General features: G+C 44.8%; 4 protein-coding genes and 1 long non-coding RNA gene across 10 annotated transcripts; all 5 read left to right on the top strand.

Moving 5' to 3' along the window:
• Nucleotides 1-36,747: 36,747 nt before the first annotated feature.
• On the top strand, nucleotides 36,748-50,265 carry si:ch211-216l23.2 (uncharacterized protein LOC565061 homolog). 4 transcript variants are annotated; one of them, XM_010894022.4, is made up of 9 exons: nucleotides 36,748-36,958; nucleotides 37,355-37,438; nucleotides 39,531-39,601; nucleotides 39,690-39,810; nucleotides 43,719-43,918; nucleotides 45,927-46,205; nucleotides 46,431-46,616; nucleotides 46,932-47,240; nucleotides 48,734-50,265. In XM_010894022.4, exons 1-9 carry the CDS (start codon nucleotides 36,903-36,905, stop codon nucleotides 48,769-48,771), a joined length of 1,344 nt encoding a protein of 447 aa, XP_010892324.1. In that variant the 5' UTR covers nucleotides 36,748-36,902; the 3' UTR covers nucleotides 48,772-50,265. The 4 variants fall into 4 exon arrangements, with proteins under 4 accessions (XP_010892324.1, XP_010892325.1, XP_010892323.1 ...); XM_010894023.3 differs by having other exon boundaries at nucleotides 37,352-37,438; nucleotides 46,431-46,598; XM_010894021.3 differs by having other exon boundaries at nucleotides 37,352-37,438.
• A 7,279-nt stretch (nucleotides 50,266-57,544) lies between these two features.
• Nucleotides 57,545-178,532, top strand: znf423 (zinc finger protein 423). Of its 3 annotated transcripts, none has more exons than XM_029115082.2 (9): nucleotides 57,545-58,539; nucleotides 78,371-78,430; nucleotides 89,748-89,936; nucleotides 112,445-115,887; nucleotides 116,612-116,696; nucleotides 123,677-123,697; nucleotides 165,677-165,808; nucleotides 167,700-167,815; nucleotides 177,728-178,532. In XM_029115082.2, the coding sequence occupies exons 1-9, from the start codon at nucleotides 58,500-58,502 to the stop codon at nucleotides 177,755-177,757; spliced, it is 4,116 nt and encodes a 1,371-aa protein (XP_028970915.1). In that variant the 5' UTR covers nucleotides 57,545-58,499; the 3' UTR covers nucleotides 177,758-178,532. The 3 variants fall into 3 exon arrangements, with proteins under 3 accessions (XP_028970915.1, XP_028970914.1, XP_028970916.1); XM_029115081.2 differs by having other exon boundaries at nucleotides 78,368-78,430; XM_029115083.2 differs by lacking the exon at nucleotides 123,677-123,697 and having other exon boundaries at nucleotides 57,547-58,539; nucleotides 78,368-78,430; nucleotides 177,728-178,531.
• A 4,061-nt stretch (nucleotides 178,533-182,593) lies between these two features.
• si:ch211-212o1.2 (TMEM189_B_dmain domain-containing protein) lies at nucleotides 182,594-208,584 on the top strand. Its single transcript, XM_020056544.3, has 6 exons — nucleotides 182,594-183,088; nucleotides 195,490-195,609; nucleotides 195,716-195,807; nucleotides 203,890-204,034; nucleotides 204,439-204,651; nucleotides 207,339-208,584. The coding sequence occupies exons 1-6, from the start codon at nucleotides 182,911-182,913 to the stop codon at nucleotides 207,458-207,460; spliced, it is 870 nt and encodes a 289-aa protein (XP_019912103.1). The 5' UTR covers nucleotides 182,594-182,910; the 3' UTR covers nucleotides 207,461-208,584.
• Nucleotides 208,585-231,497: 22,913 nt separating this feature from the next.
• On the top strand, nucleotides 231,498-257,355 carry LOC109616951. The gene is made up of 3 exons (XR_002198241.2): nucleotides 231,498-231,682; nucleotides 252,303-252,431; nucleotides 257,165-257,355. It is a non-coding gene; the product is annotated as an uncharacterized LOC109616951 (long non-coding RNA).
• Nucleotides 257,356-265,394: 8,039 nt separating this feature from the next.
• On the top strand, nucleotides 265,395-278,216 carry cbln1 (cerebellin 1 precursor). The gene is made up of 3 exons (XM_010894016.4): nucleotides 265,395-266,465; nucleotides 267,103-267,222; nucleotides 270,213-278,216. Exons 1-3 carry the CDS (start codon nucleotides 266,214-266,216, stop codon nucleotides 270,408-270,410), a joined length of 570 nt encoding a protein of 189 aa, XP_010892318.1. The 5' UTR covers nucleotides 265,395-266,213; the 3' UTR covers nucleotides 270,411-278,216.
• Nucleotides 278,217-288,358: the final 10,142 nt, after the last annotated feature.

The following is a 288,358-nucleotide window of genomic DNA, read 5'->3' as shown; positions in this document are numbered from 1 at the left end:
AACCTCATTATGCCCTCCTGTCAGAGGATGTTGGTGGGCTGTCAGTGGGCTGGATATGGTGAGCTAGAGGGAGGTACAGTCATGTCAGAACACTAGTGGTTTACATGCTAGTTTTGTCTAGTCTGTCTGTGTAAACAAGTGTTCTGTCAGTCGTTATTCGTTAGTAATGCCTCAGCCATCATTTTCTACGATGACAACTTCTGAAAATCCACCTGGTTATCACTCGACTTGATGTGGACCACAAGCATTGCCAGAGTAAGGTGTTCAAATATATTTTTGAAAACCATGGTAGCTGCCAGCAAAAACACAGAGCAAAATATATCGGGCATCTTTCATATTTAGGGCACTTCTCATGTTTTATCTGGTTTATATTTATATTTTTAAAGCAGAGTGGACACTTACTCTCCGTCCAAATTGTAATTATTTGTTTCAATGCTTTCATTTACTGTTAGAATGATAGGGAGACAGGTGGAGAGTAGACATGATGGTGAAGGATAGAGATGGGCATTGAACCCTGGTCTCCGACTGGAGCCACCCATGTGTATGGAGCCAGGAGGGTTGGACCACTGCTCAGGTTTCTAACACCAGGAAACACGTTGCCACCTTCCTCTCACCAGTCAACCCTCAATCGTCTGAATGAGTTGCAGGGGTTTGTTTGCACCACCAGTGAGTTTGCAGTTATCCAGATGTGAGATGACATGTGCCTGGACAAGTACCTGTGCTGCTTCCTGAGTGAGGTCAGGTCGTACTCTGCGAATGTCGTAGAGCATGAGCCCGCAGGATGGAGGCCCAGCCGAGGGTCACGCTGGGGATCTTTGCAGTCTGGGTGGAGAACGTGATGGACATGTCCTGGGGCAGACAGGCCTTCCCAGCGAAAGAAGAGAAGTTCAGTCTTTTCAAGGTTACACATCAGGGGGTGGGTCGACTTCCAAGCGGAGATGTCGGCTAGACATGCAGAGATGCGTGTTGTCACCTGCGTGTCAGAAGGGGGAAAGGAGAAGAAATGTAGTATAATTTGCCTATGACTGGGCACTTAAACTTAACCACACTGTTTAGCCATATAGCTTCCCACTTTTAATCTTTATATGTTTTCTTATTGTATCTTTTTAATATTATGATGAATTCATTTGCTTTGATGTTTTCATTTGAGTATTTGTTTTAATGTTATTGTTTAATTATATTTTTCTTTGTAAAGCACATTGAATTGCTTCGATGTATGAATTGTGCAATATAAATAAACTTGCTTGCTTGCTGCATAGCAGTGATAGGAAAGACCGTGTGTGGATATGAGACTCAGTGTGTAGTGAGAGAAGAGAGGGCCAAAAACCGAGCCTTGGTGTACACCAGTAAGAGGCTGCGCGGCAGACACCGATCCTCTCCACATCACCTGGTTGGAGCTTTTTGCCAGGTTGCGAGCATTTCAGAGATAAGAGAGGGTGCAAAGTAGGATGCTATGATTCAGTGTTGAAAGGCAACGAATAGATCCAGGACTCTGAGGGGAGAGCGGAGAGAGTTAGCTTGGGGGGTGCGAAGAGCTTCTGTTAGAGCAGTCTCAGTAGAGTGGCCTGTTTTGGATCCAGTTAGTTGTCCTGACAGAGGTATGAAGAGAGCTGCGTGGAGACGGCGCACTCACCTGTTTTGGAAAGGAAAGACAGGGGGTATACCTGCCTGTTGTTTTTACAACAGAGGGGTCAAGTGTTGGTTTCTTTAAGAGGGGAGCTACTCTGGCCCTCTTGAGGGACACAGCCAATGGTCAGTGAATAGCTGATGAGGAATGGGAGGAGGAGAACTGCCGAAGTCCACTTGCTTGTGCCATCAAACCTCTGCTGCATATCAGCATATCCAGAATTCTGTGGCCTGCCTGGTGTTCAACCTTTCCAAGTTCCCATGTCACCCTTTTCCTCTGCACACTCCACTGGCTTCCATTTGAAACTTGCATCCACTACAAGACCATGATGCCAGCCTACAGAACAGCAAAGGGAATTACCCCTCCCAACCATCAGACAATGTTTAAACACTAGATCAATACCAAAGCTATTCCTTCTGCCACTGATCTCTTACTCTTCAAATGGGAGGGCAGCTCCCGTCAAAGCTTTTCTCTGTCCTGGCACCCAGATGATGGAACCAGCTTCCTTTGAAGCTAGGACAGCAGAGTTCCTTGCCCAGTTTTATACTTAAATGACAAGGAATGTGTGCTTAAAATTAAAAAATTATACATTCAAAACTTGATTGGGAGAGTACTGTGGATACCAAAATCTCTATGTAGTTGACTATTCTTCTACAATTTTTTTTATCTAGAGACATACTACACGAATCCCTTTGCCAAAATCTGATTTCATATTTTGTTTTTGGTATGTAAAAAACAGAATAATAATAACTTTTACATGACCATGGACAGCAGTTTGAGAACCATGGCTCTATGCCAATAATAGCTATTGCCAAAGAAAAATTACTGACTGGACAGTGTACATCATATAACCCTGAGCCATATGACTGTTGAGCAAGACTGCCAAATGGCTATCAAACGGCTACCCAGCTATCTGCATTTGACTGGCGTTTCTTCCCCCTCCTTATCCAGACTATTTACACACTAGTCTCCACAGACGCTCATATAAAGTACCTAGTACACCGCACAAACAAAAAATGGACTTAGAAAAACTACTACTACTGTCCGCTACTACCCCCATGTACATAAACCAAATTACCTTTGTATGGGGAGAGACACAGGGAACGGACCCTGGTGGGCGTTTTATTAACTAAACTAGAAGGGTGAGGGGAGGAGGCGAGGGAGAAATCAAACTCGAAAGACAAACACCTTTTATTGGGAGGCGGCTTTGTCTCTGGGGCAGCCTCCCGGCGGTGGTTTGGGAGGAATAGGTGCTGGTGTTGGTAATTTTGCGGGCTACTCCAGCACCATCCATCTCCCAGCACCATTCATCTCCCGGAACACCCCTCCCCCTCCTCCTCCTCCTCAATCTTGCAGCCATTCCTGGTTTCACATTGCTTCTGACGGCCTCCTCGCCTAGCGGCTTCCTGGGAGCCCTCAAATACCTCCCCAGACAAGGTCGCAATGGGAGGTGGGTGTGTAGGGGCGGATCTGGCCCTGCTAACTGCCCCCGGAAGATTCCAGAAGCTCCCATCATTCTCTGTTGAGGTTGCTGGTGCAATGCTGATCCATGGAGTGTGGGCGCATTCGTGTCACACCTTGTACCACCCCACACATGTTTATCATTGTGGGTTTTTTCACTGTTTTTATTACTGTTATTCGGATCACATTGTATGTAGATTCCTGGTGTTACTGTTACTGTAAATTAGAAAAAATTATAATAATTCTGCATGTTTCAAAAAGGGCCCACAAGTAAACATTTTGCCGTTAGTCTACATCAGTTGTTTAAGAAAAATCAGACAAACACAATTACTTTTGACAACGTCATAAATAACAAGAACTGAAGGCACAGAGCTATCTCAGTAACATGATTTTAGTTTATGCTCAAACACAAATGCCCTTAGTCATTGATCCTGCACAAAGCATAGTTAACAGACTGAACAAAAATATGCCTTTTACATACAGGCAATGCTGTCCAAGCGGACAGAGATGCATTGAACAAATGGATAGGAGTAACCAGAAGAATATCATAAAATTATTCAACTAGAACATTGACGAAGGGTTGGAAAGATTAGTAGTCAAACTACACAGTGCTGTGGTTTTGTAGATAAATTCATGTTCAGATGGATTGCCTGATCTTCCAGGTAAACAGACGGCACTATAAAAAAGTATCAACAATGTTTTTGAGAATTCAGATATTTTTGGATCAAACATGACAGAGATATGGAATTCTCATTCAGTATGGGACAACAGAAGTGAAAGTGGGTAGCTGCCAATGTTACATATACAGTATTTGCTGATACAATGGTGTTTCAGAATCTGAGAGATCAAATCTCCTGCATTAGCAGGAGCGAGTCGCAGACATCACGTCATTCCAGCTACCATTACTTTCTAATTATTGCTGTATCTATTTATCTATTACTGTGCTGAGGATAGAAAACACCCAATCCAGTAGCAGCGCTTCATTAACCTCCATTAGGGCTGGCAAAAACAACAGCACTAGGTTAATGGCTTCCATGTGGCACCAAATGAGCTCTGATTTGGCACCTGTGTGTTACAAGCCTTGTCGTGAGGTGAGTGTGTGTGTGTGTGTGTGTGTGTGTGTGCGCGTGTGTGCTTGATTGGGGGAGGGTCCGTTAACTGGTCACTCAGTCCGGGCCTTCCTTGCCTGGAAAAGCAGCGGCCTAACCCGGAAAAATCACAATGTGTCCATTGTGAGGGGAGGTGTACAGAGCTGTAGTTAAGGAAGGCCTCAGCTGTTGGTGTGTCCTTGGATTTGGCACTTTAACCACTTCTACTGTCACTGTCTAGTGAGATGCACTCTGCATTGTGTTGGATGAGGTTTGCTGCCTGCGCATCACAAACAGTCAGCCTTAAAAAGGAGAGCTGTTTATTTTTCTAAATAGCCGGTGTTTGGTGTGCCATTGAATCAGCTCTAAAGAACCGTAAGCCTTTAGATCTCTCTCTCAAACAGAGCAAGCCGCATCTGTTTAAATTCAAGCATGAAATATCTGTCATGGGGAAGAGAGGATCTGAGTCTGTGGTAATCCAGGATGATGGCACTAAACTCATATTACAGAGCACCCTAGATTCTAAGTGCATGGCTGGGTATGACAGCAATTGAGATGAGACATGCTGAAGATGGGTTTCCTAGACAAAACATTAGAAGGTCATTATAGTGAGAGGCTCCATGGTAGTGGTAGTCCGTAGCTCTACCTTTATTATTCTGTATGCATGAGTTGAAGTAGCAGACATTTCTATTAAGAATGAAGTTGACTATAAATCAAGACTATAGGCTTTTGCATAACTGGTTGTGTCCTCGTGTTGTGTTCCTGCCAATTTGAGAGATCTGTCTTCATGTTGTACTGCGCTCAATTTGGTTTGCTGTTGTGCTTGTGTTGTTGCCACGCGTCTCCTGTCGGTGCCCATTTCTTATTTGGTACCCCTGTCCCCAATCCCAGAGTTACAGATAGATGCAGCAAATGTGGAAGTGACCTCACATCCTCACTCTGAACGTATAGACTTCCCTCCCGATAGCTAAGGTAGCTAGTTAATTAGCTAGTCGTGCGGTCTAGCTGGCATCACCAGCTGGGTGCTAATTAAAACATTTAAAAGAGAGTTCTGTTTATTTTGGTGGGTGAGAGAGAAGCAACTTGGAATATGGTTGCCATCTGGATGTCATAGTGTAATAGTGATATGCCAATTATCTAAAGTGAATTCCCTTGGGAAGAGTAAGACCCGGCTGCATTGTCCCTCTTTTCTGGTTGCTTATCGTTACTGTATGCAGTATCTCCAGGGGAGCAGCTATAGTATTAACTAGCGGAGCTAATGTCAAGGGGACAGCTAAAGTCACTATTCACTAACCATGAAAATGGTTAACGTTGAACCTTACTTTAGTTAGTAAAATCGGTTTCCTACCTAATACCCATTAAAGTTTCACGCTCAGAGACGTAGCCACCTAATCAAACATTATCCAGGCCAAGAGACAGTAGTACACAGAGCTGGGGAAGTACACGCATGCTCACCTGCTGAATACACTGTTACCACCACTTACAGTCCCACTACACTGGATGTTGGTGACAATCATGCTCAATAACAAAGCGTGAAGTAATCAGAGACGGAGAGGACACGTTACAGGGGATCCTACAGAGAGCCACAAATAAGCAGGCCTATGGAGAGAAACAATGATCATGAACACACTGGGAAAAAGCTTGAATAAACAGCTGCATAAAAGCTCTAAATAACTCGGGGGAAAGGAAAGACAATGAAGCCCTTTTTCAGGTGTACGGAAGTGAGCACAGCACGGACACCTCCAGCTCTAGACATTCCACTGGACATTCTGAACATTGCCCATGTTATCTCTACAGCATCTTTGTGGATGAAAGTTTGTTGATAAAGGCATTACTGAGATGTATTTCAAGGCTAAGCTTGCACTATTCATTAGGTTGATATGTCTGTTTGCCGGTTCCCTCCAACAAAAGAATCCCCGATGGGGACAGAAATTTAACAGTTCATGATGAAAACATTCTATGTGCACATTATGCTTTCCTATGGATGTGGTAAATGTCAAATTCTTGAAATGAAAATAGACATTTAAATAATAAATTAGCTCTTATACAAAAATAACTGCAATACACACAGCTGTATTAGTTGTTCCTCTGTATATAAAACTGTTTCTCTTGAGGTGCACTGACATTAAGCGGTAAATAATGGAAATTTCCTTCAGAGCCGTCACCGACATATTAGTGAATGAGTGGGATAAACACCATAAAAATAACTGATGGCAATTGGTGTGCACAACCAGTAATCAGTACCACATAGCCCAATTTTCATTATTCTTAGGGATTCATTTCGACACAGCCCCACATTCACTACTTCCAGTGATTAGTCCCACACAGCCCCACATTCTTTACCCCCAGTGATTAGTTTCGACACAGCCCCACGTTCACTGCTCCAAGTCATCAGTCCCACGCAGCCCCATATTCATTACTGCCAGTGATCAGTCCCACACAGCCCCATATTTATTACTCCCAGTCATTAGTCAGACACAGCCCCATATTCATTACTCCCAGTGATTAGTCCCACACAGCCCCATATTTATTACTCCCAGTCATTAGTCCGACACAGCCCATATTTATTACTCCCAGTGATTAGTCCCACACAGCCCCATATTTATTACTCCCAGTGATTAGTCCCACACAGCCTCATATTCATTACTCCCAGTGATTACTCCCACAAAGCCCCATATTCAATACTCCCAGGGATTCGTTTCTACACAGCCCCACATTCATTACTCCCAGGGATCAGTCCCACACAACCCAATATTCATTACTTCCAGTGATTAGTTTTGACACAGCCCCACATTCACTACTTCCAGCGATCTGTCCCACACAGACCAATATTCATTACTCCAAGTGATTAGTTTCGAGACAGCCCCATATGTATTACTCCCAGTGATTAGTCCCACAGAGCCCAGCCCATATTTATTACTCCCAGTGATTAGTCCCACACAGCCCAGCCCATATTCATTACTCCCAGTGATTAGTCCCACACAGCCCAGCCCATATTCATTACTCCCAGTGATTAGTTTCGACACAGCCCTAAATTCACTACTTACAGTGATTTGTCCCACTCAGCCCCATATTTATAAGGCCCAGTGATCAGTTCCACATAGCCCTATATATTCATTACCCTAGTCCTCTAACACAACTGGTAGTTAAAGCCCTAGTGTGCGTGTGGGCCATGAGACAGCTGGGCTGGTATGTGACTGGCAACAGAACGGAGTCATGAACGTATTTGAGTCTGTGTGTGTCAGGAACGTGCGCAGTTACACAGTTCTTCAGAGCATGGACCTATTTGTTTCTCCCGCAAAGTCAGTCATCATCACAAACTGTAAACGTGCTAGTTCTGACATGATTCATATGGGGAAACAAGAATGGGCTATCATCTGATCATTTATGTAGGTGACTGGTATTAATCTGCAATGTACAGCATTTGCATTTCTTCTACAGATTGTGATTTATCTTCAATGCTTCATTCAAATAACTTAATGAAGTAATCTTTATAATTATTTAACTCATGACATATGGCTGGCTGGGTAGCTAGTGGTTTGTGTGGATACTACATTCTAATGTGGATTGTGCATATTAGCTGAGTGCTGAGTGCTTGTGTTTCCACTGTACTAACCTCATGTGCAACAACTTACTGAATAAAAAATAGATTTGGATTGGAATTTGGAAGATGCCTCTCCTCTGTGTGTCTTTATGCCTTTCTTTGCCACACATATTGACCTTCCAAACAGAATATTGATGATGATGTAGGCTAAATGTATCGCTTTTAGGGTTTAATAGAATATTCTGCTGTTCTGGCAGTAGGCCCAATGTTGTTATTTAACCTTGGTAGCTACATACAGACACTCAACCAGCGAATGCTCTCTAGGTTTGGTTATCGGGTGCATGTTTGCTCCATACACATAAATGCCTTGATCATACCTACAGTGTGATTACATTTTGTTACACCAGAATGCATTCATTTCTAATGGAATGCTACATTTGCCCTGCAGCACAGGGTTATGTTGTAGTAAGCAGTTGCTGTGCGTCTAGGGTGTCACAAACACAAATATTTACCCAAATACATAACATTGCCAAGTGTTTCTTCACATTCCCCAAGTCTAGAACATCAGGGGTCTCTTCATGTTCCCCAAGCCTGGAACACCAGGGGTCTCTTCACATTCCCCAAGCCTATAACCCCAGGGGTCTCTTCATGTTCCCCAACCCTAGAACATCAGGGGTCTCTTCACATTCCCCAAGCCTAGAACCCCAGGGGTCTCTTCACATTCCCCAAATCTAGAACCCCAGGGGTCTCTTCACATTCCCCAAGCCTATAACCCCAGGGGTCTCTTCACATTACCAAAGCCAAGAACCCCAGAGTTTTTTTACAGACCCAAAGCCTAGAACAGGAGGGGCTATTGTTGTGCTTGTTGCCAATTGACTCTTTAAATGTTAAAAAGTACAAAGCAAATGTTGATGATTGACCGTGAAATGCAGTCATTAATCATTTGTTGTAGCCACTACAGTACATATCACAGGTACACCTTACAGCCGTTTTGAAACCAGACAAAACAATGTGAAGAAGAAGCTGAACATTGACTGATTGCCCATACCCAATAGAAATGCATCACTTGGTTGACAACTTTGAAATGGTGAAAGGCCTCGCTGGCAATGTCTATGCAAAAACAGTTTGTTTCCCTATAGAGCTCCACATACATCTCTGTGAATTGTCCTGCTCTGTCCTGTTCTCTTTCTCCCCCTACAGACAGAGAACAGCTCGGCAGGTTTTGTATGGTTCTGATGCTGGACCTCATGAGTAATAAAACATGCCATTTGTTATTGTTGTCCTGCTCGGAACAGAGCTGGCCCTACAGCACTCAGGCAATACCCAAGTCATAAATCACTCAGCCTTAAGTACACACATATCCATGTTCAGGTATACAGACAGTATCTCCCCTCATTAGCGTTCAATACACCAAGAAAACACATGTTGAGAGGTTCCCATCCTGGGATGGGCCTGTTTTCCATGCTGCCAAATGTTTAATGCATGTCGGTCTGACTCCATCAGGAGGGCAGTGGAGCGACAGCAGGACCAGCGAGATGTATGAACCTCCTGTATCTCCTGGGTGTGGGAGGTCGCTCATGTCAAAGTGTGTCTGTTTGTGCCGGACCAAGGGAGCCGTATAGAATCAATTGCCGCGATAACAAGAGCTTTCAGCAAAAGCAAATGAATGTGTACATTCATTCATTTATTTCATTTGATCGTGTGAAGTTTCTGGACAACACGTTGATTTATTCTCGTCAGCCATGTATAAACGTGAACCTGAATGGGTGTTTTGTTTCACCACAGGCTGCCCCATTCACACTGAGGAAAAGGCATTCTAGACAGACATCACAGAGACAGAGACAGAGCACGTTATCAAGAGGAGAGTTAAGCCAATTTTCCTGTAAATGCCTCTTCCCATTATCACATTTACCAGGAATGAACTGTGAAACTCACTCTCTCACATACAGATGGACAGGCTACAATCTGCCTCTCCTCTTCACTTCTCTAAAGTCTGTACGGAGATAAGGCCTGTTTTAGACAAATTCACTATCTGAACCAAGGCTGGCACTTATACCAAGCCCTATGAATTTTTCCAATATAAAACAATTAGTATAAAACACAGCCGAAGGCAAGGAGTGTAATGTATCATAATGAAAAAAAAAACTGTACCAGAGAAGCAGACATCCTTTTGCTTCCACTCCTTATTCAAACAGAAATGGTACATGGTTATTCATTATTGTCAGATTAAACAGAACTGGGATCTTTGAAAAAGGAATGATCGCAAACGGGAAAACGGTGGGACGAAACCTTTGTGCACATTATGCGTAAAGAGCATATCAATGGTCCACATAAATCTAAGTTAAATCCGTCTTAAGTGTGAGTTCCATACCAAACTAAGTGAACCACTATGGAGGATAGTCTCTTCTTTACATCAGTTGAATGATTGACCATATTGACCATAAATGTTTCCAAACAGTCCAAGATGTGAAAACACAAATAAAGACTCTACATTTATTTTTGAAGAGATATTCTAATTCAGGTCATGTATAAAATATTGGAATTCCTACAACCTGTAAGTTACGTTTCAATAAATATTGACTACATTGCCAAATTATATTGATATTTACTATACACTCACCTAAAGGATTATTAGAAACACCATACTAATACTGTGTTTGACCCTCTTTCGCCTTCAGAACTGCCTTAAATCTACATGGCATTGATTCAACAAGGTGCTGAAAGCATTCTTTAGAAATGTTGGCCCATATTGATAGGATAGCATCTTGCAGTTGATGGAGATTTTTGGGATGCACATCCAGGGCACGAAGCTCCTGTTCCACCACATCCCAAAGATGCTCTATTGGGTTGAGATCTGGTGATTGTGGGGGCCATTTCAGTACAGTGAACTCATTGTCATGTTCAAGAAACCAATTTGAAATGATTCGAGCTTTGTGACATGGTGCATTATCCTGCTGGAAGTAGCCATCAGAGGATGGGTACATGGTGGTCATAAAGGGATGGACATGGTCAGAAACAATGCTCAGGTAGGCCGTGGCATTTAAACCATGCCCAATTGGCACTAAGGGGCCTAAAGTGTGCCAAGAAAACATCCCCCACACCATTACACCACCACCACCAGCCTGCACAGTGGTAACAAGGCATGATGGATCCATGTTCTCATTCTGTTTTACGTCAAATTCTGACTCCACCATCTGAATGTCTCAACAGAAATCGAGACTCATCAAACCAGGCAACATTCTTCCAGTCTTCAACTGTCCAATTTTGGTGAGCTTGTGCAAATTGTAGTCTCTTTTTCCTATTTGTAGTGGAGATCAGTGGTACCCGGTGGGGTCTTCTGCTGTTGTAGTCCATCCGCCTCAAGGTTGTGTGTGTTGTGGCTTCAAAAATGCTTTGCTGCATACCTCGGTTGTAACGAGTGGTTATTTCAGTCAAAGTTGCTCTTCTATCAGCTTGAATCAGTCGGCCCATTCTCCTCTGACCTCTAGCATCAACAAGGCATTTTCGCCCACAGGACTGCCGCATACTGGATGTTTTTCCCTTTTCACACCATTCTTTGTAAACCCTAGACATGGTTGTGCGTGAAAATCCCAGTAACTGAGCAGATTGTGAAATACTCAGACCGACCCGTCTGGCACCAACAACCATGCCACGCTCAGAATTGCTTAAATCAACTTTCTTTCCCATTCTGACATTCAGTTTGGAGTTCAGGAGATTGTCTTGACCAGGACCACAGCCCTAAATGCATTGAAGCAACTGCCATGTGATTGGTTGATTAGATAATTGCATTCATGAGAAATTGAACAGGTGTTCCTAATAATCCTTTAGGTGAGTGTATATTCAGTGGTGAACATGTCAATAATACAGCTGAAGAACTGTCTTAATCTAGTTATTGGAGCATTGGGTCCTTAAATGAAGGTTTTATGGATTGAATCTCCAAGCTGACAAGATGGAATCTCTGGCTTATGTAACATCAGAGGCTGTTAGAGCGCCTGTTACCCACTGTCTTTTGTCATTTTCTCAATGTACTGACAAAACAAGTTGCAATTTGAAAATGTGAATCAGCAGTTTTTCTCTTTTAAGTGAGTCATTGACAATCACTCAATTAGTCAGGTCAGCAACCTTGTAGTTAACATGATGAAATAACCAACCAAGCCTGAAGACATGCATAAGCCCCATTTATGTTATTAACCCTCAGATACCCTGATAACATGGCTTTTGAGTCACAACTAAATGTGCAGAATTGCTGAAAATTTGATTCAAAACTGTAGAAGTGTCTTTCCACCTTAACACAAAGTGTTAGAATATGCAAAAACATCGTTCCTCAACCTGAAATAGGTCTGTTGGCCAAAAGAAACTGCAATCATAATTCATAAATCAACTGGAATTTATTTAGATTTTGTTCAACAGTTATTGGGTTAATAAAAAAGAACCATGCACAGACTCCACCTGTCACGCCCTGATTAGTTTCCACTGTCTTGTTGTCTCCACCCCCCACCAGGTGTCTTCTATGTTCCCTTGTCTATTTATGCCTGTATTTTCTACTCGCCCGCTGCCTGATTGTCTTTTCATGCGTTTCCAGCCGTGTTCACCGTTAACCTGTTTCTGCTTTGCCCTCCCAGTACCGATCCACATCTGTACCTGACTCCGAGCCTGCCTGCCCTCCTGTACTTCTGCTATTCGGATCATCCATTACGACCATTGCCTGTCCCCAACCTCGAACCAGCCGATTTCCCTGTACCTCGAGTCTGAACGATCTATGGTCTGAACGATACTGCCAATCCCTTAAGAAACATTTTGGAACGTCATCTCCTCTCTGCCTCTGTGTCCGCACTTGGGTCCACAACCACCGTACTGTCACCACCCTTACTTGTGGTGGTGGTTTAAGTGAGGGGATGTTTATAAATGTCTGTTTAAAGAAAATAAATTAATGGATTACAATTGATCTTGGCTCGTATGCCACTTTGAGGGTGAGAAATCATATAATGTCAAGGTGAAAAAAGTGCAATTCTCCTTCAAGGCCCCTAAAAGGCTAGGAGTGATCATGATGCATTATGGGACATCTCTCTTCAAGGGCAGACTTATCATATGCAAATGCAGTATGGCATTCGTAGACATAGTAATTTAGCGCTTCAGTTCTCTCGTTTCTATTGATATAACTGGTATTTTCAAAGGACACAGATTACTCCCATCTCCCATTACACATTATACATGCATTCATCACACATTTGACTTCATGATGGCACTTTTGGACCAGGAAGTCCTCTCCATCTTTCTCAGAATTCCATTAACAATTCTCTTTTGACGCTCCCAATGTATTTAATTATTTAAAGGTTGCAATCATGAAAAAAAAATGATGGGAAAAACAGGAAGACATGCACTGTAAAGTAATGTAAGCAGTAATTGCAAGTAAGTGATGACCATAACAGCACTGGTCAGACAGTATGTAACACCCCCTCTTTTATGCACCACTGTAACATCCATCCACATAAGAGCTTGTGATTCAGGAAGCCAGTCCAGTGCATAGCATCATGTTCCCTCTCTATAGGGGAGCCTTGTGAATTGCTCTCGAATCCTATGTTCTCTAACAGATAGTTGGTTTCCCCAGACTTATGTTAAATGGAGATATTACTGGAGAATGTCACATGCCGTATGAGCACAAATCCAGCTAAGTAACTGCAAAGCCACCGAACAAGAAAGGCCTTGGTCAAGGAATTGACCAAGAACACAATGGCCAGTCCAACAGAGCTTCTCTGCAGCGATAGGAGAACCTATTAGAAGGACAACCAGGTCGGCAACATTCCGTCAATCAAACCTTTATGGTGTAGTGTGTAGACAGAAGCTACAGGAGGAAAAATAGGATCTGGTTTGATGTAACCAAAATTTAAACAATTAAGCCTGAATTATAAGATCTACGTGTGGCAAAACAAAGTACCTCCCATTACTTGGCTAAAACCATCCCTGTGGTGAAGTATGGGGGCGGGAGCATCATGCCATGGGGTGACAGGGACAGATAGGCCCTTCAAGAAAACCTGATCCAGACCGCACCTCAGACTGGGGCAAAAACAACAACACCCCGAAGCACACAGACAAAACCATGTTGGAGTCGTTTCGGGACAAGTCTGTTAATATCTTTTTGTGGCCCAGCCAAAGCCTGGACTTGAACTCCATTGAGCATCTTTGTGAAGACCAGAAGATCACTATTCACAGATGATCCCCATCCAATCCTTGAGAGGATCAGCAAAGAAGAATGGGAGAAACTGCCTAAATCCAGGTGTGTAAAACTGGTAGAGGCATAACCAATAATATTGAGGTTGATTGATCAAATTACCTGAACTTTGCTCCTTTTATGTATCTTTTGATTCTGATAAGCTCCCAGGTTTCTGCTGAGGACAACCCTATCGAGCAAATGATGCTGCCAGTTCTTGAAATTACTGAGGTTAAGATATCATTTTTGACCCCTCGGTTTTAATATAAGCCAAAGGAGTTAATGTATTTGCCAATACGTCTTTTTGTTACCTAACAGCCTTTTTGCAAACAGAATGGAGGATTGAGAGGTGATTTTTATAGCATTGTTTTCACTATCATACAGACCGGTAATGTTGAGTAATGCAATGTTGTTGATTTGTAATGTATTGTGGTAACAGGTATTATGGGAATACCTGTCATCAGCAGGGAATGAGGGATATGTTGGAATCAAAAGAAAGGAGCAAAGCAAATGTAAAAAATACAGAGGAAAAACACACCACATTCGTATGAAACTTTACAATTACAATTGCATTTTTCAGCAGGACATGGAAATGGGGAACAGGTTGTGTAAATCTGTTGGGAAATCCAGTGTTATCCCTTTATAGATTTAAGCTTAAGGCAACAAAATGTGAAGACTGTGGAAGGGGTGTGTCGACTTTTACCAGCAACTGAATGTGTAAACAGGTACAGAGACTGAAAGAGGGACATAGAAAGATAGCTATCCATTCAAATGTGCTACCTCGCTTCCATAAAAGTATAAAGAGAGTGTTGAAATGTGCCTGCTAGCCATTGTAAGCCATATAAATCTGATGGGAATGGGATCTCTGATGTAGAAGTAATGAGACACAGGGGTACAGAGAGGAAATACAGACATGCCACAGGGGAGGTTGCATTTAATGCCAATCAGATGATGCATGGGGGGCACCAGAAAGTTAAGCGAATTTTGACTCCCACAGACAGTCTTCTCATTTACCTGAGCTAAGGCAGTGCAGCTGTAATTCACATTTTAACAGCCAACCAGAGATCGCAGCAGCCAGGCAATATCCTACCCCTCCCGGAATCAAACCATCCTACATTACCCATCCCCCCCCCCCCCCCGCAACAACCAGCAACTTCTTCCACCCTCCCCCTAAAACCTACCAGATTTAATTCTTCTGTTTTATCTCCATGATAATGCCACTATAAGGAGATTACATGCATTGTAAGTGTGGGGTCGGGAAGACGGGCAAGACAGTTCCAGAGTGGTAGTCCATTAGGGAGGTGTGCTCAGCCTGCGTACAGTTATTGGGGTCACTTGAGGGAAGGAACAGCAGAAAGGGGCTTCGGTTAGCAGAAGACCATAAGCTGCATATCACATTTTGACAGCCCAACTGCCAAAGGGAACTTTCCTTCCCTCTTCTTCTACTTCTTCTTTATGTATTTGTACGTTGCGGCTTGGATGGATTAATCTGGCTGAGCTTCTGCAAGAAAAAGATTGTTAAATATTTGTTGATGGAGGACAACAGGAGGATGATGATCCAATGACTCCCCGTTTCAAGACTGTACATAGCATACGGGCACTAATGCCACTGTCTGGGAGTTCTCTGTCAGTAGAGAGCAAATAACACCAACAGAGAAAGTAAGAAAGTCTGTGTGTTTAGAGCATATGTACTACTGGGCATGAATAACACATTTTAACATGTAACAAAAGCTGTTACAACATGTTGATTTATTAATTATGGATGTAGATACAGTGGACATAAATTGCTAGCACATAGTCAAAAGCATCTCTAATTCTTCCCTTATCTTTTCCCACCAGTACCCCCTCCAATGTAGCAAATAGAACACAAATGTTTGCCTGGAATTCCTTCACAGATTAACTCATCCACCCACAAGCTACACAAAACACGGGCTGAGACCATAGTAATCTTTCAATCAAACCGCTCATTTCATCTTACCCTACAGGGGAGCGACTGTATCTTAATGGAACAGTATGGTGTGAAACACACTCACACACACGGAGTGCTGTGCCTTAAAACAGAACTGTTGGGCATTTCAGTTGAACTTGAAAATGTTCTACCTTCATTTTCAATTTTATCGACTTTGCAACGGAAATGTACCGCTTTGACAAAGTTGAAAATAGGCATGAGGAAGCGTAACCTTGCACTGCCAAAGTATTAGAGGTAGATAGTTGGTTAGCATGCTTTTTTAATAAAAATTTATTTAGTACCCTCTGCATTAGACCTGGGGAAAATACACTGATGAACTTTGTTTAAAAGACATAGAACCCAGTTTAAATTAACAAGGCCTCACAACATATTAACACAATCAAATGCCTTGCTTAGGCAGAGCTCCAAAAGATGATCACAACATAATTTTTCAGGCTGGTTTCATTAGTGCCAGTGAAATACTAAGCCAAAGATTACTTGAGCTATCCCACATTTAACTCATGCAACATTCCTTTACAGATTTAGATTATTTTCCAAATATATATTTTTTGACATGTTTTGATAACGAGGTGTGTAAGCCAGCAAATACTATATTAATCAAAGAGGAATAGGTTTAGGGATGCTCCTAACCAGTGTAGCCCACAATGCTGAACAGGTTCCACCAAACAAGAGCTAACTATATGCTGTTGCTAAGTTAGTAAGGCATTAACTAACACAGCGAGTGAGCCAGCTAGCTCCTTATGTCGATAACAGGAAGTGTCCTTTGACCTCTTAAGTCTCCACTCACAACTCTACAATACACTCCCACTGATGTGGTGACAGTAGACAATTTGTATTTTCATCTGTTCATATTATTAAAAATAATTACAGCCAACCCAAATCCAGTGACAAGACTTTCTAATCCTAATTAAACTATTGTCATACGTAGCCAATCATCTCTCCTTCTCTTTCATTGTCAGCAGTGATGGAGGTTTCTCCTCTGACATCTCTGTGCACCCTGTCTGAACAGTTTTTTCATTAACTGGAAAAGCCCAGCTCCACAGTGATCGATGCATCAGATCATCGCTCATTCTGAATCACTGCGAGGCCAGCGGGTGCTCTGGTAGAGACGGATGGGTACCATGTAGTGCTCTGAGTGGTGATGGGGGACAATGTTGGAACTCTGATGAAGGGTAATTACCATTGATATATCAAAGTGCTTTTGAATTTCCCATTCTACTGTTTAAGCCCACATGTGCTCATTTCCTCTCCAATACATTAGATATTAAAGCAAATAAATAAATAATACATAATGAGCTGGATGAAAGTAAGTGTTTTACTTTTGCCTGCCTGCATAGTGGCTTGCATCATCGAGCTCTATTTCTAGTCTCCCTTCTGCCTCTAACATTTCAATTAAACCAAACTGTACTATATCTGTCAATCACCTTGTCCTGGCCAAACCAACTTTTTGTTTCTTTTTTATTTTCTCTCTTCTACTGCAGCATTGGAAAGTGTCTATGAATGACTGAATGACTGAATAGGTTGAATTGGATTAGCATTTATATGAAACTCCTATTCCTAGAGTATGGCAGAGGAAGATGCTCTCTCGAAGCTCTCAGAGAATCCACAGCGCGGATTGAGGGTAGGCGGTTTGGCACCCCGGAGAGAAAATAGGCACCTCTATCGCCCCCCCCCCCCCCCCCCCCGCCCAAGACAGGGCCAATTAATCAGCTCTATTACGGCAACGCTGATTCCCAAAAAATAAGCAGAGGAGGAGGACGGAGGTAACAGAAATAAACCTAGCCCCATCCATTTCTACAAAAAAGGGAAATAAGAATACAGTATTTGTCACAGATCCCCCTCTTCCTTCCGCTACCAAGAGAACATGGAGTCATGAGGCGACAACTGTGTCATCCCAGCTGGTGAAGATATTTAAATGAGCTCTCAGTTCATGAAGTGAGACCGTGTTCCCTTTCAATATGCCACACTGTATGTGGGGAGAGAGACATATTTCACTGTGTATGTATCTGATACATTCCAGTGTCTAGTTGTGAATGACACTGTTGCAATATCTGCTTAAGAAAGCATGCAGGGGAAGTTTATATATTCGGCGAGTAACTTGAAATCCTACAAAAAGGCGGAGAACGCTGCCTACTTTGAACAGGATCCTGCAGGATTTTTGTACCACCAGGTTTTGGAATGTTTCGTTCTGGAATCTTGTTGCCATTATGCAGTCATCAATCAATCAAAATCTACTTCTAATCCTGTTTATATCAGCACATGCCACAAACCTCTACAGACAATTCACTTCTACAGATACTCAGCCTGAAACCTTAAGAGCAAGTAATGCAGATGTTACACCAACATTGGTTTGGAAAGAGATGGTGCCTGGTTCAAAGGAGCAGCCAGCCCCCTGGCTGTGTCAGAGCTTCCTGAAAATCAGCCTCTGCCAATCTTTCATCATGGTGCAGTCGATGTATGCTTCTGATTCATGCGGTGCACCAGAATAGTTCTTTCAGTGTTGATATGTATTATCACAGTATATGTTAATTGCATGCAAATAAGGCTTGCCTTGCTAGCACACCAACAGCCAAATATCATCATGGGCGGGTTGAGCAATGAGCGACGACAGTTTTGAGGAGGAGAAGGAGCCCCTCTACTAGGCACACCAATGGGAACAAGAAGTATGGGAAATGGTACAACTGAGAACTCTGAAAATGGAGGACGAACAACAGTGATCATCAGGTTGGAAAGCCTGAACTCAAAGCTGGAAGTCAATATTATTATGAACATTGTTTTTCAAACCATGAACGCAGATCACCATGTTATATGACACCTGTGCCACGGGTATGACATGTGACTTGGGCACAGATAATGTTTGGCTATGTCTCTGATCAATTCATTCTGAATTATCTGTCTCATGATGGCAAGCTTGATTTGCATGAACAATTTGGTCCTTATGTCGTCAGACACCAGCAATACACAACAAATGTAATGCCTACAATTACATTGATAGCTCTCTAGTGAATGCTTGATGCAACCAAACACACCTGTCTAACACGACTATGACTATGAAGCCAACTGTCCAAATACTTCTGTTGTTGTATAGCCCATATACTACACAACCCTCATGCCTTATTGCTTAAATAATTTGTTGCGCAAACATACAAAAATTAATTTCCCCCTAGCTGATAATTGTCTTCAACCGGCTCTGATCATAGAGTAATGAGACAGGCAGGACAGTGAGCTCTTCCATGGCGGTCAGCAAAACGACCATCTGGCCCAGAGCCCTGAGTGGCATCGACTGTGACACGGAATCACACTGTAGAAAAGGCAGTACACTGGGTTTTTATACACAGTGTTGCTAGTTATTGATATTTGTGGTTATAGTCAATAGGTCTGAGTACATTTTATGGAGGTCAAAAGTGTAACATTTGTTTACCAGTGAGGTGAGGATGGGTGAGGATATCTGAAGATATCTGTTAAGGTTGCTTCATTATTTTTAGGACACTGAGTTTGACACTTATAATGAGAGCAGCAAACCACTACACGCAGTTCATTTGAAGTTAGATGAATTCATGCCACTGGGCCATAGCACATTGGTGGTTACTGTAGCAGAATTCACCACATTGTAATGGAATTGTGACAACTGCTGATGTAAAAAGGGCTTTATAAAGGCAATGTGATTTATTGATTGATTGATGCAACATCTGAGCAAGCGAATGCAACATCTCTTTAATCACTGATATGAATATAACTGGCGACATCTAGTGGTCATAAGAAAACAATTAACTTAAAAATATTTCCTGTGAAGCTGCTGTTGTCGTTTATCAGAGCATGAGGTCGTTGAAAAGTTGAAAAACTCCTCAGAAAGTGCACAGAAGTTGTTAGAACACCAGCCAATTTAGACCTCTGTTGATCTGCTCACATGCCGCTTGCATACTTGAGTTGTAATTTGCATCATATGGCATGATTGGTAGACATGAACTCTGGGTTAACTCCGGATGTCATTTTTTACTGTCATTTTAAAGTTTCTATGAATTTATTCGGAAGAAGCTGAGTGTTGAGGTCCAGGGCTGATGTGCTTACGTGGTCTGTGGTTGAGAGGCCGATTGGATGTACTGACAGATTCTCTTGAACAACATTTGAGGGGGCTTATGGTAAAAAAAAAAAAAATGCACTTGTTATTAGGTTGGTGAGTTCACATATCTTGGTGGCTCTTCTACTTATTTCAGTGCTTGGGTAGGAATTTAGATACGGTTGTGTCTCACTATGGCTCCATCTGGAAAAATAAAAACGATAGACAAGAGATGATTATGAATGTGCAATTGGTTTCAATCTTTGGCCATAATATTACTAAAGATAAATTAACCTGTAAATGATCAAAAATAATTATAATCCATCACTTACAGTTGTACACCTTTCTAGATATCCTATGTACTTTACATTACTATAGTAAAAAAAGAAAATGTCACCTCATCCCCCACAGCTATGTAACATCAACTTGATTCGGAAGAGGAAACTGGAAACTGAGCTTTTGGTATAACAGACAGAATACAATGATAAAATACAATAATATTATCTTGTTTTAACTATTTAACTGTGTCCCATTTGATGTATTAATATAGTGAAGAGACAAGATGGATATATGACAATTTGTCAGTTACTATGAAAACCAAAATGTTAAAGACATGCCTAGGAGCAAAAGATGGTAGCTGGTGAAGTTACTAATAAAAATATTATTCATACACTGACAAATTACTATACTAAACCCTAACATCTTATTATAAATATTGTAGTTTCAGTACAATTCTTTATTAACTCAATACCTGTAAAAAATTATAGTAATAACAACTTGCTAAATTGCCTGGCACTGATATCCATAACTGTTACAGTGTGTCACATGACTATCTTGTAAAGAAGAGTCTAATATATCGATATTTTTTAAATGCAAAAACTAGTTAGCTACGTAAGAATTTAGGTGTGCTTATATCTATACACTATATCTCTTGGCTCCCATTATGACACAGTGTAATGCCTGGTTATGGCATTTTGAGCATGATCCCAGAACATTCAATTGCTAATATCCAAATGGAAACCACTGGGAAACATTTAATAAATGTTCCGAAATTCAGTTGCTGTTTCAATAAGTTATTCTCAAAACCATGATTCCACCACACCAAAAAAGCAACATTCCCTATAGGTTCGCTGTGGTGACACTCCCAGCTGTTTAGAAGCATAGACGCCACCCAGCTGGGGACCAGGGTTCAATACCCATTTCCATCACTTCTATGGCTATCAGTACACCTGTGTATTTATTTGGAGTAATATCCATAGCAATGGAGATGAAAAGTTTGTTAGCTAATATTAGCAAGCCAAATTACATCACTTTCAAGTCAAACATGAAGCTATAACTTAACTTTCTGTAGAGAAGTAGTAGGAATGCTCTAACTCTATGCCAACTGTGACATTGCAGGTAAAATAGAAATCAACTAAATGTATGGCATGATGCACAAGGAGATCATTTACGTTGGGAAGAGAATTCAAAGAGCATTTTAAATAGTGAGCAAAACCAATGTATGCAGATACGTACAGTTGTGCTCATAAGTTTGCATACCCTGGCAGAAATTGTGACATTTTGGCATTGATTTTGAAAATATGACTGATCATGCAAGGATAGTGACTATTTAAGAATAGTGATCATATGAAGTCATTCATTATAACAGTTGTTCATAAAGAAAACAGAAATCACCCAAAAGGCCCTGATCAAAAGTGTACATACCCTTGAATGTTTGGCCTTGTTACAGACACACAAGGTGACACACACAGGAAATGCAAATTGTAAATGGAAATGTAAATTAAAGGTGAATTTCCCACACGCTTTTTAAATTGCAATTAGTGTCTGTGTATAAATAGTCAATGAGTTTATTAGCTCTCACATGGATGCACTGTGCAGGTTAGATACTGAACCATGGGGAGCAGGAAATAACTGTCAAAAGACCTGCGTAACAAGATAATGTAACTTTATAAAGATGGAAAAGGATATAAAAAATATCCAAAGCCTTGCAAATGCCAGTCAGTACTGTTCAATCACTTATTAAGAAGTGGAAAATTCAGGGATCTCTTGATACCAAGCCAAGAAAGATTTCAGCCAAAACTGCCAGAAGAATTGTTCGGGATACAAAGAAAAACCCACAGGTAACCTCAGGAGAAATATATGCTGTGAAATACAAAAATGAGCTGCGTGGTTGAGTTGCCAGAAAGAAACCTTTAGTGCGCCAATGCCACAAAAAACCTGGTTACAATATGCCCGACAACACCTCACACGCCTCACAGCTTCTGGTACACTGTATTTTGGAGTGACGAGATCAAAATAGAGCTTTAAGGTCACAACCATAAGCACTATGTTTGGAGAGCGGTCAACAAGGCCTATAATGAACAGAATACCATCCCCACTGTGAAGCATGGTGGTGGCTCACTGATGTTTTGGGGGTGTGTGAGCTCTAAAGGCATGGGGAATCTTGTGAAAATTCATGGCAAGATGAATGCAACATGTTATCAGAAAATACTGGCAGACAATTTGCATTCTTCTGCACGAAATCTGTGCATGGGACGCTCTTGGACTTTCCAGCATGACAATCACCCTAATCACAAGGTTGACCCTCCAGTGGTTACAGCAGAAAATGGTCAAGGTTCTGGAGTGGCCAACATAGTCTCCTGACCTTAATATCATCAAGCCACTCTGGGGAGTTCTCAAATGTGCAGTTCACACAAGACGACCAAAGATTTTGCATGACCTGGAGGCATTTTGCCAAGATGAATGGGCAGCTATACCACCTGCAAGAATCCGGGGCCTTATAGACAATTATTACAAAAGACTGCACGCTGTCATTGATGCTAAAGGGGGCAATACACAGTATTAAAAACTCAGGGTATGCAGACTTCAGGTCAGTTCATTGTTTTCTTTGTTGCCATGTTTATGACTGTGCCATTCTGTTATGACCTACAGTTGAATGTGAATCCCATAAGAAATAAAGGACATGTGTTTTGCCTGCTCACTCATGTTTTCTTGACAAATGGTACATATACTACCAATTCTCCAAGAATATGCAAACCTTATGTATGTAGGTATAAATATACAGTATATTTCTGGTTCATTCCATCACATCTTTGAACTGAGAGTTTACCGGATCAATGAGGTCGGGAGGTGAGCCCATCTTTCCTTATGGAATATCTTCAAATCCAACATGCATCAATTTACTGGCCGGGGAACAGTACCCTCTTGGGACATTTCGTGTGGTGTCCTCTCTGCTCATGTGCATACCCTAACTGATGCTAGATGTTAGGGATCCAATGCAGTCTATAACTGGAAGGAATGGCAGGGAAGCAAATGCCATAGGCAACTCAAATGATTTGTAATTACAGCTGATAACCAGAAAAGCCAATATGTCCATCTCCTCCAACTCAGTTGTCATTGACAAGAGAGGGTGGGAGGGGTGTAAATAGTGATCTATTAATTATGACTGCCGACCATTATGTTGCTCCCTGCCAGGGAGTAAAATACTGTTTAGGGACCTAAACACAACCTAGATTCAGGTGTTGCTCTATTGCATGTAGTACTGCTGCCCTCTATGGGTCGTTGATTTCCCACCATTCAGGGGCAGAGTGGTCATCTGCTCTACTGCTATGGCTGCTCAAGAAGCGTGAAGCCCTTTGAAAGGAAACAGCGGGATTGAGTACATGGGGGGAATATCTGAAGCGTGGAGGACCAGCACACCGAAGCAGAGTGGATTAGCACAAAGCAATAAATCCCTTTCCCTCGCTCCATCACCAGACCTATTCCAGTGTCAGCCAGTCAGAGGCATTTCCATGCACCGTGCTAACCGTTCTGTCACGTTGCAGCCTACCCTGAGACAGAGAGAGCAGGCCAGGCCTCCCGGTGTTGGAGAGAGCAGGCCAGTGCAGGCCATGCCAGGCCTCCCAAGAGCAGGCAGCAAAGTAGGCCAGGCCTAGGATCAGTAGCCTCACTTATCTGTTTCTATGGGTGCACTCCTTCCTGACAGCCAGCAGCTGGTCAGATTCAACGATCACTGAAGATCTTCCAGAAGTGTCTCTACAGATCACCACCAGACACCATCGTCTCCAATGTTATTTACTCGGTATACGATCACTGAAGATCTTCCAGAAGTGTCTCTACAGATCACCACCAGACACCATCGTCTCCAATGTTATTTACTCTGTATACGATCACTGAAGATCTTCCAGAAGTGTCTCTACAGATCACCACCAGACACCATCGTCTCCAATGTTATTTACTCGGTATACGATCACTGAAGATCTTCCAGAAGTGTCTCTACAGATCACCACCAGACACCATCGTCTCCAATGTTATTTACTCGGTATACGATCACTGAAGATCTTCCAGAAGTGTCTCTACAGATCACCACCAGACACCATCGTCTCCAATGTTATTTACTCGGTATACGATCACTGCTGGAGCTCAGTTATTATGTTCATTGAGCACTCAAATGACAGTAATTATGAACACAGCAAGCAACTTAGAAGGCCACGTCCAGGCGGAAACTGATTTTCTCAGTGTGGTGTAGCCAGAACTACTAAATGCAACCAAAACCAAAAATCAGGTCATTGACCTCACGACAGATCAGCCAACTATATCAGTGCTGGAGATTAACAGACAACTGTGGAGGACTCTCATGACAACAAACACTGAACTAATTCAAGCAAAATGTCAACAACGCCTGTTCTTACTACAGAAATTGAGGAAATTGAGAAGCACATTTTACAAAGTCTTTATAGAATCCATCTCACCGTTTAATATTTTGGGTTGTCATTTTTTTTTGGGGGGGGGGGGGGGGGGGCTTAAGGGTACAAGTCGTTACCCATTCAAAAGGGTAATAACAATCAGTGGGAAGGTCATTGCAGAAAGTCTGGAACCCCTCAGTGACATTTACACAAAAACAATTGAGGAAAATAGGGGAACAAATACTTTTCAACAGAACACACATTGGATTATCAGTATAACCGCCAACCCTCCAGGCTGAGGCATAGAGCTCACCCACACAAATATAAGAAAGTTGCTTTTAGTTTGGTGCTAACATCTACAAAACTCCGTAAAGGACTTTTGTGTGTATATATATAAACTGTTTACCTGTGATTGCATAAAATGCATCTATTCCTTAATACTGTAGCCTACTTGTTGTTGCTATGTTTTATATCATTATGGGGCTTGTACTGTATGTACCATTTATCACCTCTGTTTCACATAGAACAAATCAGAAATGCAGTTGGACTTGGGAACAGGTTACTGTGAATAAGGTCTGATCGAACACAAAATGCAAGACAGAGAGCCTGGATACAGTCCATTGATGTGGTACACTGTATAGACCATATATCTCAAATACCACAGGTGCCTTATAGCTTCCATGAACTAGTTACCAAATATTTTAAATATTGATATATAAACTCTGCATGAACTCTGCAGTCTATTGTACTGTTGTGTTTGAAGACAACAACTGCAGTGTGATTGACTACATTAAAATCTGAAAGTATTTTGATGGTGGCACATGTTTTGATTCTTGATTTCCTCCGAATTCTAGCTCTTTGGCTTTGCAATGATACAATGGCTATAAGGTTAAAGTGCTGACAGTCCGTTTCATTAAGGATATGTTCATCTATATCGGCTGGGCCATTTTAAATTACAGCATGTTTTCTACATAATCCCACCATTTTATGGTGTCAAATGTATTTGAATAATTGGCTTCACAGCTGTGTCTTATTAGGCAGGTGGGTTTGTTTGCAGCGTATGCACAAGAGACCTGCCAGAGTCTAGTCAGAATTCTAGGCATTTGATGTTGCTGGTGTTTGACAACATTTTAGGACCAAAGAACTGTGTCAAGCTGGAGATAACGAGGCAGATAAAACATAATAAATCAGTCAGAAACATAGCCAAAACAACTGATATGCCAAACATCAAATTTGGTACACAAAAAAAGAACTGGTGAGCACAGCAATGGCAAATGACCTGGTCAACAAAGGAACTACTACTCATAGGCGTTAAATCCAAGCTCACCGAAACTGGCACCTTCACTCTCACCATTGACAACACCGTTGTCTCTCCTTGTTCCCGTGCACGCAACCAAGGCGTCATCCTGGACTCCTCCCTCAGCTTTGAACAACATAAAGAACAGACAGTGCTATCCTCATTCTTTCACCTCTGCAGCATTGCCAAGCTAAAGGCCTCCCTCTCCTGTACCGCCGCTGAAACCTTCATACATGCATTCATCTCCTCCTGCCTGGACTACTGCAACTCACTTCTTTCTGGCATCAAGCTACAAATGGTCCAAACTCAGCAGCCAGACTTCTCCCCAACACCAAGTCCTGGCAGCTCATCAGCTCTATCCTCTGGGAACTCCACTGGCTTGCTGTCCCTCTGCGTGTTGATTATGAAATTCTTCTGCTCTCCTTTAAAGCCCTCCATCAGCTTGCTCCACCCTACCTCTCTGATCTTATTCCCCATAACCAACCCTCTCGTCACTCCGCTCTGCTGCAGCTGATCACCTCATCACCCCCCTGTCCAAGCCACGGAGCTTTGGAGACAAGGTATCCTCCATGGCTGCTCCATGGCTTTGGAACTCTCCTCCACGATCAATCCGTGACTCTGAATCTGTTACCATCTTCTGTACAAACAAGCCTACCCCTAGCCCCTGCACTTTCCCCCTGTCCAGTGTCATGTCCAACTCCTTTTATTTATGTCTGTGTACTGTTCAGTCGCTCTCCTTGGATGTTGTATGTTTTGTATCTGATGTAAAGCATCTTTGGGTCCAAGAAAAGCACTATATAAGTTAAATGTATTATTGTATTTATTATTATAATTATTATAGGAAGACATCTATAGTGGTTGACTAAATAATGCTCACCCCAATGAAGATAAAAGCAAACAGCTGTCCCACAGATCAGTAACCCTTTCCAGGATGCATGGATGTGTCAGCCACTCCCATCCACAGAAGGCTGCCTCCTCTGAAGTACAGTGGTTGGTGTAAAAGGAGTGAGAAGATTAGTTCATATTGTCACAGGACATCCTAATAACTATCTAGTCAGGCCTGAGGTATTCTGGAAACAAGTATTGTGGAAAGATAAGATCTATTGACCGCAGTAATACCACTTCATCTGTGAATTAGGATGGATGGGATGCTATGTTTTCATCATGTATGACTGCCACAGGAACTGGCTTACTTGTCTTCATTGATGATATAACTGCTGACAGTAGGTGGACAGAAACAACTTGTCTACTCTGATTCAAACACCTCTAAACATTTCCCGAAGTGTTTCATCATGCATACTGTAGTTTCTAAATGTTTGATCAAATATGAATGAAACACTCTTAAATTACAGTCTGCACTTTTACGCCATGTAGAATACCCACTGCAACATGGTAACATAGATTAAAATGTAATAATGACAAAAAAGCAATTTATCTTTGGCCTTTTTATTTAAAAAGCCTCACACTAAAAGACATCGGAAAAGGGTACTGAAGTGGGAGTGGCAAAAATATTTAATTTCTTGAAAAAATGATAGGATAAATCCCACTTTTACCCTTCCATGTCCTCCTGAGGTGTTTTCAGTACTTCCTGGTTGAACAAGGACCCGTCCTCCCCAAGGGTCTATAAACAACTGCACAGTTCCTTCGTTGAAACTTTGTGGAACGTGCTTGGGACAGTCACACCATATGCCTTCTTCATGTTGACATTTTTGAAAAAGTGATGAATTGTATGAATGTCGAGTATGTTCACATAAAGCAGCATGTTCTGAACAATAGAAAACTGTTTTTTTGACAAATTAGATATTATTTATTTGTGTTTGACGCGCGGAACCACAAAAAGCCCATGTCACGTCAACCACCCGTGTAGTATCTATACCCAGTCTGAATGTCACCGGTCATCAGCAGGTGATGAACTTATCAGACTTCCATCTCAGACTGAAGTATTGTCCTGGAAACTGAAAGGCGAAGGACTGTTATGGAAATGACCACCACTGATTAAGAGAGGTCTGAATACCCCAGTTGCACCTTTGCTAATTCAGCATATATTATGCAAAAAGCAACTGTCATAATCAAATGCTACAGGTTACCTGCTCGCTAGGACACAAATCCTTCAGGTCCAGGGAAGAGAGAATTCTGCTCATGTCATGTAATTTACTACCACTTGAGGAACCAGTTCAAACAAGGAGTAGAGAGCTGCGGTACAGGGAACCACCCCAGTAAAAGCCGACAAATGCCAAAGGCTCTCAGTCTGAGAGCTCAGACGAGGATTCTTATCCAGTGTTGGTCAGCATGGGCCATGTGTGGGTAACAGGAGCACACAGAGTAGCACACAGGTTGTACCGGGCAATGTGGAGGAGTAGGTCGTACAGAGTTGTGCGGATAGAACCGCCAGTGTTAGACCGCGCCAGTGTGTTCTCCGGGAGACCCCAGAGGGGACAGGGAGACATAATGAAACAGCTGAGTGCTCCGAGCCTGGAAGCGACTCTAAATGTCTGTACACTTGTCCGGCTGAAATTGCCCACATTGCACCAGAGTCACTGCCTTTGCAATGCCAAAGTGACTGTGGGAATACTGGCATATCAGTTCAATACCTGCAAGTGGTTAACTTGACTTCAGTCAGGTATTTAGGTGACTGATTTGCAATGATGATGACTTCCAAGTCTGTAAATGTGAGCATGCAAAGGGGACTTTGAGCTATCTCTCCACACTCTCACAAAAAACGCTACCTCACTAGCTCATTGTAGTTTTAAAGAATAAAGAAAGATACCCAAAAAGATTTAACTGACAGAAACACCAGAATAGAAGGCACACCTAGCACTTTATACCTGGTGTTTTTAATGGGTCCCTCAAGGGAGTCAAATTTGTTTCTAGTCATTTTCCACAAAATTCCGTATTGGTAATAAACCTGCCGAACATTGTGGGGACCCTGTGTTTCTGTAAAGTGCATTCCTTTAAGTTCTTCGGTGGTCATGTTCCTGCATTTCTTTTTAAGTGGATGGGGTGTTACAATTGAGCGGGGCTGTTTATCCATGTGGGATGTCCCGCGGTGAGGTGGCAGTAGCTTATATAAGGTGGGATTTTGGCGGGCATGTGCATCTTTTTGGCCACACTCCCGTGTGTGACAGAACCGTGTACCTGTGAGATAACCTGTGAGTTAGTTACAGTCCAACTGTTCTTAGAGTGAGTTTGTGTAAGTGTCTGTTGTATGTGTCTGCTGTTAGGGATTAGGGCGTAGACAGTGGCCAACAGCTGTCTGTTTTTAGGTTAATAAATTCTACCCAGGGCTCTCTATCACTGAGTCCGTCTCCTGATTTAGCATCCTGGCCAATATGTTTGGGAAGATCTTGATCAGTCTCTCTGTCTTTGCTCTCCACCCCCACTGAAAATCATGCTTTTTCATCAGTATGCAAATAGCCTGTTTCGCTCTGTACACCAGGGCCTTGTTACAGGCTACATAGCAAGTATTATTATTTCTGGCAATAGGTGGGGAGGCCCTGAAGCAAAACGTACTTCTGGACTAGATCAGGCTCTGCTCAGATAGCATATGAACATAGCTTAAGCAGAAGCTTAAAATATTTAAGTTTCTTTCTACATTAAAACTGTTGAAAACTATGATCTATAGAATGCATCTGGAAGCATTTTTACAGTCACATACACTACAATTCAAATGTTTGGTGACACTTGGAAATCCCCTTGTTTCCATGAAGACATACATGAAATACAGTAAAACTGTCACTGACAAGGTTAGAAAAAAATATTTTTAACTGAAATGTTAATTGTCTGCTTCAAACTTTGCTTATATCTAAGAATCCTCCATTTGTAGCTATTACAACCTTGCAGACCTTTGCCATTCTAGTTGTCAGCTCATTGAGGTAATCTGAAGAGATTTCATCCCTTGCTTCCTGAAGCACCTCCCACAAGTTGGATTGGCTTGATGGGCACTTCTTACATACCATTCGGTCAAGCTGGTCCCACAACAGCTCAATAGGGTTGAGATCTGGTGCTGCCACTCCATTATAGACAGAAAAAAAGCTGACTGCTTCTTCCATAAATAGTTATTGCATAGAGATTGCCTCCTGCTCCCACTCTCAGGGCAGGGCCATCTCCTCCTACTCCCACTCCCAGGGCAGGGCCATCTCCTCCTACTCCCACTCCCAGGGCAGGGCCATTTTCTCCTGCTTCCACTCCCGCTGATGCTGAAGATACTTAACTAGTGTAAAAGGGACAGTTTTATTGCTTCTTTAATTCTCACAACAGTTTTCAGCAGTGCTCACATGAATGCAAAAGGGTTTTCTAATGATCAATTAACATTTTAAAATGATAAACTAGGATTAGCAAACACAATGTGCCATTGGAACACAGGAGTGATGGTTGCCGATAATGGGCCTCTGTAAACCTATGTAGATATTCCATTAAAAATCAGCCGTTTACAGCTATAATAGTCATTTACAACAATCTCTACACTGTATTTACTGGACAGAAAATGTGCTTTTCTTGCAAAAACAAGGAGATTTCAAAGTGACCTATTGAATGGTATTGTATACATTGATCTTGACAATAAATTTCTGGGGGAAAGAACTGGGTTGAAAAAGTGTTTTAGCCCACTGACTACCAATCAAGACTAGATGCCTCTGCTTGTGACCAAGAGACATCTTCTGATTCCCTACTGCTTTGGACAAACTGGGTATTAAAATGCAAACAATACATTGTTAAAAATTTAATACATTTTGGTTGCTATTGGTGATTATATGGAAAAGCAATAAATTAGCATATTTCAACCCAGACCTTATTAAAGCTGCAATTTCACATCTTTAGTAAGGTCTGGGAGGGACAAGTGCTGATGGAGTTTATCAGGCTATTTTGTGCCATCCTTTGGATTTTGGTTCATTGGCAGCAATGTAGACAGAACAGAATTGAGGTGACAGTTTTGAAAAGACAGAGAAACACACGACTTACCATAATGCAAGAAGAGAACCGCCTCATCTGGTTAAGAACAAGATATATTCCAAGGCAGAGTTTACAGTAACGTACATGGCACCCAAAATCAGGACTAAAACTTTAAAAAATGAATCAATATAACCTTGACAGGTGTGAGGTAAAAGGCTGTGTGACTGTGTATGGCATTTAGCAATTTGATGGGGCGAAAGGGTTCAGGAGTTGAAAGGAGGCTGGTTATATAAAAGGATGGCTCAAAAAAGGACATTTGAAGTGTGTTTTATCAGATTACATATTCATATAAGACCTACTATCAAACAAATATGTTAATTTTGTTAATTTTGATATTTTACATTTAAGTCAATTGCCGGACGATTATATGCAGAGCAACTTTAAACAACTGGTAATCTACGTCAATTCTTGATAAACTCAGAGATGTATTATTATAATTTTTTAGTTTCATACAGCCAAGTGTACGAAATGTATGTACATATGTACGTATGTCCGTATGTCCATATTGTCCATGACTTTGTAGTATACAGAAAAAATTAAGAAACTCTATGGGACTGCAAAACCACATCAATAGCTGCAGGCAGAATAGGCATTATCATCAATACATTTTGCAACTCTTCCAATTATTGTATATTCTTCCAGAGGGAACCATCATGGGACTTCTAGGCCTTCAAAGGAGGCCCAATGATTTATCAAATCAATGTGATGTGTGAAGAATGTGTTTATTGGTACAAATATTATTTACCTTCATGTAACATTTTAAACACTTTGGATGATTCAGATATGATGTTTGAAAATGCAAAAATAGGTCTCTAGATATCCTAAAATGCTACCATTTAGCTGTGATGCAAGGTAGTGAACTACATGTAGTTCAACTAGTAATGGAACTACAATTTGCAGTAGCTTGGTGGTAGTTGAACTCTACTGAAATGTCAGTAGTATTTTTGTAGTTAACTATTTTTAGAAATGTAGTGTTGTAGCTAACCTAAGGAACTACATACTACAGTTTTTTGCTCAGAAAGAAAAGTTTAAAAGTTCTATGTTACGGTAATGTAGGTTGGCATTTAATTACAATAGACCAAACAAAATATGTAGCAGGTCAGATCTGTGTGCTGGTCAATATATAATCAATTAGGCAATATTCTGTATTTGTTTTCATTTTTATCAAACACGGCAGTTTTAAAATCATTTTATTTTGCATATGGCATGCTCAGTAAAATTTAAAGTACAAAAATATTCAGATGTGTTTTTGTAGAATTGGCTATACAATTTGCACTGTTAAACTGTTTGTGTTTAATATATTTACCCATTCGGTTGACACCTGGCTTCATTGCAATCAGTTTTTTCAGTTGTTTAAAAATTTTGTATGTAAACATTTTGTAGATATAAAGCAATTTACTACTTTTTGTAATTTTATCACTTTAACTTTCAACAAGTTACCAATCTAATGATCATTTGCCTGGTGAGTGGAGCTCAGTGAAGGATCCTTTGAAGAAGAAAGGGAGGACCATCCTCCCCTGTGAAATTCATAACAAATAAAATATTGCAATAAATGATTTTTAAAAGTATGTTTTGTATTAAAGGTCACATCACCAGACCAGAGCCAGATTTTCAGACTGAGCTGAAATTGTTCAAATTCACGTTCAAACTAAACACATCACGGAGAGTCGAACTCGATTGGACTGTTAGGTCACTTTTTCTCCTTCAGTGTAGAGAAGATAATGCATAGTAAAAAATGGACAGGGAAGATCATGGATAGTAAGAAATGTAAATGTGGTTGAGAGAGTGGAGTTTCTAGAAAATGTTTCAAATGGTGTAGGGTGGCATTAGGGCTGTTGCAATTTTTACATAATTGCCTGATCACGATTAGGCTATTTAAGCCAGACCGCAATTATTTTGCACAATAGTTTCCAATATGAATAAGGGATTTTTACGCCAATGTTAGAAACGTCTCAAACACAGCATGTGGTCTGTTTCCATCAGTTAGGATGTCTAGGGCCAACCTGGTCTCAGGAACCTACGTAGACTATTTTATGAAAATCCATGGTACCCGATTTCGTATGATATACAGTGGGGCAAAAAAGTATTTTGTCAGCCACCAATTGTGAAAGTTATCCCACTTAAAAAGATGAGAGAGGCCTGTAATTTTCATCATAGGTACACTTCAACTATGAGAGAAAATCACATTGTAGGATTTTTTAAAGAATTTATTGGTAAATTATGGTGGAAAATTAGTATTTGGTCAATAAAAAAAGTTAATCTCAATACTTTGTTATATACCCTTTGTTGGCAATAACAGAGGTCAAACGTTTTCTGTAAGTCTTCACAAGGTTTTCACACACTGTTGCTGGTATTTTGTCCCATTCCTCCATGCAGATCTCCTCTAGAGCAGTGATGTTTTGGGGTTGTCGCTGGGCAACACAGACTTTCAACTCCCTCCAAAGATTATCTATGGGGTTGAGATCTGGTGACTGGCTAGGCCACTCCAGGATCTTGAAATGCTTCTTATGAAGCCAATCCTTCGTTGCCCGGGCGGTGTGTTTGGGATCATTGTCATACTGAAAGACCCAGCCACGTTTCATCTTCAATGCCCGTGCTGATGGAAGGAGGTTTTCACTCAAAATCTCACGATACATGACCCCATTCATTCTTTCCTTTACACGGATCAGTCGTCCTGGTTTCTTTGCAGAAAAACAGCCCCAAAGCATGATGTTTCCACCCCCATGCTGCACAGTAGGTATGGTGTTCTTTGGATGCAACTCAGCATTCTTTCTCCTCCAAACACGACGGGTTGAGTTTGTACCAAAAATTTATATTTAGGTTTCATCTGACCATATGACATTCTCCCAATCCTCTACTGGACCATCCAAATGCTCTCTAGCAAACCTCAGACGGGCCTGGACATGTACTGGCTTTAGCAGGGTGACACGTCTGGCACTGCAGGATTTGAGTTCCTGTCGGCATAGTGTGTTACTGATGGTAGCCTTTGTTACTTTGGTCCCAGCTCTCTGCAGGTTATTCACTAGGTCCCCCTGTGTGGTTCTGGGATTTTTGCTCATCGTTCTTGTGATCATTTATACCCCACGGGGTGAGATCTTGCGTGGAGCCCCGGATCGAGGGAGATTATCAGTGGTCTTGTATGTCTTCCATTTTTTTATAATTGCTCCCACAGTTGATTTCTTCACACCAAGCTGCTTACCTATGGCAGATTTAGTCTTTCCAGCCTGGTGCAGGTCTACAATTTTGTTTCTGGTGTCCTTTGACAACTCTTTGGTCTTGGCCATAGTGGAGTTTGGAGTGTGATTGTTTGAGGTTGTGGACAGGTGTCTTTTATACTGATAACAAGTTCAAACAGGTGCCATTAATACAAGTAACGAGTGGAGGAAAGAGGAGCCTCTTAAAGAAGTTACAGGTCTGTGAGAGCAAGAAATCTTGTTTGTAGGTGACCAAATACTTATTTTACCGAGGAATTTACCAATATATTCATTAAAAATTCGAGTTTAGAATTGTTTTGCACCAATGCACTGTTATGTAATTTCACAACGTTATTATTTAATAGATGTTGCATCAACTCTGATCGACATAAACATTTATAATCAAGCGTGGGTAAAATATTTGTAAAAAACGTGTACATTTATTAGAAAGTGCGCATTAATATGCTATTCCTTTTGCATATTAACCTTAAATGGTCCTTGTACATTTTTAACTGAATTAATTAACTGAGCATTGAAACGCGTTTCGCTACGCGAAGAAGGCCACTTCAAATAACTGAGAAGTGAAATGTCATGCGCAGGAAAATGTAATTGTCATTCCTTCGCTGTTGCGTTTTGTGAAGAGCAGTCGTTAACGACAGTGATTAGCTGAACACAACTGCACATCCCTGAGCCCATTTTGGTTTAAAGCTGAATGAAATAAGTGAGCCCGGTAATTTCGGGGAGGGGAATTGCTGGATTTGCACAAGAAAGTTGGCGCTCAAATGTGCAAACACCACAAATCTGAAGACCCATTTACGGATCCATCAGGTGTATTTTTTGCCCAACAATATTATTTGTCTCACACTATAATAGTGGCATACAATTTGCAATATCAACAATTAAATAGTTCATCAGAATTTGCTGTACGACAATTCATCGTCAACTAAAATGTCATAATCGTGACAGCCCTAGGTGGCATATCATTCTACTGTTATGTCCACTTTATTTATACCAATCCAACTACGGACAGTCTAATGTCTTGCTAATAAATATCATACATGTCCTACACTTTGATGTTTGTGTGTTTAAAGTTTTGTACGAGTCTTTCCAGTGGCCAAAATCTCAATGAGTGTTGGGAGTTCCATTTGTATTATATATGCAACGCAAGCATTGAGGGAAAAGATGCAGTATTTTACTTTGAGACATTGTTTATATTATTCTGCCAGGTGCAGAAGCATGAATCAATGCATTATGAAAATGAATGCCTTATTTTGCTTCAAATACACAAACACTGAATATACTGAGGATATAGAGTGACAGTTCAATACACTAACAAAATGTAAATTACAATTGCTTATCACATATGACCACACATCTCATTTTGCTTATGTAATAGGGTTGAGAGATATACAATTTACAATCTACAGTACTGTAGATAAACCTTAACTTTCTCCACAGATGAAATAAACAATTCGGTTTTCCATAGCAAGCTACATCAACATTGTTCAGTGCCACTTTGCTAGTTAGCTACTTTATCAGGACAAGCATTACATGGCAATGATGGCACCTAGCTACAAGCTACTTCATCTGCAAATTTGCCTCGGCGACAGCAGCACCGTGCTGGCGACTCCCTGGGACTCAACCATTTTACATTGAACGGGTGACTCAAAAATATTGGAACGGATACCTTAGAGATTAACAACTAATGTAGAAAAAAATATAATACCATTATATAAAATTAAATATGAATATATTACACCAGACACAGCTGCCAACCCAAAAAAACACCCAGGTGGTTGGAAAGTTGTGATACTTCTGGTAGGAATAAAGCAGAGAAAATACATTGCTAGCTTTAGTCTAACAATTCATGCAGCAGTAACAGCGTACTAGCAACTATACTAATAGCTATCTACTAACTATACATCTGTACAATGCTTTAAATAATATAATATTTATTAGTTTAAAATCAGAACACTTAACATGGTTGTATTTTTCCCCCAGTCTCCCCTACTCCATGTACCTATACCTTTTATAACATGATCTTTTTAAAAGAGAATGGCCAGAGTGGTATCAGAATATTTCTATTATTAAACTATATAATGACATGTTGCATCTCTACCTTCAGAATGAGCTGGGATGAGGACAGATGAGAATACAGGCAGGTGATGAACACCAGGGCTGATGTAGTAAAGATAATTTAGGTCACGAGGCCTAGATAAAATAATAGTTACTCTAACTGAGCACTGGCAGTGACTGCTGTGGCAGATTGAAGATGCAAGCTACCTACATGTGCCTTATTGTATTTATGTTGTTTTTCTGTCTTAAAATATATAATTTGTATGACATACTGGTATTAATGAATATTAATCAAGAAAGTAAAGAAATCCTAATAACCTCTAAATGGTCTAATATCTCAATGTGGAAGTACACCAGTATTTGGTATGAGCTCCCAGCATCTTTAAGTGCACATGTCCATATGTGAGTGTTTGTTGAGAGGGTGTGATGATTTGGACTGGTGTGGCTGAAGTGCAAAGGCTGTATTAATATATTGAGGTCATGACTGGTCTCACACTTCAGTTCAGCAGGTGGCGGTAAAGGCACCTAAAATGTTGGTTGCGATCCGACAAAACAAATATAAAGAAGACATCCCGCACAATAGGTGGCGTCATGCATCTTCAAAACAATTGTTTGCGATCCAATATACCAGAGAAGAAGGATAGTGGAAGTGGTCGGAAGCAAACGTTCACATTGGCTCCAACAAACATAGCTAGCAAAAACATTTCCCAGAGTATTTTTAAAAATTTGTCCCACCTGGTGCAGGTGCAATGTCGACGTCGTGGGCACCAGGCGGCAGACGGCCCCAACCTAACCCAAACGGAGGGTAGGCACAAGGTTTATAACGGGTGGCTAGTCCGCGAGCTAACGCAAGCTATCTGCAGTAGTACTAGTAGTGTACCCAGCAGGGTTTTTCAAATCGATTAAAGAAAGCATGGAGCTAACTTTTTTGACTTACAAGGTCATGACTATAATAACATGTCTGGCTCAAATGAATAACGTTAACAACTGCCATTCTGTCATGTATTTGATTGTAACCTTGGATTTTACCTAGGACGTAGGTTATTCTCTGATGACGGACTATTTGGCTAACTCGCCTAACGTCGTTATTCAAAATGGTAATCTGTATGCGTTGGAGTTGCGGTTAGTTACAGTAGATGTCTAATGTATTGACGACGTTAAGTTAGTCAGCTGGGTAACTGTACAACTTCTTTTTCAGCAGTCTTAAACCTCTTCGGTCTTTTAGAAGACCGGCGCCATACCCGGTGAGAGAAGACAGGACTGACGACCACAAGGATTCTGAGAGGTACACGGCAGTCAACGTCGTTACAGCTTGCGGGTGTACATTGCTTTCTGTACCTGTGCCTGTATGTATGCACACGGGTGTACTTGAAAACGACGCACAGCCAGTCGAAATTATTTGATTAACAGTTACATTGCCTAGTAATGAACGTTAATCTTTGGTCGCATCCTGTTTAAGGTGCGTGCACCGCCATCTACTGGACTGAAGAGAACGGCCGCGCACTGCTTCCTGTACACCTACACCGATCAGCCATAACATTATGACCACTGACAGGTGAAGTGAATAACACTGATAATCTTGTTATCATGACACCTGTCAGTGTGTGGGATATATTAGGCACCAAGTGAACATTCGGTCTTAAAAGTTGTGTTAGAAGCAGGAAAAATGGGCAAGCGTAAGGATCTGAGCGACTTGGACTAGGTCCAAATTGTGATGGCTAGACGACTGGGTCAGAGCATCTCCAAAACTGCAGACTTTGTGGGGTGTTCCCGGTCTGCAGTGGTCAGTACCTATCAAAAGTAGTCCAAGGAAGGAAAAGCGGTGAACAGGCGACAGGGTCATGGGCTGCCAAGGCTCAATGATGCACGTGGGGAGTGAAGGCTGGCCTGTGTGGTCCGATCCAACAGACGAGCTACTGTAGCTCATATTGCTGAAAAAGTTAATGCTGGCCCTGATAGAAAGGTGCCGGAACACTAATCTCAATTTGTTGCGTATTTGGCTGCGTACCTGCAGACCAGTCAAGGTGCCCATGCTGACCCCTGGTCACTGCTGAAAGCGCCTACAATGGGCACGTGAGCATCAGAACTGGACCATGGAGCAATGGAAGAAGGTGGCCTGGTCTGATAAATCATGTTTTCTTTTACATCACATGGAGGGCCGGGTGCGTGTGCGTCGCTTACCTGGAGAACACCTGGTACCAGGATGCACTATGGGATGGAGGCAAGCCGGTGAAGGCAGTGTGATGCTTTGGGCAATGTTCTGCTGGGAAACCTTGGGTCCTGCCATTTATGTGGATGTTACTTTGACACGTACCACCTACCTAAGCAGTGTTGCAGACCATGTGCACCCTTTCATGGCAACGGTACTCCTCTTTCAGGAGGATAATGCGCCCTGCCACAAAGCAAAAATGCTTCAGCAATGGTTTGAAGAACACAACAATGAGTTCAAGGTATTGACTAGGCCTCCAAGTGATCATCTGTGGGATGTGCTGGACGAACAAGTCCGATCCATTGAGCCTTAGGACTTAAAGGATCTGCTGCTAACGTCTTGAAGCCAGATACTACGGCACACCTTCAGAGGTCTAGTGGAGTTCATGTCTCGACTGCTCAGGGCAGTTTTGGTGGCAAAAGGGGGACCTACACAATATTAGGCAGGTGGTGGTAATGTTATGGCTGATCGGTGTATGTACACCATGATAGCAGGAGTCAGGCGCAACATTTTTTGAAACGACATATTCCAGTGTTTAACGGAACTCCAGAGAACCCCTTTAATCCACCCAGGAAGTCATAGATGTCTACTTCACTGACTCCTGGTTTACTTAGCCATAGTGTGGTGTTCTTCCTCTCCAACAAATTTACACATAAGACGTCACTGTTCCCAGTTTTTCTTTTATCTGTTGCTTAAAATGGGTCCCCATATAACGCATCATCAATAGGGAAACACCTTCCCGCGAGGAACTGTGGGTCGTCCACTACTTGCGCTCTATTTCTCTCATGGTCGTCTGCTCTCCTCGACTTCTCACTTGATATTAAGGTCTCCTGAGGCTTTCTATGGGTATTTAAAACGATGTAGTGTGCACATCTCTCTGAAAGGCATAGATATGCCACAATTTGTGCCGTTTTAAGTTACAAAATAGACCGTAATAATGAACGCTTTAAAGTAAAATTCACTGGGTTTTACTGTATCCAGTAGTATCAGGGCCAGGTTTTCGTGTGTTGCAAGGTAGTGTTTGATGCCCTGCTCATCCAGACTACTAATTTGGGCATAAGTGTCTGGGACCTGGGTTAGAGCACCACTCATGCCCATAGTGATGCACCAGGTTTATACAGGGACTGTTCATTGCCTAGCCTTCTAAAACCCACTGTCTCCCATCCAGTTACGAGGAGGCGGATCAACAGCAGGACTACTCTAATAACAGCATGGACTATGAAGGATATCGCCAAAATGGTAAGGACATGTCTTTTCAGGTCTGTCGTCAAAATAAGTTTGCTTGCAGGGAGTTGGATTAGAGAATGTGGCCTATCTTCCTCCTCAGCGTCTCCCACGGTTTACAGTCCAGCTGACAAACGTACGGTCCTCTATCAGCGTTTCTACAAGCAACTCCAGGAGAAGACACCCGCCAACTGTGTGGTTCTGTCTGTGACCAACCAGAGCACGTGAGTACCTCACCTTTAAGCCACTATTATTGTTATTAATACAGAGCAAATGTTCCTTTCTTGGTTTTTCTTGAGCAATATTGTTTGTGCCCCTTGTATGGTGTTACTCTGCGTTTGTGGTTAGAAATGGGCCCAAACTTGTCTGGTTTGGTATCACTTGTATGGGAGTTTAACATTGTTAGTTTAGATGTCGGAATGACAATGACGTAAACGGGTTAACTGAAGTCAGTTTATTGGTTGAACTTTTGCAATGTACATTATTAGTTTGTTTAAAGAGTTACAGTAATAGCACTGTTTTTAACTTGTGTGGTGGCTTTTACATGTTTTTCTTTACAGTTTGATAGGTTTTATTCATACAGTACTGTGTAAAGGTCTTAGGCCACTTGAACATGTTGTTTAAAGCTATTCATCCTGGGCATGAAGTGTTGATTTGCTCATAAAGAAACTCAATTTAACATTAAATAAAATGCAAATGAACATGAATACTATAAACCAGATGGTAATTGATATCTTGCGAAATGGTTAGACGGAACATTTTTCTAACAGACATTTTTAATTCAGATTGCTTTAAAATGTCCTCAGGTGGCTGAAGGCTTTTGCACAGTACTGTATACATGTATTTTAATATAAATTTTGAAATGTTCATAAATCAGACCCTGTTCTGGTTTGTTTTCCTCATGTCGCTGATAACTATGTTTCATTTTGTGAATTAAAACTTTCTCTCCATAAAAATATAAAGATGATACAAATCTACTTTAAATTGCAACTACTTAATCCAGACATTGACTTAACTCAGTTTGGGATTGTTTGAAATCCCATAATATAGGTTTTTGGCATGCCCATCAAAAATACTAATGGCAACATTCACTACAGACACTTTACTGAAAAATGTAGGAGAATCCAACACAAAAACATGTATTTGGAACACATGTTCATATTATCTTCCATCCTCTTCTTCTAGCCTGGATCTACATGATTGTCATGTTATATTAGGTCAAAGTATTTAATCTGCTACACACATTCACAGGGTGCCATGTTAGTCAATGAAAATCACGTCTCATAGGTTTTATGTCCTCAAAATATGTAACGACTAAAGAATTCATTAATACAAACCCCACATACATGAAAAATATAACAATCAGCCACAAATAACCAAATATAATTGTCCAAGAAAGTGTCATCTAAGATGTTTGCATATCAAAAAATGTGGGAAAATATAACAACTTATTTAACTGAATCTTCTGTAGCCTTTACAGTTTTTACTGACTGTAACTGGCCATATTTTCACTCCCCATTTATATCATTGTATTTTATGTTTCCACCAATGCATTTTAGTTGTTATGGTTCTGAGCCCAGAGGTTGGAAATATAATCCAGTTTGTTCATTCAGCTCATGTGTCCAATGCTGTGGAGAGCATGGGCAGGGCAGTAGCTGCTTTCATTGATTAAAACAAGACTGATTCTCTGGTTGCTCCAATCCAAACTGCTTTTATTGATTATAAAAAGAATGATTCTCCAGTCTCACCCCGATGCTGGACATTTGACCCTCCAATGCCGAACAAGCTGTACGAATGCACTCTTAACACAGACCATCGTAGGTTTGGCGAACAAATACTGTAAGCTCTGGAATTTCAGAAGTCTTGCAATACATTTGTAAGTAACTTCCTTTTTTTTTTTTTTTTGCTGAATAAACCTGTGATATTTCAAGTGCTATATATGAGAGAACCCATTAAACTCACTCACCGTAATCAAACTTTTAATCTCCAAATTTGTTTTAGAATGCGTCCATCGCTTCATGAATTTGTCAGCTATTGAAAGGAGGCTGAAGAGTCACTGACCTAATGGGCTCAGCCTCTGCAGTTGCCATGCCGCTCTCAGGCCGCGCTCAACACACGGCCGGTTCAAATAGGAGTTCTATTGACTGCTGTGGTAACAGGTTTGAATACGCCACCCCAAAACAATGTCCATGTCACCCCGAGTGTTTTAAAGTTTCTCTTTACAGGTGTTATTGTAAAGCAACTCGTAGCCTAGTAGTTCGAGTCCTGGTCCGGTGACCCAAAGGTATCTGGTTCATGTTGCTGCGGATACTTGAACATGTCATTGTGCCCTCGAACAAGGCTTTACCAATATTGCTCCCTATAAAACGCTCTGTGTGAGAATGTCTGTTGAATGACTAAAATGGGTATGTCATCCAGTTAACTGTAAAATTCCCTTAGTAATAACATTATCTGACAACCGTATAGTTATAAAGTTGTTTTTCAATGTCCTGTAATTTAAGCATAAATGTTCCTCTCAACCTGTCTTCACATGGTTCGTTTTTACACTGGGCAGCAAAGTAGCTTAGTAGTCAAGATTGTTAGGCGAGTAAACCAAATATCATTCTATCCCTGAGCAAAGTAGTTAACCCAAATTGCTCCCAGTTTGTTGCTGCAAATGTTAGACATATCTGCCTGGTAAAGAAACTAACTTTTTCAGGGATATTGTGGACAAAACTTGACTCATTAAAAAACAAACCAACATCCATATTTAGAAAAAAGTCACCACTTAGAAAATGTTTTGCTGATGCCAGTGCTTAATTTGTAAATGTAGAGGTCCCGGTTTTCAAAGGGAATGCGGCTCCTGTAAATCTTTAGAAGGAATGAGGTGCCAGTTCGAACAAGCTATAACAGGACCACAGTGATGAAATAACTGAGATAAAGCCTCATGCACATGCTGATAAGTGGAAAATTTAAATATAATGAACACAATGCCTTAACACATCCATAAATGTCATCACTGCCAAAACTGGTCTGTGCCCACATAATTAACTTGTTGGACAACCAGACTCATCTCTTATAAGCCTATAATTCAAGCATTGCACCCAATCCAGAGATAGGCCTAGCTGACTGCACCATAATGTCAACATCATCGGATCATAGGCGTTAACATTACCGCACGGTTCCTGGAACATTCGTTTAATGGGCAAACACTCACATAGTATCCATGGATCTCTTCTCTCTGGGCTGTTTAGGTGCTGAATGACCTGCTGGCTTACAAAATGAAATGAACTGTCTTTTAGATGTTATTTCTAACGTTATCTCACTATCAATACTCCACCACAGCTGGTAAACACATGCCCTTTTGACGCCCTGTTGCCCGCAAACGCGACGACGTGACTGCAATTGGCAGTTCTGTTATTTCATTAGCTTTATTTTACTTAATTCTGACCTCTTTGTTGGTCAAACTCTAATGGTTCATACTTATTCAGACATATAACCTTATCTGTCAAATTACATGCAGGTCCCAATAGGTACTGGATAAGGGTCACCACGTCCCAGATCTGTCTGTATCCAGCCCAAATTAAGCACTGGCTGATGCTTTTTCTGTGCAGGAAAGATTAACAAACTGACTACGCAGCCCGAATCCAATTGTGTGGGGAGGTTCAGTATGTTCCGCATCAATTCACCATAGTGTGTGTGTTTAGGAATCAGATTTTTCAACTTTCTTCACAAGTGTTGCTATAGTGTGTGTATGTGGGCTTCAAGAAACCCCACTGCCCCACTGTGTTCTGAATGAACCTCGTCACTGTCATTAACGCCCGTGGTATTCTAACACTGTAGAAGTGAAAGAACGCACCAATAATTCCAGTCCAATTCCAAATGCTCGTCTGCCGATAAAGTACTCGGGTTGATTAAAATCCTGCCTGATCTATCACACATGTTTTGAATACTAGGCCTGCAGGAATCTCGAGTTATCCTGCTCCTCACTGGTCCGATGGTCGGTGTCTTCATGTGCTTGAATGAAGCCAGGCCTGGACATGCTGCCACGGCACAGCGGTGCTGCGGAGAGGGTCCCTGTCACACGACATGCCTGCGCACCACTCTGTCTGTGTGCAGAAGTCAATAACCAGCTTTTTTCTCTTCTTTCAAGGGATTACCCCAAATCGATAGGCCACTGTTTGCAGGACCGCGGCCTCTCGGTGGAAATGATTTACCTGCAGGCAGAGTCAGGCCTGACCCGGGCCCTACAAGATGTCCGCTCCGACGGTTCCCCCTTATGTATTCTCGTCGAACAGACTAATGTAGCTCTGTCCTCGTGCACAGTAATCATATTTTCAGAATCCCTCAAAAGTAAGTCCCCACAGTCACCTGCCCCTTCTAACTAAACAATCTAAAATGCATCTCTAAAAAAGCGATAATGCCAAGTTAAAATAGACTACTTTGGGCCCTGGATGCTGATTGGCTGAAAGCCATGGTATATCATACCATATACAACAGGTATGATGCAAAAAGCCTTGTTTTCTGTTCAGCTTAAGAGCAATAAGCCACCTCAGGGGTGTTGTGGTACATGGCTGAAATACCACAGCTGAGGACTGTATCCAGGCACTCTGCTTTGCCCCAGGCATAAGAACTGTCTCTAGATTTTATATTGACTATAAAACACATTCCTCTGGCCTTATGTAGAAATTCCATGACACATTTGCATGGCGTCTTAGTTCTATTTTTTTATTGATTCTGTAGAACCTTAGAGCTTCAAAGTCCTCGTTCACTTCACGTTTGTATCCATATCTCTTCACAAAATATAAAATTACGTTTGAATTAATGACTTAGCTGGAAGGCTTACTTAACATTCTTTTGGGGGAGTTTCTTTATATTAAATGACAGCTGTTTTGTACATAATAAGTTTAGGGAATCAAGTGTTTGGACAAATTCACAATTTTATTGTATATTCTGGCATTTTTACATATTACATGACTTTATCAAACTAACTTGTTAGCAACAAGTAATGTTTAATTCAACTCATCTTTATGCTACCCTGATTATGGGTTATCATGGGTCACGATGACTCTTAAGAGCTGGAAAGTTAGGTAAATACCTATCACACCTGTTATGCTAACCTCTTGTCATTAAAAATGTTTAATTTATTTTGTGCCTAATCATCCACGCTTATTTAGATGTCTTCAGAAACTAATGATTTGCAATAATTACAGTAATTACACTACATGATTTGTCGCTCATTTCTATTGGGCAAAAGACTTGAGAAAATACCAACACAAACTGCAACAGTTTGTAGGAGCAAATTCTTAAGGATAAAATGCTGGAAGTTCGATTACTTTATAAACTACAGTCTGTCCTTACATTTTTAAATTCCAGAAAGTTGGGGATTATGTACAAAAGATGCTGTAATTTCTGAAACTACCCTCAAATTGAAGCTGTCAGTCTTTAACCTCATAGTCATTATATAAATTAAATACACACACAAAACACACACAAACTTGTCACTGTCCAAAATGCACATCTCCATATATCTGCATAAAATATCAAGCTAACAAAGACTACCATTTTCTTAAATTATTTGTCTATATTAGTGACACTGGTTTAGAACTATTTTTATACCAGTTTCTTTTAAGGTATTCAATGCAACCATTTATAGATGATGTTTGAATAAACAAGAGTTAATTCAATACATGGATTTGTAATACCTACCTTTTCAGTTGTAAAGACCGTTCTTGCAGGGATGAAATATAATCTTTCTTTACCTCCAACAATGACAACCAATCGTGCAACTAGATTATATACGTTTCTTTTCACTGACTGTGGTCAGACTATCCACTTGCCAGTGAACACACAAATATACAGATTTAGATTTTTCCACCTATTTATTTAATTAATATTACTTATATCCTAGCTGTGTATGGCTTTTACTACCTCAGGTAGGTTAATAGGTGTGAATGTATAGCCCACATAATTTATTACTACTTAAATTATGCACATATTTTAACAATAACCTTTTAAGCATAAAAAATTATACTTAAAACAAAACATTCATCCTGTCAAAGATGACCTGTATTCAAAGAATATTTATGAAAATTATTTTAACATCAGCCCTTACATTTTCAAGATGACCTGTTTCAAAAACATGCAGTGCACAGGCACACCACTCTACTGCAAATTCACCGCAAATCCAATAAACCGTTCCGCTCAAAAACACGCACATGCAGTCTCCAATTGTCATGACATTTTCACTCGACACCAAAAAGAGAACACTGTTTGTGTGGAAGAGGGACATGAGAGCAAGACCTCCTGTGTTATCGTCTTGTATGATGTTTTAACTGTGAACTTCCAACTCCTCGACTAGTCCACCGCAACATGCCTAAGGATCATGCCATGGACTTTGTGATGGCGGAGTACGGCCGGGGCCTTGGGGAGCGGGCTCAGCAGAAGGACCCAGCAGAGATGGGCGCCCGGGCAGCCGAGCTGGCCGATGACTACCTGGAGAGGGAGAAGGTGGAGAGGCATGCCGTGCCCTCCGACACCCGCCGGCTGCTCTTCTTCCTGGCCGAGGGAGTCCACCTGTATCCCGAGGAGATCAACACTGTGATGGAGTACCTCCGGAACCGCCAGGACCATCTACAAGGTGCAGACCTACACCGTAGATATCATAGTGTTGATGCACAGTGCACATTTTTATTATATAACAAAGAAAAGGTGAAATGTTATGTTACTACTTCATACATGGCTATTTGGTCATGTGAAATATAGGATTATCAGAGGCTGAAAATAGAACGAAATGACCAGGTGTTACTGCGTTGGTCAAACACTCCTATGTAGGGACTGTTCTAATGGATGTATTTTTTTCCAGCAAGATCCACTGAGACTGGCGATGGCGCCCAGCCTGAGAGGAGGAAAATGTTGCCTCCTGGTTTAGGGAAACCCCCACCGCTGCTCCCCACTCCCTCAGGCCAGCATGGCAGAGAGCCCCCTCCTGGGATGGGGGAGAACCCTGCCACCCCCCTCATGACTCCTCCAGGTGAGGAACTCTTCAAAGGTAGAGATGTGGTTTCTGCTGTTATACTGGGCATACACAAAGAAATTGGACTTACAAGATTATTTGGAGATTATTTGTAAATGTAGTATTAATTGATTTCTTTAACAGGGATTAGTGGTTAGTGTAAAAATAGAAATGTTTAGATTTTTGGTTTATTTGATTTTTGGTGCCCCCCAAAAATGGGCCCTGGAAATTCTACCTGAAAAAGTTGGGTCTCATCTACAGGGTGGACATGATTGGCAGCAGATTTGAACATCTCAAATCAGACCCTGTTATGGCTATGTGTTAACATTCTCTCTGATGTTTCCGATGTAGGCTCATACCCCAAAACCAAGCCGCCTCCACTGCTGTCTATGCATCAGGGTCAGGGACCCCCTCACCGCTCCCCTCATGGTACCCCACCCCCTCGTGGCCCCTCGTCGACCCACGGCCCTCCTCACGGCCCCCACGGCCCACTGTCTCGAGGACCCCCTCACCACCACGGCGCCCCTAATCCCAGAGGTCCCCCTCCCTCTCGTGGTCCACCGCAGAGTGGCCCCATGCCCACACACAGCCCGCGTGGAGCCCCACCTTCACTGAAGAGCCTTCATATGGGACCCCAGTCTGGGCTCCTCCCCTGTCCAGGTTACTGAATGCTTTATATAACTATAAATCAGCTTGCTAGACTGGGTTCCAGACTGCCTTCTGAACAGTCACGTTTGATTCGGCAGGACAACGTCACGTTGTATTCGGCTGCCTGGGTGCTTGTCACCTAGCTAGGTCATGTTCATTTTTGATTCACAATTAGCTGTTTGATTTCTATTGTTGTTTATGTAACAAGTGAGCTGAAACCCTTTTGACTGAAAAAACGAAAGTGCCTGTTTCTTTTTGGCAGTCGTCTGCTGTAAGTGACTCTCCTCCTCTTCAGTCTGGCTAAAAGGAGGGGAGAAAGATGCAAGCGAAGCATCACATGCAGGTCACTGTTGCTCGTGATGCCTCTGGGGACAAATACTGGTTCAAAAAGTTATTCTTGTTACAGAGATTTCACTGAGAAGCATTCAGTCAGTGTAATATATATATATTAGTCAACGGCTAAGTCTGTAATCTTGGCACCACTTCAGAGAGTAAGCTAAAAGTATGATTTGCATGCTCCCAGGGACTGCGTCTTTTACAGTGACAAGGTGTACATTATGAGGGCCGAAACTTTTACAAATGTTAGTTAAATGCCCTGGTCTCAATTAGCATCTGATTTAAGTCAGGGGTGATAACCAGGTGTTTCTGAGTTCCTTAGCTGTGATGGGATTTTGTGGCACCCTGCAACTATGTAGGCAAATGTATTGCTCTGTCTAGCAGCGTGATCATTTATGTGGCTTCATGTTTTGAGTTCCCACTTCCTCTGGTGAATAGCAAACATAAAATAAATCCTACATAATTAGTATTGGATCTTATTTTTGACAAGTTAAATGTAAACCTTTGAATAATGCATTCCCTGCATGCATTGAATGAGCAACTTAATTTATATGCTACAATCTCCATTGTCTTATAATTGTGGCAAATTATTTGAATTATTTCGCTCGCTCTAGCACCTAAGCGATATAAGCAATCTTCACAAAATGGTACTGACTTGGATGGCTTGAAAATATGGTTTTGTTTTTTAATTGTGAAGATATTTAAAAATTCTAGATGTCTCCTCCTGACACTGTTCAAGACAACTCCGAACCAATATGTTTAGAATAACGAATACAAATGGCAAAAATATTTTACAAGCAAATACTGTTTTGGGGCCATCAGCTGAAAGCCGTTAGTCGAAGCGTTGCAAAAGGTTTGTGTTGTGACTGTGGTTGCCCTTGGAGGCCCTGGTGCACCCCAAGCATTACAAAATCAATGCAATAGTAACAATACTACCTGTTGCTACACAATAGCCAAGTATTAGGTGACTTAGCGTTAGGACTCCCTTTGACCGTTAAATACCACCTCCACATCCCTAGGTGGCAGCAGTAGCCGACCAAGGCACCAGAACACAGGAGAAAGCATAATCATAGGTTAGCGAAGCAGTTTTTTTAAAGCGTCAACCTCCTCAATGGCAATGTACATTTAATCGTCCAATGTTTCTTTTCCATTCTCATGTTTCTGATCAGGTGGCTTGCCTCCACGCCCAAACACACCCAGGCGCTGAGTGAAGAAAAAACGCAATGGAAAGATGCCAGGAAACGTGAGCTGATCAGAACCCACTGTTCTACTGGCCTGAGGCGTGTAATATCTGTCCACTCCGTGCCCTGATGCTGCGTCCCTCTCAGGACCATCCACTCCTCCTCCCCGAGCCCCGTGTAGATAGACCTTCCGAGACACATCTTAGAAAGCTACCATGGAATATTTGATTGTTTGGGAGTACGCAGCTCAATTTTTATGAGTGTTTGGTTGACCCACAGTGTTCATGAGCCTAGTCAGAACAAATGAGATCGTTTTTTTTAAGATCCATTGTTATTTGTTGTTTTATATTTTCATTTATCGTTTTTTTTAGTTTTTGTTTTAATCTGAATATTGTCTGTACAATATAATAAACAGAATAATATGGCAAATAATGAAAAGTATCTAATTCTAATTTCCTCAGTGTCTTCAGGAATTCATCTCTTTTCTCATCTCTTCAGGCACAGTTGCCTGTCTGCATCCTAGACTGGGCCTAGGAGGATCTGTATGCTAGCAATTTAAATTTGTCCTCATGTCCCATGCTTGTGGTCAATATGAAAGTATTGTGTTCTGAGCATCGACTACAATGCTCAGCAGCTCTGCATTGTAACATGCCCTAAGGCATGAGCTTGTGTTATCGGTATGTTTTGTTTAAGGAAATCATTTGAAATAATACTGGCATAAAATGTGAAACGTTGATTGTCTATTGGAATATGCTCTTTACACTATTAGAAGAATACAGTAAATTTCATTTACATTTTCAGGTGAAAGTGAGAAATTAAAGCTGTTTGAGAACGTTCATGGTGATTCCTTTTCCCCATATCATTTCCAGTGGTAGTTGTGATTTTAGAAGGAATTTAGACAGGTCATATTGTTACGAATATGTTCAGGTTCCCTGTTAAGAACCCTCAAAATGCCCTTTGCATAAAAATGTGGAAGTTGTGATGTCTAAATCTCCATGTACTCCATGTCAAACAAGTTTTATAAAATGATTTTGTCCCAAACAATGAATTTCGTACTCTCAAGTGATATGTTGTAAACTCAGACCATTGTGATCACTAGATGGTGCTATAGATCCACTCAATTATAATCTTTAAAACCACTGCAATCATCAATATCAAAATGTTTGTCTTTGAAATGGAAAGGCTATACAGTTATTGCAATCAGAAGTCCCTCTTTATACGTTCATTGTTTTTGCCAAAAGCCTGTAATGTTGTTTTGCATGAAGATTGCTTTCTTTGTAATTTTTTATTCGCTGTTAGTGCGTGAAATAAGTACTTCACTGAACTTATTGAGATTAGTGGGAAGTTATGTTACTAAAAGTGTTTTGCAACAGATAAAGGTGCCCGACATTTTTATTTTCATCCATGTTGTAGACCGTGTCAAAACTATTATGTTTTGATTGTGGCATACTAATGTATATTAAATAAACACAACTAAGGCTTCCATTAAAGGTGTATGCAAGAAAGATTTTCTGCCCGTACAACTGTTTCTGCTATTCAAAGTCTGTTCTATATCATTGTAGACATAACCAAGTAATTGTGATGTGTATTGAATGTATTTCCAGTACACCATCAATTGTACATTGCCGAAGATAAAGGGGGCAAAAAATGGTCCGCTACTGTTTGTTCTCATTTGGTTGTGTGCGGGATGCACACAGTCGTTGTTGGAGTAGAATTAGCATGTGGTTGTGTCAGAGTGTGATTGTCGGGCTGCGTTCAGGAGTGAGTCATGTGGTAGTGGCACACAGTCATTGTTGGAGTAGAATTAGCATGTGGTTGTGTCAGAGTGTGATTGTCGGGCTGCGTTCAGGAGTGTGTCGTGTGGTAGTGACACACAGTCGTTGTTGGAGTAGAATTAGCATGTGGTTGTGTCAGAGTGTGATTGTCGGGCTGCGTTCAGGAGTGTGTCGTGTGGTAGTGGCACGCAGTCTGACTGTTTTGGAGTGGGTGGACGTGTGTGGTCAGGCATGTTCTCCAGTTGTTTGTGTCTCCAACTCCTAAACACAGGCCCTTGGCTGCAGCTGTGAAGAATCCATCAACTCTCAAAGTAATGGAGAACTGTTTATGCTTCATTTCACCAGCTGAGAACTGTTGATTAGAGATTTGTGGGGAATGAGAAAAACAAACTCCTGTAAAACAGACAAATGGGTAGATGGAAAGATGGATCATCAGACGGACTTAGTCAATGACAAATATAACTTTCACATATTTTAGCACGTTAAGTAAATTGACCATAAAAAACATGGAAATCCACAGAAGGATGGGCCCTACCCTGAAGCATTTTGTGCTAAGTTTCTACCCCTGAGTTAGATTCACAATTGGATATTAATCAAAATGTATCACTATGAATATTCTTGGCGCCGTTGTGTCAGAATTCACAGGATCTGGTCTGCAGTTGGCTCTTAATGGGACTTGTTTCTTCGTTACCTAAACCACACACTGTGCCTGTAGTTGCTGCTGTGAATAAGATCTTCATTAGAATCCTCCGGCTCAGACCCCCCCACAGCACCACGGATGAGTGCCAGGTAAGCACTCTAACAGCCAAACATGTTGATAATTAGACCCCTGTTATTGGGAGGTGTTATCACAACAATTAACACTCCAATGTGTGGGGATGTAGAGGGTGGGGTTGATGAGTGATTTGGGTTAGGGGTGGCTTTGTGTGTCTAGATTGATACCCCCTTCTCATTTAAATCAGCCTGAGGGTCATGAGAAACCATCTGTTTTATACTTGTATTAAAAGGTTGAATGTTTGGAAACGTGCAGCAGTCTGAATGTATTTCTGTGTGAGGGGTAGGTAGTAGGAGATATGTAGTGGTGGGTAGATAGTAGGGGATATGTAGTGGTGGGTAGATAGTAGGAGATATGTAGTGGGGGGTACATAGTAAGGGGTATGTAGTGGTGGGTAGATAGTAAGGGGTATGTAGTGGTGGGTAGATAGTAAGGGGTATGTAGTGGTGGGTAGATAGTAGGAGATATGTAGTGGGGGGTACATAGTAAGGGGTATGTAGTGGTGGGTAGATAGTAAGGGGTATGTAGTGATGGGTAGATAGTAGGGGGTATGCAGTAGTGGGTAGATAGTAGGGGGTATGTAGTGGTGGGTAGATAGTAAGGGGTATGTAGTAGTGGGTAGATAGTAAGGGGTATGAAGTGGTGGGTAGATAGTAGGAGATATGTAGTAGTGGGTAGATAGTAAGGGGTGTGTTGTGGTGGGTAGATAGTAGGGGGTATGTAGTGGTGGGTAGATAGTAGGGGGTGTGTAGTGGTGGATACATAGTAGGGGGGTAGTTGTGGGTGTAATCTTGTATCAGCTCAGATGTTTCCATTGATCATTAGCAATCACTTATAATGTTGATGTTGAAAACTTTGACTATTTGTGTATTCTCATTCTATTATTTTCTAAGAAATGAAGACTATTCCGTGAGAGAAATTGTCAACACACTGAAGATCTCGTACAATGATATGTAGTACTCCCTTCACAGAAAAGCGCACACTGGCCACCAGAATGGGAGGTCCTGGTACACATCTGTGCAAGAGGACAATTACATTAGAGTATCCAGTTTGAGAAACAGATGCTTCACAGGTCTTCAACTTGCAGCTTTATTAAATAGCAAAACGTGAATCCGGGATGCTGCCCTTCTAGGCAGAGTTCTTTCTCTGTTTAGTTTCTTAGTTCTTTTGCCCATCTTTTTAATTTATTGGCCATTCTGAGATATGGCTTTTTCTTTACACCTCTGCCTAGACCAGCATCCCGGAGTCACCTCGTAACTTTTGATGTTGAGACTGGTGTTTTGTGGGTCCTATTTAATGAAGCTGCCAATTGAGGACCTTTGAGGCATCTGTTTCTCAAACTAGACACTCTAATGTATTTGTCTTCTTGCTCAGTTGTGTTCTGGGGCCTCCCTCTTTCAATTCTGCTTAGAGACAGTGTGCGTTGTTCGGTGAAGGGAGTAGTTCACAACATTTGACGAGATCTTCAGATTCTTGGCAATTTCTCCCATGAATAGCCTTAATTTCTCAGAACAAGAATACACTGACAAGTTTTAGAAGAAAGTTTTTAGTTTATGGCCATTTTGAGCTTGTAATCAAACCCACAAACGCTGATGTTCCAGATACTCAACTAGTCTAAAGAAGGACAATTTTATTGCTTCTTAAATCAGCACAACAGTTTTCAGTAGTGCTAAAATAATCACAGAAGGGTTTTCTAATGATTAATTAGCCTTATAAAATGATATTCTTGGATTAGCAACACAATGTGCCTTTGGAACACAGGACTGATTGTTGCTGATAATGGGCCTCTGTACGCCTGTGTAGATATTCCGTTTTCAGCTACAATAGTCATTTACAACATAAACGTAGTCTATACTGTATTTTGGATTAATTCGATGATATTTGCAAATTTGCTTTTCTTTCCAAAATCAAGGACATTTCTATGTGACCCCAAATGTTTGAAAGGTAGTGTATTCCAGGTGTGGCACTGGTGCACTCTGCAACAAAAAAGTTCTGGATGTCCACAGAAGACAACAGTGGTGGATGATCGCAGGATCCTTTCCATGGTAAAGAAAAACCCCTTCACAACATCCAGCCAAGTGAAGAACACTCTCCAGGAGGTAGGCATATCATTATCCAAGTCTACCATAAAGAAAATACTTCACAAGAGCAAATCCAGAGGGTTCACCACAAGGTACAATCCATTCATAAGCCTCAAGAATAGAAAGCCCAGATTTGCCAAAAAACAGTACCAGAATGATGGGAAGAAAAAAGTATGGAGAAGGCATTGAATGGCCCATGATCCGAAGCATACCACATCATCTGTAAAACATGTTGGAGGCAGTGTGATGGCATGGACATGCATGTCTTCCAATGGCACTAGGGCACTAGTGTTTATTAATGATGTGACAGAAGACAGAAGCAGCCGGATTAATTCTGAATTGTATAGGGATATATTGTCTGCTCAGATTCAACCAAAGCCAGCAAAGTTGATTGGATAGTGCTTCTCTTTACAGATGGACAATGACCCAAAACATACTGCGAAAGCAACCCAGGAGTTTTTTAAGATAAAGACGTGGAATATTCGGGAATGGCTGAGTCAATCACCTGAGTCAGTCTCAAACTGATCGAGCATGCATTTCACTTGCTGAAGACAAGACTTAAGGCAGAAAGACCCATGGACAAACAACTGAAGACATCTGCAGTAAAGTCCTGGTAAAGCCTCACAAAGGAGATTACCCAGCAAATGGTGATATCCATGCGTTCCAGACTTTAAGCCATCATTGCCTGCAAAGGAATCTTGACAAAGTATTCAAAATTAATATTTTATTTATGATTGTGATTATTTGTCCAATATGAGCCCCTGAAAAAAGGGGACTGTGAACGAAAATGGTTGCAATTCCTTAACATTTCATATGATATGTTTGTTCAATCCCTTAAATTAAAACTGAAAGTCTGCACTTCAGTTGGATCTAAGTTGTTTTATTTAAAATCTACTGTGGTGGCGTAATGAGCCAAAACTGAAAATTGTGTCAGTGTCCAAATATTTTTTGGACCTAACTGTAAGTATGGGCTAGTTGAGGGTATGTAATTGGGTTATATAGTGCATTTATTAGAAGTCACAAGCTATTTTTGATTCTCACACATTCACATGATAATTTTTAGATAATTTTTGGGAACCAGAAAAAATTAATGCATACATTCCCTAACCTCAAACATCAAACCTAACCCCTAAACCTAAAACTATCGTAATTCGCACTTATCACCGTTGAATGTGTTAAGACCTAAGCCATAATTAACCTTTTTCATTTTGGGGACCCGGCTAAAAACAAAACACCACACGCACACAGACAGTATAGACAGACTGTGTATTTTGTATTTTCATCCATTCCTCAAGACCCATTTCCTCTTTTCCCCTGTCTTCCTATTTGGCATCCATTTTTCCTCCCCAAAGTTGTTTGGCTACACTGTGCTGCTCGTTCCTCAGCGTCATTGGTGAATCCTGCAAGGCCCCTGTGCACAATGGGCTTTAATTGGGTTAAGTTTGTCCGCCACAGATAACATTTCTCTTTCTGTTGAAAATAAAACAAATTGCTGGCACTAATGGCACTGTTTAATGTAGCTCTTTTTTATTATGGATGGTGGAAATTAGGAGGAGATTCCCTACAGAGAGCTGGTGTCGTGGGAGTAAGTGCATTGTTGTAGCTCATCAGAAAAGCATTTTTGCTGGAGTGCTGTCATCTTTGCCACTGCCTCCTCTTCTCCTTTCTACTGGATGTGTCGCCGCTGCGCAAGGTAAACATATGCCAACAACATGACTTGTGAGAAGCAGAAATCCCATTGAATGTGTTTAACACTGTAGTCAAGAATTTTGTGAATTATTCTGGTTGGTGGGGGGAGTGGTGGATATACATTTGTATCCCAACCACCCGCACCCCCCCCCCCCCCCCCAGCTCCTATAATCTCCCCTCATCATCATTATCATTATTGTTCTCTGGTCCATGGTGGCCTGCTCATGTAGAGCAGCTGAAATCACTGTACTGCAAACCTCCCAAACTCATTGTTAGAGAACCTGAATAACAGTAGAACAGGAAGGCCTCCACACACATTTGGCTAGAGCTTAATAGCCAGAGTGGAGGGATGAATCCTGAATGAAAAAAATATACAGATATGTATTGGTAAACAAATGTTTATTTTCCCATGCATACTCATTTAAAGGATACTGGAGGCAAAATATTTCCTCTGCTCACAGCGTTGTGCTCAACATCCACACACACACACCTCGCTAAAGAGACAAAAGAGCGCGGCTTTGCAGTATTTAAATCAGTTATGTCTAATTATTTCCCATAAAAATAGCTTATCTAGGGCAAAACCAATGAGATGTAACGTTGTCTGCGGAGGGGGGACCTAACGGAGCTGGCAAGAGTTCAACTGAACAGAGCAGAGCAGAACAGAGAGAATGCGCTGTAGGCAACATAAATATAACATGAACTCTCCAGGCTTGTGACAGTACAATGAGGGAGTGTTTAACAAGGCTTTCCGAGGCACCACTAGGCGGCTACTCCTACTACACCAAGAATATAAAGGCTTACGTGTATTTAAGATGGAGAGAGGCAGTCAAATAGGATGCCGTTGTTTCCAATGACTTGTATGACAGGTGTTTCTGCTTCTCATCCTAGGTGGATTTATGGTGTCGTTATTAACCTACCAATAATCAAACGTAATTTAAAAACAAGCAACAAACACTGATCTTAGTTTTTTTTTTAATTAAATGTAATTAAATAAAATTCCAACTCATATTGTAAATTGATGTAGCCATGCCTACATGCGTCTGTTTTGTAAATGGGATTTCATAAAATGCATATTGGAATCACATCTCATTTGCCGGTATTAAGCAATGTAGCCCGCGATTATAGAGTAAAATCAAAATCTCTAAATCAAAAGGCTTAACTGGTTTCCTAACTCTATCCTGTAAAAACGGAAAAACATTATTATAAAACGATAGGATATTATATTTATCCTCCCCTAATAACCAACGTCCACAGCACTTTTATATTTACCTAATGTTTCTTCAGGCTCACTTTTGTGTAGCCTAATCAAAATTGCAAGCAGGATATTCAGATGTGCCTTCTTCTATCAATTGTCTTAATTAATTTCAGCCACATGTCCATTTGCTTTATTCAAAGCTGGTCGATGCTCAAATCCGAACGAAGATGACAGAGGGTGTAATCGCTTGTTATGTGATTCAACAATACGACTTTTAGAAACCATTCATGTCTCGGCTGTCCTTGACCCTTAAGGATCTTGTAATGTGGGCTATTTTCCTCCTTTGTATCTATCCGAGAATAAGGGACCACTGCAGTGAGCTTTCACCCCTGCGTGCCAGCGTCCTCTCTCTGGGACGCCACAAGCGCTTTAAAAAGCGGTCTCCAGGCGCGCGCTCATTTCAGGGGGAGTTCAGGCGAGACAAGAGGGGCCCCCACCTCCACGGGGGGTCAAATTTAAAGGCCGCTCCGTCTCACGACGGGGGTTGGGGCTCAATCTGCGGGACACCCCGCTGATCAAGACAGGGAGCCCACCAAGTTATCCATGACAACGCCCGTGCAGCTCTAGTTCGGTCAAAGAGTACACTGGGCAGGAGAGAAAAGAACAAAGCACCACGTGATTTAAAATATTTCAGCCTCATGTCTTTTTCTGTAGGGGACACGAATTCTAGGCCTGCTAAACTAGGAAGCCTTTGAATTGCGTTTACATATAGGCTACTCAAATCGAATTATGGTAGGAAGTTCAGCGGCTTGGAGTGCCTTTGGTTTTGAAAACATATTTTACTGTAACAGCCCGTTTACGATTGTGGCTACTGTGAGGGGCCAAAACCAGAAAAATGGTACACGATTTCTTTCACTCAAATGTATTAGAATTCTGGTGAATTAAATAAAACATGCTTGTAATTGGCTGCATTTAAATCCATTGTGCACCGTTATTATGGACAAATGATTGCCCAATCTTGTCAAAGAAAGTAGCTATGAAGTATTTATATATAGGCAGTGGTAAAACAGGTTGCGTTTCACGACCACACTGTCAACAAAAACATTTAAACATCACTGACAATCGTCACCCCTGGTGAGAAAGTGGTGGAGGAGTTAAAATGTGAGGATCGAAAAGACGATACAACAGAATCCAGTCCGTATTTTTCATGCGCGTTGCGGAGTTGCTCGGAGCTCCATGTTTTGGCCCTGATCCGTGATCCAAGTCAAGCTGTAGTTTCCATGGCTGACCATGGTTTGGTGCTGTTGGCTCTCTCTGTCTGCTCAACCCAGGCTGTGCAGAGCTCCCTGCGGGATCAGAGCGCTCCCCCGCCGGGACCCTACTCTCACATCCTCCTGCTGGGACACGGCTACATTTCCAGCCAAGCCTGGCTTTATTATGTGTGTCTGCGCTGCAGCCCCGCCAGCAGTCGGATCGGGAGGCGGAGGGAAGACCAGAGTCAGGACAAAGAAAAAGGGAGAGAGAGGCTAGCGATCGCAAACATTTGACTGGTGTAAGGAATTAAAAAGGGAGATATATAAACAAATCCCTAGGGGTGAAAATGCTGGCTACGGTTGCATTGCCCGTGCCACCTTCTGAAAAATAACGGACGGAGGGAGGTTCGGTGTTTGCAAGATCAGGAAGAAAGAGACGTAGTTCCGAGAACTGCACCAACAAAACATCAAGACGAACAGGAGGAAAATAACAAAAACGTTAAGTTTTTTTTAACTGAATTGTTTTATTGTATATTCAAGATAATCACAATATTTGGACGTATTGGCACCTTTCTAACGGCCGATCAGGTGTTACCGCATGGCTGTCATTTTGGCTTTGGCTGCTACTTGAAACTCAGACTGCCGATAAAGTCGAGCTATCGCCAACGTGTGTATCAATGTAAAGGAACAAAAGATACCTTCGCTACGGACAGCAGGAGAACGACAAGTTATTTCGTTTAATCTACAGGTTGAGTCCAGCTGAAGAAGTTAAATTGCTGGAGTAACCGGACGGTGCGCCTCTCTACAGTTCCTAATTGTACCCACCTCTTTAACTGGACTATAGGCTACTACCAGAGACAGAAGTTGCCGCATTGCAACAGGCAAAGAAGTGATAAAAAAACGCCAACTGAAGTATTGATCTGTATGACTGTATTCACAAAGCATTAGCGATCGATACAAATAGAAATTACTATCACAAACCAGAGATGTCTAGACGAAAACAGGCCAAACCGCGCTCCGTAAAAGGTAAGTGCTTTTTAATGGAGAGATGGAGGACTAACACACGTAGAAGCATGACCAATTAGATTTCATGGCTATCTTTGGCGGGTACTGTCAAAATCCAAAATGAAATAGCTTCACTGTTGTTTTTATTATCTAGATTTTGTCAACCTTAAGGCTAAGTAACATAAAGAAAAAACGAGAATGTAATACCGCCTGGGCCTACTCTGTAGTAATAAAATAGTCTCTCAGGTGTTCCCTGGTCAATTAATTACTTAATTGATTGATTGTAAATTATGACCACTGACGAGACTGCAACCTGTTTGTCATGAGGAACTTTCCATCTGAATATGGTGTGCATATATATGGCTTGAAGCCCAAGCATGTATACAGTATGAAAACAAATAATGTGGCGCTCCATTACCTGTTACAGATCAAAACCATACATGACTAGATTTCACAAATGTTTCAACATATGTGTACTTGGTATACTATCTTTGTTCTGCATTTGGCCAAAACATTTATCATCAAAATGTCTTTGTTCAGTGGCAGGGTGTTCATTTATATTTACAAAATCACTCTGTTAAAGCAAAAGTTTTGGTCCGTGAAGTACTTTTGCAATGTGTATACTGCCATCTAGTCTATTTGGTGGTGTCCACCTGAAAAAGCTGTGTATCAAGATGACACTCACCTGTCTCAGTCAGAGAAATATGTAGACAAGATGGCTGCTTACAGTTTTGGATTACTTTATTGAGCAAATCATTTATTTGTTTTAATAATGTATGCTTTTCTAAATTCAAATTCAAACTAACTCTGCAACTGGACACGAACATTTCTACGATACTTCTTTGGTTATTAATAAAAAGAAATAATAAATTGCTGAAATATTTATGGCAGTGTTTATGAAGGGTCTACCCGTAACATGAAACACCCCATCCCCTCTCTCATACTGTAGCTAATGCATTCCCATATCTTGATCATTGTTATTTTCTTTGCCATGATTATGGGGTACATTGGGCTGTGTTTAATCAGACGGACCATGGCATTTTGTTGCTGATCAGTCATTTTCTAGGGACATTCAGTAGGATGGCATCCCTCCACTGAGGGAGAAGATAGTGGGGCATTACAGACGGGCGAGGGGCATTTGGCTTGTTTTGTCTCTTTGGAAACCAGATGGGCAATTGGGTGGCCCATGTGTTACAGAATGATTACCCTCCCCCAATAATATTATTTTTGTTCTATGTAAGTGATGGCAACATGGATTTTTTTTAAAAGCCTACATTGTTACAATTCTTGTTATGTTTCTTTTATGTTGTTGTTATTGAGTTGTTCTCTCTGTAAAAGGCAGGTCATGGTAAATTGAAGCTGTGTTTGGGACCACAGTGGTTGGTCTAAGTCACCAGGGACTTTGTCACATTATCTACCTGGACTTTTCCTATCAGATTAAAAGCATAGAAATTCAATGAACAGATCAGACGAAACATGATTTGAATAGGGACTACGGTTCAAATAATTGCGTTGAATTATCTTACACTAGATTGAATCCTAGTTTCTCAAAAACTGTCCCCAAGCTTGCTGTCACAACCTCTCGCGATGCTTTCGGGCTCCCTAGGAAAATAGATTACATTTAGGCCGAATGTGTGACAAGACATCACTTGATTATTTCAACATTACCTCACATTAATGGCAGAAACGGTAGCACATGCCATTTCCCTGGGTGAAGAAGGCTCATTTTTGTACTGTTTTGTATCCTGAGTATGCTCTGAAGCTCTAGCCGGTGGCTTTGAATAAACAAAGCTTATGCTTAGTCAGTGATGCACAGCAGCCAGAGGCCAAATGTATGTGTAACTAAAATGTGTTTTGTTGCTATCTCCCCGCAACACCTTGCCCACTGACTGGCATATTCTCAAATTATGAGTGAGCATCAGAGTGATACAAGGCATGCACCAGGGATTATTGATGTTTTTATGTCCCGTTGTCTCTCACCTGCTCACTCAACTCCAAAGAGTGCCTGTCAGTGCCAAAGCGGTTTTGCTACGCGCACACTCACACACACACACACACCCACACATAAACACAGCCAGCTTTGACGACAAAGGATTTGAGGAAAACACAGATCCTTATTATCATGTGATGTTTGCAGTGTTAGGATTTTTTAATCTTAATTGTAGGTGGCTAATTGAGGTTGCTTTAATGGCTGTGATTGGCTGTTTTACTGACGGGGTGGGGGCAGAGGAGAGGAGAGTGTAAGGAGCGGGTTCACATCAAAATGTTATTTATCTCGATGAGTCCCTTTTTAATGTGCGTCTCTGCGTAAAGTGCCTGGCCGTGGCCTTCCTGTTTCATATATCCCCGTCCCCAAGAGGAGTTCATGCATTATGTAGTGATGATTATTACTTAATTACACATTAATAAATCCTCTTCATTTGCAGGACATTAAGCGTGAATGAGTGCACATGACAGGCAGGGAGCGGGAGAGCACTTATTTCTTCTCCACAGCGTTGTTTACAGTCAATCAAATCAAATGGGACCTTTAACCTGGGACGGGGAGACAGAGACGTTAGAACAAGCTTGGCTAATGCTGGCTGAGCGAGAGGAGATCTGAGGCTATAATGGCATCATTTCCACTCCAACTACCCGCTGTGTTGCCCCCTCATTCCACACCAGATTCCTCCAGTGCTGCTCTATTTACACTAGGTTCTCCTTTGAATTGTGAGTGCTTCTAAGACCCTGAGCAATATCGAAACATCTGAATCAATTGATATCTCCATCTGGCTTACCGTCCTTTTTTACTACCTGAATTTTGTATCGATATTATTAATTTAGCAATGTATGTTGATGTTTGTACAGTTGTATTATTTGTTTTTTATGTATTTTATTTTGTAATTACCTCAGAAGCAACACTGTGTTGTTTAGGTGTCGGTTAGTGTTGTGTAGTTTGCATTTGAATTGCTTCGCAGTTATGCACAATGCGTAGGGACTACTGTTATTAAGGTTTTATTATAACAAATATATAAATTAATTCCAATGCAATTCCATATCAGTAAGTAAAGTATAACTTTAAAGCCCATACTGTGACACAGGTAACTTAATGTCCACTTAAGCGTGACTTAGCCTGGTATTTTGGATGGATATAATTTCGTTTTCCCTTAAAGTCTGCGTGCGTTTTCGGCGGTATGTCTCTGTCGTTCCTCCAAACACACAGCTTTCCTAAGTCCATCTGTTTTTACCAGTAAATGGCTTTTTTATTGTCACCTAGGCTTTTGGCAGCAGAGCCAACATTTCATTGGTCAACAGGCTGTTATAAAACCTTGAAGTAATTTACCACAGCGCCGAAAGAGTGAACAGTGCCCAGCTTGCTCCCGTCTTTATTCTAGTGTGTGTGTGTGTGTGTGTGTGCGTGTGTGTGTCTGGTATCTTACGTTGACATAGACACAGTGATAATTTTCGGTGCCTTTGTGTTTGCTGTATTTGGCCAGGAAATGTTGCATATGTTTTTGAATAGATCACTGTATCTACTGGTACTACTGGTAGGTGAAGAACAACACAGATTGTTCAGTGACTACACAGCAGGGTTAGCAATTTCTGTCTTGGTATTTTTCTATGGTATTACAAAAAAGTAATTGGCCATTGTTCAGCCACAGCGGCAATCTATTTTTATATAGAGCATACTGGTTTCCACAATATAACACGTATTTTGCATTAGCTTCAGGATTGGGAAGCAGGGTTACTTCTTTATGGTGAAGTGCACAGTAGCCCTCAACATAGGAAATGGAATCAACAGCTTAAAGTGGTCAGATGCTTAGAGTAAACGTTGCTTGAGAATCAGTCCATTGTAAACAAGAGAATATGTCTGATTCTTCTTCCTTCCTTCCTGTAATGTAGTCTTGCTCTACAGCGATCCCTACTGCCATGGAGATTTGTGCCTGTGTGTGTGTGTGTGTGTGTGTGTGTGCCCAGCCCGGGTGAGCTCCCTTGTGGCCAGTGTGTCTGCCAATGACAACTCCTTATCAGCAGCCTGCCTGCCAGTGTGTATGGAAGGATCTGTCTTAATGGAAGCGCTCAGTCGTAGGCTGTGCCATTGTATCGGCTTAGCACCAGGGTTTATCAGCACTCTGGACTTACTGGGCCGGAACTGCCACCCGCTCAGGACCCTCTCCATCCCGCTCAGGACCCACTCCACCCTGCTCAGGACCCACTCCAGCCTGCTCTTCCTTTCTGAAGTGCCAACGATGCCGGGGTGACTTCTGCTGTTAATTCGGTGTGTATGCTTGGTTCCCGCTCACCCCCCCCCCCCCCACACACACACACACACACACACAACGACGTCGTCTCCCTGGGGGGGTTTGCATTCGCAGAGTCATCCGCTCTCAAACTTTGATTGTTCTGCGGCATTGGGCGGGTTGGAATGCATGTGAACAGCGTGCTCAGAGAGTTGTGTTCAGATCTGCTCCTTCCTGTGCAAATGGCGTTTTATAGCAGCGTTTCTGTCACTTCTACCTGGGGACCCCCAGATGTTTCCCCATTTCATTGTAGCCCTGAACTAGCTCACCTGATTCTCTTATTCCGGGTTCGAAGATTTGCCGACAAGTTGAATCCAGTGGGCAAGCTTTGGGATGGTTCAAATACCTGTAACGGCTGGGATCCCCAGAGGATCCCAGAGGATCCCAGGATCCCAGAGAGGTTCGCAATCCGTTTCTGTACAGGACCACGGCGTCTGACTGGCAATTGTCTCTCTCTCCCTTATATGCCAAATGTGTGATTAAATATGATTAGATTTTTTTGTTTCATGTTGGGCGCTTCTATTTCAGTCCATGTTAACCTCAGGGCCCGTTGAATGGCCCACCTGTTGTTTGATGTTGAACCAGGCTGATCTGTGGCAGACACCCAGAGTTAACCGACCTAAATGACTGAGAAGGTCCGCGCTCCGTAAACGGGCTACGTCAAGCCCAGCTCTTTGTGTTGGCCAGCGAGCGTGTGAGTGAATGTGGTAATGGGTTTTATGTGTAAATGTCAGTGCGGCGTCTCCAGTGTGGCCAAAGCCTGTGCTTGTGACCCAGCTCTGCTTCGACCTCAGAGAGAGAGAGAGAGAGAGAGAGAGAGAGAGAGAGAAGGCAGAACCATGAACATTCTGGAGAATTGCTACAGGAGCCAGAGCACTGCTGTTTGGTCTCATTTATCCTCTTTTGTTTCTCCTTCTGTCTTTTCCTCTGTTCATCACACCCAGTCTTCCTCAGCGTTCTCCTCCGTCTACTTGGCCCTGTCTGTTGTCCATCAGACTGTTTGTTCTCCACACTCCGGGCAGCTGCTCCTCGACCCCACAGTGTCGACATTGGCTGTACATTAAACATAAGCAATGGGGGCAATTAAACACCTCTACCACACCTGGCTGATGCATATATTTATTGGGCAGCCTCCCCCTTGGAAGAGTCCCAGCTCTGATGATTAAAGGCGGGTTGTTGAGGAGGGGGATGGAGACTGGGTGGGTGGGGGGGGGTCTGATGCTGAAGTCATTAACTTAGAGCTTCAGTCCCGGTTTGACCCCTGCCGACCCCTTTTGCCTACCTTGACCTCTGACCAGTGGGAGCCTGGCCCTGGATCCTGGACCCTGTCTGGGTTTTTCCCGGGTCCTGCCTTGGGGTGCACAATTAATCAAATTCACAAAACTGTTCAATATTGAACAGATATATGATACTGATACTTTGCGATGTTAGGAGCACGCACCAGCATGCGATATGTTTTAAACACATCTCCGCTGCTTGTCATGTCAAACCTCATCGTTTCCCCCACCTCTTGTGGCTGCTTCCGGCACACACCAAGACCTTCCTTTATATCCCTTTTCACGTAAGAATGGCGAGGTGTTTGCTGTCCCAATGTTTGTGTCACGCACGTTTTATTAGAGGCTACTGTAGAAGGAAATGCTCAGAGGCTGGGAGACTGCGGGTTTGTCACGGTCAATTACATTCAGTGACGTAACCAGGACTGAGGAGATGTCTAACACAGGCTGAAATGATTTAATAACCAAAATTTAAAACAACTCTGTAAATGATGTTTACTTGTTTAATGAGCCAGTCTTATTCATGTCATTTTACACCAAGCTACAGTATCTGGCTCAGTATGGCCATAAATATATGAAGTTTGACAATATCACAAACGGTTAAATATTAACGCTGCCATTACAAACATTGTTAAGAGTTTTCATGAAGCCAGCTGCCTTGACTGTCGCGACTTCTGCATACCCCCTGACAGAGCTACAGTGTATGTGTTATTACAGCTATAGTGACATCACGGAGAAACACTTTGATGTACAGATTGATTTCCCGAAGCATGAACAGCTCAGCTAATTATGACAGCTTTGTTATGGCTAACATTCATGAGCTTACTTAAGCATGCATTATCATACCGTTTCATATTAACTGTTAACTTGCTGTCCAGCTATGCAAGTATGAGAAACATTAATCAAGTTTTGACAATTCTCAAACATTTAACGTTCAGTTAGAGATGGACGTTGGTGTAGACTGGTATACTACTGGTTAACTAAATGTTGGATTGGTCAGTACCTACAGAATGGTATTTAGCTAGTACTTACTGTGCAGTATGGGCTTGAATTGAAAATGCGTATTATGTTTGTATTATTACAGAATGGGCCACTGGTGGTGTTTAGGCTTGGTATGAATGGGGTATTATTCTCCTTACTGTTAGGTTCACTATGTTTGCTTGTGGCTAAAATATATATATATATATTTCTATAACTACTGACCAAGAACAATATTTGCAATAATTTGTAGACATTGGAATTTGTGTGCAACTTTTGTCCTGCCTGAGTTCTTCCTGGGTCTTGTCTGGGTTCTGTTTAGGTTCTGGTCTCCTAAGTATTGGCCTGTCAGATCTGTATGGGGAAGCATTTGAAACAGTCCTGGTTAGGTGCTGAGAGACATACTGACTGTACTCGTGCACAAAACACACGAAAAAAGAGCTTCCTTCTGCTCAAGCTATTGATTCCACTGTGCCTAGAAATTTTCCTCTAAATAGCATTTAATTAAAAACGGAGAGAAGTTTCTCCAATGGATGGAAAGCCCTGGGCTGTGTGTATACATTAGCTTTGTTGGGTTATTAAATCTCTCTTTGAATCATTGAACATTAAGTACATTCAGGACGGTCTCCAAAACCCCCACTTCCTTCAAGTGTGATATGCTAATGATGTACAGAATATTGTTATATTTTAGTAATTATTAGCAAAATATCACCCAACTGGATGAGAATATTATAAAACTCTTATTTTAACAGCAGTACGTCATACAGCTTATTCTTTTCAATATGTTTCAGTGGTCCAATATTTATCTTTGTCCTGCTGCTTGGGCTTTTAAGCCCGGACTACCTGTTTGCATCCACCAGCGCGAAAGTGCTTGTCTCCACCATGGCAGAGACTTTGCTATTGTATAACCTGCATGAAGTCATGGTTAAAAGCATAGTGAAAGAGTGCATAGTCTTTTGAGCTATAATAGAATTTTCTGAAGAGAAGATTTGTGTTTCCAGAAAGACTCTGCTTCCAGTATTTTGCTGTAGAGTGTGTCTGTACAGCTCCCAGTGTCGTCTCCAAATTGATTTAAGCCGTGAAGCAGCCTTTCTTTATGCCGGGGCTAGACACTCACCTAGAAACTTGTATCGCATAGGAGTACTTAGCTCAGACAGAATTAGCCCTTATTGTATGGCATTCTTTTATGCTGGCCCCGCAACCTCTGAGAACGGCTAGTCCCTTATGAAGTCACTTGTGTTTTTCTGATTTCTTTTCATTCAATTCGTCTGTCAGAAGCCGAGCACCCCCCACCGAGGCCAGAATAATACGCCTTGCAAAGGGGAGGGGGAGGAGGACGGAGGAACAATTAAAGCCGCTCTTTATTTTAAGGCAAAAATAAAAAAGAATTCACTAAAATTACTTTTAAAACGTGCACATGAGGTGTTTTACTTTCTGGTTCCCGGCGCATTCCATACATATTGTTGGATTTTGAGCTACGTACAGGTAGTTTTCCCATGAGAGAAAGGGTGAAAAGGTTTTCTCTGTCTTCTCTCTCTCGCTCAGAGAGTGTGTGTGTGTGTGTGTGTGTGTGTGTGTGTGTGTCTTGTCCAGATCTAACACATCGGTCCACTGTAGTATTTTATGCATTACAGGTTGGTATTATAGTAAGTGTTTGGAGTTGGGGTTAGTGTAAGTTTAGGTATGAAGGTAAGGATCTTGGTTAAGGGTTAGGTTTAGGGGATACAGAATGTGGATATAGGGTTTATGTTCTGCAAAACAAGGATTGAATAACATTTCTCTGTGTGTTGGAGAGAACTTATGAAACCGGAAGTGCTTGTGTCCGTATGGTAAGATGTGTTAAGATGACAAGAAGGAGGGCCTCTCACTCCTCACTGATCCCAGTTTGAGCTCAGTGTTATTCAAGCTCCAAGGCCACGAGTGACTGGAGGCCTCTGGTGAGAAGCTGTTTGGTGGGAGGCCAGGGTGCAGACGTAAGACAGAGAGAAGGAAGAACCAGATCTCTCAATCTCCACTCTGGACCTCCAGGCCAGGTCCACTCTGTATTTACATTACAACTCTCCAATCAAGTACTTACTTAGACCTGGGACACCAGGTGGGTTCAATTAATGAAAATAATGATGATGTAGAACAGAACAGAGTTGAATAGCCCTAATACACAGATCTGTTCATGTCTTTAGCTTTAGTCTATGGCCTTCTGTCATGGCGGCATCTCCCTGTAGGCTGCTTGTCGCGCTGCTTGTCGCGCTGCTTGTCGCGCTGCTTGTCGCGCTGCTTGTCGCGCTGCTTCTCAACATGGTTTGCAGGCGCTGGGCGCTGCCACAAGGCTAAATGAAGGCGACCCACGTCCGCCGTTCCTCCCCCTCGCCCGGACGTCGCTGAGCGCATCCGCCCCACCCCGGCAGGACTTATGGTGACCGCCGTCCTCAGAACCCCTTCTGTCTGTGAGGGCCGATCGGTGGCGGTGGCGGCTCGTCATCGTCTCGTCATCGTCTCCCCGAGCCTTGGAGTCCGCTGGTCCGTCCGCACGTAGTTGTGAGCGTGTGTGGTGGGAAGGAACGGGTCGAAAGAAAAGCCTTTTCTCTTGTGTTTTGCTTTCCCCTAATAAATGCTTCATGTTATCATCAAACAGTGTCCGAGAGACCAAGTGAAAGTCTGGAGAAAGAGAATAGGTGATGGCCATGCGGGAGGATGGGGCTGTGTACTGTGGGGCCTGTCTACTGCGCCATGGATCTCTGCTTTGAAAAAGGCAGACTCTAGGCTGGCCTCGGCCTGCTGGTCCAGACGTATTGATGGGCAGCTCAGGGACCTTCATTTCCTCTCCCTCGAAAAACAAAATTAAATGAGGAGTAGCGGGTGGAGGTGTCGGAGCCTGGGTTCTGGTGGAGCCCTCTGCCGGTTGTTATGCCTAACCTATTTGAGGAGGTGTGTTTGGTCATTTGTTAGGGCTTTGCGTTGCTCTGCCATATCGCCCCAAAGTCTCTCAGCGTGGCCCGGCTGGCTGAGATCGATGTCACGGCCTGGGAGGACCGACTGGCCTTGGTGAACGTCTGGAACCAGAGGGGCACTCCCCCCACAACGCCAGGCGACGGGCTGTGAGGAGCGTGAGGCGGTGGCTCTCAGAAGGAGCGTGACTGCAGAGTTAATCTGTCCTCCAGTGATACGAGAGCCACAAAGCTCCAGCAGAATGGGGCCTGCTGTAATGCCTAATCAAGTCTGTATCAAACTAAATAATGCCTTAGCGTGAAATTGGAATCTCAAGTCAAAAAGCACTCCCCAGCCTGTCCTACAGGATAAGGCAATTAAGGGTCCCCATCCTGCCTCTCTCTCTCTCTCTCCTAAGCAGCCCCGGGTCCTCTCTGAATGATGCAAGTGTGTGAGCGTGCATTTCCCTGAGTGCGCGTGTCTATCTGCATGTCTTGCCGTGTGCTTTCATTTACATACATGTGTGTGTCTCTACTTTGCCTGTGTCCGTCTGTCTCCATGGCCGAGCAGTGTGTTGGTACAGTATTGATGGTGGTGCTGTAACTCTGAGCAGCATGTCTATTCCTGGAAGGTCTCCTGAGGGTCTGTAATCCGGAGAGGTCTTCCTCCTCCTAGGTCACCAGTCAAATGCTGCCTTTTTGGGTGGGGTGGGGTGGGGTGGGGGTACCGGGCATCTCTTCCTCTGTCCCGTCCTCTTTTTCATGGCGTCGCAGCGTTTGGAACATGATTACCTGGTCGCCCCCCAGTGTTCAGTAGTGAACCTGTGTCATACTCCGTGACAGCAGGAGGCAGCCCTTGTGATTTAATCATGTCTGCTTTTCTCCTCACACATTTTCCCCTTCCTTTTTTTTTCGGTCCCCCTCTCCCACCCTCCTCCGTTCTTTCCCTTCCTCTCTCTGGGGTTTTGGAGGTGCGGTATATTGAAACCATTTCCCCTCTGCTCTGAGAAGGATGAAAAAACATGTTTAAGATCTGAGAGGCCCTTTAATCTTCCACTGTGTTGTCTGCTCCTAAACATGACGGAGACACACCTGTTTGTGTCTGGGTGTGTGTGTGTCTGTGTGTACATAAATGAAACATCTTGCTCTCTCTTGTTGTGGATTTGCTCTTGCCACTGTTTCTGAATCTAAGTGTGTCTGTGTGTGGGTGCGCGTGTGTGTGCGTGCGTGCGTGTGTGTGTGTGTGTGGATTCCTTAGCTGTCTGTGACAAAGGTAGCGCAAGCAGGCTCAGATGGTGCAGAATACAACTGCATCCAGGGCTTTCCACAGAAAACGCTAGCTGACGACAAGAAATATACAGCACAGCCATGAGTGGAACCCGTGCACGCCCCTGTCCGTGTGTGTGTGTGTGTGTGTGTATGTGTGTGTGTAAGAGAGAAATCCAGAAAAAGCCACAGCTTTATTGGAACTAAGAACATGTACCTTTTCTATGTCTCCCTCCACTGTCCACTCCAACCCAACCCTGACTCCGCCCTGTGCTTCTGCCTGTGACCAAAACGCCATTAGGGCTTTCCCACCTGACAACCCAGCTCTACTTCCGCTCTGCTTCTGCCCTGCTCTGCCTGAACAGTCCTGCTGTGGAACTCTGCTTGGTGCTGGGATGTAGTATGTCAGTCAGCCATTCTGCTCCTTCACTGACTCTCCAAGAAGTAAAAGCGTAGCTGGGCCTTTATCTGGTGATTGGGTCTGCCCGTGCTCCTGTGGTTGGAGAGCTGGGCTGAGGCTGAGTCTTAGCGTGGGTGCTTGTGCTTGGACGCTCCAGGCGAGAGAGATCGAGTGATCAAACCAGGGAGACTGTTTGCTCTTTACAGAGCTCTGCTTGGCTCAAACTAACCAGGTTTTCCCCACGGCATCAGCTGAGAACTGCCTGAGGAAACGGAACCTGAAAACCAACAGCTACTGCTAGCCATCCACCCACGCTCCCATCCACCCTCTGCCAGTTCACCCTGATCCTCTGTCTTCCTCTGTCCCACTCACAGTCCCCCATCCTCCACTCTTCCACCCTATCCTCTCATTCGCTCTCTCTCTCCGTTCTCGCTTGTCCTTCAGTCCTTCGGCATTCTCCAGCCTCTAGACCCATAAACCCTTGCTCCTTTAGAGTAGGGGGTGAGAGGCGCGGGGGGGGGGGGGGGGGGGGGGGGGGGGGGGCAGTTGGACCGCTCGGCAGGATTTTAGAGCAGCAGTGCCCTCTGAGAGTGGGAGGGCTGTGGGCCCTGTCAGGCTTTATGTTTTTTCTCTGTGCCATCTAAGCTCTCTGCTGTTTTTCCCCTTTACCCATTAGTGATTTTCTGGCCAGTGGTGGTGTTTGTGTTTTTAAGGCTGTTTTGTGCAGCAGAGCGGTTTCAGTGCTGATAAAAGTATTTGGTTAATCAGCTTCTGTCCTTGTCCCATGGCGGTGGCTTGGAGGACAGGCCATTGAAGTTAGAGCTCCCCGGAGGACGGCTTGGGCTGCAGATTGGCATCACGCTTGGCCAGTGGTGGAGCAGCGACCACCGGAGGGACAATGCAGCCAGCCAATGGGAGAGACCCTTAGGATACGAGGACGGGAGGAGGTGGGGGCAGGGGAAAGGGTGTAGGCTGGAAGGGGGTTTGATCCATGTGCCTCTGCTGTGTCCAGCAGGAAATGCCAGGCCCGCCCACTTGGGCTTGAAGCCAGCGTGTGATTGGCCAGAGTGACCCATTGCAGTGTTAAGGCCCATGCAGTCCCTCTTACCCTGCACTTGCTCTAGGAACAACTGTTAGCGCAGAGGTGCACTCTGGGAATTGCCATCCCTGCCATTCAGCCCATGCTGTCATTTGATGTGGGTTTGGGGGAGGGGTTGTGGTGAATCTAGCTGCAGTGGGTTGGGGGTGGAGATGCAGAGAGGCTGCTGCACACTACACTACCATCACTGTGATTAATCACCACAGCTCTGTGTTATTAGGGTTTAATGGTTTCTAACTAATGGCTGCATTGTTGTTGTCTTCCTGGTAGTGGTGAGTTGGTTTAGTGTTCCCCTTAGTGTTGGTTTATTGTCGTGTTATAGCGTTGGTTTAGTGTTATGTTAGTGCTCCTATGGAAGTGACACTGGGCCAGTTAGTGGGTCTGGCTGCAGACTGGTCTGCCTTGGCTTTTGGCTGGCCTTCTAGTCAAGGCTAAAAAGATGCTCTGCTCTTCACTGGCCATTGAAATCTCTTTTTGTGTGTGTGTTCGCGTGGTTGATCCTGCGTGTCGAGAGTGAATGCACTCGAGCACCAAGCCTTAATCCCTGTCTATGCAGGCTACATATTAGGTGCTGTGTGGTATGAGCAGTAGTGGGTTGTGGTATGAGCTGTAGTGGGTTGTGGTATGAGCTGTAGTGGGTTGTGGTATGAGCTGTAGTGTGTTGAGGTATGAGGTGTAGTGTGTTGAGGTATGAGGTGTAGTGTGTTGAGGTATGAGGTGTAGTGTGTTGAGGTATGAGGTGTAGTGTTTTGACGTATGACGTGTTGAGTTATGAGGGGTAGTGTGTGGTGGTATGAGGTGTTGTGGTATGAGGTGTTGAGTTATGAGGTGTAGTGTGTTGTGGTATGAGGTGTTGAGTTATGAGGTGTAGTGTGTTGTGGTATGAGGTGTTGAGTTATGAGGTGTAGTGTGTTGTGGTACGAGGTGTTGAGTTATGAGGTGTAGTGTGTTGAGGTATGAGGTGTGGTGGTATGCGGTGTTGAGGTATGAGGTGTAGTGTGTTGAGGTATGAGGTGTAGTGTGTTGAGGTATGAGGTGTAGTGTGTTGAGGTATGAGGTGTAGTGTGTTATGGTATGAGGTCCTGAGTTATGATGTGTTGAGGTGCAGGGTGGGTCAGTGGATCCGATGAGAGCATATAACCAAAGGGGTCTGGCTGAGGCCTGTAGGCTCATGCCATAACAGTCCTCTGCTCTGGGCCCCAAGTTTGATCCTAAAGAAACACAGTCTTGCACACACACAGGCAAACACACCTGTACACTTTAACACACCATTTTATACATTTAAATTCATACATACATTCACACATGCTCTGTACAATACACACACACACACACACACAGACACAGACCTGCAAATGGGGGTCTGCTAATGGCTTCCAGTGGGAGAGGGGGAGAGCAGGGTTTTATCCCTTAAGTGTAGAAGGCTTAATCAGACAGAATGGCCGGGGGCCAGCAGTAGGACTGTACGGCCCGCCCCTCCCGACCAGGGAGCCGCTCCACACACATTAGGTATTCTGTGTCTACCTCTCCTGCAGACGGCTGCAGTGGAGCTGGACCCAGGTGAGACCACTCTCCCACTCTCTCCCTCTCTCTCTCCCACTCTCTCCCTCGCTCTCTCACTCTTTCTCTCTGGTTAGATCTGCAGAACACACACACCATTACATTTAATTCTGTTCTCTCACTATCCAAACTGCCCATTACAGCAGTCATTTATCCATGCAGCAGTGTGTTGCTCTCTCTGTCTGTCTGTCTAGATTTCCATGACCTCCCTGTACTCTGCAGTCTTATCGACATAAGGTCTTGGACCAGGCTGTACACCTGGCTCTACAATATAGATACATGCACAGTCTCTGTTAGTGCCACAGTAAGACAGGAGCTCTGTATGTCTATATTATGTGTGTGTGTGTGTGTGTTAGAGTGAGGTTGTATGAACCGGCTGAGGTAGACTCTTTGTTTAACAGGGGGTCGGCAGGCGTGTGCGTGAGCCTGGCCCGGAGCTGCCTCGCACCCTGTTTGCTTTGTGTGAGGGAGCACACACACCTCTTCGGATAAATGAAAGCTCCCATTTAGAAAAAGGCACAATTAGAAGGATGTGTTGTTCCCCCATCCCCACTATGGGTATGGAGGCTATTGTCGGGTAAATTCACTCTCACTGTTTGTGATGTCGTCGAGACGGGCTCGTTTGATCTCTACCCTCGCGCCATTCGCCGCTACGCTGATTGCCGTGTTGCCGACAGCAACGCTACCCTAGCTGCATTAGCCCGGCGTGCCGTAATGTTGCAGCTTAACACTGCTTAACAGGCCCAGAAATGCAAATAGCACAACGCACGCTCACCACCAGAGCAGCAATTAACAGGAGGAGGAATTTCAATAATACAGAAATAAATTGTGTCAAGGATTGTGTGTGTGTGTGCGTTGGTGTGTGTCTGATGTGGGGATCTCTAGCACTCAAATAATAGTTCAGGGTTAGGGAGAGGAAGATGTTGTGTCCACTCTGGTCTGGGAGCTAGGAGCTGGTTTACTGTTCAGTCCGGCACGTGTTTTGCGGTGTAAGGACTGTTCTAGTAGAATGGTCTGGGAGGGACCTGGTCAAACATTTTCCGTCAGCCTATATCGGTGCTAGGTATGTCCAGGTGTAGGGCTATGGTTAAATGTTTCCGTGTTTGCGATAGAGGGGTTAAGCCACGGGCCAAGAGGTGAGTTGGCAGGGAGGGAGACCAGGAGCGCAAGCGGAGACCACCATTCTGGGTGCTGGGTTCTAGATATCAGTTTCCCATGCCTCTGTGAGTCCCGGTGTGTGCCCTGGCACTGCTCGATCAGTCTGCTTAGGAAACAGAGGGTATCCAAGGTAACCCGTTGAAACACGTTTGAGTCATTAGACCACCTGCTCCTCTCAGAGGGCTGTCTTACTGTAGGTTAATGATGATGTCACACCCTGACATGGTAAATATGAAGCAGTAATGTACGTACCCCCACTGTTCCTCTGGCAGCGTTCTGCCTTCAGTCTCTCCATCTCCTGCTGGCTTTAGGGTTCACATGAACACTGCCTGGTACACTAGGGACACAGGGGGGGGGGGGGGGGGGGGGGGGCTGGAAAGAAAGAAATGTATCATCTCTGCTAATGAATAACAGTAATTCCCCAATGTCAGTTCGCCCAAAAAAAACCTGCTTTTATTAGAATGGTGTTTTTATCTCTTTCTGATGACCATGTTCTTTCTATCCCTCATCTGGCTGTTTCTCTTGCTTTATTTGGCTGCCTGGTGATCGTGGTGGGAGGGCCACTGACTGTTTCTCAGTGTTTCTGGTAACATGGGTTTGGTCTCGCCAGGGATTCATTGCTCTGGGAGACTGTATCCGTTCCTGTGGTCCACATCTGTGAAGCACAAACCCAGTCTCCCTACACCGCTAGCCCAGCTCCTCGCCATGCTTTGCCATAGCAACGGGTCTTTAGTGTATAGCTCATTGTATACTGCAATCATCGGCGTTGTCGCTGAACCCCCAACGATTGCATTCCTTAACGTAGTGAACTGGAATCTTAAGTAAAAGGAAAACAAAATAATAATAGGTTCAGAGATGCAGACTTCCAAAACAGCCCAGCCAGATCAATACGTTTGTGCCGTCTTCACATTACAAACGAGGTTTCAGAGGCGTTAATGATCTCATCCGCTTCCCATCAGAAATGGGTGCTTTGGCTGAGTTACACCCAGTGCACTGTATGGGGGAGGCTGGGGTGCCCTGAGCTTCACTTGTTACAGCTGTGTGTGCGTGTGTGTGGTTCTGGATGTGGTGGCTGTGTGGCGTTGCCTGCAGGTTAGCGATGCACCATGCTAATGTGGCTGGGTATTTATAAAGCATCATCCCACTCCTCTCCACTGCTCTTCTTTCTGCCTGACTACACTCCAATATTCGCCCTCTAATGAAGCGCTAAATGAAGGATGAGTGGAACCCTGATTGGGTGTAATTTAGCGGCTTTCCTGCTCCACTGGGAAAGCAGTGTCTTTAGGAATGAGCTGGTCCACTGCAGGCTGTTCCTATTTAAAGAGCACCTCTGGCCCCCCGACCGCAGACTTCTATGTCCGTTTGGATTGGACGTGCCATGCTTTGAAACAGTGAGGTTTAGACTCTGTCCTCCATGAAAATGCTTCACCCCCCCCCCCCCCCAAATAGTATATGGAGTATTTTAGTATGACACTCCAAGAAAATCCATCCTCAGAACCTGGCATGTGAGCCATGAAGCACAGACAGCACCTGGAGCTCAAACAGCGGTCCTTCAAGACCATGATGGGCCCATAAACCGCAGTCCTAATGGGATCTTTATCCAGATCCAGCTTACATTTTTCTATAAAAGCGCCTGAAGACTGACCTGTCTATAGAAATGCTCAAAAAGATGGGACTCTCCAACCTAGACAATAAAACCAGTCTGCTATGTGAACTATGGGAATACTCTGTGAATGTTGAAGAGGTACTACCAAGAGAAGCTGTCCGGAGACATTGTGTTGCCAAATGGCAGCGCTTCAGCTTGAGCAGAGTCCTCGCTACCTCAGGGAAGATGAGAAGAAATACACATGAAATGGTGAGAGGTGGAGACGCTGTGGAGCAGGACCAGAGTTGACCCTGGACGGGTGGATACAGGGGTGTTGGCTCCAGGCTGGGCTTTAACTCAAGGCCGTCAGCAACAAGGCCAGTCCTCTTTGAGTCTGGAGTCTGAACCGGGCCTTCTGGCCGACACACTGGTCCCAGCTCTGGTCCTCTGGATCGCATTCATGAAACGATCATGGGACGGTTGAAGAAAGGAAAACAGAGACTGTTGCCCTTGGCTTTGTGGGGGAATATGAAATACAAAGTGTTACTGGTCTGGCGAGGTGAAAAATCAGCTCTGGCCACCCTGCTGCGTTCTGCCTGGACAGAAAGAGAGAATCATGGGAAAATAAACCGGCCTCTGGCAACTGTGTGGTCCAGTCTGCACCAAGGTTATTATAGTTTAGCATTTTTTATTAGTTTTTATTTTTATTTCGTTTTGACTTTGTTTTCAAATTCAGTTTAGTTTTAATTAAAGTGGGTTTGCTAGTTTATTTTAAATTTTTTGAAAATGCTTAGTTTTAGTTTAGTTTTTATTAGTTTTAGTGTTAGTTTTAGTCTTTTTTTGTAATATGGGCTATTTGTCAGGGGCAAGATTCAAAAAGGTCAGAATAAATATTGTGTAATAATAACTCAACAGAAACACAATACAATTTTAGAAAATATTTATTCAACAATAAAACCAGTACATAAAATTTACATATGGGCACAAATATGTAAACAGCATTGACAAAGACAAAAACTAAGAATATTTACTCTATAATTTTATTTTATTTTAGTTAGTTTTGTCAACCACACATTACAGTTTTAATTAATTATTGTTTTTCTGTAATGCCTCGCTTTTATTTTTATTTCAGTTAACGACAATGTTTTTTCCCACCTAGTTTTCGTTTTTTCGTTCGTTTTCGTTAACGATTATAACCTTGGTCTGCACACTCAGCCCATTTGAACTAGACAATTCAAACAGGGGTGGACTAACTATGGAACTGCTCTGTACGTATTAAGGTGTGTGTTTATTCTTCTCCAACATTACTTAAACTTCATATCGTTAGTAGGGAATTCGCACTCTTGTGACAATAAAAATGCAAAAAATATGTATGTACCAGCTTAGGGAATTTCCTTGACCTCATCCACTTCCTGATATCTAAAACAGGTTGGATTTATGTCAGGTTATTTTGGTGGACTTCCCTAGGCCTGGCGCAGGCCTGTACCACTTCACATGAGGGTGAGGGGGGGGGAAAGGAAGTCTTCATTGTGTCGTGACTACTGCCATTTCCTGTTTGTGTGCCCGTGGAGCTTCCTTCCTCTGCAGTGCCAAGGAAAACCTTGATCACACATTCCTGTTCTTATCTCGGTGTTGTTCCCCGTTTTGCACCCCTGAAATGAGTATGCATCAACATATTCACACAGACGGACAGACACAGAGACAGACAACCTGTGCTGTTTTCTCCCTGTCAGCTAGCTAATGATAGTTCTTATGTTTTCGGCTAATTGAACATGTGGGTGGTAAATGTATTTTTGTTTGTCGATTTCGATAAAACCATATGTAAGAAAAAAACAAATCATTGGACAGTGACCATCTTTTTGTTATTTTGGTTCTGTACTCCAGCCCTCAGAGTTTGAAAGGATAGAATGACAAGGAGGTTGAAGAGCAGACTCAGCTTTGAGGGTATTTTCATACATATTGGATGAACAGTTTAGAAGCGACAGCACCCTTTGTACATGGTCGCCCTGATTTAAGGTGTTTGTTCAAATGGCTTCACCGATGTGTTTCGTTAGGCAGGTGTATGCATTTGTGGGAATAGTCTTGATTCTAGACTTTGCTGTTGCTTTTGGAGGTTGTTGTTAGGGTTTGACAACATGAGGAAGACACACAGTGTCGATGAAAATTAAGCTGGCTGTCATAAGGCTCAGAAATGAAAATCAATAATTTGGGAACATTGCAAAACCCTGGGCATGCCCAAGTCAACAGTTTGGTCCCTCGTTAAGAATAAAAAAGAACCAGTGAACTCAGTTATGTCAAAAGACCCGGTGGGCCGAGGAAGACCACAGTCATGGATGAACGGAGAATACTGCCCCCTGACAACAACCCCACGGATCAAAAACACTTTCCTGGATGCAGGTGTGGATGTGTCAAAGTCTGCCATACGTAGAAGACTATACCAGCAGGACTACAGAGGGTACAAATTGCAAACCACTGATAAGCCTGAAGAACAGAAATGCCAAATTAGTTTGCTAAAAAGCACCTAAAAGAGACCCAAGAGTTCAGGAAAAAAGCCTTGTGGACAGATGAGTCAGATAGTATCATGTACCAGAGTGATGGAAAGGGGAAACTATGAAGAAAAAAAAAAATGCCCATGATCCAAACCATACCACTTCATCTGTGAAACCTGGTGAAGGGGGTGTTATGGCTTGGGCCTGCATGGCTGCCAGCGGAAACAGGCTCACTTGTCTTCATGATGATGTGACTGCCGACAGAAGTAGAGCAATGAATTCTGAAGTCTACAGAAATATTTTTATCTGCTCAGATAACACCAAGTGCCTCCAAGCCCATTGCAACAAGACAATGACCCTAAACATAATGCTAGAGCAATGAAGGGATTTTTGACAGCCAAAAAGTGGAAACTCCTCGACTGGCCGAGTCAATTACCGGATCTGAATCCGTTTGAACATGCATTTTAGAAAATGTATACGTAAATGCCATGTGTGGGAATATGTACATGTAAATGCCATGTGTGAGAATATGTACATGTAAATGCCATGTGTGAGAATATGTACATGTAAATGCCATGTGTGAGAATATGTACATGTAAATGCCATGTGTGAGAATAATGTACACGTAAATGCCATGTGTGAGAATACCTTAAAATTAAAGCTGACGGTCTGCGCTTCGACCTCATTGTCATAGTATCCTTTAAAACTCAAAGTACAGAACCAAGATAACAAAATAATGGTCACTGTTCAATGAATTATGGTGCTCACTGTAATATAACGGTAATTCCCAGAGGCATTTCTAAGCATCCCTCTCTCTTGTTTCCTCTCCCCCTCTCTAGCAGTGGAAGAAGGCGAGTCATCGGACTTTGCAGGAAACTGGGATTCATCATCCATCCAAACAGGTATCCACTCTGTTTCTGGACGTGTGCAGCTTGCCAGGCGGCTGTCAGATCCAAGACACAGATTAGATTCTGTGTGTCACATTCCAGCGCCGCCACCAGACGACCCACTGAATCACATTCTCTAATATCAATTCCATATGGCCCATAATGTCCTGCTCCCAGGGAGAGCGGGAGGAGAAATGGAGGCATGGTGCAAGGGAAGGAGAGCTTTTCACAGGACTCAGGAGGCTGATGTCCAGGCCTGTGCAGGCAGGCAGGACTCTGGAGCTCTGTGATATCACATCCTGTTTGAGGTTTAGTGGTAAAGTGTTTGGATTGAATCGACGTCCCTGTTCTCTCCTTCCCAGTACCTTTATCCAACTATTCATAGGCCTAGTCCCAGTACCTTTATCCAACTATTCATAGGCCTAGTCCCAGTACCTTTATCCAACTATTCATAGGCCTAGTCCCAGTACCTTTATCCAACTATTCATAGGCCTAGTCCCAGTACCTTTATCCAACTATTCATAGGCCTAGTCCCAGTACCTTTATCCAACTATTCATAGGCCTAGTCCCAGTACCTTTATCCAACTATTCATAGGCCTAGTCCCAGTACCTTTATCCAACTATTCATAGGCCTAGTCCCAGTACCTTTATCCAACTATTCATAGGCCTAGTCCCAGTACCTTTATCCAACTATTCATAGGCCTAGTCCCAGTACCTTTATCCAACTATTCATAGGCCTAGTCCCAGTACCTTTATCCAACTATTCATAGGCCTAGTCCCAGTACCTTTATCCAACTATTCATAGGCCTAGTCCCAGTACCTTTATCCAACTATTCATAGGCCTAGTCCCAGTACCTTTATCCAACTATTCATAGGCCTAGTCCCAGTACCTTTATCCAACTATTCATAGGCCTAGTCCCAGTACCTTAGAGGGTTTGTTTCGTGATGGGCCCCAATAACCTGGTGGTGAAAACAGGTTATTAGTTTTATGTTAGTTTTGGATAATTGACTGCCTTTGATTAAAGCCCGACATCTAGTTCAGGGGTTTGTGATGCAGATCAGAACTACCTGGAGAGAGGATGCAACCACTGAAAGGACCAGTACTGTAGACCACTGTATGAGTCTGGTACAGCTCACAGTGACAAGGACACATGGTTCCTCCCCTTGTCGTTGAGTTGGCCCTCATGAAATCACGGGGAACTGCGAGAGATAAGAGAACTGAATGTTCTTTGTCTAAACGGGGCCGCCTGGTGATTCTTCTGGGAGGAGGATTTGGAAAGTGAGGCCCCGAGGGGGGGTGATGACGTGGCCCTACCCCCCCAGGCCTCTGCTAACCCTCCTCAGGGGGCGGGGCCAGGGGTGCTGACGTGGCCCCCCCCCCAGCCCTCTGCTAACCCTCCTCAGGGGGCGGGGGTGCTGCGGGGGTGCTGACGGAGGTCCTGGGTGACTGGAAAGTGCTGTGTGTGTGAGATACAGCAGGAAGGAGAGTCCCACTGCTCTCACTCTAGCCCTGCGCACTTCCTCCCCCCTCCTTCTCTTCACCTCTCTCACACACACACACACACACACACACACATGTTCCCTCACACGAATGCTTGCACACTCTTACACAACACAGACACACACATAGGCTCACACACACACGCGCACACACTTTCTCTCACACAAATGCTTGCACACTCTTACACAACACAGACACACACAGGCTCACACGCGCACACTTTCTCTCACACAAACACTTACACACTCTTACACAACACAGACACACACATAGGCTCACACACACACACGCACACACTTTCTCTCACACAAACACTTGCTCACTCTTACACAACACAGACACACACATAGGCTCACACACACACGCACACACTTTCTCTCACACAAACACTTGCACACTCTTACACAACACAGACACACACATAGGCTCACACACACACACACACACACACACTCACACACTTTCTCTCACACAAACACTTGCACACTCTTACACAACACAGACACACTCATAGGCTCACACACATTCTCACTCTGCCTCTTTCTCCCCTTCATGCCTTCTCTTCCTCTCTCCTGTTTGTTTGTGCTCCTGTGTTCAGGCTCAGGGGGGCAGCTTGCCATTTCTTATTTAAAAAGAAAAAAACCTTCCTTCCCTTTATTCCCTGGGAGATGATGTCGACAAGGACACTGGCAGGCTTTTCCTGGTATTAAATTCAGAGATTTCTTCCCCCCTTTTCCCTTCTCTGGAAAATGTGTGTTGAGTTTGGAAAGAGCAGCAGGGTGGAGGCTAAGGGAAGAGCCAAACACCCCCACTCCCCCTGCCTGCGTGCCCCTGAGGACCTCAGAGGGCCCCTTCGGTCTGTCCCACAGGGGAATTGGCCGGAGGTGCCTGCCCCCCTCTACACATTCCCCCTCCCCAGCCTCCTTGAGACAGAAAAACAAGCCGTCCCTCCCTAGCCCAGAGAGGGAGAATAGGAAAGGAGAAAAGACAGAAAAGGAGCCAGGTCTGACACTGGAGACCGAGAGGGAGGGGGTGGAGGGAGTGAGGGAGGGACAGGATTTGTGAGATGGAGTAAGAGAGAGAGAGGAAAGGAAAGAGGGACAGAGGGTGAGTTTTTGGATAGGGATGCAGACGTTTGTCATTTCTGTGGAACGAGGAGGCGGGGTCATCTGTGCTGATGATTTTAATAAGTGCCACCAGAGCTGTGAAGTTCAGCCTTGTTTTGCAGGCTTCCTGTTGGAAAGCCACTCCTGCCTCGCTGTGCGCACGCATGCACCCACATCGGATAGAACATTCCCGGGTTAACGCAACACATGCCACAGGCTGTCTACTAAGCAGAATTAAAGGAGGAAACTTCTTTTCAGTGACCTCCCCTTATATACACAGTCAGACAAACACACACACACCCTGTTGCGTCCTGACCGTGGGGACTGTAATTCATGGTGGATAGAGTAGTCATCCCAGAGCATGGGGCAGATAAGGGGCCGTAGTGAAGCTGAGATTATTGTATTAATTTACTCCTCCTGCCATTGGCTGGCCGTTGCATCAGCTACACCAATGAAGGTGGCTGTTTGTTCCGGCCCTACCATTGGGTCCTGGGTGTTGTATCTGTGACCTCACTACAGAGCCTCCGATGGGACGACTAGGTCACCTGTCAGGCAGCACCGTAGGAACAGTGTTGTGTTGTCACTATAGGAACGATACAGTGTCAGAAGAGCACTGCAGACAGGAGATGCCAAGCTAACATTTATGGTCCTGTTTTAAAGGACAGTATAACACCTGCACAACATTTTAGAAGACAAAATCATCAGGTATTGCAAACATGTCAGACTATTATTCCAAGGGTCTAGAATTGGAATAGTAAACAACATTTTGTGTCTTTGTTGGTTGGATTGTTCATTGTTTTTGAGTCTTATTTTGACTCCTGGAAGACCCTTAAGCACCATTTCTCTCAAATATTCGAGTTCAATATTCGGTTTGATAAATAGTCATTCCCGAAAATGTGCGTTTTAATATGCTTATTCAGGAAATCTGATGGACTGATAGTGATGGACTGATATAAAAAAAAAAAATGGCACTTGGCCTTTCTGGTGTGTCAGATCACTGCTCTGTGTCTCTCCCTCTGCAGATTGAGATGTCAGTCAGTCTGATGGCTGCGCACGCACTCATCCCCTGCGCACGCACTCATCCCCTGCGCACGCACTCATCCCCTGCGGACCCACAACCTGAGTGTGTGCCAGTCGTCCGGGGGAAAAAATTTACTGGTTTTATTTTCCCCTTTGGAGGACAGGAGGGGGACGGGAGAGAGAGGAGGTGGAGGAGAAGGAGAAATGAGAGATCATAAAGAGCCTTACTTTCTGTCCTCAGTGTCTAATGTATGGACTATGGAGAGACATCTCAATGATCTACACTAGAGGACATGTTTCACAAGAGGCTCTCTCTCTCTCTCTCTCTCTCTCTCTCTCTCACTCTCTCTCTCTCACTCTCTCTCTCTCACTCTCTCTCTCTCTCTCGCTCTTCCTTTTGCTCTCTCTCGTCTCCCTCTTCTGTCTTCCATCTCTTCAACCTCTGGAGGTCCATAATATATTTTTAATTTCCCCAAGGCAACGACAGGAAAACAGTTTTAATGTGTGAAGAGGAGGCGTGTGCTTGTGGGCGCTTGTCCGTGCGTGTGCGTGTGCGTTTGTGTGTGTGTGTGCGTGGCCACGGGCTGAAACAGGTGAAGACATTGGTGAGCAGCTGTCAGGCTGGGTGTGATTTAACAGGCTCTCTTTCTTCCATGACACTCTGTGGGTTGTGGTCCTCTGTGGGTGGAGGTGCTGGTGCTGGGTGCTGCTCCCCCGGCTTCCTGGCCTCAGGGGGTGGGGGTTGGGGCATGCTGTGAAGCTGGTGCAGTGGCCTCCGTCGGCTCCCTGGGGTCTGCCCCGTATTGTGGAAACACAGTCAGCAGAGGACAGCCGAGCTGTGCAGAGTTCCTGCTTTAAATAGGTCCCCCTGTTTACTGGGAGAAGGAGAGGGGTCCCCGGAGAGGCCGGGGTAATGCAGCCACGTCCAGCTGCACCTGCTGTGTGTGTGTGTGTGTGTGTTTCCTAGACCCCAGACCTTTAGTTAGTGCCCATACTGTAAAAACCTGACTGACTGCATGAAGCATAGAGGCCCGTTTTGGAGCTTCACAGATCCATATAATATTGTAAGGTCTTTCCTGTCACCATTAGCTGTGGGTTTTTGTCCAAATTGTTCTTGAATGCAGAGAGGCAAAAGGCTTGGGTACTTAGGGTTTTCTCCAAAATCAAACAAACAAAAAAGCAGTGTTGTTCCTCATGAAATAGTCTTGACATTCTTTTTGTACCAGGTATTGGAATGTCTCAGTTTTGGAATGTGAGAATATCCCCTCACCAGGCGATTTTTTTATTTTTTTTTACTCCCTACCTGATCAATTCTACCTTGCTCATGTTCTCAGGAAAGTGCTCCTTTTGAATCACCTCTCAAACAGACTAGAGCTTTTTGCAGCCAATCTATGTAGTACCTCACTTGGCTGACTCTGGTCGGTGTGACTGTGTGCATGTATGTTTGGAGCTGCGGAGCGTTGAAAGGCAGCCCTTGTACCCCAGTTGTTTCTTTTCAAAACACTGGTCTCGTGGAGCTTGGAGCTTGTATTTTTCCAACTCCCAGGCTCCAGTCTGGGGTAGTGATGGCTGTGCTTGTTTGCTGCCGTTTGGGTGTCCTGCAGGTTTCTGCTTCTCTAAGTATAACTGTGTCCCAACCAGGCCTCAGGCCTGGTTCTTAGTGAGCCCCCCCCATCTCTCCCTGTCCCTCTGTCTCCCTCACTAAGAACCATTTGAGTGACCGTGTTTGCGTTCTGTTTGCTGTGTGTCTGTGTTCTCTGAGTGTTACAGTGATGACGTCTCACTGTACTGAGTGAGTAATAGGAGACTGCTGAGCCTCCAGAAGTCAGAGCAGAGCAGGGCGTCAGGACTGGAACTAGCCAGGGGGATCGTAACAAGTTTCACTTTAAATGTCAAAGCTCAAAAGGCACTCACTCCAGTTTTCGGCTCTGCGTCGTTTTAGAGGAGGGGAGGGAGTAGCCATTAAATTGTCCAAACATTTGACTAGCATTTCAGTTCTGCTGCCATTTATTCCAAGTTAAATAGTATTACTCTAATAGTGAGATGGGACTGCTTTACCTCATAGCTCCGTGGTGGCGGCTGGACTCTGGTGGTGGAGGGAGCGAGGGGAGGTTGCTGTTGTCTCCCCCGTCGCATGCCTTGCGGTGTCCATTAAGCCCACATCGCTCAGCTCCTAATTATTTCCCAGATCTCATGTTGGAGCCGTGCTCCGTTAAAACAGGAGAAGGGGAAAAAAAAACATATCAACCTAACGAGCGGTAATTAGCGTGTCCCTGCAAGGCGGGGCTCTCCTCGGCAACACCACTGCTCTGTGGATTCTGTTAATTCACTTCTCTTCATCTAATTACCCCACACAAACATGTCTGTTTTCCTTTCCAGAGAGAGGGAGGGAGAGAGAAAGAGGGAGAGAGAGGGAGTGACATTATTTGCTACCATTAGACACCCTCTTCACCCTCACAAACAAACACACACACACACTTACGCTGTCTTTTGAAGCTTCATCAGCAGCTATGAAACGTGCAGTCTAATTCATTAGGAAATAATTAGGAATAATCATTTGTGTTGGGCAATATTCAGATTTCCATATTGTGGTCCCACGTATTGCTGGTGTACACAAAACAATGAAAAAAAATCTCCAGAATGCTAACTATATTAGCATTATTTTACATTAGGCGTGTATTGTAAGGGTTTTACACTGAACACTATCTGGAAGTGTTGGTCTGTTTGTGCTAGGAAGGGTTAAGCTCTCCATTCATTTCTCACAAGCATCTTGTAACCCCTGGCTTCTCCTCAAACATACACCTCTCACCCCCTTCACTGTGTGTCTTCTTTCTCACCTTGTCCCCATCGTTTCGCTGTTGTTTTTCATTCAAAATTTTGCCTGCCTGTTTCGGCGAGTGTGTTACTGTTCACTGTGTGTGTGAGTTTCGGTGAGCAAGTCAGCAAATATTTAATATCTTAGTACGTATATGTGCACGTGTGTGTGTGTGTGGCGTGTGCGCATTTATCTGTGCTTGTGAACGTGTGGAAAATGCGTTTTTGTATCCGCGTGCGTGATTGTGTGTGTTGGTGATTGTGTGTTTTGGTCGGCCTCTTGGCGTGGGGACAGTCTGTGACTCAGAGATAATGGCTCTCTGCAGAGTGGGGGACTGGAGCTCCAGCTGGCACAGGGAGACGTGACGTTAGCTGCTGGGACTGCTTCTATACGCACGCCCCGACGTCCCCACTGTGCCCCCCCCCACCCCTGGGGGCTCCGGGCTCTCATTAAGTGTTCCAATACTCAGGAGGGGGCGCAGCTAGGAGCGAACTTTAAATGAGTGATAAAACAAACGTATGCAAGCAAAAGTAGAGAGGTAGAGATGGGGTCAGCTAAAATTGTCTGTGACGATTAAATGAGTTTGGACGGTGTTGTTTATGCAGGCGTTGGTTCAGTTTGCACTCAGAGCTCTTTGAAGAAACATGAAGTAATGGCACAACATTGACTCTGCCACGAATGGATATTAAAGAAAGCGTTTTGACCTTGTGTTGACCTCTGACACACATGCAGTTTGCTACGTTAAGCCTGGGAACATGTATGTATCTTATTAGCGGCAGAAGCTAATGGGCCTATATCAGTGCTGCCATAGAATCTACCGTTGACAGAATGCTGTGCATCTGAAGCTCTCCAACCTAGCAGACAGGTAGGGAGGCTGTCTGGGCCAGAAATATGGCCTCTAAGAATAAATCTGGGGGCATAAAGAGGCCTTGTTCATCTGAATGGCCCTTTAGAAATCATTAGTCTCCTTGGACACCACTTCCAACGTAAGCCCTCATTTCATTTCGGTTTCCTCCCCTCAAATTGAATTATGTTTGAAAACACTCTACGCGTCTGAACGACTCTACAGAGTCTTATTAGTAATGACATCAGCACACATTATAGCACATCTACTACTTGGTGTGTGTGTCTGTGTGTGTCAGGGTTGTAGGTATGCAGAGGCTGACTCTGATTAGGTGATATTGAAGTGTATTTTTATATTTGCCTCAGAGGGCAGTAGTGCTGTATGGATGATAACATTAGACTGTATCTGTTGTTTATAGCCGTGCAGCTGGTGGTAGGCTTTATTATAATTTTTTTGAGTAGATCAGCCTTGAGCGAGCAGAAATAAAATCTGTAAACCATCGGTATTAGCAGACATTGTCTATCTGTAAACCATCGATATTAGTAGAAATTATCTATTTGTAAACCATCTATGTTAGCTGACATTATCTCTCTGTAAACCATACATGTTAGCAGACATTATCTGTAAACCATACATGTTAGCAGACATTATCTGTTAACCATCTATATTAGCATTAGTACATAAAACAATAAAAACAAATCTCCAGAAGGCTAACTACGTTAGCATTATTTTACATTAGGCGTGTATTGTAAGGGTTTTACACTGAACACTATCTGGAAGTGTTGGTCTGTTTATGCTAGGAAGGGTTAAGCTCTCCATTCATTTCTCACAAGCATCTTGTAACCCCTGGCTTCTCCTCAAACATACACCTCTCACCCCCTTCACTGTGTGTCTTCTTTCTCACCTTGTCCCCATCGTTTCGCTGTTGTTTTTCATAAAAACATTTGCCTGCCTGTTTCAGTGAGTGTGTTACTGTTCACTGTGTGTGTGAGTTTCGGTGAGCAAGTTAGCTAATATTTAATATATTTGTACGTGTATTGCGCCGTTTTTGTTACCGTGTGCGTGACAAAAATGCATAATTTCAACTCAGTTTTTTTAAATGCGTGCACACTTACATCCTCCCAACCCACACACACACGCGCACACACAAACCTCAGACAGAAACACATGGCAATCGAACACAAAACGATTATGGCCAACTCCGACCCCAGCGCTGCCATCCGCGGTGGGCACCCGGACCCACAACCCAGGACAAATATATTAGGCTGTGAATCGGTGGCCCCAGACTCAAGGGGGAACCTAAATAAGCCTGTTCCTTAGTTCCCACCACCATTACCGGCCTGCAGAGCAGTGTTCCTCCTCGTTAATACATTTCATTATATTCATTGTCCTTTTCGTTCATTGTGTTCTTTATTCATTGCTGTACTTGTGGAAGTCTTGGTGTATTTAGCTGTACCTGTTCTAGTTAGAGAAACTAGCTCTCTCTGTCCACTGCCTTGTGTCACCTCTCCTGACAACAAATCCCCTCCAATCAGGATGGTTATTCAGCTGCAACATCCCTACCTCAGCGCACTCACACACGTACACACACACCACCATGAAATTCCCCCACCCACCCCCTATAACTCCTCTCCTCACCTCTCCTCTAGATAAATAGTGGGTTTTGTGTTTATCAGGGCCACTGCTGGAGTTGCGCGGGGTACAGCTGGGGCGCACGCCGCCGCCGTATCAATCTTCCCCAGTAGCAGCACATCCAGGGAGGCCTAATGACAGAGGCAGTAGCACTGTGCAGCAGGCCTTTAAATGAAGTGTGCTCCGGACCCCCCACCCGAGGCTCCCTCCTCCTTCAGAGATTGGAAACGCTTACCGGAGGGGAGGGGGCTACTGGGGAGTTTGGGAGGGGGGCGCCGGAATGGGTGAGGGGGTGCTGGATGGCATGGGGAGCACACCCCGTACCAACACCCCCCCCCCCCCCCCCATCTCCCTGAGCCCTGTGGAGCAAAGAGGAGCAGAGCGACACAGAGAGAGGGGGGAGAGAGATGGATGGAAGGAGAGAGATGGGGTGAGAAAGAGAGTTAGAGTGTGAAAGCGAGAGAGAGTGGGGGGTTAGGAAGAGGTGGAGAGGGGCAGAGCAAGGTCTTGTCTGGCTCCTCCCTCGTTGTCATGGTAGCAGGTTGTGCTGGCATGTTCTGGAGTTGGCAGTACCCATACCTCTGGCACGAGGGCACCTGGGAGAGTGTGTGTATGCGGACGGATCCGTGCGTGCGCATGTATGTGTTCATGTTAGTTTATCGTGCATTCGTGTGTGTGCGTGTGTGTGTGGACGTGTGTTTGACGGGTATCTCCTCTGCCTGGGATGAAACGTAGTGTATTTTTCAGGCGCCTGCAGATAAATGTGTCAATAAATGTGTGTGTTTGTAACGGCAGTGTAGCAGGGTGTCCGTGTAGCGTCAGTTAAGGGCCAGTCTTGTCCCTGTCCAGACGGTGCTCTCACCACTGGACAGATGGCCGTAACCCCCCCCAAATGCCCAGAGCCCTCCATTCACCCACTGCACCTCTCCCCGTGAGGACCATTGTGGAATTGGAGCACCTCCACGCTCCACACATCTCCTTATTTCCGGACCTCTACACCCCTCTCTCCGTAACAGCCCCCAACCTAACACCGAGGTAGCCTGTGCTGTGGGGCCGGGGCCAGGCCTAACCAAGCCATCGGCCAGAGCCCATTACCAGCAGCGGTGGTGGGCAGGTGGGCGGGCAGAGCGGAGCGGAGCGCTGGGCACTGCAGCTCTGCCAAATTAGAGCTGATCAGAGCTGTGGAGCGCAGGAATGGCCTCCTCCTGCTCTCCTCTGATTGCACAAGTCCACCATGATTAGACAGGATGTGGAGCCTGAGGGAGCCAGAGAGATCCCCCCCCTCCATTTCCCCACCGCCTCCTCTCTCCTTCTCTGCACGCCCCCCCACCCTCTTCATCTCTCTACCCCTCAATCTCTCCTTCGCTCTGCATCACATTCTCCTCTTCCCCTCAGTCTTTCTCTCCGTCTCTCGCCGTCTTTCCCACTCCATCTCCCTCCTTCTCCCACATCAGTTTCCAGTGCAGTCTTTTTGAAACGGAGCGTTTAATGTGATAATAAGGTGTGAAAATGGAGGCACAATGGCGGAGGGAGGATTGCGGACTCATATTTGTTCACAAGGCTTGAGTGGCAGTGTGGCCACATGAGTCCTCATTCCAGACACCACCTTATCTACACCTTCCAGTACAGTCCTCATACCAGACACCACCTTACCTACACCCTCAATTACAGTCCTCATACCAGACACCACCTTACCTACACCCTCAACTACAGTCCTCATGCCGGACACCACCTCAACTACACCCTCCATTACATTCCTCATCCAAGGCCAACTCATAATGTTTGGGGAAAGATGTTAAACATGGTGGGGGATCCGTAATGTTATGGGCAGCCATCTAGTGGGAGTCATTGGGTCTGATGATTGCTTTTCATTGTTATATAACGGAACTATTCCTTCATGATGTTCCGATATTCCTGGATGATAATGCCCCCATACACACTGCTGCTAAACTTATTCAATAGTGGTTTTATGGACATAACGATGACATCAAATCTCTTCCATGGCCTCCTCAATCTACAGATCTAAACATCATTAAACCTTTATGGGAAGTTCAGGAGCGTTGAGTGCAAGATAGATTTCCACCTCCTTCCTCCCTCAAAGCACTAGAGGCTTTCCTTCTTGAAGAATGGTGCAACATCCCACTAGACACAGTTCAGGACTTGTATGACAGCATTCCAAGAAGGATCAGAGCTGTTCAGAAGACAAAGGATGGACATACTTCTCATTAGATCTTTGATATTACTAAAGGTTTTTCTGTTACTTTGTCCACCCTCTGTACCTCCATTCTATTAATCATATCAGACAATACCGCCCTTACATTTTAGAGCTCAAACACCGAAGACCAGTGTCCAGTAGATCAGCTGTAGTGTTCTGGCGGTTCACCCACACTGCCCCTACGTCTGTGTTCTCCTAGACGCCCCCGTTGCATCCGACCGTGACACTGAGAGGAAGGAGCGGCGTGCTGCCCTGGAGGACGGCGACCACAGCGTCACCAGCCACGACGAGCTGGATGACGAGTCCATCTTCACCTGCGACAACTGTCAGCAGGACTTCGAGTGTCTGGCCGAGCTGACTGACCACCGCACCAACCACTGTCCGGCAGGTAAGGCTTGATGCACACACCGATCCCACTGATCTGCACGTCAAAGCAGCCTTTACATTCACTTAGTTTAGGTCAACATTTGGACCTTAGTATCTACATTTTTATTCCCCTTAACTCATTCCATTGCGGAACAGTAGGATATGGATCCTGTATGGTGTGATGATACCTGAGGTTACTATAGACCTGAGCCTGGATCACTTTGGGTTAAGCACCTTGCTCCTTCCAAGTTGTACCTTTTGACCCTTTCACAGTTCTATTGGAAGGTCTGAGTGACTGTGATTGGCAGACGGGGTTACACTGATGTTTCACACGCGTGGTGTGATACTTCCCCCGCGGCACCCAGGTACCTATTCCTGTTGTCTGCAGTCATCTGCCAGTGATGTCTAGTCATCCTAAGGGACAGATTGGTTTAACACTAACACAGTACACACACACACACACACACGCACACACGTACACAATAGGCGTTATTAGGAGTAGTGTAATTAATGACAGGCTCAAAGGCACGCTGCAGGGGTGTCTGGTTCCTAGCAGATTAATCAAGGCCCGCTCCTCAACGAGCCCAAAAAGCCATCCACAGAGCCACTTCAGCTGGCTTTAGCCTGCGCCTGGGCGGCCGTGTTAGGGTCACGGCGGCTGCTTGGAGGTGGTTTCAGACGGGGAGCCGGTTCTGACTGGGGGGAGGAAAGGTGTGTAAAAGACCTTGCGGACCCTAACCCTGAACGACAAATGATGACGATGTGTCACACACTGATGTTCATCTGGCAACCCCCACTTCGCCTGTCATACTGAAGCCTGCGAGATGTGATTCCAGCTCAGAGTCAAGGGAGAACTACATGTTGCTAAGCAGAGAGAGTGGAGGGGGAAAAAAGAAATGATAAAACATTCGATCCCCAGGGGATAAGTGGTGGAGATTGCAGAATAATCCCAGGCTTCACCAGGGGCTAGCATTCCCCACGGACCTCCGCTTTATTATTATTATTGAAAAGAACGGTAAATTAAAAAACGTTCACTGACGAATCCTTTTAAGTTCTCTGTGGCACCTCTGGGAACCTGCCTTTTGGGGGGACCCTGGCGCCGGATGCTGCCTATCTCCCTCTTATCTGTTGGGGATAAACACACGCCACAACTGTTTCTGTGTGTGTGTACTGCCACATGCTTATTTTATTAGGACACAAAAGAATAGGAGGCCATCTTGGTATAGGTGGTAGTCAGAGCTGGGAGGCCATCTTGTTATGGGTTGTAGACAGTGATGGGAGGCCATCTTGTTATGGGTTGTAGACAGTGATGGGAGGCCATCTTGGTATAGGTGGTAGTCAGTGATGCGAGGCCATCTTGGTATAGGTGGTAGTCAGTGATGGGAGGCCATCTTGTTATGGGTGGTAGTCAGTGATGGGAGGCCATCTTGCTTTGGGTGGTAGACAGAGATGGGAGGCCGTCTTGTGGGGATGTCGGTAGACGGATCCCAGGTGTTTAGACAAGTACCAGGTAATTCAGCCACTCTGTAGCGGCCTGGTAAAGTGGCTCCATTAATTTGCTATTACTCTGAACACATGGGTCGGCTGAGCCCTGGCACAATGCGACGGAGGTAATTCCATCCCACGGCTGACATAAGCCAGTGTGACTGGCGAATTTCACCTGAAATCCTGCAACATCCCCCCAGGGCGCTTCGGTGTCTCATGCTCCATGGTCCAGACAGGCCTGTTCTGGCCCTGGTGTCTTAGAGAGCCCCTAACCCTGCACAGTGTTGTCGGGGGCCAGTGTTGCTGTGTTGTTAGGGGCCTGGTGTGCCAGAGATTTGTTTGGACGCCTGATGGCCTGCTCTGCTCTCCGGACTGCCACCGCTCGTTATTCAAAGCATGGCTTCCTTTATGGATAGTGAGTCCTAATAGGGTGTTGGTCTGCTCAGCCCCCCACCCTCTGTGTCTTCCTCTCTCTAACATGTGTTTGTTTCTGTTACTAGAAGCCCTAATAGGCTAAGATATACTCCTTATTCAGGCCACCAGTCCTGTCTAGCACCGTCCAGTCTTGTCCATTCCTGTCTAGCACAATCCCCTAGCACAGTCCAGTCTTGTCCATTCCTGTCTAGCACCATCCCCTAGCACAGTCCAGTCTTGTCCTTTTCTGTTTAGCACAGTCCAGTCTTGTCCATTCCTGTCTAGCACAGTCCCGTCCTGTCTAGGCTAGCACAGTCCAGTCCTGTCTAGCCTAGCACAGTCTTGTGCATTATGTGGCAGGTGTTTATTGAGGAAAACAGCACATTGCTTACCTCCTCCTGCTGCTGTTGACTCTGCTGGAGCTGTTGGAGAGGCTGTGTTTCTGTTAGTTGTAAGGAAGACCAGGTGTGTGTGTGTGTGTGTGTGAGATGTGAGAAAATGAGAAACATTTTCAGGATCTTGGAATAGATCTATGTAATGTATATACATATATGTGTTGGTTGTATTTCATTTGGTTTGTGTTTTGGTGTCTACCAGGCTCCTGTAGAACATGGAGTTGTGAGTTAGACTGCATGTCTGTACGTATCTTAAACCCTTAGTGTTTGTCAGAGAGACTGATACAGTAGGTTGGTTGGCGTGCTCATATGTGCCCTAGTGTGTGTGTGTGAGTCTGGGGAGAGTCTCAACAGGAGAAATCTGGAGCACTGGCTCCCCAAGGAGCGCTTGGAAAAAGCCTCCAGATCAAATGGGGAACATTCGGTGCTCGTCTCCGCTCCACTGCCCTGAGACCGGCCAAGGTTGAGCTCTGGCTGTGAGAACCCCTCATCCCCCTCTGCACCCCCCTCTGCCCCGCGGCCCCGCACAGCTGACCCCACCCCCGTCCTGTGGCCCCTTTCCTCAGGGCCTGTCAGGCCAGGGATGTAGCCGAGTGCCCGGGAGGATCTCGGGGGCCCTGGCAGAACCGTGGCAGAACCAATGGGGCCATTCAGTCTCCCCTCTCCCTAAAGCCAGAACCACTTACTCCTCCACTCCCTTCTGTGGGGGCTCTGTTCTTCTCCTCTGTTTAGTTTGGCTGGTTTATATATAGCACACTGCCCCCCAAAGCACGCACACACAACTACATGCGCACACACACACACACACACATACATACACACATACACACACACCTTTGGAACACAGCTGAGCTCCATTCCTGAACTGAATGCATCAACTTGACAACCTTTCCCACCTAACTTCCAACATGTTTAATTCTGCAACTGCAAAAACATGACCAGACCCTAGAGAATAATAACATGACCAGACCCTAGAGAATAATAACATGACCAGACCCTAGAGAATAATAACATGACCAGACCCTAGAGAATAATAACATGACCAGACACTAGAGAATAATAACATGACCAGACACTAGAGAATAATAACATGACCAGACCCTAGAGAATAATAACATGGAAATGTGTGTAAGTCTGTACAACCTAACAGGTGGTTTGAAAAATATTGTGTGAGGGACAAAGGGTGAGTGGTAGAGGAAGAGGGAAAGAGGGGGAGTGAGAGGGAGAGGGGAGGGAAATAAGGTGAGAAAGGGGAAGAGAGGGGTATGCAGACTGTAGCAGGCCAGGAGGTGCTGAACAGGGGAGCTTTGTGGGTGGGTGACGGTGCTGTCCGTCAATGAAGGGGGTGGGGCCTACTCCTTTCAGACACATAGGAGGTGAGCTCTAATGAATCCTCCTCCAGGAGAATGATAGAATTACAGACAAGGAGGTGTGTATGAGAGAGGGTTACATTCTTATCTGTGTGAAAGGCACTGTGCTGCTGATACTCTGTTTCACCTCAGGAAGAGCGAGCGAGCAAGGGAGTGTGACACTTTTTCTTTCAGCATCCTTCAGTTTCCTCTAACACATCCTGTCTCATACATCCATTCCATTAAGGCATTTGGCTCTTCGAAAATGCTAACTGGCATAGCTGTATTCATACAGGACTGACACTAAAGGTTCAGACGAGTCGGACTGTGTTTGGTAGAGGGCGTCTCTGTGTTTAGTAGATTGCATCTGTGTTTGGTAGACGACGTCTCTGTGTTTGGCAGAGGGCATCTCTGTGTTTGGCAGAGGGCATCTCTGTGTTTGGCAGAGGGCGTCTCTGTGTTTGGCAGAGGGCGTCTCTGTGTTTGGCAGAGGGCGTCTCTGTGTTTGGCAGAGGGCGTCTCTGTGTTTGGTAGAGGGCGTCTCTGTGTTTGGTAGAGGGCGTCTCTGTGTTTAGTAGATTGCGTCTGTGTTTGGTAGAGGGCGTCTCTGTGTTTAGTAGATTGCGTCTGTGTTTGGTAGAGGGCGTCTCTGTGTTTGGTAGAGGGTGTCTCTGTGTTTGGTAGAGGGCGTCTCTGTGTTTAGTAGATTGCGTCTGTGTTTGGTACGTTGCGTCTGTGTTTGGTAGAGGGCGTCTCTGTGTTTGGCAGAGGGCGTCTCTGTGTTTGGTAGAGGGCATCTCTGCCGTGGTGTCCTCACTGGAGTGACCCATGTGCCCTCTGTCGACCTTTCTGCCTTTTGTCTCTCTTTCCCTTTAAGATGACACCCTCCCTCCCTCCCTTCCTGGCTGGAGAACTCTCTCTCTCCTCAGTAGGAGAGGATAGTCTGTCTGGCGAGAGGGGGGTTGGGAGAACAGAGAGCTAGATCGTCTGTTCCAAGCAAGACCCTGGGTGATAGGACCTCCCTGGGGTGCCTCCAAGCCATAGCCCCCCTTGGCCCAGGTTCCCCGTGCCGTGAACACATCTAACCCCCGCCAGCCTGCCGCAGCCTAGCCCCCAGCTCCTGCCTGTCGTCACGGAGCAGCTGAATCCTCTGAGGCCAGGGCTCTTATTAAAGCCACAGATCACTTTCCTCCAATGAGAGGGCGGGAGAGAGTGGCAGATAGAAATGGAATGAAGAGGATGGATACCAAGTGAGAGAGCGAGAGAGGGTTGTGAGAGATAGAAGAGGGAGGGCTATAGACTGAGAGAGGCGGGATGGGAGTGAGTGAGAGGAGAGAGAGAGAGAGGCGGGATGGGAGTGAGTGAGAGGAGAGAGAGAGAGGCAGGATGGGAGTGAGTGAGAGGAGAGAGAGAGAGGCAGGATGGGAGTGAGAGGAGAGAGAGAGGCAGGATGGGAGTGAGTGAGAGGAGAGAGAGAGAGGCAGGATGGGAGTGAGAGGAGAGAGAGAGAGGCAGGATGGGAGTGAGTGAGAGGAGAGAGAGAGGCAGGATGGGAGTGAGTGAGAGGAGAGAGAGAGAGAGGCAGGATGGGAGTGAGTGCGAGGAGAGAGAGCAGGGTGTCAATGTGAGTAGTGAGAAGAGGTTGAGATGAGAAGCCTGCAACCTGAGCCAACATCGTCAGACAGTCCTTTTTCTACTGTGTGTGTGTGTGTGTGTGTATTGTTTCTGTGTGGTTTTGTCTGTTTCTGTCTATTAAGTAAAAGCTATTTTTATTTTGTAGTTTGTTTGATAGAGTAAACACATTGGACTCATCGGTTGTAGCTGGGTTTTGCTACTCTCTCTTCCTCCCTCCCTGGTTCTCTCCCTCCCTCTTTCAGCTCGGAGCCTGAGGGTGGCCTGAAGATTCCTCCACTAAGCCCTTGGCACAGATACAAATGCAGTCACAGCTGGTTGTAAACTCAGGTTTTCCAGGGAGAGCAAGAGCCCTGCCTCCATAAGAGAGGGGGATTGAGGGGAGTGAAGAGGGGGGCACAGCGTGTGGGGAGAGAGGGGTGGGGGAGCGAGAAAGGGAGGGCTGGGGTGAGACGGAGGAGGGTTGTTGTGAAGCACACTGGAAGTCATTTTTCATCACAGGGTTCATTTTTCACTATGAAGTTCTCTTCTCCCTCTCTTCCTCCCTCCCTCATTCTCCCTTTGTGTCTTTTCTATTGCTCTCTTCTGTCGTTCTCACTCCCTCCCCTCCCAGCCTACTTTTCTCTCCCTGTTATAAAATATGGATGGTACCAGTTTTGGGCACGGGTTGCTGAGAGCCTTCTCTAGCAGTGTGCGGTGCTCTGTCTCTGAAGAGACCCGGCTTGTGCATGCACCTAAACACTTCACTGAGCAATCTGTCAACATGTCAGCAACACATGTTTTGTAAAAAAAAAAAAAAGAGAAAAAAAAGGGGGGAAAAAAGAGAAAAAAAATCTTCCAGAGGGAGTAATGGCTCCCACCAGGGCTCAGAAAATGCTTTGAATTCAGCAGATTTCTATTGCGGGGGACTCCCCTGGGGTGCCTTTTTTACAATGCCTGCATTTCAGAAATTTGAGCCAAAGACCCCTGGGGGCGTCCTTTCATAATGCCTGAAAATGTAGGGTTATATTGTGTGCAGTTCCCCATGCGGCCTTTATTAATACCTGAATTCTGAGGGACTGGAAATTACACAGGAGCTCTGCGGGGGCCCGCGCTCGCACCAGGAAGGGAGAAAAACTCTGTGGGGACGTTTTCTCTTCCCTTCCCTTCTCTTCTCCTCTCTTCATTTTTTTTTGTACTTCATGCAAGAGTGAAAAAGAAGAATTTGCCAAAGGACACAAAACGTGTGTGTGCACACGCCCGCCCGCGTGCGTGTTGGCGCTAGCCTCCTTGCATTCAGCCTGATTGCTCTAAGGGAAAAATCAGCCGATTAAAAATGTAACCTCCCTCTCCTCTTTCTCTCTGTCTCTCTACCTCTCTCCCTCCCTTCTCTTTACCCACCCCCCACCCCCCCCCCCCCCCGTCTCTCTTCTTGTGTGCCGTCGTGTTCAGCTCGCAGTCTGAAGAGCACATAGTAAATATTTGTGCTGTCTGTGTGTGCCCAGAAAAAAAAAAAGCCTAAATCTGGTGGAATATCCACACTGGGTTTTTTTTTTTCAGGGTCTTATGAAGATGGAGAGAACAAGATGACTGCATGTTTCCATACATCCATTTGTATTCCTGTGCCACAGGGTTTTAGTGTAGACTTATGAAATATTTACTCATACAGCTTATAAAAATATACTTAATGTTCATATTAGGATTTACAGTGTGCTATAGCCGGTATCTTTTAACGTTCAGGGTAGTTTATTGGACATGGTGATTAGGTGTTCAGACTGTGAGGGCTGGCCCACTGATTTGTTGCCAGTCCTTTACTGAATGGGCGTCCACCTCATTAATCAGGTCTTATTATTAATTGGTCACTGTTTACGTTAGTGTATTACATAGGTTCTGTTGTAGCTAATGCAAGGTGTTGGCGGGGGAGTTGACCCCTGTGAGTGATGCCGACCCTGTGACCTGGAGATAGAGCCATCACCAGGCCTCTCACTTGGAGCCAGGATAATGAGGAACAGACTGTTCCCTTGGAATCTAGCGCCCCTGCCGAGCTGTCTGCCCCCCGCCTCGTACGCCCCGTGGATAGGGCCCCAGACCTGCCTGCTCCCCACTTCTCCTAAACACGCAGTTGAGCAGAGCACCACCTCACCCCTCTCGCTGTACTTGTCTCCCCCCTCTCTCCCCCCTTCTGTCCCTGGCACCTAGTATGCTCCAAATGCGGCCTCTTGTTCCTGTTTCTCTGGTTGCTGTTGTTTTCCAACTTTTGTGGGAAATGTGTGTTAATGCTTTGCATGCAAGCTATGATTTGAGACTTTGTACCGTCGACTGAACAGTGGCCCTTTTTTTCGCCACGTAATGAGGGTTGGACAAAATAATGGAAATGTCACATGGAAAAGTACTGCTGATTGGCAGTCAACCCGATGTGACCTCTTTGCGGTGGCGTTTGTGAATGTGATTTACAGGGGGTGGACAAAATAACCGAAACAACTGACAATATGTTAATATAAAGGACCTAATAAGGAGTAGGGCCAGCCTTTGCCTTCAGAACATCCCTAGTCCTTCTTGGAATGATGTCAGACAAGTCCTGAACTGTGTCTCGTGGGATGTTGCTCCAATCTTAACATAGAAAATACTCCGGTTCTTTGAGGGATGAAAGAGGTGGATATCTACTTCAGTCTACAAAACGACCCATGAAGGTTAAAGGATGTCCAGACCTAGCCTCTTGGGTCTCTTGAATTTGTACCATAGGGTGCACCTGGTCCTGTAAAATTGCCTCAGATTCCTTGGTTGTTGTACAAACATGCAGAGCAATCATCAGACCCAATGACTCCCACTATATGGCTGCTCATAACATTACGGATGCCCCACCATGTTTGCCAGTTGACGGCAGACATTCTGGGCCAAAGGTATCCTTTGTCTTTCCCCAAACGTAAACCGTCTGGATGTAGCAAGTAGGTTGGACGATGACTCATCAGGGCATATAACATGTCCATTGCTCAGGGGTCGAGGTTTTCTGGTCCTTACACCAAGTTGTGCGTCTTTGTGTGTTGGCTTTGCAAGCATTTTCCGAATGGCAGCCCTGCCATAAATTTAAACGTATCTTAATTTTGAAAACTCATATCAAATTGCTAACTGTCAGACCACTTTCATAGCTGGCACATACGTACCTAAATTAGGGAGCAATATTCTAGTTTCAGTCTTGTTTTTTAATTGACTGACTGATCTCATGAAATTGTCTAGCTAGCTAATGGTGCGTCATGTGCCTAGTTAGCAAGCTTTCTGTGAATAAATTAGATTGATTGTTTTGCTGTATCACTGATGGTCAAGCTAAATGTATTCAATTCTTCTTCTGACTACATTTTTCAAGAGACGATGATATTACAAGCAAATGGCTGTAAAATATTTTAAGTCTCTTGCAAACAGCATCCAGTAGTTGTCGGCCCCCTTGTCCCCCACCACGAATGTTATTTTTTGAAGACATCCTATTGGAAATACAAATTAGAATGGCAAAATAAAAACTGGTAGCAGTCATTTACAGCGCACAGCCTCACGCTATGGAAATAGTCTGTGAAACAAACCATTGAAGACACTCAGACAGCTGTGGCAAAGGCCAGCGTGACTCTGGGAGGTCTGTAGTAATAGTTTTAACCCTGTGCACAGGTGTGGTTCGCTTTTTGTCAAGTAATACGTCAGAAGAGAGTGAGAGAGAAAAAGAGAGAGGCACAGAAAAAGTGAGAGAACGAGATATCTACGTTCACTTCAAAGAACCAGAGTCTTGCCCCCTTTTACTGCAAACCCAGAGTCCATTAACTAGAGGCAACCCCCCCCCCCCCCCCCCCCGGCCCCCGTTCAAACACATTCTGTCGTTGTTTATAGCGTGAATCTGTCGGGTGGGGCCCCCTGAGGTTTGTGCGCACGCATGTGTATATGATGGAATCTGAGCTGCTGAAGGCTGGCGGTTAAGGGCTGGTTTAATGGCAACTCAGTCGGCCCTTGACTGGGTCGTCCTGCACCCCTCAGCAGCCATAATGTGGGCCACTACTGGCAGGTGGACCCCCCCCCCCCACACATAGATACGAAGGTGGGAATGGACAGAGAGGGATTTTCTGCGAGCAGCCAACTGGAGGGACAGCGGACGATACAGCGTTGAGGGTGGTGAGAGCAGCCAGCCACAGAGGAGCCACAGAGGAGGCCATGTGAGTTGGGTGGGGGTTGGGGGCGGCTCTGTTCAGTTCTTCCCGTATGAAGGACTCCCCTGGGGGGGCCCTGGACCAGCCTCTGGCAGCCTCTCTCATACACCCACTTACCCCCACCCCCTGACGTCAGCCTGTGACTGGCTGCTCCCCTGGGTGCCTGGAGCAGCCTTTGTTCCCCCCCCCTCCCCCCAGCCCCGCTCCACACTGTTCCTCTCCCTGTCCTTTGTCCCTGGAAGTAGCCGGCCTGCTTAGTGCCTGATTGGAATTCACTGCTCTTTGGCAGTCACCGGAGATGGGTGGGGATACAGGGTGATGGAGCGGGGGCTTTCCACACCGGGTTAAGGTAGAGGGCTTGGCTGTGTCGTGGGTGGAGAAATAAGAACATGTGTGTAGGTGAGTTTGATTTGTCAATGATTGTGAAATTTGAGCCTCCCTGGGGAGGAGGTGGAGGGTGGAAGGGGCGCCGTGGGACGGCCAGGGAGGTCTTGGCAGAAGGTCCTGATTGGGGGTTATGGACCACGTGTGTTCTCCCTCTGTTCCCTCTCCCCCACATCCCACGCAACGAAGAGACGATTTGAAATATTAAAATCTGCTTTTCATTTTCAAATTTGGTAGAAAACATACTGCTAAATAAGTAAGGAGAACCACTTGGGACAGAATCAGACAAGCCTTCAAATACACAACAAAACACATAACAACAACAGTAAAAAAAAACAAAAAAAAGCGGTCACGTTATTAGTCTTGCTGCGTTGCTGTCTTTTCAGAGGCAAGAAGTCTCTTTCTTTCATTCTTTTTTCTCTTTCTTTCTGTTTTTTTCCTTTTAATGAGAGCAGCTCCAGTGGAGCGCGGTGGGGACGTGGCGGGCCTGCACTCTGGCTCACTGGTGGGAGCGCCCTGCTCGAGTAATGAACTCCCCCAGGACGCGGCACAGCAATGCGGGCCTGTTTCCATGTGCTGTTCCCAGGGAAGGCTGGGAGGGCCGGGGTGGTGATGCTGCTGATGTGTGGGGGGACGGGGCACTGGAAAGAGGAGAGACTTGCGAACCCCCCCCCCACCAACCCCCCACCACCCTCACCCCCCGGTCGGCTGCCAAACTGTGCGGCCTGTGAGTGAGCAGATAAAGTGGAGGGAGGAGGCTGTGGGGAGAGGCGGGGGGCTCTGACAGCTGTGAGGGGCTCGGGGCTGACTGGTGAAGGCCTGATAAGGTTCGGTATGGATCGGAGGCACCAGCAGAACACTAATAATCCTCCAGCACACTGCCACTGTGTGGAAAAGTTAAGGGAGGCCACAGGGAGCACGGAGACCTGTGGGAGGGAGCTGTTGTGTGAGGAGAAGAGGAACCGAGGAGGGGACAGAAGCAGAGCTTGTCCAGATAAAGTCAAAACATGGTAGACAACAATCTCATCCCATCAAACTGTCGATTGGAGTTGAATCGCTGGTTTGACTCACTGGTTTGGAGTTGAATCACTGGTTTGGAGCTGAATCACTGCTTGGTTATCTTTACGATGCTCTGATTCCTTCCAATATTGGCATATATTGGTGATGTACAGTAGGCCTTTCCACTTGGCCTGTGGCTGATGCGACACAGTGTTGCGGTGTTGCGTTCTTGTGAGACACAGAGATGGAAATCGGTCTCACCTGTGTGTCTGGTATTGTATCTGTTCCAGAATAGGTGATGCCATTAAAGCCATACTGAAGTACTCCATTTTGTTATTATTGTGATCACGTGGTCAGCCAGGTCATCAGGGATCAGCCAATTAACTTAAAGGTCCCACCTTGTTGACTACATTAAAATGGTGATGGCACCCATTTCCTAGGTAAATAACTCCCCCACCCAACGCACACCAACGCAGATATTCAGAGGTTTATATCTCTCTAGTTGTCAGTACCACAGCAGAAAGAGGATCAACACGGGGCAAACCACAAGAGAAAAAGTAAACGTTTTTTTATTATCTAGGTATAATAATACCCACATGTGTTTAATTATTCCTTTTTTGTAATACAAATTCAGTAATGGCACAAAACACTAGTAAGTAATAAAACACTTGGGGGATTGATTTAATTTAATTTTTGGATTAATTTAATTTTGGGGCAGGCATGTGCCTTTAGCCCCGCCTGTCGTTTCCAGAGAGCAGATGTGGAGGGGGGGTGGAGGGAGGGTCGTAACAGGTAACAGGTGGAAGCATTGTAACACAGACAAAGTCGTAACACAAATATGTACATATCAACTTAAACACAGTTGATACTGTTACATTATATGACTTTGGCAGCGTCAGTCTTAACCTCTGTCTTAAATTGAATATCATGTCCTGCAAGCCAATGGCTATCAATTCACTGCGATTCTGTAATGGAGTACAACTCTGGTGCATTGACGTACTCGCTCCAGTATTAAGTTTTTGCCCATATAGTTGTGTGTTTCTGTACCCTGGTGGGTGTATTACTTTAACCAAGTGGATGTGTATTTGCTGAAGATCAGATTGTAGTGTAGTTCGCTTTAGATCTTAGGCTTGTGCATATTGGCTAGTACTTATCGCATCATTGACAGGGATTTCCTTGACTCATCGTGCTCTAAAAACTTCCTTAGTGGGTGGGGACTTAAATCAGGAACCGACATGTCTTTCCATGCACTGATTCTGATTACTTCCTGGTTGAGCAAGCAATGTGGAAAGAAGCAGGATGTCTCGGAGGACACATGTCCCGATCTTAAACTCTCCCAAGCTTGTTGGGAATTGCTGCAATGAGACAAGGTCATAATCACAACTGGGAATTACAATAATTGGGGAGACAGGGGGATGAATTTGGATAAAACTAGTGTATTAAATGAATGTGCACCAGTAATTCACTATGCGTTTGACTGTTCTAGCCGTCAATATCACCCTCATTCGAAAATCTCATTTCAAACTTCACATTTAATGAAAAATATGCAGAATGTCTGCAAAAAGTGGTCGTTTTGTCTGTGCTGGTAATTGTATTGTCCCAGCACCAGTCGGCAGGGAGGCGAGGGGTCCATAGGAAGGCATGAAAGCACAATAAGCCAAAAGCCACATTAGCTTTTTTCCCCTAACATTTCCATTTTTCAGTTCTTGTGCGTTATTCAGAAGTAGAGGTGGTAAGGTGTTTGATGCCGGGATGGGGCTGTATTTTTTGTCTGGTCCCTCCGCAATCCTTTTCTCTGCTGTGGAGTCAAACCAGCCAGTGGGCACCATTGATCTAGTTCACCCGCTATGCATCTCCAAAACCCAACTGTGTGTGTGTGTGTGTGTGTGTGTTTGTGTTTCAGTTTGTCCATTAGCATTTTGTCATACGCAGGCGTGTTAATGTACTGTTTGTAACATCATGTGAGAGGTTTAGCGCTTCGGTTTTGGTGATGTTTTCCGTGTGTATATGTGTGTGTGTGTGTGTGTGTTTATGTGTGTGAAGGTCAGCTTGGTCTCTCCTTCCCAGAGAACAGCCCCTGGGGCGATGCCAGAAGTTCCCAACAAAAGTTTTTTTTTCTCTCTCTCTGTCGGGCAGTCACAGTGGACCGCCATCTCCCCGCAGGCCAGTGGGAGGCCCCCTGCGCGGATTGGGGCCTCGCTGGCGGGGAGGGAGGGGTTAGGGCGGAGGGGAGGGCAGGATGAGATCTGGCACTGTTTGTACGGCCTGGTGGGGGGTGGGGGTGGGGGTGGGGGGGTGTTGCAGGGGGTGGGTGAGTACTAGTGCAAAGGCAACCCCAGAAGCCAATGGATTTGAGAAGTTTTTGGGAACCCCCATCCTCCCTCTCTCCCACTCCGTGGTTTGGCGGATGTGGGTCGTAATTACAGGACCTCCTGGCCCTCCATTCTCCAGCCCCTGGCTTTGATCTAGCTCATGTTGGGCAGATCTTTTTTTCCCACTAACTCTACCTTTGTCTCGTCCTCTGTTTCTTTTCTCTGTGTCTCTTTTCCCCTGTCCGCTCCCCCTTTGATGCAAACACTACGCGGCTCTGCGCTCTTTAATACGCAACGGGAGTCCCCCCCCCACACACACACACACACATTTTGTTTTAAAGTCAGGTCCTTTCTTTTTTGATGACCACACTGAACTTGATATAGGTTTGTAATTTTTTGATTGTTGTTGACGTTTTAGTGTGATGAAAGCTCCTCTCTTAGGTCCGGCATTGTGTGAATGTGTGAAGTGGACCCACAATGCTAATAAGCCGCCCCTCGTTGGGTCGTCCAGTCTGACTCCCAGACACCCACATGCCCCCTCCCAGTTCTGAAACGCCTCCCCCGCTGTCTGTGGCCCCTCCTTCAAAGGTACTGCCTCTCGTTTGAACAGTAAACCATTATTAGGCATATGCATGGGGCCTGTATGTGTGTAGGAGAGGTGGCTCGTTCGGCAAAGAATGAGGCAATTATGAAAGTGGACCTGCACTAAACATGAACCCCCACCTGTTGTCTGTGTGTTTCTCCCTGTCAGAGGCCTGGCCTGCCTGGCATTGATCCTTCTAGCTGTGGCTGTGTGGGGACAGGGACAGCCATTGTGTTTGTTTGTTGTGAAACGTAATAGCCGAGCTCCAATAATGGCCTGTTGATTTGCCTCCCTGTGTATTTCATACAGACTTTCTGCTCAGGTAATTACTAGTTTGTGTTCGCGCACAGTCCATTGGCTGCCCAGTCACACCTATAGTGTCAGATAGTGACAGGGAATTAGACCTAATCAGTACAAATCTCTAAACCCTAATTGCAATTGGGTTGAGGAGGTGTGCTAGTTTTATTGGACTGGAGAGTCTGGAAGGTGTGTGTGTGTGTGTTTGTAAGTGTGTGTGTGTGTTTGTGTGTGTAGAGTGGTGTTGACTGGAGGCATGCTGCTCAGACCAACTGATCCTGAATATGGATTTACTCGTCGGAGATTAACGAAGGAATTGCTGAACAGAACATACTATGAGTAGAATAAAGTGATAGTAAAAGGACAATAAGTAAAATACTGTATTCTCTACTCTGTCCTCCTGTGTTTGTCCTCCCCCTCTCTGTGACGGTGAGAGGTGGTGTAATGACAGTGTTGAGGTGAAGCTGTGTCCTCCAACCCTGGCTGGGTGCTTGGTGTCCCCCTGGGGAGAGAGGTTTAATACCGGGGTAATTATCTGGCCTTATTCTCCGGGTACAGTCACTGTAGCAGGGCATCGGGGTGTCTCCCTCTTGGCTGTGGGTGAGGACTTGTCAGTCAGGGCTTGTGTTCTTTATCGCTCCTATTGTTTAATAGCTCTTGTGTACCCATGCCTGTCCTCTTGAATCAGCAGGTTTTGTGACTGTGGGTGTGTGTGTGTGTGTGTGTGTGTATATCTGTCCGCCTGTGGGTGTGTGTGGGTCCCTCTCACCGTCTGTGCCCTACACCCTCAGTGTGTCACTAATGGCAGGTCCAGGTGTTCTTCTCAGTGCCGCCCCGGCCCAGGGGGACTGGATTCTCCCAGGGTGTCGCGGTGTGCAGGAGGTACCCGCCTATCTCTGCCTGTGCTGAGGGTCCCCTGGGTGCTGCGGCTCCCTGGGTCCCAGGCCCAACCCCCCCGGTCTCTCAGTCCAGGCTGCTTCCTGCCTGCCTGCCTGCCTCCACCCCCCCCCCCCCCCCATCTGAAACCTCAGAGCTCCGCCTACTGCTTCAGCTCCAGCTGCCTGAATGACTTATTTACAAGCTGTAGTACAGTGTGGGGGTGGGGAGATACAGACACCCCCCCCATCTCGTTCTGTGTGCCGGGCTGCAGGTCTGGGTCTTTATGTGGTGCGTGGGCACCAATGCCTCTCTTCAATGACTGTATCCTCAGACCAACTGCAGGTGGCCATCTCTCTGAAGCCTGGACAGTCTGCAAAGGGCTGTTTTATATACCACACTAAGGTGTTATTTGTGTCACCCTATTACTCTGTGAACATGGCTGTCACACCACGTTTTGATAGTATGAGTGTCATTACATCAGTAATGTCTGTTGGTCACTGTAGATGTCTAACCCATCTAAACCCCTCCTATGCTGAACCCTGTTGCTGGTGATGACCCCTATTTTAGTGGACTGAGCTCCATTGAAAAATGCCGGGAGAAAAGAACAGCGCTGCAACATAGAACATCCTCAGCTTTCACCTTTGTCACAGCCCTGAACCCACAGCACAGAACCCACAGGACAGAACCCACAGCCCTGAACCCACAGGACAGAACCCACATCACAGAACCCACAGCCCTGAACCCACAGCACAGAACCCACAGCCCTGAACCCACAGGACAGAACCCACAGCCCTGAACCCACAGCCCGGAACCCACAGGACAGAACCCACAGCACAGAACCCACAGCCCTGAACCCACAGCACAGAACCTGAGGCACAACGTCCCGATACACATTGGAGTGTAGTGGAGTGTAGTGGAGGGAGAGGCCTAAGTGGAAAGAAAGGGCCTGCGGTGCTGTGAGGGAATAGATGTGTTTGATCAAAGACGTGGAGTGCTGAAGGATGGAGGAAGATGTTTAGTGTCATCTGCCTAAAGCCCAGCAAGAGTCAGCACTCCACTCACAGACCTAGAGCAGGGCAGATGATGATAATGATCACAGACCTAGGGCAGGTTAGATGCTGATAATGATCACAGACCTAGGGCAGGGCAGACACTGATTAAGAGTTGACTCTAACAGATGATCACAGACCTAGAGCAGGGCAGACACTGATAATGATCACAGACCTAGAGCAGGTTAGATGCTGATAATGATCACAGACCTAGAGCAGGGCAGACACTGATAAAGGGTTGACTCTAACAGATGATCACAGACCTAGAGCAGGGCAGACACTGATTAAGGGTTGACTCTAACAGATGATCACAGACCTAGAGCAGGGCAGACGCTGATAATGATCACAGACCTAGAGCAGGTTAGATGCTGATAATGATCACAGACCTAGAGCAGGTTAGATGCTGATAATGATCACAGACCTAGAGCAGGGCAGACACTGATAAAGGGTTGACTCTAACAGATGATCACAGACCTAGAGCAGGGCAGACACTGATAAAGGTTGTGTCTGCCCTGTAACAGATGATGTGATTGTGGAGTACCGGCATGGTGAAACCTTGGGGGTAGATCAGAACAGGGCCTGTTTAAGGGTTCTAGAGTTGGTTATAGGGTTAAACATGTCTTGAAGCCTCGAACCGGGATCTTTTGAAAACCAGGGAATTTTGGAAGCTTTTCCTTGATTGAGCCTACTTGGTATCCTCCATGGTTGTTCAGGCAGCTGGTTCCCAGTGAAGGTGGATGTGCTTCTTCCATCGCTATTCACTCAGCGTTTCATTATTGTGACACAGGTAAGACGTGCGCGAGAGATGATGGAGAGACTGGCGAAGCCAGAGAAGAGGGGGAGAAGAGATTAAATCTAGGGAGCGAGAAAGAGGAGCCAGATGCCAGCCGTCTTTCTCCACATGGCCTCTGTAGCAAGGCTTGTTTTGGTACACTTCACATGTAATTAATGTGCAGCTGTTTAACAGTGCTGGCTCCTGCAGCTCTCACTGACTAAGGAAGACTGAAGTCAAATGCATCTTAACCAGCCCCCCTTCCACCCGCCCTCTGAATACCAGCTCTCTCTCTCTCTCTCTCCCTCATCCATACTTTCTCAGTCTTGCATATTCTACCCTCCTATTCACATTCCCAATGCTTTGATGTTCTTGGTTCCTGTAGTAATGTTTCTCGGATCTTGTCTGCACACCCAACACGAGTGACTCATAGTGGTCAACCTCACCCGTGTTTGTCCCAGTTCCCCTCCTGTCACCTGGACGTCTCTGGGGCATTGGGGAGAGGAGAGGCCTGTCAGCTGTTCTCGCCCCATGCACCCCTCACCCCGATGCCCCCTGCCCCTCACCTTCTGCCCTGGGAATGTGGCCGGCTGCTTGGGCACTTTTGGGCGCCAACTGCTCCATATGGGCTGTGGGCAGCATGTGAGAGTGTCCTTCAGGACACAGACCCCTGACAGACTGCCTCCGCTCTGACATCAGACACCTTGAGTGTGTGTGTGTGGGGGTGTGGGGGTGTGTGTGTGTGTGTGTTTGTGTGTGTGGGTGTCTGTCCTCCAGTACTCAGGTCCCTGACAGACTGCCTCAGCGGTGTACTGGGGACCTCTAGAGACTGACTATGCCTAGGGAGGTGTGTGTGTGTGTGTGTGTGTGTGTGTGTGTGTGTGTGTGTGTGAGAGAGAGAGAGAGAGAGGTAGAGAAACACAGGTGTTAACTCAGCACCGTCATGACGGTCAACAACACCACGTGCCCCCAGACATCCTCAAAAATCCCAGTGTGTGACTTCACTATAAGAGGAGATGATTAGCCAAAGAAACGATTGACTGATGGTGGAAGGGAGAGAGGGAGCGAGAGGAGGGGTGAGAACAAAGGGCTGAGGGAGCGGGGAGCGAGAGGAGCCTCTCCCCCTCAAAGTTCCATTCCCCCTGTCGGTCTGGCCGTTGCTCCAGGCCAGTCTGGCCTGCGTGCTGCGCTGCCCTGTCAGAGACCTGGGTGGAAGTTGTTTTTCTGCCCCCTACGGTGTGTCTCTGCTGCCTGGGGCCATGGGAAGGGGGCCAAGGGGATGGGGTTGGGTGCCAGGCAGGGGGCTTGGTGGGAAAGGTGGAAGTTTGGGCAGGGAGCCAGGCTGAAATGTTGGTTAGTTATGTTGTTTTTACACTACAATGTTTTATGGAGATGAATGAGCCTCGCATCGGTGATGAATTCTTTAATTACCCTGGCGACAGGGTGGAAACGGCAAATGTCGCCTGTCACCTTCTGAGGTAACGTGGGATTCCTTTCCGAGCAAAGTCCGTGTGGCCACTGTGGTCTGAAGGCAATGTCTTGCTCAAAGTGTGTTGGAGTGGAATGAGAGTTGGTGTAGGAAATCTGATTCTGTTGGTCCTTCCATTTCATAAACAGAAGCTAAAGAAAGTCAATTGTGAATGGGACGCAACTAAAAACATCTAGCACTGGCATCAAAACAATTCTATGATCAGCCGCAACAGTGCTTGATTGACAGAGAGCATCGTGGTAGTTATCAGGTAAACCACATAGTCAGTGGGTTTACACATCTTCCAGGTCAGTAGGGCTACACACACGTTATACCTAACAGCGCTGCAAAGGTTTCTTGTTGCTAGTTTGAGTCCAGTTGCTAGTTTGAGTCCAATGCTAGTTTGAATCACACTAATGTTGTTTAAATTATATTGCGTTCATTAAAATGAATGTCGTCCATATAGGAGGTTAGAATAAGTGGTGACAGTGGAGGACAGAGGCATATGAGCCAATATGCTAAACCTCCACACACAAAGGTATTGTAGTCCAAGCATCCCAGGCCAGGTGCTGTAGTGTTCACTCCTCGCCATGCAGCGTGAGTCTGGGCCAGTTTGGCTCCCTGACTCTGGCCTCTGACCCATCGGAGGGCTGAAGCAGAGATGGCCCATGCTGTTCGTCTTCATTACCACTATTGATTAGCTGTAAATATTGATTTAATGGTCTCTCGAGTTCTTTTTAATGCAGCGGTTAGTGTGTTATTTTAACAATTTCGAAGAGTGCTTTAGTTTGGGACCGTACAGTTCTTCTACAAACACTTGTGAACCAGGACCATTCCTCAAGTGGTAATAGTATAAGAAGAAGTCATCCCAATCAAGCAGGTTGTTTGGTGTTGCCCCAACCCCACCATCGGGGGCACATTGGCACAAGAGATTATTTCCATATGCAGGCGTAAAAGGTTTAAAGGCAGCACGGACGATTTATTGACTATCGCATTTTTGTAACTGTTGATTGTTGTAACTCATGGCTGTTATTGGGATTTGAGTCAGAGGAAGGCGCAAGTCTTTTAGTCAGCGTCGTGGGTGGACATCATCTGGCAGCAAGGGGAGGTTGTGTCATCGCCGGTAATGTCCTTCTGGAGTCGTCCTGCTCTAATGAACAGCCCGGCTGCTATCTGGGGCCGTTTCTGTACTCTACTTCAGAGGAGACTACACAAAAGCAGCATCTTGGGGTGGCCGGGTTTTGGGATAGGGGACACGGAGAGACAGACCTTTGTCCTCGTGTCTGATGATGGGAGCAGGGGGAAGCCAGGCTGGGCGCGTCTTCATTACTGCGTTTCTACTGCGCTCTGTCCTCGGCATGCCGGCTGGCTGGCCAGCCTATTAGGAAGAGAGAGAGAGTACAGGCACCGTCAGGCTGGTCCAGCCTGGATGAAGCATGGTGATGGAGGTGGGTGGGGGGGGGGGCAGCATGGGGTCCCCTCTTAAACCTCAGACCAAAGTGTCGATCCCTTCAACGTCCAGCAGCAGTCTGCTCATGCTCAGGTAGAGTCGGGGCCGTCTTCTGTAGCCATGTGTTTGGTTAGGCCGGGTCCAATTACTGGGCCCGGGTTGGAGGCAGGATGGCCGCTCTTCCTCTGGACTTCAGAGTGTCTCCATCTGCCAGGCCCTCCCTCCCTGCCTGCCTGGCCCCACCCCCTCCACCTGGACCAGGGCAGCAGAGGTGGAGGCCAGCGCCAGGGGCAGCCGTGACGGCAGCCTGTTAATTCAGTAATGACTCACAACATGAAAGACATGAGTGGACGGAGGGGAGAGCGGCCTGGGAGAGTGTGATAAAGACGGAGGAACCGTCAGGGCTTTGCTCGGGAACTCTGGCATGAGGAGACATGGGAGCAGCGTGTGTTTGCGTGCCCATTGCAGTCTTTTCTCGCTTTTCTCTCGGCTTCCCCCTTGCCTTTCCCCGTCTTTCTTTTCGGTTTCTTTTCTAATTTAACTTTTCATTGAAATTTCTTCCCCTGTTTAGGGCTCTTGCCAAGTCCCCCGGTGGACGGATGACAAAAGCCCTCTAAAAGCCATGTGATCTTCCATTTTCCGACAGCCACACTTCTGAGGATTAAGGCTATTTAATGACTATAATCTCCTTCTTTCTCAAAAGTGATTTCTCACATTCTGTCGCAGTCAGAGGGATTGCATTAGCATTAATAGATTTATAATTCGCCAGAATGACCACATGTGCCAAGAGTTCCCCCCCCCCTTCTTCCTTTGCCATTCTTCCTTCCTCCTCCTCCTCTACTTCGTATTTGTCTTCGTTCTTTATGCTGTGGCGCGTGTTTCTCGGTATGTGGTGTGCTGTGGTAGGGTGCATGGATGGGACTCAGCAGGGCGTCGTACCTGTCAGCAGTGAGCAGCTCTCACCTCCGCCTGGCCCACATCAGAGACCAGCCTGTGAGGGGCCACGCTTTCATTGTGCAGCCAAAGAATTCACCCCAGTTAAGGCCCTTTTGGGGCTTTTCATCCCCTCTTTCTTCGGGCCGCCGAGGCCTTCTATCTCCCCCGTGTTGTCGGGGGTTTAACTTGTGTCAAGATGACTCTTATCCTGACACAGACACAAAGACATAAGAGGGGCACTGTAGGGAATGGTCTCAACAGGGAGGGGCTAGTCCAGACACCCCAGCTGTGGAGGCAGTGGGGTACAAGCCTAAACTGTAATCTGAGAAACTGAGTTGTCCCTCCCCCCGCCTCCATCAGTCTTACACACTTACATGTGCCACGCCAAAGTGCACAGACACATGCAGACTCACGTACGCAGACACCATGCAGGTGGCGCTGGTCGTTTTGGCTTCAAAATTCTATCAATGTTAAGATTGACGCACTCAACAAAACCTCGAGCTACTGGTTTTGAGCTTTAGCCGACAGTTTAGGTGTCCTATTTTGGTAAATGTCGGTTTCTACTGCTTCCCCTGTCTCTGTCCAAATCTTCCCGATTTGTTGTTACAAAAATATTTTCTTTCACGGCTGTGTTTAGTCTGGTTCATGCTCATTTATTTGGCACTTATCCTGTAATACTCCTCTCCTGCGTGGCATCTCTCTCTTGTTGCTTTTATCTTTCCATTTGATATCTCTATAGTTATCTTTTTTTTTTTTTTTTTACAGGATTCCTTCCTGGCTCCAAGCTAAATGAATAATTCATGTTTTATTTTATTTTTTACAAGAAAATATCCCACATGTCCCTATGGTGTGTTATTTGGTCTGCACAGCACCTACATTTTTGTGGATCGATTCATCACATTAATTCATTTTCCACCTAATCTTCTCTGCACACGGTTGTTACACATGCTGTATTGATGGCGTGGGCGTTGGGAGGGGAGAACCAGTCACGATTACTTACAGAGAAAAGTATACACCAGCTTCAAGAATATTCTGTTCTCTCTCTTAGATAAATAATGTTGTCAATACTTTATTAAGCTTTAGCGCAGGCTTTTTAACATAACAATGTTAAGTATATGATTGTTTCTTTGAGTGAGGTCAACATTCATATGAGATGCAGCCTGAGTCACCTGCCCTCCAGCTACAGGCAAATCTCACATTAAAATGGGATTTTGTATGATGTAGGACGTGGGGAGGGGAAAGGGAAGGGGGGCTGTTTACTTATTGTAAACATTTGGTTATGTGTGATGATGAATACCAGAGGCTTCTTTCCTCACACATTTAGAGCGGAGTGTAAAACTCAGTCAAATAAAGCAAACAAACAGGCTGAGCTGGATCATTCTGGGTTTGTCTGAGCCACAGTGGGACTCCAGGCTCGCAGCATTCCTGCTCAATAAGTCATGAGCATTTCTCCTCTCCCTTCCACTCTTCCCTCCTCTCTCTTCTTCCTTCCACTCTCCTTCTGTCCTCTCCTCTATTTCCCTCCCCTTTTCTCTCTTCCCTCCCGCTCCCTTTCTCATTCCTCTTCTCTTCTCTCCTGTCTACAGTTGGCTCCAGGTTTGATATGGAATAGATATCGAGATCCCTGTTTTAAGTTCCATCAGATTATAATAATATATGCTCTTCTTTGTGTATATATTTAACTTGAGAAAAGCACACATTCACTTTCACAAAAGAAATCCTGACATTTTCACTGTCTTCTTATTGGTTTTCGGTATTTTAATCTTGTCGCCACAAAACAAAAATATGACGGGGCAGATGTAAGTGGGGGCGGGGTTTGTTTTCTTAGGGAGGACGAAGAGAGAGAAAATGCTCTTTGTCCTTTTTACTTAAATCCCATGGGAGCATATGTATCTAATTCTAAGTTTCTACTGAATGTTTTCCTTCTCTAACATTGGAATTCTGTCTGTGTTTGTCGTTGCAGATGGTGACGATGACCCTGGGCTGTCCTGGGTAGCGTCCTCTCCCTCCAGCAAAGACGTGGCGTCGCCGTCACAGATGCTGGGGGACGGCTGCTGCGATCTGGGCATCGGCACAGGGGAGGAGGAAGGGGGCGCCGGGCTGCCCTACCCCTGCCAGTTCTGCGACAAGTCCTTCAGCCGCCTTAGCTACCTGAAGCGCCACGAGCAGATCCACAGCGACAAGCTGCCCTTCAAGTGCACCTTCTGCAGCCGCCTGTTCAAGCACAAGCGCAGCCGCGACCGCCACGTCAAACTCCACACCGGTGACAAGAAGTACAGCTGCCAGGAGTGCGAGGCCGCTTTCTCCCGCAGCGACCATCTCAAGATCCACCTGAAGACCCACAGCTCCAGCAAGCCCTTCAAGTGCAGCGTGTGCAAGAGAGGCTTCTCCTCCACATCCTCGCTACAGAGCCACATGCAAGCCCACAGAAAGAACAAGGAGCACCTGGCCCTGCGTGCTGAGAAGGAAGGGGAGAAGCGTGGCAGCAACGCGGGCAGTGGAGGGGAAATGGACCAGGACCTGTACATGTGCGACTACTGTGATGAAACCTTCAGTCTTATGGATGAGCTGGAGAAACATGTAGTGACCCGTCACCCACAGCTGTCTGACCGGGCTGACCTGCAGTGCATTCACTGTCCCGAGATCTTCACCGACGAGGGCACCCTGCTGTCCCACATCGAGAGGACCCACCCCAACCGAAAACACAAGTGTCCCGTGTGCTCCGACCAGTTCCCCTCCGTAGAAGACGTCTACTGCCACTTGGACAGCCACCGGCAGCCCGACTCCAGTAATCACAGTGCAAGTCCTGACCCTGTCCTGGGCAGCGTGGCGTCCATGAGCAGCGCCACTCCAGACTCCAGTGCCTCTCTGGAGAGGGGTTCAACCCCTGACTCCACTCTGAAGCCCACCCAGAGCCGACGCAAGCTGGCCCCGAATTCTGACCACGATGACGGGGGTCACTGGACGGCCAAGGTTACCTACAGCTGTCCCTACTGCTCCAAGAGAGATTTCAACAGCCTGGCTGTGCTCGAGATCCACCTGAAGACCATCCATGCGGACAAGCCCCAGCAGAGCCACACCTGCCAGCTGTGCCTGGACACCCTGCCAACGCTCTACAACCTCAACGAGCATGTTCGCAAAGCCCACCGGGGCAGCGGGGCAACGGCGGCCTTCCCCATCCTCCAGTTCACCAACATGTCGGCCTTCCACTGCAACTACTGCCCAGACATGTTCGCGGACATTAACACCCTGCAGGAGCACATCCGTGTGTCCCACTGCCTGCCTGGGGGAGTGGTCGCGGGCTCCACTACCCTGGAGGGCAACCATGCTTTCTTCTGCAACCAGTGCTCCATGGGCTTCCTCACCGAGTCCTCTCTCACTGAGCACATCCAGCAGACCCACTGCAGTGGAGGAGGGGTGCCCAAGATGGAGTCCCCTGTCTTGCAGCCCTCCCAGTCCTTCATGGAGGTATACTCTTGCCCCTATTGCACCAACTCGCCCATCTTCGGCTCCCTGCTCAAGCTCACCAAGCACATCAAGGAGAACCACAAAAACATCCCACTGGCCAATAACAAGCGGCAAGCCAAGGTGGTGGACCTCAGCCCCGCCTCATCCGATGTGGAGATCTCCTCGCCCAAACGTCATAGGCTGGCCGGAGACTCCACCTTGACTGGTTCCAGTGGAGACTATCCCTGCAACCAGTGTGACCTGCGCTTCAGCAACTTCGAGGCCTTCCAGGCCCACCTCAAGTCCCACTTGGACATGCTACTCAGAAGGCAATCCTGTCCGCAATGTAACAAAGAAGACTTCGACTCCCAGGAGTCCCTGTTGCAGCACCTCACGGTCCACTACACCACCACGTCCACCCAGTATGTGTGTGAGAGCTGTGATAAGCAGTTCTCCTCTGTAGATGACCTGCAGAAGCACCTGCTGGATATGCACACCTTTGTTCTGTACCACTGTACGCTGTGTCAGGAGGTGTTTGACTCCAAGGTGTCCATCCAGGTCCATCTGGCCGTCAAGCACAGCAATGAAAAGAAGATGTTCCGCTGCACGGCCTGCTCCTGGGACTTTAGGAAGGAGAGTGACCTTCAGCTGCATGTCAAGCACAGCCACCTGGGCCACACCAGCATCCCTGGGGTAGTCGGCAAAGCCCGCAAGTGTATCTTCTGTGGGGAGACATTCGGCACCGAGGTTGAGCTGCAGTGCCACATCACCACTCACAGTAAGAAGTTCAACTGCCGCTTCTGCGGTAAGGCCTTCCATGCCATTGTGCTGCTGGAAAGGCACCTGCGGGAGAAGCACTGTGTGTTTGATGGGAGCAATGTCACCGGGAATGGGGGAAGCCAGAACGGCACGCCCAACGGGGTGACCCAGACCTCCAAGCGAGGGGGCGGAGGTGAAAGATCAACAGTGGCCACGGAGCAGGCTGATCTGCAGAACATGCTGAAGAACGCCAGCCAAGAAGTGGCCAACAGCCACGAGGCCAGCGGAGGAGAGGAGGAGCTGGACAACTCTGAGCCCATGTACGCCTGTGATATCTGTGGAGCTGCCTACACAATGGAGAGTCTGCTGCAGAATCACCGGCTGAGGGACCACAACATCCGGCCGGGAGACGATGATGCCGGCAGCCGCAAGAAGAAGGCAGACTTCATCAAGGGCAACCATAAGTGCAACGTGTGTTCACGGACTTTCTTCTCTGAGAACGGCCTCAGGGAGCATGCCCAGACCCACCGTGGACCAGCAAAGCACTACATGTGCCCCATCTGTGGAGAGCGTTTTCCCTCCTTGCTCACACTCACCGAACACAAGGTCACTCACAGCAAGAGCCTGGACACGGGGACCTGCCGCATCTGTAAGATGCCCCTGCAGAGCGAGGAGGAGTTTATAGAGCACTGCCAGATGCACCCTGACTTGAGGAACTCATTGACCGGCTTCCGCTGTGTGGTGTGCATGCAGACCGTCACCTCCACCCTGGAGCTCAAGATCCATGGCACCTTCCACATGCAGAAGCTCTCAGCTGGTGGGGGCAGTGGGGGTGGATGCGGTTCAGCCTCCTCCTCTCCCAACGGCCAGCTGCAGCAACACAAGCACTACAAGTGTGCCCTGTGCCTCAAGGAGTTCAAGAACAAGCAGGAGCTGGTGAAGCTGGATGTCAATGGCCTTCCCTATGGGCTGTGTGCCGGATGCATGAGTCGAGGCACCAACGGCCAGTCTCCCAGTGGGGGCACGACGCCCCAGGAGGCCGGGGGAGAGAAGTCTGTGACAGGCCTGCGATGCCCGGAGTGCGCTGTGAAATTTGAGACCCTGGAAGACCTGGAGAGCCACGTTCAGATGGACCACCCCGAGATGAGTCCGGAGACCAGTGGGACAAGGAAAGTGACGGACGCCTCACCGGTCCCTAAAGTAAGAACGCGCAGGCTTTCTTTTACAATCTAAACAGGAAAATGCTGAGCTTACGTAAATTGCTTTGGTCTGGTTTAATAAATAGAAAATGGTGAATAACCAGCATTTCTCACCGTGGTAATAAATGTATCACACTACTAATCCAACAAACGTGACCTTGTATTTTAAGAAATTAATTAAATCTATTATTCATATAATTTAATCTTTCTCAATTATTTTTTGTATCTGTGTGAATTTATGGAATTGTGAAAAAGCTATCTTCTAATACATTTCTGCAGTAAAGCATTCTAACAGTATTTTCTAGCAGTGTGCCAGTTCCCAGTGGCTAGCTTGTCAGTAAGAAGTTGTGCTCAGTTTGATGTGTGAATTCAGGGCTGCGTTTCAATGGGCCCTGCAGCTCAGCCCTGCTGTGGCATTGTGGGGCCTGTTCAGTCCGCTAGATATTGACAGTGAGGTTCAAGGGACACTCATTCTTTACCTGTGCTTTTACTTCAGCTCAGTGTAACAGCAAGCTAAAACATCCAAACGTTGACCTGTCAGTACGTCCTTTTTGTTTCAGAAAACTGTGTTCTTACTCGCATCTCCAAAACTCACCTGTAAACAGCCTTGGAATACATTTTAATGTGCTGTATAAATCAAGTGTGATTAGATTTCTTGTGTTTGTTCCATGAATGAAAAAGCAGCTCAATGGTCTCTAATTTGACTGTCTATCTGTTGGTTGCAGAAGAAGACGTACCAGTGCATCAAATGCCAAATGACCTTCGAAACAGAGCGGGAGATCCAGATCCACGTGGCCAATCACATGATCGGTGAGTCAGCCTCATCCTTTCCTGTGTGTCTGTGTTTGTCTTCGTGCTTGTCTGTCCTTTTGATTTCCTCTCTGGCTCCGCAGCCTTCTGTTTGGCCAGCCCTTCGCCCCCTCTCTCTCTCTCTCTCTCTCTCTCTCTCCGCGGCCTGCACAGCACACAGGTGTGAGACAGACAGGTGAAATGAACAGCTCTATTTCTGGAGCTGTCGCTGCCGCCGCTCTCAACAGCTGTTCCATTGTTTAACACTTGACTGCGCAGCTGAGGCCGCGGCTGCAGGTCTGATTGCTCTGTTAACCCTTCACTGTATGACCAGGGCTGGGACTGCACGTCTGATTGGACTGTTAACCCTTCACTGTATGACCAGGGCTGGGACCGCACATCTGATTGGACTGTTAACCCTTCACTGTATGACCAGGGCTGGGACTCCAGGTCTGATTGGTCTGTTAACACTTCACTGTATGGCCAGGGCTGGGACTGCACGTCTGATTGGTCTGTTAACTCTTCCATGTATGACCAGGGCTGGGACTGCAGTTCTGATTGGTCTGTTAACCCTTCAATGTATGACTAGGGCTGGGACTGCAGGTCTGATTGGCCTGTTAACCCTTCACTGTATGACCAGGGCTGGGACTGCAGGTCTGATTGCTTTGTTAACTCTTCACTGTATGACCAGGGCTGGGACTATTGAGTTGTACAGGGAAAAAGCAGCAAAGGTTCCCTTTATGCTATCCCTCTACGCTTGTCCTCATCACTCCTACTTCTCCTGGGCAATTACCCTCAACCTGCGCCCACTCTATCTCTCACTTTCTCGCTCTTCGATCTTCTTTTTCTTGATCTCTCTCTCTCTCTCTCTCTCTCTCTCTCTGTTTCTTTTTCTCTCCCTTTGATATTCTCTCAGTCACTCTGTGTGCACTGTCTAGGAGGTGTAAACCGTTATGAGGATGACATGTGTATTCAGCGCTCCACCACCCATAGCACTGTCGATTATTTCCTTTGTGTAGTCTTATTGGCCTCCCACCGCTTGCCCTGTGTGACTGGTCCAGCCAAGGACACAGAGGTTTGAAGCCAGGGGCCATTACAGAAGGCAGGGTGTTATCAATTTGTGTCTTTGTAATAATAATGGCTAGGAATAGGTTTCCACAAAGTTTGTCAGTCCTTTGTAAAAGCTCCAAGAAGCAGAGTCAGACCGGCTCCCACCAGGTGGAGGACTTTTCCCAACACATGTTTTCTAGAGGCAGGTCAGGTTAATAGGCTCTGCTGAAGCACAGAGTTTGTGTGTTTAACTGCAAAGTTCCTCTGTAGTTTTTTACGGGCTTCCTCCCACTGTGTTGTTATTCTCTCAGTAATAATTGCTGCAGCAGCATACTGTATTTTAGATTAACGAGCTTGGCCTGTGAGTAATTTGGGAGAACAAACGGCAGAATGCTGGGAGCTGCAGCGACTCCCCAGCCTTCCCCAGGCCTGACAGCTGATACCAGAGTTGTGCCGGTTGATGTATTTTCAGTGCCTGGGTCCTCCTGAGTCTCGCTGTAGTTATGTCTGGAGACGGAGTGCTGGTATAGAACAGAACCACTGCTACAGTATACAGCCCAGTCTGGCTGGGAACACAGACATTCCCTTCTGGATTCACTCACCAAGCCAGAGTTTTCTTTCCTACTTTTTTCTTTCTGTATTTCTTTTCCACTTGTGCCGTTTTCTTTATTTCCACCGTTCCAGCTGAACTTCACCCTGTGTTCATTTCCCCTCCGCTCTCTAATAGGCCCATCCATGTCTCCATGCCTCCCCTCTCCTCCCCCACTCCCATCAACCCTCCACCCTGAGAATGGTCTCCTTTCCGAGGACTCTCTACCCCTGAAAGAGAGCGATGGGGAGTGATAGGGGCGGTTGGAAGAGGGGAAGGTTAAACGCCAGCAACGCTCATCTCTCTCAGCCGCCATGAAGGGAATTTTGGGTTAATTAACATCGTTATAGTCAGAAAAGCCGGAGGAGATTAATTATGGAATTGAGGCAGATTATTTTAAGTGGTGTTATTATTTTATTATTTCTTTTGCTAACCCCTCTTCAAAGATGATGATGTCTTTTCTACAGTCAAAAAGAGCAGTGCATTAGCCTTTATCATTTGTCTGTGGTGAGAAAATTGAAGAGAGTTCCCAGGGGAGGAGAGTTTTCTGCTCTCCCTTTCAGTCCCCTCTTCCTTTGGCAGATTACAAAACAATCATTAAAAAGCTACACTATCTGTTGGCGTTGATATATGACTGCTGCGATTATCCCTGAACTTTGATATTTTACTCCTCCTTTTTCTCCTCATAGAAACCCTACACAATGAACAAGTCTCATTTTTAACCAAAACTGTTCACGAAACATATTTAAAGGAATCACCCATTTCTGTACCTACACTTTTTTTGCTAAAACCATAACTACTGCAGACGCGTTATTCCTGGTAACCCCCTAATCAGAGTTTGTGTGCCTGGATTTAGTTTTTATCTCCATTGTGGCGGAAGATTTTCAGAGAGGGATCTAAAACCAGCTGACTTGAGTGGGCTTTTTTCTGTGCATCACGAACTCAGATGCCGGCAGTGCAGCTTACCTATTTTCAAGCCATTTGTTGCAGCTGGGGTAATCATGTCGACTTGATTTCTTCCTCTCCGCTACTTTGCAGGTGTTCTGACACTCACCTCCATTTCCATAAATGATATTAATGCTCTTCTGTCATCGTAGGTGTGTGTGTGTGTGTGTGTGTGTGTGGTTTTGTCATTAACACTCTCACCCCCTCTCGTAGCGGTAATCCACTGATGGAACTGAGATACCTGGAATAAAGAGGGCAAAGTTGACACTAAGACACACAGTCACTCGCACGCGCGCGCACACCTCACCAGTGTCTGTTCCCTGCTTCCATGACATTGACACAGTGAGGATGTGCGGAGCAGACCCCCCCCCCCCCCTTTCATCCACAGTGATGTGTGAAGGTGTGCTCGTCACAGCCCTTGTCTTGGAGCGATCATTAACAGGGTGACACTGTATCTCAGTCAGGTTACCTCCTGAAAGCCCCTACACCTCCTTCCTGTGTCAGCATTGATGTGGGATTTGTGTCACTTCCGCATTGTCACTTTTCTGATGTTTTTTTTTTATACACGTCTTCCCGCAGAGCATGTGGCGACGCAAGCACGCAACACACACATGGTCGCTCAGCATCGGAAATGGAAGTAGAAAAAAACGCTCTGAAAAAGATGATTGTGTCCCGAACGGTATTCATAAAGAGGAAGACAGCGTAGGATGAAGAGGTGCCCGGGTGGTTGGCTGAACCCGTAGAACTGATGTGTATTCAGCTGAAGTCGACGCTTCACTCAGACTTATTATGCGGGCGTCCTCTCGAGCTGCGGTTTTCGTTCAGTGTCTCGCGAGCCAAGCGAGAGTGTGCTGGGTAATCATTGAGACAGGTAGAAGTGGAGAAGGGGCTCGTTCTGCTGGGTGGGAATTTGATTACACAGAGAGAGGGGGTGTAAAACCTCGCGTTTTAATTAATGTGAGTGGTGCGCCAGGCAAACACCATGGAAGGTTTTTTTTTTTTTCCTGGAGGTATTGGGCCTGAAAGAATGTGGCTGGGTTTCTCCCGGTGTTTCCTGTTGATTGAGCTGCTCTAATTATTTAATGTGGACGTAACACGCTGCTGTGGCCGTGTGAAGAGAAGAGCCTGACAACCCAGGTCAGACACCTCAGACGGTGTCAGATGTGATTAGGGTGGGAGATTTATAATTCCGACACACACGTTTGTATGTGGCACGCACGTAGGCATGCAGGCAGAGGAACATGTACACTTTCTGAAGTGTTTCCCAAACTACGGGTTTGTGGGGTCGGCTGATTTGAAATTGAAACTTTGTCCTCACAGTAGGTTGGCCTGTAATGTGATTATGGGAAATCCTCATGGCTGTGCCAGTGTTTTCCTCTGTCCTGGAGGACAGGTGATTTGGAGTTGGCAGAGAGACTTCCAACTGTATAATCTAATTCAGTAATGTGATAGAGTCCCACAAAGATGTACCCACTGCACACTGGGTCAAGGCAAGTGTATGGCATACCCCTTGCCTCCTAAACCCTGTCAGATTACATCAGCTGGAATGGGTTGAACCGGTAAATGCTGACAGAGAGAGGGAAACTGCTTTTTTGTTGTTCTTATTTTTGCCTTCGTCTCTTAATCTTTTCAACATTAAAGTTGTAATGCGATAATTCCTCTAATACTCTAATCCTTTTCAGCAGTTATTAAGGTTGGAGACCATTTTCATCTTAACACCCCATTTTATAATAGGGCTTAACGGTTCTTTGATGGAGAATTTTTGTTTATGTGTATGAAACGGGTGTGAAATGGCTACCAGTCGGCGCTGGTAGGATTTCAAGCGGTTTCTTCACTCGCTCTGAGAACTTCGCTTTGCTTAGCAAGGTCTGCAGCTTTTTTGCGGTGACTGTAACTATAGTTTGTGTTCAGAGGATCGCTGGTTTGAGTCCTGCACGGGGCGGTCAAAGCAGAATTGTTACATACACACATGCACATGCTAATGCCATAAAACTACTGAAGTCCCCTCCATTACACACTCTTTACACACCCAGCGTACATATTTCTATACCCTCCCCTGAGGTGAGCAGCCAGCCACACTCATTCCCATCTCTCACATGCTTATGGAAACAAGAGGAAAACGTGGAGGAGAGAGAAGCCATTTTGGCCCGGGGCGATAAAGTGCCTGTAGAGACACCCAGTGCTTGGCTATTGTGTTGTAAAGCCCTGTGCCGTGTGGGCTGTGACTGATGCCATGTCTGCGTGCCTCTGCGCAAAGATGGAAATAATCACAATAATAATATTCCAGTCCTTCCCAGGACCACATGCTGAACAATAGGAGTGGTAGACCAGATCCCCTCATTTCCCAGGGATACAGAGATTGTCAGAGGGCCAGATCGTTTTCATTTCCTTTCCCCAGACGGAGGAATACCACTAGTCGTACAGGGGGAGAAGGAGACAATGCATTAGGAAGGCTGAGTGAGGGGGGGTGAGATAGAGGAGGGAAAGCTGGTAAAATGAAGTAAAGGAGAGATGGAACAATAGAAAGCCTTGCAAAAAAAATATGGAGTAAATAGCAATGGCTGTTATTTTTTTACTTTTGCGTCTGAATAACATCACTATGGGAGTCTCCTGGAGCTGCGGACATAACTTTTTTTGTCCTAACTCCTCTTGGATGTGTTATTTCCCATCTTTTCCCACTCTTTTTTACCCGTTTGTCCTTCTGTTTTTCATATTTTTTTAGTGTTTCAGATGAGTGGCATGATGGGCATTAAGACTAACTTAACAAACATGCAGCTTTGGCCGCAAGTAGTTATGAAGTGAAACCGTGAAGGGCTTATTTGCGTGCTGTTTGTCGACACGTCAGCCTTAAACACATAGTCGCGTTATGATGCCGTGAAGCTTTTACCTTTCAGCAAGCCCTCTCGGCAGTGTCCACGCCATCTTGTTTCCCTCAGAGTGACAGGGGAATAGGGACGAAAGGACGCTTCCAGGAAACTGGATACAGTCCAGCGGTCCAGCATCATCATCCGCTGTGCAGCGGAGCCCCCCCCCCCCCCCCCCCCCCCCCCCCCCCCCCTGCAGGGCCCTGGGTTTGGGGCCCCACCTGTGTGCTTAATCACAGTTCTCCCTGTGTTCAGAACTCAATTTTAGCCCTGGTTTGGCAAGGCTCGATGGGCCCTTCACCCCCCCAGAGACAGGAGTGGGAGTGGCAGGGGCTGGGAGGGAGAGGGGGGGAGGCACGCAGAGAGGCTCGGGGAGAGGGGGGACTCAGCCTTACCACACACACTCCCAACTGCGGGGGGCTCCTACATGGTTTGCAGCTGCACAGCGGAAAACAATAAAGCCTGCGAAAAAAGGGCCAGTGTGGTCCTGGGAGACAGCAGCACACAAAGACGAGAGACGTGAGGGAGAGAGACCGCCTTAGCAACCCAACCTACAGAAACAAAGTCAAGATAGACTTCTGTGCTTGTCGACACCCAGCTCCTTTTAATACCTTCCTCTTGTACAAATACCAGTATTGGTGTTTGGCCAGAATATGTGAGGGGTGCGCCATTTTGTGCGTGCGTGCGTGCGTGTGCGTGTGTGTGTGTGTGTGTGTGTGTGCGCGCGCCGATGCCTGCACTGTTCCGAGTGTGTGGGCAGACACTTCGGGAAAGGCTGAGATATGAGCGATGAGGAGTGTATTAGTTTCACCACACACACACGCGCATGCACGCGTGCCGTTACCTTACCCCCACCGCCTCTCTCTCCACGCGCACCCACGCGCACCCACGCGCACCCACGGCTCGGCTCTCCGTGGTGTCCTGAGGAAAAAACGTGCGCGCTAATCACACTAATCACCTGCGCCCAGAACTCACGGCACACACTCTCTCCTCTCAGCCGGCCTTAATCAGCCAACACATTTCAGTTAGCATGTTGTGTTTAACCTCGCTTTCCATCTGCTTTTACTAGTGGATTGAGATGTGCCCTTGTCTCTTTCCCCAACGCAGTCCTCTGTCTCTCCCTCTTTCTTCCTCTCCTCCTGTTTCAAGGGCTGGGTGTCTCCTCAGTCCAGTAACTGCGCCAGTGGTTGAGAGCAGTGTGATGGAGGCGCTCACATTTACTACAGTCAGACCAATGCCGATTGCACTGAGTCTTGACGTTCACCTGCTTCAGCTGACCACTGTGGCCCGGTGGCTCACACTGACGAGTTTCTCCATAGCCCCCCCCCCCCCCCCCCCCCCCCCCCCCCGTGATGTCCTGTCATGGGGACGGGCGCTCTGAGTGGGATTTAAACTGAGCCTTGAGACTCAAAAGAGTGAGCCGGCTTGTCACGCTGAATGGTGGGCTCCAGTCCCGGTCAGGCGCCCCCCACCTTAACCCCTCATGTATGACCCCTGACTAACTGTCACCCTGCCTTCTCTTCCCACCCACCCTGCCTGTCGGATGGCTGTAGGAGAACCTGTCCAGCTGCAAGGTTTGTCCCCCTTCTGTCTCCGTACCAAAGCTGTGTGAATGAAGCCCTGCCTCACTGCCTTATGAGCACCGGGAGAGAAGGGGTGGGTCAGGGGACTGGCCTGTTGGGCTACAGAGCCGGACACTGCATGACTCACTACAGAGCAGACTGCTTAATTGGCCCTGTTACTGTGTAAAGACGGGGCTATACCCCCACCCTATTCAGCACCACCCCTCTCATTGTTTTTTTCACGGTCCACCCCTGAAGGCTGTGTGTGCATGACTCCCCCCCCCTCCAGGCCCAGGGCACAGCCACTCACCTGAGCCTCAGTGCCCTCGGGGGGGCCCGGTTAATGATGCATTTCATTCATGATTCTTACTTATTCATTTCAATGAAGTTGGCAAAGCTAGTGCCCTGAGCATGAACCCAGATAAGCAGCGTGGCGGAAAGCGGTCTCGGCTGATCCCTTTAACCCAGAAATGATCTCACAGAGAAGTGCTGTAGCCATGTCACTCTGCATCTCTCCTCTGGCTTAGGCTTGACCTCTGTTAAATTAGCATCTATTTTTATACTGAAACATACTCTCCTAAAAAATCACACGATCATACCGAACCATACCGCCATGGACAACCATACTATCATAGAGCGACATACTGTCATACAGACCCATACCAGCATACAGACCCATACCACCATACAGACCCATACCACCATATAGAACCATACCACCATATAGAACCATACCACCATATAGAACCATACCACCACATAGAACCATACCACCATACAGACCCATACCACCATATAGAACCATACCATCATACAGACCCATACCAGCATATAGAACCATACCACCATATAGACCCATACCACCATAGAGAACTATACCACCATATAGAACCATACCACTATATAGAACCATACCACCATATAGAACCATAACACCAAATAGAACCACCATACTGATTCGTACTACCATACGGAGCTATAGTATCATAAAGAAACATACACCTAAAAGTAGTCATGCTATCTCAGTCATATGTTAGCCCTAATGCACGAGTCATATTAAAGTAATGTTCTGTCCTGTAATGTTGGAAGTGTTTTTCCATGCATGCTCTTCAGTGGCATGATGGGAGTAAGCCTTTATTCTGAAGCCAGACCTGGAATCCATTCACTTAAGTGACATTGTAGCTTTCTGCCTCTAGTGATGTCTGTCTGTGCTGCACTGAGGAATCCCTAGAACAGTGTGTGTGTGTGTTAGGAAAAGTAGGAAAATGTCACTTTTCAGTGCTAGTGCTAGTGTGGATATCCACTTAATTTTAGTTATTTAGGGTTAGATTAGGTTACAAAGGGCAGATTCCACAGGCATAGATGAAAACTGGTCTTGAATCTTTTTTTTTTGTCCTACACTGGGCTTCATGTGTCTGCAAATTCAGCTCTTAAGTAAGTGTGTGTGTGTGAGTGCGTGTGTGATGAGTGGGCGATGTGTGGGCGATGGAGAGAGGGGCTGGTGAGAGACCTGGTGTGGGTTCTCAGTGTCACTGAAGACTTAATGAGGCAGCACACAAGAAGCTTTAGGAGTCAATGAATGTGGATGATGTGGATGATGGCTCACTCCACTGCATATGTTTCCTGTGTACGTTTATGTGCGTGTGTGTGTTTACGCTCCCCACCAGCCTGATAGGCATGGGGCAATGTTTTTGATGGATGAAAGCATCACTCTCTGCCTTAGTTCCAGGGTTATTGCCTCATTGCTCATGGGCAAGTTTAAAGAATAGTGAATGCATTCAAATCAACACCTACAACATATCCCAGACTGTGGAACACAACTATTACAACATCCAAATCATATCACCTAGAACGTTCCCGCGTTTGTAGAACAGGGTTGTTACCACATCCATATCGTCGCCATGTAGAACGTTCCCCGGTCTGCAGGACAGAATTATTACAACTTACATCCTAACTGTGTTAATGTGATTTGTTGGAGGAGGTTGGTTCTCTACTGGTCTCCACAGAACACACTGTGGTGAAACTGTGAACATGGGAACAGATGACAGGGCCCTCTCCACCTGGAACCAGCCAGCCAGAACAATGGTGGGCGGGGGGGGGGGGGGGGGGGGCATGCTCAGAGACCTACTTAACATGGTTTGTTATGATTGGCGATGAGGGGTGTCAGTAGTTTGACAGAATATCAGCTGACCTCTCTTCATATAGACTGTGTGATATAGTCACAGGGTTTACATGCATGGGTGGCCCCTCCTGTGCATCTTTTTTTCCCTCATCCATCTTGTTCTGCCTCTCTTTCTCCATCTATTTTTCTGCTGGTCTCTCCTGCGTTCCTCTGGTTACCGCCATTGAGCATGACATGTTTGTATGTAAAAAAGCTCAAGGAAAAATATCTCATCAGATGTTGGTGAAATGTTTGTTTGCAAGGCTGAGTGCTGTTTGATCCCCCTGAGAGCTAATTTTTCCACGTTTGCGCTTGATTTGCTTCTTATGCTGTTTATTAAAAGTAATTACAAGCTGTTTGGAGATCCATAAGAGAACTGCTCAGGGGGAGATCCTCCAAAAGGTGTACGAACAGAATGGAAAATTGGCACAGCAGTGTCTGTGTCTGTCTGTCTGTGTATGTGGGTGTGTGTGTTTGTATGGGTGTGTGTGTGGGTGTGTGTGTTTGTGTGTGTGTGTGTGTGTTTACACGCATGTGAGAAAAGTGAGTAGAAAAAACCGGGGTAACGTACTACGAATGGAAATGTTTCCAGCCGTGTGTTTTCTCATTTCTGTATACGTATGCTAGTTTGTTACTGATGGTGTACACTCATTTTCGACCAGTGTACACCGCTATACTGCATGCACTGATACTAATGCCCGGCCGGGCTTTGATGTCTGTGTTCTACCCCAGCAGAGTGTATGTTTGCTTCTCATACCTCAGGTTGGCTGGTGCTTGTTTTAGCGATGCCAGAGGTGCACCTGCCTCGTTCGTCTCGCCCCGTCTGGGTCTCCCACCCACCCAGGTGTGTCTGAGCCAGCTGCTGTGGAGAATGGGACAATTACTCCCCCCTCCCTGCCCCTCTCGCTGCTCTGTCTGGTAATTGTTAAAAGACAAACAAGCCGCCTGTCTTTCTGTGCGTGATAAACACGGGCCAGCCACAATTAGCTCCTTGCTTAATTCGTTAAGTATTCCAAATGTGTTTTATTCAAGTGACGGCCGCATCTGTCACAGCTGGTGAGGACGGTGCAGCGTGCGGTGTTGAGGGGTGTCGGGGGGGGGGGGGGGGGGGGTGTGGCGGGGCGCCGTGGATCACACAGCGTAATAAATCACACCGTCCTGAGTGTGCGAGCGGAGCAGCAGTGGAGGGAGGGACGATGGAGGGATGATGAACTCCCGGGCCGGGTGGAGCGGAATAGGGGATGAGTGAATTAACAGAGAATAAATCAGTTGATCTCTGACCTCCTGGCTTCTCCGAGGGCTCTGGGAAATCTCTTAATGGCCCCGCTATCTCATACTGTACTCCTTCTCGAATTGGAGCTGAGGATATTTGGTTTTAGTCCTTCTCGTGAAGTCAGGAAATTGCCAAGTCGCCAGGTCCTCGGCGCTAATTAGCATTTCTCCGTGTGTCGGCCGGTGGGTTGGGTGTTATGTGTCGGGGGATCCAGGTGGGGGGCAGGAGACGGCGTCGTGGCTCATCTCTCTTCTCCCAGATCAAGCTTGATGTCAGCTGGGGACGATCGAGGCTGAACGGCCCCTTCCTGTTAGCTGCGGAGGAGCAGTGGGTGGAGATCCCAGCGCGGCACAGCACAGGCCACCCGCCTCCTATTAGCTCCTCCGTATGTGCCTCTGTGTGTGCGCGCGTGTTGTTTGTTTACGCGTGTTTGCGAGTGTGGGTTGTTTTTTTGGTGTGGGTTGGTGGGTGGGAGAGGCAGGTGCTCACTCTCTGTGTTCAAAGCCCCACTCCCAGGATGCAAAGCGATGCTCCCAGAGAGGTGACAGGCTGACAGAAACATGCAGCTTTGATTCAGGGCTTTAGTAAGCATCACATGGTTAAACAGGAGAGGGCAGGTGGGATGGGACAGCTGGGAGAACTCTGGCAACCTGATGTGGTTTAGAAACCAAGCTGCCAACAGTGTTCTGCGATTTCACTTTAAATGGAGCGAAGGTTACAAACCTTCACACCCCCCGACCCCCCCCCCCACACACACCTCCCGTAAATCATCACTCTCCTTATAATAGAACAACACCCAAAAAATTGGATTGAAGGTGTGGCAACATTGTGGAGAAGTTAAAGTTGATCCTTCAGTATCTCTGTCACTTGGAGGAAAGGCAGATATAGAAGCAGGGATGATGGAAAGAGTGAGAAAGAGATTATTAGGGCAGTGGAGGGGAGGGGCTGGCAGGAAGACTGTGGGGGAGGTGGATCCATTGGACGCCAGGGAACAAAGTCTATTTGGCAGGGATCGGGAGTAAGAAGCAAGCGAAAGTGGGGAGCGGTGGAGGCATAGAGATGACTGCATGATCATTGTTTGTGGTGGTGGTGGGGGGGAGGGGGAGGGGGCGCTGACCTTCTGAAGCTAGGAGAGGTTGAGGTCAGGGGGCCGACGGAGAGATGGATAAAGGACGACACGGGGATGGGAGGATGGAGGGAGGATGGACAGAGGGTGGGGGTGCGAGTAGAGCGATGGCCGCCTGACAGGGGCTCCACCGGATTTTGGCACACGCTCCGTCTGCGCGGTGAGCAGCTGGACTTCATTAGGCGCTGGTGTTAATTACTGAGACCAGGCTGGAGTAGCGTGAGGAAAACACTAGCCTCAATCCAGCCAGGGTCACCTTGACATCGATCGTTTAGCATCAGAGAGAGGGAGAGTGAAGAAGGTGGGGAGAGCTGGAAGGGAGGGAGGGACGGAGAGGGAGGAAGAGGAGAAATTGGCCACAAATGGGAGCGCGAGGCACCTATCCTTTGCTTTGTCCTGAGTGTCTCGTTCGTGGTTGTTAGAACAAACAGTCGCTTCGCTAGTGATTAGCGATCACTGATATCCGTTGAAGGCATTTACAAATGACCATTAAATGATCCAGCTGCTGCTGATGTGGAGGGAGGTGGAAAATGGCACCGCATCAAAACAGGAAGAGTCCTCCTCATGCATACGGAATGCTCTTCTGGGGAGATGTGGTCAGACTAGCCACACTGTGTATCCCTCAGCTAATGGGGCTTTGGTGTTGGATTCAGCCTAGTAATGTTACTTTTTCCCCTTTATGAAGAGGTACAAACAGACCATGTTTTTTGACACACACAGTGTGTTTTAGCAGTGAAGCAGAAGGTTTATCTTGGCCTTGTTTTCCAGTAAGAGGACAGGAAAAGACAGAAATGAGAGGAAGAGAGGGAAATATGCTGAAACAATAGTGTCCAAGTCCTGTCTTCTCCCCCCTGACCAGCTGTGGACAGTCGTGTTCCTTTTTTCTCTTCCCTATAACAATACAAGCAGTAGGTCCCTACAATCTCCTCCCTAATTCTCAACCATGACAGTTTTTTAAGGCTTTTTTTGTCTTTCACTTTTTTTCTCCCCACAGAAAATCAATGCATTCTGATTCAGTAATTTCCCAGGGTGCATAGCACTCGGCTCCCAGTGCTGAGAGAGGTGACAAATCCGGTCATGGCAGAGTAAACCTTTTCTTTTTTTCCCCTCTTTCCTCGGCTTCCTCCCCGGTTTTGGGTTTTTGTCTGTCAATTGTCTTTCCCTCCCAACACCGTCTTGTGTTGCGACGTAGCGCTAGAATTCGTCGGAATTTCACAGCCTTCCCGGGCTCCCGTGAAAAACACTCATTTGTGGCGGTGCCAACCTGCTAATGGCGGATGGCGGGGTCCTGCCGAATCCCACCTCCGCTCCCCGGCGCTCGTTACGGCGCGCTCTGCACCGCGCGCTGCCTCCCATACATCTGCCAAACTCAGCTGCCAGGGAGCGGCGTAATTATCCCGTCGGAGCGAGAGACGCCTCCATACCGTCACAACTGGGGCTTCATTAGAGACCCGCGCCAGTGGAGATGCTACAGTGCCCCCAACGTGTGTGTGTGTGTGTGTGTGAATGCGGATGTGTGTGTGATGCTTAATGCGTGCCTGTGATCCTGTGGGTGATAAGGTTGTCAGGTGGACTTAGTTGGAGGTCGTTTTGGTAAGTTGTATTCAAATTCTTCCTGGTCAGTAGATCTCGTAGCAGGTCAGCAGTCGCCGCGCAGCTTGGCGACAGCATCTCGTTTGTTCCGCTTTACTCGCTTTCACTTCATGTTGTAACGTCGGTTGTGTCTCGCCGACTGAGCGCCGTCCCGAGGCCGCGGGTTCTGTTCCCTGCTTGGCAGCGGTTGGCTAAATGGCACCGCGTAAGGTCATGGGGTCAAGACTCAGAGCAGACCGTGGTTGTCTGGAGCGGAGAGATGTGTGCTTTCAGAGCTACACAGTGTCTCTATATGTAGTGTGATTAATGTATTCTCTCCCTCCAGCTATATATCCCAATATCTATAGAACCCCCGCCCCCCCCAGCCCAACAGCCAGCGGGTATCCCAGCCAGGCCCTCCGCCCCACTCCCATCTCCCTCCAGCCCACACACATTCTGCACAGGTAGTGCTCTGATTTCCCCTGCGCCCACCCAAACAGGAAGATCTTCATCTATTACTGCTGCAGGATAGACGGGGGGAGGATGGCAGGAGACGAAGAGTGGAGAAGGGTTTTAGGGGGGTACTGTGCGGGGCAGTGGGTGGGTGGGGGGGGGGGGTGGAGTAGGAGGGCAGGGTGAAGGCTCAGGGGCACAGCAGTGTTGCTTTTTCTGCCTGTGAGTTCTTGCAGACCCGCGTTAAAGTGAAGCTATGACATTCCTTGGTAAATCTAGCCACTAGCACAAGTAAAGTTATATCAAGGGAGTTGTAATTCTGTGTTATGTGTTGAACTTTGGCAGCATCATTCAGATTTTCCCTATTACAGTAGACCAAGCCTTAACCATAAACCCCCTCCAAAATCCTTCGCCCATTTGAGCTGACTGGCTTCCTCTGGTGCATGCCAATCTAAGCACACTTTGATTTAAACTTGAGGAAATACAGTGTCAGGATATTCTGAAGAAGGGCCAGAGAGCAGACTGAACAGGCTCCTCATATCTGATATCACTTTGGTCAACTGGCTCTTCGTATCTGATATCACTGTGGTCAACTGGCTCTTGTCTGATAACACTGAACAGGGATGAACAGTTATGTAACCCATGCTAATGTCTAAATATTGTGGACCTGATTAGTGATGGAGGGGCACCGAATTACTTTATCTGGCCCTTCTAATCTCTAACATGCAATATTATGGGTTAAAGTAAAAAAGTGTTTCAACATGTTCTACAGCTTTGGCTGGTTTACACATTTATTTCTTCCCTATTTCGCTCTTTCCATTTCAACCCTATTAAACAAATAAATATCCCTTTTTTCTGGGAGTCTGAGGGGATTTGGCTGGAGAAAAAAGAGCGACTGACTGAGGAAAGGAGTGAGCTCGCAGTCGGTCTGTCAGTCACATTAAAACACACTGACAGCCTTCGCTTCCACACTAAACTTTGGACAAATAGCTTACGGATCGATAGTTTCCCAACAGCAATATTTGGTATCAATGCGTGTCCTTCTCATTACACCATGAGGAGGTTGTCTCCACGGGCGTGAATAATTTATCCCCCCAACGTGGACAGAATGCTGAAGAACGGGCGGCAGCACTCTCTATCGCCTGCCTTCCCTCTCTCCTCAGCGCAGGACAGAGGAGGAAGAGACCTAGCAACTACCATGCAATTTCTCTCCATTTCTAACCTATCCCTCTCTTTCCCTCTTGCTTACTCACATTCACCTATTTTTCTTTCAGCTTTTTCAGTTCCTCTCTGACTCACGTCACCAATTTTCCTTCAGCTTTTTCAGTCCCTCTCTTCCGCCTCCCGATCTCCACTTTGTAATTGTGTTGACGTCACATGTTGGTATTCATAGTTATTTTGCCAACATTAATTCTGGTTTACCTGACTTATCGGAGACTTTCTTGTCATTAAGTCGCGCTGACCCCTGAGGGCTCCACTAAGAAAAGCTCTGCTTACTCTTCGCTAGACGATGGTGTCTCGGGGCCAGCCTTGGGTGACGCTGGGGGTGTCTGGAGTGTCACAGCCTTGGAGGGCTTGGCTGAGGTGGGTTCTGCCTACTACAACACATTAGAGCTGAGCTTAATGACGGTTCGGAGACTGAGCTAAAAGGGGCTAATGAGGGAGACCTCTCTCTGGGGCTGACGGCTAGTTCTCTCCTGTTCCTCCTGCTCTCCTACAAGCCAGGGAACAAGAAGAGGATCATTCCCATCTCCCTCCTCCTCCTCCTCCTCCTCCTCCTCCTCCTCTTGATTGTGCAGAGCGACCCTTTCCCCTTCTCTCCGCATCCCACGCTATGCTCCTGGCTAAGTATTATAAATGTTAGCTTACACCCTGCAATAATCTTCCCCATAATAATAAAGTTTTATTGCCGTGTTCCTATTAGCGAGTTAATGTTGTCTGCTGATGGCGTGTAATTGTGCTTCCTCTCTGCTTTGCGAGTCCCGCATTCCCTCATGCCCAATCAGCTCCGCGCAGGGAGAGGAAATAAATAGCCTAATGCTGTTTTAATTACAGAAAACATAAAGCTGGCAGCCCACGCCTTGACTTGAGCTCTCCCCTCGACCTGTATACCTGCAACTCAGTACACCGCCCCCCCACGGCCCTGCAGTCCGCAGCCCCCCTCCATCAATACAGGGTGACACATTACTAACATAGGAGTTACCAGCGTGGGTGAACAGGAGCACTTTCTATCACCCACTTTAATCGTTGAGCTGGTGAATGCTAACCCTTGAGTTAAGCACTGTGTCAAAAACCTCCAGACGATACGTTTTCCGTCTTCTGAGTTTTGTGAAGAGAACGGATGCCAGCCTGTCATGCGTTGACAGATCTGTTCCATGCACCGGTACTGCTATGACCAGCAAACTACCATACCGGAGTGTGTGTGTGGAGGTGTACTGATGGCTTCCAGGGGTTTGCAGTCTATTATTATTGTGTCATCTATCTATTAGAATGCTAGAGTATGCAAAAGTATGAAATAGGTATTGATGTATTGATTAAAATAACTTTTTCCTTTTCTAGTAAATGCATCTACCTTGTGTTTATGTCATTGATGCTACTGCTTTTAAAGTCACCGATTACCAAGATTCCAGGACCTTGAACATTCTGGAAAATGAGTAGGTACCCAAATAAAAACAAAAGATTAACAATTCTGTTAGTTTTCTCCAGAATGCCAGACCCAATGCCGCTGTTAGCCGACATCCATGTTTCTTATCTCTGACAAACACTGGCTTTATTCACACATAGCAGCACACCTGCTCGCCTCCACTCCCACGGCCGCGTGGCTCCAGTGGGAACCCGTCGCTCAGTCCATAACTGGTCTTCTAGACTGTCACCCTGCCAGAGTCACACATACACACGCTGCTCCAGACGCCTTCCGCTGTTCTTATTTTATCCCACACCTTGGCCCCTCTGAGAGGCAACAGAGCGCGCTCCCCCGATAGGCCTGACACTCGACCAGATGTTAAGAGCACTCCTGCAGTAATTAATCTGATACCTGCGTGAGAGAGAGCGCGAGAGACAGAGAGAGAGGGAGACCTAGGTCCTAAAGACTGGGGAGGGCACGGGTCTGGGTGGAGTGGGCTGTTGCCATAAATTACAGCCCTTTTCATTCAGGGCGTATGTTTTTGGTAGTGTCAACCCAGACGAAATTCACTGGTCCTCTGAATAAACAGGCAGGGTGTCTTCGTCTCAGATTTATGAGGAAGTCCCAATGTGTGACCGACTGTGTGTGTGAGTAGACGGCTCTTCTCTTTAGCATGTGTGTGTGTGTGTGTGTGTGTGGGGGGGGGGGGGGGGGCTTGGGTTTGTATGCAGATGGGAGTCAGAGAGAAATAGACTGAAGGTGCCCCCAGGCCTTAGTCCTGTGTGGCCGGCTAATGTGATGCGGAGAACCCCCCTCGGCCACCCTGCCCCCACCCTTTCCCCTGGATCAATATGGCCTTTGTGTGTGCTGCTCGTTAACGCATGGCAAACGGGAGCCAGGGGCCTGGTGGTCCCTGTCCAGGGCCACACAGCAGTCCCAGCACCTGGATAGAACACGCTCTGACCAGGGCCGAGTCTAGCACAGACACAGGCACTATCAAGACAGAGACAGGCTCAGAGACACACTCGCACGCTCTCCACAGGCAGAAATGGACGGGCACAAACACCCGATACAGCCCGATAACACAAGCAGAAAGATGTAACAAAACTAGACAGACAGAAAGACAGACGGAGACAGAAGAACGGATACAAATAAAGACCAAAGCAGAGAATGACAGACACAAAATGGAGAGAGGACCGAGTAATCATCCACTGTGGCCCGAATTAGTCAAACGTTGGGTGCCAGCACACTTGGTTTCAGGGACCGAGCGTGGTTTGGGATTGGTCAATGCACCCAGATACCGTGGTAAGACAAAAATGAGTTTGTGTGATTGTGAAGGTTGTGTTACATTCATCACATTAGCCTGTATCTGACAAATACACCTTGAAACTTGAAATGATCTGCTGCTACTCAGCCACAGTCACATGGAGAATACTCAGAATACCTCTTGTCAGACACCAGTGTCAGAGCTCATGCTAACACATCCATCAGGCATTATCACCCCCGGATCAGACCAGGCAGAACTCAAGCACGGCCAACAAAACGTCCCATCAGCCTACTGTGCATGTCCGCGCGCGCCTTTCTGTGTGCGCACACAGCGGGGGGTCGTTGAAGCAGAGCTGTTGGAGTTGAAGGGTCCACGAGTGTGAAAAGCGGTCCGTATCACAGTCAAGGACACCTCTAATTACAGCAGCAGGAGGCTCTAGAAGGAGGGGGGGGGCGGGGATTCGGGCCGGGGCGCCAGCACCGCTGACTTCTGGGTAGAATGGGGGGAGGGGGTTGTAATGTTTAGTCTTTTGTTTTGTATTTACAGGTGTACTGATGAGCCCTATACTTTGGCCAGAACGATGATGATGGATGCCGTTCATTAGTGTAATGCGAATTTATCTTCAGCGTCTGTCCGTGTGTGGGCAGTGGGCTGTAGGGCCAGAGTTAGAGGCACCAGGAAATCAACTGGCTGTTAGGGTGGATCACTACGCGACGCGGAGCTTGGAGGAGCAGGGCTGACCATGTGGGTGAGTGGGTGGTGATGGAAGGCCAGGCTGGGCAACTCTGCACGCCCTCCTGCTTACAGGATGCTGAAGCTCTAATGGCCCCTTGTCTCCCTCGCTTTCCTCTCCTTCTCAGCCTTCTCTCGTTGTCGGCTCTAATGTGGCGATTAGGTCGTTTACCTGCTAATGAAGCCCATGGCTCCGCGGGGCCGGGATGGGTGCTGATTGGCGCGGGCGGGGGGTGGTGTCGGTTCCTTTCTGATCACATCTATATTCCTCTCACGTAAAGGTAGAATGCCTCGCTCCTGGTGCCTCTGCCCTCTTGTGATTTTGTGATTAGAGGTGAGTTGTAGCACATCATTAGTGAGAGATGGTGCAAAATAACACCTTGTCGGGAAAATAACCGGTTGAAGGATTAATGAATAAGTGTTCTTGCATGAAGCAAGAAGATTCAGACTCCTGATTGCGTTGCACCTCAGCAGACTGTCGGTTTTTGCCTCATAATAATCATCATTGTTTAGCAGAGAGAAGTTTCATTGGAAAGGTTTGGCCTGCATAGGCCTGAGTGCCTTCTCCAATTCCGAGGCTGTAATGGGAATTAGAGGTTTTTGGAATTGGGTCTTTACGGAGTATGGTCACTTAACGAACTGTCAGCGTCCTCAGTATGGTCACTGTCAGCGAACTGGACTTTTTGTTTTTGCGAACTGCCGTTTGTTTTTGCCAGGAGGTTCTCCCTCTGTCAGCCCCTCCTCTCTGTAGCCGGCACTAGAGGTTTGTTCCTGCGTGTCAGGGCCTCTCAAGGAGGAGCGGAGTGGAATTGCACTGGCCTTCGCTGGAGACCGGTGTGTCTCTCAGAGGGTTTAGAGGCAGTGTGTTTAGAGGCAGTGTGTTTAGAGTCAGTGTGTTTAGAGGCAGTGTGTTTAGAGGCAGTGTGTTGATCCGCAGTGGAAGACAGTTCACCACAGTGTGCATAAACAAAAGAGCAAGCTCAAGTTTTCTCTTTGGTCTGCAGTCTGGACAACTTCACCATGGTTTCCTCTAACCCATCTGGCCTAGTGGGGAGAACCTGAAACCAGACCTGTAACATGGACGTTCTGGCTCATATATGGGTCTTTGTGTGTCTTTTAGTGTGAACATGCCTTTCTGGGAGAGTGTGTCTCTGTGTGAGGGTCCTTTCTAGTGTTGTCGTCCAGCTCTTACTGGCTGCTGTTTATCCCTCTCCCACGCTGGCTACTGAAACGGCAGATAAATGCAGATCTTCTGTCACCATGGAGTTCCCACTAATTATGGCGGCTTAAGTGCTTTAACCACTGTTATCGCAGACTGTTCAATCCCAGAGACCTTGTCAAAATACGCTCACCCCCTCCCTTTCACTGTTCCGGTATGTGTGTGTGTGTGTCCGTCCGTCCGTGTGTGTGTGTGTGTGTACGTGTGTGCATGTCTGCAGTATGGTGCGTGTTTGTTCTCCGGGACCATGAAAGCCGGCTCGCAGCCTGGCGGCGGTGTGTGTTCCGCGGACTCCTCTCTGTGTGTGTGAAGAAAAGTTAAATGTGACGGCACTTAACGATCTGTTGAACACAGATTTTACAGCGCATAATTTAAAAAGTTTTTCTTCCTGTTAAGATCTCCTGCCGTTTCCGTCCCCTCCCTCACCCCCCTCTCTCCCTCCCTCTGTTCCTCCTCCTCTCCTCCTCAGTGGGTCTACCTCGGTGACAGCGCCCGGCCACCCTGCTGCTTGTGGTCTGTCTGTTAGCCGGGACATGGTGCCCGGGCCATAACGCTTCATTTACAATATGTATTTAATGTGAGAGAGCCCAGGGAGAGGGGAAGGTGTGGGCGCGCTAATGTCTTTCTCAGCATCCCCCCCCCCCACCCCCCCACACACACACTTTTTCTCGCTCTCACCCTTCGTGTCCCTCCCTCCCTCTCCTCGCGCTTAATTGGTTTGTTTCCTGGGAAGAGTGAACAACAACTAAGTTTCAGAAGAAACAACTGTCTGAAGGGGGAAGGAGACGGACGTGAGCGGTGGCGGTGCCTCTGAGAGTTCGGTGTCTTTTTGTCTCAGGTGAAGGTGTGCGCCCAGCAGGCTGAGGCAGAACGAGGAGGAGGTAGCTGCTTCTTAATGGAGTGTCGGCCGTGTGTTTATCTGCTCCCTGGTTGCTGTTTATCACCCAGTCGCGTGGAACTAATTTACTAATTGAGTCTGAGGCTGGGAGCAACGAGGCAGGAGGGGGCTTCCGAGGGTCCGTCTGAGGTGTCGTGGACCGCCACCACTCCCCGTGCAACACTCTTTGTCTGTGTGTTTGTGTGCGTTGTGTGTGTTGTGGGGGTGGGGGGCATTGAGCAAGCGAGTGTGTGTGTGTGTGAACAGTAAATGCGCGCTAGTCCATGTGTATGATATGCATGTAATGTTTTAGCGGGGAGGGCGACTGATGGCCTCCCCAATCTGTGAGTGACAGCTGGGCAGTTTGTGAAAAGACCTGTGTGAGTCATAAAGGGCCGAATTAAACTCTGCTGTGCCAGTCTGCTGCCAACACACTCCGCCATTTTATGAAAGGCAGAGTATAGTGCTGCCACCTCCCTGTCTCGCTCTCTCTACCTCTGATTCACCCTCTTTAGTCTTTATTCCCCCCCTGCCCTCCCCTGCTCTGCTGACCCCCCCCCCCCCCCCCCCCCCCCACCGTTGACCTTGTTAGTTGGTGATTTGACCTGGAATTTTAATGAGGTGGAGGGGTGGAGGGTACAGTGGTCAGCAGTTGGCTGCGGTCCTGTTGGGGGGGGGCAGGAAGAGGAATGGGAGGGGGCGTCCAGGGGGTCCATTCTGGTAAGAGAGGAAGCAGGGAAATTAGCGTAACAAACCATCCATGAAGAGTGAAAATGTTCTGGGTTGGAATCAGCTTTGATGTCATTAGTAGGTGGCGTACCTGTGCTTTGGTGGGGCGGCCATGTTGCATCAGTTGTCGTTCTGCAGGAAAAGTGCGGGAACTTGAAAAGAAGTGGGGGGGGGGGGCTGAGTAGGCCCCAAAAGAAGAGGAGAGGGTGAAAGACACGGAGGATGGAAGGGATGGGGTTTAGGCAGGCGGTGCTGAAAGGGTTACTGGGAGTTGAGCGTGCGGGGACGTTTTCTGGGCTAGTTTACAGCAGCTGCGGAGCCCCGCTGGTAGATTAAAAGCAGCTCCCGGGCCCCCGAATGAAGTACATCAGAGCCCCCACCGGGCCGGGGCCGAGGACCGGGAGGGGCCCAACACAGCTGTCACCCAGGCCAAACTTTCCCAGCAGCACCGGGAGCGCAAGCCAGCCAGGCCTCAAAGAACCATGCCCAGCCTAGCCCAGCCCCGCTCGGTAGAGTCCAGGATAGGCAACCACCCCCACGTTTAGGCTAGACAGGGGCAGGCTGGGGTTGTGTGTGGTGGGGGGGGTAGTTGCTGGCTAATCGTTTGTTTACAGAGGATCAGGGGGCATATGGGAGAAGGGCTGTGTGTGTGTGTGTGTGTGTGTGTGTGTTGCCGTGGGATGTTCATCTGGGTTAAACCCTTGGAGTTAACAAGCTTTCCACAATGACTGTCTGTCTGACTCTCTGTCTGTCTGACTTTGTATGTCTGACTCTCTGTCTGTCTGACTTTGTATGTCTGACTCTCTGTCTGTCTCTAAGGCCCAGTGGTCAGTATTGAACGCAGCCTTGGTCACAGCTCAGTGGTACAACAGTGATCCTCTGTGGCCGGGCTGCATGGGTGGGGGTGTTGGGTGGGGGGGGGGGGGGGACAGAAGTGGGCACAGCCATGTCCAAGGAGTGTGACGCATAGCAAACAGATGCTGCACACATCATATTGTCTTGTCAAATTTGGTCCTGTTTTGGTGTGTGTAGTATTCTCTTGTACACTGACACGCAGGCGCGTATTCCCAGTCACGCACTGACAGGCTGTTGTCGCGGGGGACTGGGGCTTGCTGAGGAGGCTGTTGTCAGCGGGGTTCGGCGGCCTGGGCATGGGAGACTTCTGTCATGCATACATGCCCTCACGCATCAAAACAGAACAATGACACTGGAGCTCGCCTCACAAACAAACCGTGCACGTGCACGTGGGTCTCTGGCCCATTCCGAAACTGCAGCGCCACTAGAATACTAGTGAAAGGACTCTTCTTTTGTTGTTTCAGTGTGTGTGTGTAATATGTGTGTAATATGTGGGTAGTGTGGACCATAACTATTGGTGTGTGTGTGTGAGGTGTGTGTGTGTAATATGTGAGTAGTGTGGACTGTTGCTATTGTGGTGTGTTTGTGTGTGTGTGTGAGGTGTGTGTGTAATATGTGAGTAGTGTGGACCGTTACTATTGTGGTGTGTTTGTGTGTGTGTGAGGTGTGTGTGTAATATGTGAGTAGTGTGGACTGTTGCTATTGTGGTGTGTGTGTGTGTCGGCATCTCAGATCCTTATGAAAGCATGCGGGTGGTGCCAGTGTCCTGTCCTGTGGATGAATGGGGCTCGGCCTCCATGGCCTCCCAGGACGTGGTTGGCCATGCCACGCTGTGGCCCCTCCCCCTCTGGTCCCTGCACGCTGTCCCGGCAGGGCAGCCAGACCAATCGAAGGGCTGACAAGAGAACCTTTTGATTTGTAGGGAAAGGCTCTGTCCAGCTGGGAGGGAGGGGGTGGGATGACATGCTGCTCCCCAGTGTAGGCATTCGGACCTACTGAGGGAGTGAGGGAGGGAGGGAAAAAGAGGAGGTGAATTTGGCAACACAGACCTGGTCATAATGGTGGACATGAGCCGTTTCACACACAGCCATGTTTTGTTGTTCTCCACCGTGGAGGGGTTGTAAATCTCTTCTCTTTTCTAAGACGTTCTAGAGCCCTTCCCCCTGTTGGACATTGTGGTTGGATGTGGGCTTGGTAATAATCAAGTAGACTCTTATGTTGTGGGATTCCTTCCTGCCTTAGAGACATGTGGACCTAGAGCACAAGGTCTGATCTTCCTTAGGCCCTAACCAATCTAGAGAATGACCAGAGCAGTTAAGAGCATCTGCCAACAAGGACTCTCTTTTTTATTTATTTTTTTGTCCATGGCTTCACTCTCTTTAATGGCATCCTCCAATTTATCCCATTCCCTTTGCTGTTTCCCTGTTCGGTTTTCTCCTCTCGCCTCCCTTCTCCTCTCGCCTCCTCCCTCCCTTCTCCTGTTTCCCTCCATCTATCTACCTCCCTGGGAGAGTAAATCCCTCTCTTCGGAGAAGTGTTTGGAGGAGAGTTGGGGCTTAGATGTGACTTCCCGCTTGGTTTCTTCATGAGCCCTCCCCCTGTCCACCCCCCTCCCTCCTCCCCCTCCCCATCCACCCCCTTCTACTTTAATCCAAAAAAAGCACAGGCCCTTTTCCCAGCTTTTCCTCATTTACTGTTTTTTGAGGGAGGACGGAGGTAGTTATTAGGATTTATTTCTCCCTTTCGCCCTGTTCATTTGAACGTGTTCCGTCTCTCTCGCTCTCGTCTCCTCTGCGCCCCGTCTGCCTTTCCGAGGGAAGTGTAGTGGGCTTATCTATTGAGGGACCGGGGAAGAGGAGAGAGAGGAGCGGAAAGCGAAGGCGAGCGAGCGAGAGAGAGAGAGAGAGAGAATGGGAATGAGAAATCCCTGTCCCTTTGTGATAGGCCATGTGTCTGTGTGCTGTGCTGCCGTGATACAGGGTCTGAGGCGGTGGTGTGGCACGCCCCGGCCCTCCCCGCCCCGCTGAGACGCCAGACTATCAGGATATCTGGAGCGCCACGGTCCCAGTGTAAAGCCATTACCCCGGTAAGCCTGCGCGACTCTGGGAAGCAGGCGGATAGGTTCAGACCCGAGGCCTGCACATGGAGGACGGGCGGAGCTGATAGTGTGCCGTTGTTTTGGTCAGACGCCGCCTCCGTTTAGGGGTTTAAGAGTCGGCCAGGGGGCTGTTTGTCCCCTGGTTTCCCCCCCCCCCCCCGTGGCTCCAGACAGGTGAGCAGGTCTGTGGAGGTACTTACAGCTCAGGTGTGACAGGCAGCGGTCCTCTTACTGGTGCGTGGACAGGGGGTTTCAGATGCCATCAACATGTGTGCCCGTGTGCGCGCGCGTGTGCGTGCCCGTGTGCGTGCGTGCGCGGTCTTATTAGCATGCTGTGGGAGGTATGTTGTGAAGTCAGAGCTGTCAGGGATTAAAGATACTCTACTGTCACCATCCCCAGGGGAGTGAGCACAGAGCACACACTGACACGGGCATACAGGAGCTAGATTAGAGGAGACCCCCCCCCCCCCCATCCTCCATACACACACGACCACACACACACACACACACAACCCTGCTACAGGGGCCAGATTAGAGCCCCCCTGCATTCACACATTGATAAACACACATGAGCACAGACGCGCACACACAGACACACACAGATAACAACGCATAAAGATACACAGTGTTTGCCCCCCCCCCCCCCCCAGCCTCTCTGAGATGCTCTCCTGATTGGCCTGTGTCCTGATTGGCCTGTGTCCTGATTGGCCTGTGTCCTGAGGAGGAGGAGGGTGCCATGGTAGAGCGGGTGTACGGAGAGTCGTTGAAAGAATGTACCCCTCGCTATGGGGCGCGCCGGCCTGCCCAAGGCCCCCAGGGCCACCCTCCTCCTCCTTCCCTCCGTCTCCCTCTCGCTCCCTCTCTCCCCCTGGTGTTTGGACAGCTGTGGGCAGAGATCGGGTTACGGGTGGCGCTGGTGCTTCCTCCGCGCTGGCAGGCAGGCCTCTCTGTGTTGGCCGTCTGGTTGCCATTACCACCGTGGGTCCACAGGAAGCCAGTCGGGCTCCCGGGCTCTTCTCTTCCTGTGCTGCGTCGTGGACGGACAGAGGGAGGGAGGTTCTGTCCTCTGGCCGCGTGGCCTCCGCCGCTGAACGGCTGGACCTCAGGGAGCAGGCCCTGCCAGGCGGCCTGTGAAACCCTGTACCCTCCACTCTGTACCCCCCGGCGATCAGGACCGTGGGCCAGGTGGACCAGATGTAGACGGGTCACTGACTTTCTGCCTCCACTAGGGGCTGCTACTGCTGTCCCCAATACCAACACAGAGACCGTCTGGTTCAGTGATGTCCTAATGAAAGCCAACTTCTGACGTTAGGCTTCTTAACTTGTCTGCTCTTTCCGATGATTTTGGTTCTCCTTTAGCAAGAGTAAGTAACATATTGCCTCGGCGTAGGCACGGAACGGCTGCGGAGGGAAGCGGTTCGGACAGACCGGCTGGCATATTTTGGAGTGCTGTGGAGAAAAGCGGTACTGGAAGACAGACGGGTTTGCGCGGGACGGTGTCCACAGTTCTGTGTTTACTTATCAGACTCTTCTCTGTCTGCCGTGAGCTCTACCTGCTAATGAGCTCTCCGTCCCGATGAGCTCCCAGCAGCAGTGCTGAGACAGAGACGGCACGGCCCCTCACTTACTGGGGCCTCGGCGTGTGCGAGGGGCCTGTCAGCGTCCTCCCTCCATGTCCCCCTTCCTCCCTCCGTTTCTCTCCCACACTCTCGCCATCTCCCTCCCCTCCTCCCCCTCCCTACTCGGGCTTCCATCTCTTCCTCACGTTTTTTCTTGCTCTCTCTTTATTATTTCATTTCTGCTTTAATGGGCTGCAGCTGGGGACCAAGACAGAGTGTTATCCTGAAAGCTGATGGAACGTTTATATTACGTTTATATTATGTTTATGTTACGTTTATGTTACGTGTAATCACCTCTGCTTTTGACCCGGCCAATTGGCAATAGATGGAATGAGAGGGAGAACGCGTTTCTGTCATTAAGGAAGTGCAGTCTTGCTATCTATGACAAGGAGCATTGGACTAGTGTGTGGGTGAGTGTGTGTGGTTTCTGTCACAGGACTTGGATTTCTGTAAAAAAAAAAAATAAAATTGAATTAATCCTGTTGATAAAATTCACATTCAGATACTTCCTTAGTTCCTTAGAAATGTATTACAGTCCCAATGCGCAGCGTTAATAACACCGTCTCAAACATTCTTATTATTCTTATTATACCTCATTTATTACACAGTCAGACTACAGCATGACATGACACACAGTAGACAACGTGCACTAATGACACTCCCAATGTCCAGCGGAGAGTGGGCGCAGAACAGGCGATATTAACTTACAACTGAACGGCTAACAGAAAACTTGACACACAACAGGGCTGCCAACACACAACAGCCTGAACAGGGAGGGGTGGAGGGAGGGAGGGAGGCGGGCGCCCCCTGGGAAGTAGGGAGAGTTGCTGTTTGATGTTGGCAGCTGATTAATGAGATGTGAGGAGTGAGCTTTTGACGGGCGCTCTCAGGGTGCCTGTTTCAGGATTCGGTTTGGGGGGTGGAGAGGAGTGTGTAAGTGTGTGTGTGTGTGTGTACGGTGGGGGTTGTGGGGGGGGGGGGCTCGACTGCACCCCCGCTGGTTACCCTTGAACACTCTGTGGAGGTGTTGGCTCCCGTGCTCTGCCGGCTCATGAGGGTGCTGTCGCAATTAAACCAGCACAGCAGAGCTCCTGCAGGAGAGCAGAGACTTCACTCCACACGCACCCCAGCTCCAACGCCTAGAGGGGGGGGGAGAGGAGAGAGGGAGTGGAAGGAAAGACAGTGAAGCATGATGAGGTGAGAGGATGAAGCTGGAGAGTGGTATCTAGAGAGAGGGAGTGCGATGAGAGGGTAATGAATGAGGGACTACAGATAGTGAGTGAATGGGAGATTGGCAGCAGGAGGGAAACGAGAGCCAGGGTGTGTGGGGAGGACAGGAAGAGGCAGAGGTCAGTCCTGTGCAGGGCTTGGTTTACCTACTCTTCCTTTACCGCAGACAGTCAGTCAGACAGACAGTCAGACAGTCAGTCAGTCAGTCAGACAGTCAGTCAGACAGTCAGTCCATCCTGACTGTTGTGTTCTGACACATCAGGCCTCCTTGGCAGTGAGGGTTTATACTGGGAGCAGCTCTTTAATTAGATCCTGATGAGGACCTTCAGGAAAAGAACCAGGTGATTGGACTTCTTATCCAAATAATTACCTCAATTAAGTCATTAAGACCCTGGGCATAGCCTGGCCCAGAACTGACTCCCCTGTGTCACAGCGGGTATCTATCCTGATCTCACTCTGCCAAGGCTGCCTGTCATTGCTGTGTGCTGGTAGGAAGGGAAGGTCGTTAGATTGGTAGGGTGGGTAGTAAGATTAGTATGTTTGGGTTTGTGGTTAGGTTGGTATCGTAGTTAGATTGACAGGGTTGGTGTGGTGGGTAGTTAGATTGACAGGGTTGGTGTGGTGGGTAGTTAAGTTGACAGGGTTGGTATGGTGGGTAGTTAGATTGACAGGGTTGGTATGGTGGGTAGTTAGATTGACAGGGTTGGTATGGTGGGTAGTTAGATTGACAGGGTTGGTATGGTTGGTAGTTAGATTGACAGGGTTGGTGTGGTGGGTAGTTAAGTTGACAGGGTTGGTATGGTGGGTAGTTAGATTGACAGGGTTGGTATGGTGGGTAGTCAGATTGACAGGGTTGGTATGGTGGGTAGTTAGATTGACAGGGTTGGTGTGGTGGGTAGTTAAGTTGACAGGGTTGGTATGGTGGGTAGTTAGATTGACAGGGTTGGTATGGTGGGTAGTTAGGTTGACAGGGTTGGTGTGGTGGGTAGTTAGGCTGACAGGGTTGGTATGGTGGGTAGTTAAGTTGACAGGGTTGGTTAGTATGATGGGTGTAGAGGGTGTGTGCTAAAACCAACCTGTATAATGCCTTTGTTTTCTATCCGCTGAAATATCCAACAGATCACACACACGTACAGAGAGGCAGGTAAGCTAATTACCCTCAGCATCTGGGTGTCCGTATGTGTGCCGGGCCCTAGCTGCCCCACGGGTCTCTGTGGTTCTGAAGAGACGGCTGTATCACACGGCTGCTGTGTGTTGTGGAGAGAAAAGGACTGAGCAGGACAGACAGGCAGAGAGGCAGACCGATAGGTGACAATACTGAGATCCCTTTTTCCACCTTAATCACGGCAACCTCTCACCAAGGCACACAAGCATACTGACACACACAATACTGTCCGCCTAAACGCGCCCCATCCGTGGCATCCACAGCTCTTCTGGCCTGTTTTGGTTGACTGTGTTGAGGGGCTGTTAGTTGTTTTGTAAGGGGGTTAGTTCCCCTGTCTGTGTGTCTGGCTCCTGACTGTGTCCAGGTGTGTGCTGGGCTGCAGAGCATCGAAGCACACATCTGGATGAGAATGAATGCTCTGCACCCAGATGTGCTCCGACACACAGCGATAGACATACGCGCGCACACACACACACACACGACCCCCTCTTTGGGCATATTTAGCGGTTTCGGGCAGTGGAGCAGGGGGGCGACATCAGCTGTCTGTCAGGTGTCTGTGCGAGTGATGCAAACAGATGTTATTTTGATGAGGGACTGAGGGGAGAAGGGGACGGAGAACAAAACAACAATGACATTAGTGGTACGTGTTCTGAACTCAGCCGTGGCAATTAGTCAACCGTCCTACGGCATATTGGGCTCGGAGTGAATATGCCCCCTCAGGTGGACACGCGGGCCATCTCGCTTCCAGGTCAGTGCGTGTGACAGCGTACGCGGTGTCTGTTCATGTGTGTCATTTCTAACCGTGGGAACATTGTCTGCCTGGACCACTGAAGACACGTTGGACTCCTGGTCCTGGCTCTCGCCGCGCCGTTTGTACCAGTCAAGGGGTTCGGGCCTTGTCAGGTCGTTAGACGCTCACGTCTGCTGGACCCGACCGGAAGAAGAAGCGTCTGTAGGACGACCGAAAGAAGAAGCGTCTGTAGGCCGACCGAATGAAGCAGCGTCTGCAGGCCGACCGAAAGAAGCAGCGTCTGCAGGCCGACCGAAAGAAGAAGCGTCTGTAGGCCGACCGAAAGAAGAAGCGTCTGTAGGCCGACCGAAAGAAGCAGCGTCTGTAGGCCGACCGGAAGAAGAAGCGTCTGTAGGACGACCGAAAGAAGCAGCGTCTGTAGGCCGACCGAAAGAAGCAGCGTCTGTAGGCCGACCGAAAGAAGCAGCGTCTGTAGGCCGACCGAAAGAAGCAGCGTCTGTAGGCCGACCGAAAGAAGCAGCGTCTGTAGGCCGACCGAATGAAGCAGCGTCTGTAGGCCGACCGAAAGAAGCAGCGTCTGTAGGCCGACCGAAAGAAGAAGCGTCTGTAGGCCGACCGAAAGAAGCAGCGTCTGTAGGCCGACCGAAAGAAGCAGCGTCTGTAGGCCGACCGAAAGAAGCAGCGTCTGTAGGCCGACCGAAAGAAGCAGCGTCTGTAGGCCGACCGAAAGAAGCAGCGTCTGTAGGCCGACCGAAAGAAGCAGCGTCTGTAGGCCGACCGAAAGAAGCAGCGTCTGTAGGCCGACCGAAAGAAGCAGCGTCTGTAGGCCGACCGAAAGAAGCAGCGTCTGTAGGCCGACCGTAAGAAGAAGCGTCTGTAGGCCGACCGAAAGAAGCAGCGTCTGTAGGCCGACCGAAAGAAGCAGCGTCTGTAGGCCGACCGAAAGAAGCAGCGTCTGTAGGCCGACCGAAAGAAGCAGCGTCTGTAGGCCGACCGAAAGAAGCAGCGTCTGTAGGCCGACCGAAAGAAGCAGCGTCTGTAGGCCGACCGAAAGAAGCAGCGTCTGTAGGCCGACCGAAAGAAGAAGCGTCTGTAGGCCGACCGAAAGAAGCAGCGTCTGTAGGCCGACCGAAAGAAGCAGCGTCTGTAGGCCGACCGAAAGAAGCAGCGTCTGTAGGCTACTGAAGAAGAAGCGTCTGTAGGCCGACCGAAAGAAGCAGTGTCTGTAGGCCGACCGAAAGAAGCAGCGTCTGTAGGCCGACCGAAAGAAGCAGCGTCTGTAGGCCGACCGTGGCAACTGTAATCCAAGCACTTTTCTAGAAACTTCTGTCACTTCATCCCAAAGCTTCGGAATCCAACACAACAGGATGGAGGGTTTCAGATGGGATTTGGTACCAGTGACACTTTGATTCCCTCAGAGCCCTGAGGAATGACTCCTAATCCCCTCTTTGGCACTTTCCAGCCCCTGACACTCTTCTTTCCCTATCAGTAGTCACTGCGTAGCTCTGGAGACACACACGCACAGACAGACACACGCACGCACAGACAGACAGAAAGTCTGCATACCCATGGTAGGACAATAATAATCCAGTGCAGATGTTTTTTTTTTGTTGACTAATTAACGTGATCAGCCACCATTGTTAACTCTCTGGTTCCCTTGTTGTGACTGTAATGTGTTACGGGATATTAGAGTTGTCCGTAACGTGTGTTATCTTCAATTTATAGCATCCAGAGACGAGGGTGGGGAGTAGCAGGGATGCCTTGGCCTCAGTGTGGAGGTGACACAACACATTAGCCCTGACATGGTGGGACAGCCTTTGATTTGACTTAGCCGGGACAGATGAGCCTGCTTAGGGGGATAAACAGCACCCCCCCCCCCCCCCCGCCTGTCTGCTCTCATGGAGAGACAGAGGCAAAGTTAAGATGAAAAAGCATCCTCTAAACAGGAGCGCTTACATCTACTCCTTTGTTGTGGATATATGTGCATTAATATTGATTTGTTTTGACTGGTGCTTTTTGAGCATCCTGTTTGGTTTCAGCCCCAGGGGAGCCAGCCCCCATCCCACCCCCACACCCCGTAACGCTCCGTCATCTTTAATAAGTCACGTCCTTGACACACTGCTATTAATATTTGTGTTCCTCTGTACCCCTCCTAACCTTCCAACAGCCCTGGCGTTGGGTTAGGAGCCCCTGTCTGGCGGCTAAGTGGAGCCAATAGAACCCAGTGGTAGGCAGGGTGACGGGACAGAGGGTCTGGGTGGAAGGCTGTGTGTGGATCAGTCTGTGGCCAGTCTACATTCTGCAGTGTGATGGCCTCTCACTACAGCTAATTATGCTTTTATGGTCTCCTCCCGTATCAGCCTGGAATCTCAGCCTAATCTGGACCTTCTCACCACCGGGCTCTGGTGCCACCACAGTAACTCACAAACCAAGGCCCGAATGAGTGTATTTGATATCTGATATACATACATATACATATACTTATAGTGTGTGTGTGTGTGTGTGTGTGTGCGGACCTATTAAAAGTTGAGTCTTGGGCAATGAATATGTAGAGTTTCATCTTGTGGTCAGCAGTTTAGTTGTGCGACTTAGTGGCTATCTCCTAATTACAGATATATAAACATGTATGACACACGTGTGTAAGGGGATGGACAGAATAACAGTGGGGAGAACAAGTATTTGATACGCTGCCGATTTTGCAAGTTTTCCCACCTACAAAGCATGTAGAAGTCTGTAATGTTTATCATAGGTACTCTTCCACTGTGATTGACGGAATCTAAAACAAAAATCCAGAAAATCACATTGTATGATTTTTAAGTAATTAATTTGCATTAATTTGCCTGGTCCTGTAAAATGGCCTCATATTCTTTGGCCGTTACACCACCAAGCAGAGCAATCATCAGACCCAATGACTCCCACTAGATGGCTGCCCATATCATTATGGATCCCCCACCATGTTTAACATTTGACTATTTCTGTAATAAAAATAAACAGATATGCATTTCCCTCATGCAGAAAAATTATACCTTATACACCTTTAATTTTAACATCAAAATCCATAAAGTGACTAAAGTTAGAACAATGTGCACTATGTGTGTGACCTGTGCTTAACCTGAGTGGGTCTCCCATGAATATCCAAGACTTCATCTGGTTTGGCTGGTGGTGAATACTTACGCAATCAATAATTCATGAGGAATTTGCTGCTTTTATTTTCCTCAGATTATGGCCTTTGGTTGTGTTGATCACTGTCAGCACAACCCAAAATGAAAAATTAATTAAGTCCATGTTCATTTCATGTTGTAACACAATACAATGTGGAACAGTCCAAGGGGCGTGAACACTGTTTGAGAGGCACTCTCTCCGTTTGTTTTCAGTGTTTTCATTTTTTTGTGTTTCTTGTTTGTTTTGCGGTAATAACCTTGTGCTGATCACCAGTTTGACACTGGCCCTACAGGCAGTGGTTCCTACATGGCTGTAGAATTACTTCAGTCTCATGCACCGATATGCTCTCACATAGGAGCCATGATTGGCAGCAATTTCCTTTTCTGTTTTGTTCCCAGCATGACGTCCAATTGATAGTTGTTGATTTCCTCTCTCAGAAAATGAAATATATCAGTGTTATGGCGACGTGGTTCAGAGATCATGATGACAAATTACATTTGGAATATGGATTGTGTATTACTTTTCAGCCAGTCGTACTTTTCAAACCTTTAGACTTGGTTCAGTTGTATTTATTTTTCTTTGCCTCCGAAACCTACACCGTCTTTGAGCACGCATCAGCTAGTCAGCTGACACGCTGCGTGAAGAGTCAGAGGGAGTGTTGTAGCAGTTGATGCTTCTGGCAGAAGATCACACTCATGACCTACAAATGATTTAGTGTCTTCATTAAGTCGGCACTTTTTATCCACTTTTTGGGGGTGAATGGATATACTGTTTGTGGTGTGTGTGTGTGTGTGTGTACGTCCATGAGTGCTGCGAAAACTGTTGCCATGGCCGAGTGTGGGGGCCGTGAGCACAGCCCTGAACGCAGCACAGCGTGGTAGGGTTTGGCTGGGCTTGGCTCGGTGCGCCCTGGCCCAGTGTGGAGCATCCAGAGGCAGCACACAGTCGGACTCAGGGCAGGGGGCTGGGACGACCAAGGTCACTCCTACTGCTCCCCTCACCACCACAGACACAGAGCAGGCACTCAGCCAGAGACTCTCTACCTCTCTCTACCCCTCCATGTCTACCTCTCTCTACCCCTCGTTCTGCATCTCTCTCTGCAGCTCTCACTATCCGCTTCAATGTACTTTCTTTGTACATTTCTCTCAGAAATGGGGGAGGCTTTATTAACATGAGAGTTGGAATGTTGCAAAGTCATTATTGTAAAGGAAGCTGGAAAAGGCACTTCTCCTTATGTACGGTTATCTCCTATACCTCTCTCTGTTTCTGTGTCTCTGTCTATTTCTCTCTCTGTGTCTCAAATTCTCATTTAAATTGCTTTATTGGCAGCAAAAAAAATTGCGCAAATATTGCCAAAGCATCTATGTATACAATATAAATAGTTATAAAATAAAGCAATACATATCAGTGAGATAATATGCAAAAAGCCATAGTATGAATAAGAACAATAGAATGATAACTGAGAGTACCAGTGGAAATAGATTAGAATTAATAGTTGGGAGAAATGTCAGCAATGTACAATAATGCAATACAACAACTATCTCTTCTACTCCTTCACTACCAACATCATCTCGAAAGTCAGTATATCTGCCTACTAAAACTATTATGGTCAGGTTTATTTCTTTTGTATACAGGTGTAGTCAGTGTCCCTTAGGCTACAGCAGAAAAATACACATTTGGTTGCTAGAGGAGCCTTTCCCCCTTCACCCATTAGTATTTTGTTTTTCTTGTGGGTGTAATGATCTGAAATGTGGAATACATTTGGTCACCTCTTCAAATATGGAGTTTCTTGGAGACCAATATTTTTCTCAGTAAAGCAGAAGTGCATGTCCGTCTGTATCTCCCCTGTCATGTAGTGACTACATCTACGCTCCTGTTTGGGTAGCCATGTCTTTTTATGTCTGCCAGTTTCTATAGCCAAGTGGTGGTCATTTAGTCTGTTCTTGGTAAGTATTTTTTCTATATCAGATCTCTGACAGAGTTTGTCTTCTTAGATTATTATTTTTTTTTTCCAATGTTCTGAGTATGAGTCCTTCGATTGCTTCATGATTGTGTTTGTTTCGATTTTTGCTTTTGAAGCAGTGTTGTTATCAGTTTGATTGGTTAGGTCCAGAACCAGCTGACTGAGGGGACGCTTTTCTGGTGTCAGCTCTTGGGTTTTGAGCACTTTGAATTGGAGACTTGAATTTGGGCTTTGATTTAAGTGTATCCATAATTTTAATGATAATTTACTGTATCTCCAATACCAATGGGAAGCGGCCTAATTCTGCCCTGCATGCGTTGGTTGGGGTTTTCTGACAGGATTCTGGATATGGGGCTTCAATTGGTTGTTTGTCCCATTTTATAAAGTGCATTTTATTGAGTGGTCCCCAAACCTTTTAAAGTGCATTTTATTGAGTGGTCCCCAAACCTTTTAAGGTGCATTTTATTGATTGACCCCCAAACCTTTTAAAGTGCCTTTCATTCAGTGGTCCCCAAACCTTTTAAAGTGCATTTTATTGAGTGGTCCCCAAACATTTTGAAGAGCAGTTTATTGAGTGGTCCCCTAACCTTTTAAAGTGCATTTTATAGAGTGGTCCCCAAACCTTTTAAAGTGCATTTTATTGAGTGGTCCCCAAACATTTTGAAGAGCAGTTTATTGACTGGTCCCCTAACCTTTTAAAGTGCATTTTATTGAGTGGTCCCCAAACCTTTTAAAGAGCAGTTTGAGTGGTCCCCAAACCTTTTAAAGTGCCTTTCATTCAGTAGTCCCCAAACCTTTTAAAGTGCATTTTATTGAGTGGTCCCCAAACATTTTGAAGAGCAGTTTATTGAGTGGTCCCCTAACCTTTTAAAGTGCATTTTATAGAGTGGTCCCCAAACCTTTTAAAGTGCATTTTATTGAGTGGTCCCCAAACCTTTTAAAGAGCAGTTTGAGTGGTCCCCAAACCTTTTAAAGTGCCTTTCATTCAGTGGTCCCCAAACCTTTTAAAGTGCCTTTCATTCAGTGGTCCCCAAACATTTTAAAGTGCATTTTATTGAGTGGTCCCCAAACCTTTTAAAGAGCAGTTTATTGAGTGGTCCCCAAACATTTTAAAGAGCAGTTTATTGAGTGGTCCCCAAACCTTTTAAAGTGCATTTTATTGAGTGGTCCCCAAACCTTTTAAAGAGCAGTTTATTGAGTGGTCCCCAAACCTTTTAAAGAGCAGTTTATTGAGTGGTCCCCAAACATTTTAAAGAGCAGTTTATTGAGTGGCCCCCAAACCTTTTAAAGTGCCTTTCATTCAGTGGTCCCCAAACCTTTTAAAGTGCATTTTATTGAGTGGTCCCCAAACCTTTTAAAGAGCAGTTTATTGAGTGGTCCCCAAACATTTTAAAGAGCAGTTTATTGAGTGGTCCCCAAACCTTTTAAAGTGCATTTTATTGAGTGGTCCCCAAACCTTTTAAAGAGCAGTTTATTGAGTGGTCCCCAAACCTTTTAAAGAGCAGTTTATTGAGTGGTCCCCAAACATTTTAAAGAGCAGTTTATTGAGTGGCCCCCAAACCTTTTAAAAAGCAGTTTATTGAGTGGTCCCGAAACCTTATAAAGTGCATTTTATTGAGTGGTCCCCAAATCTTATGAAGTGCATTTTATTGAGTGGTCCCCAAACCGCTTCAGTAAATGTCTGTTGGTAGGACTACACTATCAAATATGTTTGGTGAAATTCTAATTGAGATGTTTATTTTAAATATGTTCTGTTTATTGCATACAATGCTCTACATTCTTTTATATCCTCAGACCAAGGTATGAACAGTTTTGAGTGTGTTCAATTATGGTGTTGTTCAAGGGGAACACATCTTTCTTGTTTTTTTCTGGCCGATCATGATTTTTGGTTTGTTGAGATTTACTGCAAGGGCCTAATTCTTGCAATATTGTTTCAGGATATTCAGGTTCTGTAGGAGACCTTCTACAGTTAGAGATAGGAAATCTAAATAATAAGACTCCATCAGTGTGAGACCAGGGACTGTGGAAAATGTCTGCTAGCGCACAGTAATGTAATGTTGCAACATTATTATTTAATAGGCAAACAGGTTTTAGTCGCTTATCGCTTGCATCAACTCTGGTCGACAAAAGAAAAAAACACTCAAGCGTTTGTAAAATAGTTTTACAAATATTGTTAGTACAATTTTGTGATTTCCAAACATATTTCCTAATTGGATAATTCGCATAAAAATATATGGATAGAAATATATTTTGTCCCATTGCATATTAAATTTCAAAACGTGTTTTGCTACGTACGGAAGCCTGTTTGAAATAACTGGGCTATAATATGCAGCAGAGCAACAGATGAAACATCACAATGCACAGTGAAATGTTACTGTCGTTGCTTTGTGGCTGCGTTTTGTGAACAGTAATAAATAACAACATTGATTTAGTGGTAGTTCCAGGGCTGAACACTGCTGCACCGCCCTGGATGCATTTTGGTTTTAAGCTAAATGAAAGAGGTGTGCCCAATAATTTGGAGGAGGCAAATTGCTGGATTTGCTCCAGGAAGGTGACGTTCAAAAGTGCAAATACCACAAATAAAGAGAATCATCTCTGGGAGCCACCACGTGTATTTTTTCAGTATTATTAGGCTACACTATAATAGTGGCATAGCATTTACAATAGAGACAATTACATTGTTAATTGCAATTTTTGTGCGACAATTCATCGTCATAATCATGACAGCCCTACCGCTGAGTCCACTTTATAGAATTTTGTAAAAAAAGAAATATTCCAAATAGAATCGAATGCTTTCTTCAAAAGATTTAAGCAACCAAAGACTTTGCCTTCTTATTTTTGGTGGACGGGTGTTTATTATTTAGTGTGTGTAAGGTGTATATATAATCAGTTGTGCAGTGGTTAGGAATAAAGCCAATTTGACATTTAATAATTCAATTCAATTGCTGAAGAAAGATTTGGATTCTTAAATACCGAATTCTAAAGAAAACCGTTTATGTTAACACAGATTCTTATGTATTTATTGTTTCTGGATGGGGGAAGTCATTGGTTTCAGTCACTGGTTTCAGATATCAGGAAAGCAGCCAGAAGTTAGTACCATGTTGAACCACTTAAGAATGGCATTTTGACTCTATTTCTTCTTTTGTGCTCAGGTCATTTGTTCCGGTGTGTGACCGGTTGTCAGGATTTTCAAGCTTGGTTTGGAAGAGCAATTATAATGCGCTGTCATTAGTGGGACACCAGAATTTTGCTGTCTGGGGAATAATCTCCTATTATCCAGGAATTTTCTATTTGAGTCTATCACCACCATAGTTTTGGGAGATCCCCTGGACAGATATTAGGTAGGCATGTCAGCGTGGGCTGTAGGCTGGAAGATTGGCAGGACAGGATGAGCCCAAAGAGTCAGATGGGTTGAAGCCAGCACAGGGCTCAGAGTGGTCAGGGTTTCTAAGCTGATGGAGCTGTTCTGTTGATGACATTGTCAGAAGCTGCTGACGGAGGACATCAACATCCCTCTCTTTCTGAAGCAGCTGTTTCTTCCCCGTATGCAGCTTTTATTGTAGTGCATCATTGGTCCGCTTTATATATTTTTCTCGTTTTGTCTTAATATGTCTCTGTTATTCCACTCAGGCACGACTCTCTTCTTGGAAATGCCTAATCTCTTCTATCACACTCTGGTTTGGTCTTCTCTCAATTCTCGTACTCTCCAATTAAAGTAGGGTGGTGTGAAATTGCTGCTCCTGCTACAGGTGAAGAAGGGAATAATGGACAGTAGGTCTTCTGGTTAAAAGAGCAGCTGGCAGAAGTGCAGGCAGTGTCAGAGGAAATGTCCACAAGAGGTTTTATATGTCGAACTCCTCTTCAAACGGAGCTGGGCTGGTTTCAGAGCCTTCGGTCATGACTGTTCCATTATTGGAGTACAACCCTGTTACCGAATAAGTTGGGACGCTGTGTAAAATGCAAATAAGAACAGTGCAACTCATTTATCCCTGTATTTATTTGAAAATAGTATATTATCAAATGTTAACAAAATTATCAAATAACATATGAAATGTTGAAACTGAGATATGTTATTGTTTTTGGAAAACAACATGCCCATTTTGAATTTGTTGCCAGCAACACGTTTCAAAAAGGTTTGGACAGACGCTTGTTTACCAATGTGTTGCATCACCTCTTCTTTTAGTACTCTGTAAGTGTTTGGGAAATGAGGAGACCAATTGCTGTAGTTTTGGAAGTAAAATGTTTTCCCATTCTTGTTTGGTATAGGATTTCTGCTGCTCAACAGTTCAGGGTCTCCTTTGTTGTATTTTTCATTTCATAATGCGCCAAATGTTTTCAGTGGGTGACAGGTCTGGACTGCAGGCAGGCCTGTTTAGCACACAGACTCTTTTAGTACAGATCTTTTTAATGATTTTGTGTACCGTAGATGATGAGATCCCCAAGCTCTTCGCAATTTTACATTGTGATAAGTTATTCTTCAATTGTGGCAATATTTGCCCATCTTTAAGTGAGTGGTGAACCCCTCACTGGAATGATCTTTTAATACCCAATCAAGTTACTTACCGGTTGCCAATTGACCTAATTAGCTTTTTGATATTCCACTAGGTTTAGTTTTTAAGCCTTACACAACGTTTTCAGTCTTTCTCTGTCCCAGTTTTATTTTAAATGTGAGCATTTATTTTCATTTCTCAGGTTCAACATTTGTTGTCATGTTGTCTTGGTATTGTTTTCTATTTAATATATGGGGATTTAATGATTTGCACATCATTGCATTCTGTTTTTCTTTACATTTTGCACAGCCTCCCAACTTTTTTGGAAATGGGGTTGTAGATAATGGTTACATTTAGAGTTTGTTTCCATGTATAGTTGTCTCATGGACTTGTTTCCAGACATTTTGAGATCATTGTTTTCCTTGCGCAGGGCTACATGCCAATCGTTTGGACGTTCTGTGAATGATAGATCTACTTTCTTCTCTTTGTGTTGTGTGAAGTAGGCTATGAGGGTCTCTGTGTGCTCTTTACAGACCTTTGCTTTACATTTTTTCATTCCTGCCTCATTGCTAAACTCCTTTGGATATTTGATTGCGATGTTGCAGAGTTGGGAGCTTCTAAGTGTATCCATTTTAGTTGATACATTGTTTAAAAAGCTGATATGCACTCGGCTAATTGTAATCCAAACACAGCCGACCATTAGTTTATATTTTTTCTCTAAGTTGTCTAACCTAATGGTACTGTGGCTATTTTCATGTTATTTGTCATTGACATTATTCTTTTGTCCTTTTGTTAATTGTTTGATAACTTTGTAGCTTTTGTAACTAACATTATCAGGTCGCCTGTAGCTGAACTCTCTAAGCAACTCCTTAGCAACGTATAAACAACTATTAGCTTGCTTGTTAGCTATCAGTTGTCTTATAAAAATAATTATTTCTGGATTTTCTTTATATGAGTAAATAATATTGTTCCTCCGTTTCTCATTCACTTATAACATTTTCTCATGTTTTCTCTTGCTCTAAACCCTTTTAAATATAATATTCATTAATGTATATTTTGGAGCCCATTATTTTAAACAGCAGCTCTTTAGAATTCTCTCTCTGTCTTTTTCTCCCTCTCTGTGTCTCTCTACAGATGGACACATTTGCAGGTTAACTTGAGCAGCTGGAGGTGCGTTATTAGCGTCATGCTGCTTCCTCATATTTGCTCCGATCTTTTCGTTCTCGCCCTCATTGGCGGCCAGATAATTCACAACTAGCCCACCGAACACTGAGTTGATAAGAAGTAGGGGAGACGAAGAGAAGTGCAGGGCAGCATGCACGCACCTCTGGCTGCCCATAGCTAGCTACAAAGTAAGAGAGGGTGTTTTTTGCATATCTGTGTGATTGCTCAAATATGCTGCCGTTAGGGTTGTTGTTTGTCATTATTTTTCCCTCACAGCTGAGAGGGGGGAGGTGAATTGGGGGGGTGGGGTGGGGGGTGAGGGACAGGAAATTAAGTCCCAGGAATCTGTCATCTCCCTCAGGGAAGAGCTGACAATGAGCAATTGTTGTGGAATGGTTCATGGAGATTGCTTTTTAGCCGCATTTGGGAGATCTACCGTGGATAAACCCCGTCAGCTGCACCCAGGGGCGTAGGATTAGGCATTCACATGTACACACACACACACACGTATACAGATGAACACACACACACACACGTATACTGATGAAGACACACACGTATACTGATGAACACACACACACATATATAGATGAACACACACACACACACACATATACAGATGAACACACACACACGTATACAGATGAACACACACACACGTGTACAGATGAACACACACACACGTATACAGATGAACACACACGTGTAACACAGCACGGCAAGATTATACATATGAACATAAAAGCACAGAAATGCAAAAATGGACAAACACACACCCCAATCCGTGCGGTGCTGTGCCATTGTTGGTCCGGGTGTTTGGTATGCTCTGTGCCGTTCAAAGGCAAACATTCATTCAGATCAAGCCGTCCTGCCTGACTTCAGTGTAGCGATGGTTGACCACCGCTGGGTTAATGATCAGCAGTTCTCCAACTCTTCTTCCTCCAGCCAGTCTCTTTGTGCCAATGTGTTTGCCTATTGCCTCACTACATCTGTCTGCCAGTAAGGGCAGTGGAAGGCCCCTGTGTCTTGTGAAGGTTGATGACCAGTCTGTGGTGTGGCTTGTGAGTCCGGCCAGGCGTCCTACTGGTCCGGCAGCCCTCAGCGCCAGGCTGTAGATCCAATAAGGCCCTGTCTGACCAGAGAGAAACACGGCTCAGTAGCAGCCAGCCAGCATGCCAGCCTGCCTAGAACACCATTTACAACACACCTAATTGCACAATCTTCATTATCAACATCATCTTCAATCACCTCAATTAGCAATCCATGATAGGTGTGTGTGTTTGTGTGTGTGTGTGGACCTATTAAAAGTTGAGTCTTGGGCAATGAATATGTACAAAAGTTTCACCTTGTGGTCAGCATTTTAGTTGTGCAGCTTAGTGGCCATCTCCTAATTACAGATATATAAACATGTATGACACACAAAAAGCATTGATTGTAAAGTTAAACAAATCATAAAGGTTTGTGCACAAATAATGTACATTATGCTCTTCCAACAATTTCTCCTTATAAATAATAGGGTGCCAAGAAACTTTGAAAGTGAATAATGTGTGTACTTCATATGCATGTTAGGGAGAGATATATTACAACCAAAGCATTCAGACATCTGACCAATTCTCTCTACATTGAAATGTTGTATTATTAGATATTTTTATTATTTCAATTATTGTAAAGTGCCATTAGTTTTATGTTGGGAAATATTTGAATGAAAATATTGAAATGTTTTGCTTGCATAACAGTTCAACCCCCTACAAATTAATGTCTGTTAGAACATTCAAAATAACAGCTATGTAGAATCCTGCCTGAATATAAAGAATAACTCAACATGTCCCCTCATCTTCCTTTACCAAACGAAACCTGAATAGTATTAGCTAGTACAGGAATGCTTATGGTATTGGACTGTGAATGTCTAAAGGACTACACGTTGATGCAATCTGATGGATGGATCGGCAAGAACATTTGAATGAGTAATATCTCAGACAATTGGAACAATTTTGTTGAAAAATTATATTTGAATCAGTAACTTAAAATATGAACTGCAGATGTCTACTGGACATGAATGCTTATTTTTATGTTCGTAGTATGTAAACATGTCACAATCATGTGCTGAAGTGATTTTGGCCTGTTTGCTCCATGTTGGTCAGGATAGTTGGACAACATTTGGATTCACAATTTCAAATAGTGAATTAATGTCTTACAGTATTTCCCTCTCTTACTCCATACACTCTTCAGCTTTCTTCAAATTTCAATGGACCATTTGTAATTCAGTAATCTGAGAGATTTGGTCAGTGGTTTGAACACTTTTGCCATGCACTGTATATAATTTAACACTAAATTTACACTTCTCTTTTTCTGTGGCATTTAAGTGGTCATGGATCTTTCTACATGGAAATGGCCACAGTTGTGTGCTGAAGACCTCAGAAACAGCTGTGTTTTCAGTGAGGGCCAGAGAACCCGTCACACAGATGACTGTCTAAAAAGAACACGTTATTCACAACAGCCTTGATTGCAGGTTTCAGTCAATTCCTGTTGCCACGGTGATTAGCCCTAGATACAGAACCGAAGTGCTTGGTAACCTAGTTGGATGAAAGATGACGATGTTCACTAAAAACTGCTATGGCGAAACCCCTGCTGAAGAAAAGTCAGTTAGGTTCTTCAGATTTTAGTCTCCAACCTTTGCTTCTTAAGCATAATCCTGGTGAAAGTTTGTTGTTAACTAAAAGAAAATGTATGTTTTTGTGTAAACTGTATTTTTTTTCAATGCCCACCATAGTGGCGAGGCAGTCTTAGTTATCACTAGAAAGGCTATGTGGGTCATTTTGACTAATTTTAACTCTTTTTTTGACATAATCGAGCAGGCTACATCACTCTGCTGCTCTCCTTTGTGGTTTATCCAAAAAAGCCATTGGTGAAGTGCAAAACATAGAATACAGTAACATGTTTATTGACCAAGACCAGATAGAGAACGCACATTACACTGCTTTCAAAGGATCTGCCTTGGCTGCCTGCGGGTTTTAGAATAAAGGTAAATTATGGTATGTACTCAGTAGGTCTCACAGATCCAATGACACTGGCATAACCTTCCCAGGTTTAGGACCAAGAGACTTTGAGAGGTAGCCTTTACATTTCGGGTCCCCCAATTTTGGAGCAGTCTGCCAGAGTAACTGAGGGGAGGCAAAACTGAAATCTTCAAACACCTTTTTTGCATTGCTTTTCCCTTGAGTGTTTTTAGTTATTTGGCCTGGTTTTATCTGTAACCCATTTGGTTTGTCTCATTTTCTTTAAAGTTATTATTTTTCTTGTACTGTTAAGTTTACTGTGTTGTACGTATGTCTGAAATGTGATATATAAACAAAGACTGAATTTACAAAAAAATCCCATTGGGAACAGCCAAAGTCACAATGCCTTCCTTTGGAGACTGGTATTAGCAGTGGGCTTATGTCATTTAAAGCATATGTTCCTAAATGGCACCTTTCATTATTGCTGAGTTGTTATGTACGGCCTGTATCAGAGTGTCTCTCGTAATGTGGCCTGTCTACATCCTTTATGCACAGCACGGGGGCCACAAATGTTGACAGTCAGACAGGCATATGGTAGCATATGGATGGAGTGAGTGAGAGGTGTAGGAGCGAAGATGAAGAGCGACCCTTGAAATAAATGGAGGCCCTGGGAGTGGCTTGCCCTTATGAAGACTTACCGTGTGGCAGTTTTATTGGTCTGCTGATTAGAGCTACTCCCACATGTGCACTTCTGAGCATTCGGTTAACATTCAAAACACAACCATGTGCATACATTATGCTCCCTGCGTATTACAACCACTCTGGCCTGGGTTTGGGTGTGCTTTTGTGTTATTGTAAGTTTTGTATAATCAGAATTACATGTCCATATTTTCTCTCATTTCAACCAAGCTGCCAAAGATTACTAATGTTTCAACCCTTTACATTTGTTTATTTGTTTGAGATGGTCGTATCACTCACACATGCCTGTTCTTTTATCTAGTTGTCACCGGTACTGGTTCTACTCATAATGCCGCGACATAAATGTCTTCTCCACCTCTGCATATAGCTAGACCAGGTGTAAGCCGACGACACGCTGCACATGCAGGCTCATTTATTTGATAATTTCCCATTTCTCTGGCGTTTGCTTGGGGCCCCCGTCTGTGGCTCTGTGGGCTGCCTCTTTATCTGTATGTGTGTGGGGGAAATGAGAAGCAGCTCTCCCAGGGAGAGAGGCCTGGATGGACAGTGGGCGGGCGGGCGGGCCAGGGCCGAACAGGACTACTAGGCATGGGGAACGGACCTACTGCCGATTGGTGGAGTCCAGGTGTTGAAGAGGAGGGAGGGGATGTGATTGGTTGGCGTTAGGTAGAGAAGTCCAGTGGTTAACAGATCAGTAGAATAGGCCTAGTTTTATGGAGGACCTTGTCACAGATCCGGGTGGTCTGAGGGATTCCGGTCCCAGATGTCTTTATATGAAGGCACCTCCAGGTCAGAGTGGGCAGTTTGGTCCGTCAACATTGCGGACAGAACCCAATAAGAACGGAAAACATGGAGAATGACAACACCGCCACAGAACCAGGCATTTGGCACATGTCGTGGTGGGATTTTCCCATTTTCCCCCACAAAGCGCCAGTGTTTAGGTCACAAGCCCGTCATGAGAACGGATGGGTGTTTTGCTGTGGAATAACGGCTGTGTGGTTGGCGGGGGGGGGGGGGGGGGGGGGGGGGGGGGTTGGAGTTGGTGGAAAGTGGAGTTTCAAGTGTTATTTGGAAGGTGAGTTTGTTTGTTTGTCTGTTTGCGTGGAGGTGGTTTTCTACGGGTTGGACAGATCCAGCTTCCTGCTGTGATGTAATCTGATAGGAGATTCCAAGCTGGTCAGCTCCATATGCCGTCCACGTCTGCCAAAAATATCTGGAGCCGGAGACTCCATCACGCTTGGCAGCCGGAGAGAGCGTGCTCCGGAAATATTTACTGCAGATATTAGATAATAGGAAACGTGTGAACCTGAGTGGTGGCCAGGCAGCGGGGAGAGGAGTGGAAACGGGCAATAAGGGTAAGGGAGAAGGAAAGAGAGGGAGAGCGAGAAAGAGAAGGAGGGATGGTCGGTGGCAGTCACTAAGGCGCTGACGGAAAAGGAGTGAATGGCCGTGACAGATAAGTGGCAGATGGAGAGTTTGTCAGTGTGGGAGCAAGACGTTTGTGTCGGAGAGAGATGGAGTGAAGGGGGGGCGAGAGAGTCTGTGTGGGTGTTAGGAGCTCCAGGGATCACCTCAGCATTGCAGCATTCTGTGTTTGTGTGTATGTCCGCCTGCGTACGTTTCAGAGAGGTTTGAGAGAGAGAGACAGAGCGAGAGAGAGAGCTCTTGGGACCCATCCAGTTGTGCAGCTGTGTGTGTGTGTGTGTGTGCGTGTGTGTGTACGTACTCCACCGTGGGTCAAGCTCAGCATGCCTCCATTTCTCCCTTCTCTCACTCTGTGTTTCCATGGCAACACACCTTGAGCTAGCCCCCTAGAGAAGCCCAGCACCTCCACCCCCTTTTCACCTCCTCAACCACCCAGTCCTCCTGCCCCCGCTCCCCCGAACTCCCCTGGTATCTCTCCCGCCGTCCCTGCCATCAATTGCCAGGCCAGGCTTTAGGCCGCGGGGCGAGGGGAGTGGGGCCGGGGCCCCGGGGAGGCCCGAGCTCCCAACCAAGGAGCTCATTTGTGTGCCGGTACATGCTGAAGGGGGCTGTGGGTGGGGAGGGCCAGTGTAGACCGCCGCGTCCTCGGGGAAGGCTGCGAGCCGGGCCACCACCTGGTTCCCCCTGGTCAATTAGCTGGAAGCACATTGTCTAAGCAGCAGCCGATTCGGCCGTGCCGGAGAAGCACTGTTTGGACAATAAGACGTCTGTTCGGTTGGTGGAATAATGCACAAATGTTTCCTCGCACTTCTCCCCCTCCAATCACCTACTTCGCCGTGGATTCCTGGACCCAGTTCACTGGATCCCTGTCTGTCTTCCCTATCTCTCCTCAGTCTCACGTCCTCCGGATATCTCACGGGCCGTCTTTCTCCCCTGTCTCTCTCTCCGTTATCTCTTTCTGCCTGTCGCTCTCCCTCCTTCTTTGCCTGTCTCGCTTCCTCTCTCTCCCTCTCCTTTTCCCTCCCTGTCTCTCTCCCTCACTCTTTCCCATTAGTGTCCTGGCAAGCCCTCATCATTAATTCTGCGTATGCGTGACGGCGTCATGCAGTGTCTCCATTAAGATGGTTCATACTTTAGAAGGTGGTGAACGTTTTTTTCTTCCCCCTCTCAATCAGAGTTAAATGCCCCCCACCTCACGACGACTCCCTCCCTCTCTGTCTTCCTTTTCTCCCCGCATACCGATCCAACCGCTCAACAGATCAGTCTGTTGCCTCCCGTCCCTTGCATTAACGCTTGGCCTTCCTGTTGTCCCGTTTCTGATCCGTGAAATAGGCTACAGCTATTTAACCTTCTTCCTGCTTCAATGTGCTGCTAGAGCCAAACGTCCATACAGTCATGGAGCCGGCCCGGTCTGGACACCTCTGACTGGTCAGTCATCAATGAATCAATTTCTATTGGTTGCATATCGATCAACTCTTGAGAGGTTGTCCACAAATAGGGATAGTTTATGCAAAGTAGTCTGACCGAATGATGGTTGTTTGATGGTCTTCTGTTATTCAGATGATCTGCATCAGTGATTTGTTAGTAGAACGGTATGTATTCACTATACCTGTTACAGAGTGTTTATGCCGGCTGGCTTAGTGAAACACCCCGGACCCACCTTCAGACAACCTCTGCCCTCCCTACCTCCCTGTTCCCCTTTGCTCCCCAGCAGGTCCTCCTGGGGTGGGAGCCATGCAGCTGCGTGGCCGCCTCGCCGATCAAATGCTCTCTGAGACACAGAGCAGGCCGGCAGGACGTTCCCGGGTCCTGTCATCTCTCCATGGTTCCCCCACACACAGAGCACGCCAGACCCAGCCCCAGTCCACTTTGTGTCTGTCAGAGCTCGGCCCACCAGCCCTCCCACCGCGCTCTGAAAGGGAGGACAGGCGTAGTTCACTCACTGATCAAAACAACAGTGTTTGTCCCAAAAAAGGCATCACTTTCACGCAACCACTCTGGGCCTCCTCGCTTTGGGCCACAGGCCCTCGTGTCAGACGGACAAATTATCCCCCTTCTATGTTCATCTCAGTGTACTCTCACTCAGTTCGCTTCCATTCTTTGATTCTTGAACTTAATTTCACCTCGGTAAGAGATGTCTGACCCAAATAATAGATTGTTCAGTTTGGAGGTCAGTATTCAGGATTGCATTGGTCTCTTGATGTTTGTAGGCAGGTGTTCCATTGGTCACTTAGTGTGTGCAAGTCAGTATTCTCTTGGTCAGTTTGTGTTTTTGAGTCAGTATTCTATTGGTCTGTTGGTGTTTGTAGGTCACTTTTATTATTCAGTTAGTGCTTGTAGGTCCGTATTCAATTGGTCTTTTAGTGATTGTAGGTAATTATTCTGTTGGTCTGTTGGTGATTGTAGGTTAGTATTCTACTGGTCTGTTGATGATTTCAAGTCAGTATTGTATTTGTCAATTGGTGTTTTTAGGTCAGTATTCTGTTGGTCTGTCTGTGTTTATTGGTCAGTGTTCTACTGGTCTGTTGATGATTTCAAGTCAGTATTGTATTGGTCAATTGGTGTTTTAAGGTCAGTATTCTGTTGGTCTGTCTGTGTTTATTGGTCAGTTAGTACTGGTCATCGTGTTATGGTTGTGTCTGCAGGGTTTTCTCTCTCTGTGAATCCCAGCCCGTTATCCATTGTCAGGGGTTGCTGACAACACTTAAAGGGTGACTTCTAGACTCTAGAGGGTAATGAGGGGATCAATAGAATCATCAACTTTGGGACACACCTGGGACTTTAATGATTACATTTGTCTACCAAATGTAATTCATAAAACAAGCATGACATTCTAGTGATCAATTCTCCTCTCTCAACGTACTCCATTTACCCTCCAGTAACAGTTAACTTTTTATTTGGGAGGTATTTTATATTTGATTTGCATCCCAAAAATAAATAAATGCACATATTATATAATTAGGCATGACTCTCCCTTCTGTAATAAAGTGCGTAAACTACAAACATGTCACAGTGCTAGTCAGGATTCCACCTGGCAGCCTGCAGCTATTCCAAAGTGCCTACTGGAGCCCCTACACCCTGGCTAATTTTACCCCCTCAGGTTTTGGGACACCTCTGCAAAAAGCGGAAGTAGCGCGATGACACACTAATGGTGGACGGAGGGCTGAGGGACTCTCTCTCTGTCTCTGGGTTCATGGGAAGATTCACCTACTGCTTCCGTCTCCCCACAATGTAATATTTTAAATGGTAATCAACCTCCATCTCCGTGTGGTTTGGGACAGAAAGGTCTTCTACCCACTCGTGGTGTCTTTGAGGAAACAGCAGCAGGGAAGAGTAGACCAAAGCAGTGCCCTTGCCAATCCCCCTAAGCCCTGCCTGCACCCAGTCCCGACCCCCTCCCTCACCTAGCCATGCAGACAGGGATTAAGGCACCCTTGTGAAGGCCTTTGAGACGGTGAGGAGATTGGAATCAGTGGAGGTGGTTTCGGTATGGGGGGGGGGGGGGGGGGGGTGAGCCAGAGAGGTCAGGGGGGTGTCACGGATGTTTGATTGAAGACTTTATTAACCCTGCGTGCCCCTGTTGCTGAGCAGCGGGTTACCTCGGGGCAAGGGGGCCGGTCGTCTGCGGAGGGACAGCGGGGGAGACGGGGGAGGCAAACATAAGTGGGGGACAGGGACCGGCGGCAGTGTCATTCCGTGGTTCGGGACTCAGCGAGGGGCCGGATTGGAACACAGCGGAGGCAATCTGATGGCGCGGGCGCGGCTCAGTCCTGTGTGGCGTTTGGCCGATAAGACAGGAGCGGAGGCACCCAGCCAGCGCCCGACGCCCACCTTTCATCTGTCCCACGGCAGAGGGGGCCGCTGATGTCATTCATGCGGGCTTAAAATAGAGCGGCGAGCAGGGGGAGGGCACAAGGCCCAGACCACTGGGGGTGGCAGGCAATTACCGGCCGGGAGAGAAGTGGCACTGGGAGGAGGAGGGGGGAGTGGGCCGGTCACACAGGACAGATCTGGTCCGCAGAGAGGAGGGAGGCAGAAGGAAGGACGGACGTCCCTCTCTCAGCAGGGCTGGTGCAGGTCCTGTCAGGGCCGAATCGTGGTACCCCTCTCTGAGCTGGGCTTTATGTCAGGGACAGTGTTGCCAAGGCGCGTGTCGGAGCTGTGCTTTGACTAGGCAGCCATTGGATCTGCTATGCTTTAATAGTCACGTGCTCAGCTGTGCGCGGGCTTCCCGGGGGCCTTCGCCTTTATGTGTGTCTGCAAGGCTGTGTGTTTGTCTAATGTGTTCCTCCGCTGTCACACTCTGACCCTCTTGCTTGTACGGTCTGCTCTTCTCTTGCAGAGGAAGGGATCAATCACGAGTGCAAGCTGTGTAACCAGATGTTTGACTCTCCGGCCAAGCTCCTGTGCCACCTGATCGAGCACAGTTTCGAAGGGATGGGCGGCACCTTCAAGTGTCCGGTCTGCTTCACAGGTGAGTGGGGTCAGGGGAAGGGTCAGGGTAGGGGTCAGGGTAGGGGTCAGGTGGAAGGCATTCAAGGTGCTTGAGGGTCTGACCGACATTTAACATGAACGCGGTATGAACACGTTTTCCTAGGTCTGCAGGCCCGCCCCGCACCTGTACTGTCTGGCCCATAGAATGTACCTGCTGATTAAATGACCCAGATACATTTCCCTGTGTTAACATGAAGCCCTCCTCCACTTCGTTATTGAACTGTACTAACGATCAGTTCTGTGGGAGGTAAAGACTGGGTTGGAGGGAAATCCTGACATGGACAACCACTGAGAGGGCATGAAAATCCATGCAGCAAAGATCTAAAATAAAACTCACACACTTGAATCTACTCTGCGTAATATTGTGAAAAAAATAGCCAAATTGCACTGAACCTAGCCGAGACATTCTGCAGAGGTCAATTCTCTGCTTCTGAGATGCAGAACTCAGGTCCTTTAAGAGTCCAGCCGCGCTGATGGGAAACTTAATTAGAGTTGATTTACCCATGGTGCATCCTGGAGAGACCTCCCCCCTGAGTGGCTCAGACACCCCATCACCCAGTCAGCTCTGCTCAGTCAAAGCCGTAGTCTCAGGGCAGGGCTGGCCAGGCACAGACACTAGACACGGTCAGCTCTACTCAGTAATAGGCACATTTAGTCCCAACGAGCAGCGACAGCGAGCAGGCACTGGGCTGGCCGGTTCTAGCATAGCACGGAAACTAGCTGGGACTAGCAGGACGATCAGAGTCGCTCAAGGTCCTTGGTTATGGCCCCCCCTGTGTCTGCTGTGACCCGGATCAGAAGGGTCACGAGAGGTCAGATAACAAGGGCAGGCTGAAAGAGGAGGGCGGCTAATCCTCTGTGGCTGTCCGGCTGGTTTAGGGGCCCTCTGTACGTGTCCTCGGAGTTAAGCAGCCAGGGCTCTCCAGGCAGCAGGCTGAAAGTCACTTTGAACTTCCGGATCCTCTCTGGGAATCAGAAATCATTATAGAGACAGAGACACTAGCGTGGCTGACTGCAGCCACGACGCCATTTTGTGTCTGTCTTTATTCATCATCCTTTATTCGTCATGCTTTTTCGCTTACCTGTTGTTGGTCTGTCTGCTTTCTATATACGTTTCTTTAACATTGGGACATCCCAATTCCTGGCTCTTTGTTTCAGAGTCTTTCTGCATGTCTGGCTGTTGATTTCTCTTTGTCTGAATCAGGAGACTTCCTATAAGCTCAGACTATGTAGCAGCCCCCCCCCCCCACCTTCCCCATGTATTTCTCTCTCCTTCTCTCTGTTCCTCTCAGTAGTTGTGTTTGGTTGTATTCTTCCCCCTTCTCCTCTTCCCCCACAGGTACACAGCACTCTTTTAAAGTTTAACTTTTTCCTGTGCGGGTTATGAATAAGTGAGGGGGTGTGGCTCCTTTGGGGAGGGTTAATAATTCAGACTCTCCACACACAGCAAACTTAGTTTACTGAAACAAAACAGAAAAAAAAAAAACACAGGAGCGGAAGTAAGAAAAAAAAAGATAATTTATTGATAAATATCACAAGGTCTGTAGGGGATAGTGTAGTCTGCATTTTGTCTTGTCTCCAGCATCTCTGCATCTCCCTTCTTGTGCCTGTCATCTCTCGGGTGGAGCTTCATCCACCTCACACTGATTTCAGAGGGGTCTTTTCCTCTTTATTCCGAGTGACGCTGTTGAAGTTGTTGTTGTAGAGCGACATTTATGTACATTGTCTCCTCTGTATTTGCACACAGTGAGAGTAAGACTTGAATCATTTTATTTTCTTCCCAGGCAAAATATTCAATGAACTAGTTCTCTGGTTGACACAAGTTATCGGTCTGAACCACTCATGTAACTTACCCACCTCCCCCGCCCCAGTCTTTGTCCAGGCCAATAAGCTGCAGCAGCACATCTTCGCTGTCCATGGTCAGGAGGACAAGATCTACGACTGTTCCCAGTGTCCACAGAAGTTCTTCTTCCAGACGGAGCTCCAGGTCAGTACAATAACACTATGGAGGACATTTCTGCTGGGCAACATTCTGATATCATATGATAGAAATTACAGGAAGAAGTTCTTAAAATGGATTCAAGTAGGTTACCTGCAATTTAGTTTTTGGTCTTCACCACCAGATGGTATTCCAGTCTTGGACAGGCGGTGTAGCTAGATGTTTCTCGTGGTATGGTGATCATTAATAAGAAGTATTAGCAGAGGAAATGAGTAGCCATCCTTATGGGCAGTAATGATTGGACCCCAATGCACTGCTAATCAATCAAGCTCCCTGCTGGTCTCTCTGGGACACACACACACGCACACACACACGGTCAGTCATTCCCTGGTACACACATCTCCCCTTATACAACTTAAAGAACTTCCAGGAATCAATCGTTATCCTACTGAGAGGCCATCATTTAGATGGGCTAGCACTGCCACCTACTTACAGTAGTAGTATGTCCTCTTGTTACCAACAATATATTTCTACTCTCTGTTTTAACAGTGAAGACACAGCAACTGTTGTACATTCTTAAGTAAAGAAGCGCAGATCCAGGCTGTCTCCCCTCCGTCAGGTGGACTTCCTTTTGCCCCTCCCTGCCTTTCTCTCCCCCATCCTGGCCTGGCAGGTTCTGGCCATGTCGGGTCATTAGAGTCCAGACAGATCGAGGAGGGTCCCTCTGTATAACTCACTCCAGAGTGGGTCCAGTGGGCAGCTGGGGTCAGTTATTCTGCCCCTGCCCATGACCAGATCCATCATCCTGAACTGTAAGCCGTCGGCTTTGAGGCTGGACCCACCCAGCCGCTTGGCACTACCAGATCTCCCCCCGCCCCCCGTCCTCTCTCCCTCGGTCTCTCTCGTGCCTCTGGTGGAGGGCAGTGGAGTGGGTCTTTGGGCATGGTAGCCCTGGGATTGAACTTCCTGTGAGGGAGATGGCCAAACACTATCCATGGCTCCATTTTGGGTCTGTGACCTAAATCTTCTGACCAGCCCACAGAGCCCCACCTCCCCTCCAGCCCCCCGCCCTGTGGTGACAGTGATGTAGGGCCGGTGGCGGTGGGCATATGGCCGGTCAGTCCATTTAGCAGCAGGAGGAGCGCTCCTCCCTCAATGCTTTCCGCCCCCCACCGCCATCTAAAATAAGTGATGTTTGTGAACGGTGATCTAGTTGAGACCTCTCAGTCCAATCGCCAAGTCAGGAAAAGCCTGGTCACGTGGCCTCCGATTGGCCTGAGGTTGCTTCCTTCTTCCTGTTCGCTGGCCTGGTTTCGTATCTGGGGATCCCACCCCAAAACCCACCTCTGTGACCCGCTCAGGGAGGTGCAGCCGTAAGTGAGGGAGATGGAGTGATCTGAGTGGGGAGGTGCCCAGGGCAGGCCGCGGAGGTTTGCGGAGAGAAGCTGGTTGTTGTGGCGTTAATGAGGTCTGTGTGGACAGAGGAGGCTGACCTGTCAAGGTTCTGGCCTACCCGGGCCTGCGTACCCCCACAAATTCACCCTCTGTTGGTCCTCCAGCCGTTCCAGAGACACTCATCATCATCTACCTCTGTTACCCACCTCCCTGAACCCTTTCTGTCCTGCCCCCCCCCATCCCTCTCTCTCTCCTACTCCCTCTCCTATTCCCATATGGACCAGCCCCCATGCATATTTTAGCCCCTCTCAGCTCCTCTCTCCTCTCCTCCTCTGTACCTCTCCCCAGTGCCCCATAAATAGTGCAGACGTAAGCCGGTAAATAAGTGATGCTTCGCCCCTGATCAGCGTTGCTAGACCCAGCCTGCCGGATCTGGATTCCTTTACTGGGAACTTCAGAGACTTGCGTTTTTGTGTGTGTGTGTGTGTGTTGTTGTTGTTGTCTCCCCCAGGTGCCTCAGAGCCCCCCCCCCCCCCCCCCCCCCCCCCACCGCATCCCTCACCCCCCTGCCGCCTGCTGTCATTGGCTGACGGCATGGCCAGTCTTTACACCATGCTGGTTTAATTCAACCCTCAAGGTGGCGCTGGTTCTTCCCACCCATGCCAGCATTCCCCTCTGTTAGTGTGTGTACACCGTTTCCTTTAGCCGTGGTAAATATTAACTCCAGTCAGCAGTTTGGAATGGGGAGGGGGGGTGGGGTGTTTGTTGAGTTCTTCCTCTTATCTCGCTCTACATCCTGACAGTGTTGAATATTAGAGGGCAGCACATTTGAATACAAGGCCCTGCCATGACGGTCGCGGGGGAACGGGTAACGTGGAGCGGGGGAGCGGGTAACGTGGAGCGGGGGAGCGGGTAACGTGGAGCGCGGGAACGGGTAACGTGGAGCGGGGGAACGGGGAACGTGGAGCGGGGGAACGGGTAACGTGGAGCGCGGGAACGGGTAACGTGGAGCGGGGGAACGGGGAACGTGGAGCGGGGGAACGGGTAACGTGGAGCGGGGGAACGGGTAACGTGGTGCAGGGGAACGGGTAACGTGGAGCGCGGGAACGGGTAACGTGGAGCGGGGGAACGGGGAACGGGGAGCGGGGGAACGGGTAACGTGGAGCGGGGGAACGGGTAACGTGGAGCGGGGGAACGGGTTCCGTGGAGGTGTCATGGTTAACATGCAACGTGTGATATCCCTCCTCAGTGTCTGCGGTGAGTGACGGGACACGCGTGAACAGTGTCTGGTGTGCGTTCACGGTGTGTCTTGCTGTAGAGTGATTGAGGTGGGCCGTGGGATGGTTGTGTGGCGTTTTCCCGCTTTGTGTCCTGCTCTCCGCTGCAGGACGTGATGTCATCTATGTGTGGAGGTGGCGGGGGAGTTTGCTTGTTGCTGGGGGGGGGGGGCGTGTGCGCAGGTAGGATTTGATCAGGGTGTCCCAGTGGCAGTCTCTGGTTGCATCCCAGCTGCCCCACTGAGCGCTGGTGCTCTGTGTTATTAGAAAGGGGACCAGGGGGGGGCTCTCTGTAGACAGACATGCAACCCCCCAGCCCCCCGCCCCACACGAAACCTCTTGCAAGCTGATTGGCCAGCTCAAAGACATGCTGTCTGGGGACCAGATAGAGGATAGAGCTGTCTGACCGGGCATACCAGCGTCTGTGTGGGCTGCAACACAGAATACTGGTCCACTGCAGTGGGATTCTGGACTAGTGGTCAGACTGGTGTTACTCTGGACTAGTGGTCAGACTGGTGTTACTCTGGACTAGTGTTCAGACTGGTGGGATTCTGGACTAGTGGTCAGACTGGTGTTACTTTGGACTAGTGGTCAGACTGGTGTTACTCTGGACTAGTGGTCAGACTGGTGTTACTCTGGACTAGTGGTCAGACTGGTGTTACTCTGGACTAGTGGTCAGACTGGTGTTACTCTGGACTAGTGGTCAGACTGGTGTTACTCTGGACTAGTGGTCAGACTGGTGTGATTCTGGCCTAGTGGTCAGACTGGTGTGATTCTGGACTAGTTGTCAGACTGGTGTTACTCTGGACTAGTGGTCAGACTGGTGTTACTTTGGACTAGTTGTCAGACTGGTGTGATTCTGGACTAGTGGTCAGACTGGTGTGATTCTGGACTAGTGGTCAGACTGGTGTTATTCTGGACTAGTGGTCAGACTGGTGTGATTCTGGACTAGTGGTCAGACTGTGGGGTTACACTGGACTAGTTGTCAGACTGGTGTTACTCTGGACTAGTGTTCAGACTGGTGTTACTCTGGAATAGTGGTCATACTGGTGTTACTCTGGACTAGTGGTCAGACTGGTGTGACTCTGGAATAGTGGTTTGACTGTGGTGTGATTGTGGACTAGTGGTCAGACTGTGGGGTTACTCTGGACTAGTGGTCAAACTGTGGGGTTACTCTGGACTAGTGGTCAGCCTGTGGGGTTACTCTGGACTATTGGTCAGACTGCAGTATGCCTCTAGAATAGTGGTTTGACTGTAGTGTGACTCTGGACTAGTTGTCAGACTGCAGTATGCCTCTGGAATAGTGGTTTGACTGTGGTTTGACTCTGTACAAGTGGTCATAATGGTGTGATTCTGGACTAGTGGTGTTACTATTGTGACACTGGACTTGTGGTCAAGCTGTGGTGTGACTCTGGAATAGTGGTTTGACTGTGGTGTGATTCTGGACTAGTGCTCAGATTGTGGTGTCACACTGGTCAGAGTATCAATTGTAATATTTCACAGCTCAGTAAGCTGTATAATATTTCACAGCTCAGCTTGTACAGCAAAAACTCATGAGGGGAGACCAGGGATTTTGGTTCAGTTGTTTTAGTGTAAAGAGAGCTAAAGGGGGATGAAAACATCTGCAAAAAATAAATGTATCAATCTACAGACCACAGAGCTGGAACACGCGTCCGAACATTACTTCCTCATTCCCGGGAAGTGGTTAAGTTGTTTACCTGTTTCATTGGGAGTTGTTTTTCCTCTCCTGCACTACCAAAAAAAACAAATGTTGTTGTGGTGAAATCAAACTAAAACCGCTCTACGGTGTACGGGGTAAGCTAATCTTAAAACGGAATCAAGACATTCACACCCTGTTGCCTTACTATGGCATGTGTGTTTGTGTGTGATGCAAGTGTCTGAAAGAGACTATGAATCAGTATTGGGAATTAAGATGGTGTCCAATGACATCCTGTATAGACAGTCGCCACAGAGTCTGTCTAAAGCATGATCTCAGAAAACATCCCTCACTCAGAAGGAAAGGTGGCTTGGAGGGAGGGAGGGAGGCCAGACGTGGCTACCCTGACACCCAGAGAGATTAGGGGTCTGGGGAATATGTCATACTTTGTAGGGCAGTGTGATAGTGTGACCAAGAGGGCCAAGTTCCGCTGGGATGGAATCAACCCATCTAGTGGTGTCTTCTTCACTTCATTCGTCCCTTCTCCTCGTCCTCCCCTCCATTCCAGTATTTGTGTTCTGTGGGAGGCAGGGGGAGAGAGGTTGGGAGGCAGGGGGAGGGGAGAGTGGCACTTCTCTCCTCCTTGAACATGTCCCTGTTTTAGTGTCCCTGCCACCGCAGAGCAAGGCATTGTCCCTAGTCAGACATGACAGTTTAACTGAGAAGTGTTGTCACGACACAGGACCAGCGCTGCGTGGGGCTCCGTCCTTCCATTCGTTGCCAAAGCGACCAGGCCTGTCATGGCTGAGACAGTGACGTATGAGCCGGGGTATTGTCCCAGAGAGGTTCTACTGGCACTAAACAGACGCTGGTTCTACTATGATGTGATCAAACACGGTAGTGGAGCGGAGGTTTGAGCTAGATCACTAGATCAACATCATACATCACATCAGATCACCACATGGACCTGATTATCTGTGGGGTCTGTCTGTCTCTCTCTCTCTCTTGATCTCCCTACTTATCTCTCTATCTCTGTGTGTCACCCCCTTCTGCCCCCCCCCCCCGCCTTTCTCTCTCTCCCCCTCTGTCTCCGTCATGATGAAACCCAGGTCTTTTTCACCCTGATGTTCTCCATTCAGCAGCTGGAGGCTGACACAAACACACTCTATAAATCACACACCACTGACAGCTCCGGCACCATCACACACTTCCCTCTGAATATTCCCATCCCTCTCTCTCCCTCTTCTCTTCTCTCTGGGTGATCATATAGTTGTGGCATCGTAAAGCAGCCGCCTCTACATCAATCCAAAAGTCCCTCCTCCCTCCCCCAGCCCTCTCTGTCTCTCCGCTTTCTTCCCTGCTCAGTTTAGGGTGCATTGTAATCAAATAAGCGGGCTCCCTAGGGACCTGCGGGGATTGGGTGTGCCATGACAGTGACACGGAGAGGAAATGGGAGTGTGCTCCGGTGATCAGGCCGGGAGAGCGAATGGGAGAGCAGCGCTGCGTGTCTTTCTGTACTCTGTCACCCATGGTCCGGTCCGTCTGGGGCCCAAGCTCATCTGTTCCCTCCACACTCCACTACTCCCCGCTGTGTGTGAAGGCCTAACTGCTGTTCCGGGCTGCGTTTTAAATGTAGACTCCTAAAGCAATTATATTTTTTATCTACTCACATGTGTATGTTGTAAACTGTCAGTGCAGTTGGATCAGGTAGACTTAGTGACTGTGATACAGTGGGATAATGACAGCAGACTGAACCTCATAGCTCCAAAGGCCAAGGAGAAATCCACCAGCTGTATGAGGACACAATCATGTGTTGTCTCGTTTGGTCTACAGCTATTTCAAGCACTGCATGTGTGTGTATGTCTGTGTGAGAGAGCCTTTTGGATGTGTTTGAGCATGAGCTTGGCTTTACTAAAGCCTGGCAGCAGGGGAGGGGATGTCCCCCTTGGCTGGGGGGGGGGGGGGCAGGACGTGGCTGTAGACCGGGCACATTTTTGGTGTGGTGGGGGTAGGAAAAAGGGGAACAAAGGGGGAGGGCGAGGGGGGCATTTATTTGTAGCGCGCTCCCAAGTGAGTTTCCTGTGTCTCGGAGGTGAGAATCTGGGAACATATGAAGCTTTAAGACAGCCCATCTGTTAGTCTCTGGCCCTTGGAAGACTGTCAACGGTCTAAAAATAAGCACACTAAAGAGCACCATGCGGCAAAGGTGATTTTTCATTTTGTGTTAAAAACCGGAGCAGATAGGGACAGGCTAGCACCCCCTTACAGTAGTACGTTCCGGTGTCTAAGACCAAGGCCGTGCAGGCTAATCAGAGTAGGCTAGACCAGCCCAGCAATGCTGTTAGGTACAGTTGATACATTATAACGCCACAGATATGCTTTGGTGACCCCTCATCTCCCGAACAGTTGTCCATAATATCTGCTACTATCTAACTGGTGGGTTCTGACTGATCTGGCCATCTCTGGGTTTGAGAGAGGTTGTCCTGTGTCCTCATCCCGGCCTGCTCCCAAGGCAGCGCCACAAAGCCGGGAGGGTTCTCAGAGCCCTGCGGCGGCGCCTCAGACGTCGGATTAAAAGTGACATGACGGCGGTCCTGTCCAGGTCCTCGCACGCCGGAACACGTTTAGAAATTGTGCCTGTGTTGGAAACGTAGATTTGATTTTCCTTTATCTTCACCCCCCCCCTAGTGTGTGTAGCAGTTTCTGCATTAGTAATGCGACTGGGCCATATTTCCCATGAGCCCACAGCTCGGCAGGATTTAGCCTCTCTTTTATAACCAGTTTAGGAAAACAATGACAGCGTAGATATTGACTGAGCAGTGAGGCGCTGTTCTGCCCATAGCACAGCCTCCCCCTGCAGAGTGGCGCTGTTCCATCCATCAAACAGTGTCCCCCTGCTACACTGACATTAGAGCATGCTCTATCCGTTTAGTTTGAGTGTCCAATACAAAGGGATAGCACAGTCAGGGATGTCTTGTCTTTGTTAGTACACAGGTTATCTGAAAGAGTTAAATGTCTTTGTTAGTACAGTGGTTATCTTCTGGACTAGATGTCTTTGTTCGTACAGTGGTTATCTTCTGGACTAGATGTTTTTATTTGTACGGTGGTTATCCTCTGGAATAGATGTCTTTGTTCGTACAGTGGTTATCTTCTGGACTAGATGTTTTTATTTGTACGGTGGTTATCTTCTGGACTAGATGTCTTTGTTCGTACAGTGGTTATCTTCTGGACTACATGTCTTTGTTCGTACAGTGGTTATCTTCTGGACTAGATGTCTTTGTTCGTACAGTGGTTATGTTCTGGACTTGATGTTTTTATTTGTACGGTGGTTATCCTCTGGAATAGATGTCTTTGTTAGTACAGTGGTTGTCTTCTGGACTAGATGTCTTTGTCTAGGCTGTTGCCAGAATGGGATAGGATGTTTGTCAACCAGTGATGCGGAGTTGTCTGACAGAGATTAGCAGGATGAAGTTGTTCAATAATCAGCAAGTGTATCAGTTTGTTTTTCAGGTCGGACGGGTGTTAGTGATGGTGTTTTGTCTGTTATTTGGGAGTTTCCTCTAAGATGACCATGTGTTTTTCTGCTCTGTTCAAACAGAGAGCCCTCAGTCTCCTTATCCTGAACAATGTATCAATTACAGCAGCATAGGACTGATGTCACACCGAGCGTCATTATCAGATTCAGAGACCCACAGCATTCACCCTATCGATTGCCTGTGGCGTGATCAATATCATAGCCCCCCGACCGGGCTCTCAAATGAAGAGCTAACTCCGACCCGAATCGCCGTGTACATTTCAGTCTGTGTGAGTTCACACTCATTAACGAATTAAACATTAAACAAACGCTACTTTTTCATGGCGATGAGGAAATGCCGTCACGCTCTTTAGGGGGGGGGTCTGTTTCTGCGGGGCGGTGTGTTTGTCCTGTGGAATGTGCCGCGGCGTGTGTGAGGGTGTTTGCTCGGCTCTTCCTAGCTGTGCTGTTTCCATCAGGCCACTGCAGTGCTGGTGTAACCTGGGACCCCAGGGAGCCGGGGAGCAGCCAGCGCCTCTCAATCCCCTCCTTCTGCAAATCAATACACACCAGCAGAGCCCTGGAAACCTGGGGGAAAACATGCACGCACACTCCCTCCTCCCTCCATGTCTCTCAAACTCACGCCCATGCACGCACGCCTGAATGCGGCCATGCAAAGATATGATGCAAATCCACATCCGAACAATGAACGCCCTTGTGAGGGAAGAACAAGTTACGCTAAAAGCAAGCGCACATTAATGTGGCATGTGGCTGTACGTAATGGCGAAACCAATCCAGGTGTAGTGGTCCATTTTGTCTAATGTTCTGCCTCCCCTCTGGCTAGAGCTCTCTGGTCCACTGTGGCCTTACAGGAGACACAGGCAGAGGGACAGCCAATCCTGACCTCTGCTGGGGGGGGGCAGAACTGCAGGCAACACGGCTTGGAGCGAGAGAAGTGGTTTGCTCTCATAATGGGGTCAGTTGCTCCCAGTGAGAGATGGCTCCTTGCTTGAGAGCCCTCCTTGTGCCTGTTCCCGCTCATACACGCAGGGCGGGGTGCTGGAAAAGAGGGAGAGAAAGAGCAAGAGACAGAAAAAGGAAAAGAAAGACTGGCCCTGAACGGCTGCAATCAGTCAGTCTAGGGTTTTAAGACGCGGGCGCTTGGCCTCCTCTGCTAAACTAGTGCAGCCCCTCTGCCAACAGTCGTGTGTAAAATATGCGCACCAAGATAAGGCCCAAAGAATAAGTATTTATCAACGAAAAACCATGTTTAATCCTTCAGATTTTCCCCCTTTTCTTTTTTCATAATGTTGCACAAAAACATGGGCCTATCTCTCTGTGAGAGATTAATCTTGGAAAGCAGCTTTTAGTGGGAAGAGGGGGATGATTGCTGAGCTTTCCCTGGGAATTGGGTTTATGGTCCAGGGGAGAGCGCAGAGGAACCAGCCAGCCTACCAGAAATCTCCCTAACACACGGGCCTCTGGGAGCTTCATATCTGCTATGATTGAGAATTTAACTCTTCACATCATATCTGGTTTGGGTCTGAAGAAATACTCTCTGGTTGAGGTATGCAGAGAATATAGTCTACAGTTGACAGTTTCTGGTGGTGTTATGAATTTAATTTTGATAAAGGTGTTTCATGGGTTATTATGAATTTATGTGTTGTTCTCAAGAGCCGTTGAAATGTGGGTCTCATAAGGTATTGAGATGGTGTCTTCAAATATTTATAATAATATCAAAAGGGATGTAGGCCTCATAACTCAGAATAAACAAATGTTTGTTGTGTGTTGCCATGGATAAGGAAGACCGCAATGCAAATAAACAATTAATATAATATGACTAATCTGCCACTAGATTTAACATGAGAAGTGTGTGTGAGAGTGTGGGTGTTTAGGCATGTAGGCGTGTGTGCGCGCCCATGCATAGCAGGTAGTACAGTACATATTACAGGAGGCTGGGGCCCTCTGATGGACAGAGAGACGTTACTGTTGTGTGTGTGTGTGTAAAGATAGGGAGAGGGAGGGGGTGTGAGGGGGTAGGTGGCAGTGGGGCTTCGAGGTGTGGGCACGTAGCTTATTATTTCTCTCCTCATGTGTTCTCCTCTTTTCCCTTCCAGAACCACACACTGAGCCAGCACGCGCAGTGAGACTGGGCCCGGCACGACTCCCGGCTCAGCCCAGAACCCCGACCCAGGCCCGGTGGGGGACGACCATTTCAACATCACAGCCAATCAAAGTGTCATTTGCTACTCACATGTAAAACTCTAAAGATTCCGCCACCAGGCGCAGCTATTACGAGCAGTGGGGAATGAATATTAATGGGATATGCTATTAAAAAAGAGAAGGAGAGAAAAAAGGTGATGGAGAGAAGGTATTGTACGTGCAGTATTTTTTATCGTTCCTGCTTTCCGGTTGTGCGTTTTTTTTAAACAAAAGATAAAATGTGAGAAAAAAAAAACGCCCTCTGTCTCTGATTTTAGTCTGTAGAAATGCTTCACTTACCTTCTCCTCTGTTGCTTCTTGTATCAGACTTCATAGGTGCCAATTATTTTCTCCCTCTTTTGCATATGTTTTTTCTCTTTTGTTTTTGTACCTTTTATTTCTTGCAGTAAATAGGTACTTGTGCTGTGTTGTGATTGTTTGCCAGTCGTAATATTTCTGAGTTTTTCTCCTTTTTATTATTGTTATATATTTTCTTTTTGTAATTACCTAAAACAAAATAAAGTTAAGAAAAACATAATGGTTTGATTGGATTTTCCAGTCTATGGACCTAATGGTTATTGTAAAAAATTTAAATAATCAATTTCAGTGCAACTGGATGATGTCTGCTTTTTAAATGTGAATTAACCAGATTGCAATAACTAGTACAGTCAAAAAAATAAAAAACAAGCAAATAAATCATGAAGAAAGGTAATGTGTGTGTGTCTTATTTTCTAATGAAACCCAGAGAGAATAATACCATACAAAACCTTAATTTAAGCAGCTTGCTCTGTAAGCTAATGAGTTCATCTTTCACACTCCCTCTGTCTCTCATCTACCGACAACCCACAACCAATTCAGCTACCTACTGTAGCACTTAGTCAATTATCTTCATAGAAATCTGTTGATATTGATAATGATCATATTTATATTGGTGCTGTAGCAGGTGTAATAAGTGTCATACAAAGATTTAACTTCTGTTTCTAAGAAAATAGTGTCAATATACTGTTTTGTGGGACATCATAATAAAATTGTGCATTTTATGTTTTCTCACACAGTAATGTAATGCTTTTATACAAAGCAATAACTTACGCTATATACAGTACTATATATAAAACATGTATAATGTCAACAAAATGCCTACAGTAGAAAGAGAAAAAAAAACTCCACAAATCATTCATTGATGTTACTGTGTAATCATACTGAAAGGTATTTATAACAAATATCAATGTCATGTTGATTTCAAAAAACAAAATATTACGAGTTCATATTTTTACAGTAAAAACAGCTATCTAAAGAACTTTCCTCTATCAAACTTGGTTTCCTATAATGACATACGGCTTTCTGCTGTAATAGCATCCATGTGTTGAAGCATCTGGTTCAGCCGTTGAGACTCATGACTTCTGCTGGACAGAAGGTCGGTACCGATCCCAGAAATCAGTCATCGGAACGCATTGATATAACACAGTGCCTTGGGAGCAGTTGAACTTGTTCATTTATGGCTAAGACTCAACTTGCCATATGAATTTAAAACTGGCAAATACATACAGCCATTTGAAATAATACTCATGTCAAGTCTGAAATATATTAATTATCCCAGTGGATTTGATAATGTTAAATGAATGTGTACCACAAAAAAATTCTGAACAATTATAAGTTGTGTGTGATATGCCCACAGCATTTTTAGGATAATGACATTAATTGACTATGTTGATCAGGTTCATTGGGACATGAGAAGGCAGCAGTAACCATAGGGCTCCTGCCAGCACCATAACAGGTGCAATCGGATACAACTGGCTCCTTTTTTTACCACTGAGCAAAAGTAGCCTACATAAAGTAGCCTAACTTTCATTTTAATGGTGGGATACATTAATAGAGATGGATAGCAGACATAACTAAGGTAGCATGTTGATATTTTTATGTAATCAAACATCATTGGCGGATCCATGCCTGTTAGTCATTTGCTGAGTCCTCCAGGGGCCAGTTTTTCAAAAGTTATCTGATCGGATTACCCCAATTGGATAGGATTAAATATTAGAACTGGGTTTTTCAAAATGCAAAAATGTGATTGTGATCTTCCCGGATTGGGAAATAGAATAAATCCATGACCCTATCTGGAAGGATAAGGACCAAGTTCTTGGCTGGCTTATCAGGATTGTGATCCTCTGGATAAGGATTGGGTCGTCCAATCTGACCTCTAATCAGGGATTGGGAGGTACTGAGTAGAGTTTCCATCCCACTAGAAGGGTGGACGTGAAAGACACTACAACCAAGAAATGTGTCTTCAACCAAGTTGAGGATTTTCCTCTATCAAACAGAATGATGGTTCATTATGTTACATTGACTAAAGTATAGGTAATGTGGTTGTTTTTGAGAAGTAAAACACAAATTCATCGACTTACTCAAAAGTTATAAATAGACTCAACTTTCATTAATGTAAATTTTTGTGTAAGTTAGTTGTATTAGTAGGTTTTCCACAATCTGTTCTGTACTCGACAAAAACAAAAAACATCCAAAAAAAAACTGACTGATTGATGTGATACTGAAGAGCAAAATATTAATGACAGAATCTGGCACATTCTGATCCAAATGTATGTTTTAATACATGGCCTGTTTGTTGGCTAGATGTGAAAGAAATCATATACAACTATCCCAGTAGGGGGAGATATAGAAACCTATCCAAAGAAAAACATAATGCGATCTTGTAGTATCTAGTATCTGTGTAATCACAAGTTCGACCAGCTTATCAAGAGGGAGGAGCCAATGAATTATAGTACATTTGAAAAGATAAAACTTTTCATGTTACAGCCTCATGATATGTTTCTACAAGTTGATTGGAGTCCACATGAGGTAAATCTAACTGATTGGATATTTGGAAATACACACCTTTCAATATAAGGTCCCAAATTTGAGTACATGACAGAGCAAAAACCCAGCCATGACGTTAAAGGAATTGTCTGTAGCGCTCCAAGGCAGGCTGGTGTCGAGGCACAGAACTGGGGAAGGGAACCAACACATTCTGAAGCACTGGTTGTCCCAAAGACCATGGTGGCCTCAATCATTCTTGAATGGAGTCAGTTTGTAACACCGCCACTCTTCCTAGACCTGGCTAGCCAGCCCAACTGAGCAACTGGGGGAGAAAGGCCTTGGTCCGGGAGGTGACCCTGAACCCGACGGTCACTGACAAAGCTCCAGGGTTCCTGTGTGGAGATGGGAGGACCTTCCAGAAGGACGACTATCTCTGCAGCACAACACCGAGGCCTTCATGGTAGAAGACACTCCTCAGTTAAAGACACACGACAGCCCGTTTGGACTTTGCCAAAACGCACCAACAGAACTCTTATTCCATGAGAAACAAGATTCTCTGGTCTGATAAAACCAAGATTGAACACTTTGGGCTGAATGCCAAGAATCAAGTCTGGAGGGAACCAGCCACTACTCATCACCTGGCCAATTCCATCCCTCCGGTGAAGTATGGGGGCAAAGCGTAATGCTGGAGGGATTGTTTCCAGTGGCAAGGACTGGAAGACACGGTGCTGAGAGCGCTCAGAACATCAGACCCATGTACACATTCCAACAGGACACTACCCTCAGCAGTGGCGTCATTCGGCCTGGGCGTCCGGGGCTACAGCCCTGGATCTCAAATGGACCAAAAAATTATAATAATAAAGAAATAGCCCCTGATCTATTCATCTATAATTCCGATCGCGCATTATGACAATGTAGACGTAATTTTCCGCGTGTACATTCAAAACCCTGTACTTTCTGTCCCGGGCTGTGTGGGGGTTGGGCTAAGGCCTGAATGTATTGTGATCCTAGCGAAGGGTCTGACTCTCAGCACACAGCCAAGACAACGCAAGAGTGGCTCCGGGACAAGTCTGTGAATGCCCTTGAGTGGCCCAGCCAGAGCTTGGACTTGAAACCGATAGAACATCTCTGGAGGGGACTGAAATGGCTTGAGAGGAGCAGCAATACCAATGTTTACACTAATTGGACTGTAGGTGCATTTTTGTACTTTGAAATGTAGGCCACACATGCTTGAATCTAAGAACATTAAAGTAAATTGAATGATTTTGCTTACAATGTTATTGCCCTTCATTGAAATTGACATAGAACAAATTAGAATTTGAACAAAAAGAATACAATTTGAATACACTGAATTATCCATTAAATACATACATTTATTAAATACAAAAAAACTGTTTGCCACTGTAAAACCTAAAGGCCCTTGCATGTAAACGTGTATTTGCATGCCAGGGTTAAGGGACAGCATTAACCAACGCAATTCAACAAGGGCTCAATCAGTTAAATGTACAGAAAATACCAATAATCATTCGGTATAAAACAAGTCATTGGAAACAAGCAAAAGCAGACGATGCGGGGTCATATTTTAATCAGTTTGTAAAATATCAAGCCAGTGGGAGTAGGCGACAGCGCGTCAATGGCATTACACCATGGCGTGTCATCATGGCGTATTTTCACCTTTTGCGCCATGAACGTCCTAGGGATCCTCACTATTTTACAAACGAATCTCCATGTGCTAGGAAAAAAGATAAAGTGTCAGAGAAAACAGCAATAATACTGTCAGAGACGTGCGGTCCATTACCAGTTATTTTTGGCATTGGAATTTTGTCATTATCAGAGGAACGACAGTATAATTGTTAGTGTTATTTCAATTAAGAATATTGCCTGTTTTTATGTTATTGTCCGTTGTAAAAATACGAACTGTTGACTACCCCTACGAACCGCGGAGCAAGGATAGATGCACAGAAGTTTTTTTTCCAGTTGTAAGGTTTAACATAAAGCACTGATGTAAAATGACCGGGTGGTATGCTGTTATGGAAACACTAAGCTGTCTTTAAAAATTGAATTGAAAATAACAAACGAATGAAGCAGACGGAAGAAATGATAGGCTATAGCTGCTGTTTTTAGGTCTGTGTGTCAGAGGCGGTTCATTCGTGTTGTAGTTCCGGGTTTTACTGGGTAGCTCCGGTGGCAGAGCATCACTCCACTGCAACGACATAAACATTCACTAGTGATCAAATAACTGGCTTCGTTTGATGAAACACATGGTTTATGCATTGTAGTTGAAACCGAGGGAATGGAAGGGAGGATGACTGCGGCGGCAGCGCAACTATCAGAGACAGAGATCCAACATCGGTCTATGGCAGAGGAGGATCCTAACGGGAATGAGCATGGTGCGGCTGCCCGCAGCACGGCGCCTCGCTGGGGACCGCAGCACGCCGGGGCCCGAGAACTTGCCAAACTGTATTCTCCTGGTAAGACACTAAGCTGGAGAGTAGACTTTTTTCAATCAATAAAATACCCTAAACCTCACTAAGATAGGGATGTCACCGAATATACATTGCTGCTGATTCGCCAAAGCTGTATTTAAATAGCTGTTTAAGGAATGACAGAAACACCTGTCATTGTGTACATTAAGTATTGCAATGTTTTTTCATTTTTTTTCATAGAACAAATACTTGCAGTTCTGTCAGCCTATAATTATGAATTTATTTGCAGTATCAACCTATTTGATAATGTAAAAGTTTCTTACATAACTATTGCATACCGCTATATTCCAAGCATTCATAATGCTGATCAACTGTTGTTGCTTAACTAGTTTTAAGCAGGATTTGTAGATATTATAGATGTGTAGATGGGCTAATTCGTTGCCAAATATACAGTTCCAGGTAAGTTTGGACAAACCTGTTATTCAATGGTATTTCTTTAGTTTTACACCTATGGAATAATCTACTGTAGCAACCAAAAAAGTGTTGAACAGATCAAAAATATATTTAGTAGCAACCCTTTGCCTTGATGACAGCTTAGCACACTCTTTGCATTCTCTCAAACATTCAAAGTTAAATGTCCAAAAATGGCCCTGTCAATATCCTAATCTCAATCCCATTGAGAATCTGTGGTACTGTTTGAAAATTGCAGTCCACAAGCATCGTCCAAACAACCTAGAGCAAATCTGCTAAGGAGAATTGGCTGAAATCACACTGCTTGCACAGCTGGTACACACAATCCAAAAGACTCAAAACTTGGATTGCACCAATAGGTGTCTCTGCCAAATATTAATCTAGTACTTACTCTCCAGGGAGTTGTAGGTGTCCATTGTCAAACAACGTATAAAAAAATCTAGTGCCACTCAAATGAGTTCAAATAATTCCTTCCCATTCATGGTGGCAGCACTGAGTCCATTCACTAGGAACTTTGGTTCACTGGAGTGGCACTATTTTTTAAAAGTTTGTTGATAGCAAGGTCACATTCAATTACCTGGTGGGTAAGTAGAATCTCTAGAGGTTATAAACATGCCTTTGTTGATATGAAACTTGTTTTTGCAGAGCCAGGATACCTTTGAGTAGGTTTGTGTTATGTCTCCCCCTATATAACAATGTTCAGCAAAGGAAGTGCAGGTGTTATCCAGAAACTTATAAGTAGAACATTCCTTAATTGCGAACAAAGCTAGGTTTAAGCCCCGCCTTCCACCAACATTTTAGTGTTCTTTAATTGTGTTTGTATTGCCGTACACAGAAAGTATTCAGACACCTTCACATGGTCCATATTTTGTTGTGTTTTAGACTTAATTTATCATTGATTGCATTTTCTTTGCCATCAATCTACACGCAATACCCCGTAATAACAAAGCGTTCCAGTGTTTTAAAAATGTACGTAAATAATCAGGTCCTTTGTTGAAGCGCCTATTTCACAGCTTTGGGTCTTCTTGGTTATGCCTCCACCAAACTTTCACAACTGGATTTGGACAGTTTTTGCTGGACCGCGTAAGCAGAGCCGGCCAAGAAGAGCAAATGTCTCTTAGTGAGTGAGTGAGTGAGTGAGTGACACCCCTTGTTAAATAGCGTAATCGTTAGAGGTGCAGACTTTCATGCGGGCAACTAGGGTTCGATCACATTTCCGACCGACCAAAGTATGCATTAGGATTTGTTCAGGATAAACATAAACCTTTGCTGGCTTCAGTAGTTATGTTATATAGTAAGCATTAAATAAAACTGTTTACAGTTATATTGCTACTATTTCTGGTGAATTTTCGAAGTATGCGTCTGTTTATTCTTTTTGGGGAGATTTAGATGACAGCCCCTTGCGCAGTAAAAGAAGATGCCTTTCCGTTAATAAACATTCTGTTGCCCATGTTATTTCAGCAATAATCTAATGGCTGGGATGAATGTTGCCTTTGGAGACTATACGGAGGTGGAACTTACTACGAGCATGCCCTGTGGTCTTGTGGGGTTATCCCCAACCTGCAAAATTTTGATCCCAGTTCGATTTCCCTGTCAGACGTTCCAGTTTATGTCTCACTTGGGTACTTTTCAGCCATCGCACAACAATATATATCCAGCCTGTAATACCACAATACCACACTTTAGTTCCGTTAATAAACCTTGTTGTCCACGTTTTTTTCAGCAAAAAGGTAATGGCTGAGGTAAATGTTGCATTCCTGTGGTTTAAATAGCATAATGGTAAAGGCACAGTCTGCCACATGGAAAACTGCAGATCGAAACCAGCCAGGGACAACAACATTCATCCCTTCTAATAGCGGGCCAGAGAAGAGAAGTCCTAGAGACATATGAAAGATATTCAAAAGACATAGGATGCATCTGAGCTCCATTTACACTGTCATTGCAAAACATCTGAATACTTATATACATTAGTTATTTTAGTTCTTAATTTGAGATAAATTGGAACAAATTTACAAAAGAAAACAACAACATGTATTTGCTTTTTAGATATGATGTTTATGGGCAGATGAATGGCAAATTATTAATGAAATCTATTTCACAGTAAAACAAAGTGAAGTGAAACTGAATACTTTCGAAGGCACTGTATAAAGCAAAGTCTTATTTCTCTCTTCACATTTAATTAATATTATTGTCTTATTATTTATTTGTGGACAGAGCTTAAATAATAATAAAAAACACTTCATATACCCCACCTCAAACCTATCTCCAGTAGATAATTTAACAAATTCCAAGATGGATTATGCCATTTGAACTGGCCGATAATCTGTCTAAACTTTAGCTCGGCAATCGGCAGTCTACTCACCTGCTAGATACACTAAATGGAGAGAGAGGGGCCTCATAGGTTGATATAAAGTAGAAACAGTGTGGGGGGGGTTAATGACTGACTGTTTTAATACTCATAGCTTGACAACGAGAGGACGGTAAGATGAAGGAACCCATTTGAAGATGAACGTATCAGTGTGTCAGTAGAAAGGAATACAGTGGCCAGTGAGCTGGTTATGGTTTGGCACAATGATTTCCCATTGTAGTTATTTCAGATGCATTAAATCCACTAGTGCTTTTTATGGAATTATTTTACCAATAGTCATAACAAAAATGCTTTTGTGATTACTGTTGTGCAAAAAAAGGAAGTGAATACCCGTCCACGTATTTGATTGGTGTTGATTATGGCCAGATAGAAACATTTTGTTTTCCTGTTTTTCTGCACTGGTCAAATTTTATTGTGGTTGTGGAACCTATTTGAAACCTTTATCATCTTCACACAGGTTTTAAATCACTGTACCGTTAAAACCAGGTTCGAATCCATCTCACGGATTAGCCCAGTGGCCCCGCTGAGAACACTGCAGTTGGCTAGCACCAGGTTTAGGGGGTTAGTAATCAAATATTGCTGCCTTGCCTGTCATGCTTGGGCGACTCCTTGTGATGTCTGTGAGCTCAATCATGGTGGAAGGCCGGTGAATGCGTTCCTTCCGGTATGCAACGATTCTGGTGTAGACATTCTGGTGGAGCAAGCAGCGTGATAAAAAACAGAACATCATGTGATGTGCTTTGGAAGACATTTCTCCTCTACATCAACTTTTTGTGATGGAAAAATTAAGAATTTCATGTCACAACATTGGGGAGAAAATTGCTGTTAAAAGTAAAATAACAAAATACAATACACTACCAACTTAAGCGCCACCAAGGCCTACATTTTTATTTTATGTAAATGACTATTGTAGCTGGAAATGGAAATGTTGTAATGGAATATCTACATAGGTGTACAGAGGCCCATTATCAGCAACCATCCCTCCTTTGTTGCAATGGCACATTGTGTTTGCAAATCCAAGTTTATCATTTTAAATGGCTAATTGATCATTAGAAAACCCTTTTTGCAGTTATGTTAGCACAGCTGAAAATTGTTGAGCTGATTAAAGAAGCAGTTTAACTGGCATTCTTTAGACTAGTTGAGCATCTGGAGCATCAGCCATTGTGGGTTTGATTACAGGCTCAAAATGTCCAGAAACAAAGAACTTTCTTCTGAAACTCGTCAGTCTATTCTTGTTCTGAGAAATGAAGGCTATTAAATGCAAGAAATTGCCAGAGGATCTTGTACCACGCTGTGTACTACTCCCTTCACAGAACAGTGCAAACTGTCTCTAACCAGAATAGGAAGAGAAGTGGGAGGCCCCAGTGCACAATTGAGCAAGAGGACAAATACATTAATTTCCAGTTTGAGAAACAGAAGCCTCACAGGTCCTCAACTGGCAGTTTCATTAAATACTACAACACCAGAGTTGCAAAGAAAAAGCCATGTCTCAGACTGCCCCAAAAAAGAAAAGATTAAGATGGGCAAAAGAACACAGACCATGGACAGAGGAACATTAGAAAAAGTGTAATGTGGTGTTCGGATCACAAAGAAAATGAAAAGATGCTGGAACAGTGCTTGATGCCAACTGTCAAGCATGGTGGAGGCATTGTGATGTTCTGGGGGTGCTTTGGCTGTGGCAAAGTTTCTCGGACACAATTATTATTTCAATTACAATTCATTACTTCTAACCTTGTCCATGACAATATTTCCTATTCATTTTGCTATATTTCCTATTCAAACTCATTTCATGTATGTTTTCATGGAAAACAAGGACATTTCCAAAAAGTGACCCCAAATGTTTGCATGACATTAAAACCAGTATAACCCTTTGGTAAATTGGTAGGTCTATAATCTTTTTTAAATTTAATTATCTTCTCTCCTCATGAATGATAAAAATCAGAAAATCGTGTAAAGAACAATTTCTCAGAATCTATAAGGCTGTGTGTCGCTATTAGTTGGCAGGAATGTTTAATGTATTTTAATTACTTTTTCTAGACTTTTCCTATGGCTAGTTTTTAAGATGAACATTTCAAAACATTAAGTCAAAAAATATTATGTAAATCTCATATCCTGTAAACATTATATATCGGTCCTTATAAAGGATGTTGTAAATGCCCTACTCTGTAGTCCCGCACCATTCTGGTCTGTGATTCCTTGTTATAGGAGTTTTCACCTCACTTAAAATAGATCTGGTTAATTACAGAGTGCTATTAGCGTGCTAATGATCAGCCGTTTTCCTGAGTGTGCCTGTCTATTAACGGACAACCCACACAGTGTGTCCGACATATGCGGCTGCTACGGGCAAATGTTATTAACTACTGTACAGTGTAAGTGTGCGTAGAGGGACCGAGTGGAGAGTGGCTGGTTAATAAATTAATCTAGTAATTCATGTTCTTGTTAATGGGGAACTGGAGAGGTCTCTTTTGGCCAGATGTAAAGATTGTTTTCAGCCCAGTTTATTACTCCTCCAACTCTGCTTAGTATAGTAGTGTGACAGTGTTACTGGCAGTAATTTTGTCTCAGTGAGGCTGTACTCCAGTTATCAGGCAGAGTTAAACTTTTACAGTTGTTAAACCTGCCAGAAGATAAAGACCGTCAAGAAGGAACCACGTAGCTTAGCAGAGGGACGGATGGATATGGTCAATGAGCAGGTCTCCAGGTAGGCAGCACAGTTCAGGTGTTTCACTGTTGCCTTGATGTTTTTGTCCTCTGAATGTGTTCAGTTCCATGCTATGTACACTAGTCAATGTAGTCCAACTCATTGGGCTGCAAACAATGAAAAAAGGCAGGGCAACCAAGGCCTAGTTGTAGTAGTAGCCTGTTAGCAGTTGTGGGATGGGTCCGAGGACGGGTAGTTGGGGGTTATGGTTCATGACAACAGACCTTGCAGACATGTGTCGAGGTGTAGGCAAAGAGTGGTTGGAGTGAGAAGGCTGGGTCTGTAGACATGTTGATGCTGAGGGGTGGGATAGGATTGATGAGGCTTTGGTCTGCTCAATGGAGGCTAAGGGTCATTACAGTAACCCCAGGACAGGCGAACAGCTGGACGTATCTCCTTGCCATATGTCTGTGTGTCATGCACGGCCGAATGCTCTTTGCACTTTTTATCCCACTTTACGGATTCGCCAGGAAGTAAATAGGATTTTCGTCTTCTTTCTGTTTTCCGGATTACTTTAGCCAGCCGTCCTGTTCTGGTCACAAGGGCACTGCATTTAAGAGCGTGTGTGTGTGGTTTTCTCGTAGCACTTCAAGATGTTGTCCTCTGGTCCTCTGGAAAGGAATCTTGAACGTGCCCTTGTCAATGTCTCCGGTCTTTTCTGGTGCTTCACTGTTAATTGTAAACAGACTGGTTGTGGACTGTGTAAACTGTCTCTTTGGCCCTTATACTCATTGTTGTGTGGATTCTGTTTATTGTGGCGCCATTTCACTGCCAGTTCCCTGTGTTCAAAGGTATTTGCCATGTGAATGTGACTATTTTTCTGATTCTGTCCAGCTAGCCGCTGCATGAGGAGTCTGTACAGTGTGTTAGATAGAAGCTGGCTCCAGTGGACCAGGTTGACATGATTTAAGACTTAGAACTTAGCTGTTGGACATTCTGGGATTACTAACACCTTTGTCATCCACTCACCATACTGCCTTCAGTTATCCACTGTATTTGAATGTCAAACAGACACTCAGAACATTGAAAGGGTTATTTTAGTTCCTATTCTTATCTCCTACATGTCTGACTGTGGCGTGTTTGAGTGGGTGTGACAGACAGAAGTACATTTCGATAAGCCGATCACGTTTAAGATACCACACATGGGATTTGTTCAAATGTTTGCGTTGTAGTTTCAGAAAATGGCCATGATGTGTCTGTAGTCTCAGTGAAATGCTGGTGTTTCACAATATTACTTTACCTGTCAGTGTTATCATTTTACCATCTAAATTCATGTGATTATATTTTTCCAGTGACAATAAATATTGTTTCAAGAGCTATTTAACATTGGTGAATTTTGTCAATTGCACAGAGTGAAGACAGTGTGTGATCCAGAGCCCAGGCTGGCACAGGGCTATAAGTTTGGGTTACATCTCAGGAGTCATAGGCTGCTCTACACTATTACACCTGACACTGCCTGGCTATGGCAGTCTAACAGAACCTGACACCCTGTCAACCTGAGACACAGACCTAGCCCAGTGACACAGAACCTTACATTGACCCAGCCCAGTGACACAGCACCTTACATTGACCCAGCCCAGTGACACAGACCCGACCTGGATTGACCCGGGCCGACCTGGATTGACATGAGCCAACCTGGACTGCCCTGGGCCGACCACCTCTCACAGTCAGCAGAATACAGCAGACGTCCTGCATTAAACTAGAGCAGGCCATTTGTTAGAGGCTGGGTGTGCTACTGTGAACTTGTCTGCACTCTACACCTTCCCGCATGGCTGCTGTAAAGAGACTGGAGACAGACAGACAGACAGGAACAGGCAGGCAGACAGACATAGACACAGAGAAACAGACAGACCGACAGAGATACAGAGAGAGAGAGACAGGAACAGACAGACAGGCATAGACACAGAGAGACAGACAGGGTATAGAGAGTATGAAATGGGATACCTGCCATTGCCCCTGCTGAGCCCCTCAATTATACCCACACCAGGGCAGCTAAATACATTAGGCTGGGCACACACACACAAAGGTTATTCCAAATACATTAGGACAAAGCCTGTTATTAATATTTGATAGAACTCTCTTTTTTGGTTCTGTATATTCTGGGGACTTTGCTATAGTGAGGAGGGTGACAGTGGGAAACTGCTCTAATTACTGTTATTAAATAGAATATTTCTCTCCCCAGGAGTGCCTCAATCAGTATAGGGCTGAACTTGAAAATGGGTTGGGGGAACGGTTTAATTTTTAAAGCTCAGTCTACCTCATAGAATTGATTTAATATGAATGTGGGCTTATAGACCTTCATTATAGAAGTCATAATTCTAAGTGAGGAATGGTAGAGCTGACATTGGTCTAATTCAGTCAGCGGTCATATACAGAGCTAATGCTTCATTGTCTACATACTGCTTATTACATACAGCGTAACACATGGATAGCTGGGCAAAGCACAACCGTTTACATAAAACATGAAATCCACACCAGCAAATCCCTCTAGAAGCTGAACTTTAACCATGCCTTGTATGTGTTCTAACCTAGGCATTGTCAGAAACCGCTTTTATAGGCCAGAGCTTGTTCCACTCAGCCACAGCCGTGTAGAAATGTGTTCTGACTACTACTCAACGGGACGTTAAAAAGTCAGCAATGCTGCCTCACGTGGCGTAAGAGTATAATTCCCTTATGGTCGTAAAAACAGCTTTTTAGATACAGGGGGACACGTCCATGCATTTAGGTGTATGTGTGACAGAGGAATGACTGTATCTCTACGGCATCCGTACCCCAGCCTAGCCAGGCCATCATCACGGTCAGTGGAATCTCCACCAGAGGGTCTGGCCACAGGGGATGCGGAGCCAAAAGGAAAGCCTGATACCACTGCTTTCAGCTGTGACTGTGCGTGCCTTCACATTACTGTGTGTGTGTGTGTGTGTGTTTGTGTTAGTTCTCTTTTGTTGTTTGGTTTATATTTACATCTAATTCATTTAGCAAACACTTATCCAGTAGTAAATGGATGCATTTTTGGCCCTTTGGGAATTGAGCCCACAACCCTGGTGTTGCAAGCATTTTGGTGTCAGTCACTGAACCTCTCTCATTTGACACATTCATTTCTTTATTGCAGTTCTTGTCCATAGGGTAATGTACAGTGCATATTAAGTTTGTCTGGCACCATTGGATTCTCTGTATTTGGTGCCTAATTTTTCTGTGTGTGTGTATGTGTGTGTGTGTGTCATGTGTGCTTGCATGTGTGTTGTGTGTCCCAGGCTGAGATGTCCACTGAGAACAGATGAAAGGAATGAGGCCTGTGACTGATCCGTTCGTCCTGATCAGGGGAATTCTACCTCACTCTTTTTCTCTTTCACTGGCTCTCTTAGTCTCCCCCTCTCTAAGCATGTGACCCAGTTTTATTGCCCAACCCCCCCCCCACCCTCCCAAAGTCCCATCTGAAGATGGGCCTACAGAGAACTGGCCAGGGGACAGAGGGACAGGAGACACAGACAATAGCAGAGAGGTGTCTATTCATGAGGATAATTATGGACCTACAGCATCTCCACTGTTGAGTCTGTGGTTTTCCTTTCATTTTGTGTATTACTATTTATAAATCTTTATTTTAGTGTGTGTGTGTGTGTGTATGTGTGTGTTTGGGTGGGGGGTTGGGGAGTAGCTGAGGGAGGAAGAATGATGCTGTCATGGTGTTTTGGCTCCTCTGACTGGGTCTTTGTAAAAGGCAACCATTCTGGGTGTGTCTGTTAGCTCTTTGTCTGTGGCTCCGGAGGAGGCAGTCTGTCCCGAGAACACAAGGCATCAGCGTCTGGGACAACACAGTCAAGAAAGGCACAAGAAAAGATCCCTTTGTCCTGACCGGACACAGACGGGATCCTGTGCAAGGCTTCAAAATAATGGGCAGAAAGGCATGCAAATCATGCCCGTATTTCCACAGGACTTTGACTTTCACAGGATAAGCAAGATGTTGACTGCTGTGATAAGTATCTCTGGCTCTGCTTAATATTCACACACCGGCCCAGAGCATGTTGTAGGTTCCCTGAACGCGTCTGTTTAGTACGGTGTGTGGACAGCAGGCCTTTTCCGGGAACCGAGACCGAAGCCCAAACGTGGAGACACCATTACACCCATGTATAGTGAGGAACGACGTTGGACTCCTGCCGGATCGTGGCTTCTCCAAACGCCCTGGTGCGGAGAGGCACATCAGCAACTCGCGGCGCAAGTTCTGTTGATTCGGCTCGTGCACCAATCACTTCCTATATCGACGCTGTTCTGAGGCTGCGCGATGGAGCAGCGCGGGAGGTAAACTGACGCGGCGGTGGGAGAGTGAGACCGGGACGAGAAAGCTATTAGCATTCACAGGGTGTTGTTTGGTGTCGGCGCCATCCCTCTGCGCCGGAACGGGCGTCGTTGATTAATTTCACCCTATTAGCGCCCCCCCCCCTTTCCCTGTACCTAGCCCCTCCCAGGTTAATTCCCCACGCCAGTGTGCCGAGTCGAGGGCTGCTGGTGTGAGCGATGGTAGAAGGGTTGCCAGGGAGCGTGTTGTTGTCAGGACTGTATTAATGAGCGCACCACTCTGGTCCTATGGACAGGGGGACTGTGTTTCTGGCTGCGCGCAGTTGCTCTGTCGAGGCCTGGCCTAGTTTCTGCCTCCACCGGGGAGCAGGAGGATCCAAGGACTGACGTAGATCACCTGACAGCGGCCCCACTGTTCAACCCTGCGCGTGTGCGTGTGTGCGCGCTTCTGTAGTTAGGTACGCGTGATTGCTTTTGTAAATGTGAACCTGCGTTTGTGAGTGCATTTTTGTCTAGTGAATCTCTCGTGTCTGTTCCTCCTGTGAGTTTTGGCAGAGTGGTAGAAATGGTGTCATATTTAATACAGAGACCACCAAAACTGTGCTTCTTTAGTTCCCCTTCTTGGAATATGCATTGTCTTGAGTCTCAATCTGTTACCAGGTGTTCACCTGGGTCGGTGCAATCATGAAGAGTGTTACATTTTTCAGTGTTAGGTTACACCCCCGTTGATGCAAGGTAGCGCCTCTTAGATGTCACATTCTGCAAGAATTACAGACGCTTGAAAGGAAGTCGCAAACCTCAATGATTGGTGGTTAAGGTGTTGTGTCACGTAATCTGCCAGGTCAGGTAGTGGGTTGGTGCTGGAGGCCTGGCAGTCTGACTGCATTGCTCTGCTGGAGCCTCCACCGCCACGCTACTCCTCCACCGCCTCGCTTCTCCTCCACCGCCTCGCTTCTCCTCCACCGCCTCGCTTCTCCTCCACCGCCTCGCTTCTCCTCCACCGCCTCGCTTCTCCACCACCGCCTCGCTACTCCTCCACCGCCTCGCTACTCCTCCACCGCCTCGCTTCTCCACCACCGCCTCGCTTCTCCTCCACCGCCTCGCTTCTCCTCCACCGCCTCGCTTCTCCACCACTGCCCTGCTTCTCTTCCACCGCCCCGCCTCTCCTCTTCTCCACCACCTCTCCTCTCCTCCACCAGCTTGCCTTGCTTCTCCTCTACCTCCCCGCCTCTCCTCCACCGCCTTGCCTCTCCTCCACCACCTCGCCTCTCCTCCACTGCCTCCCCTCTCCTCCAACAGTTTGCCTTGCTTCTCCTCTACTGCCTCACTTCTCTTCCACTGCCTTGACTCTCCTCCACCGCCTCATGCCTCCTCCAACACCTCATGCCTCCTCCAGCCCTTCGCACCTCCTCCAGCGCCTAGTGCCTCCTCCCCACCCGGGCCTTTACTCCATACAGAACTTAAACACCTGGCTGCTACTCACTTGAGGAATCCTTTCTGTTTACTGCAGCTCTCTACAGCCCTGTCCTCTCCTCCATTACCAGTAAATAACCAGCTGAACAAGTGCTGGGTGACAGATGGGACTGTGTACTGGTGATGGTTGGGTGTGGACTGTTACTGGATATGTTTTGTGAGAGGAAGGAGTGAAAGTAAGATTCCCATGACTGGTGGACTGGTTGGATAACTTGGTTTTGGTTACTATTGTCTGTAGGGCCTGAAAGCCCCTATTAAAAGCTCTCATCAATATCCCATAGTCTGCTAGCACTCCAATCTACTCCATTAGGAAAATCTAAGGCCATTAAACTTTCAGAACGTCTGCCTTCACTGTGGCACTTGACACCTTGCATATGCAAAAAAAAGAGGAAAGAATGAAAGTGCAAGATAGAAGAATAAAGGAAGAATGAACTGCTGAATAAGGAGAAGCGAGTGAGTGAGGGCCACGGACCCAGAGGTTAAAAGGTACAGAAAGACAGCGATGAGTGATGGGGGATGTGCTGTCTCTGTGGATGGGGTGATGATGTGACCATACAGTACAGTAGTGGCTGGCTGCAGCTGAAGCCGCTCCAGAGCTCCGTAGCCTGCTGAATTATTCACCAGCCCTCTGATCGGCTCTCTGACCGCCCGGGTGGAGGGGCAACACGGTGGTCCGCTGGCCCCGTCGCCAGCCCACCCTTCCTCATTCCTCCGTCACCGCTGACCTGCGAGTTAAGAGCTGTGTCAGCACTGCTCCGCACTCAAGGGGTCACGACCCCATCCTCGGCATACACTTGTCTTCGTCTCACCGACGACCTCTTAGCGCCATGGTCGGTGGGACACACACACGGCGCAGGACACACACAGATGTGACTGCGCCCCCAGCGGTTGACCCCGTGACCCTAAAGAGCTCCGGGTGATCTTCTCCTGGTACCCGCTGGGCTGACCTCTACGCTCATTAACCACAGTAGATCACAGTACAGGTCCCCTGAATGGAGAAAAGTTACTTCACTCTCTTCAGAACGATCAGCACTGCTGTACAGGACACTGGAAAGTGACGATGTATTGCACCTGATGTCGGTTGCTTAGCTATGCCTGTCTGGTAACTGAGACGGATGTTGTGTGATCTGCTGCCTTTCACAGGAAAGCGACTGCAGGAGTGGATCAGTGTGGTCCTGTGCCTCTCTCTCTTCATCATCAACCTCTCCTTCCTTCTCCTCAACTTCTCCACTGTGCACATCTACAAAATCGTCTTTGGCATCCGTAAGTCGCTCCAATAAATGTTTCTCTTTTTAAATGACCTTGACAAAGTAAGTTACAAGTAAGTTACAAAAAGCGTGATGTTGATTTTTCCTCCTGTCTCCTCCAGTAACAGGGATAGTGACGGCAGACTTTGCCTCGGGGATCGTCCACTGGGGGGCAGACACCTGGGGCTCTGTGGACATCCCTGTTATTGGGAAGGTAAGAGGGCTTGAGGCCACTCCCATTCCCAGCTCCTCAGTGGAGCCAACATACCATGATTCCAAATGACCACAGATTTTTCATAACCCGGGATAACTGTCGCTCTTCAGTCATCCTCCCCCTGTCCTGTCGCTCTTCAGACATCCTTCCCCTGTCCTGTCGCTCTTCAGACATCCTCCCCCTGTCCTGTCGCTCTTCAGACATCCTTCCCCTGTCCTGTCGCTCTTCAGACATCCTTCCCCTGTCCTGTCGCTCTTCAGACATCCTCCCCCTGTCCTGTCGCTCTTCAGACATCCTTCCCCTGTCCTGTCGCTCTTCAGACATCCTTCCCCTGTCCTGCTGCTCTTCAGACATCCTTCCCCTGTCCTGTCGCTCTTCAGTCATCCTCCACCTGTCCTGTCCCACTCCGGACATTCTCCCCCTGTCCTGTCGCTCTTCAGTCATCCTCCACCTGTCCTGCTGCTCTTCAGTCATCCTTCCCCTGTCCTGTCCCACTCCGGACATCCTCCCCCTGTCCTGTCGCTCTTCAGACATCCTCCCCCTGTCCTGCTGCTCTTCAGACATCCTTCCCCTGTCCTGTCGCTCTTCAGTCATCCTCCCCCTGTCCTGTCGCTCTTCAGTCATCCTCCCCCTGTCCTGCTGCTCTTCAGACATCCTCCCCCTGTCCTGTCCCACTCCGGACATCCTCCTCCTGTCCTGTCCCACTCCGGACATCCTCCCCCTGTCCTGTCGCTCTTCTGACATCCTCCCCCGTCCTGTCCCTCTCCAGCTTTTTGTAGGACTGGGCTTTACTGCTCTGTAGGGGACTATACTGACATGGCTGCTCTGAGCCAAATGCCATCCTGTCTCCCAGGACATATTGCTCCCTCTCTGCCTGTCCCCTGCCCCCCACTCCCCAAGTCTTTGCCCACCTCTGTTAAGCTGGGGTTACAGCAAACGGCCTCCGTATTAATGCATAAGAACAACTTGGTCACACCCCTCGTCCAATTAAAGAAAAGGTCACTTTCGTCCTCTCCAATTAAAAGAGCAGCTGGCCCTTATGTGGTGTAGTGAGATGGAGGTGATCTTTGAGGTGATGAATCTCTGGGTCTGTGTGCATTTCTGCTGATGATGGGCTTATTGTTCCATTTTCCGGTGGGAATTGGGATTTCCAGCGTTGCTTGTGATTGTATATCACAATGTGTAATAGCTTCACTGATCTTCACAATGATGTACTATGTTCTGCTGCATTATAAAGTGCTGTGTTCGGACTGTTTTCAGATTGGTTTTAAGAACAAAGCACATCTGTTTGTTGAATTTATGTCTAATACTGAGACTCTACATCATATTGAGGACACAGATCAAAGTGTCTAGAAATAACATGCATATTGAGGACACATAGCTCATAGTCTCTAGGGATAACATGCATATTGATGACACATTGCTTCTTGTCTCAATGAATCACTTGTTTATTGACAACGCATGGATTACAGTCTCCAAGAAGAACATGCATATTGACGACACATACACTGATCCACATGCCGCCAAAACAACGCTGTCCTGCCGAGGCATGGACTCTACAAGACCCCTGAAGTCCTGTAGCTGCGAGGTGGAGCCACATTCGATTGGACGTTTTGGTCCAGCACATCCCACAGATGCTCAATTGGATTGAGACCTGGGGAATTTGGAGACCAGGGCAACGCCTTAAACTCTTCATCATGTTCCTCAAACCATTCCCGAACAATGTGTGCAGTGTGGAAGGGGGAATTGTCCTGCTGAAAGAGACCACTGCCATCAGGGAACGCCATTGCCATGAAGGGATGTATCTGGTCTGCAACAATAATTTGTGGACGTCAAATTGATGTCCCCATGAATGCCCGGACCCAGGGTTTCTCAGCAGAACATTGCCCAGAGCATCACACTCCCTCCACAGGCTTGTCATCTTCCCACAGTGCAATCTGGTGTTATCATGTCCTCAAGTAAATAGAGCACACGTATATGGCAGTCCACGTGATGTAGAAGATAATGTGACTCATCGGACCAGGCGACCTTCTTCCTCTGCTCAAAGGACCAGTTCTTGTGTGACAATTGTAGGCACTTTCACTGGTGGACAGGGGCGTTGCCCTCATGCATTGATGAGGCCTTGGGTGCCCAACACCCTGTCGCCAGTCTGCGGTTTGTCCTTCCTCGGACCACTGTCTGTAGGTAATCAACACTGCTGACTGGGAGCACCCCACAGTCCTTGCCATTTCAGAGATGCTCTGACCCAGTCGTCTGGCCAGGACAATTTGGCTTTCGTCAAAGTCGCTCAGGTCTTTACTGCTGCCCATTTCTCCTGCATCCAATTAATTGACTAAGTGAACTAATTGTTCGCTTACCATCTAATCTACCCAGACCTTGACATGTGCCTCTGTTAGGAGATGATCATGGTTATTTTGCTTCACCTGTGAGTAGTCATAATGTCATAATTAGTCATCGGCGATTCCATTACCTGCAGTATGAAAACGGAGTTCTGCCCGTCGCAGGAGGTAGAGTTTGTAGATAACTGTCTTTCTTTTTGGGACTCCCAGAAATAGGGCCAGGCCTGATCTGCTGAGGAGCGACGGACTCCATCCTAGCTGGAGTGGTGCTCTTCTTTTATTTACGATGCATTGACAGGAGTCTCACTCCTATAGCCTCACCATGAGATAGGGTGCAGGTCAGGCCGCAGGCTGTTAGCCAGCCTGCTAGCATAGTGGAGTCTGTCGATAGCATAGCCAGAGTTGTAAGTACAGCTTTACCTATTGCCACTGTGACTCGTTCCAGGCTGAGAAAAGTTAAACAAGGTAGTGCTAACAAAAACAACCTTATTAAGATAAAGCCTTCCTCCACATTGGTCACAAATAAAATGTTTAATGACTATCACCTCGCATCTCAAAATGGGACTCCTAAATGTTAGATCCCTTGCTCCAAAGGCAGTTGCCGTAAATGAATTAATCTCTGACCATAAACTAGATGTTATTGGTTTATGTGAAATGTGGCTAAAGCCTGATGAATTAATTGCCTTAAATGAGGCCTTTCCTCCTGGCTATACTAGTGATCATATCCCTCGTGCATCCCAAAAAGGAGGGGTGTTGCTAATATTTATGACAGTAAATATAAATTTACTCTCAAACACATCACTGATTTTCATTCTTTTTAAGTTTTACTCATGAAAGTTAACCAGGCCAATAAATCGTTTTACATAGCTACTATTTATAGACCCCCGGACCATACACAATGTTACTCAATGAGTTTCCAGAATTCTTGTCTAACCTTGTAGTCATGGCAGATAGTATTCACATTTTTGGCGATTTCAGTATTCATATGGAAAAGTCCAATGATCCTCTTCAAAAAGCCTTTGAAGCCATAATTGACTCAATGGGTTTTATCCAACATTTCTCAGGTCCAACACATTGCCACAATCACACCTTAGATTTAGTCCTGTCATGAGAAATAGATATTGTAAATCTAATAATTTCCCCCCAAATCCTGGATTATCGGATCACTGTCTTATTACATTTACCGTTAAAACAGGAAATCTACTTGCTCCGCAAACAATGAGTCGTACTATACATTTTCGGACTACAAATAAATTCCTTGATATTCTTACAAGTTCGCTCATTAACGACAGAGTAAATAAATCTGTAAATTATCAAATCGTGGATCTGAACTCAACACTGCGAAATACATTAGACACGGTTGCACTACTAAAAACAAAAGAAATAAGCTACAAGAAACTTGCTCCCTGGTACACAGACAATACTAGAGCACTTAAGCAAGCCTCCTGAAAATTGGAGCGAAAGTGGCACTCCACCAAGTTGGAAGTATTTAGACTAGCCTGGATAGACAGTACACTACAATACCGAAAATCACTCAGGTCTGCTCGATCATCTTATTTCTCCAACTTGATTGAGGTGAACAAAAACAATCCAAAATGTCTCTTCGATACAGTTGCAAAGTTAACAAAAAAGCAAAGCTCAACAAGTGAGGTGGGTCTTCACTTTAGTTGTAATGAATACATGAACTACTTTGATGAAAAGATCATCACCATTAGAAACAAATAACTGACTCCTTAAATAGTTATGGTCCTCAAAATCTCAGTTGTCCTAAAAATTTCCTGAACCTCCCTGACCAGGTGTCAATGGGGACACTTGAATGTTTTGATACCGTATCACTCGACACATTCACTAAGTTTGTAATGAGTCACAAACCCACAAACTGTCAGCTAGACCCGATTCCAACAAAATTACTTAAGGAGCTATTTCCTGTGCTAGGTCAGCCAATGTTGAACATAATAAATTGCTCCCTTTCCTCCAGATGTGTACCAAACTCACAATAAATAGCGGAAATTAAGCCTCTTCTAAAAAAAATCGAATCTGGATCCCGACATATTAAACAATTATAGGCCAATATCGAACCTCGCATTCCTCTCAAAAATCTTAGAAAAATGTGTTTCCCAACAAATGAATGCCTTCCTGAAGACAAATAACATTTATGAAATGCTCCAGTCCGGTTTCAGATCCCATCAGAGTACTGAGACTGCACTCGTGAAGGTAACAAATGACCTTCTAATGGCCTCAGACAAAGGTTCTGCATCCGGCCTGTTGCTTCTTGATCTTAGTGCTGCTTTTGACACTATAGATCACCTTTTCTTAGAGAGACTGGAAACCCATATTGGGCTACGTGGACATGTTCTAGCCTGGTTTAAATCTTATTTATCTGAAAGATATCAGTTTGTTAGTGTGTCAAAGGTATGCTTTGGTGTTCCTCAAGGGGTCGGTTCTGGGCCCATTATTGTTCTCACTATATATGCTGCTTCTGGGCGATGTAATCCGAAATCACAATGTACATTTTCACTGTTATGCTGATGACACCCAGTTATATATTTAAGTGAAGCATGGAGAAGCCCCAAAATTAGCTAGTTTGGAAGCGTGCGTTTCAGATATTTGATAAACATATAAAATATGTCTCAAGAGTTGCTTAGTTTCATCTTCAAAACATTGCAAAAATCAGAAACTTTCTATCAAAAACTGATGCAGAAAAACTAATGCATGCTTTCGTTACTTCTAGACTAGATTACTGCAATGCTCTTCTTTCCAGTTACCCTGACAAATCAATAAATAAACTTCAATTAGTGCTGCACACGGCTGCTAGAATCCTAACTAGAACAAAAAAATTTTAACACATTACTCCTGTCCTAGTGTCCTTACACTGGCTGCCTGTTAGGGTTAGGGCTGATTTTAAGGTTTTACTGTTAACCTATAAATCAATACATGGACTTGCTCCTACTTACCTTGCTGAAATGATCCAGCCATACATACCTACACGTAACCTACGATCGCAAGATGCAGGCCTTTTAATTGTACCTAGATTTTCTAAACAAACAGCCGGAGGCAGGGCCTTTTCTCATAGAGCTCCACTACTGTGGAATGATCTGCCAATTAAGGTTAGAAATGCAAACTCAGTGCAAACTTTGTCGCCTAAAAACTCATCTTTACAGCACGGTTTATGATTAGGTGTAGCCTGGCCCAGGGGTGTGAAGGTGACCAGAAAGGCGTGTTACTGTCCATCATTGCTGTCTTGCCAGGTGGGCTCTCATCGCCACTGGGATGCCCTCCCTCCAATGCCTTTCGGGAGAAAAGTCACTGGCTTGTTTTTGTCTCTCTGTTGCGCACTTGTGCAAATGGGCTGTACTCTACTGGCAATACTCGGCCCTCATTCAGGGTGGTTACGGTTGGTGGGTGTCCCTTTGGTTGATGCCTGGCAATGTGGGTGGATTGATTTCCTGACCGTTGGGCCCTGTCTAGGGCCTCCCCCGGGTAGGGCCACAGTGCCGCCGGACCCCCCTGTCTCAGTTCCAAGGTCTTACGCTGCTATACTATTGGGCTGGGGGATTGGGTCAGTTCTCCTTCCCCACTAAGTTCTCCTTCTCAACTATAAATCGTTGTTGATATGAGGAATGCATTGTCTGAATTTTCCCAGTCTCTTCCCCTTTTAAACTTTAGAAGGACATGAGGTCCTGGTATGGGGGGTCCGTTGCTGTCCCTGTCTTTGTCCATCCATACTTCTGACCTAGTTTAAATTTAAAATTTCGCCCACATGCATTTATTCATTATTCCAATTGGACTCTTAATATCTCACCAGGCACAGACAGAAGAGGACTGGTCACCCCTCTGAGCATGGGTCCTCTCTAGGTTTCTTCCTAAAATTCGGCCTGGGCCTGACGACCGGCCTGCTTTCATCAGCAGACTCTTTGGTCTGGCCACAGAGCCGCCCGCCGTGCACCAGTTACCGCTCTGCCTCTGCAACATGGCCGCTGCTCGCTGTCGGCCCTAGTGCAGTCTGGGATAATTAGGATTCGCCACCTGGGAACGATCGGACTTCAAAAAGAGCGGGGGGAATTTACAGACATCTAGAAAAGAGTGTTTTAAGACCCTTAACCAGCAGATTAAAGGGAACACTTAGCGGACGGCTACGGCGTTTTTGTCCTCAGGTTCAAACGGAAAAACTCCACTTGAGGGAGAATCATTAATGACAGTGATTAGACGAGGAAGAAAAAAAAAACGTCTAATTGAACGTTTTAAACCAGTTCGGTCCATAGTCGAGTGTGAGGGGAGGGACATTCCCCATCCGTGGCCGGGTTGCCAGGGCAATGGTAGATGTGAGTCCTGATTAGTGGAAAGGCGGGCGAGGCAGGCCGTTAAACGATGTGGGATTAGTGCTGGTGTAGCTTGGGGCGGCTCCGGTGTACCAAGGAGTCCACAGACCGGCTCTGTGTGCCGTCTGGGGCTTACGCTCCTTTAATCTCACGGACAGACCGGGGGAAGGGAATGAGACCAATGGAAAGGAAGATAATTGTCAAAATATCAACAGATAGTTTCCGTAGCTCCAGCCGAGTGTCTCCACGCGGCCTCAGATATGCATGTGATTGAGTCCTGCCCACAAACACAGGATAATGACTTTTTACCGTCGGTGACACGTTATGGTAATGTGTCGGCAAACGATTCTTTTTATGTGGCCAATAAATTACCGTCATTGTGTGTTTTTCTCTTTGTGCTTCGGCGGTCCTCTCCCTCTGTCCCTTTTATTTGTGACACCCGTGCCGTCCCAGGCAGGTGTCTGTCTCGGCTCAGCACGGCCAGGTCGGGAGCGCCGCGAACCGCCGTTCCGAGGTTTATTATGTTGCAGGATCAGAGAGGATGGGCTGTACGGCTTTATAGCAGGTTATCTTTCTGTTCCTTAACGTGTAGTGTGACACAGGGCTTTGTCCTACGGCATTCATGTACGCTCTACGGGGCCCAGGTCACAATTTAAACCGCACGACCGACTCCAGCCTCTGACCTTTCAGAGATGGAACACAGGTTATCATGTTTTATTGCAGGATTTAGGATTTATTTGGAAAATCCTGTTCCCAACCATAGCACAGCCCTCTGACTGACTTACGTAATGTACCTAACCTCCCATCATTTTTTCGTATATCCTGCTTCATCCTTCTTGTAGCATCTGGTCCCTTCATTTTTATAGACACCATACTGTCAGGGCTATACCTCCACCAACCTAGCACAAGTTTCTATTTTTGTCATGGTTTAAGCTGGATTTTAATCAGCGTCTACACATGGTGACCATTTATCGTTTTGGGCTAGGAAATATCTGCTACTGCAACTAAGCAAACATTATTAAGTAGATAAGGCTGTAAAAACTTGATTAGACCCCTTTATTAGATCTTTTCATTTTAGGTGGTGCAGGAATCTAAGGCACTGCATAGGTTTGGGCCACAACGGTGCCACTTGCCAGCCTTTAGTTGGACGTCCCATGGGACGGTGCATATTGGCCAGCCTCAAATCTAGTGACTCCCTTAGATGGGCTGGGCAGCTGAGGTTATTAGTTCAGTGACTGACCAAACATGAGCAGTATGGGGGAAAGACATTAATATCTTGCAACTCAGAGGATGTTTTTTTTTTTACTACTTTTCTGTAAATAAATAAATAATGAAATACTTTCCTGTCAGTGAGTCAACGCTATCGTAACATTATTCCTTCTCTTCTGTCCTCCCGTCCTCTGTCTGGGTTGTTGTGTCTCCAGGCGTTCATCCGTCCGTTCCGGGAACACCACATCGACCCCACAGCCATCACGAGGCATGATTTCATCGAGACCAACGGGGACAACTGCATGCTCTCCATACTGCCTTTGGCACACATGGCCTACAAGTTCCTGACCTACCAGCCAGGTGAGAGAGAGGGAGGACACACACACACACACACACACACTACAACCTGAACAAGGTGACATCCGTAAGGGAAGTGGGTTCACCATGCGACCATGCAGACAGACACCAGGCCATGACAATGTGATGTGTTGTTACCAGAGACACAATGTCGGGGGGGGGGGGGGGGGGCACTCATAACACCTGCGTGAGCCAAACAGAAACCCCATGCACCTGCGTGAGCCAAACAGAAACCCCATGCCACCAACGACTTATGGACTTTCTACCAGAGTTGACACAAGAAAGGACCTTGTAACTCGGAGTGAACGTTCATTTTGTCTTCACAGCCCTCTCTTGATCCATAATTCTTTCCACCCGGCCTCCCACCCCCCCACCCCCCTCTGCCATCTCTCCTGACTCTTCCTCAGATGCCGTGGCAGAGACCTACCCCTGGGAGTGCTTTGTGTTTGCGCTGGCAGTCTTCGTCACGTTGACCAATCAGATCCATAAGTGGTCTCACTCCTACTTCGGTCTCCCCCGCTGGGTGACGCTGCTGCAAGACTGTCACTTGGTGTTACCCCGGAAACACCACCGTATCCACCACGTGTCCCCTCACGAGACCTACTACTGTATCACCACAGGTAATATACAATACTCACCTACTACTGTATCACCACAGGTAATATACAATACTGACCTACTACTGTATCACCACAGGTAATATACAATACTCACCTACTACTGTATCACCACAGGTAATATACAATACTGACCTACTACTGTATCACCACATGTAATATACAATACTCACCTACTACTGTATCACCACAGGTAATATACAATACTGACCTACTACTGTATCACCACAGGTAATATACAATACTCACCTACTACTGTATCACCACAGGTAATATACAATACTCACCTACTACTGTATCACCACAGGTAATATACAATACTCACCTACTACTGTATCACCACAGGTAATATACAATACTGACATACTACTGTATCACCACAGGTAATATACAATACTGACCTACTACTGTATCACCACAGGTAATATACAATACTCACCTACTACTGTATCACCACAGGTAATATACAATACTCACCTACTACTGTATCACCACAGGTAATATACAATACTCACCTACTACTGTATCACCACAGGTAATATACAATACTGACCTACCGACTTAAGGTACTATACAATACTACTGTAATAATATAATTGTTGCCAATATTCTGATATCATCCTGACTACTGCATTACCACCTGTAGTCTATGTTAGTCTTCTTACTGAAGCACATTAGTGACTGTTGACTGTAACAGCTGCATCACCATGGCTACTAACATCTTTCTAGTGCTGTTGTCACTGATCACGTTAGTGACATCTACAGCAGTGCGTTGTTGAACTATATAGAGGTACATTGCTATATAGAGGTTTCACGCTCATACAATCCATCCCCCAAGACCTACCATAAACGTACCACTGAATATGACAACGTACCGAACATGGCTGAGCTACGTTCAAATACTGTCTTCAGTTGAAAGGTCCATCCAAGATGGCTGCCTTCTGTATAATATAAATAACCTGGAAAAGCAATCTATTTGGTTGTGTGTGTGTGTGTGTGTGTGCGCGCGCGCGTGCAGGCAATAGGCCTCATCCTCATTGAGTATTCCGTGTGTGTCTCAGAGAGTGCAATGGAGAGAGGATGCATGTGCGTCATACTGTCCCCCTATGGACAACAGATGTGCGTGCGTGCGTGCGCTCCATCATCCTGACCCACCCTCCCGTACTCTCGCAGGTCCCTAACCTCAGTGGGGGGGGGGGGGGGGGGGGGGGGGGGGGGGGGGGGGGGGGTGTGTAAGTGTGGAGGGGGAGGCGCAGCTGCCACAGGGGAGTGCCACAGCTCCGTCCCCGCTCCTCCACCCTCCCTGCCTGGTGTCCCCGGGGCCTTGCCGCCTGCCTTTGTGTGTGCCCGTGGCTGACAATCTCCATGTATATTTAATGCTAACCTGCTGTCAGTGCTAACAAATAGGCATGCATGGGGAGACAGAGGGAACGGGACAAAGAGGAGAAATCAAACAAACAAGTGGAGCTGCTTTGCTCTCCTCCTGCAGAGAGGAGGTCACCGGAGGGACAGGGGGAGTGCAGAAACACCGCAGCCACAACACACACTGGATGGAATAACACAACAAACTCTGGAGGGAATAACACAACACACACTGGATGGAATAACACAACACACACTGGTCGGAGTAACACAACACTCACTGGAGGGAATAACACAACACCCACTGGAAGGAATAACACAACACACACTGAATGGAATAACACAACACCCACTGAATGGAATAACATAACACCCACTGGAAGGAATAACCCAATACACACTGGGCGGAATAACACAATACACACTGGGCGGAATAACACAACACACACTGGGGGGAATACCAATACACACTGCATAGAATAACAACACACACTGGATGGAATAACACAACAAACTCTGGAGGGAATAACACAACACACACTGGATGGAATAACACAACACACACTGGTCGGAGTAACACAACACTCACTGGAGGGAATAACACAACACCCACTGGAAGGAATAACACAACACACACTGAATGGAATAACACAACACCCACTGAATGGAATAACATAACACCCACTGGAAGGAATAACCCAATACACACTGGGCGGAATAACACAATACACACTGGGCGGAATAACACAACACACACTGGGGGGAATACCAATACACACTGCATAGAATAACAACACACGCTGGATGGAATAACAACACACACTGGATGGAATAACAACATGTGTATGTACTGTATTGCCTATATTGGATGTGTGAGCGCATAGTGCATTCACTGTATACCTTCAGTGTGTATTAATGTAATGTGTGTTTGACGTGTTTCGACCACGTGTGCTTGCGTGCTTCCTTCCTGGGTCTGTGACACTAAAGCGTCTTTGATGTCCCGGCCTCCTGGGAGTGTGTCTGATTCAACGGCGTGGATGTGAGAGATGAGTTCCTTGTGATGTATGGAGAAACCAGTACAGTAGTGTGTCTGTAAGTGTCTACATTACTCTGATGCCAGAGCCAGATCTCCTTCCTGTCTCCTGGGAGCAGAGGCCTCTTGGGAGCCGCGGTATCTGCTGCTGCTTCCTGGAAATGCGTGGTGATGGGGACGTGTGTGCGTGCTTCAATTGAGATTGTCCGTTGGTTTGCGCACTTTGTGGATTTCTTCCCTTTCCGCTCACTTGCTTTATCTTTCACTTCCCCTTTCATTCCCCTTTCTCTCTCAGGGTGGTTGAACTATCCCCTGGACAAGGTGGGCTTCTGGCGAAAGATGGAGAGGTTGATAGAGAGTGTGACCGGTCAGAAACCTCGTAGCGATGACATGGAATGGACCAAGAAAATGGAGTGATGAGCTCTTTCCTCTCTCCAGACCAGCAAGATGGTGGAGGGTGGTGGAGGGCGGGGAAGTTGAGAACTAAGGGTAGGATTGGACTGAAGGAACTTCTGCCGCTTTAAACCCTACTCCTGTAACTCTCGCTTAGCCCTAATATAATAACACACCCACGTCCCTCCTGGTGTTGGCATAGCACCTCAGCAATGACACTGTTAATGCGGCCTTCTAGATACTTCCATGATCCATCCGGCCTTTACTTTTGTTCGCTATTTGAGAACCAGTCCACACTCTCAAAGACGCCGCTTGCAATAGTAGGTTCACTGGCAGATCCGGGGTTGACAATGAAGATTGATGTCCTTTTTGTGACCCCATTTCCCTCTACTGCTCATCCTCCTTTTCCATGGGCTTGTCTCGCCTTGCATCTGAGCCAATGAGCTGTCATTTTACTATGTCAGTGTAAGAGGGTTTCTGGAGGATGGGCTCTCCAGGGGACTTTTGTTTTTCAGGCATTGTCTTACATGACCTAGAGAATGAGGTTGTCATCTGCATGATCCGTGTTCAGCTTGATGTAAGAAGGCGCTCATGGATCAGCCTATTGCCTACAGTATGTATTGGCTTTTAATGGATGGCTTGTATTTGTTTGGATCAGTAGAATTTATTTTGATCATCCATTAAAAGTCATTGACTCAAACCATATGTGGCAGTTTTCCCAGATTCTTCCCTAAGCCTATTCTCTTTACTGTAGGAGCTGAGAGTAATAAAGGATCAGACAGTTAAAGGCCATTCCATGATCAGAACTCCATGATTTGTCAAACATTGTCTCGTCTTTGTCAATATCTGCACTTTACTAACTTACCCGTTACTGTGTTTATAAAAAGCAGTCCTGTCAGTAGGGACTGACAAACACACAGATACACACTGAAGTCCTAGTTAAAAAATGAAATGTTTTTTTTTTCTGACTTCTTTACTGGCCGCAATTGTACGTATTCTCTTTTGGTTATCTGTCTGGCTTTATAATGTTATATTTTTTATATTAACAATCAGCCTTCTGACTTTCCATCATGCAGCTGTTGCTCACTGCTAGCCTTAATTTGTTTCTATGCTGTATTATTTAATAAAGCGTTGTTAATTGAACTGAAGTCTACAGAATGTTTCTCCTCTTCAATGTAACATTGTCCCCTCTAATGACCATGGTGTTGATAATAGAGACGTACTCTTTTAAAGGTGCACTACAGTCACATGATCACCCCACTGAAGTTGCCAAGCTCCTTCAAAATCACGGTGTTTTAAAATGTGGTCTAACAGTGACCTTAGCCTGTCTCAAACACCACCAGTCACCATGGTGATTGGGTTAAAAACAAAATGTATTGCACCCACCCAGTGTCCCAGGTCTAAATAAGTCCACTAAATAAGTCCCTGATTAGATAAGTCGACTAAATAAGTCCCTGATTAGATGAGTCCACTAGATAAGTCCCTGATTAGATAAGTCCACTAGATAAGTCCCTGATTAGATAAGTCCACTAGATAAGTCCCTGATTAGATAAGTCGACTAAATAAGTCCCTGATTAGATGAGTCCACTAGATAAGTCCCTGATTAGATAAGTCCACTAGATAAGTCCCTGATTAGATAAGTCCACTAGATAAGTCCCTGATTAGATAAGTCCACTAGATAAGTCCCTGATTAGATAAGTCCACTAGATAAGTCCCTGATTAGATGAGTCCACTAAATAAGTCCCTGATGAAAGAAGTGTAACTAGTCTTGTCCAGAGTTGATTTTGAGGGCTTTGGAGAATTTTACTGTATAAAGCAATTGTGATTTGAATAGAAAATGACAAAATAAGAACAAATATATCTAGAGATTTTTATTTCATACCTCTGTAATATAGAAATGACTCCAACACCTTGATAATTTATAAATAAATTGCAATATGTGTTAGATTTTTTCTAATATGTAAACACTGTCTAGCCATAATCTCCAACATGAAGAATTTGAAAAGAATAATTTGTAAATGTTGCGCAATCCTGGTGCATAAAGCCTTTACAGAGAGAAGGACTCCCCACCCTGACCGGAAATAACATTGCCAGTGAAACTGTGTCTGTGGGTTGGGGCCTATAGGCCGACTCTAGATGAAATAATTGTAGTGGTTTTTCCAGGTTGTATGTCTTGCTTTTTGTACGGTCTCTGAATCAACCATTATGCTGCATCACCAGCACCCTCTACTGGCACTTTGAAAACTGCACATTCTAATGTATTTCATTTTTGCTATGCAGTTCCAAGTTAGCGTTGAGAAAGGTTATGTTTTTTCATAACACAAAAGCATTAAACAATTTATTTTAGTTTCTTTATTTTCTTTTTGACGGTGTAATGGACAGGTCACATTAAAAAGGCTACAAGCACAATACAATGATTTATATATTTTTGGGTGTGTGTGTCACATCACCTGAGTGCTAGGGGATAGTGGTGGAGAATAGCTTGAGTAGCTTGCTGATGTCAATCTCAGAGTACTTCATATGAGGGTGGAAGTCAATATCAATGCCACTGTCCTTGCATTGCTGGAGCAGTGTGATGATGTTGCTCTCAGACAGACGCAGGTATCTGTACACACACACACACACACATCCTCATGCACTTCGGTTCAAAAGTTTGGGATCACTTAGAAATGCCCTTGATTTCCATGAAAACATACATGAAATTAGTTTGAATAGGAAATAGTCATTAACAAGGTTAAAAAGAATGATTGTGTCCTTCAAACTTTGCTTTCATCAAATAATCCTCCATTTGTAGCAATTACAGCCTTGCAGACCTTTGGTGTTCTGGTTGTCAAATGGTTGAGATAATCTGAAGCGATTTCTCCCCATACTTCCTGAAGCACCTCCCAGATGTTGGATTGGCTTAATGGGCACTTGTTACGTACATACAGTCATGCTGCTCCCACAACAGCTCAATAGGGTTGAGTAATAGCCTTCCTTCTTCAAGATGCCTTTTACCCTGTACAAATCTCCCACTTTACCACCATCCAAGCACCACCAGACCATCACATTGCCTCCGCCATTCTTGAGAGATGGCGTCAAGCACTCCTCCAGCATATTTTCATTCAGTCTGTGTCTCACAAGTGTTCTTCTTTGTTATCCGAACACCTCAAAATGTGTCTGTTCATTACACTTTTTTCCAGTTTTCCTCTGTTCAGTGTCTGTGTTCTTTTGCCCTTCTTAATCTTTTTTATTGGCCACTCTGATATATGCCGTTTTTTGTGCAACTCTGCCTAGAAGGGCAGCATCCCAGAGTCACCTCTTCAGTGTTGTGGTTGAGATCTGCGGGTACTATGTAATGAAGCTGCCACTTGAGGGCCTGTGAGGCGTCTGTTTTTAAGCTTAGACAAAGTGCATGTGTCCTCTTGCTCAGTTGTGCACCAGGGCCTACAACTCCTCTTCCGATTCTGGTTAGAGACAGTTTGTGCTGTTTTCTGAAGGGTGTAGTACACAACATTGTATGAGATTGGCAGTTTCTTGCATGGAATTATGTGTTATTGCTGCTTTAATCAGCACAACAGTTTTCAGGATGCTAACATAATTGCAAAAGGGTTTTCTAATGATCCATTAGCCTTTTAAAATGACAAACTAGGATTAGCAAACACAACGTGCCATTAAAACACAGGAGGGATGGTTGCTGATAATGGTCCTCTGTATGCCTATGTAGATATTCTATAAAAAATCTGCCGTTTCCAGCTACAATAGTCATTTACAACATTAACAATGTCTCTACTGTATTCCTGATCTATTTTATTTTAATGGACAAACATTTTTACTTTTCTTTCCAAAACAAGGACATTTCTAAGTGACTACAAACTTTTGAATGGTAGTGTACCCACACAGCTCATGTCAACTGATGACAACGAGCGACCGTTGCACCCTGTGAACCAGGTAAGGTATGATGTTTAGCATCTGGGCTCACCTGCAACGCAGAGCCTCCAGGGGGCGCAGTGTGAGGCTGCGTTGCTCCTGTTTCCCCTGTTCAGTGGCCCTGGACCAGGCGATTGACTCCCTTACTTTCCTTTGCAGCAGAGGGAAGTCCAGTGCTGCCTCCTCAAGGCTGTGGTGGTCTGGAGTCAAGTGGGGGGGCTGGAGGATCAGCATGCTGGAGGTAGGGAGCAGGGGCGTTGTGTTGCTGACAGTACTGGGGTACCTGCTGGGCCGCGGCATCAGACCCCCGTGACGCATCCCTCTCCAGGTGGTGGATGAGCTTTCTGAAGGGGTTTCTCTGGACAAGAGGGGCTGGGGGGGAAATGTGTTTCGAATGGGCAGAGGTTGGGCCAGAGCTGGAGAAAGGTGCAAATATTACAAGAGGTTTCAGTTGTTATTCTAGCATTCTATTACACATGCACACTTTCCGGAGGTCAAACCTCAACGGGCATTAGTGTAAAGAGGAACTGGTGGTGGTTGTGTTTTTTTCATTCCTCAGTGGACTGACCTCTGCGGCTGGGTTGTGGGGACAGGTCAGCGGTGCTCTGGGGGGTGTTGAGCGGAGGGGTGTTGAGGGAGCAGGAGGAAACGTCCTCTTGGCAGGCTCGGGACTGATGGCCAACAGGCAGCTGGATCGTGCTGTCCACTCCCCTAGACCCAGTCCGGTTGTCACCACTGGGGCTCTGGAGGGAACAGGATCACACAGTCATGGTCATGAACATTGACCGTATGTCTGCGCAGTATTAGCCCATGTTGTATTACCTGGAGTAGTGTCTGGCTTCCCAAAGGATGAGATAGAACAGCTAGCCTCTTCAGGTTCCGTTTGACCTTCCTCTCCTCCTGTAGCCAGCAGCTCCTGTGGAGACTCTCTATGCTGCTTAGGGCCTTCTTCATCTTATTTAACTAACAGAGACACAAACCAGTGAGTATATCACCACTCTGATTAGAGTAGCACATTTATTGTAACACACCTACACTTTTACATGGGACGGTGCCCCTTTGAGCCAAGTTGTTTTAAACCTATGCTGTTATTTTTGCTTGGTTATTCTCAGTCTGTGATATACCCACCCTGAAAGCCTCTTTGTTGTTGGCAATTTTAACGACTTTTAAGTTTTTATAGCTGATCCAGTCCAGTGTGACTTGGTCTGTGGTCTTTCTGTCATAGACATCCCCATGGTTTGGCCTAGGCATTGTATTACAGGGATCTTAGTACCAAACAGTTTTGTTTGGCTTACCGCATGATGTTGAGCAACACAAGCTTCTTTCAGCTTTGTGATGTCATTGATGATTTATAATATGAATTCTAAGGATCTCTTATCATTCTGTGGATGTTCCATAGCCTTGGTTTTAGACATAAATAAAGCTATAACAGATTTTGATTGATTGATCTATAGCAGATTTATTTGCACTTGCATAGCTAAAAGCTATGAATACAGAAAAATTGATTTAGGGATGAAATCAAGTTGATTGAAGACTTGTGGTTAAGAAAATTGAAAGAGACTTGCCATCCTCCCTATTGCAAATGGAAAAGGTGTGTGTGTGGTGACTAATGAACTGTACTGTGGAAACTTGGAAACTAATTCTATCTTAGTAATTGTATCGGCTGATGGATCGTCTGGTTCTTTCTATGTAAGGTGTGATGAGAGTATGACATCCTGAGAAATATAACAGTGAGGTCACACTTCTCAGAGGCATGCTGTCTATCTCACTCTCTGTACCCATAATGCATATCAGCTCCTCAGCTGTGGGTGATTAAAGGGGAACAGGAACACATCTAGGAAACGTGTCTGTGTGCCTAAACCTCCCTGACTGATGAAGAGAGAGTCTGTTAGAGCAACAGTGTGCCCTACTTAAGGTTATTCACTCCACCCTGACTGCTACAAATTACTTGGTTGAATACAGCAAACATACAAAAGTGAAAGTCATGTCACAGCAAAAGTACGAAATCTGAAGTATAATCGATTGTTTGACAGTTGTACCCTACAATTCAGAGCTCCATAAGCTTACATTTAAAAGTCTGGCGCACGACACCCGCAGTCCTTCTGCTTAAAAAGTATGCTATACTGAATGAACCCTTTCACCTACACAAAAATTATATTTGCACACCATCTTCATGTCAGCCATCAATCCCAATCATATTAATTCCACGTTTTTGTGGGTTGACATTTATTTAATCAACACTGACCTTGATTTCAAATCTGAACCAGCTATATGACACAAACTGCATGGTTAGTTTAATATTTAGTCCAGAAGTCTGCTGAGGTTAAAATGAATGCAGAGGCCAGTGGAACAAATTCCAATGTGTTTTCATTTGGCAACACATGGTGTCTACTGGGGATCTATTAATAGGCTATGGATTACATGGGTGACAATTTATGACCTGTTTATGTAGTTTCATCAATCATGTGTTGTCGTAAACAAGCTGGGTTTATGGCATAGGATACTACTTGCAAGCTCAGTGGCTTGGCAGAGATGTAAAACTGTCACTACTGGACCCAAGTGTGTCACATTGTGTGTAAAGTTGTATGTAACATGGCAGTGAATGAAGAGGGTACGAACAAGTGACAACAAATTCTAATAAATAACCAGGAAGTGTGTTTTCAAGTGGCTTCTCCAGAAGCAGGCAGAAAACTCAGAAAACTAAATATTTTGTTACTGCCATTAAGTCCTGTCATTCTAATTGAGGACGAGTCAAGTCGACGTGTGCGATCTGAAACGGTTTTCGCTGTTGCGTTGTTACCACAGAGATGACTCTGGAATTTACTCGTTTGGAGCTCAAATAGTTGGGGTGCTACAGACACTCCTGGGACATTTGTCTTTTGTGATAATGCATTCTACAGCTCCTTTGCAATGCAACACATGAATGCCTTATACTGGCGGATTAAGAAGAGCCAGAATGGTGGATAAGTCCAGCCACAAACACACTCTGTATTACATATGTTTCTTTTGTGGCTTAATACCAATTGGTATGAAGTGAAAAATACGAATGCTGCATGCTGGCCGAGAAGACGCGGAGAGACTAGCAGTAACATGAAACGATTGGATGTACAGGACTGTTGGAGTCTGGTAGTTGGTCTGTGCGTGCGTGCATGCATGTGTGTGTGTGTGTGTGTGCATGCGTGCACACATCTTGGGCTGAGCCTGGTCTATGGTCCTATTTGGCAGGGGGTCAGCGGGAGACAGATGCCAAGGGGCAGAGTGGCCGGGGACCACTGGGTATCAGAGAAACAGAAAAACGCTGACATGGGGTGTTGGGGACCGGATCACTGTCAACCTGTCACGTCACTCACACAAAGGGAGGGATGCTCCTGGAATCCAGATCACACACCAGAGACTGGCTGTGCGTTTGTGTGTCTGTTCATCTGATGTGTGACATGACACTTCCCTTCAGTCCATTAGATGGCAGTGTTGAATCTTCACTGGCCGAGACAAGACAGCTCTATTCCGATGAGACCAAATGTTTTTTTTGTTTTTTTTTTAGTTGGACGTTATTTGCTCTGTGCATTGGCAGTCTACTGCTGACGGTGCTGAATATGAATCCACAGTAGAGAGAGAGAGGGAGGGAGGAAGAGGAGAGAGGGAGAGAGAGAGAGAGAGAGGAGAGAATTAGATGGGAAGGAGGGAGACAGATGAGTGAGGGTGGGGGAGCAGTGCTCTGGTCTGTGTGTATTTGTCTCTGTGTGTAGTTGTGTCTGTGTGTAATTGTCTTTGTGTGTAGTTGTAGGTTCCCTGCTTCTTCTCCTATCAGTCATCCTCTGACTGTAGAATGCACATTTGGGGGGAATGGGGTGGGTGGGGTGGAGTTACTGTGTGTGCTTGTGTGTGTGTGTGTGTTGTCTGCTATGCTTGTGTTGTCTGACATAGTACCTACCAGAATGTAAAAATGTTTGCATTTACAGAGGCTCCCCAAATTTTCTGTTATTTTTTTTGTTTAGTTTTTTACGTAAATGTATTCTGTAACATATTCTGTATGCATTGCTGATGATGCCAGCATTTTCTTTTCCAGGGACAACCAACTCACCATCAAAGGGTCTTGAGGAAGCCAAATCTCTATATCGATGCTCAAATTTACACAACATTTCATCAGTGAAAATAATATTTGTATTTTTATCATAAACAAAATGCATTGTCAAAATGCACTTACAATTTATCACACTATTAATATTCCCAACTGTTTTTTATTTTTACTTCTAGAGGCTGAAGAATATAATTTACAGACCACAGATTGAAAACTGATCTAATGTGAATGTTTCTTTTATATTCTGTTTGGACCGTGCAGAAGATGTGTAGGGACTGCCTGTGTGGGTGCAGGCAGAGAGGCAGAGGTGTTCTGACAGTGTGAGGTAGTGGAGCAAGTAAAGAAGTAAGTGTGTGGGATGGATTAACTGAGTGTCCCTGCTGCCCCGGAGCTCAAGGCATGATTATGTGTCTAATCAAAGCATTATTACGTTTCCTATTCAGAGGTCCAGTCGGCTGGGCTGAGTCACTGGACAACCGTACTGCCAGGCTGCTGACTGCACACTGGGGCTCTGAAGTGATTTGGTTTTAATTTGCCGGTCAGGGTTCGGGAAACAGAGTGTGTTGGCTCAGCGCAGCCTTGTCTTAACCGGCGTGTTTGTCCCGGTATTGATCTCTGATCTGCAAGCTAAGGTCAGCCTGTCCACAGAGGCTGGGGAGTTGGAGAGGAATGGATTGATCCGGAGGCAATAACGCAGGTTTCAGGTCTGCAAAGCCGGCTAGGAGACAACAGGAATATCCATCCAACGGCCTTTAATTGCTTGCCTCTTGTTGCTAATCACATCACAGTGGCTCCTAGTGGAAAGACTACTGGATAGTGGGGGGTTGGGGGGGTGGGGGGGGGGATTACAGCATAGATCACAGTGCAATGTGGATGGGGGAGAGGGTTTAGTTTGTATGCTGACCATGAGGAATACACACTCTAGTGCACACTCTGGGATTGATGTCTCCTCTAGGGCACAACCTGAGATTGATGGCTCGTCTCTAGTACACACTCTGGGATTGATGTCTCCTCTAGGGCACAACCTGAGATTGATGGCTCATCTCTAGTACACACTCTGGGATTGATGTCTCCTCTAGGGCACAACCTGAGATTGATGGCTCGTCTCTAGTACACACTCTGGGATTGATGTCTCCTCTAGGGCACACCCTGAGATTGATGGCTCGTCTCTAGTGCACACTCTGGGATTGATGTCTCCTCTAGGGCACAACCTGAGATTGATGGCTCGTCTCTAGTACACACTCTGGGATTGATGTCTCCTCTAGGGCACAACCTGAGATTGATGGCTCATCTCTAGTACACACTCTGGGATTGATGTCTCCTCTAGGGCACAACCTGAGATTGATGGCTCGTCTCTAGTACACACTCTGGGATGGATGTCTCCTGTAGGGCACACCTTGATATTGATGGCTCGTCTCTAGTACACACTCTGGGATGGATGTCTCCTCTAGGGCACACCCTGATATTGATGGCTCATCTCTAGTACACACTCTGGGATTGATGTCTCGTCTCTAGTACACACTCTGGGATTGATGTCTCCTCTAGGGCACACCTTGATATTGATGGCTCGTCTCTAGTACACACTCTGGGATGGATGTCTCCTCTAGGGCACACCCTGATATTGATGGCTCATCTCTAGTACACACCCTGAGATTGATGGCTCGTCTCTAGTACACACTCTGGGATTGATGTCTCCTCTAGGGCACACCCTGAGATTGATGGCTCGTCTCTAGTACACACTCTGGGATTGATGTCTCCTCTCTTGTGCACACTCTGAGATTGATGTCTCCTCTCTTGTACACACTCTGGGATTGATGTCTCCTTTCTTGTACACACTCTAGAATTGATATCTCCTCTAGGGCACACTCTGGGATTGATGTCTCCTCTCCTACCTTTGATCAACTTCAGCTCTAAGTATGACCGTGACATGAGCCCACAAATCCATACATATGTCAGTGTCATCAGGCGACCCCAGGAGGCTGACCTTTTCAGACAGACTCACACATGCACAATAATGTTGTCTTCAGCATCAAAAGCCTATGTAAACATTTACACCATGTACTTTATACTTTTCTAGACAGTGCTAGTGACATCTACTCCACTTCAAAACCCACTGAAATGTCTTTAAACCTTTGACTATGAATAAACATTGGTATAGAATTGATTTAGACTAATGCCAGTTGATGATGATGTGTCATCGGGCTGGTGTTGTGGTCAGTGGTGTTAGAGGTGGTCAGAGATGGTAAATCTCAGTTCAATTGATGGGAAGGAACTATTATCCCCCCGCTGCTGACTGTTACAGTGGAGAGAACAAATATTTGATACACTGCCGATTTTGCAGGTTTTCCTACTTACAAAGCATGTAGAGGTGTATCATTGTTATCATAGGTACACTTCAAATGTGAGAAACGGAATCTGAAACAAAAAAACTACACGGCGCAATTATTAGAAAATGGAAGAAGTTCAAGATGACGGTCAATCTCCCTCTGTCTGGGGCTCCATGCAAGATCTCACCTTGTGGGGCATCAATGATCATGAGGAAGGTTAGGGATCAGCCCAGAATTACACGGCAGGACCTGGTCAATGACCTGAAGAGGGCTGGGACCACAGTCTCAAAGAAAACCATTAGTAACACACTACACCGTCATGGATTAAAATCCTGCAGCGCACGCAAGGTCCCCCTGCTCAAGCCAGCGCATGTCCAGGGCCGTCTGAAGTTTGCCAATGACCACCTGGATGATCCAGAGGAGGAATGGGAGATGGTCATGTGGTCTGATGAGACAAAAATAGAGCTTTTTGGTCTAAACTCCACTCGCCGTGTTTGGAGGAAGACGAAGGATGAGTACAACCCCAAGAACACCATCCCAACTGTGAAGCATGGAGGTGGAAACATCATTCTTTGGGGATGCTTTTCTGCAAAGGGGACAGGGCGACTGCACCGTATTGAGGGGAGGATGGATGGGGCCATGTATCGTGAGATCTTGTCCAACAACCTCCTTCCCTCAGTAAGAGCATTGAAGATGGGTAGTGGACGGGTCTTCCAGCATGCCAACGACCTGAAACACACAGCCAGGGCAACTAAGGAGTGGCTCCGTAAGAAGCATCTCAAGGTCCTGGAGTGGCCTAGCCAGTCTCTGAACCCAATGGAAATTCTTTGGAGGGAGCTGAAAGTCCCTATTGCCCAGCGACATCCCCGAAACCTGAAGGATCTGGAGAAGGTCTGTATGGAGGAGTGGGCCAAAATCCCTGATGCAGTGTGTGCAAACCTGGTCAAGAACTACAGGAAACGTATGATCTCTGTAATTGCAAACAAAGGTTTCTGTACCAAATATTAAGTTTTGCTTTTCTGATGTGTCAAATTAATTACTTAAAAATCATACAATGTGATTTTCTGGATTTTTGTTTTAGATTCCGTCTCTCACAGTTGAAGAGTACCTATGATAACCTGCAAAATCGGCAGTGTATCAAATGCTTGTTCTCCCCACTGTATGTGCTACCACACAGGGACAGCCGTGGACAGAGCATACAGCAGCTAGCTGCGGGTCCCTCCCTGCCTGCTCCAATCCAGCTAGCTCACCACATGCTGCCTGGCAGTCTAACGTCTTGTGAATGTGGGATTTGAGCTCCTGGAGATTGAATAAGTTGTCATGGTCATGCTCTGATGATATCATGGTCAGGGGGATTTGTCTTTATCATGTATTATATCTGAATGAGTTCACGTTTTTCTGTCTCTTGACTGTGTCCATATGTGTGTTGACAAGGGAACAGGAGTCCTGTGGGTTTTGGAGATTTTATAAATTGTAGCTACCTACGCCACCGTTCAAGAGGTTGGGGTCACTTAGTAATGTACTTGTTTTTGAAAGAAAAGCACATATTTTGTCCATTAAAATACAACCCTGTTTCCAAAAATGCAGGGAAACCTGGCTTTTTTGGAAACAGCGTTTCTTGAAAAATGTATGCCCATCTTAGATTAGATTCAACTTTATTGTCATTCAACAGTACAATGAAATGCACTATGCATCTAACCAGAAGTGCAAATAGAGGGCAGAAAATTTACAAGTATTAGGTGTATACATATTACAAGTGAAATGTGTAAATGTGCAATCAAGGCAAATGCAGTACAAATGGCAATGCTAAATGTGCAATTAAGGCAAACAGAGGAGGGCGGAAAGCTTACAAGTATTAGGTATAGTGTATGTTACAAGTGGGATAACAGTTTTTTGGGTACAAATGGCAATTACTAAATGGCATTCTAGATGTGCAAATGAGGCAAATTAATGAGTATTGTAGTAGGGTAGCATGAGCATAACCTAAGATCGCAAGATGCAGGCCTTCTAATTGTACCTAGAATTTCTAAACAAACCACTGGAGGCAGATCTTTTTCTCATAGATCTGCCAATTAAGGTTAGAAATGCAGACTCATTGCAAACTTTCAAGTGTCTGCTAGACTCATCTCTTCAGCATGGTCTATGATTAAGTGCAGTCTGGCCCAGGGGTGTGAAGGTGAATGAAAAGGCTTGATACTGTCCACCCTTGCTGTCTTGCCAGGTGGGCTCTCATCACCACTGGGATGCCCTCTCTCCAATGCCATTCGGGGGTGGAGTCACTGGCTTGTTGTTGTCTCTATGTTGTGCCCATTGTACAATTGGGGTGATCTCTGCTGGCAATACTCGGCCCTCATTTCAGGGTGGTTGCAGTTGGTTGGTGTTCCTTTGGTTGATGCTTGGCAATATGGGTCGACTGACTTCCTGCCTGTTGGGCCCTGTCCCCCGGTTAGGGCCACAGTGTCACTGGACCCCCTTGTCTCAGCCCCAAGGTTTTACGTTGCTAAATTAATGTGCCGGGGGAGTAGGGTCAGTTCTCCTTCTCCACTGTAAAACCTTGTAAACCTAAGGAATGCACACTAAATTTGTCTCCTGCTCCATTCAAACTTAGGAGGACACGATGTCTTGGCCCACACCTCCCGAGTACCAGGCTCTAAAGACTCGTTGCTGCTACTGTCCAAAGTCCTGGCTGTGTAGCAGACCAAGACGATACCTGATGATTCCAGATGTCAGTCTGATAACCACCCCCCTCTCCCCACAGTTGTCCCTGTCCTTGTCAATCAGGTCATGCTTCTGACCTGGCTTAGGATTTATAGACTCTGGACACGACCCAAATGCATAAACTAATTATTACAACTTGTACTCTTAACATTTTCACCCGGCACAGCCAGAAGAGGACTGGTCACCCCACTGAGTCTTGTTCCTCTCTAGGTTTCTTCCTATATTTCGGCCCCTCTTAGGTAGTTTTTTCTAGCCACATTGATGTTGCTTGTGCCGTGGGGTTTTAGGCTGGGTGTTTTGTAAAAGCACATTGTGACAACTGCTGATGTTAAAAGGGCTTTATGAATACATTTGATTGATTTGATTGATGATTAACCATGATGCAGAGATAGCAGCACTAAGGTCCTCGAGGTAGACGTGTGTGTACCAACTGCAGAAATGCAAGTACAATGGCAATTGAATGTACAAGGTGCCTGTGCAACTGAAATGCAGGGATAGCAGCCGAGAGGTTCCTGAGGTAGACACATATCTGTAACTGTTCCTGAGCCTGCTGGTGCGAGAACAAAGAGACCTGTACCACCTGCCTAATGGGACAGTTTTTGGCCTGGATGTGAAGGGTCCCTGATGATCCTGCGCGCCCTGTGCAGACACCGTTTGCGCTAGAGGTCTGTGATGGCAGGAAGCTGGGCACCAGTGATGTGATCTTGAATTTGATGCCAGCAACACGTTTCAAAAAATTGGCATAGAGACAACAAAAAACTAGAAATGTTGTGTATTGTTAAAAAACTAAACGTGGTGGAATATCACACACCTAATTAGGGCAGTTGGCAACAGGTCAGTAACATGACTTTGCATTAAAAGATCATTCCAGAGAGGATGGGCCTGTCAGAAGTGAGAATGGGAAGGGGTTCACCACTCGGTGAAAGACTGTGTGGGAAAATAGTGCAGCAGTTGAACAATAATGTTTCTCAACGTAAAATTGAAAAGAGTTTAGGGATCTCATCATCTACGTTACATAATATCATTAAAAGATTCCGGAGAAATCTCTGTACACAAGGGGCAAGGCAAAAAACAATATTGGATGGCCGTGATCTTCGGGCCCTCAGGAGGCACTGCATTAAAAACAGACACGATTTTGTAATGGAAATGACTGCATGGGCACAGGAACGCTTCCAAAAACCGTACGCTTCTGCATTCACATGCAAGTTAAAACTCTACCATTAAAATATGAAACCTTACATAAACAAGATCAAGATCATAGCAATACTGTAGAAGGATGTGTCATGTTGCCATTGAAACGAAGATATTAAAATGAAAATGTAGGCTAAGTGCCACTGATTAAACAGGAAACCAATAATGATATACTGACTAGTCAAGATTTGTTCAGCTAATTGTCAGTATACATGTCTGGCAGCTCGTAAAGAAATGCGTGTTAAACTTTTGATGGTGCAATAATTCGTGCAATTATACCGGTGTCCCACCACCAACTACACCGGGTGGTCGAGCTATGGCCATGAAGTAGCCTTTGTTTCTTTGTAGTTCGCGAACATCGTGAGGAAACCGAATGATTTGTCGCACGATATGGGGTGTGGGGAGGGCATTTATTGTTTCATGTAATATTCTGACAGATGAAATACCCATAGTTCATCTGCGCTGCATAGCTGCATTTTCCCTGTGGCCAAGTAGAGTAGAGGTGTCACAAACTTGATGTCCGCTGTTACTGGGTTGTTTCTGTTTGTTGGTGAAATGATAGCATCTCTGACAACTCTACTATGATCATAATACCCTCGCGATTAAGGTCAATCAATCAATCAAATGTATTTATAAAGCCCTTTTTACAACAGCAGTTGTCACAAAGTGCTTTACAGAGCCTTAAACCCCAAGGAGCAAACAACAGTAGTGTTGAATTTCAGTGGTTAGGAAAAACTCTCTAAGAAGGTCGAATTTTAGGAAGAAACCTAGAGAGGACCCAGGCTCAGAGGGGTGACCAGTCCTCTTCTGGCTGTGGTGACTTGTTAAATGCTCATTATCAATATGTTTTTCTAAAACGTGGACCTGATTACAAGGCGGTTTGCCGGCAGCAGCCTTTTTAGGATTGTTTGTGATTTGGTCTTACCCAAAGTTTGTTTGTGAACTCGCTTGCCGTTCCACTAGTGACTACGGAAGGCAACTGACATTGTCCCATCTTATGCTGTTTTTGACCAATCAGTTACTTACTTTAATTAAGCTGAGAAAAGTAGCCTATTGCGTTCAAGGAAAAAGGTGGGCCCAAAGGTGAGTACTAATCTTGGTTCGTTAAAATAAAACTCAGAAAACACAGAGTATTTTAGCAGATTTCTCTGCTATAGGCTGATAGCAATTCAAGAGAACTGTGACAGCCCCGCAGAAAAGGTTCATTAACGAAAATGTGCGCAAAACATTTGTTTTACATCTACTGTAGCAGGTAGCTAGTAATTCGTTTTGGTTGATAGCAATAGCTAGCACTATTACGTATTAACTGATCGAGGGTAACTATAGGTCTGAGATTCTGAGCTATCCTCGACCACGCTATATTGTTTCTAATTCTTGTAGTAAAATTAGCTGTTCATCTGACATGTTGGTTAGGTTATGGATATTCAGTGTTGTAGTACCTCCTACACGCTTTCCTATTTTCCTAGTTTTCCGTTGTGCTCTGATTGGCTTTCCACATTGGAAAAGGAAAAAAATAGAACACGGTGCAATTATTTCTGGTCTGCCGTTCCGCGACGGCCAGCGCTGCGGTCCTGTTTCAAGGAGCTGGGCGGGAAGCCTTTTTGGAATGGCTAGCAATGGAGCGCTTCCGCTTTCAACAATGGCAGGCCGCTTGTGTGTGAATGAGGGGTCAGTGACCTCGGAGTCCTCTTGACTACTCCTAACTTTATACAGATTTAAGAGCTGGTTTAAGCGCTAAAACACCTTGTGAAATACTTAGACCAAATGTTTTCGAGTACTAAAGTTACAGTGCGGAAAAAAAGTATTTGATCCCCTGCTGAGTTTGCCCACTGACAAAGAAATGATCAGTCTATAATTTTAATGGTAGGTTTATTTGAACAATGAGAGAACAACAGAATCCAGAAAAACGCCTGTCAAAAATGTTATAAATTGATTTGCATTTTAATGAGTGAAATAAATATTCTACCCCTCTGCAAAACATGACTTAGTACTTGGTGGCAAAACCCTTGTTGGCAATCACAGAGGTCAGAGGTTTCTTGTAGTTGGCCACTGGGTTTGCACACATCTCAGGAGGGATTTTGTCCCACTCCTCTTGGCGGATCTTCTCCAAGTCATTACGTTTTTGACGCTGACGTTTGGCAACTCAAACCTTCAGCTCCCTCCACAAATATTCTATGGGATTAAGGTCTGGAGACTGGCTAGGGCATTCCAGGACCTTAATGTGCTTCTTGAGCCACTCCTTTGTTGCCTTGGACGTGTGTTTTGGGTCATTGTCATGTTGGACAGCTCTTTGGTCTTGGCCATGGTGGAGAGTTTGGAATCTGATTGATTGATTGCTTCTGTGGACAGGTGTCTTTTATACAGGTAACAAGTTGAGATTAGGAGCACTCCCTTTAAGAGTGTGCTGCTAATCTCAGCTCGTTACCTGTATAAAAGACACCTGGGAACCAGAAATCTTTCTGATTGAGGGGGGATCAAATACTTATTTCACTCATTAAAATGCAAATAAATGTATAACATTTTTGACATGCATTTTTCTGGATTGTTTTGCTGTTGATCTGTCTCTCACTGTTAAAATAAACCTACCAATAAAATTATAGACTGATAATTTCTTTGTGAGTGGGCAAACGTACAAAATCATCAGGGGATCAAATACATTTTTCCCTCACTGTAGGACTGACACACCCATTTTTTTATTACTTCTAAATCAGCAAGTTAGGAGCTACTTTTAGCCTTAAGATGTTTTGTGAAAACGGTCCCTCATTTTTAATGGAATAGCTACATAGGCGTACAGAGGAACCATTATCAGAAAAAATCAGTCCCTTGTTCCAAATGCACAATGTTTGCTAATCCATGTTTATCATTTTAAAAGGCTGTTTGATCATTAGAAAACCCTTCTACAAATATGTTAGCACTGCTGAAAACTGTTGTGCTGATTAAAGAAGCAATTAAACTGACCGTCTTTAGACTAGTTGAGTATCTAGTGCGTCAGCAATTATGAGTTTGATTACAGGCTCAAAATGTCCAGAAAATGTCCACCAGTCTATCCTTGTTCTGAAAAATAAAGGCTATTCCATGTAAGAAATTGCAAAGAGACTGAAAATCTCGTTCAATGCTTTGTACTACTCCCTTCACAGAACAGCACAAACTGGCTCAAACCAAAAAAGAAAGAGGAGAGGGAGGCCCCGATGCACAACCGGTGCTAGAAGACAAATACATTAGTGTCTAGTTTGAGAAACAGATGTGTCACAGATCCTCAACTGGCAGCTTCATTAAATAGTGGACGCAAAACACCAGTATCAATGTCAACAGGGAAGAGGTAACTCTGGGATGCGTGCCTTCTAGGCAGAGTTCCAAAGAAAAAGCCATATTTCAGACTGGCCAATAAATAGAAAAGATTAAGATGGGACACAGGACAGAGGAAAATTGGAAAAAAGGCCAGCATCCCGTAGTCGCCTCTTCACTGTCGACATTGAGACTGGTGTCTTGCAAGTACTATTTAATGAAGCTGCCAGTTGAGGACCTGTGAGGCATCTGTTTCTCAGACTAGACACTCTGGAAAACTAAAAGGTTTAGGGTAAAGGTAATTAGGGTTAGAGTTATGGCTTAGGGTTAAATTTAAGTTTTTTTTTTTAATGTTAATATTTTGGGTCCCCTCAAGGATAGTAAAACAAAGTGTTTTTGTGTGTGTCATCAATGCTGAGCAGTAGGAAACAGAATGCAGTGAGAGAGAAACAGGAAAGACAGATGACAGGCCCTGAGTGAGGTGACAACACATTCCTCCTCTCATCAGCCTAGCCCCTCTGGAGACACACATCTACATTCTCCACCTGGGCCATCAAGGCCACATGTACTCCTCTGCCATACTTACTCTCCTTCTCCCTTCTCCTTTACCCATTTCACACCCTCCCTCTGTTCATATTTCCTTGTTTTCGATCCATTCATACATCCTTTCTTTGTGTCCATATTTTCTTATTTGGTGATACAGGCTGCTTTTTGCTCCCCTGCGTCTATCTGGGGAGCTGTTTGTGAGATGTGACTGGTATACATGTCTGCAGTGCCAGAACACTTCAAATGGATAGGAACAGCAAATTGACTCAAATGGTGAGCCATGCAGGGTGACTTGAAAATAACAAAACATTTTTTTTTGGTCTACCTACTAAACACAGGCTACTTACTACCTTTGAGCTGGAAGATGTAGTTATGGATTTTCAATTCATTTAAATGTACTCCTGATTTAACTCTGCTGAGCTCCAGGATAAGGAGATGGAAGTCATCCCTGTTGGGTTGGTCCTCTCACCTTTGCATTAGGAATAAGTCATGTAATAGGAACTTTGTGTCTCTCACCATGGAATTAGGAATAAGTCATGTAATAGGAACTTTGTGTCTCTCACCATGGAATTAGGAATAAGTCTGTAATAGGGTCTTTGTGACTCTCTCCATGGAATTAGGAATACGTTTGTAATAGGGTCTTTGTGACTCTCTCCATGGAATTTGGAATAAGTCTGTAATAGGGACTTTGTGGCTCTCACCACTTTTTCCTGGCAGGCAATTTGCTAAAGTCAGCTGATCGTCCTAACACTCAAGGCCACATTCTGGATCTGGTTATCTCTAAAGGTCTCGATGTTTCCTCCGTCATGGTTATAGACTTGGCCCTGTCTGATCATTTCTGTGTCTATTTTGATTCACTTAACAGCCCAAATGTTCCAGTAAACTCTGTTTCTGTTAAGAGAAGGTACATTAATGAGAGTACTAATGCTCAGTTTATTGAAGCCATAGCTTCAATTGATGTCAGTTGATGAACTCCTGGATAATTTTAATGCCAAAATATTGAATGTCATGGATCGTGTTGCACCGGTAAAGGTAAAGAAAACTATGAGCAAACAGAAAACACCATGGAGAACCACTATGATGGAAAGCGCCCTGAAAGAGGATGTAGGAATGCGGAACGTAAGTGGTGGAAAACTAAACTTTAAATTCACTATGACATCTATAAACAAAGCCTTGGTAGCTTCAACAATGAGTTACGCAGGGCCAGACAGCAACATTTATCTGGAATGATCAACAAAAATATAAACAATACCCGAACTCTATTTGTCATGGTCGACAAGCTTACAAACCCAATAAAGCAGATAGCATCAGAACTCATGTCCACAGTGAAATGTAATGAATTTGCGTGTTTCTTTAGTGAAAAAATTAAAAGTATTAGACGGAACCTCAAAGCTTCACAGTCTAACAAGGACTGTTTACCGTCACCACGACCACCAAGACATAACTTGGTTATTATGTCACATTTTAATACAATTGATCAAAAATCCCTAGAAGAAACAGTTCGACATCTTAAACCTTCCACTTGCTGTCTCAACACACTGCCATCCGACTTTTATTTTTATTTAACTCAATACCAATGGACATACAGCAAATAGTTAATGACTCTCTGCAATCAGGCATTTTCCCAATGTCACTAAAAACAGCTGCCATTAAGCCTTGATTAAAAAAGAACACTGGATGTATCTATAATGAACAGCTATAGACCTGTGTCAAATCTCCCTTTTATAGCCAAGATCATTGAGAAGGTTGTCTTCAATCAACTCAGCAATTTTGTGACCTCAAGCGGTCTCTTAGACAAATTTCAGTCAGGTATCCGACCTCACCAAAGTACTGAAACGGCCATGATTAAAGTTTTAAATGACATATGGCTGAAAATAACAGTGCTGGTTCTATTAGATCTCAGTGCAGCATTTGACACTGTAGATCCTAGAACACTTATAGATATGCTGGAACATTGGGTAGGACTCTCCGGGACAGTTCTGGATTGGTTCAGATCTTATCTAGATGGCCGGAGTTACTTTGTCACCATTGGTAATCATGAATCTGATAGGGTGGCTATGACATGCAGAGTTCCACAGGGATCAGTTCTCGGACCGCTTCTCTTCAATCTCTATATGCTACCTCTGGGCCAAATTCTAACAAAACAACAACATTAACTACCACAGCTATGCTGATGATACTCAAATATATATGGCTCTCGAACCATATGACAACAGCTCAATAGACTCTCTGTGTCACTGTATAGAGCACATAAATACCTGGAAGAACCAAAATTGTGAGTTATTGAGATTATTGTGTTTGGTTACAAAAATAAAAGAACAAGTATAAGTAAAGAGCTGGATTCTCGGGCCCTTAAAACCAGGGATATATAGCCAGAATCAAAGAGAAGTTCATCCATGCTTTTATCTCTAGTAGGGTTGACTACTGTAAAAGCCTCTTAACTGGACTCCCGAAAAAGATTGTAAAACAACTGCAGCTCATTCAGAATGCTGCTGCTAGAATGTTAACCAGGACCAAGAGAACAGAGCACATCACTCCGGTTCTTAAATCTTTGCATTGGCTTTCAGTCAGTTACAGAATAGATTTCAAAGTGGTGCTTTTAGTTTATATACCTCTGACTGGTTTAGGACCCGAAGACTTTTCTGATATGTTTGAAGAATGTAAACCGAGCAGGGCTCTTAGATCCATGAACAGAGATCAGCTAGTAGAGCCCAGAGCCCAAACTAAACATGGAGAAGCTGCGTTTAGCACTTATGCTGTACACAACTGGAATAAACTACCAGAAGATCTTAGACTTACCCCAACCGTATCAATTTTTAAATCCAGGTTAAAAACACTTCTCTTCTCACGTGCCTATGACTGAGCACTTACACTCAACCACACTGTTTAGCCTTATAGCTTCCTATGTTTTTATCCCATTTTTAATTTTTACATGTTTTCTTATTATATTTTTTCTTATTATGATGTATTCATTTGTTTTGATGTTTCATTTGTGTATTTGTTTTTATGTTATTGTACTTTCATATATTTTTCTTTGTAAAGCACATTGAATTGCTTCGATGTATGAATTGTGCTATATAAATAAACTTGCTTGCTTGAAAACTAACCAGAAAACTTCAGTTTGTGTTAAAAACCCGGCAGACCAGACTATTCATATCCATCAGTGTACATTACATTCATAAGGTAGCAGCAAATAAATGACATGCTTTCGCAGGGTTGTTTAGAAAATGTCATAATTTTGATCTATTTCAATACTTTGGGTAATGTCGACTAAGATAGCAGGAAGCAGCACACTGTTAGAAGAAACAGGCTTCAAGATGGTTCTTCTTCTGCCCACCTGTGTATAGGGGTTAAACACCTAGCAGTCATCTTCTTACACAGGAGATGAAAGCGGTACCCTGAGGCACCAGCAGCAGAGCTCTTGCATCAATGACACGCGTGCCAATACTCCGTGGGTGCAGTTACACATACCTGAACAAAGGTGCCCATGCACCTCCATAAAACACACCTGTAGCTTTCCACATTGATTAATCATGTTGTTGTGCAGCCCAAACAGACACCAATGGTAACCACAGGTTGAACTACAACAATCCAGAACTGCTCAATGACAGATCTGAACGGGGAGATTGTCAGCCTCCAGGAGTTGTGTACAGAATATCATGCTGAAATATGAGATGGTGGAGGGTGAATGGCACAGCAATGAGCCTCAGGTTCCCCTCACTGTATCTTTGTCTCTGATTGAATGCTATTGTGTTTGTTGTCCGTATCTTATGGCTGACCCTGGTGAGGACGAAGAATACACAGATCCATGAGAAGTTTTCTGACAGTTTTCGCAGAAATCCTTTGGCTGTGCAAATCCTCATTTTCAGCAGCTGTCTGTGGGGCTGGTCTCAGATGATCACACAAGTTAAGAAGCCAGATGTGGAGGTACACTATATAATTAACATGTATTAAAGTTGTTTAGTTGATTTGATTGTTTTATTTTACCTAAACATGTAATTAGAATATATCAAACTTAATATATTCCTCAAAATGTAGCTTTTATGATTCTAGCCAAAGATCAACAACATTTATTGAAGAAACTGGGAAATCTGGTTAACTTCTTTCACCTCTTATCTAGTAATAAGGCTCTGTTTTTAGAAGATTGTGTGTTATTCAAATTTAGGATTAGGGTTACGCAGCTTGTGTCATGTTGTGTAATAGTTATCCAAAACCATTAGGTGAAATTACATTCAATGATAAGACAACCAGTTCCCACATTTCCATTTTATTACATTAAAGGCAAATTCAGTATCTTTTAATGCTTGCTGTGGAACACAATTGTTAATTATGTTGGATTAAGCAAATAAGAAACATTATTATAACAAATCACTGAATGTTTTCAAAACATCAGACAACAGAATGATGTGTTTAAATACTCCAAGTTAAGCTCAGTTGCAACTCATTTTTGTGTTACTTTAGATTTAACAGTGTAAAGAAAAACTAATTAAGAGCATTGTTAAATGAAAAGCAAATAAACACTTGAAGGTGACATCCGTGACACTGTTTCCTCATGTTTCACTTTTGTCAAATATAGTCTGTTAAACAGAAACATAATATTTACTTTCCGCCACGCATGTGTTGTAAATGACATTAGGTTCAAGAGATACCAGTTAAATCAAAGGACAATTCGAATCATACTGTTAGGCTTTTTTCTGTACAAATTCCTCTTTACAGCTATAACTCAAGGGCATATGTGATGAAAAAATGAAAGCACAGGTTATGATAATGGCTCAAAGTAATCTAAATATGAAATGGTAAACCAGAGCCTGGTTTCCCAAAAGTTTTTCAAGGCTACGTTAATTGTTAGAACCATAGAACCATGCCGTTTCTCATTCAAATGGTAAGCTAAGCGTTAAAGGCCTTTGCTAAACTGGGCTATGCAAGCATTGTCATGAACAAAATATTTTTATGTATGAATTTAGTAGGTAACAAGGTTCAGATGAGAAGTATTAAATTCTTAATAGTTGCAGTGCATCTTCTGGTGACCAGGTGGAATTCTGCAATAACCAACGCTTTGTTGCCATCTTACATCAATTGCAGAAGCCATAGTTTAATGATGAGGTATTTACATAATGGGCACTGAGCTGTTCACTGTAGTTATCATTATGGTTTAACAACTGTACAGACAACATTTTTGCACAGGAATAGAAGCATATAAAGTATTTTTTAATAAAATACATCATCAGGGCATTCGAGTGGTGCAACTGCATCATTGCAAAGGGTATTATTCTGGCTGTGGCATACTTACTGTAGCTGGGAGTCCTGCAAAAGGATGTGCCAATTGTCTCTGCACCGTTTCAGATGAATGGGATGGATATCTGACTCGGTTGGATACTCTCGGGTCAGTTGCTGCAACCTCAATTCTGGTCCTTAGCCAGAGAATGTTCTGCTCTGAGTGTGTTTATTCTACCTGGTTGAGTGTGCAATGTGATAAGTAGCAGAACAGCCCGCTTGTGGTCATCATGACCTGATGGAGATCCATTTCTGATCTAAACGTTGTCTGTTCTTGTGTGTTCAAATAAACCCACCATGGGAGCACCATGGGCACATACACCAAGTATTACAGACATTATTCCTTGCTTTAATGTGTGTTCGAGCTCATGTACTGTATGGTCTTTGAGGACAAGTCTGTGGCTTACCATCTGATCCAGAGGGATACATTCTTGATGTAAATTAAAACCCCAGAACAAAGGATGATTTGATTCACAGTAAGGCCACATTGATTTCAACCCATTGTAATGTTATTACCTGACTATGATAACTGATAATAGGGTTGTGTGCTTACAGACCTGTGGCTGAGGTATTATAAACATCCCAGTTATAATAGAGTATGTTTCTAATGTTATATAGAAACTAATTGATAGTCATACTGCAGCTGTACATGTGCAGCAGAGGCAGTGGGTGCCCGACTTCCCCAAGTTGTTTGAAAATATTACCCCTTTGGCATTCTGGAACATCTCTTAGTAAGTGAAATTTCAGAGAGTACGATTTGAAAAATTATCTGAACGATCAAAAGTTATCTGAGAAGCACAATTGGACAAGAGAGACTTACAGGATTGACCATACTCTCAATTGAGAGCGGAAGCGCAAATAAGTTGTACCTAAAACACATTATTTACTATTTTGCTGAACGCGAGGCCCTTCAAATAGGTGAGTCAGAATTTTATTTATAACCTATAGTGAAAATCATTGTAGAGTTATATCTGTTGTGGTCCGCCTTGCTAATTAAACCCTGTGTTGTCCGTGGTGCTAAAAGCGATATTACATAGCGATATCATTGCTGACTTTTCCTTAATAGATTAATCTTGTGTTCATATCTTGTTGTTATTAATTTGGCACTGAGACATATTTTTTTAATATAGTAAATAATATTAACCGAGCCAGGGTAAATGAACGTATGTGAGACAAAGTAGGTGCGCAGCAGTCTGTAAATTTGTTGCTGGGAGGGGCCTAAGTAAATCTTGCACCCCGGCCTTGAATCACCACGTTACGCCAGTGAGTTTGACTATGGCCTTCTTTGCGAAGCTTTACCAAATAATTGGCTAGTTGACCGGGTGTGTTAAAACCTGGTGTGTTAAAATCTGGAGGACGTGTTTGATTGACTGTGATTTTAAGAAAGCAGAGCATAGTTATATCTCCGACGTACCTTTCACCGTCTTAACAGCTGTCGCCGGTCCAACATCCCAATGGATTGAGAACGGTGCATCCTTTCAAAGAATGACTTCATTTTAGACTTTAAGGATTTCCCTTTAACAACTAACAATTAGTGTGTTCATGGCAAGCCATGTTTACATTTAATCTCCCCAAAGAGTATAGTGACTACTTTTAAAGTGAACTTGATCTTTAGTTACTAGTAACTATTCCAAAAATTACTAGTAACTGTTCCAGTCTTAACTGATCATTAGACACTATACCTATTCATTAGTTACTTTTCATAATATACAACAATATATCACATGCATAGGTTGCATAGTGCGATGAAGAAAGCTACAACAAACACGAATAAATACATTTAAAGAGGTTGACTGTAGCTTCATGTACATTGGGCCAATATACAATAATAATTTCAGTGAATTAGGAGTGATTCTTTGCATTGGATAATTTTGAGTGATTGTGTGCATTATATAGTACGAACACAATGCAATGCAGTTTGACTGTCAGTTTTAGACCAGACGAAGATGAAGGCAATGAGGATGTCCTCTGTGAAGACCCTGTAAAACTGGACCATAACAGAGCAGGGGATCTGGCATTTCTTTTGTCTGATGCAGTAAGAAAATGTGCTGGGAGCCTTCTTTGTGAATAATAAAGATGTTGTAATCTTACATAGGAGAGCTTGAAATGGTAGTCCCTGGTTGATTGAGGATTGGGCTAATCTGAGACGTTGAATCAAACATTTCTAAATGTAAGTAAATTATCTAAATTACAACAATAACCATTACAAATTGTATTTTAAAATCTCCCCTACAATCTGAATCGATTTTAGGGGTTTAACATTCTAGAATTGTAGTTACTGATACAGTGACCAATAGTGACCACACTTGAGAAATCCCCAGAACTAGATCATTATCAGTTCTTGCAACTGGTTGAGTTTAAAATATCAGAACAATTGCCATTTGGCCTCATAAACTCAAGTCCTTGCGTTCCACGCCTACACAAGTACATCATGATGCAAGGCTGTCCACCACTCTCAGGCAGGTGGTGTCTGAGAGGTCAACTAGTCAAAAATAGTACCTCCTGTCTTGTCAGTAGTTGGTAGTTGGAGTTCTCATCACAGATGATGAATTGGGCTGAGCAGTTACCATTTGCCCTTGTTCTGCAATGCAGTTACACAACCAAAACAAAATCTTGCTAACTTAAAATGGAGACTTATTGTCATAAGAATTCCATAAAACATGCCCTATTACAAGTTTAATAGGTAGCTTGAATGTTTAATTCAATTGGTTTGTCTTTGGCCTACCAGTCATATCATTAGAAGGTTTTTTTTCACATGTATAATCCATGCAATGCACTATTTTATATTGTGTTGTATTAAAGAAAAGACAAGTCTACTTGAGTGAACCAAGTGAAGTTTATTCTCACTCCAAACTCATGTATTTCAAACATGAAACTTGTACTATTTTACTCTTGTACATCAAAGATAGACTTGATAACACAAATTGAAAGGAAGCATTTCATCTGATGGTGGTCAAAACACTCAGAAGTTGTTCACTGCCTACTAGGTAGAAAACAAATACAATCAGAAAAGGCTATAAAAGCTAAATCAAAACTTAAAGAACATATCTTTATCCCCTCTAAATACAATTCATTGGATTGGAGAAATCCACACATGGTTCAAATGGTTTATAAGTTCATTAATCAGTGTTGTATGGCTTATAAGTTGATCAGAACTCGGTGGTCCCTTGTTCCTCCTGCTTGATCGGTTGTAGTTTTCACCCATTTGCTTGTTCTGCCTCAGTGCTGTCTTCATTCTGTTAAGATAGAAGAATCATATCTTCTGTCTTTCCTGGTGCCTTCTCTCCTTCAGTTCCTGGTTCAACAGTGAAAAGTGTGCGGCTGAGGAGAGAGAACAATAGTGGAGAGACAAGAAATAATAGTTTAAAAACTTGTTCAGGTAGTCTGATGGAGATGCTTTGGTGGAGGTGGGGTATAAACCATAGTCTCCCTAAATGACTGTAGGTGTGTGATGTTATTGCCCAATCTGTCCTAAAACCATCAAATTGACCTTACTGTGCCAGCTTGATGTTGTAATTCTCCATCACCATGAAATCATCCTAGGGAGATAATTGTCCAAGTTCAATAATGATCATCTATTGTGCTTCTAAACAGGAAGCATATCCAAAGGAGAAAGCAGAGTTGAACAACAGTAATAATACAGGGTCACACTCACTTGAGGCACACACAGCTTTATTAATGCTAGCTAAACGACTACACTCACCTAAAGGATTATTAGGAACACCTGTTCAATTTCTCATTAATGCAATTATCTAATCAACCAATCACATGGCAGTTGCTTCAATGCATTTAGGGGTGTGGTCCTGGTCAAGACAATCTCCTGAACTCCAAACTGAATGTCAGAATGGGAAAGAAAGGTGATTTAAGCAATTTTGAGCATGGCATGGTTGTTGGTGCCAGACGGGCCGGTCTGAGTATTTCACAATCTGCTCAGTTACTGGGATTTTCACGCACAACCATTTCTAGGGTTTACAAAGAATGGTGTGAAAAGGGAAAAACAACCAGTATGCGGCAGTCCTGTGGGCGAAAATGATTGATGCTAGAGGTCAGAGGCGAATGGGCCGACTGATTCAAGCTGATAGAAGAGCAGCTTTTACTGAAATAACCACTTGTTACAACCAAGGTATGCAGCAAAGCATTTGTGAAGCCACAACACGCACAACCTTGAGGTGGATGGGCTACAACAGCAGAAGACCCCACCTGGTACCACTCATCTCCACTACAAATAGGAAAAAGAGGCTACAATTTGCACAAGCTCACCAAAATTGAACAGAATGTTGCCTGGTCTGATGAGACTCGATTTCTGTTGAGACATTCAGATGGTAGAGTCAGAATTTGGCGTAAACAGAATGAGAACATGGATCCATCATGCCTTGTTACCACTGTGCAGGCTGGTGGTGGTGGTGTAATGGTGTGGGGGATGTTTTCTTGGCACACTTTAGGCCCCTTAGTGCCAATTAGGCATCGTTGAAATGCCACGGCCTACCTGAGCATTGTTTCTGACCATGTCCATCCCTTTATGACCACCATGTACCCATCCTCTGATGGCTACTTCCAGCAGGATAATGCACCATGTCACAAAGCTCGAATCATTTCAAATTGGTTTCTTGAACATGACAATGAGTTCACTGTACTGAAATGGCCCCCACAGTCACCAGATCTCAACCCAATAGAGCATCTTTGGGATGTGGTGTGCCCTGGATGTGCATCCCACAAATCTCCATCAACTGCAAGATGCTATCCTATCAATATGGGCCAACATTTCTAAAGAATGCTTTCAGCACCTTGTTGAATCAATGCCACGTAGAATTAAGGCAGTTCTGAAGGCGAAATGGGGTCAAACACATTATTAGTATGGTGTTCCTAATAATCCTTTAGGTGAGTGTATTTTAACCATGATATCTTGATATTTAGCTATCTTACCGACAAAAATTACTTGTTGGACGTCATACACACAGTGGATCTAAAAAGTCTGCACACCCCTGTTAAAATGCCAGGTTCTTAGGATGTAAAAGAATGAAACAAAAATAAATCATGTCATAATTTTTTCCACCTTTAATTTGACATATACGTATACGTGAACAATTCAATTGAAAAACAAACTGAAATCTTTGAGGGAGAAAAATAAAAAATACAAAACTCACACCCTTAAACTAATACTTTATTGAAGTACCTTTTGATTTTATTTCAGCACTCCGTCTTTTTGGGTAGGAGTCTATTAGCATGGCACATCTTGCCTTGGCAATTTTTGCCCACTCTTCTTTGCAGAAGCCCTCAATCTGTCAGATTACAAGGAAATCTCCTGTGCACAGCCCTCTTCAGATCACCCCACAGATGTTCAATTGGATTTAGGTCTGGGCTCTGGCTGGGCCGTTCCAAAACGTTAATCTTCTTCTGGTGAAACAATTTTTTTACGCCAAACATACCTTTTGGAATTATGGCCAAAAAGTTCAACCTTGGTTTTATTAGACCATAACACATTTTCCCACGTACTTTTGGGGGACTTGATGTTAGTTTTTGCGAACTTCAGCCGGGCTTGGATGTTTTTCGTTGTAAAAAAAAGCTTCCGTCTTGCCACCCTACCCCATAGCCCATTCATATGAAGAATACGGGAGATTGTTGTCACATGTAGCACACAGCCAGTACTTGCCAGAAATTCTTGCTGTTCCTTTAATCTTGCTGTAGGCCTCTTGGAAGCCTCCCTGACCAATTTCATTTTCGTCTTTTCATCAATTTTGGAGGGACATCCAGTTCTCTGTTGTGCCCTATTTTCTACACTTGATGATGACTGTCTTCACTGTGTTCCATGGTATATCTAATGCCTTGTAAATTATTTTGTACCCTTCTCCTGAGTGATATCTTTCAACAATGAGATCCCCCTAATGCTTTGGAAGCTCTCTGCGGACCATGGCTTTTGCTCTGAGATTCAACTAAGAAAATGTCAGGAAAATCCTACTACAACAGCTGAACTTTATTTGTGATTAATCAGTCACTTTAAATGATGGCAGGTGTGTAATTACTTCAATTTAACATGAGTTTGAATGTGATTGGTTAATTCTGAACACGGCCACATTCCCAGTTATAAGAGGGTGTGTACACTTATGCAACCAGGTTATTGTAAGGTTTATATTTTTCATTTTTCCACCTCGAAATATTTCAGTTTGTTTTTCAAATGAATTGTTCACATTATAGGTCACATTAAAAGTGGAAAAAGTTCTGACATGATTTATCTTTGTCTAATTTTTTTACATCACAAAAACCTGCCATTTTCACAGGGGTGTGTAGACTTTTTATATCCACTGCAGCTCCTTATTATATTAGACAACTAGCTTATATCGAACCTAGATACTGTAAGATAAACAGCTAATGTATGATGATCACTGTTAAATCGAACTGGTCATGAACTGTAATAAAGTCTATCGATAAAACTCACCATTTCGTTGTGTTTCCCCAAATGTAACTTAGGCTGGATGTACAGCCTGGTAGCCATCAATATGCTTATGCCTGCAGTATTTTTGCTTTGCCCATCCGAACTTTCGAATTACCAAAACGGAAAAACAATACAACAAGCAGTGTGAGTGAAGAATGTGTCCTACAAACATTATAGTTTTTTTTTGTTCCATCCATCCATCTTCTTCCGCTTATCCGGGGCCGGGTCGCGGGGGCAGCAGTCTAGGCAGAGATGCCCAAACTTCCCTCTCCCTAGACACTTCCTCTAGCTCTTCCGGGGGGACACCGAGGCGTTCCTAAGCCAGCCGGGAGACATAGTCCCTCCAGCGTGTCCTAGGTCTTCCCCGGGGTCTCCTACCGGTGGGACGGGCCCGGAACACCTTCCCGGGAAGGCGTTCAGGAGGCATCCGGAACAGATGCCCAAGCCACCTCAGCTGACCCCTCTCGATGTGGAGGAGCAGCGGCTCTACTCTGAGCTCCTCCTTGATGACCGAGCTTTTCACCCTATCTCTATGGGATCGCCCAGCCACCCCTGCGCTGAAAGCTCATTTCGGCCGCCTGTATCTGGGATCTTGTCCTTTCGGTCATGACCCAAAGCTAGGTGAGAGTAGGAACGTAAATTGACCGGTAAATCGAGAGCTTCGCCTTGCGACTCAGCTCTTTCTTCACCACGACAGAACGATACATCGACCGCATTACTGCAGAAGCTGCACCGATCCGTCTGTCAATCTCCCGTTCCATTCTTCCCTCACTTGTGAACAAGACCCTAGAGACTTAAACTCCTCCACTTGAGGCAGGCACTCTCCACCAACCTGAAGTGGGCAAGCCACCCTTTTCCGACTGAGGACCATGGCCTCGATTTGGAGGTACTGATTTTCATCCCCACTGCTTCACACTCGGCTGCAAACCGTCCCAGTGCATGCTGAAGGTCCTGTATCGATTTTTTTTTTGTTGAATAAAACAAGGTCTGCGAGCTACACGCATCGGTTACATCGGGGGCTGGCATGGGTGTCTGCCTCATGTTTATGCATAGATATCTTCTTTTAAATGTATCTCCAAATTAAGATATCTCAACCTAGCTTATTACTAGTTTGTAATCGTTTTGAAGGTATCTGGCATTGAATAGATACTAGTTGTTATTCTGATCTTAGATATCCACTCTTTACTTCAGACTAGTAACTATTCTAACAGTTACTAGTATCCCAGTTTTACTATAACTATTCATTAGATACTAGTAACTATTTATTAGTTACAAGTATAACTATTGCAATTGCTACTAGTAATGTTTTTATTCATTAATTTTTACTCATCATTGGTAATGACTAGTCAAAGTGACTACTTGATAGTTGAATTAAAAATCTTACTAGTTACAATCCAACTTTTGATAGTAATAATTTGTAAATATATTAGTAAGTAATGAATAAATACTAGTATCTATAGAATAGTTAGTAGTAGATCTGAAATAGAGACTAGTGACTATTTGAATAGTTTCTAGTGGATAGTAGATAGTAGAACAGCAGATCCCCATAGAATTCAACTGCAAAAATGTGGAATTATTTTACTATTAACAATTTAATAGTTACTAGTAGTTATTGGAATAGACACTAGTAACTACTGAATAAGTACTAGTATCTAAAGAATAGTTACTAGTAAAACTGGAATAGATACTAGTAACTATTGGAATAGTTACTAGTAACTAAAGAATAAGTACTAGTCACTTTAAAATAATTACTAGTACGTTTTATGGAATAAGTGTTAAACGGCTTACCGTAGTGTGTTCATCTTAAGATCTTGAGTCATACAATCATACATCTCAGTAATACTAAAAGCAAATTCCTCAAGTACCTATTAACAAAGTTAATGGTTGGAAATAGACAATAGAAATTGCAAGAATTTGTTCTCCAAAGGCAGTGGTGGGTGATGGGTTTTTGTGGAGTTATTTAAGATATTTTGGTCATGATTGAACTGTACGTCTCACCTGAAGCCTGAGTGCACGTTCCCATGGATATAATCATGTTATAGACACGGGTGGGCTGGAGCTCTGATTTTTCCAAATGAATGGAAATATGAGTCATTTAACATGAATGTATGTACATTTACAAATATTCCATGTGCACTTGAACAACATACACTGAGAGATCTTGTTGGTCAGCTGTGTTTGTGTTTGTGTGTAAGTGTATGTGTGTCAGTCAGTCAGCTAGCCAGTGATGGCATTAAGAAAGGAGTCTGTCTGTCTATCTGTCTGTCTGCATGTCTCTGTCTCAGTGTTCAAGCACAGCATTCTGTTTTTCTGCCTGTCTGCTGAAAGCTCTGACAGGCGCGATGAAGGCCTGTCACGAGTAACCTTTCTCCAGAAGCACCACACTGCCTCTCACTGTCTGAGCACTGGCCCACCGAGAGAGAGAGAGAGAGAGAGAGAGAGAGAGGATGGATCTCTCTGTTCTGGGAGAGGAGTGCCGAAACCTTCCAATCCCTGTTGTCTAGTTCCATGACTCTAGACACTGACCACCCCAGGTGTTGGTATGTTTAATATTCACTTCTGCCTGATCCCCGGTGGACTCAGAGTAGGCTACAGTGTGTCTCTCTGTTTCTCCCCCTGCCCCCCTTCCATCTGTCCGGTGGTGTATTGTGGCCTGCTCAGGAGAGCTGGTTCACTTGGAGCTCTCAACTATTGTCTTTAAATAGCTGTTCTGTTTTATTGACCCTCGGTGTTTATCTCTGTCTCACTCTCCCTTTATCTCCCTTGTGTGAATGTTAATAAATTGTGCACATTGCGAGGGCCTCTCTCCCTTGTGATGGTAAGATGGTCAGGTTCAATCTTATCTCTGCATACATTTAAATTAATTGGGACTTGCAAAACAGGCACAGCTTTTCATCTTTGAAATCTAATTAGCTGCATTTTGCACAATGTAAGTATTAATTGCTACCGTAGCCACTCTGACTCCCAACTACAGGTTTAAATGGGAGGATTTAGATTTGATCAGATGAATTAAAACCCCCTCAAGCCGCCTGGCCTTTGGTGGAGACAACGTGACATCACCAACATCTGATATCAATAACTAAAATGTGTGTTTGTTTTAGTGACAAATTGTTTTTATTGTGTCTGTCCAACTCTTGTGCATGATCCTGTATACGTCATTCATTTTGCATCGCATCGAATGCTCTGTTTGCTGTGTTTAATCTGAGTGAAAAAGATGAGACACGACAAGTCACAAACATTTCTGTAATTCACTGACCATTTGAGCTACACATCCGGTTGGTTAGCTGCGGTTTTCTAACAATTTCACAAAAACAAAAGCCTAACCTATAAACTTAAATACTACACTGCTCAAAGAAAATAAGGGAACACTTAAATCACACATCAGTTCTCGATGAATTACATATATTAAAGTTCCAAATCTTTACTGTAAATTGTTTAATTTGTTGAGAACAAAATTAAGTAACAGCAGTAAATGGAAACCAAAATCACCAACCGAGGGCTGGATTCAAACTCACACCGAAAATCAAAGTAAACAATTGAAATCACAGGCTGTTTCAACTTTCATCACGGGAACTCATAATGTGACTCAGTAGGTTGTATGGACCCCACGTGCCTGTATGCACTCCCAACAATGTCTGGGCATGCTCCTGATGAGACGGCGATAGTGTCCTGGGGGATCTCCTCGCAGATCTGGATCAGGGCATCAGTGAGCTCTTGGACAGTCTGTGGTGCTACTTGGTGGCGTCCGATGCACTGATACATAATGTCCCAGAGGTTGTCAGTTGGATTCAGGTCTAGGGAGCGTGAGGGTCAGTCAATGGCATCAATCCCTTCATCATCCAGGAACTGCCTGTAAACTCTGGCCACATGAGGCTGAGCATTGTCCTGCACCAGGAGGAACCCAGGGCCCACTATACCAGTGAAGGTCTGACGATGGGTCTGAGGATTTCATCCCATTAACTTACAGCAGTTAGGGTACCATTGGCTAGCCTGTACAGGTCTGTGCGACCCTCCAAGGATATGCCTCCCCAGACCATTACTGACCCACCACCATCATTATGCTGGATAATGTTGCAGGCAGCATAACGTTCACCCCGGGGTCTCCAGACTCTTTCATGTATATCACAGGTGCTCAGTGTGACCCTGCTCTCATCTGTGAAGAGAACATGGCGCCAATGGCAGAACTGCTAATTTTGGTGTTCTCTGGCGAATGCCAGTCAAGCTGCATGGTGCTGGGCTGTGAGCACAGGTCCCACTAGAGGACGTCAGGCCCTCATGCCAGCCTCATGGTGTCTGTTTCTGACAGTTAGGTCAGAAACATCTGTACCAGTAGGCTGCTAAAGGTCATCTTGTAGGGCTCTGGCAGTGCTCCTCCTATTCCTCCTTGCACAAAGGAGCAGACAGCGGTCCTGCTGCTGGGTTAATGCCCTAAGGCCATTCCAGCTGTCCTTGTGTAACGACCCATCTCCTGGTATCTCCTCCATGCTCTTGAGACTGTACTGGAAGACACAGCGGCACCTTCCTGCGATGGTACGTATGGATGTGCCATCCTGGAGGAGCTGGACTACATGTGCAACCTGAATGGGCTGCAGGTACCGCCTCTTGCTACCAGTAGTGACAAGGATACTAGCAAAATGAGAGAAGAATCAGTCGGGAAGGATAAGGAGAGAGCAATTGTCTGTGGCCACCACCTGCATAACCATTCCCTTTTTGGGGGTTGTCTTGCTGTTGCCTCTCCAGTGCACCTGTTGTCACTTTCATTTGCACGAAAACAGGTGACATTGATTCACAATTGCTTATGCTTCCTAACTGGACAGATTGATATCCCTGAAGTATAATTTACTTGGTGTTATACTGTGATGATTACATGTTCCCTTAATTTTTTTGAGCAGTGTATTTAGACTCAGTAGTCTGTTGAGACACTTTATATTCTGTTTATTCCTGAATGACACCCACATGCTTCTGTATCGATCTGCAGGTAAGCTGGGTACAGTTGCTGTATAAGTGGATATGGTTGAGATTTGTATATATATTTTAATGGGTTCCTTATGTCATAGATAAGCATTTTTGTACTACATGTTTAGTGAAGTTTAGACTTTTTTCTTTTTGTTCTTGTGTTTGTTGTCCCTGAGCCCCAGGCTATCTTATTACACTGACTTCAATCAGTGACCGTGCTGGAATGTTGAGACATAATGACCAATGAAGTTTAATATTCTATATGCATCAGATAACATGGACTGATTCCCAATTACTAGAGCTTCATACAAGCACTGACACAGGCCTGGAGCAGTGGTCCATCAGAGCAGAGAAAGCTCAGGTTAATCCATCACAGACAGGCGGTCAGAGATGGGGGAGGGCAAGATATATTTGTTACTGTGCCTCTGATATCTGTGGACAATCTGTCTATGTATCCTTGAAATTAACCCTCATTATTCCACCATGACCAACCATTAATTTACTGTAGGCTTGAGAACTCAGGTGACTTGCAAGTGTCTATGTGTGTTTGCGCACAGAACAGGGCATGCACAGGCTCCTGTTCATTGGTGGGGTCTGCATGTCGTGGCCCACAGGACCTTTCAGGTGACAGTCGTCCGTCAGACTGAGTGGCATGGAGGTAATTGTGGTGGAAAAGACCCCTCACTGGGACGCCAGCGATTGATCGTCAGTGTCAACACTTCACTTCTCTCTGTTTGCTGTGGATGAACATGCACTTGGAACAAACATGCACACACATGCAGACACACATGCAGAACCACACAAACACAACCATTAAAACTCTACATGTGGTATCCTAGGAACCCGATCACTTGTGCTGTGTCTCTGGAGTGAAGGAATAGCCTGTTCTTTTGCCAATGTACACAGTGTAAGACAGGACCCATCGCTGCCAGGAACATGAACCCAAACCCAGCCGGGCACACGTGCAGTGGATGTGGTAATTATCATTAGCCACCTGGGTTGTGTTGGCCCATCAGACATGTGCTTCGAGGGTGTTTGTGCGGTTAATAATTAACAGCTAAAGTAACTTCGAAGTGTCATTGCTGAGACACTGCTAGCTGCACGATGCATGGTGCTCAATCCCGTGAGCAGCCTTGCTTTCTGTGCACGCTTGCTCGCGGTCGAGGCGCCAAGAAACTTTTGAACTCTTGAGCAGCCACCGCACATGTCGACCAATGAACAGTGTTGATCTTGTAAACCTATGAAATCATGGACAACATTGTCAATTTAGTGTGAAAATGAAGGATACATTAATTATTACTGTTTTGGGTTTAGTTGTTGACAAACACCAAAACAAGCAGCTGTTTAACGTCCTTCCCATATTTGCATGCGACGGCAGGGAGTGTGGCCAATCTGTGTCCCCATCATGAACATAATTGGTTTACTTTTTGTGATCCCAAAAAGGCTAGTGATCTCTGGTTCAGTCTTGTACTAACTTTTGTTCAACTAATAACTATAACAATCATTAATACTATTATAAAAATAGGCCTATAACCTAATAATTATCACAAAAATGATATTGCACACTGAGGAAAAATACAAATAATCTGCTTACCTTGCCAACTAGATTATTTAATGTAGTTGTCTTTAATTTTTATTTAATTTTCAAAAACATACATCTGTCAAGTAATTTTTAGACGACCAAAGCTAGCTTCACAAGAGCATTGTTGTTACTATGGTTACCAATACGAACTCAGTCGCGGTAGCTATCAAGTGTAAACCCCCACATGGGTGTACACACAGCAGGCAGAATGTTCTCACGGTTCAGTTGTTGCTTAACACAGGCCGACTATAAGGGCCTGTACCGTTCTTATAGCAGTAAGCCTACAATAACTACTGTTGTATGTGATACAACAGAACTGAGAAATGGAGGGCTCCAGGAGTATTTTTACAGCGTGTTTGTGTTTCTCACACTTCATATGGGATTCTACAGATTTCATTCCCGTAGTGTGAAGTTGGAAAGAATTCTTGCAAAAAACACAATGGGCATAATTTTCTTTCCCTTCAACAGATTTCAACCACAAAGCAAGGTTGCTGTTGTCCAACCATCACAATTGTTTTGCTGACATCTAGCTGACATCTGCTAAAATGTGCAGTGTCCCGTATTGCTAGGGCAGTAACCCATGTTTTACATTTGATGTTGTCTTTTGGCATTATTCCAAAATTTTGGAAATCTGCGTATGTGTTGCTTGTATAAGGGGGTAATAGCGGTGATCTCAACAATTATCGACCAATTTCAAGGCTTCCTTGTTTAGCTAAGATTCTTGAGTCATTGGTGAATGTTCAGCTTCACTCCTTGGCTGAGAAATGTGTTTTACATGTAAAACAATCAGATTTTTGACCTTGGCATAGGTGGTTGGCAAGATGGTTACTGCATCTACACTAGTTGATGCTCTGGATGCTAAAATGACTTTGCTGCATTGTTCATTGACTTGTCTATGGCCTTTGATACTGTTGATCATGATATCCTGTTGGATAAATTGTCATCAATAGGCCTTAGCCCTGGGACATCTTCTTGGTTTCATAACTATCTTAGCGACAGAACACACTATTGTGCTGGATGGAGTTAGGTCTGATCGTCTTGAAGTACACAGAGGTGTTCTTCAGGGATCCATCTTAGGACTGTTCTTTTTACTATTTACATAAATGTTATTGGTCAATCTATAAATAGTTGTGTCTTTCAGCTCTGTGCCGATGACACTTTTCTCTATGCTTGCGCTCCAACAGTCATTGCAGCTATGTTTAGTTTACAGTCTGGTTTTAAAGCTGTGCAGGAAGCGCTTAACGATTTAAAGCTTGTACTTAATACTAGCAAAACCAAATACATGTTGTTTTGAAATCCCTTCAAAAGATCTCACCTGGAATACATCTTCACTCTTTGAATGGTTCTATAATTGAACTGGTCCGTTCATACTAATACCTTGGAATTTGGATTGACAGCGGCCATCCATTTAAAAAGCATACAAATGAGCTTGTTAAGAAGCTTAAGTGTGAAGTGGGTTTCTTCTATAGAAATAGATCTTGTTTTTTCTGGCGGACAGGAAACAAATTGTTCAGTCAACTTTCATGCCTGTGCTTGACTATGGTGATGCACTTTGGTATAATGTATCTGATTCTACTCTGAAGATGCTTGATTCAGTTCATCATAGTGCCCTTCGTTTTATTACATCAGACAGTTATGATACTCATCACTGCATCCTTTACCAGAGAGTTGGCTATGCACTCCTTAAAAGTGCATAAATCCATTCATTACTCTATTTTTGTATATAAAGCCCTACTCCACTGACTTCCGGTATACTTGATGTCTCTGTTGACATCTAGATCCTCTGCTGTCAATACAAGATCACATGTGTCAATTTAAAAACATGGTGTTTCATTTTTATAGTGAGAAATGTTTCTTTTAATTGATTGAGATGGCTAATATCAGTCTGTATGTAAATTGTATGTACAGTATTTGATACACTGCCGATTTTGCAGGTTTTCCCACTTACAAAGCATGTAGTCTGTAAGTTTTATCATAGGTACTCTTCAACTGTGAGTGACGGAATCTAAAACATAAATCCAGAATATCACATTGTATGATTTTTAAGTAATTAATTTGCATTTTATTGCATGACGTAAGTATTTGATACATCAGAAAAGCAGAACTTAATATTTGTTACAGAAACCTTTGTTTGCAATTACAGAGATCATACGTTTCCTGTTGTTCTTGACCAGGTTTGCACACACTGCAGCAGGGATTTGGCCCACTCCTCCATACAGACCTTCTCCAGGTCCTTCAGGTTTCGGGGCTGTCGCTGGGCAATACAGACTTTCAGCTCCCTCCAAAGATTTTCTACTGGGTTCAGGTCTGGAGACTGGCTAGGCCACTCCAGGACCTTGAGATGCTTCTCATGGAGTCACTCCTTAGTTGCCCTGGCTGTGTGTTTCGGGTCGTTGTCATGCTGGAAGACCCAGCCACGACCCATCTTCAATGTTCTAACTGAGAGAAGGAGGTTGTTGGCCAAGATCTCACGATACATGGCCCCATCCATCCTCCCCTCAATACGGTGCAGTCGTCCTGTCCCCTTTGCAGAAAAGCATCCCCAAAGAATGATGTTTCCCCCTCCATGCTTCACGGTTGGGATGGTGTTCTTGGGGTTGTACTAATCCTTCTTCTTCCTCCAAACACTGCGAGTGGAGTTTAGACCAAAAAGCTCTATTTTTGTCTCATCAGACCACATGACCTTCTCCCATTCCTCCTCTGGATCATCCAGATGGTCATTGGCAAACTTCAGACAGGCCTGGACATGCGCTGGCTTGAGCAGGGGGACCTTGCGTGCGCTGCAGGATTTTAATCCATGACGGCGTAGTGTGTTACTAATGGTTTTCTTTGAGACTGTGGTCCAAGCTCTCTTCAGGTCATTAACCAGGTAGTGTAGTTCTGGGCTGATCCCTCAACTTCCTCATGATCATTGATGCCCCACGAGGTGAGATCTTGCATGGAGCCCCAGACCGAGGGAGATTGACCGTAATCTCGAACTTCTTCCATTTTCTAATAATGCGCCAACAGTTGTTGCCTTCTCACCAAGCTGCTTGCCTATTGTCCTGTAGCCTATCCCAGCCTTGTGCAGGTCTACAATTTTATCCCTGATGTCTTTACACAGCTCTCTGTTCTTGGCCATTGTGGAGAGGTTGGAGTCTGTTTGTTTGATTGAGTGTGTGGACAGGTGTCTTTAATACAGGTAATCAGTTCAAACTGGTGCAGTTAATACAGGTAATGAGTTGAAAACAGGAGGGCTTCTTAAAGAAAAACTAACAAGTCTTTGAGAGCTGGAATTCTTACTGGTTGGTAGGTGATCAAATACTTATGTCATGCAATAAAATGCAAATTAAGTATTTAAAAATCATACAATGTGATTTTCTGTATTTTTGTTTTAGATTCCGTCTCTCACAGTTGAAGAGTACCTATGATAAAAAGGACAGACCTCTACATGCTTTGTAAGTAGGAAAACCTGCAAAATCGGCAGTGTATCAAATACTTGTTCTCCCCACTGTATTTAATTGTTGTTTTATTCTTGGAATAATGTTCCCAGGGCACACTTGTAAATGAGACCTAGGTCTGAATGGGTCTCCCTGGTTAAATAAAAATAAATAACAATCAAACTGAAATCGTGGATACTCTCTGCGTGTGGGCAGAGCTAAAGTGCGTTCACAAACCACACATTATTTTTGCATCACCTCTTCAAAATGCTAACATACCTCAATGAATACTTTCTTAAAGACCTTTAAAAAGACAAATTAAGACTATTTAAGGCTTTTCAAGGCCTTTTATGTAGATACATTAATATATTTTTTTATTTTTATTCTTATACATTCAGTACCCATCCTCCATGTTATTTTTTTAAGGACCTATGGACACCATGTATAAAACATATCTGACTCACCATGCCTCCACTTGGTTATGTCTTTGGATTTTCAATATCCAGAATTGTGCCAGTTTCCAGATGAATTTAGACAGCAGTTAGAATTTTTTTTTAAAGTTAGCAATAGTAGAAACAGCTATCACATACTAGTTCTTTTTTGTTTTAGGCCTTAGCTCTTAACCACTTAGAATGAATTACATATTACATTGTCCAGGCCTGTCTGAAGTCAAGTAAATCCCTGTATTATTTTACCAGCTTGATTCTGTTGTCACTTATGGCAAAATATTGTGCATTTTTCATAGAGAACAGCTTGCTCGATATTTACAAACCATTGCATGATGTTGCTTGTCAAAACTGACAGAAGGGAATGTTTTTGGGCATGCTTGTCTGCAGGCTTTGTGTGGGTTTTATAATTGTGTCTTTTTTCCAGAACAGTTTCACTTCCTTGTTGTTGTCTTGAAGTAACAATTCCGTCAAGCAATGCCAAATGCTATTTTTGTGTTTCTCGCATCACCCACACATTTTCTTAAAATGTTCCACACTCACTCCCTCTCCTTTTTCTGGAGCATTCCAACTATTGTTTCCCTGCTCCGTCTGTCTTTGTCTTTCCTCTCTGCCTTGTTCCATTACGGAGCGTCTCCGTCTCTCACTCCGTCCCCAGAAACCTACCTCAGAAATTAAGAGATGAAAGAGAGCAACCAAACAGGCAGAAAGTGATGACAGGTTATTTTTCACCTCCCCTCTCCTGACAGTACAATGCTATTTCCTTCTCTCCTCTGACACACACAAGATTTAATGTAGCCATCTCTGGGCGGCCCTTCGCTGCTGTAACCAAATGAAAACCATTATTACACATGTTACACAGGGAGGGGGAGGGAGGGGCCTTCAGCTGCAAAAAAAGACCAGAGCATCATTTCCAGAAGACTGTGTGTGTCTGTGTGTGTGTGTCCAAACATTTTTGTTTTTTTATCCTTTTGGGGACCTGAGACCTAACCCAGCCCTTCAGTTCAATACTCTAACTTTTATGCCAAAAGATAGATCTTAAACCTAAAAAGAACTCAAATTCTTTCACTATGCCCAATTTAATGTTTTCCCTAAACCTTACCCAGAAATCACATTTTCCCTAGTGGGAAACTGCTAATACCCTCATGAGGACCCCATATTGTCAGGTTTCACTATGTTTTGTGTGACTTCAGGTCCTCAAATGTACACATAGATGTGAACATGTGTCTGTGTGTGGTTGAACATGTGGTTGTTTATTGTAATAGTGAATGGCACTGGGCTCTTGGTGAGGTGAATGCCAAATTGGTTTAATGTTAGTTTGAAAGGTTCATTGTTTTCTAGCTGCTTTACATAAGTGATACGGTAAACCATGACATTTTAATCCCACTGAAAACTCCCTTTCCATTGATCTAAGTTATTAATCCAGTACGACCCCCTCTTCTTCTGATTTAAGTGCCCTACCCATCCTCCATGTTATTTTAGTCCCTCTGTGGAGAGGGAATAGGTACATGGATTTTATTGATGTTGGGTAGAAGCTCCTCTTCACCATCATTACTAACATTGGGTTATTGGATTTATTATGTTTTTTATCCTAGGTGAGACCCATGATTGTAGAGGTCATTATATTACGTTTAGTGCAGTCACCTGAGATAGAAACATTTGATTGGGAAATTGATGCCTAAGGAGGGGACACATTTGGACAAAGCACAGGTGCTTATTGTGTGTGATCTGTATGTAAATGTAATCATTCCAGAATAATTTACTTTGTTGTATGTCTTGCTCTGTGCATGCATCCAAGTCTGTAGTTCAGCAGTAGACATTTAGTCCCTGTCCCTTTTAAGATGTATGTAGTTTAGCAGTAGACATTTAGTCCCTGTCCCTTTTAAGATGTATGTAGTTTAGCAGTAGACATTTAGTCCCTGTCCCTTTTAAGATGTATGTAGTTTAGCAGTAGACATTTAGTCCCTGTCCCTTTTAAGATGTATGTAGTTTAGCAGTAGACATTTAGTCCCTGTCCCTTTTAAGATGTATGTAGTTTAGCAGTAGACATTTAGTCCCTGTCCCTTTTAAGATGTATGTAGTTTAGCAGTAGACATTTAGTCCCTGTCCCTTTTAAGATGTATGTAGTTTAGCAGTAGACATTTAGTCCCTGTCCCTTTTAAGATGTATGTAGTTTAGCAGTAGACATTTAGTCCCTGTCCCTTTTAAGATGTATGTAGTTTAGCAGTAGACATTTAGTCCCTGTCCCTTTTAAGATGTATGTAGTTTAGCAGTAGACATTTAGTCCCTGTCCCTTTTAAGATGTATGTAGTTTAGCAGTATACATTTAGTCCCTGTTCCTTTAAGATGTATATAGATCAGCGCCAGACATTTAGTCCCTGTCCTTTTAAGATGTTTGTAGTTCAGCAGTGCACATTTAGTGTCTGTCCCTTTGAGATGTTGATCTGCAGTAGACTTTTAGTCCATGTCCCTTTAAATTCTTTGTAGTTCAGTAGTAGATGTTTAGTCCCTGTCCCTTTAAGATGCAAACAAGCCCTATATTGCTGCATGCAATATTGATAGTATCTCGGAGGAAGGATTTAGAGCCTATTTGCCCACCCAGCTGAGTGCTTCAACACAAGCATAAACAAGAGGCCAGGGGCACTCATGTCCTTTACCAACATTTAATATCTGAAGTAAAAAAATAAAAATAGCCACAGTCTGGGCCAGAAATATTAGCACCCTTGTACTTTATTCTATTAATAATATATTTATTCTGGAAAACTATTAAAATTCTAATATGTTGGTATCCACATATGGGTTTATTTGGTTTGCAGTTGATCAAAATGCGAAAAAATCTGCAAAATGTACTAAATGTTAGCTCACCACCACAAAAAAACACCAAAACAAAATCCTAAAATGAAAAAAGTACGTAGAAAAGTTTTGATTTCAAGCAGGTGAACTCACCAGTAGTAAGTTGCAAATGTCTGCAATATGAAAATCACAGAGATGTTAGAAAACCCAACTGCATTTACCCAAAACTCACCTGCACATCCTACAAACCATCTGAGAGAATCCTGTGGACAGATGAGACCAAATTAGAGGTTTTTGGCAAAGAAAACCTTATATTTACAGTCCACAATATTAAGCCTTGAAATAAAAGAACACCTTCCTCACAGTCAAAAATTGGAGGAGGTTCAGTGATGTTTTAGGGTCCCTTTGCTGCTTCTGTCACTGTGTTACATGAACATGTGCATTGCATCATGAAATCAGGAGAATAACAAGGCATTTTGGAGAACAATGTCAAACCCAGTGTCAGAAATGGGAGTCTCTGTCAAAGGTCATGCATCTTCCAGCAGGATAATAACCCCAAACATTCTTCAGAAAGCACCCAGGAATGGTTCAAGACAAAATGCTGGACAGTTCTGAAATGACCTTCAATGATTCCAGATCCCACTGAAAACCTGTTGAGATCCGAAAACAGCTTTTGGAAGAAAGGCACCCTTCAAATCTGGGAGATCTGGAGCAGTTGGCACAAGAGCTCATCCGTGGCTATAAGAAGCACTTGATTGCAGTTACTTTGGTCAAAGGTCAAAATATAGGTTTTACCAAATATCAATTCTTAGGTGTCAATTTTTTCAATTCCAGTTTTATGTTCTCATTTAAAAGGATATATATAAGGTTCTGTAATATTACAGTGAAATAAATTATGGAGACAAAATTTCAACTTGCAAATTTCAACTTATGTTTATAGACAATTTTGAGTTATTTTGAGGAAAGTGGAAGGTGCCAGTGCTTTTGGACAGGACTGTGTGTGATAGCTCTGTACAAAAACAAATATACAGGTCATCCAAGGTCATCTCAGCCATCTAAGACCAGGACCCCCCTGGTTGCATAGATTCTAATTGGAACAAACTTCCTAAATAATTAAAAAAATGTTTTGAATAGGATGAATGAGGTGAACCAGTGAATACTACAGAGCTTTCTCCTCATCTGTGTACACTGGAGACGTGCAGGTCTGTTGAACTTGATGACATTGAAAGATATGCTGGTAGGCTAGTTAATTAGTGACCTATTGTTGCCCTCCATGGCTCTGCCAGGCCCCTTGTCCAGCTACCCTTGTGTTTTGTCCTTCAAATTCCCAATCAGCCATCCACATGCCAACCCCTGTTACATCACATTATCCCAGCGCCTACAGGACACAAACTGTATTCCATCATGACAAGCCACCCTCATTTTGCTTGCAATGATGACCTAATGTGATTAACTAAATTGCATTTGTAGTGCTTTACATACTTGATTGGATTATTTCCTGCAAATCACTGGACATGGTGATGCGCTGATTAAGTTATTTGCAGCCCTCTACAAAAAAAACTGTCTAAAAATAAAGAGCGGATGTTTAATAAAGTCGACCGCTACCTAACCGTAATTACATTAGTATCAAACCGCTACGAGTGTTGCGGATCTGTCAAATAATTTTTGTTTTTTGAAGACACAGCACAATATTTACTGTACATTACACTGCCTGAAGGGCCCGTGTGATTTGAACCGTTGCTCTTCGGATTTTTTTCATAATTACCCTAAATGTCTTCCTCTGCTATAAAGGGACCTAGTTTGTCAGAACAGACAGCTCATTCTACAGAGAGCGGCAGCCTCATGCATGATCTTCTCTCTGCCACAGACACAATTGGTCTCCAGTCAGTGTCTCCTTATTTTGCTCCAACAGAGTGGCGTGCGAAACCATGGCAGCTCTTACACACCTCGATCCCCTTCGCTCCTCGCCGACAAATTTCACAGCTGCCCTGATGCTGATGGCTGGCTAGACTGTCAACTGTGACACCGCCACCGCACCTTGGTAACACACACGCACGCACACTCTCCAATTTCCATCTTTCTTCCATCGTACTCTTCTTTTTCACACACTCTTCCACCTCCCCCATCTCTCTCTTTCCTACACACACTTGTTCTTTCTTTCAGCGCACACACACACACAAAAAAAATTCTTATCTGCCAATCCTGCTCTGTGATACCGTGAAAGAGCTCCTCAGGCGGTGGGCGGTGTGACGCAACGTGAGCGGCAACATGTTGCGTGACAGGAGGGCTCTCCAGGGGAGGCTGTCCCTAGACACCATAGCTCCCTTCCAAATGCTCTGCTAACCTGGGCCTCATGTTCACCTGCTGCCTCTCTGTGTTTTACACAGTGTTTTTGGACATTAGACTGTACCTTTGGTACTTTATCACAGGGTATTGACCAATGCACTTGGGGAAATATACAGCTACTACAACCTTGTGTTGACGTCGTACAAGACATGTACCAGGGCTTCGTTCTCAAACTCATTTGTGGGAAGCAGCTGACTAAACCAATCCCGCTCAGCGTTGGCAGGAAAACAGGCTGCCCATGGAGTATTGTTACATTTATTCTAGCTATCAACCAATGGCTTTGACGGTGCTCCCTAATCCCGGGGCAGTCATCAACCCAATACAGAGATATGTTGGTGACATTCAGATCTTGTCCAGACACGCTGTCCCACATATTCGTTTTTGAAATGGCCTTGACTAGAAATGAAAAACACAAAATATGCAGAGCTTTATGGGAAACACAGTGGAGGCAAAAAGTCTGTTAATGATAATCAACCTACATTTAAACTAACTAATTTATCAAATCAGTATACTTTTGTCACGAAACGTCCAGCTACTTGGACAAATAGGTTTAATGTTGCTGGCAAGTGGGACAGACACATTGAGTAGTCTGACATTTCCTCCTGCCTGTGGTCGTATAAGTAGAGGTGGCCCTTGCTTAAACAAAAGCTTAAACACACACAACAGATTACGTTTTCTTCCAGATGTTTTTTGGGTGCTTCCATGTATCAGAATGCTGCATCAGGCAATGGCATACTGACTGGTACCATTGAGGCATAAGGGTTACAGCTTCTGCGAACATGTTATTTTTAGAACTCTGGCAACCTGCTAAGCACATCCCATTTTTATTCTACACTGCTCAAAGAAATTAAGGGAACACTTAAGTCTCGATTAACTAAATATATTAAAGATCAAAATCTTGACTGTAAATTATGTAATTCGTTGAGAACAATATGATGTAACAACGGTCAATGGAAACCAAAATCACCATCCGATTGAGGGCTGGATTTAAACTCGCACCAAAAATCTAAATAAGTAATTGAAATCACAGGCTGTTCCAACTCTCCCCTTTCTCTATGCACAGTTCCTGTTGAGTTCCCCGATTTTCCGTTGTTTTCCCAGTGTAAGGCACTGGTAGATTCGGGCACTGCTGGGAATTTCATTGATAGGTCCTTCGCTTTGCGCTCGCACATTCCCCTTCAGGTCCTTGCCACCCTCCTACCCGTGAGGGCGTTGGACAACTGGCCGCTAAGGTCGGGTTTGGTCACCGAGTGTACGGTCCCTCTCCTTATGGTCACCAGCAGTCAACACAGTGAAACCCTCTCCTTCCATGTCATCGACTCTCCCACGTTCCCTGTGGTGTTGGGTTTCCCCTGGTTGTCTCTCCATGACCCCGTCATTTCTTGGTCTAGTCAAGGTCTTTCGTGGTGGTCGTGGAAGTGTCAAGGTAGGTGTTTGGGTGTTTTGGGCTCGACCACGGTGGAAAGTCCAGACAGTACTCCCGCCGTGCCAATTCCCCCCGAATACATGGACTTGGCTGCGTTTTTTTCCAAGGCTAAGGCCACTGTATTACCACCACACAGGCCGGGGGATTGTGTGATAAACCTCATTGACTGAGCCACACTCTCTAAGGGGCGCGTGTATCCACTCTCCCGCACCGAGATGGCGACGATGGCCACGTATGTTGAGGAGACTCTGGGACAGGGGTACATTAGGGGTACATTAGGCCTGGACAGGGGTACATTAGGGGTACATTAGGCCTCCTCGAGTTTCTTTTTTGTAAAAAAAAGTCCACGTGACCAGGGACCTGCCCCTCCGCCTGCCTTGCCAGAAGCTTAGCCCACGGTTTGTGGGGCCCTTTAAAGTCCTGAGCAGAGTTAACAATGTAACATATTGGTTGCACCTTCCCCCAACTACCGTTGTGGCTCCTGCCCTTCACCACGACTTCCATCGCTGACGCATGAATCGCCTTGCTCCGGGTCGGCCCTGGGGCCAGTGTCGTCGCGGGGGTGGGACCGGAGGGGTACTGTGACGACTGCGCCCCCCTGCTGCCTCTCCTCCCCCTGCAGCAGGCAGGCTCCAGCGGTCGACGTCAACAGTCTTCTGACACCACCGCCCATCTCATCTATTCATCTCACCTTGTTTAGCACACCTGGTCCTCATTCACAATCATTCTCCCAGTATATATGTTCCCTCTGTCTCATCATTGTAAGCATTGTTTGCACTACGCCGTCATTAAAGACGTTAAATGACACGCCTCCACATTTCCTGCTCCTCATTTCTTCGAATACCATAAATATATTTTTTATTATCATGCTTATATATCACATCAAATAAGCAAGACAATTATAATTTTTTTAAGATGAAAAATACACTTTTAAACAATTGATATATTTAAAACACCAACGTTGATCATATCCATGTGGTTTTCTGTGCTGTAGTAATTACAAGCCAAGCGTTTTGTTTCCTTGGTGCTACTGCCTGTAATGCACCCCTAAGTAGTTACAGCAGATCTTAATGGTAAACAACATGTTCACATTTAGCTTGCTTAGAAAATATACAAACAACCCATAACATTAACACATATTTACCAGTAGAAATGACTGTTTCCATTCCAAATTTCCTTTTGACAAGCTAAATGTGTACCTTTGCGGTTTCTTTGGAGAACATACACTCACCTAAAGGATTATTAGGAACACCATACTAATACTGTGTTTGACCCCCTTTCGCCTTCAGAACTGCCTTAATTCTACGTGGCATTGATTCAACAAGGTGCTGAAAGCATTCTTTAGAAATGTTGGCCCATATTGATAGGATAGCATCTTGCAGTTGATGGAGATTTGTGGGATGCACATCCAGGGCACGAAGCTCCCGTTCCACCACATCCCAAAGATGCTCTATTGGGTTGAGATCTGGTGACTGTGGGGGCCATTTCAGTATAGTGAACCCATTGTCATGCTCAAGAAACCAATTTGAAATGATTCGAGCTTTGTGACATGGTGCATTATCCTGCTGGAAGTAGCCATCAGAGGATGGGTACATGGTGGTCATAAAGGGATGGACATGGTCAGAAACAATGCTCAGGTAGGCCGTGGCATTTCAACGATGCCCAATTGGCACTAAGGGGCCTAAAGTGTGCCAAGAAAACATCCCCCACACCATTACACCACCACCACCAGCCTGCACAGTGGTAACAAGGCATGATGGATCCATGTTCTCATTCTGTTTACGCCAAATTCTGACTCTACCATCTGAATGTCTCAACAGAAATCGAGACTCATTAGACCAGGCAACATTCTTCCAGTCTTCAACTGTCCAATTTTGGTGAACTTGTGCAAATTGTAGCCTCTTTTCCTATTTATAGTGGAGATGAGTGGTACCCGGTGGGGTCTTCTGCTGTTGTAGCCCATCCGCCTCAAGGTTGTGCGTGTTGTGGCTTCACAAATGCTTTGCTGCATACCTCGGTTGTAACGAGTGGTTATTTCAGTCAAAGTTGCTCTTCTATCAGCTTGAATCAGTCGGCCCATTCTCCTCTGACCTCTAGCATTAACAAGGCATTTTCGCCCACAGGACTGCCGCATACTGGATGTTTTTCCCTTTTCACACCATTCTTTGTAAACCCTAGAAATGGTTGTGCGTGAAAATCCCAGTAACTGAGCAGATTGTGAAATACTCAGACCGGCCCGTCTGGCACCAACCATGCCACGCTCAAAATTGCTTGAATCACCTTTCTTTCCCATTCTGACATTCAGTTTGGAGTTCAGGAGATTGTCTTGACCAGGACCACACCCCTAAATGCATTGAAGCAACTGCCATGTGATTGGTTGATTAGATAATTGCATTAATGAGAAATTGAACAGGTGTTCCTAATAATCCTTTAGGTGAGTGTACATGTAAGTACACACGTTTACCAGCAGAAATAGCTAAGAATTCATGCTACAACAAATCTGGTTGTTCTATGAAGGACGCCGCCATTTGTTGTACTAAATATTCAGACAGTAGCTCTAATAACTACAAAGTAACTTTATTCAACTTTTGTGAACTCTTTAGCACCTATTATTTTTTCTTCTTTAACAATAATATTTCTGTAAATATCACAGAATCTATTTAATAAAACCTTTTACTATATATATGGATGTTGTCATTTATTAGATACCAGAAAAAGTGTACGTGTCAGGTCCTCGCAACGCTCCGGGACCAGCCTCCTGTGCCCTCATGGTCTAGTGGACCTGAACGCAGCTCTCAGTCTAGGTCACAATCACCGGAATACTAACACCTGCATCTCATTGTCTCCTCCTATTTAAGCCAGTCCTCCGCCACAACTTGGTTGTGAGGTATTGTTTGTTGTGAATCTGCCAAGCCTTTGCCTAGCGACCGAGCTAACTACTCTTGTCCCTACCTGTTGTTATTCTCTCCCCTTGCCCTGTTCCCGTCTGTTTCCGTGTCTAGTAGCCAGCCTTCTGACCTGCCTGCCTACCCACTGGATTACTCTGCCAAGCCTGCCCGTACCTGTACCGTCACCTTCTCAAATTGTCAACCGGTTACCGAACTCCTGCCCGTCCTTCTCGTTGTGATTCTTGCGTCAGCCCTCTTGTGCTGTACTAATAAACCAAACAGTTTTTTCCGTGAATGGAACTTCATTCCTTGGTTCGAGTGTTCATTACAGTATGCTGTCATTTCACTTTTTTTGTTTTAATAATTTCTTCATTAAAAATGCTAGCAACAAAGCAAGCCACAACTTTTTGCATTAGAAGAGGCTGTTTCTGCATTGTTTGTTAATGGAGTTGGAAATGTCCTTTCTCTTTGAAAACATTGATGATGTTGAGGTGAGTAACAAATAAACTAGAGACATATGTTTGGTGTTGTGAAACTTTGGTAATATCTTTAATATGACAATATCATGTAAACAACATAATAACTTGGTAGGCCAGCATATCAGCTGTGGACAGTGGGGCAAAAAAGTATTTAGTCAGCCACCAATTGTGAAAGTTCTCCCACTTAAAAAGATGAGCGAGGCCTGTAGTTTTCATCATAGGTACAAAAAAATTAATCCAGAAAATCACATTCCTCCATGCAGATCTCCTCAAGAGCAGTGATTTTTTGGGGCTGTCGCTGGGCAACACAGACTTTCAACTCCCTCCAAAGATTTTCTATGGGGTTGAGATCTGGTGACTGGCTAGGACACTCCAGGACCTTGAAATGCTTCTTACGAAGCCACTCCTTCGTTGCCCGGGCGGTGTGTTTGGGATCATTGTCATGCTGAAAGACCCAGCCACGTTTCATCTTCAATGCCCTTGCTGATGGAAGGAGGTTTTCACTCAAAATCTCAAAATACATGGCCCCATTCATTCTTTCCTTTACACAGATCAGTCGTCCTGGTCCCTTGGCAGAAAAACAGCCCCAAAGCATGATGTTTCCACCCCCATGCTTCACAGTAGGTATGATGTTCTTTGGATGCAACTCAGCATTTTTTCTCCCCCAAACACGACAAGTTAAGTTTTTACCAAAAAGTAATATTTTGGTTTCATCTGACCATATGTCATTCTCCCAATCCTCTTCTGGACCATCCAAATGCTCTCTAGCAAACCTCTGATAGGCCTGGACATGTACTGGCTTAAACAGGGGGACATGTCTAGCACTGCAGGATTTGAGTCCCTGGCGGCGTAGTGTGTTACTGATGGTAGCCTTTGTTACTTTGGTCCCAGCTCTCTGCAGGTCATTCACTAGGTCCCCCCGTGTGGTTCTGGGATTTTTGTGATCATTTTGACCCCACGGGGTGAGATCTTGTGTGGAGCCCCGGATCAGGGAGATTATCAGTGGTCTTGTATGTCTTCCATTTTCTTATAATTGCGCCCACAGTTGATTTCTTCACACCAAGCTGCTTACCTATTGCAGATTCAGTCTTCCCAGCCTGGTGTAGATCTACAGTTTTGTTTCTGGTGTCCTTTGACAGCTCTTTGGTCTTGGCCATAGTGGAGTTTGGAGTGTGACTGTTTGAGTTGGGGACAGGTATCTTTTATACTGATAACAAGTTCAAACAAGTGCCATGAATACAGGTAACGAGTGGAGGACAGAGGAGCCTCTTAAAGAAGAAGTTACAGGTCTGTGAGAGCCAGAAATCTTGCTTGTTTGTAGGTGACCAAATACTTATTTTACAGAGGGATTTTTTTTTCTCATTTTGTCTCTCATAGTTGAAGTGCACCTATGATGAAAATTACAGGTCTCTCTCTTCTTTTTATGTGGGAGAAATTGCACAATTGGTGGCTGACTAAATACTTTTTTGCCCCACTGTATGTGGTGTCAAAATTAAGAAGAATATGTGCTCTTTAAAACAAAGTGAACTGTAAGTGTATTTTTTTGTTTTATGTGTGTTTGCTTGAAATGTGTCAGAGAATAAGATTTATTTTGAGAATTCAGAAATCTACAGCAGCATTCTAGAACTCTATTTGGGTCTAAAGATTTAATTAATTGTACAGTATAATACTTTCCACAGATCTCTATAGTTAATTCCACTGGCGTGGTTCTATAATAAGCAAAGCTCAAATAATTTGCCATTATAACAACAATAACTAGCCATATGTAAAAAGAGTAGGCTATACATTTTACAGATTACCAGCCACAGATCTCAATAGATATCTTGTTAATCTTGCAAAAACAAGCAGGAAATTCACACTGTTTGTTTAGCAAGCAGCAAGGCACAAATCAATATAATTTAACTTATTTGCTGCTTTGGTCTTGTTAAACTGCTGTAGTCCAAATGTGATTAGTAAATACATTCTTCAAAGATTCTTAAACCCGTTTCCACAGGCAGGAAAAAAATCCCATAATATACAGCTACCACTGTCTTTCAAAGCAGTTGTACAGCAGCCTACACCGGTTCAAATATGAATGGTTCAATATTACGTAAGATCACTTAAAAAAAAAATTCAAACACGTAGGGTTCAATATTACAATGTAAGATCACTTTAAAAAGTACATCTTTCACTGCTTATTGTATAGTTAGCTGGTTAGCAGTATCCAGTCTACTGGGTATTTAAACAGCCTGCTGAGTGGAAAGAAACGGGAAGGACTATGGCAGAGCAGGAAGTTACGGCTTTAGAGTTGGAGCCTTTTAGAAAGAGGAAGTGTCTTGACACCTTGTACAAGAGTTCTGCTGACAAAACATGACTAAATTCATTTTTCAGATCTCGTTCGCCCTTCAATACTGGTATACACAGTGATGTAATAGTATGTGCTTTTTGGTGGATGCTCAGCACCTAAGGTCCCCCCCAGGGTGAGGCAATAGCATCCAGCTGCAGACCCGCAGACCCCCAACTCTCGCTAAACACCACCTCTCACTAAATAATTACTTAATTTCCGACTTGTCAGTTCCTGATCCATTTTAACTGAAACCATCTCTGGCTTTTTCCTGCAGCATTCATCTGCAGACCTGCCTCCCGCTAAACATCACTACTCAATTTAAATTTCCAAATTTCTATTTTTATTGGCATGACAAGAATATTTTCAAGTGTTGCCAAAGCAATACCACAATAAAGAATGGATAACAACCACAGTAATTATACTTATTATAATAATAATATAATGAATGATAAAAAAGAAAATATATCTTATCAAATTGAACAGAGTAAACACATGCACACACCTTTTTTGTATTAAAAAAACTGTAAATGATTAGGTCTTCCGCTGGCTGTCCCTAAGGTTTATGCAGGTTTTCACGTATTTATCTGCTAAAAGTGAGCAGTTGGGGTTTTCTCCTAATAAGTATTGCATTTTTTTCTTTTCTGGTAGGCTCTCAAATTCTTTATATTTCTTATACTTTTTGGGTAATATATTGTCTGTAATTTCTGTATATTGGTCACAATGTAATAAAAAGTGCAGCTCTGTCTCCACCTCTCTCTGAGGGCACCGTGTGCATTCCCTCTCCTCCCTGGGCAGACAGGTCTGTCTGTCTCTCTGAGGGCACCGTGTGCATACCCTTTCCTCCCTTGGCAGACAGGTCTGTCTGTGTCTGCCTGTTTCTATGGCTAGGTTGTGCTTGCTGTGTCAATAACTTTCTCAGTTTTAGTTGTTTGAGGGGACCCTGTTGTGAGTTCTCTTGTCTGTTCAGCTCTTGGTTGTGGTAGGATTCGGGGTAACTTTTTTATTAGCAGGGGAAATTGGCCTAATTCAGCTCTGCAAAGATTATTTTGAGTTTTTCTCTGTGCTTGGAGGAAGTTTTTGTAGAGTTCAGTGTGTAAAATGTCTATAGGGTGTTTATCCTGTTTGTCGATTTATAAGGGGACCCCACACCTCACTGCCATACAGTGCGGTACTCACTAAACCAATAACGAAATTTCCACTTTGACAGTACCCAACCAACTCTCGATAAAACTATTTTTCTGAGTAGGTTAATTTAACCTACATTTTTTTCATGCTTATTTCATCACAATTCACAATTCTTAAAACACATTATTCATGTAAATATGTTCACATTTTGTCCTTCCTAACTTGCGTTAACTAACACTAATACATACATAATAAACTGTTACACATTTAAGGCCAAAAACAGGCTTAAACGTGTATTGACTATGACAATCTAAATCCACATCTTCAATCAACTTTGGTTCACAGGTTTAGTCATCTCATCCTGTCCAATATACAGTTGTTTAATGTGTGACAATTATTATATATATTTGCATTAATTAGGCCTAAAACAGTTGAAACAGACTTCAAACAACAACAAAAACATTGTTTCACCTTTTTAAATTCTTAAAAGCATTTATTGACAATAACACAAATATGCAAACATCTTATCTAACATTCAAGCGAGAGACCAGACCAACTCTATCGGCAAATGCACTTTCTGTAAATCAAATGGCATAGGTGTCTCCTCCATTACAACCTAGGTCGTCTTCTTCACATTCACCACACCTAAATCAAGACCAGAAGGCAAATCATTACAATGAGCTTAATATGAGAAGTGTTGATTGGTACCTGTATGTATGTATGTAGCCTCTACTTTATATATATATATATATGTATGGCATTAATGGTTCACTATTGAAAGGAAAAAGCTTGTATCTGATATACTTGATTAATAACAGCCATATATGGAGAGAAAAGCATTTGGATAATTGATATCCAGATATTTAAAATGGCCTAGAACAATCCTTTAGACGTTAGCTACCTAGTTAGCTAACGTCATACAGTTAGGTCTGGAAATATTTGGACACTGACAAAATTTTCATAATTTCGGCTCTGTATGCCACCACAATAAATTTGTAATAAAACAATTGAAATGCAGTTGAAGTGCAGACTTTCAGCTTTAATTCAAGGGGTTCGTATGAAACGGAACTGCAACTATTTTCATACACAGACCCCTTATTTCAGGGGCTCAAATGTAATTGGACAACTTAACACAATCATAAATAAAATGTTCATTTTCATTACTTTGTTGAGAATCCTTTGCAGGCAATGACTGCTTGAAGTCTGGAATGCATGCACATCCCCAAACGCTGGGTTTCCTTCTTTATGATGCTTCAGCAGTCTTCACTACAGCAGTCTTCAGTTGTTGTTTGTTTGTAGGTCTTTCTGCCTTAAGTTTTGTCTTCAGCAAGTGAAATGCATGCTTGATCGGGTTGAGATCAGGTGATTGACTCGGCCATTGCAGAATATTCCACTTCTTTGCCTCAAAAATCTCCTGGGTTGCTTTCGCAGTATGTTTTGGGTCATTGTCCATCTGTAAAGTGAAGTGCCGACCAATCAACTTTTGCTGAATTTGGCTGAATCTAAGCAGACAATATATCCATTTACACTTCAGAAATCATCCAGCTGCTTCTGTCTTCTGTCACATCATCAACAAACACTAGTGACCCAGTGCAATTGGAGTGCATGCATGCCCATGCCATCACACTGCCTCTATCGTGTTTTACAGATGATGTGGTAAGCTTTGGATCATGAACCCTTCCAAGCCTTCTCCATACTTTTTCTTCTAATCATTCTGGTACAGGTTGAGCTTAGTTTCATCTGTCCAACAAATGCTGCTTCAGAACTGGCTTTCTTATTTTTTTTGGCAAAGTCTAATCTGTCCTATCTATTCTTGAGACCTTGTGGTGAACCCTCTGTATTTGCTCTGGTGAAGCATAATGATATGCTTACCTCCTGGTGAGTGTTCTTCACTTGGCTGGATGTTGTGAAGGATTTTTTCTTTACCATGGAAAGGATCCTATGATCATCCACCACTGTTGTTTTACGAGGGTGTCCAAGCCTTTTTGTGTTTCAGAGCTCACCAATGCATTATTTTCTTCTCAGAATGTACCAAACTGTTGATTTGGCCATTCCAATGCCACGTTTCCACTGGTTCTTTACACCGGAACTAGGATCACACCAGTGATTTATGCTAATGTTGGCTCCAGACACTATACATTTGGTACCAAGGCCTTTAAGAGGGGCTCAGGTGGGGAGGGAGGAGAAAACTATTTACGCAGTTTAGCTTTCCGGTTAAGAAAAATAAAAGACAATATCTTTCTGGTAGTAAAATAAAATAAACAATAACGTAATGCTCAGTTTGTTTACAATACGGTGTTTGTTTACAACAACAGCTTCCAAATTCAAATGCCACACATCAACAACTGACCTTTTACCTGCTTAATTGATGAAGAAATAACGATGGAATAGCCCACACCTGTGCATGAAACAGCTTTTGAGTCAACAGTCCAATAACTTTTGGTACCTTGAAAAAGAGTGGTCAGAGAGACTGCACTACAAGCCCATATTCATTATTTAACTGTAACTCGACTATACTTTCGTAAACCACCAAAATGACAACCTGTGTGAGTGTCCAATTATTTCCACACCTAATTTTAGAAACTGCTTTACGCCTCGGCCACACCAAATCAGCCAACTGCCTTGTGTGTGCATCATTTTGTTGCATGCTTTTTCCAATATCGCTACGCATTATTTTTGGATTTACAACGCATCGTTAAATAGAGGAGAGGCTAATAGTCGCCGGGGTATTCTGCACTTTTCGATTTGTCAGACGGTATTTACGTAAATGCTAATAATGCATGGTATGAAAATGTCATCCGATATTAGCTACCAGGTGAGTAACTTTAAATTGTTGGCTATACAAAAGTTCAGAACGTTTTGTTAAGATAGCAACTGCTCGTATGTTTGCCACTTGGGGATAACTTGCTAGCTCCATACAAACTGTTCTAGCTATAGGTAGTATAGGTAGTTTGAGTGTGTGTAGAGCAGTGTATTTGGCGGCGTTTTGTTTGTTTTAGTCATTACCATTATAATTATTTAGGCCATACTTTTTACAAATAATATTTAATATATTTACAAACATATTCAATTAATTCCCTTCTGACAATGCTCTTTGGAGATTATAGACCATCATTTATTTATAAATTGACAGTTACCGGTTTGAATAACGCAAACGTTTTAGCGTAAGAATAGGAAAAATCTAGTGCATGCAACACCCCAAACAAGATGCATCCGCAAAGGGTACGCATAGTGCTGTAAGTCTTTGCATCATAACGCACTTGTTCATTGGAAATGACTGAACTTCCGTCTCGCCATGGCGTGAGATATTCGCCGATTTGCACACACAAAAATGTAAAGAAAATGACCCAACGGAAGGAGTGAAGGGGTGTTTAGTGAGAGGTGCTTTGCTAGAGGCTGGTCTGCGGGGCTGATCGGGTTAAGTGACCTTTCGTGATGCAGAATTATCATGCTCTTCCTCCCTGTGTAGTCACATGGGTCGTGTCAGCGTAGCTAAAGCAATCAGTACCCTCCTTTAAATTATTAGCATTTTGACATCATTTGTTCGGATTTCTTAGCATTCCAGATTATAGGTTATTATGATACAATAACGGTCCGTTCGTGTCTGGATGTGCGCACGTGCGTTGGAAAACTGGAGTCTGTATAAGCGCTTTGTGTGGGTAGGTGTTATTTTGCAGTAAACAGTGTGGTGTGATTATTCTGGTGAAATTGGTTGTTTTAGCTGGTGAAAGTCTCAATGTTCTTTAACACTTCCAATGACTCTTCCCACCTTCTCCACCTACCCTCATACCTTTTTGGAGGAAATGCAGGAAATGGCTAATTATTCTTAAACGAGATTAGTATGTAGGGCTAATACACAACTTCCAATTAACATATTTATAACTCAGTGTTGATAAAAGTGGATGAAAAAATAACAATATACTATTTCAAATATATTCTGGACATGTGTTCGCTATGGCAGCTTTTTTAGTTAAGTGGGAGCCTACAATTAGATAGGTTAACAAACAGGCAATTCGTTTGTAGATATTGCTGTCCCAACGATTTCATGGTTTTATAAGTGTAGCCTTGCAATATTTTTATTGTGCCTCAATCTTATGTTTGGTTGTATCGACTAGGTTTAGTTTTCTGTATTGTAGAATGTTTTATGATTTGTGTGGGCCCTGTGAAGAGTAGCTGCTTCTTTCGGCAGTAGCTAATGGGGATGTAACAAATTCCTTAATTGTGCATAAAATTATTAGTATATAAGCTACATCTTCAATTGTTGATGAGTCTAGAATGTATTAATCTATAGTCCCTCAGAATGACTTCTCTTATCACTATTCAGACATGATCGAAATCCTTAAAATAGCCTACTTGAATTTGACTTCAATAGCCTACTTCCTCGGGCATCCATGTGAGGGTTTTAAAACTTCTCGTCTGATTGTTCCAGTGCCTCTTTGAATCCAGATGTTAGTTTCTGATCCTGCTATTCCTTCTTCATTAAACATTTTCACAGCGTCCAAATCTAAAGTGGTGATAAAAAGGGAATAGGTGGTCTGGCTATAGGTTATCTTCCTTTTAAAACCTTTGGGTGTTATCCTCTGAGATGTGGTGTCATCCCCTCCAGTGTCAGCTCAAGCCTAGTCCACCTGTAAAATAACTCCTGAGTGGAAGAACTACTCCGCTACTGTCACATGCTGGGTAGGCGGGCTCGAACGCAGCGATTGGAAATCTGGAGATGCGCTTATCTGTGATTGGGGCCCAGAGGGAGTGTGCTGAAAACGAGCAGGGCGGGAGCATTGCGCGTCCGAGGCTTTGTGTTTCAGATCTAATATCTCACATATCAATAATTCAGCGCGCAAGCAGAAGGACCCCGCGCTATGTATTCAACTGCGCTTCAACTCGACAAGGGCCTCGTACCGCTCTCGACTGGTTATTTGATTACGGAGTGAGACAAGACCGGGAGGCTTGAGCCGAAAGGGGAAAAAATAAGTTAACACGGGAAACGAGTCGGAAAGGGAACTATCCATGATTTAAGCGCTGGGAAAAGGTACCAAACCTGTCTTTGACCTTTCCGAGACTTAGAGAAATACACAAGGACAGGTAGGCTATAATCAAGGAAGAAGGGGTTGGTCATTTGGAAAGACTCAGTTTTGCAGAAGAAGTCGGCATTTTCTAAATACATCGTTCAAATCAGAAAACCCCCGTTCTTTGTGCTGGATACAGCAACGAAGTGCAGAGTGAAGTTGCCGTTATGTTGACGCTCCTACTGGGTGCAGTGTGTCTAGGGACTCTAGTGAACGCTCAGAACGAGACAGAACCCATCGTGCTTGAGGGGAAATGTCTGGTTGTTTGCGATTCCAACCCAACTTCGGATCCCACCGGTACCGCGCTTGGGATATCGGTGCGCTCCGGAAGCGCAAAAGTGGCTTTTTCTGCCATTAGAAACACGAACCACGAGCCGTCCGAGATGAGTAATCGGACTATGGTAATCTACTTTGACCAGGTAACTTTCTCTTATTTATCTGCTATCACAATGATTACCTTCATGCTAGCCTAATGTGGAGCTTTTGATTGAGTGTGGCGGGAGGGCTTTTGGATGGCTTTTTAAAATGGGTAAAAAGCTTACTGGCGCTCGGTAATGTAGATACTGGAGACTCGCTGTTTCAGATAGTGAGGAGATGTGTACGTAAAGACAGGTGGAAGTAGTGTGCTTTTTAATATTTAAGCTCCTGACGATGTGAAAATTAATCTGACATCTCTCCAAATAATTTAATACCAGGTCAGGGGGGTGAAATTTAACTTCATGCTTCTCCATATCTCCAAAGGTTAATAGCCGCGAAATGGCTATTCAATTAAATGCAATTGTTCTGCTTGGCAGGATTTTGGTCACATAAGATTAGGCTTTTGAAGGCACAGACCTGTATTCATGAAATAATTCCAAAATGTTTTAGCTTGGTTTCTATTATATAATTTGTCACTAACAAAGTTATAGTCACGTAATGTACCATTTTAAGCAACATGGTATCAGAATAACGGGTGAATTCATGTAATGCAAACGTTTTTTTTTATTTATTTGCTCGACGAGTTCCTTTGATGTTAGTGTTTTTTCCCTATTCACACTGTCTTTCTATCTCCTACAGGTAATTGTTAACATTGGTAATAATTTCGACGGTGAGAGAAGTAATTTCATCGCCCCGCGCAAAGGGATTTACAGTTTTAATTTCCACGTGGTCAAAGTGTATAATCGACAAACTATCCAGGTCAGTGTACTGTATCAATAATGAAAACTTTATTTAACGTGTGTCAGCATGCGTGTGTGTGTCTGACAGCTTTTACAGTCAAGGTGTGAGAGGGAGGGAAAAGGGGAGGGAGAAACGTTTAACACCCGCTGGTAGACCTCATAAAAGTTGAATACATTTGAAAATTCAAAAACGATTCCAGTAGAAATAATTTGTAGATTTGTGAGATGTCATTCTCCGGAGAAAATGTACGTTTGCAGATGAAAGTCACCCACTGAATAGTAATTCATCTATCAAAATGATTTGGAGCAGGAACAGACTTTTTACTTGAGCAGGTTAAGGACCTTGGGCAGCGACACTAGATTTTCTCTGAGCGTCCTGTTGCACGTTTTTGCCGCGTTATTGAACACCAGGTCGAAATAAAACATAATCAAACAGACCGCATGTGTCTATTCCACAAAATTAGAAGCTTTACGAGGGCCTAAACTAACAACATGTACTGCGCCAATCTATCGGAAAGCGAGTTGAGAAATAGTTTTTCTAAGCAACGCACACATTGTAATCATTTGATGAATAAAAATATTGAACACACTTGGTCAGATGTAATCCTCTTCAAATAACATTTAACAGGGACAGCGTGTCTTTTTAAAATGAGCACGTCTTAATTAGAGTATATATTTCACTAATTAAACCAGGGTCTAATTATGCAGTGAAATCCACAGGGCTTCAGTATTACATTCTGTTATTCGTCTCCTATTGGAGGCTGAATTAATTAGTTGAAAACAACCCAGGCAATCCAAATGAAAAGCCCTGTCAACCTTATTAACTTCTCATGTCATGGACACAAGCTAAACAGGTACGAATTAAAGGCAACTTAAAGGCAACTTCCTCAAACAACTAAATAGCACAGAAACAACTAAATATAATTCACTACATTTGTCACAAAAAGCATACATGAAGATGTTTACTATACACATTATCTTCCTATGCAGTCCCAATAACAAGGAAATACTCTCACTGCTCAGGTCAGCTGTGATTCACTAGTTCAACACACTGTAGCTACAACTGCTGTGTTCAAACTCCCACTGTTCGATTGCCTTAGACCTTCAGTTTGATAAAGGGAGGACAGAGGGATGGAAGAAGCGAATGTGGGATGTGGAGGGCGAACAGGATAAAAGGGAGGGGTAGAGAAAGAAATGGGAATAAGGAGGAAGGGAGAGAAAAAAAATAGGGAGAGGGAAGGAGAAAAAGACGGTGGGAGGGAGGTGGGGGAGGTAAAGCTGGAGAGAGAGAGGGAGAGAATTGCAGATTTACAGTGTATGATTTGGTTGAATCTTTCCTGAAGGACGGCCAAGAGGTCTATGAAACGTGGACTGAACAGAAGGGTCATACCAGTTGGGTACATTTCCAATGAAGCAGTGCATTACATAAAGAGCTCACCTACCTGTGCGGATCTCAACGAGACCATGCATGGCACTGAAAACTGCATCCACCGGACATAAATGCATGTCTTCTCATTCCTGGGATTTTCAACCGAAGTAACCCCCCGATTTTATATAGAGACAGTGAATATTAGTTGGTACAATTATAGATTGTTCCATCTCTCCAGTTCAATTCTCTTCAGAGGCTGCCATTTGTAAAAGCAAACTCTGTGTTCATAGAGTGTTACGTACTGTATGAGCCCCAAAGTACCCAAGCTTTAAATAATTGATCAACCAACTAATCAATAACTAATCTGTAACTTTAGTATCAGCATACTTGGGAGGGAAGTTTGGGTTGTGGTCAGCAGGGCTAGCAGTGCATACTTTTTACTAGCCCAGTTCCCAAATCTGTGTCAGATAGCCTGCAGGCATGTTCTACTTACCCTGTCTGCATTGTACTGGCCTCAGGCTACCAGGCTATCTTAATTTCAGGTTCAGTAGAATAGAGCAGGCAAACAGACATTTGAACTGACAGTAAGTCTGTAGGCTAAGATGAAACTCACACCACTGGATGCTGATTGTTGACACCATCCTCCATATGCATTATAATAGAAGAGAGCAGGTTGAATCATGAGAGCACATTACTATAAGCCACCATAACTGCTGTGAAAAGATGTGCATTTAGATACTGAGCGATACTCTCATTGAGTCTCATTACTGAAGTCATCTTCAGTAAGAAATACATATTCTAAGTGCACCGTACCTTTAGAAGCACACTTCTCCCAGAGTACGTGATGTTTGTGAAGATAGCCCACGGCTCTTTCATTGTGTTTCCTGATGGGGAGTGGTCCGTTGTCACATCACTGTTGCCTGTCTGTCTGGCTGGACAGAACAATGACGTGCAATGACATGAAGACGTCTGCTTTTTTGTTACCGCTAAGTGCTTCATTAAACTGTGGGCGGAAACCCACTTGCCAAATTTATATCTAAAGCTTCTCTCTCTGGGCTTAATTGGGTGCTTACCCATTAATGAATTCAGCAGCTCAATGGAATGCTGACACCATGCACCAGCCATTATGCCATTTACACATCCATGTGCTGTAATTGCAGTGGCTGGCCGGGAGTATTTTGGTAGGGGGTGGGGTGAGGGGAGTGGGGGATTATTGTCAGACTCTGATCAGACTCCATCTGACGTAGAGGCATGGCCCTCCTCCAGGCTCCAGCCCACCTCCCCGTCTGCCTGCAAACAGTGGACCTATCTCCTGCCGACTGAACAGACACTGTTTTGTCCCGCTTTTCTTAGAGGCAGTCTCTCTTCCACTCTCATCAAGCATCTCTTTTAACATGTCATGGCCTAAGATGAGTGTTTTGATCACTTTAATGCCTGATTTAGAGGTTTGAATGTTTAGGGCATGTTTGTGTCAAGGAGTGCTCAACCCAGTGGGGCCCTTCAACGTTGCGCTTAAACTCAACACAAACTGTACAACCTGAATATATAACATGATGTCCATCTCCGTGTCCTCTGTGTTCCAGTGTTACCACTTGGGCGTGTTTGTGTTACCATCTCTAACTGTGTCTCATGTCCTGTAGGTGAGCCTGATGCACAACGGATGGCCCGTGATCTCGGCCTTCGCTGGAGACCAGGACGTCACCCGAGAGGCTGCCAGTAATGGAGTGCTGATCCAAATGGAGAAGGGGGACCGAGCCTACCTCAAACTGGAGAGAGGGAACCTCATGGGGGGCTGGAAGTATTCCACATTCTCTGGGTTCCTGGTCTTCCCCGTGTAGAGGACAAGGAGACTGGAGGGACTAATGCTTTTCAGCACGGCGGCTTGGGAGACTGTGGAGAGAGAGAGATAGAGGAAGAAAGCTAGTCAAAGAGGGAGAGGAAGTGAACTACATATATATGTCTATGTATATATATATAATGGGAAGGGAAGTTAACGCGATGAGTAGGGTTTAATTATTTGGACAGGCTCTCCAACACACTCACTCACTCCGCTGCCTGACTACAGCTTTGGACAGCCAAAACTTTTTTATCCTCACTATCATTAAAAAAACGTTAGAGAGAGTTAAAAACTAGAGGCCAAGACCACCCCTTCCCCTGCATCTTCTCTTTCTGCATCTGCTTTGAGGAATGTCTCTGTATTATCTACAGTGTCAAAGAGTTGCATCCACATTTCCACACATCGTAAGACCATCCATCCCCATCCATTCTCTGTGAGTCCACGTTTCACTTCAACATGTTTGTGTACTGTCCAACAACACGTTTTCTACATCCCTCCAACAGTATTGCCATGTTCCGAAAGATACTGTTCTGTACCACTGAGTCCTCTTCCCTCCTCCCCACTCTCTGTTTTTCTGTTAGTCCTTTGTTTAATACTCGTCCTTTCCTCCTTTTCTCTCCTGTTGTGTCCTCCTCCACTCTTCTCTCCCTACATTGTTATGGCTGGAGGATTGCTGAAACTCTAAAGACTTGCTGTATACTGGAAATATATATAAAATCTGAAAGTTTCTATATGATATAATCTATGATTAACAGAATCTGGTTGAATATCTGTATTTCCGTATTTTAATGTTAAATTTAGTGATTGTGTGTGGATTATGAGGCTGCCGTTAACTACTGATGCTTCTTGTTTTTGTTACGGTCGAAATGTGGCTAAACTGAAACTATATCAGAAAAACTATAACATAATTTTATTATGACTATTACCTGTAAAATACATGTGAATATTTAGAAGAAACAAATCCTCCCTTTTCTTTATCAATTTATCAATTGTTTTTTATTTGCTTTGATCCAATAAAATTTAAATTGTACTTTTATTTTTCTTAAACCTAAGTGGAGACTCATTGCGATTCATTTGCTGGAACCTAGTTGGCATAACATCTAAGACCGTCTCCACCCATCTCCCCATCTGCCATTGAATTTGAGAAAGTTGTGCGGAATGAGTAATGATCAAGACATAGGTTGTGTGTGTGTGTGTGTGTGTGTTCTTACCGTGTGTTATGTGTATGTGTTAGAGCCTGCATTGTTGTTGGGTGTGTGTGCGGCGCTGTCTGTTGTTCCCAGTGACTTTGCCTGCCTGCCTGGCTGCCTGCTGATCCGCTGTAGAGAGCACATCCCGTCTGGTGGTTGGGGGCTTCACTGCTCTTCTCTTGCTGCTGCTGCTCACTCTCAAGACTTTAATGAGCTCCTGGGGGGAAATTAGGGCTGGAATAATAAGAACACTCTGCTGCTAATACAAAGATCATGTTGTGTTAGTTTCCCCCATTTTCTCTTTTCCACTCTTGTCCTCCCCTTTTCCACTTTGGCTTGTTACTCATGATAACCATTTAAAGAGCAGTGAAATTATTCTTGATCCTGGGATTGTGTTTTATGTCCTAATGATGGCATTTTTGTTTGTCTATGTATTTATGTTTAACCTTTTAACAACATTTTGGGTTTTCGGTGATGTTTAGTACCTATTCCTTTATAAATGTAGCTTTTGCTTACAAGGCTTTTGTTGCTTTGCGGTCAGTCCAAGGTCCACGTCCTCTAACATAATTTGATTGAGGGAGATGAAGTGAAATGTAAATTGTCTGCAGTAGGTCACAGCATAGCAAGCAGGGTGGTGTGGAGGCAGCTAGGCTGGCATGGTACCCACCCACCCTAGCTGACACCTCTGCCCTCCCTCACCCTCTGTCTCAATGTCAGGGAAACAGCTGACAGGGAATCTGAAAACCCATGTATGGAAATGTACACAGATTTCCTGCTGGCCTCCACACTTTTCATGTTGTCATCTCATATGCGCTGCTAGCTAGACAGGCCAATGGTAGGACAGCCCTGTCCCATACGCCCTTCTGACCCCAGGACATGCCTCACTCTGCCGTGTTTCATCCTCCTGGTTTACATGTGCCAGTCCATCGTCTGTGCTGTGCTGTGCATTGTGACATTGTTTTTCTGTTACATGAATAAGGAAAGGCTATCGGAATAGAGAGTTAGAGCATGTATATGTAAACTGACTTGTAAGTGTACTTGTAAATACTTATTCTTTACACAGAAATGTGTTGCTTTAAAGTGAGAAATGTTCTGATTGTGATCACTAAGATCCATGCAATGAGCTTAGAGGGTGCATAGCCTTTGGCTGTTTGGGAAGTATATTCTAACATGACTGATCAATTTTTTAGGACTGATTTACGGTATGCCTGTGTTCAATTCGTTTACTTAAGGCTAGTGGAGAGCTATGAACTGAGAAATTATCGATATATAATTTATTTATTCCTTAATTTACATATGTTAATGGATGGTTGTTCTGGAAACATGCTGTTTCAGTGTTGGGAGTGAAGTGAAAGAGCTTGTTGGGTGAGTGTTGTGTTGGCTAGGCTAGTCTTTTGGGCATTGTGGGGTGAATGTGGAGTGAGACTGCTTGGGGCATTGTGGGGTGAGACTGCTTGGGGCAGTGTGGGGTGAGACTGCTTGGGGCAGTGTGGGGTGAGACTGCTTGGGGCAGTGTGGGGTGAGACTGGTTGGGGCAGTGTGTGGGTGAGACTGGTTGGGGCAGTGTGTGGGTGAGACTGGAATGCACAATGTGGGGTAAGACTGGTTTGGGCAGTGTGGGGTGAGACTAGTCTGGTGCTTTAGAGTGGTTGGGGGAGTAAGACCCTGGTTGGGGCAGTGTGGGGTAAGACTGGTCTGGCAGTGAGGGGTGAAACAGTTCAGCCCATTTGTGGTGAAACTGGTTTGGCTGTGTGCGGTGGTATTAGTCTGGGCAGAGTGGTGGTGAGACAGGTCTGGCAGTGTTAGGTGGTAGTAGTCTGGGCAGAGTGGTGGTGAGACAGGTCTGGCAGTATTAGGTGGTAGTAGTCTGGGCAGAGTGGTGGTGAGACAGGTCTGGCAGTATTAGGTGGTAGTAGTCTGGGCAGAGTGGTGGTGAGACAGGTCTGGCAGTATTAGATGGTAGTAGTCTGGGCAGAGTGGTGGTGAGACAGGTCTGCCGGTATTAGGTGGTAGTAGTCTGGGCAGAGTGGTGGTGAGACAGGTCTGGCGGTATTAGGTGGTAGTAGTCTGGGCAGAGTGGTGGTGAGACAGGTCTGGCAGTATTAGGTGGTAGTAGTCTGGGCAGAGTGGTGGTGAGACAGGTCTGGCGGTATTAGGTGGTAGTAGTCTGGGCAGAGTGGTGGTGAGACAGGTCTGGCAGTATTAGGTGGTAGTAGTCTGGGCAGAGTGGTGGTGAGACAGGTCTGGCAGTATTAGATGGTAGTAGTCTGGGCAGAGTGGTGGTGAGACAGGTCTGGCAGTATTAGATGGTAGTAGTCTGGGCAGAGTGGTGGTGAGACAGGTCTGGCAGTATTAGATGGTAGTAGTCTGGGCAGAGTGGTGGCGCTGCCCCTCAGAGGTCCTCATTAGTGTCCACTGCCTGGCCCATCCGTCTGAGGGTGAGACATTAACCAGAGCTGAGGGCCAAGCCACGCGAAATAGCAGAGAGAACGAGTGAGAGAGAGTCTCAGTGAAAGGGACATGCTGTTTTTGTCCCTCATGATCAAACAAGGAAGGGGAATTTGGATGGTATCCGTCTGTTCATAAGTCATACACTACTTGCCTTATCATCTTAGACAGCAGTTGAACAGTTTTGGCAAAATGTGGGTGAATTATGCGTCTTTTCATAAAATTCAATATGTGCCACATTTCACTGATTAGCCAGAGGGTGGCACTATAACAAACAACTTAAAATGCAGGTAAAGGTCATGCCCTTTACCACCCTTTTTGTAAAGCCATCAGATTTGGATTATATATCCCTTTCTTCACTAGGAATGCATTTGCCTCAGTGGCCAGTGTCAACCATGATGAATTTTCGGCCATTTTTCATTTATTAAAAATCACCTAAAATGACATAGTGACCAGTTTAACTGAAAATGTATTCAAGGCATCTATGGACCAGAATTGCTCAATCCAGTATTTTTCATATTCTTACCTAAACAAACATGGCTGCAATTGACAAATGAAGATTAATGTGGGTGTAGTCTGGCACAAATGCATATAAATCAGTCAAGAATATTCGTATTGTAACCAAATATGGCACACACGTTGTATTGTAACCAAATAGCACACACTGTCAACATTAAGAAATGCAAGAACATATTATAATATAGGCACATTTAGGAACATGTTTTAATCTCTTAATCGGTTTGACTAAGTGATGCAATTTGGCAAAAATTCTCAGGGATTTGAGGTTAGTATCTCAGACTCATTTCTCAGGCATCACTGGTCTGAAGTTGACCAAACATTGCTATATGTCCAGCCATCCTCTATTCATTGGCACAATAATAATCAACTAAAGTGTGTTAGTATCTCAACTGATTCACTTGTATATTTGGTTGACAGCACTTCTCATACAATATAACACAATTTACAGTTTGAAAATTATTGGAAACATTTACCATAAAAAGGGCCAGTGAGAAATTGTGTGTGAAACCTAATTAAAAATGTAAATACCTCTGCCATTTTTAAGTCATTACTTGCTGTGTCCTGGAAGTCAATTAAACACAAGTGTGTAGTTAGTATTTTGTTGTAGCATTTTGATTTCGCAAACAGAATTTATGTTACAAACAGTTATTTCCCTGAGGTGCCAAAAGGTGTCTTAAAAAGAATCTTACAAAGTCGCATGCAGGGAATATGTTTGGATGTCTATACTGTATAAGAAACAGATTCAGTGATTTCCAAAACCCTTGTCAAAAAGCTCTTGCTTTTTCACAATTTTACTTTTTCAAGAAATGTCATAAATAATTTGCACTTATCATTATTATGTTGATATTAACTTTGTGTAATATAATGATGAATCAGCGATTGAATCAATGGGTAACTTTTAGAAATTCAAACCCAGTGTGGATAGTCCAGATTCATACGATATGGTCAATGAAAAGTGGTAGCTTAGCGGGACTATTAGAATTCTTCTATTCATTTTGTTGGCAATTCGGTTTTTAAATCTGGAACCACTCGATGTAATAGATTTAGAGAGAATATGGCAAGCAGTGGTTCAGAAAATATCTCGGTCTTCCCATATAACGTATTCCTCCAAATTGCTCAGCGAGCACATCTACGTACGCTTTCTCCCATCCATATACACTGAGGTGAGGCGCACTCACTCGCCTGGCTCGATCACAGCCAATTTTACACCAATTAGTCTCCAAACAAGCTCAATAAAGACAGACTCGAATTGGCAACCCATGTGAGTGTAAACATGATTATTTCTAGGAAATGACTTCGGATTTGGAGTACATAGTGACAAGCAATTAGGGCCAATTGCTCAAATGCTATGGTAAAAAGTGACGGAGTACAAGCGCATGAATTAATAGGGAAAGTGGCGAGTCACCACAGATGTAATAATCGTAATGGCCGTATGAGGGACCACATTAAGGATGTTTACTTTTAGTATGATGATCGGGTGAGAGGGGAGTAAATAAACCGCTTCTGAAATTTAATTAACCGCCTGCTAGATTTGATTTGCCAGTTGTTGTGGGATTGTGAGTCGATAGCGGGTGGTAGCAGTTTTGACACAACTCCGTCATTTTTCTGAGGTTTAGCCTGAGCGTTGGCTAACAGAAGGACTAAATCACTTAATTTACTAAATAAAAGTTTCTGCAACTCTGAAGAGATGGTTTTGAACGTGCAAATTATTGTTTAGTCCTTTGTGTTTAAATGATCAAGACAACTTATTTTCTTCCCTGCAAGTTCATTGGTAATTACATGCCTCCGCATCGATCCATGTAAATCACGTTATTCATTTGCCTCCGCATGTCACGTCACAAAAAGGTACCCTGTTAATTCAATTAACGAAGTAAATAGAAAAAAGAAAAGGTTCTTAATGCTTCTGGATACATTTTTATTCACTGATTTATTTTTCAGTTTAACACGATGAATAAGAGTTAAAACACGCTACTTAATCTGCGTTTTGTGTGCTTTTAACCAACGCCATTCACATTTATTGTGTTCGTGTTTGTGACTAATATTCTTTTTCTGAATGGTGGCGAGGTGTTTATCCTAGGTGCGGGTGGCATTTATCGAATATTTTGTGTATTTCTTTATTTCTATTTGTACTTATCCCCAGACCTGTCATCACCATCAGGACCCCAAAGCTACAGAAACGATGATAAAGTCCCATAAGATCAGATAAAAGTTAGTTAAGTCCCATGAGATGGAGGAAACATTGGGATGTATTCTATAAATGCTCCAGGATATTTGGCAATGGAATACCAGGATGTCGGGTAGGCCTTTTCTGTTAGGTGTATGTGATAGGTCTATTTTGTGTACAGTAGGTCTATGTCAGGTAAGTCTATATCAGATAGGTCTATGCCATGGCCTATAATTCTCAAAAATATACAGTAGAGGCTAGGCTAAGTTTAGGGCTAAAGGTAACGTAGTTCCTCTCGATTATAGTGAATCAAACGCAATATATCATTGCATGGAAAGCATTCAGAAAAAAACATTTTTGAACACTTTTTCCTGAGTGTAGCAGTTATTGTTTTCTTGTGAGCCTCAATCTGCAGCCCTCAACATGCCTTTCCTCTGGGAAATAAAGCAGTGAACCACAGGGATTAAAATGATTTACAAAATCGTGAGGAACAACACAGTAAGGTGCAAGAAAATCTGAGGAATCAATGTTATGTTGTTGACTGATAGGTTTCCATTTATTTTCTTCAGTTCCTTCTGAGACGTAGACCGATGTGCATGCTGCATTAAATATTGTGTTAATACTGAAATAGATGATTTTGATTTTTTGTGCTGAAATCTGATTTTGTCTCTCAATATACAGTTTTACCAGTATTATTTATTTGTTACAACCTCACTGTGTAAAACTCAAACATTTTGTAACGATTGGTAAAACAGATGAAGCTAGTTTTCTCATCTAACCAACATGTGTGATTAAGGCCTACATATAGGGTCGTTTACATTTCTCTTCTGAATGTGTCTTCTCCAGCTACTGTCCACTCTCCTGTGTGAAGGTGTGGAAACTCCGATTTTGTTCTCTGCTACTATTCATAGAGCTTTACACAGGAGACTATGCATTGCTTTACACAGGGGACTTCCATGTGTGATTGTCTGTGTGTGTGTCTTTGGAGATGTGTGTGAAAGAAACACATGAAAGAAAGTGAGAGCGGGTGTACAGGCTGAGTGGTTCAGTAATTTGGAGGAATAGGGATGTTTTGAATGGAGCTAAACACATAGACCATTATGATATTACATTTATGGCCCTGCGATTCCTCCTAGAGCTCTTTAGGAGCTGTAAAACTGTCTCTGTGCCTGAATTTGTCATTGCTATAAAGAGCTTCAAATCTATGAGTCATAAAATATGGATAGAGGTAAATAGAAGAGAGCTGCTGCACACAGAACAGAGAGCCATCATGACTTCTAATGACTGGAGAAAAGTCTTTAGAATGAATTTGTACTGAACTGAGCCGTCATGACTTTTAATGACTGGAGAAAAGTCTTTTGAATTAATTTATACTGAACTGAGCCGTCATGACTTTTAATGACTGGAATAGTGTGTTGAATTAATTTATATGGAACAAATAGATCATGACTTCTTATGCCTGAAATGTAGTCTGTGGAAGGAATTTATACAGAACAGTAAGCCATCATATGACTATTCATGACAGGAGAATAGTCTGTGTACAGAATTTGTTTGTTCCAGGAGGAAAGAGTGCACGTGTCTGCTGCTCTTTTTTCTCTGTTTTGTGAAAAACAAAACATCCCTATCCAGCCTTATTACCATTTACTCATATAGAAATATCATGAAATAATCAGTACATTTATCAGTTTCAGGCAGATGGTCATTAGGAGTAATTTTGAAAATGATTTTATTTTATAATCCTCTTCTTAACATTTTCCATGGTCTAAATCTACCACGCTTTAAGACTAATGCATTATTATCCCAGTTGCATGTGAGATTCCTATAATGTGTTAGTATCATCGTCACATCGGCCTAATGATCATGCCTTGTCAGCCATTATGTAACACTTGATTTGATTATAAAAGTTAAGGGCTCATAAGTGCTTTTAATATTTCAGTCTGTTAAACACGTGACCTTCAAATAAATACTGCATCATATGCGATTAATACACACTAACTTCTTTAAGTCAGTCACAAACATGTCCTTTGGTACTTTGTTCTTTGAGCTTACTGATGGACACAACTTGAACAAATTAATAAAATGGGCTGAAGCTTTTGTCCACAATGTGCGTTTATGTTATTGTTCTGTAGTGCGTAGTATATATAGTACCTGGAATGGTTGGGTCTTGAATTCTGATTGGCTGAAAATTTATATATACTTCTAAATGTTCTGTTTACAATGTTTAATGGTTTATAATAGCCATAATGCACCACATATCTGGTATTTACTAGATTGTTAATCCAAATAAACTAGAAACACTCGAGTTCATACACCTTAAAGTGTATGTGCTACAAGCAAATCCATTGCATGTCACTGGAGATGAAAAACCTGTTACATCATCTTCCCTTTTTTTCCCCTCACAAGCACACATGTACATACGTACTACAGACCTCCATCTCCACTGTGTGTGTGTGTGAGAAAGAGAGACAATTGAATTTCATTGGATTTTGGTCAGCAGAGTGGCAGCTGAAATTATCAGGTATCGTCTTGATCTGCAACACAGCCAGGATGACTTTGGAGAGGGACAGCAACGGGTCTTTCGAGCCTGGTACTTCGGGGGTGTGGGCCAAGACCTCATGTCATTTTGTGGCACTGGGTTCATACAGTTGCTCACAGGTTTAATGACTCTTTTCAGTCAAGACTTGGATTGTCTTATACTGTCAGTACCCTACTGTAGGGTGATCTTCCATAATGGTCCAGACTTTTTATACACCAAAGGGTGTTATGCTGGAAACATCTGAATATGTATTAATGTCATTGGGCATGTGTTATTAATAGGAGTCCACTGTGTCCAGAGACTAAATCTAGGTAGGCACTACAGCTCTCAGAAACCATGGGGGACGACGGGGGGACGACGACACCATGACTTGTAGTTTTCACACGCTGTGTGTCTGAGCTCCTATAAAATGCTACGTGCCGACTGCAGAAGGTTAATGTTCCAAGGATGTGTCCCTGAAGGCAGGGCTGTAGACAGCATCCTCAGTAGTGGGCCTGCTGGAGCTGCTGGGTCCTTCCCAAGGCCTGGAGGAGCAGGTGGTCGGTCCTGCATAGCAGCACATCTCTGAACAGTGACTCTGCTCCCAATCAGCCGGAGCACATGCACTCATACACACACACTCATACACACACTCACACACACACTCATACACACACACACATGCGCACAGCCCATCTATGAAGAAGGACGACACCATTGAAGATGATGAAAACTCCCCATCTGACATTTAGTAACCTTTCAACAGAGAGAAATGGAGATGTAAGAGTGAGGGAGTAGAAAGGATGGAGAGAGAGGAGGTGTGTGGGGTGACTGTGTGCGCCAGACTTATTTCCTCTATCATTGCTCTGCCTCTCTCAGATAGTCACAAGATAGTCAAAGCATCTGCTGTGGAAAACAGTGCATGTGGTGGGTTGTTCGTCTTGCCAAAAACGCAACAAAATATTTGTCATTACACCACTTTACATTTTTCTCTCTCCAAACTGTTTTAAATCACAAAAATGTATAAATGTATTTTTGCCTATTTCATGTTTTTCTCTGCCACAGTGGCTGTGTCTTATTGCCAGAGTGATTGGCAGAGGGATGTGCGCCATGCTGATAACTACTGATGTTTTAATTACGAGACCACCCTTTAATCATTAAGGGCCAGGTTCAGACTTCAGTCAAATACACTTAACGTGAACTTCAGGCAGTAAAACATGAGTCACTTTGAGGGGGTGGTATGGGCTCAATTCAATCAGCCCCGGCTAAGGAGAGTGAGAAAGTGGGTTTGTATAAATAAGCTCTAGGATGGTGGATATGTGGATATACTAGCTATTCCATTTATTACTATGCATTGTGTGTACATTTATAGTGAACACATCAAATGTTCCCACATCGAAGTCAGTAGATGAATAAAGACGTCTGTTTACTACTGAAAGAAATGGTCAGTTCCAGGTTGCCTACGGAGGTGGCTCTCCCATAGACCCCACTGCATTGGCAACAGGATCTGATCATAGGTTATTGATTGTACATGAACAAGAAAAGAATGATGAGTGGGATGGCTTCCTCTTCCTTCTGTCCAAATTACCCTAATAAACTCATACCATTAGTTGTATGGTTCTGACTTTCAGATACACTGCCAGAGACGGCTACGATTATCTTGTTCATTTCCAAAGCTTTTTCTTCTTGTCTGCTGACTAAGAGGTACTGCTGACCCTGTAAAGGTAGCTGAAGTAGGCACGCTATTTTGATTATTTAGTTTGACTAAACTCTATCCTCAGCTGTGCGACTCCAGCTAGCCAGGCTGAGGTGTCCTGCTTTCCCCCATTATTGTCTGTTACATAGTGGGCTCTGGGCAGACTGCCTAGGTAGAGAGTCTGAGAGGTGTTTTGTCTTGACCCTCTGTTGACCCCAGATTAGTGCAGCACTGGGGCCAGACAATGGCCACTTTGGAAAGGGTATTTCTTTAGCTTGATTATTTTCCCCATTGTATAATAATAGAAAAGACTTCTAAACTATTAAATATAACTTCAAATCATGCAGTAACCAATCAAAATACATTTATATTTTAGATTCTATAAAGTAGCCACCCTTGCCTTGATGACAGTTATACAATCTAGGCATTCTCTGAACCAACTCCATGAGGTATTCACCTAGAATGCTTTTCCAAAGGTCCTGAAGGAGTTTTCTTATATGCTGAGCACTTGTTGGTGGTGTTTCCTTCACTCTGAATATGTATTGAATTATATATAAATCACAGACAGTGTCACCAGCAAAGCACACCCACACCATCACACCACCTCCACCATGCTTCACGGTGGAAACCACACATGTAGAGATCATCCATTTACCCACTCTGTTAAAACACAGTTTATGTATGTTTTTTGATGATATGAAGACTGGAAGCTCTTTGGTAGGCTGAGTGTACAGTATTCCTCAGTGTACTATAACCTGTGCCAGCTGGAGAGCACAGCATCTACATATCATCCTGTACTGTGACAACTGGAGAGCACAGCATCTAAGCATCATACTATACTGTGACAACTGGAGAACACAGCATCTACATATCATACTGTACTGTGACAGCTGGACAGCACAGCATTTACATCTCATCCTTGACTGTGACAATTGGAGGGCACAGCATCTACATATCATACTGTACTGTGATGACTGGAGAGCACAGCATTTACATCTCATCCTGTACTGTGACGACTCAAGAGCACAGCATCTACATATGATCCTTGACTGTGATGACTGGAGAGCACAGCATTTACATCTCATCCTTGACTGTGATGGCTGGAGAGGACAATATCTACATCAGCGGGCTGGTTCTCTTTCCGCCCTGCTTTCGTTGAATGTTTTGGACATGCATCAGCAGCCTTCCACTGGTTGTTTCTTTAATAATAATTTTTAATGAGCTTGTCTCTCAGCTATTCCCTTTTGCAAGCAGCTCAATTAATGCCTGTTTCCATATCTCCACATCTCCAGTACAGAACCCCCCAGGTCCACCTCCCTACCACCCAGCCAAAAGACTTCCCTCAGTGTCGGAGAGGGAGATTTTGTTGATTTTCAAATTAATTTTAGTCTTGTGTGGCGTCTCCCAGGTGAGTCTCTACTAGGAGCGTGAGAGCTTTAAAAGCACTAATACACATTCTGCTAGCTCCAGTGATGTACTGAGAGACCAGACACTCTCTGAGGTTTTGATCTGATCATTCACCAGACTACCAGCCAGGACCAACTGTAAATAATAGAAATACTGGGTAAAGACAATCTGACTGTGTGTGCTTGTGAGAGAGTGTCTGTCTGACTGTCTGTCTTACTGCCTGTCTTACTGCCTGTATAATGGTTATCCTTCATGCATAACTATAGTGCTTATAATTAAATGATCTCTGGACCACATCGTGACATTTTTTCCTCAGTTACCTTTAAAATGTTACTATTCCTTGTGTCATCTGGCTATGGATCAAACCCATGGGACTCCCTCACTAGGCATCTATAGGGGCCAACTCAATCAGCTCCTGCTATTTGTCCTGCCTTGACTCCATGGTCGAGGTCACGACTGGACTTCATTCCAGGGATTAGATCAGAGACAGAGGGAGCCACGGTGGTGTTGAACATCCATCCCACATCCAAACGACTGGTGCTTTCCAGCAATACATCATTCTATAATTGTATACATGTAGGAGTGTTAAGAACGTCTTACACAGCTTTTATGTGTAGATCAGATGCATGTGAGGCGGACGCTCCGCAGCATGTAGTCATGTCTGATTAAACAGAAACTTTCTACATCTGACTCTCTGGGAGGAGGAGTGGTCCCTCCGCCATTCAGCACACTGCACCCCAGTGGGATAACATCAGTAGAGAGTGAGAGTGTTTGTTGGTGTGTGAGTACGTACATGCATTTCTGCACGTGCGAGCGTGCGTTTGCATGGGTGCCAGCGTGCATGCCTGTGCGGTACGTGCGTTTACGAGTGTGCCAGCTGACAGGGCGCGTCCACCTGTGGACAGAGATTGACAGGTGTGGTGTCTCCTGGCACCACTCCTCTCCTTCCCGCTCCACCTGCATTGCAGCAAAAGGTGCATCCAGAACAGAGTGTTTACCATCATCCCACCCTTAACTGCATACAATCACGTTCATGACTGCTATTAACCATGACGGCACATAACAAAGCCCGAAAACAGTCCAGTACAAATCAGTTGGAACTATACAAAACACGTTTATCTCCCCCTCTAACTTTAGTGCCCCCTCTTACTTTAGTGCCCCCTCTTACTTTAGTACCCCCTCTAACTTTAGTGCCCCCTCTTACTTTAGTGCCCCCTCTAACTTTAGTGCCCCCTCTTACTTTAGTGCCCCCATCTAACTTTAGTGCCCCCTCTAACTTTAGTGCCCCCTCTTACTTTAGTGCCCCCTCTTACTTTAGTGCGCCCTCTAACTTTAGTGCCCCCTCTAACTTTAGTGCCCAGCAAAAAAGTCCTGAAGACGTCCAGGGGACCGTGAGACAACTTCCAGATGTAACGATTTGTTTTGTTTCCTGGTTGGTTTCTTCACTATGGTTGGTTTCTCCTGCATCTCTGTTTTACAGCCCACAACCAGTTTAGTATAACCATGTATCTACAGTAAAATATTCAAAATTCTCCTACATGATGTCTGTTTGAGTGTGATGCCGGAGTAATCTGAGCAGATGTGTCTCTCCCCTATCTCCTACTGAGCCAGCGATGACAGTGGGAGGTACGAGGACTCCATCACAAATTAGTCAGATGAGAGAGGCTCCTTTGTGTGCTCTCTTTAGCTGACTTTCTACTGGAGAGTGATGTTCCAGATGAAAGGAGCCACGCAGCTCGCAAAGACTGATCCAGTATCAGTAGATATCCCTTATAGCCACAACGACTCTGGAGTAGAAGACATTATACTGTGCCAGGCAAAAATATATACAGTGGATATAAAAAGTCTACACACCCCTGTTAAAATGCCAGGTTCTTGTGATGTAAAAGAATGAGACAAAAATAAATCATGTCAGAAATGTTTCCACCTTTAATGTAACCTATAACGTGAACAATTCAATTGAAAAACAATTGGAAATCTTTGAGGGGAAACATTTAAAATAAAAAACTCACAATAACCTGTTTGCATAAGTGTGCACACCCTTAAACTAATACTTTGTTGAAGAATCGTGTGATTTTATTACAGCACTCAGTCTTTTTGGGTAGGAGTCTATTAGCATGGCACATCTTGACATGGCAATATTTGCTCACTCTTCTTTGCAAAACCGCTCCAAATCTATTAGATTGTGAAGACATCTCCTGTGCACAGCCCTATTCAGATCACCCCACAGATGTTCAATTGGATTCAGGTCTGCGCTCTAGCTGGGCCATTCTAAAACATATATCTGCTTCTGGTGAAGCCATGCTTTTGTGGATTTGGATGTGTGCTTTGGGTCATTGACTTGCTGAAAGGTGAACTTCCTCTTCATCTTCATCTTTCTAACGGATGCCTGAAGGTTTTGTGCCAGAATTGCCTGATATTTGGAACTGTTCATAATTCCCTCCACCATGACTAAGGCCTCGGTTCCAGCTGAAGAAAAACAGCCCCAAAGCATGATGCTGCCACCACCATGCTTCACTGTGGGTATGGTGTTCTTTGGGTGATGTGCAGTGTTGTTTTTTGCCAAACATACCTTTTGGAATTATGGCCAAAATGTTCAACAGACCATAACACATTTTCCTATGTGCTTTTGGGGGATTTGATGTTTGTTTTTGCAAACTTCAGCTGGGCTTGGATGTTTTTCTTTGTAAAAAAAAGGCTTCCGTCTTGCCACCCTACCCCATAGCCCATTCATATGAAGAATAAGGGAGATTGTTGTCACAAGTAGCACACAGCCAGTACTTGCCAGAAATTCATGCAGTTCCTTTAATGTTGCTGTAGGCCTCTTGGAAGCCTCACTGAACAGATTTCTTCTCATCTTTTCATCAATTTTGGAGGGACGTCCAGTTCTTGGTAATGTCTCTGTTGTGCCGTATTTTCTCCACTTGATGACTGTCTTCACTGTGTTCCATGGTATATCTCATGCTTTGTAAATTATTTTGTACCCTTCTCCTGACTGATATCTTTCAACAATGAGATCCCTCTGATGCTTTGGAAGCTCTCTGCGGACCCTGGCTTTTGTTCTGCGATGCAACTATGAAAATGTCAGGAATATTGTAGTCGAACAGCTGAACTTTATTTATGATTAATCACTTTAAATGATGGCAGGTGTGTAATGACATCTATTAAACATGAGTTTGAATGTGATTGGTTAATTTTGAACACAGCCACATCCCCAGTTATAAGAGGGTGTGCACACTTATGCAACCAGGTTATTGTAAGGTTTTTATTTTTCCCCTGCGAAGATTTCAGTTTTCTTTTCAATGGACATTTTCACATTATAGGTCACATTAAAAGTGGAAAAAGTTCTGACATGATTTATCTGTGTCTCATTCTTTTACATCACAAAACCTGGCATTTTCACAGGGGTGTGTAGACTTTTTATTTCCACTGTATGTGAGGGACCATGTGAGGGGGGCAGTAGTGGCCATTAGACAAAGATCTCAAGAAAATACATCCTGCCGAACACCTAACACCGACCATATTCAATTAATTTAGTAGCGACTGACAGCATGGTCCTTCGTTTGTTTGAGGGTATTATCAAATTGTACTGTTGTGTACTTGATCAAAGGTGATGTCAGTAGATCAAGGCATGATGCCATGACAAGCCATGACAAATTGTTTTTTGTTTCATGCAGGCCATGCACCTGTATTTCAGTTAGTTGTGTCAAGGTTTCATGGGATGACATTTATTTTAGATGAAACATCTGCACTACGGTGATCACAATGGTTGTAATGGTTAAGCAACTACATTCAGATGTCTATCGAGACTCTTAGTTTGTGGTGTCTGTGAATGTCAACGACTTCTCCTTTTGCAGCTGAGCCTTCACTGTGCACTTTTCTGTTGTCGTCAGACTCAGGCTTTGCAGAGACAGATTTCACCTAATAATATTTTGTTGATTTGTCTTTAAGGGTTTACTGATGACAGGACAATCACTGGAGGTGTGTTTTGACTGTTCTCTTTACATTTGGGCTGAATTTAAAACTACATTACAACGCGCACATGTCAACAATGAGCAGGGTTTTGTCTGATCTCAAGACCGCTAACAGGACACATCTTCCCTACATCTGTCGGGAAAACCGCTGTATGCTTCTTTCCTCTATTTTCCTTGTCTCCCTCACTTCATTTTTCCACTGCAGAGTGTGGATGACGGGGAGAGTGCACGGAAGCGTGATCTCCAGGTTTGACCTTCTGGAGAGCAGCACATCTTTTTGTGTGCCTCTCTCTCCCCCTCCCGCTCTCCACCTCCTCTCGCACCACATTAAGTGATGGAGGTACGGCTTTATTGAAAGTGACGCCTTAAAGAGCTAGAAAAAGGTTACAGTCGCTGACTCCATGACACGGGTGTATTATTTATCCCTGGCTTCCCTGCAGTGCTGGGCCCACCTAATTGGAGAAATGAGGGATTCTTATACATCCAGTGGGCACACACACACACGCAAAGACACATGCACATGTGCACACAGACCCACACGCTGGCAAGGCAGAGACACAAGGCCGTTTCCACCCCAACGGCATCTTTGAAGACAAAGGCTTCACATAAAAATCATGGAAGTCTGAAACACAATAGACATGAATTTGCATCTATAAATAATCCATCTGGTGACCATTAAAGATGTATTTACTACAGACAAGAAACACACAGGTTTAAAGAATGGAACAACACTCTAGAGCGTAACAAGATTCTGCATCTATTAGTCGATTCCCAAATGAATTTCATTTATCTTTTAGTGTCTTGACATGGATGTTATTGCACTCGTCCTATTAGGAGGGAAGCTTTGAATCAGCTCTTTTTCAGATAGAAGCTGGGCTGGATTTCTCTGCCTCTCCACTCTGTATGCTCCTTGAATCAGCCTTTCAATACGTTGCTCCTCTGACAGATATCATATTCCTCTTTGATTGACAGGACCCTTCTACTGCCTCTGACAAAGCCGGAGGCTGTACATCTGTGATGTGTGAATGTGTGTGTATGTATACTGTGTGCATACAGTGGATATAAAAAGTCTACACACCCCTGTTAAAATGCCAGGTTCTTGTGATGGAAAAGAATGAGACAAAGATAAATCATGTCACAACTTTTCCCACCTTAAATGTGACCTATAACGTGAACAATTCAATTGAAAAACAGACAGAAATCTTTGAGGGGGAAAAATATTTTGTTGAAGCACCTTTTGATTTTATTACAGCACTCAGTCTTTTTGGGTAGGAGTCTATTAGCATGGCACATCTTGACGTGGCAATATCTGCCCACTCTTCATTGCAAAAGTGCTCCAAATCTGTCAGATTGCGAGGACATCTCCTGCACACAGCCATCTTCAGATCACCCCACAGATGTTCAATTGTATTCAGGTCTGGGATTTCAGTTTGTTTTTCAAAATAATTTTTCATATTATAGGTCACATTAAAAGTGGAAAAGGTTCTGACATTATTTATCTTTGTTTCATTTTTTTACATGACAAAACTCTAGCATTTTCTGCAGGGGTGTGTAGACTTTTTATATCCACTGTACATAGATGTACAGAGGCCCATTATCAGCAACCATCACTCCTGTGTTCCAGTGGCACATTGTGTTTGCTTATCAAAGTTTATCATTTTAAAAGGCTAATTGATCATTGGAAAATCCTTTTGCCTTTTTTTAGCCCAGCTGAAAACTGTGAAGAAGCAATAAAACTGGTCCTTTTAGACTTATATCTTGTATCTGTAACACCAGTAATTCTGGGTTTGGTTACTGGCTCAAATTGGCCAGAAACAATTAACTTTCTTCTGAGTCCATTCTTGGGAACTTCTGAAAAATGAAAGCAATTCCATGCAAGAAACTGCCAAGAAACTGAAGATCTTGTATAATGTTGTGTACTACTCCTTTCACAGAACAGCGCAAACTGGCTCTAACCAGAATAGAAAGAGGAGTGGGAGGCCCCGGTGCACAGCTGAGCAAGAGGACAAATACATTAGAGTGTCTAGTTTGAGCAA

The sequence above is a fragment of the Esox lucius genome, chromosome 19 (genome assembly GCF_011004845.1).
Source record: "Esox lucius isolate fEsoLuc1 chromosome 19, fEsoLuc1.pri, whole genome shotgun sequence".
Lineage (NCBI taxonomy): Eukaryota > Metazoa > Chordata > Actinopteri > Esociformes > Esocidae > Esox > Esox lucius.
This window is presented reverse-complemented; position numbering and strand designations above follow the sequence as displayed.

Coding starts and splice junctions, on each gene's coding strand:
- si:ch211-216l23.2 (XM_010894021.3), top strand. CDS start 36,903: ATGTCGACGTCGTGGGCACCAGGCGGCAGACGGCCCCAACCTAACCCA. Junction 37,439..39,530: donor GACCACAAGGATTCTGAGAG/GTACACGGCAGT, acceptor TCTCCCATCCAG/TTACGAGGAGGCGGATCAAC. Junction 39,602..39,689: donor TGAAGGATATCGCCAAAATG/GTAAGGACATGT, acceptor CTTCCTCCTCAG/CGTCTCCCACGGTTTACAGT.
- znf423 (XM_029115081.2), top strand. CDS start 58,500: ATGTCTAGACGAAAACAGGCCAAACCGCGCTCCGTAAAAG. Junction 58,540..78,367: donor CAAACCGCGCTCCGTAAAAG/GTAAGTGCTTTT, acceptor CCCCCTCTCTAG/CAGTGGAAGAAGGCGAGTCA. Junction 167,816..177,727: donor TCTTCCAGACGGAGCTCCAG/GTCAGTACAATA, acceptor TTTCCCTTCCAG/AACCACACACTGAGCCAGCA.
- si:ch211-212o1.2 (XM_020056544.3), top strand. CDS start 182,911: ATGGAAGGGAGGATGACTGCGGCGGCAGCGCAACTATCAGAGACAGAG. Junction 183,089..195,489: donor TGCCAAACTGTATTCTCCTG/GTAAGACACTAA, acceptor TGCCTTTCACAG/GAAAGCGACTGCAGGAGTGG. Junction 195,610..195,715: donor CAAAATCGTCTTTGGCATCC/GTAAGTCGCTCC, acceptor TGTCTCCTCCAG/TAACAGGGATAGTGACGGCA.
- cbln1 (XM_010894016.4), top strand. CDS start 266,214: ATGTTGACGCTCCTACTGGGTGCAGTGTGTCTAGGGACTCTAGTGAAC. Junction 266,466..267,102: donor TGGTAATCTACTTTGACCAG/GTAACTTTCTCT, acceptor TATCTCCTACAG/GTAATTGTTAACATTGGTAA. Junction 267,223..270,212: donor ATAATCGACAAACTATCCAG/GTCAGTGTACTG, acceptor CATGTCCTGTAG/GTGAGCCTGATGCACAACGG.